This window comes from Dermacentor albipictus, unplaced genomic scaffold (assembly GCF_038994185.2).
Source record: "Dermacentor albipictus isolate Rhodes 1998 colony unplaced genomic scaffold, USDA_Dalb.pri_finalv2 scaffold_13, whole genome shotgun sequence".
NCBI lineage: Eukaryota > Metazoa > Arthropoda > Arachnida > Ixodida > Ixodidae > Dermacentor > Dermacentor albipictus.
In genome coordinates, this window is record NW_027225567.1 from 12,804,303 (window position 1) to 13,082,549 (window position 278,247).

General features: G+C 45.5%; 2 protein-coding genes and 1 long non-coding RNA gene across 8 annotated transcripts; 2 read left to right on the forward strand and 1 right to left on the reverse strand.

Annotated features, from left to right (window-relative positions):
- The first annotated feature begins 9,212 nt into the window (after positions 1-9,212).
- On the forward strand, positions 9,213-17,714 carry LOC139051663 (uncharacterized). Its single transcript, XR_011509492.1, has 3 exons — positions 9,213-9,487; positions 15,419-15,478; positions 17,507-17,714. It is a non-coding gene; the product is annotated as an uncharacterized lncRNA (long non-coding RNA).
- LOC139051639 (uncharacterized) lies at positions 10,527-14,868 on the reverse strand. Its single transcript, XM_070528584.1, has 4 exons — positions 14,598-14,868; positions 14,164-14,343; positions 13,647-13,842; positions 10,527-13,338 (listed from the first exon to the last, which is right to left on the reverse strand). Exons 1-4 carry the CDS (start codon positions 14,789-14,791, stop codon positions 12,277-12,279), a joined length of 1,632 nt encoding a protein of 543 aa, XP_070384685.1. The 5' UTR covers positions 14,792-14,868; the 3' UTR covers positions 10,527-12,276.
- Positions 17,715-22,042: 4,328 nt separating the features above from the next.
- LOC139051668 (FK506-binding protein 15-like) lies at positions 22,043-227,584 on the forward strand. Of its 6 annotated transcripts, none has more exons than XM_070528634.1 (29): positions 22,043-22,243; positions 22,384-22,487; positions 22,572-22,635; positions 32,495-32,564; positions 33,417-33,491; positions 41,305-41,403; positions 44,656-44,823; positions 56,916-56,981; positions 61,864-62,016; positions 70,666-70,766; positions 82,659-82,881; positions 88,551-88,740; positions 94,066-94,133; positions 126,540-126,746; positions 130,749-130,844; positions 135,926-136,020; positions 136,602-136,704; positions 137,504-137,633; positions 144,049-144,209; positions 146,379-146,450; positions 148,947-149,006; positions 168,546-168,647; positions 171,616-171,723; positions 187,662-187,851; positions 193,800-193,889; positions 204,222-204,503; positions 209,231-209,301; positions 218,012-218,151; positions 227,162-227,584. In XM_070528634.1, the coding sequence occupies exons 1-28, from the start codon at positions 22,191-22,193 to the stop codon at positions 218,144-218,146; spliced, it is 3,336 nt and encodes a 1,111-aa protein (XP_070384735.1). In that variant the 5' UTR covers positions 22,043-22,190; the 3' UTR covers positions 218,147-218,151; positions 227,162-227,584. The 6 variants fall into 6 exon arrangements, with proteins under 6 accessions (XP_070384735.1, XP_070384734.1, XP_070384736.1 ...); XM_070528633.1 differs by having other exon boundaries at positions 94,066-94,132; positions 126,536-126,746; XM_070528635.1 differs by having other exon boundaries at positions 94,066-94,132; positions 126,536-126,746; positions 168,549-168,647.
- Positions 227,585-278,247: the final 50,663 nt, after the last annotated feature.

Genomic DNA, 278,247 nt, shown 5'->3' on the forward strand with positions numbered 1-278,247 from the left:
GTTCAAACAGCCAGTGTTCGCGGTCGTCGAGTGAGACGTGTTCGTGTTTGCCTGTGCGCGCGTGACAACGGGCTTGAAAATTTAGTTAGTAAGCGAATGAGATTACGGAGCTGGCAAAACGAGTACCCTTACTTCGTATAGCTGTCTAATAATTTGCTATCTCTATCAATGTTTCGGTTGTCTGGCGAAACTGTGGATTTTTTCTCCGTCGTAGGAAATACGGTGACCATCATGATTGAGAATAATCCGGAGGTTCACGCCATACGGAGAGACCCGGCACAGAATTTACGGCCATTGTTCCTCAACACTAAAGCTAATGCAATCAAGTTCATAGTTAGTAATAAAACAAAATTACCGACGATTGCGATACTCCTTAATGCAAAATTTGAGCGTAGCACTTTGCGTGTTTTCATTTCTCGATGTATTGGCTGGTGCGAACAATCTGTGTTGTGCTGCACGTTGCAAATGGAGCAAAGTGTAGCGTGACTGCCTTCTAGAGATCGCGAGATCCAGCAGGTGGGTGACGCGTGGGCGCTATTCACAGCAGCCGCCATCGACAGAACTCCCAGAAGTTGGATGGATGGATCGATGGATGGATGTTATGAACGTCCCCTTTGGAACGGGGCGGTGGGTTGCGCCACCAATCTCTTGCTATTATGCTATTTAATGTACTACCGTATAAATAAGAAGAAAAAGAGAAAAGGAAAAAAAAACATGATCAATTCCCATAACCGAATTTTCTGACCCCTTATTGTGAACTTCGCTTTTGTACGTCTTCGTTTTTTGTCGTTTCCCTACTTTTCTTCCACCAATCTTCCAATCGCCTCTTACTAATCTCTATTGCGGACATGTTTACTTTCCCCTGCTCTCGCTGAGCCCAAGGGCTTCAAGGAGGCCAGTGGTGCCTAAATCGACCACTGGGTAGACGTCTTCACATTCTAATAAAACATGCTCCATCGCAGCCCTCTTCTGGCTGACCAACTCTGGGTTGTCCAGCAGGCCCACGATGCGGCCGAGAGGCTCAGCCTTCCTGTTCCCACGTGGGAGCGGCCCGCTTCGTGAAGACTCACGATCTGCAGGACTTCTTTAAAGTTTCACCGTACCATACCATACCATACCATCGTTTCCCTAGCTTTACCGCAGCATGCACATGCTTTTTCTTCCTTCTTATATTTCGCTTTATAGGTGCATGTTCTAAGGCATCCCGATCTCGCTTCGAAAAGTAATGAGCTTCCCTTTGAGTTATCATAAATTGTTAATTTCTTTCCTGATTTCGTTTTTTCCTCTTAAGTAATTACTCATGGCACGTTTCTTTTCCATTGCCGCCACCCATGAGATTATTTCAGCCTCTCTGACGTTCTTTGTTGCAGTGTTGCCCATACTACAGGCCGCATACTTGCTGGTGAGCTTCCTAGTTGTTTTCCTCCACTGTGAATCAATGTTTTTCTGGTACAAATAGCTCAACACTCTCCCAGACCATTTACTTTCTTCCATATTCCTCAATCATTCTTCATAATCAATCTCACTGTGAGCTTCCCTCACTTTAAAACTAGTCCAGCCCATATCCCCTTGCACAGCTTCATTTCTAGTCTTCCCGTGAGCGCCCAATGCGAGGCGACCCACTGACCTTTGGTTCCCATCGAGTCCTGATTGTACCCCTGATTTATAGCAAACAACCGCATTTCCAAAAGTAAGTCCAGGAACGATTACACCTTTCCACATACCCCGGAGCACCTCGTACCTATTATATCCACATACTGCTCTGTGCTTCATTATGGCTGCATTTCTCTTCCCCTTTATTGTTATTGTTTTTTTCCTGTGTTTTCATACATCTATTGCCTTCGTTTATTCATATACCAATGTATTGATATTCTCTTACCCGAGGTATTTCCTGGCCCTGCGTTACCACTGTCTGTTCACTGTTTTCATTGAATACCATAACACCTGATTTTCTAACACTACATTTCAAACCTAAATTCTTGCCTACCTGTCCACATGTATTAGCCAGACGTTGAAAATCGCTTTGCTTGTTAGCTAGCAACACAATGTCGTCCACCTAACATAAATCCGGAAGCTGTTGTTCTATTACTGTACCCGCCTGTCTTTATGAGAGATTAAACCCGATATTACTTCACTCGAGCGTCCTGTCCATCCTCACCATGTACATCACAAACAGCAATGGGGATAAAGGTCACCCCTGCCTCAGTCTCTTGCTGACATCGAATTTCTTCTTGCTCCTGATCCCTTTCCATTCAAAGAAAACGGTATTTTCTAGGTAAATCTCTCTCAAAAGCTGTAGACAATCGTCATCTAAGCCTTCCCCTTCCAGAATATCCCATAAAATGTTGCGATCTACGTTGTCATACGCTCCTGTAATGTCTGAAGTGCCACGCATAACAGTCTGCTTTCTACTCTTGATATTTCAATACACTGAGTAAGAACAACTAAGTTATCATCCAAACGCCTACCAGTTCTGAAGCCATCTGAAGTTCTCCCAAAACTGCCATTATCCTCAGCCCATGCTTGCAGCTTTAATTTCATTGCCTGCCTGGCTAGCCTGTATATTACCGACGTAATGGTCAACGGTCTATACGAGCGAATTCTATCTTTATCCACCTTACCTTCATAAATTCATTCTACTTTGTCGCCAACTGTCTGGTATTCTTCTATCTTTTAAAGTTTTTTCCACTGTTTTCACCAGAGCTTCCTTACTTTTTAGTCCTAGTTCATTAATCAGCCTAACGGGAACCTCGTCTAGCCCTATGGCTACGCGCATAGGAATTTTCTCTTCGGCTTTCTTTCAGTAGAAATTTGTCAGAACCAACTCCTTTTCCATATGGTTCTCTTTCATGCTCTTTTTTTCTTCAAGTACAACGTCGTCATTGCATTTGAAAGATTCGGCTGTTATTTTTCGGATGTAATTTAATGCCGCTTTCCCTTGCAGCGTGTTTCCATCTTCGTCTAGGTTATGTTGTTGAATTGTTAACTTCCTGCCTAATAATTTTATGTGGTTCCAAAATACCATAGGTGCGGCCTTCTTTTTCTCACGTATTTCTGACAACCAACGTTCACTTTCACCTTTTATCTTTGCTTGCACCAGTATTTGAACCATAGACTTTTTTCTCCCGGTACACTTCCCATTTATTGGCTACTTCGTTCTGCGGCAACTACGCCTCCTTTGCCTGCCTGTGCTCTCGGGATGCTTTATGTCGTTCCACCATCGCTTCTCGCATCTCCCTGCTCCACCAGCTTTTCCGTTTCTTTTTTTTTCCTTTCCAATGAACATGTTGTTTCTCCTTCCGTATTTCTGTCGTTATTTCACTTAGAAGCTCACTATATTCCAACTCTTTACTTGGCCATTTGCAAGGTTCTTCTTCGACTGTAGTGACTATACTTGTTATTTTTTCGGCGTTCAAATTTGGACTTGTCATTTTGCATTCCTTGCTCTCTTCCTCAACTACATATCCCATTTTCAAAATGATAGGTTTACGGTCACTCCCTATGCTGCTATACCCTTCCTTATCAATGACCATTTCTCTCAACATGGCTACCAGATGGCGCGCTACTCTGGCGTTATCTGGTAGCCATCGTCGCCGCACCGTGCTTTTCTCCTCTCCCTTTCGATATACCCTCCTCCGCTTTCCGCCTCGTGGGTTCCGCTGCACCCTCCTCGCGTCGTTCATACCCCGCTGCGCTCCTCGTTCGCTTTCGTCTTTCGCTGTGCTCGTTCGCTTCGTTACGCCGACGCTCACCGCAGCAACGGGCGACGCTCTAAAAAATGCAGACAGCTAGCTTAATGACTGATACTGGTACCGCACGGGGCATTTTTCATTGCGATCAATCACACTCCTCGTCAGATTAAACTGCGCGCACGCAGATACGCAAGCAGTGGTGCTCTTGCGCCCTTTTTGCGTACGCGACTTTCAGAAGGCCGAAGTGACCGCGCAGTGTCCCTAGCCAACGTTGTCCCTAGCCAGCCCAAGAGACTAAATAGAAAAAAAATTCTGGGGTTTTACGTGCCAAAACAACGACATGATTATGCCGCAGGATGTAGCGGGGAACTACTGATTAATTTTGACTACGTGAGGTTCTTTAACGTGCACTCAATGCGCTGCACGGCTTTCACCCAGGGATTTTTCTTAGCGCCCTTGAGTTCATCGTCTGGCTACTATGCTGCAGCGAGCAGTGTTAGGAATGGCCGTACGTGGTGACAACGTGCCAGCTATTTCAGCCCGCTGCACGTGTTCCAATCCAACCGGGACGGGGCGCACTTCAGAGAACTGCGGATAACCGGCAGCCACGTGGCGCGGGGTCAGCTCAGGGGAGTTCTCGAAGGGAGGTAATTGGCGGAACCTCCCCATGAGCTTTTCGAGACACCAGACAATGTGTTACCCGGCTGCGCCACCCGGGACGGAGCTGAGTTCTACGAAGCCCCTCTGACGTCGGCTCCGGACCTTTACACCAGTGTGTGTGTGCGGCACGTGTATATTAGCCCTTATCCTCCTCCAAGTCGACAGCCCTCATCCTCCTCCAAAAGGGCGGGTCATCTTCAATGACGTCGAACTGTGACGTCAAGCAGAGAGCTTATAAGCAGCGATTGTCGGCTGCTAGAGCGTGCTCGTTGTCGTGCTCGAGATGTACTAGTGAGATGAGTGCTCGTTGTCGTGCTAGAAATGTACTCGTGAGCTGTGTGCTCGTGAGCTGTTTGCTATATATGTTAGTCTTGCGGGCTCCATATGGGAGTCACGCTAGACTGTCGATGTATGTCTGGTCTAAGATGTAAATAATGTAAATAAGCCCTGTTCACCTAGTTACTCCCAAGTTCATCCCTAGCTACGACTGCCAAATCCGACAACTGAATAGCAGCGGTGAGATCGGCCTACAGCTCGTAGATCGTCCGACAACTGTAACAAATGGTGGCAGCGGCGAGATCATCCGACGACCCTAATATCTGGTTGACAGCGGTGGGATCGTCCGGCGACTCCTAATAGCAGCGGCGCATAGTCATGGCGGACGGACTAGTGACGGAGGCGGCACGGACGGATGCCGGCAGCTAAGTTCTGTTTTGATTTCTAATTGCAGCGGCGGGAAATCTGAATGGAGATAGGGCCGGCATAGAAACGTAGGTTGTAGACAATTGGAGCACTAGGAAGCCAGGCGAACACATAGTCAAAGTAGGGCGATAAAGTAGGTCGTGGCCAACATATAACAGTTAGGACTAAATGTTTAATAGTTAGGGCTAAAAGTGTGCTTTTTTTTCTTTTTTCCCTGGTTGGTTTGGTTATTTTGTTAGCTTTCTTTGTTCGTCTAGAGATTCCCAGTGGTCTTTATTATTATAGTTAATTTTTTTCCACGCTTTTACATTGTTAAATAACAGTAGGACAAGAGAATTCATGGGGCGGCCGGCTAGAAAAGCCAAGGAGGAAGGCGGGGACCTCGTCCAGTGTGAGAGGTGTGAACGATGGTGTTGTTTGGATGAAACGATATTCAAAACCATGGCGGAGGCGGAAGGGAACGGCTTTGTGTGCAGGCTGTGTAAAGTGATTGAGAATTTGGAGAAGCAGCTAAAGAGTGAAATGGAGAGGACAGAGGAGCTCGAGAAAGAAAAAACGGAACGCGCAGAATTTGAAGAAAGGGTCGAGAGGGAGTGGGCTTCAAGAATGGAAGCTGTAGAACGGAAATGGAGTGAGGAGCGAGAGAAAGGGCAGCAATTGGAAAAATAATTGAAAGAGATGATAGAGAGAGAAGCTGAGAGGGAGGCACAACAGGAATTGAAGGAAAAGGAAGCGGGAGGATCACCCAGTGGAGCAGAATGAGGGGCGGACACGTTAACATGGGGACCGCGGGAGACACAGGTACAGAGGGAGGAGACGACAGGAGGCAGAGAAGGCAGGGAGGACCCAGCGGACAGAGACAGGAGGGAGGCAAGAGTTCATTGCTTGAAGACAGAGCTGAAGTCAGAAAGGTCTGGGTCGTTGGAAGCTCCAACGTATCGCGAATGCAATCGGCACTCCTCAGAACAGTTCAGTACGACAGACCGGTGAAGGTCGAATGCATGCCGGGTGCACGATTCGAAGCTGTGGCGCAGAGAGCCAAAAACAAGCTGAAGGAAAATAGGGAGGGAAAAAAACTTAGTAATTTTGCAGGCTGGGGTGAATAACGTCCTGCAGAATAGGGGGCGAATGCTGGACAGACAGATTCAACAGGGAGGGGCGAAACTAAAGGCGACCTCTGAGGCGGTGCACATTGCCCTGTGTACTGTCCCAGAGGTCAGGGGACAGGGCCCTTTCATTGAACAACCGGTAGTGACGACCAAAGTAATGATTAGGGAGTTGGGGCAAGCCTCAGGTGTGATGCGGGGGATGTGAACATAATGATCGGGGGGAGAAACTTCCCCCCTTTCGGCCCAGATGGCATTCACTACACTACACCTGCGGGATGGCAGGTAGGAACGAGGGTGGGTCATAGGGCTCAGGCTTTTTTGCAGGCGCGCAGGGCAGCCCTGCATGCCAAAACATAAAAGATAAAGGATAGGGGAGGGGGGGGCAGGACAGGAGCACGGAGGAGGAAGAGGAAGAAGGCAGTAAATGTGGGGTTCATCAACATGCAGCGGGGAAGAAATCGCATTAAGTGGGACGAAACAGAAGAGCAATTACAAATGGAAAATTTGCAGGTTTATGGAGTCGCCGAAACCCATTTAAGAGATGAGGAAGAGCCACCATTCACTGCAGGATACACCTGGGTAGGGTGCAACAGAAAAAGGAGAGACCACAGAGGAGGAGGCCTTGGGGCGCTAGTGAAGGAACAGGACTGGGAAAGGGGAAAGGACTGCAGTGAGCACATATGTGGCTCAAGGGCACCGTAGGGAACGTAGAGACAATCCTGGGAGTTGTGTATCTGAAAACGGGGAATGAGTCGAAAGAGGAGAATGCAAAACATTTCAAATGTATGGCCAAGGACATCAGGGAGTTAGCTATGAAATGGGAGATAATCATCCTAGGGGACATGAATGCACATTCGGAATACTTTGACGGGGCGACAGATGCAACAGGGCAGATGTTAGTAGATTTTTGTGAGGCTCATGATTTTGTGATAGTTAATACTGAAATTAAATGCGACGGGAAGATAACATGGGAAAGAAATAACACCCACTCGACAATCGACTACTGCCTAATGTCCCACAAACTGTATGAACGGTTGGGAGGTACGGAAATTGATGAGGAAGGTACAAAAAGCCTGGGGAGTGATCACAAACGAATCAAAATCAGTTTTGGAAAGACAGTACCACTGATAGAAACTAAAGAAAGGAAAGGTATGAGCAAACTGAATGACAGGCAGCTACAAGAAGTGGCGAAAAACATTGAAAACATAGTATACAAGCAGCCGCAAAGGGCATGTACATACGACGAGTTAATAGGTATGTTTAAACGAGAGCTAGAGAAGGGACAGATTAGGAAACTCGGAAGTAAGCAGGGAAAACATAAACCGAAAAGCTGGTCGGACTGAGAAGTTAAGGAGGCCATAAAGCAACGCAAAGATGCGTGCAGAAAATACAGAGCAGCAAAGAAAAGGGGAGCCCCACCAGAAGAGGTGGAGACAAAATGGGAGGCTTACCTTGCAATGAAAAGAGGAGCATCGGCATTCATTCAAGCCAAGATAGCAAAAGTTGGGGTACAGTGGTTGTTAGAGATACGAAAGAAAGACAGAAATGCCTCTAAGAAGTTTTGGGAACACATAAGGCAACAGAGTAAGAAGACAGAGGTGGCTCAGCACTCACTGACCACACCAGAAGGAACAAAGGTAGAGGGAGAGGAAGCTCAGGAATATATTAGGTTAACAATAGAGGCAACATTTGCAGAGCCAGAGGGTAGCGAAATGGAGAACAATGACAACAGCAGGACAGAATTAAAGGATGAGAACAGAGTGATGACAAGTAAGGAATGGGACAGAAGTGAACATAAGGTCCCCGTGGGGAACAGCGACAGGACCTGATGACATACCTATGACACTGATACGCATATTAGGCCAGAAAAGTAAATTAAAATTACGACAACTTATTGAACAGATAGTTGTAGGGGGAGATGGTCACAGGACTGGAAATCAAGCAGAATGATATAAGTTTACAAAGGTAAGGGAAGCAAGGACAACATTAAATCCTACAGGCCATTCAATAACTGTCACATCAGTCATATACAGAGTAGTAGTGCAGATGGTGAAAATGAGATGGAGGAATGGGCAGAATGTGAAGGGATCTTGGGAGAGCTGCAGAATGGATTTCGAAGGAACAGAAGGCTACATGATAATTTATTTGTTATAACACAGCGCATAGAGATAGCGGCAGCCAGGCAGAAACTGCTACAGATAGCTTTTTTAGACATTAGCAGCCTATGGTAATGCAAACCGAGAAAAGTTATGGAGCCAGTTGAAGGAATATGGTCTAGATATAAAGTTGGTTGGATTCCTACAAGTTTATACAGCTAATGAGGTAGAGATAACATGAGAAGGGGAAGCTACAAAGCCAGCTGAAATAAGAAGTGGTCTCAGGCAGGGCTGTCCATTGTCACCCCTGCTTTTATGATTTACGTGAGCCAAGTGGAAAAGAGGCTAGAACAAAGCACAATACCCACGAAACACAAAACCTATTAAAAACTTCTTGAAATGGCTACAAACGGCTATAGACGTCTTGGTCTATGATAAGACTGAAAATAGAATTTCTTCTAAGCATAACCTCAGCACTTGGAATATGCTAGCATATATTCTATCTGCGGCAAAACCCACTGCGGGTGTCACTAGAGTCTGTTTTGGTAAACGCATTCAGAATGTCTAACTCAAGAACTTTTCTAGATCTTTTTGTCTAAAAGTGCATAAAATGCCAAACGACGTGTTAAATGTGCGGTTACCGTCGGCCGTCGACGTTAGCGAATACAAGACGCCTCAGACAAATCGAACTCGTTCGAAGCAACATAAGTTAATTGGCTTTAATATTAAATAATTGCACACCAGAACTTCAACAATCAAGGGCGTGTTATTGTTTTCTATACAGGGCGCGCACACGACGCCTGGAAACCATTCTATGCTCGCGCAGCAGCAGGAGCGAAATGCCGGTGTTGCACAGCGGTCACAGAGCCACCGCGCTGCGACCACTTCGGCGGCACAATCCAAATTTGTCGGACATCTCATTCTGTGCTGGAAACACTGGGAGGCAGGAAGTTTGAAAAAAAACGGCCATTCCTGCCCGCAATGTCTCGGTCGTGGGTTCGTTATGCCAGTTGTTCAAGCCGTTCTGTACATTTATACTGGATATTAACTGGAGTCATTTAGCTGTGCTGATGCTGTTTGCCGTGTGTTTTGCATCAGTGCTTCGTGACATCGGCTGTATTGCGTGTTTTCGCCGACGGCTTACTACCACAATGGCGGGATCTGCGTTCGCCGCCTTCGTGTCTCGGTGCGTCTTTGTACGTCGCACGTTCGGATAACACTTTTTCCGGTAAGTGAAATACATTGCGCTTCGTTTTTCGTCAACAATGTGAATATATTTAGGTGTTACCCGCGGCAATTCTTGATATATGGGCTCTTCTGCCTTGCGAGTTTTCGTCATTACTTTTATAGGCCTCGAGCTCTGGTCACGCGGCGCCACTGTACCGGTACATGCAGCGCCACATGCGGCCATCCTCGGAGATTTCAGGTTGGGGGCACTGCTGTTTACGGCCGCGCCGCGCACTGCGCTATGGGTGGAGATGGCGTTGACGAGTGATCGGCGTGTGTTGTTTTGCGGCTTTCTAAAGATAGAAAATATCGATGGCTACTTCAAGAAGAGCTGCTTACGCATGGGTGCGAGGTTGTACTATAGCAGGCACGTTTACGCAGTAAGAGAAGAATCGGTGAACGCAAGAGGCCCGTCGGACATCGTCGGCAAATATGTCGCCCAGATGAAAAGCGTGGACTACGATGTGCGTCTTGAGGTGAACCGATCCTTTCTTCAAAAAAATAAATAAATAAATAAGTGCCTCAATATCGCTAACCGCTTCATTTTTTTTCTTTTTTAGTTGTCAGAAAATTGCAGAAATATTTTGCACACAAGCTGTACATGCAAAGCTGGCTGTGGAGGCTGGTGCAAGCACGCCGCGGCCATGGCGATATTCGTAAATGAATACGAATATACATCGTGCACGGATGTTCCATGCGCATGGAAGAAACCATCATCGCGTCCCAACGTCGATGTCAAAAAATCAATCAAGGAAGTCTTTTCCCGTACGGGAAGTTCGTTTTTTTATTTTTTTTGTGTGTGTGATGCGACTTTGCCGCTGATTGACGCAATCAATTTTGCAAGTCGACCTTCGCGAAAACCAATTCTGCAGATGGTGAACCCTGCAGCTCTTTTCTCGCAGTTTGCAGGTGTAAACTGTGCCATTAAGGAGCTTGAGGAGCGCAGGGACATGATCCAGGTGCCGTCGACGGCACATCTAGCAGACGACAGCTTCGACCGAGAGTTGCTAAAAAAAAAACTGGATACGGAGGGCAGCATACACAGTGCGCTAAGGGTCACTTCGACCTCTCCTTTTATTCTGAAAAGTCAAAACATGGTCTCAAAGATGTCTATCCCTGGAAAAGATTTCTACAAACAATTCGTCAAAAAAACATTGATCAAATATTAGAGATTGCCGAAATCACCAAGGGCCAGGCTGCCGTAAGGAGGTTTGATTTTTTATTAACATACACTTCATTATTATTCTTTATTAAGATATCCAGCCACAGTGGTATCCAGCAGGTAATGCAGACAAAATGCAATCTACACCCCTGTTTCCGATCTGATGAGAAAACTGTGCCAAGCTATTTCAAATGTTTGACAACAGGGTAAAAAATGCAGCTGCAGTCATACAGAAGACCAAATATTCACAAAATGCAGAATAGGTGTTGTGTACCGGCTTCCGTTAACCTGTGGCAACGTGTACATAGGACAAACCGGTCAGTGCATAAACACCCGTCTAAAAGAACATGAGCATTCTCTCAGTAAAGAAAACTATTCGCACTTGTCAAACCACTGTAATCTATGTCATTATGATCTGGTATTTTTCGACACCGACATTTTGTTTTCGGATAAAAACAAACACATGAAAGAAGCATTTCATATCCAAATGTGTGCTGAAAAATGCGTAAGCCAAACATCAGTTGCAATCACTGACAAAGAATTTGCTTTTTTAAATACAGGTTGAACCTTTTTAATCTGTTTCTGTTTATACTGACGACTCTTGTTGCACATGCTCAGTGCTGACAGCTGGGGTATTTATGTTCTGTGTCTTTCCGAAAATAATACAGTTGTGAGTAAGCGCTCGTGGGTCCCCATTTCACTGTGCCCTTTCCAATTGTGCGCACTAAATATTTCACTAAGAAATATCTGTACGAGTTCCACACAAGGCCATCGGTAGTTTGCTAGTGATCTGCCTAGTGTTGCCTACAAGCCACAAACCTGTTGCTTATATAGTTGACTTTTTTTCAATTTCCATTACATATTCTTATGCTTTGTCTGCAAGCGTGAGTGCAAAGACAATAAATGTGAAACAAGCTTGGTGTTATTACAGCAGAGTGCAAATGATGCAGCTTGCATTCACTGAGTTCCACTTTAGCGAAATTATATCAAAAGGAACCTCATTAAAAGTACTGTACACAGCGCCATGTGCACTCTGTTAAGTCAAATTTTGTTATTTTACACACAACATAGATGAACATGTTGCAGCTGCTTTTTTTAACTTTTCAACTCTAAAGCATGGTTACTGAAGCTCTGTTTGAGCTATGAGACACCATGGTAGAGGGCTCTGCATTAATTTTCGCTGCCTGGGTCTTATAATGTGCATTAAATTCACATACAGAGGTCTTTTGCATTTCTGCCCAAGGCTACAGCTTGTTCCATTGTTAATACCAAGGTGAAAATCCTCAAACTCAACACAGTTCTTATAAAATCTGTACACAAGAAGAATGATGGGCCTAGCTCTCACAATTAGGTACTCCTTGCAATACACACCTGAGGTCACCTGCAATGGTTCCCTACATGATAAATGCTGGTAAAACGACTAATGCTGTCCTGAATTGCCTGCAAATGCATATAATACAACAGTGAAGGCGAACCTTTTCACGCCAGTTTCAATTTGAAGGAGTAAATCTTCGTGAAATTTCTTAATTTATTGTAGCATGTACATTAACATATAATATAGGCTGACAGGGTGAGAAGGTTCATTTCCTAATTCGGAATGAATAGCACCATGTTCTACGGCATTTGTCTTAAGATTGCTCAAGCTTTTGTGTGTTTATAATTGGCGGTTGCAGATTCACCAGGATGCAACACATTCGCATGATATCACTCATATAAGGAATGAGATCATTAGATACTCGAAAATTAAGAATATTAAACAATTTTATTCGCTGGATAGCTCTTTCAACATGGATGCGTACCTGAGCAATGTGGTAAGTTTGCTGGAGCTCATCATATGTAAATTGCATATTTCCTTTAGAGAAAGGGGGCAAGACAACAATGCCCTTGTTTCCTTCCGCTGGTGCTTTTATGCCTGGAAAACCTTTGTCGGCTAACACAACATCACCTGGCTCAATTCGATTGAGAAAGCCTGATTCTAGAGTTATGTGCGTGTCTGAAGCTCGACCTCCATAAGCCTTTGATACAAAGGTCACTGCACCATTGGGCAAGATTCCAATTAAAAACTTCAATGTGTAGCATCCCTTGTAGTGTGAAAAAAGAGCTCGACGCTGTTCTACAGTAGGTGGCTCTTCCGTTCTCACTTCAGTGCAGTCTATAATAAAACGACAGTTAGGGTAGTGTACCTTAAAGCATGCTGGCATAGTTGCCTTGACAGCAGCTTGCGGCGGTTCAGGAATGAAGTGTTGCATTGAGTAAAGAAGATTCCTCAAAACGAAAAAAAAGATGCGGCTAACAGTTGTACGATGCAGGCCAAAAAGTACAGCTATACTTGCAAATGAAATGCCAAGTTTCATCTTCATTAGGAAGATCACCATCTTTTGAGGGATAGGGACATCAACAGACCTCACGACTACAGATGAAAATAAAGACATTAGCATGGCAAACACATTTGCACTGACTCCACATAGTTCTGTGAATGCATCTTTCCTTTCGCAAAGAGAGCTGTATCCAAGGAAAACGCAGCTTCGCTCTTCTGGCCCAGTGGCGGTTGACCTCACTGCAGGTTCTGCTTGCACGCTGCTGTCTCTAGTTTCAATATGAGACACTTGTGTCGATGCATCACACTGTGACACCACAGAAAGAAACAAGCTACATGGCCCCTGGAATGAACTGTTCTCTGTCTGAGTCATCTGAAAAATTCAATATTAACATATATTATTGTCACACCTTATTGTTGTGTTGCCATGAAAATGATCAAACAGACCAAAATATAGGCATTGTATGTTGTCTGGAACAGTATACAAGTCATGGACAAAAATCTTTGAACCTATCTGTATAAGTATCAGCTAGTTAGGTACAGAAAAATATATTTTGTAGAACAGAAAATAGCAACAGAATGTAATCAGCACAACAGTTAATGTTAGCCCATAAGATTTCAAGATGCGCCTGCTTGGAACACAAACCGACTGTGTACTGTGTAAAAAAACGAGAGTCTTACCACGGACGCAAACTTGTTGCATTCTTCCGACGCGGATGTGCCCTGTGCCGAGTCAGGACTGAAGCAAACGGTGGCTTCCAAGTCTGACATTTCGTTGCGTTCTTCCAGTGCCGCTGTGTCGTCCTCTGAATTCAAGGAGACGGCAGTTTGACACGTTGGAGCAATGACTGGTCGCAGCGCGCTCCGTCGCTGAATCCTAGAAGAACGAGACAGAAAGCATGAGTGTTACTGCGTAAGAAGGTGCCCGAATGCACCATCGGGGCAAAACTATGAAGTTTCACTTTCAAGGTTCCACCAAGTGTTTCAAAACTTGTACTCAGAAGACTTCCCTTACGTAGTACTGCCCATGATTGGTCGTCGGCGCTGCGACTTCACCTTTATCATGCCGATTATTTTCACGTGTTGCGGGCGCCCGCGCGCCGGCCGAACGCTCACGTAGTTTTCCAAACAATGATTCCGAACTTCCGATAATCATGCTACACTAGTAAAAGTCGGCACGAAACTATTCTCTACTTACCTTTCAAATCTTCCCAGTTTTGTCTGGGGCAAGGCGGCATCACTCTTTTTGTAGCAAGGTGGAAATATTGTTGGAATGTACGCTGGGTGCTGAGCGATGTTGCTTCTCTCGTTTCCCACGAAGTGAGCACTGCATATTCGCGTTTCATTCCTTTTCGGTTGCCACAGCTCTCCCTCTGAGCTGTTAGAAAGCAAGAAGATAACGTGTCTGAATACATAAGGCGCACAGACTGGCATTATAAAGGCAAAAGGCGCAGCCCATCAGAAACAGGTCAAAAGAACACAGACGACACACACATTTGGCGCTTTGGTGTGTGTTGTCTGTGTTCTTTTGTTCTGTTTTTGATGCGCAACTACTTTGCCTCCATCATGATATGCCAAGAAGCCCAATGTGCAACATTAAACTGGCATTAATCGATAGTAAGACATGTTTACCTTGCTCGGCGGACAGCTGCGATCCACCTCTGTCTTCTTTCAGTCTCATACGATTTCCAAGGAAAACGGTAGAATTTGATCGGCGGCAATTTTCCAGCAGTGTTCCTGTAGCTGTTGTGACAGCCATAAACGCAGCAATACGGCGAATTGTCTTTCCTGGACCCGGTTTTCACAACCACGCGACGAGGCGCCATGCTCCCCTACGTTGTCAACGCGTCCACTTCGCATTCACCCCCAACCTATAATCGCCGTTACCCGCGACAGAGGGCGCTACGTGCGCGGCTTGAAGCTGCAGTGCACGAGGCCTATACGAGGGTTCTGCTTGTGTTCAGCCGTTCAGCACTACCGCGCTCCACGACTTCCGCAACAACAGTCAGAACTTTGCCCTGGTTGCTAGCCTGTGGTTAACGTAGCACGAGCCAACCGAAAGGAGTGCATTCGAAGATGACGCGCTGGCTGTAATGCTGAACCAGACTGAACTCGCCTTATTTTGTGTCCTTTTGTACTTACGTGTGCGCGCGTGTCAGTGACTATGCAGTTTGTAGCTATCCCACTTTATAGCAAAACAAAAAATATAACTGCAATGTTTACTTCATCTATACAATTCCAAATTAAATCGTCTGCTGATGTACAAATTTCACTTGTTTTGTTCTAAATAAGCAGCAAAACCTTTAACCTAGTAGGTGCTTCATCTGGGAGTGAAATCACGACAGCTTGGCATTTATTAATGAATGACTGTGATTGGGTCACCTTATGTGTAATTGCAAATCTGCCTTTCAACTGAATTGATGCTATCTTATTTTGTCCCTTTCACTCTATAGACGGCTGGACATCCTTGTACCTTGGCGCTAGCTGGATGACGGGACCTCATCATGATCAGTGTAAGCCAATGTACTGTACCCTCTCTGGTCCTCCCAGTGCTTTTTATGTGGGTTAAGGCCAGGGAGCGCTTCGTGGTAAAATAGCTAGTTGGTGTCTCACCAACGGCCATTTTTTAGCTCTGGTCCATTATAAGCTGCCACTATTATAACCAATTTCTCAGTGCCAGTGTACATACACAGTTCTACTAATAATTAGTTTCCCTAAGCCTTACAAAATTTACCTGTAGGTAGTCATTGCTATTTAAGAACTCACAAATTAACTCTGCTGTGTCATAGAAGTATTCCATACATGAGTATAAATTTTCTACAACAGTGTACATTACACCTTGCTTCCCTAATGCACAAATGTATTCAAGCCAGTATTTGATTAGTTTGGTATTCTAAATGTTTTCTGTGTGATTTAGTTTCTTTACAGGAACTTACTGTACAGCATCAGCAAGCAGTCTTATTTAAGATTTATGTGTGCTGTAAAAGGTGTGCTTTGCCGCTAGAATTGATAAAACATGGGCCAAGGCTTCTATACAAGGACAAACTTCAATTTCGTTCTACCACCATGAGCACTTGGCTGGTGCTTGCAAAATGAATCGCATCAAGTAGCTTGTGCCAGACTGTTTTTTAACCTTATTTTGAGGAGATCACAAAGTGATCTGTGGATGCGCCTGCGTCTGAGATATAGATTGCGCTGCAACATATGTGCGTGTAGAACAGGCATGATGCTGAGGGTTCCAGCAGTTTGCAGAGGTGCTTTTAAAATTTTGTCATGGCTGCAATTTTACCTGCGCTGTTTTTTATCACCTATTTCAATAATATCATTGGATGTGTTATCAGAATTTATCAATCTATTTGCCCTGGCCCATTAGCCTGCCGCATTTGCCTCTTCGCTAGGTGGGCAATTATTCTGCATGGACCATTACTTGAATACACCTTTTTGTGTGCAGTAGCTTCTCAGTTGCAAGTCAGCATAGATGCTCAGAATTACCTGAGAGTATAGATACACTGATAATTTGCCACCTATACGAATCACTTCGCACTTTCTCACGCAAACAGCATGTTAACACTTCCAAGTCAGCGGGCAATGTTATCGTTTGATCACATCATGAGATACTTTCAACTTTGTATGAAGCATCATCCAAGGTGTTGCATCATTTGTGTGAGGTATTGCCCGAAGCCAATTAGGGTCACTTGAAAATATATCAACAAAAGTGATTGATCCAGCTAGGAGTGTTACTTTGGAACACTACTTTATCACCAGTCCTCCTTTGCATGCTACCTGCTTACTCTGTACTGTGTCATGTTTAAGTTTGAAAGAAAGGCAACAGCTAGGCAGCGCAAAATGCCAAACTTGCTTTTAGTTCAACAATATAAGACGCTATTTAACTTAATTAAGTTAGTACATCATTTACCTGCAGAGTGAATTACTGTTTTAAACTGATTATATTTTGCAGGAAGCTTCTCAGACTTGTTTGACAGGTTGATAAGTGGCTTTTTAGCCACAAAACACCATACAATAATTTAAAGGCTGACTTTGACTCTGCTATGCAACTTAATGACTATATGCCAGGAACAAGGCCTCTGAGTTGGGGCGCTGGCTAACACTCCCAGTGTTCTACTAGGACACATAAATACCCAAGAAAGTGGATGGGGAAACGACGCCGCTGTAGCTCAATTGGTAGAGCATAGCACACGAAATGCGAAGGTTGTGGGTTCAGTTCCCACCTGCGGCAAAGTGTTTTTTCATCCACTTTAATTTCCTATAATTTATCGTTTATTTAATTTATTAAGCACAAGTAATTTCCCCTATGTTGTCCTTGGTGTCAGTGTTTGTTGGCTTCTCATGATAGGAAATATACTAGTCATTTTAAACATCATCGCATACATACCTTAAGATACCCGTAATTTAAGAGAAAGGAATGCTTAAATTTATTTTTAATGTGAGCCAAACTTCTTACATAGCACATATTGCTAATTGAAGTCCCAATTTCAACATTCCCATTTCCTCCCTTGCCCTTTTTTTCCTGTTCTGTGCAGGTATTGCTTTCCTATGTCCACAAGAACCGTCATGGGTGGCCTGTGACAGCAAGCTTTTGTGGGCAGCCAGTGCTCTCCTACGAAGGCTGGCCTACTCTGGCAGCGGCGGCAATCATCTTCAAGATTTATCGATGATCACCTTTGCTGCTATTTGTCACTCTTCTTAATTACACTTTCTGCATCTTTTCTAATCTATTAGGCAATAAAGTATGAGTATGTGACATGGTGTGAAGTTGATGCCTTGCTGCATTTTAGCTTGCAATCACCTTTTATGCATGAAAAGCTCATCATACAATGTATGGAAAAAAAAATAACAGCATATTATGATTTATCTTTCAGTATCTTGTAACATGCAACATACAAGAATTCACTAATGGATGGTATGCTGAAGAACTGGCCATTATTTCTGCGTGATGCTGTGCAAGCATTTGGCGTTACCTTACAAGAGGCACCCGGAAAGTAAGTTACAATTTACTTTTAAATGAAGCATGGACATCAGAAAAAATATATTTCTATTGCTAGTTAGAGTGGTTCGCAGAGTGTTTTTCCAGATGTGTACTATCCTTTATTTCTTAACTCATTGCAGCACAGTGTTCTGTTTCGTATACTGGTGTAAGGCTATTGTGCCCCCTGTAGCTGAAACCAGGATATAATTTTTGCCTGAACTGCAGCATCACTGACAAAATTTTTCTTTGCTAGAAACTATTTCAATTTGGTGGAGACCCAGCAGGGCGAAGTTTTGTCAATAATGGTGTGTTTCACGCAGAGATGTTCTTGTTTAGGTCAATGAGTGAACATTGGAAGTATATCAGCATACAATACAGATCTTGTTTGATTTGCAAAATAATTCTGACAGGTGGCATTCAATTGATTGGTCTAATTAAAAAGCACAAATTGACCAATGAGGCTGTACTGCACTATTCCCATGTTTCACATCTGGAAAAACTACCTCTGCATCACTCTATCCGACAATATAAACATTTTTTTTCTGATGTCCATGCCTCGTTTAAAATAAATTGTAACTGTGGGCAAACGTAGTGTTGCTGTAAGAGCTGCCGCAAAAATTTGAGGGAATGTCTAATAAAAGTCTTCAGTTGTTCTTGTCAAGCTGTCCATTAGCCAACTTTTAGCGTAACGTTAGCAGGGCTAACTGAAGTACTTCTAGACGTCCATGGCTACAAAATGTCTTGATCAAGACAGCTACTAGGCTTTTGAATTAGCCGTTGAAGACATCTTTTAGACATCAAATAGCTGCTTGCGTGTTTCGTGGGTAGGCACCGACATAAGCTATATACTGGAAGGGCAGAAGGTAGCTCAAGTACTAGCCGGACTGATGTATGCAGATGATATTGTACTGCTTGTTGACACCCGAGTAGGGCTACAGGAACTAATGAGCATATGTGGAGAGGAGGGAGAAAAAGTGGGACTGCAATTCAGTAGAGAGAAGTCTGGGATAATAGTATACAATGAAGAAAGGGGGACCATTGGAAATACAAGGCACTAAGATTGATCATGTTGAGAAATACAAGTGTTGGGCATATGCCTAAACGAGGGCAAAAAGTACTTGGAAGAACACGAAAAAATTATGATTGAAAAAGTGAAAAGGAACTCAGCTGTAATGAAACACAAGGCACAATGGAACTATAATAGGTACGAGGTGGTTAGAGGGGTATGGAAAGGGGTTATGGTACCTGGCCTCACATTCGGAAATTCAGTACTGTGCATGAAATCGGAAGTTCAGGCATGCATGGAAACAAGACAGAGAAGTGTAGGCAGGTTGGACTTAGGAGCGCACGGGAACACCCCTAATGAAGGAGTGCAGGGGGACATGGGATGGACGTCACTCGAAGGTAGAGAGGCAATAAGCAAGCTAAAATATGAACAGAGACTTGCAGCACTGGGGGAAGAAAGGTGGGCGATAAAAGTGTTCAAATATCTATACATGAAAAGTTTGAACACAAAGTGGACACTCAGAACTAGGAAGCTGAGAATAAATACCCACAGCCGAGGGAGGGGGTCCATCGTGGTTCTAGTATGGGAAAGGAGGTGAAGGAGACGGAAAGAAAAATGTGGGAAGAAAGAATGCTCGGAAAGCCAGCGCTAGCTATGTATAGAACACAAAAACAGGAGATAAAGAGAGAGCTCTTATTTTATAACTCGCGGGGCAACTCGCTATTGGCCTCGAGCTCCACCACTGGAAAAGCTGGCGCCACCGTCGGCGTGACGTGCTAGGAGGGATCACGTGGACATAGCGGCCGCGTCGGCTGCTTCGGGCGCGCCGAAGCGAGCTGAAAACGAGTTTAAATTCCCTCGTACGCTGCGGTCCTCATTTAGTGGCGAAATTTTCCCGCTTCGAGTGTCTCCTTTACAACGCTTGAAAGCACTACAATAGGTAGTCGCTGCCCTTGAAGGCGCGCAACATGGTAGGCTACTGCTCGGTGCCGCAGGGCCGGACGCACGTAACGGAGGCCGGTGTCAGCCTTATTCACACGTAGCCGCAGGACAAGAAACTGCGTGAAGCTTGGGTCGCGAAACATAATATCGGCAAATAGTCATCGGCTACAACTCGGGTATGCAGCAAGCACAGATGCGAGGGCGAGGAAAATTTCTGCTACGGCGCCCGGTCCTCGATGTTCTGAAAACGCGCACTGAGACGCTCGCCCGAGTCCGCTGCCCGACTAATGTCATGACGGTTTGGTCTATGAACTTGTCGATGCTATAGATACTGGCAAGTTCAGTGGAGTGGAAAGGCAGCGGTAAGAAGCACATTTAAAAAAAGCATGGCATATGGTCACGTTGGTGTTATGAATTAATGTACTGGATCACAAAAAAGGAGCACCGGGAAATTGCACGCTGACAACGCCGATAGACATACAGTGCGACGCAACTCGAGAAATAATATTGAAAGATCAAAGAATTTAGAAGAAAAAAAAAGATTGAATCGTCGCGACGGCACATCACAGTCTCCGCAGGCATCGAAGTCTCTACAATGAAATTATTTCTGAACAGCTCTGATAGCGCCCACGCAATAATGGTTGCTTGTATACTGTCAAATGCTCATATTCTGCGGCCTGAAGCTCATGGCACGGTGCAAAAACGCGCGCGCGGAGAAAGCGAAACTGCGCGGACAAGCATGCAGACGCGCAGTCGGTCGCTGCGAATCTGCGCGATCGCTGCATTGAGGCTTCGTTCTATTACACTCCATTTAGTTATACAGACACTATAAGAACATATTTCACATAGTTTGCTCTGAGCGTTTACCTGTACCTTTCACGCAAGAAGCCGGTTCGGGAGACTCCATCGCGGCGACCGGGCGCAGTGGCGTTCACTGTACGTATTCGGTAAAGAGATAGCGTCTGTAAACGATTGCGTGCTTTCAGTTTGCCCAAGATTATTATTTAGACAGTAAGAAACTTCTCTCGTTTCGAAATTACTTACAGAAATGTCCGGGAGAGCTCGCACGTGGTGTTTTCAGTGAGCGCTGACAGCAAAACCTATGAGGATCGCGCCACGTGATCCCTCATACTACGCCAGCGAGGCGCTTCCGATAGATGGCGACTCCGTAACTCCTCGCCGCCAATATTATTCGAAGCTAGGACGGGGGTTTTGAGGACGAAAACATACAGGGCTAAATTTGAAGACGTGAACCATTTATGCACAGCTTGCGGAGCCGAAATTGAGACCACAGAGCATATAGTGCTGAGATGCACTGACCTTCGTCCGACTCTGGCTGAGGGAACAGTGAGGGCATTAGGTTTTCCCGGGCACGGAGGAAGGAAACTAAGGAGAGGCCCTACCCCCTCCGCGCGCTAGGAGAAAAGTGTGGCGGAAATGACGTAGTAGGTCCTCATTTTTTGCTGCTTTTTTATCTTTTTTGCTGTATGGCCACGCCTTTTGGGCCACAATGGCGGCGTTGTTCTGATTTTGAGCGCTCACACGTGTTGCTCTCGTAGGTTTCGTGCCGTGGCAAAGGCGCTGTGTGGCCGGGTTTGCGTTAGTCACCGTGTCTTGTTGCGCTGTGTTACCTGCACCGTGCTCTGCCGCATGTTGCGGGAGCGCGAGTGCTCCGCGCGCGAAACCACGCGAAGCGCGGCGTGGTTTCGCGAAAGATGTAAACAAGAGAAGAGGGTGGCACAAAAGGCGGAGCATCACCATGAGCAACGCCAACTTCCGGCTTCACTTTTGCTTCACAAAGAGTGACGTCAGGGCCTCTCCTTAGTTTCTTTCCTCCGTGTTCCCGGGGAACGAGTGCCAATAGACGAGAAAAGAGTGGCAGTAACGAAGGGGAGGCTAGAGGATTGGTGGAGGAAATCAAGGGAGAGATAATACCATAAATCGGGGAGCTAATATTTTCTATACTATTTTAGATATTTATTTTGGTAGGAGGAGGGGAGTGAAAACTAGTTTAAGGAGAAGGGGATATAAAGGAAAAGAAATAGGAGAGGGAGCAAAAGGCTAGATGGCGCCAGCCGCCGCCCGATACAAAGGGTGTAGCCACCATCCATCCATCCACCCATCCATCCAGGCGGCGCCTGTCGACTGCTGATAACGGCTGACGAAAGCCTCTGCATTCTGCGTGCTCTGGGCTGGTGCGAGGGGTGGTTACTTTCGAGTAGCTTGACGTGCGTACCTCTGTCTGCTCGAAGTTCTTGTTCTCGAATTGAATGTGTCTTAAAGGATAGCTATGCACTTTGCAAATGACGACGATGATGTCGATTTCTCAGTGCAGCCTGGAAGGTATGTCGTTTCTCCAAACTAATCCGTTTTGTGATGAAGGTGCTCGTGTTTAAGTCATATAAATGACTTTGCGGCCGGAAAAGTGATATGAAAGTGACCCGTAAAGCTAAAAAGGCCTTTTTCTTTTCGTTTCCTTGCAGCTCGAAACTTGCAAACCTCTTTTCTGACAATGATGCTGCGAAATCCGGTAATAGTTCACTAACTTACACGCCTCCGAGGCAACCATCTGTTGGCAAAACTGCTGGTAAGCCGTATTTTCCCGTGTTTCGTTTAGTGTTCATCGCGCACCATATACCACGTCACTGTGCTGCTTCTGTTCGCCTTGCAGATAAACAGTCATCGTCTGGCACGTTATCGCTACTGCATGCTGCTGTTGTCCAGGCATTCAAGTAGTAAGTCGAATGCTCAACTCTCGTAGTCGTGTTGACTAACACCACTGTCAGCATTACATTGCTTCGTTTTTGTGCTCTTTATTGAACGTTAGTGTTGGAATGACGCCCACATTTATGTTTGCGTAACAATACGCGCCCTTAGCGAGCTAGTTGAAACTCGGTGTATTCGAAAATTGGATGGCGATAATTGGTATGTGAATGCCTGCCATATAATGGCACCGTCGTTTACCACCATAGCGAATCGATGCTCAACATGCCCATTTAACGCACGTTGAAACTTCAGATATTTTCTTCACTGGCTCATATAGCCTTGTTCGCTTGTGTTGCCTCCTGCGACGTTTAGAGTACATCTCGTGTTTTCCTCTTCACTAAAGGCATATACACACTAAAGGGAGTACGGGAGCTGCCTCCTTTATTTGCTTATTTGTTTTCATTGTAACTGCTTAATTTAGCTGATATTTAGGTATTACACATCTTTCACCAAGAATACAAGACATCAAATATTAGGAAGGGAAAGCTTGCACAATGGGACTTATTGGAATGAAGCCATTGTTGTGTACTGATGGTATTGTGATGAAATAGTCACACTTGCATAAGAACTCGCTGTAAACACTATTGTTACGTGCCCCACCCACTTGTAGTCATACTGACTACATTTGCTAGACGAGTTCTGTGGTATACTGAAGCAGGGTGCGAGATCGGGCTAGTTGGTATTCCATGCTGAAGGTACTAGTGAAAGAGTGGACACAGGGCACAAAAGAGCGACAAGGACAAGCTTCATCTTCCAATTGGTGTTTATTACAAAATTGTTATGAATATATACTCTTCTGCACTGATCGCAATCAGTTGTACACGTGCTAGATAACATGGTTATCACAAGCAGACAAGAGCGCACCGTGGCAGGGCAGGGCTTAAGGTGGTCTCCCACAGTCGCCAGAATTGAAAAATCTTTAGTGGTAAATGCTATGGATGGTTTGGCTATGAACGTGAGACTACAGGAGCACAATCAGAAAGTTCTAAAAGGGAGAGAAGGTTTCCTTTGATCCGTTGCTCCCAATGTAAATGCCAGCCACTCTTTGAAAAAATGGAAATAATAGCAAGGCACGGGCAGGAAAACACCAGACTCATCATTGAGACAGCGGCTATCACAGAAGGCAGCTGCATCAGCAAACCATCATAGCATTGACCGCTAAAGAATTTGCTTTCCTGGGAGACCGCATTCTGTGGGAGACCACCTTAAGCCCTGCCCCACCATGGTGTGCTCTTGTCTACTTGTGATAACCACGTTGTCTTGCACTTGTACAACTGATTGCGATCAGTGCGCACGAGTATATATCGTAACCTTTTTGTAATAAACACCATTTGGAAGTTGCACTTGTCCTTGTCGCCCTTTTGTGCCCCATGTCCACTCTTGCGCTGGTCACTTTGCTATGGCATACTTCAGTTTAGATGCTAGTACCTCCAAGAAATGGACATATGTAGTTTTTGTGGTATGCAAGGCCTGTTAGTGCACAATGAGTAGAGTGATATACAAGGACAATTATTAGCAAACAGACACAAGATATACTTAGCGAAATGTGAAATTCAATCAAATCTGCAGCTTTCATTGAGAACTGCTGTGGTTGCAACATGTTACACGGTACAGTCGTGGACAAATAGTGCAGGATCTGCGAGCACGTGCCAAACAGCATTCCTGCGCCCTTTAATGAAGCAAGCACCTTCTTTCGAGACATGACATTGTGCATGCACGCCCTTTCATGCTGGTGTGCCTGCCGCTAGGCCAATTTCTTGCCAGCGTGCTATTGGTATCGCGATGATTGCAGAATAATACAATACACTGGGAGGAGCAGTGTCGTTATTGGGTGTCTGGGCATGCAGTGCATTGTCACACGTCACAATTGGCCAAAACGCACACCGCTATCCTAACAAATCTTCTGCAATCATCGCAATTCCACTAGCAGGCTGGCAAGAAAGGGACATAGTGGCAGGCATGCTAGCATGAAAGGCCGCGCATGTGCAATCCCATGTCTCGAAAGAAGGTGCTTGCTTCGTTAAAAGGTGCTAGAATGCACTTTGGCATGTGCTCGCAGACCCCATAATACTTTGTCCGCAAATGTACTTCATTGTGTGCGCATCAACCCCTCACTACACTGGCCCTCTCCTTTCATTTTTAAGGTCACAGAGCAAAACTTCGCAAATGCGACATGGGCTGACTTGTAGTTCAGTACATTTTCCAACGTCTGTACATTTTTTCATACGATGTTCCTCCAACTCCAAACACAGCCATTCGCAAATGGCTAAATGTTAGGATTTTTTGTCATGAGTGGCATCTATGCACGTCTATCTTGGCTTGCAAATGTGTTTCATCTTAAAGTGGGCAGTTGTTGAGCTTTTAAAGGTTCTGAGAGCAAAGCAGAATGAAACTTACGTGCCATCCTCCTGCGGGTTTGTGCTCTTCCTGAGGTTTAGATAGCTTTACCATATAAACGACAAAAAGCCATCACTGCGTGTCTTGAAATTATTTCATTCCATTGTGCACACGTGGCCCGTGTTCTTGCTTATAAATGCGGCTTCTTTGTTCACGTTTTGCTCATGAAATACGAGGTAGAGAGATCTGAAAATAGTTGGTCAGCTTGTGAGCAAGTAAATGCACTGTGTAAATGTGAACATTATAATGAGTACACAGTAGGTTTACTCATATTTAAGTCGCAGCATAGTAAAGCAATGTGTGCATCTTGTGTTTACCATTGTTGTATTTCTTTAAAAAAAAATCCCCATAGCAATGCACATATGCTGCTGGGATTTTTTGGATTGTGCATTGTCATTGCTAGCTTCACATAAATTTGCTTCCAATTTTAGGCGTATTACTTTTTGTTCCAATCGTTTTACTGCACTATTTCGTTGAAACGCGCAGCCTTCGTTAGAGGTGCTGCATAGTGGTTTCTGGCAAAGTGACAGCATTTTTCGCTTGGGTAGAAAAATGGTGCAGCTACTGCGTTGGATGGTCGATAAATTTTTTTATTTGAATAATGATTGATTATGAATCATCTTGGTGTTTAATCGAAATTATTGCCGGGCACCTTTCAAAAGCTTGAAACACTTATCTACTTTTGTAGGACCCTATTTTAATGTTTGACAGGTGGGACCATGTTTGAAACACAAGTGTATAAATGTTTGATAAGGGATAATCTTTAACTTGGTAAAGGCTAAATGTAGTTGGCAGTAGTGGCTTTTGAAAAGATAAACAATATTGTTTAGAAGAGTTAACTGCTGGGCTAGTTGGTGATCTTGCACACTAAAAGATTTTGCGCCAGAACAACACACACAAGAAAGACGATGACACCACAGGTAGTGTCGTCGTGTAAAAGGTGGCCCGTGGTGTCGTCATCTTTCTTGTGTGTGTTGTTTTCGCGCAAAATCTTTTTAATAAACAATATATATTATAAAATGGCACTTAGTGCAGAATTAAATAAGATGCGTGGCGCTTGTGAATCCCTGTACATTACAGCAACAAGAAATATGAAAAATGGCAAAAGTGAAAGGTGAAGCCCAACTGAAATATGCAAGAAATTGCAATATGCACAGGGGAAAAGACAATTACTGGTGTAGTATTTTAAACAACATGCTTATCTACAGAGTGAAGGAATGTCAATTGGCTGGGGTGTTTAGGTGAAACAGACACCTTCCTTAAATGACCACACAACCAGCATGCAATAGGTGCTCGGATGCTGTAGATTTGCTGGAATTGACATGAACTCCATCGCTATGTCAAATACATGCTCCAAACTGGCGTGCACGTTTTGCTACACGTTCAGTGGATTGGGAGTCGCACGAGGATCAACAACTGGGTTGGTATAGTATCCCTTAAATTCCGAGGACATTTCAAGCCCCTGGGTTTGAGTGGTGTTTACGATGTGGGGGAAGAGAGGGATCAGAGGGCTCGGCATCACTCTGAAAAACAGTTGACATTCACCCTACCACAGCCTCACAGTCACTGCTTGTGCACTGCCATTCCAGTACGATATCAAAATTTTCATGCTACTCCTGTCACTCTCAAACGATTAATTGAACAGGCCTAATTAAGTCGAATAAATAAAAGGTGGACATCGATGAAGATTAATAATTTCACAGGATAAATTTAATCGATTAATTATTAATAGATATTACCAACCCTAGCAAGCTACTGCCTGCTGAGTGTTTTTGCCAGGTGCCAGCAGTTGATATTATGCGCTGGCACACCCCACAGGGCTACACCTGTCACCACGCTCTGCTTTGTCGGCAATTCTCAATTCATTGGCGTTGTGATATTTCACTATCTTATTAGACTAGTGGGACCTTTCCAACTTTCTCTTAGAGCACCAAATGCATTGATGTAGGCATTGGTGACACATGTAGGTATTGGAGACACAAACTCAGATTCTGATCAAGAACTCGGAAAGAGGCAAGGATACACATCATAGGGGCTGCATTTACGGCTGAACACAAATCAAATCTATCCTATGCATGCATGTTGGGCTCTCGAAGGGCTGCATTCTTTATCTTTTCTCTCCAGTTGTATCTAGGTACTGCATGCAACTTTTCCATGAGCACATAAGCATAAAGCATTGAAAAAAAGGCTGTGTCCTCCTCTTTTGTTATATTTGTTATATTTTGTTATATTTGTACTTCATACCAAGCAACATTTTTTGTCACTGCACTTAAACTTGTGCACTCCTTATGGTACCGTGAAAAACATAATTCACATATATGGTGACGTTATAACAAGGACTTTCTGTACCTGGTTTCCTGGTTAATTTTTTTTCTACCTGTCGCACTGCTGCGGTTGTTGCTTTGAGGTGTATTATTGTATTAAATGCAGCTTCTAACCTGCATGCAGAGAGCATCAAATGAAATCACCTTTGAACTTCAGCTGTCTAAGATTTCCTGAATATAGTGCAGGTGAAATATCTGAGGGGTTTGGTGAGCCGTATAAGCCAAAATTAATCCCATCAAAGGCAGTTAGTAGAATCACTACGTGGTGGAATTGACCTACAGTAGTCGAAGAAGCAATGTCGCTCAAGCCAACATTTACACTAGCAGACTTGTCTTTGTCCGGGCCCTAACTAAAACATGCCCCCTTGTCTGATGAAGACAAGTCTCCCTATCAAAATGTTGGCTCCAATGGCATTGCTTGTTTGACCACTGTTGGTGATTTGAATTCAAGTCTCCATGTTCCTGTGAACCTCTTATTTTTCAAAAAATGACATTGAGTGAACTTGGAAGTGGTAAAAGTTTTCCATTACCATTCAGCAGCTTAATTGCCCTGCAGAAATGCTAACTAGAGCATTTTTGGTTGTCTGGTTATGAATTTTGTTAATGTTTAATTGTCCAGGAAATGGCCAAAGGAATTGCTCAGATATCTTGCCTTCCCTATTTTTAGGCACTTCAGCTGAAACAGAGTAAATTGCCAGCAAATTAGTGCATTAAGTTAAGCAGTTCTCTTCTATATGAATGCCATGAGTGTACTAATCAGTTGACCTTCGGTGAAATCTGTCACAGTAACATGCAAATCATCATTATAGTGCGGCCTGTTCTTTTGCATGTGGAAGTCTTCTTTCTTTCTTTTTCTTTGTAGCACTGCACAGTATGACTTCTAGGTAATTTTGCCGTCATTAACTGTTGATACTACAATATTTGTTCTGCATTTTGATTCTGGCAGTCTTCTTGCACACAAGCACAGTCCTGGTAGGCTGGCATGTCGGTCGTGCAGTTAGTACATGTATAATGCAAGAACAGAGCCGTCATTGCATGGAAATAGTCTTAAAGAGGCCCTAAAACACTTCAACTAATCATAGAATGGCCTTGCTATAAATGGCCGCCTCATGAATCTCATAATGCAAAACTATACAGCGAAGCTATTAGCCTCTAGTTGGTCAAGATTTTTTGTGTCCGTCAAAAAAAAAAATTGAACAAAAGAAAATTGCATATCTCCTTTGGAATCAGGCATACAACACACAGCTCAGTATTCGTTTCAATAAAGAGAAGCACAAGATAAGCGTCAAAACCACATAAGGCGCCTGTGAACAGTGTGAGGCATGTTCCTTCTCCCCGTGCATGTTTCCCGGTAAAGATTACGGTTGCATAAGCTGCCCTGGTGGGAAAGGGTAAACAGCAGCATATGAATCAGTGAGTGACGTCACCAAACTTCATATGTAAGAGGGAGACCTGCCTAGCAACTCATTCAGTTCATTGCAAGACCGCTGTGGATAGGCCGCACAAAGTTAAGATTCCTGAAGAGCAGTGTGAATATGATGAGCATTGAAGAGTGCAAAATCGTAATGCTCAACAACAGTGCCATGCTACGACTAGGCAGAACAATACATTTAATATCCGCATCGATGACATTCGAGTTGTTTTCTAGCAGCTTCACTGGCCGTCGACTTTCACAGGGTCGGGATGGTGGGCCACTATTTTTTTTAATCCTTCAAGTATATGTGAAGTTATTGCACCGATACTGTCTTTTTGTTTATGCTAGTGTGCTGGATGCTACACAGGGGAGAAGCCAAAGGGGCAAAGCCCCACCCAAAAATTCAGTGCCTCAGCGACGAAAGGGCTCATTGTAGCCATGGTCGACTAGGCTAAGCAGCACTCCTTTTGTATCTCTGAGATCACGTGCAGCAGGCACAGCTACATGCAACTGTACTGCATAGACTGGCAGTGCAAAGATGAAATTTTTTTTTTTTTGCCTTTTTGAGATCGCAGACCTATACATTTAATTTAACTCACAATTAGCAATTATTTATTACTGAAAATGTTCCCATGATCACTAAGTTGGGCAGTAGCTGTTAGTAAGTTCAGCTGCTTGTGATGACGCTGCATGGCGGCCTTGTGGCAGTTAGAGAAAACTATTTACTGATGTTTTCAACACGAGATTTTAAATTCCCTGCTGCATGCAGCGCAGTAATACTTGGCTATGTTCACAGGAGCCTCTTGTACAGATCGGCACTGTTTTATTACTATGTTCAAAACATGTTTCAGGGTGCCTTTAAGTGGCAATTTAAGTGTTTGGACATAGCAAACAGAAAAGTGCAGTAAGTTCTTTGCTGACGATCATGTCTCCAAAGCATCATGCTCATATACACTGTGAAATGAGCTGAAAATATACCTCACAGCTGTTGCCTTAGTATCGCATGTGGTGCTTGCAGTGTACAAGTAGCCAACAGCAAAGCAAACTACTCGTGGATATGTGTGAAATGCAAGGCGCCCAGAATTTCCACAGACTATGTGCCATGCTCCAGGAAAAGAATGGACGGAGAGAAAAAATAGAGGCCAGGGTTGTGGCATAGGTGTTGTGCAAACCCTCGGCTCTGATATTGGAGTAGGCATGAGAGAAATGTCACTTGCAGGCACTTGTTGAGGCAATTGGAAGGGAGCCTCTTGCACTTTTTTCTCTTCTGTCTCCATTGTTGTCAAACCCTTTTTAAAAATTGCGTAGAATGTTCCTTGGATGAAATTTTACAATTTCTACTACATAACCTAAATTTCCAGCTGGACTTTGTGTGAAGCCTTTTAAATACAATTTTGTGCTGCAGCCATGAATTCAACAGTCTATTTTTATGTACACTGCAGGACAAAGGCCTCTTGCAGTGATCTCCGATTACCCCTGTCCTGCGGCAACTAATTACAACTTGTGTCTGTGAATTTCCTAATTTCATCGCCCCATCTTGTTTTCTCCCGTCCTCAACTACACTTCCTTTCTCTTGGCACCCATTCTGTAACTCTAATGGTCCACCGGTTATCCATCCTATGCATTACATGGCCTGCCCAGCTCCATTTCTTACTGCTTATGTCAATTATATCGCCTATCACTGTTTGCTCTGTGATCCTTACCGCTCTCTTCCTGTCCCTTAACATTAGGGCGAAAATTTTTTTTTCCATCGCTTTTTGTGCGGTCCTTATGTTGTTTTCGAGCACCTTTGTCAACCTCCAAGTTTCAGCCTGATATGATACCGGTAGAATGTAGTGATTGTATACCTTTCTTTTCAATGATAGGGGTAAGCTCCCAGTCAGGATCTGGCAATGTCTGCTGCACGTGCTCCAACCCATTTTTATTCTGCTAATTTCCTTCTCATAATCAGGGTTCCCTGTGAGTAACTGACCTAGGTAAACACACTCCTTCACAGACCCTAGAGGCTGACTGGCGATCCTGAACTCTTGCTCCTTTGCTCGGCTATTGGTCATTATCTTTGTCTTCTATATATTAATCTTCAACCCCACACTTACCCTCTCTGTTAAGGTCCTCAATCATTCGTTGTAACTCATCCCCACTGTTGCTGAACAGGATGATGTCATCTGCGAACCGAAAGTTGTTGAGATATTCGCCGTCGATCCTCACTCCTACGCCTTCCCAGTTTAATATCTTGAATACTTCTTCCAAGCACGCCGTGAATAGCATTGAAGAGTTTTTGTCTACTTGCCTGACCCCATTTCTTTATAGGTATCTTTCTACTTTTCTTATGGAAAACCAAGGTAGCTGTGCAATCTTTGTAGATATTTCCCAAGGTATTCACGTATGTCTTCTGCACTCCTCGATTATGGCATGCCTCTGTGACTGCTGGTATCTCTGCTGAATCAAATGCCTTTTCATAATCTATGAAAGCCATATAGAGAGGTTGATTGTACTCTGCAGATTTCTCAATTACCTGATTGATGACATGGATGGGATACATTTTAGAGTATTCCTTCTGGAAGCCAGCCTGTTATCTCGGTTGACTGAAGTATTGCCCGTATTCTATTGGAAATTATCTTAGTGAATATTTTATACAATACGGAAAGTAAGCTAATGGACAGATAATTTTTCAATTTAACGTCTCCATTTTTGTGGATTAGTATAATGTTGGTATTCTTCCAGTTCTCTGGAACACTTGAAGTCATGATACATTCTGTATAAAGGGCCGCAAGCTTTTTAAGCATGGTATCTCCTCCGTCTTCAATTAAATTGACTGTTATTTCATCTTCTCATGTTGCTTTTCCCCGTGTCAGGTCTTACAAGGCCCTTGTAGCTTCGTTAGTTATAGAAGGAGCCTCTATATTCTGTTCATTACTACTTTGAATGAAGGTAGCGTGGCTGCTCTGAGTACTGTAGAGGTCAGTGTACAACTCTTCTGCTGCTTTTACTACATCTTCTAAATTGCTGATATTACCCTGCTTATCTTTCAGTGCGTACATCTTGGCTTGTCCTCGCCAAGATTTCTTCTCACTGATTTCATGCTGCGTCCATTTGTTACTGCTTTCTCAGTCTTTCTCACGTTATGATTTTGTATATCCCTTACTTTTCCTTGTTCAGTTTCGACAGTTGTACGAATTCTATCTGATCTCTTGATTTGGACACTTTCATGCTTTGTCGTTTCTTTATTAGGTCCTTTGTTACTTGGGAGTGGCAAAAGAGAGATTAACCAAAGAAATATCAGTGGGTCCATGTCTTGTTTTCCAGTTATGCTATTGAATGGTACTTGTTATTTGTCTGTTTCGTGTGCTTCTCACTCTTTGAATAATGCCCCACATGCTGCATGTTTATGTGTACCCTTGACATCTTGAACCACGGACTAAACTAGCTGTTGGCATTTGCTCATCCAATATCTCCTCTTCTAGCACACCTTTATATTTCACAATTACTGTTATATTGTATAGTGTGACAGATATTGTCTCCCAACTTGTAGGAGGTAGTTCACTATTGTCTTGTCCAGAGTACCAAGCCTAGTCTGCTGTGCTCATTTTACTCAACAGTTGGCATGGAATACCTTCAGTGTACTGATGTACAAACTTAAAGTTTCACTTCATGTGGCCATATAATATATATATATTTTTTTTTCTTTTCCAGTGAAGGAAAACAGCCAACCAACCAGGGAAAGCTAGGCATTGCAGTGCTAGGAAACCATGATGCATCAAATGCAAGTCATACTAGTTCCAATATGCAGCACTCAATCGTGCAACAGTGGCATGGGTGTTTTCAGATAAAAGATGTCTGTTAGATTTTTTGTTATCTCCCCTTACCCTTTCCTCATATTGTTGCAACACTGTCACTGATATTCTCTACTGTTTCACTGCTTCTCCTGGCCTTTGCTGATTCAGTACAATTTGTACAATTTCCTGCTGCAAGTAAAACGTCAGCAGCACATAGATTGCACATTGCAAATGAGCAGAATTCATATAACTTTGCTGTGATCTTGACAGCTGTCAGTGTTGTGTTTTGGACTACATCAGGTAGTTATTTTTTATGGTTGAAGTCGTGACATATTCAATGTTTTGTAAGACATTTGCCACCTGGTACCCCATGGCCTTATGCTTTGCTTCAGCAATTTTTTTCCTAACTTTTTCAATGAGATTCGACATTTGAGTGGTGCATCAGTTTCAGATACATTGCAGTGATCTCCCTTGTATATTTTGCTGTCACTGCAGCATGACAGCTGCACTGCATGCTACGCACAATGAAACATACTTTTTAGCATGTTGGAACAGAGTAGTGAAAGAGCCAATGACAAGCACTGAAATTTATGCTTTGTACTTTCTTTCTTTTCTTGTAAGCATCGGCCAATGCTTATTATGTTTTAAACAAACTGTGCAGGGATGCATATTTTTGCCCCTAATTATGTGTAGGGGCACTGCCTCACTCTGTGAAAACTCCATTAAGATTTTCTTTTATACCCCATTTCACTGGCATCAGCATCTGTCATTGGTGTGGTAGACCACAAACACTCGATGCTTCAACAAATTATTGCTTGTCTGTTCCATTCTCATTTCAGTACAAGCTTATTTTATACAAAGAGAAGCAGCAACAATTGGCTGTTGCTGCAATTAATGCACAATTTGCAATCAGGGTGAGTTGTGCCTGCCTTGTGCCTTCTTTTTTTCTGCCTATTGCCTAGCTAATAACTTCACCTTCATAGAGTTGAGCAGAGCCCAGAGTACGCTGCTGTTTGGCACTAAGCCATGTTTGAAGTGTGAGGTTGTTAAACGTTCATGAGCACCCACAGTCTGGTTAGTCAACTTAGAGTGCATACTGTGTACGTGCTTGACTATGGTTGCTCCAGTTTTCCCTCCTGCAAATGTTTCTGCATAGTTGTTCTAGTGTTTGGCTTCGCCCTCCCTCTTTCAGCTTGACCATACATGATGTAAGTGTTGGTGTAAGTATTAATAAGCTCACCTTATTGTTTAAGCATGTACACTCACCATCATACTTGAGCTTGAACACACACGAAGTACCTTTTTGCTTCTTCTATGAAGAGTGCTGGGATATTGGGCTGGGGTGTTTTGAACAGGCTATCGTAATGTTTTCTTCCACTTGCTGCAGTAGCTTAGTGGCTAGAGCATTGTACTGCTGAGCTTGAGCTCACAGGTTTGAATAATCCTGGCCGCAGCAGCCATACTTTCATGGGGATGAAATGCAAAAACACTTGTGTACTTAGATTTACGTGCTCGTTAAAGACACTCATCTGGCCAAAATTAATGAGTCCCCCACTGCGGCAGGCCTCAAAATCAAATTGTGGCTTTGGCACCTAAAACCCCAGAATTTGTTTTTCTTCCAAAGCATTTTGTTTGCTGTTTGTTAATCTGACATAAATTTTTCTTTATTGTTTGAGTTAAGTGTGATGGCAGCTGTACATTTACAGAAATGTTCTAGCTGAAATGCAGAAGGAAGGAGATCAAAGGTTGGTTGTATTGTCATAATGTGTTGGTGTCTGGCACAGACACTGGCTTTAGTACTAATTCAATAAAACAAAAGGCAGATGTAAACGAGACGAAGACGAGTGCTGACTTCCAACTCTTTCTGCTGTTTGTGTTCTAGTTTACCTTTTGCACTGTTCAGCTTACCATCACTAATCACCAGCTATCCCAATCAGCCATCTGCTAACAAATTGTTACGGCTTAGGGTGGCGTTAGAGCAAGGATCCACCAAGCCCATTGACTGCTACATCAGGTTGTAGAAAATGAAGAAAAAAGGGTTTATTAGCTTAGTTACGCAGCTCCAGTTACGGAAGCCCACTCCATGCAGGAGCAAGTTAAACGTCGGAGTTCATATCAGGACCCTCTCTCCACTTCTCAAAAAGTCTCCGCATTTAATACCGTCGTCTTCCCTAGGAGAGTCGACTAGGGAATCTGAATACTGTCCACCAGCAAATCACAATCATAGACTTCATTGCGATACCAGGCCCATGCTCGCAACACTCTGCAATAACTCTGCCTCCAAAGCCCGATAGATTGGAATATGTGGTGTTGAGATGTAACAAACACCTCTGCTGCCAAGAGATTCGACCTGAGGGTGACAAGATCTCAGGTTGCTCGAAGCATCAATGTTTGGTGGTGGCCTCGGGGATCGTTCTAGTTGTGATGGCTGATGTCACACGGCAGCTTGAGGGCCCAGCCCTCGCTTTTTGTCCACCTCCCAGGGCATACACAGGTACACACATACAAACTCATCGGCGTGCCCGAGCGACGCCTACCGGACACTGATCCCTGTATCGCTTTACAAGGTTTTACCCCTCTCCCTGTCTTTCTCCTTTTTAGTCATGATCAGCTCTTGACAGGACAGAAATAGGTTGCCTAACTCAATAACATCACTAGTGATAAGTACAAAACATGTTCCTAAAAAAAAAATGGCTGTGGCTTAGCTAAGGTTAAGCCCAGGATGCGAAGCATACTAGCCTTTATTTTAACGCGACAGCGTTTAGGAGCTCGTGTCGCAGAAAAGTCGGTGTCGGCTCAGGCGTGCGGCGCTTGCTCAAGCGCACATTTCGTTGTCGCGCCGAACGCTGCGTTGCTCGACGCTCACCACGTCCGATGCGGGGCGCGTAGTCGCTGTGCTGTAGCAAAGCCACCTAGAAACAGTCTCTGTAGCACGCCGCAACCTTCGCTTCTCATTCCACTGAGCAGCTCTGTCTCCAGGAGGCATCTCACCTCGTGAGTGTCTAGCAGAGGCAAGCGCAGCTCCTTATATACCGCCGCGACGCCGCGAGCGACGGCGCGAGTTGGAGCCCCGTTTCTCCTCTGTCGTGACGTCACGGTGTCACGTGGTATTGAAGGCGACACCGCCGCGCCTGAGGAGCTGGGTTGAGCTCTAGTAATATGCTTCGCATAAAAAAAAAAACTGATCTCGTGTCGCCGGCCCAGCCCATCTGGATTCTTATTCCAGCCAAATGTGACCATCTCATCAGTCTCCCATTTCTTTGACATTTGCTTCAGCCATACAGGAGGCCCATGGTCGCTCTCGACCATGAATTTAGTGCCTTGAATATAGCATCCTGGCTTTTGAATTGCCCATTCCATGCAAAAACACTTTCTCCGAAATTCTAAACACCTCTTCTCACGGTGTCAGTTTTCGACTGAGGCACCGCATAGGATCTGCTTCACCATTTTCGTTAATCTGGGCAAGGATGCCACCCTGACCATGGTTGCTGGCCTCACACCAGGGAGTGCATTCTCTGCAGAAGTCTGGCAAGACAAGTACAGGCCGGGTAGACAAAGCTTCCTTCTAAAAAAAAAATCCACATGTTCAAAATAATTATGCAAAAAAGAGGTGAGGCGTGCAGACAGGACACAAGAGTAGAGAAGTGGACTACACGAATGCCATGTCCAGTCTGCACGCCTCACCTGTTTTTTGCATTATGAATCCTTGCCAACTAGCTCAGCTTTGCCTTTCTAAAGTTCAGAATAAGCTCGGCTAATCTTCAACTTTCGTGCGACTCGCGCACTAGCCTTTTCCTTCACTGGTCCACAAAGGACTTTCCCTGAGGAAAAACAAACAAACAAAAAATGTGCTGCATAAATTACGCCCTTCAACTACGCGAAGATTCGAGCTTATTTCTAACCCTTACCACGCACTCTAAGTGATTCTCAAACGCTGTCTTATGAACACCCGTGCGAGACACGCACTAACGCAGTGCTTCTCTGGGTCTGAGCGAGACACACCTTCAAGGGACATTTTCTAAATTGTGCGGTTAACAACGGCTCCTCTAAATCATCTTCAGCAGCAGCCTGGTTATGCCCACTGCATGACAAAGGCCTCCCATACTTCTCCAACTGCCCCGGTCATGTACTAATTGTTGCCATGTTGTCCCTGCAAACTTCTTAATCTCATCCGCCCACCTAACTTCCTGCCGTCCCCTGCTACGCTTCCAGACTTAAATCTAAACACACGTCTCTAAATACACGTTTAAAAAAAAAATTCTCGCGACCGCGTATGAAAACTGCTACCGAAGCGTGCCCTACAGGTTTCTAACAAGTACCCTAGACTTGGTGATGCAATCGTTTCTAATGAAAATGAAGCCTATATGCTTAAAAAAAACATCTCGAAAAACGAAATTTCCCAACTTTATGTACGCGAAAATAGTCTCCTTAAGCCGTACTCAATGTGAGCGCTGTCTGAAAGCTTCTGTCAGACTTGTCAATTGGGGAATACAAAAGTCGCGTATGTCATTCCCCTCACTGCAGACCCCTGATACCTTTCGTACTGTCCACTTGCATTTCTAGCATAGCCCTTGGAATGCAGTGCTTCGTATGACCACGTCGCGTCACCTGGTCGCCACATTCTCCTGTGTCATACAGGCTACACTTTGAGAACTAAACGAGGGGGAACATAATTGCCCCTTGGCTTTTGTCCTCCTCTGCGTCGAAGGTCGCTTTCCTTTCAACCTCGCCTGACAACTCAGACGCACTCCGACTCTAAACATTCCAACTGACAAAAGCGCCTTTCTAAATCTTTCTTTGAGCTCCCCACAGGATTTAGTGGCTTTATATTTTCTCGGCCGCATTGTCTTCTTTGCCGCAATTCTAAATTTGAGACGCCTCTTGGTACTGTTTTTGGTGTTCCGTTCTGAGTGCCTTTCTTTTCTTTCTGTTGGTGGCTCCTCAGTCCGACTAACTTCTTGAATTTCTGTTGGGAAATCGGAAAGGTTTCCTCCTCCAACTTAACTACGCCTCCTGAGCTAGCTGTTTCATCCTCTTTCTTTGCACTGAGTTCTTCATCATGATTCAGTGCCAGACTCTCTTCCTGAATTTCGGGAGGGAAAATTGAAAAGGTTTCCTCCTCCGGCTCAACTAAGTTTCCCGAGCTAGCTACTTCAACCTCCTTCTCTGCACTGTACACTGCGTTGCAAAACAGCGCCTGCTGCTCTTTCCGATTTTCTGTCAAGGAAATAAGAAGGATTTCCTCCCCTGGCTTAACTATGTCTCCCGAGCTAGCTACTCTATCCTCTTTCTTCACACTGTGTTTCACACCGTAACACAGTGCCAAACCTTCTTCCTGAATTTTGGTCGAGGAAATCGGGCCCTCCCGAAATTCTTCTGAGGAGAGCTTGTATTTAGCGAGCACTTGCCTTCACTAAACTGTACCTGCCTTCCTTGGATGCACTCAGTCTGACTTGCATGACTTGTTCTGGCATCAGCTCAAACAACCACTTTAGCCATGTGTCCTGGTGAAATGATCGCTTCTCACAAATTCGTTCAAAATTGATCAGGTAGAGACTGATGTCATCGGCTGTTTCGTACGGCTAAAGCAAACTCATTTCCACGCTTTGCGGTTGTGAAGGCGCCATATCGGCCCTGCGCATTAATCTCACTCGCTCTAGTCTTATCCGCGAGCTCAATTTCATGCTGCCTTCATCCCCTCTCACACTCACTTTCTGCCTTCTTTCATTTCTCTTTCTTCTCGTCCGCTCTTTCCTCTTGCACTCCATTATCTTACACTCTTTCTCTTCCGCTCTTTTTTCTTGCGTTCCTTCTCTTCCTTTTTGCGACATATCTTTTCCCAGGCATCTGTGAGCTCATCTTCACTGAAACCCACATCCTCAATCGCCTTACGAATTACGGGCTTCCTCAACCAAAGGTTAATCTCCATACCGAGCTCTGCTGCTAAGAGCAACAGCTCCTCTTTTTTTTTAACACTGTAATATCCATGCTTTTGGAGAGCTGACCACAACTTCCCCTGTATTGCCCGCACACCCGTTGGCGTTCAGTCACAGCTAACTGCCCGATAGAACCCTGTGCGGCTAAACGTAGTCGCTCAAGCACTCACCCAAACTTGATCTTGCGAAGGTCGTGTCTCCTGAAGCCACATTCCCAGGTCTGCCAATCCCAGATGGTGGAACTGCCTTCTGCTGCTCTTCCTTCCAGATTCCTCGAGTCGTCCAAGACTTCCCAGCACAAGCATCACTGTTACTGTGATGGTTGTGCCTCCCTGAGCCACGATGAGGTCTGCTGATCCTAGATCCGCAGAAGTCGCTCTTCCGTCCATTGTTTGTTTCCCTTAATCTTGTGAAGTTTGTGTTTCCCAGAGCCATGCACACAGGTCCGTCGATCTCAGATCGTGAGAACTGCCTTCTTAATCTCTTCCTTCCAGATTCTTCGAGTTGTTCAAGACTCCATGCCGTTACTGTGGCGGTTGTGCCTCCTTGAGACACGAAGAGTAGGTCTGCTGGTCTTGGATCTGCAGAAGTTGCCATTCCGTCCGTAGTTCCCCTTGATCTTGCAAAGTTCGTGCCTCCTGGAGCCATGTATACAGGTCCGCCGATCTCGGATTGTGAGGACTGCCTTCTTGATCTCGCAGCTGCCAACCAGTTTGTTGCGGCTAGGGTTGGCATTCAGGGCAAGGAATCCACCGAGCCCATCAACTGCTAAGTCAGGTTGTAGAAAATGAAGGAAAAAGGGTTTAGTAGCTTAATTATCCGGCTCTAGTTATGGAAGCCCATTCCATGCAGGAGTAAGTTAAACGTCCGAGTTCATATTGGGACTCCACTCCTCGAAAAGCCTCCACTTTAATACCATTGTCTTCCCTAGGTGAGTGGACTAGGGAATCTGAATACTATCCACCAGCAAATCAGTCGTCGACTCTGTTGTGATACCACGCCCATACTCGCAACACTCTGCAGTAACTCCGCCTCTGAAGCCCGATGGTTTGAAATATGTGGCAAGAAAGCAAGCTGCGACTCCCAGGTTGTCGTCGTTGTTTCCCCCCATTTTCATCCTTAGCTCAGGCTGCCAGGAAATGGTGGGGTGATGGCCTTTCTTGGGACCCGTCCAGAATCTATTTCCATGCTGCATTGACGTCTGGATAAGTGCTGATGGATAGGCGGGCGTTTGCCTTGCGGCAAACGTCCAGTTAACACTTTTGTAGTGTTGAGACGTAACAAAATTCTGGTGACTACAGACGAAAATGGGCTATGCAAAATTATCTGCTGTGTTCACGTAGTGTCGGTACACTTACAAGACGCAGTGTTTTGTATTTGTATATATTTATTACAACAAAGTGTATATGACTAGCTGATTTGTCTGTCCATCTGTCGGTCACCTGTATGCCGAAAACTCCTCCGGTGCAGCCCCATGCTCATGCGCAAAAAAAAATGTATAGAAAGAAAAAGGCGTGTGATTAGCCAACACCACCTAGATAGCACTAAGCCTGTTTACTCTGATCCATGATGTCACGCTATCTGGCCTGAAATTTCCATTGACAAGGCTGGTGTGACAAAAGGTGATGTCAAAATCACTGTTGCTTACTCTGGAGCATCCCCATTAGATTCTGCTGCAGTCGAGCCGGGTAACATGACGTCGTGCTTTGGAGTGAAAAGGCCTTGTGCTATCTAGGGGTTGTTGGATTAGCTGCACTGGTAGTGACGCTGTTGCTCTCTGCCGCAGCTGAGTACGCGCGCAGCAGTTCCTCTCTGGCTCCAAAATTGGTAGGCCACGCATCATACGTACTCCTGAGGAGCAGGCAGCTTTCGATCAGCAACGCCGTAAGCAGAACCGGGAACAAGCTCGTCAATGCCATGCTGATGCTGCAGCCTGGGCGCAAGAACAGGCTCGTGCAGCTGAGCACAAGCAGCAACTGCGTACCAAGGATTCGGCAGCCTGAACCATGGAGATTAACCCAGTGATAAACGCTGGGACCACAAGTTTCAGCTTCGCTGGTGAACCATCTGTACTGAGTGCTTGGGCAGTAATATATTAAAAATGAGTTATCTTGTTTTTAATGCCTCCCAAGTGCAACAGTTGCACTGAGGCATTTGCATTGCTGCATGGTATCATGAGGCATGAGTTCCGCTGGACCACTGCCAGAGTTCACAAAGAAAGGGGAAGGTGGGGACAGGTGCTTCTAGGTCAGTTTATAAAACAATAAGCTTCTTTTAATTTTAATTTTTTATGAAGGAGATTCGCATAGGAAATTTCTAGAAAAATAATCAATTGAGATAAGGGATTATGAGCATACAGGAAAATTTTGCTTAAAAAAAAAAACTTAAATATAAACAGTTTCGGTTCCTGTGTCTTCTCCTCGGCATCAGAAATGCACAAATACATCTGCTCTGAGGGGAAGCATCTCGCTATATTGTCTGATATAAATTCAGCATTTTTATATTTTATGGGGAGAACATTGGCCAACATGATATGTAATGGAGATATCTATTAATTGAAAATTAATCAGCATGCCTTCGCTCCAAATTTAAGCCTCTGCTAGTGCTTGGATGCTAATGAGTTTTTCCCCTTGAGTGAACAAGGCTGCATTTCATTTCATGCGGGCATGTAATTTCCACAAAGTGATAACTGGTTGGTTTATTGTTTGAGCAGCTTTTAATGATGCGCTTTCATGCATGTACTGTTTGTGTAACTTTTTGGTGTGCCAAGTTAACTTTTAATATTTTACAGGTACAGGGCAACAACTTTTTGAGCTTTGTTGATGAAAAGCGATTCAACTGGTCTGTGAAGTTTGACAGCGAAGCAGCACTCATCAATTTTGCAAAGCAGGTTGGTGACATAGTTTGCAAATACTGGAAGGGCTTTGGAACTGGAGGGTTTGAGAACATTTAAATGCAGATTGAAACGAGGAATTTCTTGCTGGCACGACATGTACCTTTCCTGATTACATTTGCCTGCGTCAGTCAGGTGTAAGTGTTGGTTATCGGTTAACATATTCTTAAAATTTACTCTTAGTTGAGTCATTTGGTTCTTGTATATTTTGTTTTGCTTTGAATGTGTTGTTTCCCGTTATAGCAATACCTCTCCCTCAAAAAAGAAATATGTGATGGGGAATGTTACTCTGCATAGCGACTTCAAGATGCTACTAGATCTGGTCATACGCTTATAGGTTTGAAGCTGGGACAATCCAATGGCCACAGTGTGCCAAAGAATTGCTGAGTAATATCTGTTGTCGGGCTAGTTGGTACATGGTTAGAAATGGTCCGCATCTTATATTGCGCCTAAAACCATTTCTAGCAAAGTATTACCCTGTGAGACATGTGCTTGATAATATTGAAGCTTTTGCAGGGCAGCAGAAACTAATGTTCAAAAGGGAAAAAACTTTTTTCAAGAAAGTCCACAAGAACATTAAAGGGATCCTGAACCACCCCTCGAATTAAAAAACAGTCTACTGATATCATGCGCTCCTGTGAACATCATAGCCAAATTTTGCAGTCTTGTGCTGCACGTGGAGCTTGCAAGCAGAGCATGAAGTCTTTTTGTCAAATGCTCTTTTGAATCGAAGCCTGCTCCTCATTCTTTTCCGGATGCTTTATTTCGTAATGTAGCAGATTCCCATACACGGGTGCTATTGGCCAATATCAGACATACAATGGTATGTCAATACCTGTTCCAAACAAGGGTGTTTGGATCAGTGTGCTTCTTCCTGCTGTTACTGTGTACTATATTTATTGATGCAGTTTAATAAACATGCTGAAGTAGGCAAAAATCTTGCTTTCAAATTTCACTAGTAATTAGTATGTACTTCCAGAAGAGGCAACCATAGTTTTATACGATAATTACTAGAGGGAACTTTGGCGCTACATAGTGTCTATGGGAGTTGTAATGGGAGCCCGTTCAGCCAGCATGGGAATTATGAGAAGTACCTGGATTTGCCTAAACTTCGACCTTCTGGCTTCAAACAGCTTCGTGACTTTGTAAACTCATTTTCACCAAAGTACTGCCTAATAAATAATTAAAGGAACAGTATTAAAATTTTCTGATGGCAGGATTCAAACGCAGGATATCTAGCACAGAAGCTCGATATTGTAAACATTATGCCACGGATGCATGCATCGACAAGTGACATAAAATGCACTTATGAATTGATCACGGGCAAGCCAGTGCCCTGAGATTCTTGGCGCATTTCGATTTGGCCACGTTGACAAGCGGAACTGTTGTAATTAGTAGCAATTGTGCATGCTCGGCAGCATCTTCTTCACTTCAAAAGGTATAGATTGCTCTGAAATTTACGACAATGAAGGCATATAAAGTGCAGTAAACAAAGCCACAAGAACGTCTGAATTCACAAGCACAAAAATCTGACAAGTTCATGTACTGCCCATCATTTCCATCGTTGCTGAATGATTGCAACACAGATTTCTCTCTAGTATTTATTGTAGGAAACTCTGTGAAGCCAACTATCATCTGCTTGCGCTTGGCTACAGCCACCCACATAAAGATGAAACCTTGGCCACCCTGCTTTTCGGTGTCGTAGGTGTCGGGTCTCGCTAATTTCGACTAGTTTTGAACACTCAACTAGCATCGAACACAAAACTTGGCCAGACCACACACATGCTTGCCATTGCATGCTCACTGCTGGCCTCTCCTGGTTAAATGCCTTGGCAGACTTTGCTTCATGTTGAGCTATTGATAGCGCTTCAAAATGTGCATGTTGGATGTGTCTACCATCCGTCGGTCATGCTGGTGCAGGACACAGCCAGACCGCACCACATAGCATGGCCGGACTGGAGCATATGAGCTTGAGCGCACACTCAAGCCCTGTCATGCACAAAGCAAACGCTGCACATGTGCACTACAGTCGCACGTAGTGTAAATACTACTGCCAGCACAGGGTCCTGCAACAAGTCTGACGAAGTGCGCTGCGGCTTGCTGAAGACAACCGTGTTCGCCACATCGTAGGTGCCAAAATCTGAAGTAGTGGCATCTATGCGAACATCCAAAATCACATTTTAACTGCACGCCACGTGACATTCAGTAGGAGTGTTGTGGTTATGCCCCATTCCACTATAGCCTTCACAGTGGAAGGTTTTGAAGGAGTGGAAGCACCATGAAAGTTTTTCACTGCAGAAAGCATGGGTGCAGTCCCATTTATAATCAGTGCACGGTGATAGGAAGAAGCCCAATGCAAACAAGACGCGAGATTATTGAAGCGGCGAAGATTGCTAGTTTAGGGAACGCTTGTGTTAGCGCGCCTTCAATCTATCTTTCAAAAAAGTAATTCAATTTTTTAAACGTGACACAGAGGGTGGCTTGATGGAGATAATATTCTTGCAGTTACAAAAATTTTTTTGGCTATGCATGGTGGCCTTTTTCATCTTCGATATCATCTTAACTTTCCATTACACATATCTCGTTGCTGTCTTATTTGATAAAAACCAGTACATATGCACATACATGTGCTGCTGTCTGTTCCCTATATATATGTGTACCGCTTCGTAGAATAAAAAACAATTGTTGGAAGTTAGCGCTGTGTCTGCGTCGCACTTCTGTCTCTCGTCCCTTTTCGTATGCTAAAAATGTAAAAGTTATGTCACTTGGTGCAAGACGCACCTATTCAAAATTTCACGAACTGTGTAGCCAGTTTGATATTGAAAGAGACATGTCTAATGAGATTGAGCATGTGTCCTAAACAGTGATGTACATTCTTGAATGTGTGTAAGCACTAGCGATTATTTTAGAATGTTTGGCGAGGCATGTATATGGATTTGACCCATGAGATCTGTTTCAATGACCGTGCTTGCTACCATCTTTGCGATTCAATTGTCGGTTGTCCTTCTTGACAAGCGTTTGCCCATTATAGAGTTAGATTCCTAACTTGTAGTTTCGACACTGTTTGGTTCCATGCCAGGAATACTTGACAATATCAGATAGCCTTCACACACCTTGCAGTTCATTTTGAGCAGGTTCGACTGAATGTGAAGGGCTAAAGGTTCTTCATGGTGTTTTCAGAAAGACTGTGCACTTAGGCTTCTTGCATTCCCTGCCTCCTGACACATTTGCTTTGTACCTCTTCTTCAGGTTGTCATAGCCAAGGCAGAAAGTCATGGGGCCGGCCTTGTCGACCTGGATCACATCATAAGCCAGGACCTAATCCTTGGTGAGGCTGATAGTGAGGCCCTCAAAATTGCCAGTACAGCAGTAATTAAATATACTGCTTGGGTGTTATCGGAGCACCGCCTCAAAAAGGTCAGTGCAGGGTTGCATTCTTTAGCAGATTAGACGTAACTCAAACCAACATCAGTGTTTTAGTACTGTAATTCCCAATGTATGTACTATGCCTATTTTGATTCCTCCAAATTCTGATTTAAGCATGGAAAACTTAAGAGGAAGCTTTAGCTTGGGAGCTTCAATCTAAACGCATGGGAATGAGGAAATAGTTTCTTTTTCTAAAACTGCACCAATTTTGATGAAGAATTTTGATAATTTATTTTTTCCTCTCAAATGCAACAAATTTCATTCAAATCGGTCCCGTGGTTGTCTCACAAAAGCATTTCTGTGTTTTACATGTATTGAACAGGGAAATTGGAGTTGGCCCCGAGCTAAGGCTTCCTCTTAATGCGTAGTTTATTGTAGCATTTTTTGTATATGGAAGTGGCTTTTCAGTTATGGATAGGTCAGCAAATCAATTACTGAATAATTGTTCTACTAATTGAGTTGTAACTGAAATAACATTTCATTGTTCTTTTGTATACAAGTGCACTCTCCATGGCCTGAAATAAAGGAGAACAAGTTGTTCTAATTTTCTTTGATTTGGAATGGCATTTGCGCATTACAGGGTTAATTTATTTATTCCAGTGTTTAACAAGTTGAAGTAATTTCTGGCATCGTGAGCCTAAGCAGTGACACAATTTCAGCTCTACCATCAGCATTAATTTAACTGCTGTGATTACCACCTGGAATTTATCAAATTGGTCCTGAAAGCAGTACAAAGCATTATTCGTATGTTAAACAAATTATGTAATAAGCTTTGCAGTTTGTGTGCATCTTGTTTACTTTTTCATAGATACCATGAAAAAAGAATTGGCTAACATGAACAGCTTAACTTGTGCACAGCTTTAGGTGCACGTTAAAGAACCCCAGGTGGTCGAAATTTCCGGAGTCCTCCACTACGGCGTGCCTCATAATCGGAAAGTAGTTTTGGCACGTAAAACCCCATAATTAAATTAACTTGTGCACGTGCATTAGTCAGTGAGCTCCTACAATGCCTTAACTGACCAGCATTCCATGATGTCTAGTGACAGATTGCTTTGGGTCCCTGCATTGCAGCTGCAAGCTCATGTTGCAGCTCAGCCTCCTCCTTATAGAATTTGTCGAGGGACCAAATACATCAGTAACTGCATTGCCATTACCAAAGATGCTGCAAACGAATTCTTGTACTCTAACACTGTGAAGACAAGTAAAACGCGCATTTTATCATGAAAGAATATACTCGTACGTCCCAAAAGTTGTGCAGGAAATAACTGATGTCAATGCTTCTGTTTTTTGTATATTTAATAAGTAAAGAGAATATCACACGAACTTTCAAACTATATCAGTTTGAAACCAGCAAAGCAGTGCATGCCACTGATATGAAAAAATGTAAAGGCCATGAAATAAACAAGTTGAAGACAAATATGTTAATGAAACTTTGTCAGTCGAGAACCTTGTTTACATTTTTGTACATATGCAACGGCCAGGGAAAAATCTCAATGACGCTGTCTTTGTTCCAATGTATTGGGCAGGAGCAGCTGTCATCAGTCGTATATTGTAATTGCACCCAAATTATAGTCTCAACAGAGAGCACATATAGAAAGCAGGAGTTCTGCAAAATATACGAGGGGCAAGTCAAACGAAAGTGAGCCAGTGCGAATATATGACAAGGGGTACTTTATTTAAGAGTAGTCTTCATGAGCATTTAGATATTTGTCCCACTGTCTAACGAGTCGCGTGATTCCCGTCTCGTAAAACTTCTTGGGTTGCTGCTTCAGAAAGTCTGACTCTTTCACGTCATCGTTCGATACGAATCGTGTTCTTTGAGCTGTTTCTTCAATTGTCCCAAAATGTGGAAGTCTCAAGGCGACAGGTCTGGGCTGTATGGTGGATGTTGCAGCGTTTTCAACTTGAACTTTGCCAGTTTTGTGTTAACCACATCAGCGACGTGGGGATGGGCATTGTCGTGGAGCAAAATGACCCCATTTATCAATTTTCCACGCCGTTTAATCTTTCTTACGACTTGCAGTCGATCCAGCGTTTCACAATATCGGAAACGATTGATCGTCTCACCAGGTCTAGCGAATTCTATCAGTAATGGCCCCTGACGATCGTAAAAATGTCAGTACCTTTTCAGCGGAAATGACTGCCTTTGCTTTCTTTGGGGAGTGGCAAATTCGAGCGTTTCCACTGTAAGCCTTGCCGTCGTGTTTCAGGTTCGTAGTAGTGGCACCATGATTTGTGCCCAATCGCACTTGCAGACAAGAAGTTGTCACCCTCATTGTAATACCGGATCAGATTAGTCAAGGCAGCGCCAAACCTCCCCATCTTCTGGCGGTGGTTCAAAATCTTGGGCATCCATTGCACATGCATGAGCCGATAACTAAGGTACCCATGAACTATCGTGTGAACTTAACCGTGACTGATGTTCACACGCTCTGCCAGTTCATGAATGCTTATCCTCTGTTCTTGTCTAATCAGCTCAACCTTCACAGTTGCGTTGGGGGTGACTGCACAGTGGCTTTGGCCTGGTCTTGGATTGCCTTTGCAAGTTTCACGTTCTTCTTTGAACCATTTCCTCCAATATTTCACAGTGGCCAATGAAATGCAATATTCAGTGTACATGGCAGCCACACGGCGACTAAGTTCTTTTTGGGAAACACCTTCAGCTGTCAGAAACTTCACGACACCACGCTGTTAAACTTTTGGAGTGTCCATTATGTCACGCAACCATGTTCAGCTAAGCATACGAAAAAATTAAAGAACATTTATTCTCACACCTGTGTGTCACTTTTGTAAATGAGAAATGCCTGTGTGCTACGCGCATGCCTTGCAGATAATGAACAGAACCATTACTGCACATGGTTGGTTGGCTCACTTTCATTTGACTCGCCCTCATACATTAGAAATGTGAAGATACAATGGAATACACAAATGCAAGGATACAACTTGATAAAGGGCAAAAGAGTGTCATTGGAAACAAAGTTCGCTGCACGTATACACAAAACCTCGCAATAAGATCTTTAAATCTACGTATCTAAGAAAAAGCCACTGTATATAATGCGTCAAACAAGGCAAATAAACATGTTACGCAACCATAGATTCAGAGAATCTGAAGGCCCCCCCCCAACGTATTGCTCACGAAGGAAAGGTGGCTCGCTTCCTCCCCGCTTTTCTCTTTTGGGCACACAAGACTGAACCACCATCGTCGGCTCAACCATGCCACCCCCCCCACCTACACTTTCATTTGCATATACAGCAGGCGGCACGCGGTCACAATGTTATCATCCTTGGACTTTATACGGAACATGACAGTGACGGCAAGAATGCGCCTGGATTAACCATATAATTGCTATCGCAATAATATAATAAGAGTATCCAGCAACTGAAGGCCCCATGGCCCATTACTTTCCGCAAAAGAAGTAACAAACTCGAATGTTCGTTGCACTGCAACGTCTTTTTTTTTTTGTGTGCGCGCGCGGCGGGGGCACCAAAATGAAAAAGTGCTAAGGAAAGCATGTTGGCCACAATTGAATGCCTACTTTGGGCACCTAATGTGCCTACCGAGGGAATATTGAAGAAAACGTGAGACGCTTGGTCCACAGAGAACCAATGCTTCGTATGCATACTGCTCGGTGTTCTACACCGGCAAGACGAGACATTCCCATGAGGTTGCGCTCAAGTGAACACATGGAAATCTGTCGACTCCCCAAAATGATGATAGCAAGCAACCATTGTTTCTTCTCATCTGCTAGCCAGAACGTTTCTAAAACTCTGCCAGGCAAAAATACACTTGGCCAGAGAAAAACGAATGTGCATCAAACGCGCCGCGTGGTGGTCAGGCCAACACGAGAAAAATGCATGCACTCTGGCTGGCTCTGGCAGCCCGCGGGTAGCGAGAACAAGAATATTGAAGAGGCTCAGTGTGTCCTCGTGAATAAAAGTCAAAGTAGAAAAAATAAGAATGTTATTACCTTTGCTGGCTTTAATCTCGACATGGATGCTTTGGCGGAGGTGAAAGAAATGTTGACATTCTTTTTTGTGACATGACAGCACAAACCACCACAATGCTTCCTCTATCGGACCTCGCTGCGTGCTTTGTCAACTTGTCTAATAGTGTGTTGATTTGGCTTGTCTCATTGTATGTGCCGATGTACAACTTTAGAAAAGTCAATGCACCTTTGGCGTCAAATGTTTGGCATTAAACACAAAAAATTTTAGAATTGAAAATCTAAAGCGCGACTTCGGAAATGTTAGTGCATCCTTCGCATCAAAAGTTTATAAGAGCTTTATACCCATGAAGTTTTGGAATTCAAATCTATGCGCTCCGTAGATTCCGAGGCCTCCGCGAGATGCTGCCACGAGCCCGCTCACCATCAAAATGCCCTTGAAACTTTGTGCTCGGATGAGGCTCCTTGCATTATTTGGCTCCTGGTGCATGGGTGTGGCCGCAAAATCCAGCCCGAGTTCGTAATGTGCGTACTGAAATGACTTTTCGAGCATTAAAGACATTCTAAACAAAATCCAGAATGATTTCCGGCGCCAGGGGTTGTTTGGTCGGCGGTGCATAGACAGCACTAATAAATTTTGCGGGGGAAGCCTCTCCCCCCTCCAGGCTACGCCCCTGCTAACTAGTAGTGCCTCTTTGTAACCAATGAAATCTTGGTAATTTTTGTTAAGGTTAACTTCTGGTAAGTGAATTCTCATGGCTGCATAGTTTGCCATAAATGCAAAAGATTAAAAATGGGGGTGTGCAAATATTCAAAAATTTGAAATATTATCAAATGTTATAGTATTTATAACATTCATATTCGATTTGAAGACTAGGTATTTCAAAATTTTACCATATTCAATTGGATAGGAATATTCAAAATAAATCGGATATAGTGCTCGTCATATGGGTGCCAACATGGTTCTTAGCATTTTATCTGTCTATCTAATCTAAGAAAGTGTGTCTGACTTATTGCTGAATTTTGCAGTAATTTCGTGCAGCTGGCAAGATATTACTTGTAAAACACGCTTAGCCACAGGACATCCAAGCCGTGCAGGAGAATCCGCCTCTCAGTAGCCAGGGGCACTGATGGGCGAATAGTGAGGGTGCACTCTTTTGCAGGTTCCACCCTCATTTTTGAGCTTATTACTTGATATTAAATGACATCTGATACAGGATCAAATGCCTCTGAGTTTATGGGCAATTGATGTGGTATAATAAGGCACAGGTTGACAAGAACAAACAACTAGCAAAAATTATTTAATTTTCCAGAGATGACATGAACCAAATACAATCTTTTAGTATAGTGACTTATTAGGGTAATTTTGTTTACCAGTGACATTGTAATTGCAATGTTCCAATATGTCAAAATAAACCAACTGACTAATAAATGCATGTGCAATTGTTATTCGATATTTGATTCAGTATTCGATGCTATGTATTCATATTTGATTCGTATTTGAAAATTTTGATATTTGCACACCCCTAATTAAAGGTGATAGCTGTTTGTCTGACATGAACTGACGTCTAGATGTATATCGAAAGTGGCCATTTGGTTTACTTGAGCTGTAAATGCTGCTATTTTGTTGTGAATGATCAGTGTAGTCAAATCTTAATTTAAAATTATGCTTTTGATCGAAAACTTCATAAAGTTAAGAGGTTGATGTTTAGCAGTGCAAATAATCTTATCTCTGAAAAGTCAGGTTAGCTCACATGTGGATGAGTGAGCATCCTTAAATGGGAGATTTTACTAGAAGTGCAGGCAAGACTAATCCAATTAAAATATTCCTGACTAAATACGTGTACCCACTTAGCTAAAGAGGCATAACCAAAGTGGCCCCTCTGTGATGAGAGAGCAGGGGCTTCGGTTTGGCACTTCTGATGCAAGCACCTTTAATCGTGAAGCATCACTTTAGAAAAAGCAACCCTTAACAATGCCACATTAAAATGATACACACATTGCTGTTTTCACATGAAAATATGCTTCACATTCCTGTTGCTACGTGTGCTGGCATGGCGCATTCCAATGAGCATGCAAACAGATCACTGACCCTGCGGCTATGGTGCCCATTACCACCTACCAACAACAGTAAGCGGTGATGCTATTATTGATGACTGCTGCTCAGGCACGTACCCAGGGGGGGGCCCGGGGGGGCCCGGGCCCCCCCCCCCCCCGAAATCAAGTGGCATTCCTCCCCCCCCCCTCCCCACCCACGCCACCACTCCTCACACATTCCTAAAGCGCCGCCAGATCAATGTTGAGACTTGGCAGCTGTTTATCGGTCAGTCTTATGCTGCCTTTTTCACTCCTTTTAGATGGCGGTAGTTATCGGCATCTCTTGTAATGTGAAGGACAGTTTTCTCATAGATTCCGCACCCGCACGATTAACTCAAGATGCGCTCAGTTGTCACCATCTATTCAACCGTCACGCGCATAGCTGTTGCTTTTGTTAGTTCAACCTTCTTTGTTTAGGCTGATCCTGGGACCAGGAGAGGGATGCGGCTGTTACTCAGCTGGTCTTTACTCTCATGGAACGAGTTGCGGCCGGAGAAAACACCAATTGCGTTTAACTTTTCCCTTTGCTTCATTATTTCCTTGAGTTACGGCTCACCGCGACGTTGGCAGATGCCCGGAACCTTATACACGTGATATGGCTTAGACAAGGCGGGAAATAAAATGTGAAAGATCGTCCATCATGAAACCCTGCAATAACCCTTAAACCCATAAGCAAGTTGACTGTTGCCCGTTACCTCGTCTGTTTTTTCTTAACTTCTAGCACGTTTCGTGCAAAATTGGAAACCGGAAACAAAAATCGCAAGGAGTTGAGAAATTAAGTGATCTACTATGGGAGAGAGCCAACGCAACAACCAAACTGCAAGCAAAAGCAAATAATAATAATGTTAACCGTTGTTTATGATAATATTTATGGATCAACATCTTTTTATTTAAAAAGGAAGTAGAGAAAACGCCGCCGGAAGTGGAGAATAATTACTTGCTTTGAATGACGATTCTACAGTTATCGGTCGAACCGCCTCACGTAGCCACTTCTCTGCTGTGCTTATGTGGGTGTTTTTCTAACCTTTCTCGGTGAGCGCAGTACGTCTAGAATCGCAGAGTCCTGCGCTCTACGCGGTTGTATGGGACTGGCGGCCGCACAGCGTTACGCTATTCGCGGAACTGTCAAAACTGATCCACAAGGCGAAAATAACTGATATTCGAAACTATAACATGTGAAAGACTGAAGAAGCCGTAAAAAAAATGAACGCAGTCTGAAATCAGTAAAAAAGAAACCTGGCATAGGACAAACCATGATGTATGCACTAAAAGATAAGAGGGATAATATCATAAACAATCTCGAAGATACAGTAAAAGCAGCGGAAGAATTCTAAGCTGACCTGTATACAGTACCCAGAGGAGTCACGATACCTCACTTAGAAACAGTAATGAACAGGATACAGAAACTCTCCTATAACTAGCGATGAGGTCAGAAGGGCGCTGCAAGACATGAAACGATGAAGAGCGGGAGGAGAAGGTGGAATAACAGTCCATTTAATCAAAGATGGAAGAGACATAATGCTTGGAAAACTGGCGGCTCTTTATACGAAATGTATATCGACTGCAAGGGTCCCAGAAAACTGGAAGAATGTAGACATTATACTAATCCACAAAAAAGGAGACGTTAAAGAATTGAAAAATTATAGGACCATTAGCTTGCTCCCAGTATTGTATAAGATATTTACCAAAATAATCTCCAATAGAATAAGGGCAACACTGGATTTTGTCAACCAAGGGAACAGGCTGGCTTCAGGAAGCGATACCTTACAATGGATCACATCCATGTCATCGATCAGGTTATCGCGAAATCTGGAGAGTACAATAAGCCTCTCTTTGTGGCTTATATAGATTACGAAAATGCATTTGGTTCAGTAGAGATACCAGCAGTCTAGAGGCACTACGTAATCAAGGACTACAGAACGCTTACGTAAAAAGCTTGAAAAATATTGCTACATGCGTGTGGTATTTGTTTGTTTGAAGAGGTGCGTGGGCGCCATCACTCCAGAAAAGAGGAGGAAGAACGAACTGGGCTCGCGCTGTGAATCTAACCGGTCAGTGCTGCAACCGTTGTTGTAAATATAATCTGTAAATAGTTTCTCGTCTTACTGGCTCGTCCTTCGCGTAAGAATATATATAGAGGTTATACAGCTACCTTAATTCTACACAAGAAAAGCAGGGAGATACCTATAGGGAAATGGGTCAGACAGGGAGACACAATTTCTCCAAAGCTATTCACTGCGTGCTTAGAAGAATTCAAGCTATTAAACTGGGAGGGCTTAGGAGTAAAGATCGACGGCAAATATATCAGCAACCTTCGGTTTGCCGATGACATTGTTCTATTCAACAACAACGCAGACGAGTTACAACAAATGATTGGAGACCTTAACAGAGAGAATGTAAGAGTGGGGTTGAATAAGAATATGCAGAAGGTGACGATAATGATAAATAGCCGGGCAAAGGAACAAGAGATCAGGATCGCCAGTCGGCCACTAGAGACTGTGAAGGAGTACGTTTACCTAGGTCAATTAATCACAGGGAACCCTGATCATGAGAAGGAAATTAAGAGAAGAATAAAAATAGGTTGGATCGCATACAGCAGACATTGCCAGCTCCTGACTGGAAGCTTACCATTATTATTTTGAAAAGTAAGGTGTGCAATCGGTGCATTTTGCCAGTGCTGACATATGGGGCAGAAACTTGAGAATGAGTTAAAGACCTCGCAAAGAGCGATCGAACGAAGATTGCTAGGCATAACGTTAACAAAGAGAAATAGAGCGGTTTGGATCAGAGAGCGAAGAGGTATAGACGATATTCTAATTGACATCAAGAGGACAAAATGTAGCTGGGCGGGTCATGTAATGCGCCGGTTAGATAACCGTTGGACAATTAGGGTTACAGAATGGGTACCAAGAGAAGGAAAACGCTATCGAGGACCACAGAACACTAAGTGGAGCGATGAAATGAGGAAAATCGCGATGATGATGGTGATGATGATGATGTTGATGGAGGTGGTGGGCCCCCCCCGAAAAAAAATCCTGGGTACGTGCCTGCTGCTGCTACAAATAGTTAGCAAGCAGCAGTCATCACAGCACATGTTGAACATTCTACTACCACAATCTTGCATTTGTGCAAGCATATACAGTAGAATCTTGTTGATACAATTCTGCATAATACGTTTTTCTGGATAATACATATTATTTTATTTTGCTCGCCACCGTCCCATCGGAACCATATATTTTCATATGCTTATTGCAATCACGTTTTCCCCTGAGATCGGATAATATGACAGCAGTAGTGGGCTTTTACTGGTATTTCTAAAGCTCGTAGCTTTATATTCCAATGTACTAGCTTAAATAACATTCCAGTGACCCACGAACAACGTGTTAAGCCCCAGCCACACTAAAGGAAAAATGCACGGGGTGCGCCACTGGCAGTAATGTGCTGCTTTAGCCGTACAGCCTAATCAATTGGCGGTGTGCCACTGATCAGTTCATTGAGGAAACGGAGGCTTCTCTTTGCGACTTCCAGAATAACTTTTGTACCAACATTTAAAAGAAGCAACTTCAGCACAAACTCTCTGACTATTTCAACATTGCTGAATAAATGTGCATTGGCTGCGGTTCGGGTTGCATCGAGTGACGCTGCTCCGCATAATGTGTTATGCGGGGCAATATCACTTCACACCACATGAACCGTTGCTGTTGAGTTTGTCACTGAGTATGCCTATTTTCATGCTTTTTGGAGCTTTATTTGGATAAGATTTTCGGATGATGCGTTCTATTTTACGGTTCCCGTGAAGATCGTATCAGCAAGATTCTATTGTCTGTAACTAGATTGGCAAATTTATAGCATTAATGCCCAAAAAGAATTATTGCAGCTGCTCAGTAATAATTTAAGCTGAAAAACTAGCCTATTCGTTCCCCCCCCCCCCCCCCCCCAAATCCTTATTTCCTTGGCTGTTTGAAGATTGCATTTAAGCTGCACTTTTTATCCTTTTCAAGTACTCTCATGAAAATAGCACCATAGAGTTGCATGCTTTTGCACTGGGAAATGACAACCCTTTGTTCTGTGTCTCCCTCTGTCGAAATAGGCAGAAACATTGATAAAGAAAATCACGTCTTTCTGGGCATACTTTGTGCTTGTCTATGCTTCCACCATGCATCTAGGGAGAGCTTTTGTTCAGCAGTAAACATGCGTCAACAATAATTATGAATAGCACTCGGAACTTCCAGGAGAATACTATACGCTCAAGACAAAATTGTTACACTACGCTTGCAGATATGCATATGAAGCATACATTTTAGTCATCATTCCACAGGATCTAAAATTGAGTTGCGTACAGATGCACACACAGTAAGCTACTGAAAGCTTCGCTAAACAGATTTGTCATTCTTGACTTGTCATGTGTCGTAAAATATTTCTGCAGTTAACTGCTTCATCAGCACACTAGATTTCTAGACATGATTCTCTTGGTGGTCTATATGTCAGTACTCTGCTACCAATGTCCTTTCCTTGGAAGATTGCCTGTGGCTTTACAAGCCATTTTCATGGTGATTTACTTAAACAAATGTTTTCACCTGTTTGAATCAGGTAAGCTTAAAGGACTGACGTGTGTTTTCAGAGTTGCACATACTTTGCCACATGTTTTTCACACATAAAAGGATGACATTTAGCAAGTATTAAGGTTGGGAAACACTTGTAAGATACTTTAATTTGATACTAAAATTTGTTTTAATATGCCAGACCTAGCGTCAACACTATTTTGACTTCGTGACACAAAGCAGAATTTGCTGACGCTGTGTAGATATTGGGCTAGAGAGAGAGAATAAACTGTGTTAGAAGTTGGTCTGTGTGATCAGCTCAGTCATGACTTGCACATAGTCGGTGGAGGAGCCTGCCAGCCACTCCTCAAGTGTCGCAGGCCTTGGGGTGGGTGTGAGTTTGCAAGGCTTACCTGGATAGTGATACAGCTCCCTGTACAGCCTCACAGAATATTAGCACTGTCCTGGAAGCTGCCAGATGCCATACAAGCAGGTTTGCTGGGCTAGGTATGATAATGTTGCTCATTAAAAAAAAAAATTTAAAAAAATAGGAGTGCTGTGCAAGCTTCTTGCTGCACAAGAACGGAACAAGCCAGGTTTTCATGATGTCAATAACACATCCATGTTGTGGGCACAGATACTCGATTCTCAAGCATTGATTCTCTATGCAGCAAAAATAGAAATGTTGCCACCTTGATGTAGGGCTGTAGCATACCGTTGTATCTCTTTTGAAGTTTGAAGAGGCCCTACACACATTAGTTAAAATGAACTTGCCCTGGGTTACTTGCAGTTCTAGTTTATTCAAACAAATCCCAAGTTATTTTTAATAGCTTATGAAAGGGAGGGTGTATTTAAAAGCAGCGTGGGCGGGTGCATGTAGGAGCCTAGAGGATCACATCATTCCTACAAACTCTTCTTTATGAAGACACTTGCCTTTCCATTGTACATGAACCAAGCCTGCTTTTAGAGCCATGGACAACATGATATTCTGCTTTATTCGAACAAATCACAGGTTTATGTTACCACAAGTTGACTGCATTCTGTGTTTGCACAAGTTTGACCTGGCCTAGAGCCTTTTTTATTTGTGCATGCATGCAGGGCCACACTTGGGAATTATTTTCTGGACGGGTTTTGTGTGGACAATTGTGTCCATTTATGAAACTGTCTATTCTCATTCTCATGTGTGAATCAGGCACACTGCTGGCATATGGTGGTATAAACATATAGTACATATATTGACATGTAGCAGAATTTGTAGTTGTGCTGAGAAGTATATCACCGTAGCAATAATTTCAGGGGAGTCTCGGGACCACTTTATCCTCCCTCTTGTTACATGCCTGCATGCATCTGTGTGTGTGTGTGTGGGGGGGGGGGAGTTGGATGTGATGTGTTTCATCACTGAGTTATCAGACACCTTTGTCTCTTTGTTCAAGTGCCTTTCATTGGGGTGCATTGTGAAACTGACCACCATAACTTATCAGTGACTTGCCTTTGTTTCCAGGTCTTTGACACTACTGACATTGATGAGCCACAGAAGCTCAAGCTTGGCAGAGGAAAACAAGTGAAGGTGGGATTGGTTCCCTGTCTTTTCCTTTTTTTCTGGCATGTTTTTTTATTATTTAAACTTTTATCAACTGAGCACTATGACAAGCCTGGGTAACAAGAAAATAAAAAAAGAAATAAAACATTGGAATGTATTTGAATAAGCATACTGACTGTGGAAAGGAGAATCTTAAGTTTCACTACTATAGTTTTCTATTCATTATTTGTTCTTAGTAACTGGCATTATCGATGTCTAAGCTGTTAATGATGCAAGGGCTGCTTGTCTAAGTAGCAGCTCTTAAAGGGACACTAAATAGAAGGGATAAGGGATTTAAGGGATAAGAAAAGAGCAGATTGGGTGAGGGAACAAACGCGAGTTAATGACATCTTAGTTGAAATCAAGAAGAAATGGGCATGGGCAGGACATGTAATGAGGAGGGAAGATAACCGATGGTCATTAAGGGTTACGGACTGGATACCAAGGGAAGGGAAGCGCAGCAGGGGGCGGCAGAAAGTTAGGTGGGCGGATGAGATTAAGAAGTTTGCAGAGACGGCATGGCCACAATTAGTACATGACCGGGGTTGTTGAACTATGGGAGAGGCCTTTGTCCTGCAGTGGGCGTAACCAGGCTGATGATGATGATGATGATGAAATAGAAACACAAAAATGAGTTGTCTGATGAATTATGCTTTTGATGCTCTATTCTTATTAATTTCACTGTAATAGGTTGATTATCAGAAAAGAAAATGAAGACCAAAATTACATTCTTCAAAATTTGTTGACAAAACCCCCGACCAGAGAGCACTGGTATGACAGTGTGATGTCACCCATTCTAAAGTATAATCTTGCATTTGGGCCGTTGTGCCTCAGTAAATGTTTCATAAATACGCTAAGTTCGGTATTTAGCTCACAATACAAGATAGTCCTTTACTTGACCGGCAACAAATTGACTAGGCCCGAGTAGACACCGTCAAAATCCATGACGTCACAGCAAGCTGTGCCTGGAACTTCAAGGTGGTGTCACCACCCATACTTTGTTTTTGTCTTTTCTGGCTTTGAAGCCTCCTCTCATGGTAACAGTGACTGTTTTGGTATTGTAAAAGAGTTATTTACTAACACAGCTTCAACGTGTTTTGTGCTTAGTGTCCCCCTAAATGGAGCCACACTTATCTAAGCTTCCACAATGAACATTGGGGACTGGGGAGCAGCTGGCTGATGTGAAAACGATGCATCAACAAGCAAGGCAGAGTGTGTACAATGTAGAACATCAAATGATCAGTGGGAAAACGTCAGCGGGCAAAATGTTATATTTACTTCATTATATGCAATAATTTGTTATATCGTTAAAACATGACATATTATGTGGCGCAGTTCGTGAACTGTTGTACGACCTAAATCAATTCCACATTTATTCAGATCATTAAGAAGTTTAGGCAAAATATACGATAGTGTACCCATAGAATAGTTAGCACGGGGAGTGACCACCTTCCAGTATTCAGACTGACGTATAGTATAGGATGTAGGCTTTATTTCTAGCTTGGCTAGGTTGCGAAAAAAATTTCGATTTTCTTTTAATTCGCACTTAAAGGCAACAATTCGTCTATAACTAAACAATTTCCAGACAGGCATTATATCTGCTTTAACGAACAGAGTATGTGTATGAGAATTGTAGGGGACATCAAAAAGAAGCCTCATTATCTCTTTTTGAAGGATGTACACCTTTGTTAAGTTAGTTACTGTGGTAGATCCTCATACTAAAAAGCAGTAAGAGAGGCGAGAGTAAAGAGAATTATATATCAGCTTTTTTGCGCTGAAAGGTAATATCAACCTACATCTGGTTGAAATACCAACGACACTTGACAGTTTAGTGCAAACAGAATCTACATGAATATCCCATAGCATATTTTGCGAAAACGTGACCCCAAGAATTTTAATACTACTTACTATTTCTATTTTTCTGGTGCCGTAAATAAGATCTACGTTCCTATTTACCTGCTTTGATTTCGGTCTAAATAGCACAGCCTTAGTTTTGTTGGTGTTAACCTCTGATTTGCTACAGACCATTCCAGAAGTTTTACAAGGGCCGAGTTTGCTATACAGCTGATTTGCTCACAGTCTGTAGCGGAAAAAAAATATGCCGGCATCGTCGGCGTAGAATATATAATTGGCTTCAGTGCATGTATTTACCAGATTATTTATATACAGTCAAACCCACTTATAACAATGCCGCTTTTAACAAAATATCGCATATAGCAATGGACAGCCGCGGCACCGTCACCTTTGCAGTGTGTTCTATGGTAAAATAAACCGCTTATAACAATGCTATCATACTAGATTGTTGGTTATAACAATTAAATGTAGTCATTTGGAGCCAACCCTCACAGAAAAAAAAAAACGCGCAAACGCAGCGACCACGCCGGCCAAACTACTCCGCCAAAAGCGCGCGCGTGTATGCGGAGCCGCTCGCACAGGGGCGGCGAAAAGCTCACGTGACGACGCATGCGAGGAGAATGGGGTGAGCAGGAGAAAAGACGGACGCTTTCCTCTGGGCAGAGTAGGAGAGGGAAGGAAGGCATTTCTTTTGTTGCTTTTGTATCGGCGCGCGAGGAGCAGTCCATTATTGACTTTGCTGGGGATATCAGTGATGCGGAGTATCGCGAAGCTACTGCCAATGGAGCCATTACAGAACTTTGGTCTACGGTGCGTGGTGATGACAGCGACGCGGAGGGGCTTCAAGAATTCTTGCATGCTGACGATGCAGTCGCGACAAACGAAAAATTGACTGATGAGGCGATCGTTGCAGCAGTCACCGGTGCGGAAGACGATGACAGCAGCGACGACGAAGATGAACCGGAACCTGTACAAGTTGTGTCTCAACAGGAGGCCTCAAGAATGATCGATTCCCTGCGGGACTTCATTTTTGCAAAAAACCTTTCGCTCAGACATGTTCAACATTTGGATGCCCTCCAGAAAGACATCGGCAAGATGGCCGCGAAGCAGTCGAAACTTGCTGATTACGGGTTTGTTTCAGCAAAGAAGTGAGAAGTGCAAGCTATTTTGCCCTCATTAAATGCTCTTAGGTATTCATGTTTTCTTAGTTTTTGGGGGAGGCGCTAAGAGATTTTCAAGCTGAGAGGCAGCCGCGGTAACCTTCTTGTATTTTTTACAAGGCTCCTTTCGGGACCACCAAAACGGTGCCTCGGCGGAGCTGGCATGTCACTTGCCGTCTGTGAACCCTCTTTGCAGTTGTTATGCTTTTTTTCGTGCAAACCGTTTATAACAATTATCGGTTATAACAATGAAATTTTCATGGCACTTGAACATTGTTATAAGTGGACGCGACTGTAGATATTAAAAAAGAAAAAGTCCAAGAATGCTGCCTTGAGGCACTCCTCTTGCAATTGGTTTTTGGTCTGAACAGTGCTCACCTATTTGAACATACTGCCGCCGATAGCCAAGGTAAGATCTTATAAGATTCCAGCAATGGCCACGCACTCCATACAATTCAAGTTTTTTGAGTAAAATGGAATGAACAATGCAGTCAAATGCTTTTGTGAAGTCAATGTACAGGCCCAGTACAACCATCTTACATGAAAACGGTGATAAAATAAACTCTTTTTGTTCTATCAAGGCTAGTTCCGTAGACCTATGCTTTCTAAATCCAAATTGAGCTGGGGTTAAAAGTTCATATTTCGGAAAAAAAATTGAAAGGCGCTCATAATCTTTTCTAAACCCTTTGAAAATATTGGCAACACTGAGATAGGGCGATAATTCTTGATGTCATTTCGATCACCTTTCTTGAACAATACCGTAACCTTAGCCACCTGCATTCTTTGTGGGAAAATGGCACTTGAAAAACAAAGGTTAAATATATGGGAAAGAATCGGTGCAATAAAATCCATAATATGTTTATGAGGTCGAATTTGCATACCTTCGTCACAACTAGAGCTGTTTTGAAGAGACATAAAAACAGACCGAACTTGTTCTTCGCTAACGGCCTCAAGAAAGAAAGTAGATTGGTTACTAGGGGGCATGAATCTTGAAAATTCAGACACTGGAAAGTAATCACCACACTGCACAAAATAGTTATTAAATAAATTTGCCAGGGCACGACCGGATATCTCGACTTCACCGATTTTAAGTTTATCTGTTTTTGGGGACGAGTTACTGCGATTTAAAACAGTGTTCAACTTTTTCCACAAAAGATCAGGCTTACGAGAGCAGGCGTCAAGTTCCGCATAAAAATAGTTTTGTCTGCTTAGCTTTATTTCTTTATTTAGCTGATTTCGGTACATCTTAAACTGCTTGAGTTTTGGGGGGTTTTTAGTTTTTATAAACTGATGATAGATAGTATTCTTCTCATCGATCTTTTTAATGAGCTCTGGCGTGATCCAAGGCTTGCGTATTTTCCTACCAAGTTTCAGTTGCTTAAGCGGAAAGTGCCGTTTATATATTTCAGCGATGTGATCAACGAACATGTTATATACGCCTTGTCAGCGCAATTAATCGCAAGAAGATATTCGAAATCAGAATTTAGCACGTCATTTCTGAAGGCATCTAGGCGAGTAGGATTTATTATTTGAACATTTATAAATTGTTTTTTACTATGATGATTGTGTCTATCTAATATGAAGGTAGGAAGGTGGTCACTCAAGTCGCAGGTCATCACACCCGCAATGTCATTTTCACTGACTGAGTTAGTAATAATTAGGTCTAACAAAGTTTCGCTATGTTCTGTGATCCTAGTAGGCAAACTGATTTGGTTTGAGCACCCGTTTGAAGTAATGAGCATATTCATAGTGGTTTTGGCTGCTGACCTACAAACCTGCTGCTGACCTTTTCTGGCAAACCTACATTTGCCAGAAAAGTTGTGTTATTTTTATTTTCTCTTTTTTTACCACTGTAGGGCTTGGAGGAGGGCCTTGTCGGATGCAGGAAGAACTCTCGCCGGTTTCTTGTGCTGCCTCCGTCACATGGTTATGGCTCCAAAGGCTTGGGGACCACTGTACCACCAAACGCTGTTCTGGTGTTTGATGTCTCTGTTGGCTCCATTAGCAAGGTTTGTTTGCCATTTTGCTTTGGTCGACAGTGCATGGAGAATGTTGCATTACTTTACATTGGAAAGACTTACGAGGCCACTGGCAATTTAATGAAACGTCGCTCAAGTACAGGTGGTGGGGGCAGTAGTACCTGTTCCCTCCATTTGGCTAACCTGCTTTGTTGCATTGTTAACATATTTCACTGCACCATGCCAACAGCCCGTTATCAGCAGCACTAAGTAAATTAGGTGCAAATGATCCATTTCAAATTGGCAGCTTCACTTTCTTTAGTAAATAGGATAAGTAAATACGGTACATATCCTTATAACATGCCCACACTTTGAAACATAGAGGCGGAAGCTTTTACACAACCTATATAATTTACATATGCAGTGAAACTGTTAAACCGTAGTTGACTGGAGCTCGAAAAAAGTATCTACTAAATGGTAGTACTGCTTAACCGAAATACCATGAGGTCCCCCACATACCTGTCAGAAACGGAACTCACAGAGTGTGCGATGGAAGGGGGAAAAAACATGCAGTATTCATTCACTTCACGCCACAAAAGTGTTATTTTCGTTTGATGCTGCGGCGGCCTAGCCACGCGACGTCAGCGGCCTCAAACTTACTGAAGCTGCAAGCCAGCTTTTCAGCCAGCCCCCTCTTCTTGGCAAACACTCGCATGGCAGATTCCTCGGCGTTACGTATTCTCCGTGCACGCGCGTGGTAGCACTACAGAAGTAGCAGGGTGCCTTTTTCATTGTGGGGTGCAGTTCTTGTCGCGACGACTGCATTCATGAGGCAGACGTAACGCGCAGCTTCTGCCACTGTCGGGCCTGAATTGCCTGTGCTGTCACTTTCCGTGTCGTCCTCATCACTGTCGCTAGTCAGCACTTCGGCAACAACAGAGACAACGATGGCAAAAAGTCGAACCTCCTAGCCAACATCTCTTCGCGATCGCAGCAGCACTGCCGAGCAACTTCTTCGCATTCCAAACAGCAGATCCCTGTCGCATGCCAGCGCCGTCTTCTTCGTGTCACGTTCGATAGCATGAACTATGTCTAATTTTTCTTCTATGCTCAGCACCCGGCGCCTTTTTTATCCGAGCTTCAGCATGACACGAGTTCTTGATTGCACGGTGCCACGCTTTCTGGCATGGCGCCGAAATGACGATGTGGCTTCACGCGCAAACGCACAGGGTGCTTGTAGGCCGTTGTTCCGATCTCTGAGGCTTGTTGTTCTGCCAGGCTGCCCGATGATGACCATAGTTTCTCACTACAACATGTGAGAAACTCTATGGAGACGACACCGCCGTGTTTGCGCGACGAAAAGGGGAAACACTACGTGTTAACCTATACGTATGCAGTAAGCTGGTGCAGTTTATGCGGATATAAAACACATTATGTTCAATGGCCGCTGAATCGGGGATTTGACTTTGGTAGTGACTACAGTGACGGGGCCCGGCACTTTAAGATCTGTACTACAGTGACGGGGCCCGGTACTTTAACATAATCGTGCACTACAGTGACGGGGCCCGGCACTTTAACATCTGTACTACAGTGACGGGGCCCGGCACTTTAACATACACACTGCAGTGACGGGGCCCGTCTCCTTAACCACAGACGGGACCGGCACTTTACGTCGACACTGTAGCGACGTCAATGGCCGCACTTCTTTCAAACATTCTATGCAAACAACTTCGAGCACTTCACGGCAGGCAGTGAACTTTATTAAGGTCCTGAGGAGCGACTCCGAAACCCCCTTATGAGGGAGGGGGCCGCCGCGAGCCGTTCCGACGTTGGGACGGGCAGGCCGTGCCTGACCGCCTCCTCCCACTCTTCATCCGTGGTGAGATGACCGTGGTCCCGTAACGAGGGACACCGCCAGAGCATGTGTTCTAAAGTGCAGAATGGATCTCCGCAATCCGGACACCTGCCCCGCACGGACGCGGCATTAGGTTGCCCCTGTGATCCACCACGGCCGCCGCGAACCGGTCGGACGAACCGTATTGGGCGACGTCGACGAACGCGACCGATCGTGGTTCGTCGGCGACGGATCCGAGAAGTGCGGCCCGGGCCCGGCGTGTGCCTACATTGCGTTGCGGGTGCACGTTGCGCGGGAACGGCGAGACCGTGACGGCCTCCCGCGACCACGCGTCGAGCACGCACTGCCTTTCCCTGACGGGTTAAAGTCCAGCGGACTAACTAACTAACTAACTAACTAACTAACTAACTAACTAACTAACTAACTAACCCAACCTCATCGAAAGTGTTGTGGACCCCCAGCTGCATGAGCTTCTCGGTGCTGGCGCCTATGGGGATGCCAAGCACTTTACGGACCGCGGTATTTTATTCCAGTACTGTCCACAACACCACGTGAATTTCACGATGTCAGCAACTTCCGTGCAGTAATCGAATACATGATTGCACACATACGGATCGAACGACCGCAATGGGTACTTGTCCACGAATGTACAATCTTTTGCGTATGCACTGTAACACGTATGATGATTATAATAAAGAAAGTTCACTCTAATGGAAGGGGAACGGTAAAAACACATTTAAAAAGTCACGGCCCATGTTCCTGCTTGTGAGCACCTGACAATCAATATATTCTACTGAATTAAGAAAAAGAAGCAGCGGGTAATTGCTCGCTTAGAAGACCGATAAACATGCAGTTCGATGAAATTTGAGAAATAATGATATTGAAGCTTCCAAGACTTTAGAAGAAAAGAAAAAGAAAATTAAGACTGAATCATCGCGACGGAACATCACAAGTCGCTGTAGGCGTCGAAGACCCCTGGCTATAACGAAATTATTTTTGAACAGCTCCGATAGTGTCCATGCAACAATGGTAGCTTGCGTACTGTCAAATGCTCATATGCTGCGGCATAAAGCTCACGGCACGGTGCGAAAACGTGCTCGGAGCGAAAGCGAAACATTGCGCGAGGACATGCATGCAGACGCGAAGTCTGTCACCGCGAACCCGTGCGATCGCTGCATTGCAGCTTCATTCTGTTATGCTACATTTATTTACACAGACAGCCATCCCACTATAAGAACATATTTCACATAGTTTTCTCAGCAATTGCTTACGTTTCACGCAAACCGGTTCGGTGGAATCGATTGCGGCGACCGCTCGCAGTCCCAGCTTACTGTACGTAGTAGGCAAAGAGATAGCGTTTGTAAACCATTATGTGCTTTCTGTTTGTCCAACATGATTATTTTAAAGGTAAAATACTGCCATTTCGAGAGTACTTGCAAAATTGTTCAGGAGGGCTGCCGCGTAGTATGTTTATTTAACGCCGACGCATATGAGGCGCTTCCGACAGATGGCGACTCCGTAAGTCGACCTCGCCCCCAATACCGACATAGTGACGGCCCCGTCGGTGTAGTGTTGTTGTTAAAGCGACGGGCCCCGTCACCGTAGTGAGGATGTTAAAGTACCGGGCCCCGTCACTGTAGTGCAGATGTTAAAGTGACGGGCCCCGTCACTGTAGTCACTGCCTTTGACTTTACTACTTTTAAAACGAAACTACTGTTTAAGCGGGTACGGTTTAACGTCGTTTTAGTGTACCTTTACACCCTGTCTTATTCCTGGCACATGACCCACTAGTGCCACATGCTAACTTGTTTGACTTTTCAGAGGCTACTGGTTATTGATGTATTATGCAAAGCAGGTTTACCTATTTTAACATTGTGCTGCGTTGCAGACTTGTGACTAGCACAGCATGGTCCAAGTAGCCTTTGCACCATTAAACCCCAACTAACCAACCAATCAATATTAAAGTACGCATGCACAAGCAGCTAACTGCAAAACGTAGCACCTCGCGACATCAACATCAAGCAAGGAATGTAAACAACCGAGACAACGCTACGTCACGAGTTTATGCTGCCATTGGGGCGGGCCCTGTGAGCAAGTTCATCACTGCTCCGATAGCCCCCTATTTTTTGTGTCGCTGATGGCAGTACAAAAAGTCAGCTAAAACTTGTTTCCGACATGAAATAACTCAGAGAAAAGCGACCTCAAAAATGTGCATGTCATAAAACGTTACACAACATAAAATCATTGTTGTGATTTTGACTTGCAAGCGGTCAGCACAGCCGCCGCTGCAATCGTCTCTGTGAAGCAGCTCGCCTGGCTTAACATGTTTTCTCATCGCTACCAATGGCTTTGGGAAAACAAATTGTATTGTCACTTATGAGCAACATAAAGTGCAGACGTTGATTGCGTTGATGAATATAGATGCTTTATTACGAGCTGTAGATGGATTGCAAGGGCAATCGGCCTCGGATCCGACGGCCATCGAGCTTGGCCTATGCCGTTTCCCAGTGATCGCCAGCTTGCCTGGCTTGCTCGTTCGCTACCGTCGGCGTTGATGAGCGGCAGAAGTGGTACGAGTTCGTGCGCACTGCTAGACGCTTAGAATGAAGCCCGCTGAAGAGTAGGCAGATTTGCTCGTTTCATTTCAAGCGTGCCTGGTACAAACTAACCCACCGAGCTTAGGGCAGTCCGATGACCTTCCACCAAGACTACGTACTCCCAAGCCTGATGCTGTGCCGACTTTTACCCCACCTTGTGTCCTGCTCTGTAATATGCTTCATTCCAAAAGCGCCCTCGATGAATGGTTCGTACTATTTGTAGCAGTGCGTACGCATATTGATAGCTGATGCTGGCCGCACTTTTTGAGTCGCTGCTTTGTAGGGGATCCAATAAAAGGTGGTTAACCACGTCTAATATGGCGGCGACTCCCGCCTGCAGGAAATAGTCGCCGCTGGAGGACGAAAATGAGGACAATGATGATGGCGAGGACACCGCAAAGCACGTGCAGGCATAGCAAATGAACTGGCAACACAAATTCCCTGCCGGCGAGCACACTGGCATGCGTACGTCAGTTTTGTGCGATCAGGTGCCCAGCTGTTCCTTCTTTCTTCTTTCCATCTTCTTCTTCCTTCTTCTTTCCTTCTTTCATTCCTTCTTTGGCCATCTAGTTGCTCTCTGAAACAGAAACTTGGACTGGTTGCTACAAACAAGACTCCAAATAGTTACATATTGAAGGGGAAGTGCAATATCACGAAGACAGAAGGCAGGAACACACAGGACATCATATTGCACTGCCCCTTCAAGATGTTCAAGTACCAGCTCACCCAAATGTTGATCCTTCTCCAAATAATTACCTGTTGTGCTCTGAAGCAAATGATGTTTCCTGCCATGATTACTGGGTCATTAGCTACTTATGGCAGTGGAAAAAGCGAGATAGAGAATTTGTGTCAGTACTCCTTTAAGGAACCGTTGTGCAGGTCGTTTCATAGAGGCAGCATATGTAATCTGTGAAAATTACATGTATAATAGTTCTGTATGCTTACCCTGCTTTTTCGAAGATGATAGGAAGCATGATTACTGTAATTCATTGACTGCCATAATGAACTTCCATGGTCCCATGTGTTGGGACCGTGAGTACTGCTACCATGCTAGCAATTTCTAATGTAGCATCCATGTGTCTATTAGGTGGAAACGCCCTCATGTTGAAGGTAGCCTCGTTCCAAAGTTGAGCTCCAGCAATGTCCAAGCACCTGGCCTGAAGCGTGCTTGTACCTGTTTTTACCAGTATGTTTCCATTGGCAGCTCTAGTGTGCCTCTTACGGTTATGGTGTATGCTTGCTATAAAGGTGTTTTGGGATTGCAAAAGGGGTGCATAGACCAATGCTGGAGATTCTCTATAGTGCTTCTTTTCAAGATGTGGACCCTCAGAAGAAGCCATATACCAGGTTGTGGGACAACTCTACCCATTAGAAAAACTAGTTAATTTCTGAACATGTTAAAACTCAAATTTTTTCTCTTTTTTTGTATTGATCAATGTGACTATCTGTGAAGTGCTTGTTAAATTTTTGTGAACACTGGAAGACAGCACCAAACCGAGAACCTGAAAAATTCAGGAAGAAAAAGAAAAAGCCTGCAAAAAGGAAAGAGCAGGAACTAAGACATGCACTACACTTGCATCTGTTTGTTCAGAATCAAAGCTTGCTACTTATATACTCCACAAGGACGCAATAACAAGGGGCAATGAAGAGCAAGCATAAGAGTCATCAATGACAACAACTTTACAATCTCATTTTTACATTGTATAAGGAAACTCAGGGATGCGATCAGAGATGGTTGTTCGGCGCGTTCGTTCGGTTACCGGCGCACGCGATTGGCTTACTCCACGCCAACGTCGCCAGCCGTGGTGCGCGGCCACGTTTTTGGTGACGTCAAAATGACGACACGCTCCTGTCAATCATCTTCCCACCGAGCATTTCGTCTTCTAGGCGCCGAACCCGACGGGAGCTGGGAAGTTTGGAGCGATCATACGGCTTCGCATGGCGCGTCTGGTGGATTGGATTGGATCCAACCGGTGGCTGCGGCATGGCACGTTTGGATCCAATCCATAGTTTAATTCGAGAAAATGGCGCTTCCGTTGGGAACATAGGTTGTTGCGCTGGTGTTTCTAGAGGAAGGAGGAGAGCGGGTGGTGATGCGAAACGCGTTTGAAGAAATGGCAGAAAGTGAATTCCAGTGTTGTTTTTGTTTCTCGAAACAAATTCGTTGGTTGTACAACGAAATCGACCCCATCATCGGTGCCAGCTAGCCACTGGAATGTTGTCATTGCCTCTTGAAAAGTGCGGCACTCTTCCGTCGTTTCTTTTCATTTTTTCTTCTCGCTGTGCGCGATACCACCTAGGGACGACGCAAAGAAACTAAGTTATGAATTGCAGTAGTCACATGTACTACTATTTGAAAATGTGTTTGGGCTTGAGAAGAAAAAATATTCTTTTAGATAAAGATTTCATTCATTTGGAAGACGAGAAACATTTCGTTTTGTACTATACTGTCTTCAAGCAGACGACAAATGACGGAAGTAAACTTCCGTGGAGGTCACCACTTCCTGATTGGCTGCTCTCTCCGCCCCATTGTCACAAATTTTGCATACTGCCACTTAGTGACGTTGCAGCAACCGAACAGAATGCGCGTCGAACAAAATATCTCCGATCGCGCCCCAGGTTTGACTAATACAGGTTTGACCGTTGATTTAAATTTGATATGCTTCTACTAGTTCCCACGCAGTTTCATCTTTACTGCTCCCCATGATTCTCGCATCAGAACAATGGGGTTCATGGGGGCAAGATCTGTAATGCTCAAAAAGATATGCACCCAAATATTTCTTTAAACTGTTCGTGCGTTCCCTCATTCAGTAATTCACGCAGTAGCCAGTTTTCCCGACGCAAGTTCTTCTGCAGATTAACAGAATGTGATGTACCGCTCCTGTACAACACTGCATGTAGTGCTTGATGTGCTTCACTTTGCACCTTAGCACAGTGCAACTTGTCATTCGGGGGCAAACACAGGCTGTTTCTTCCCTTTTTTTTTTTTTGGTGCAGAAAAAATACCTGTTCACTAATTTCCTAAGGTTGTGGCTTACCTTGTGGAGGTACAGCACCACGACCACCAGAAATCTTGTTGTATAGCTAACACCAACTCACCCAAGAAGTTATCTCCAGTATCACATGCATGCAAATGCTCTGCCACTAAGCCATTGCTTCCCTGGTGTTGATCTTCCTTCATTTAAATTGTACAGTAATGAAGTACATTTTGTAGTCCCCAGGGCAGTGGCACTCTGCCATAGTAAGCCTTTTGTATAAGCATTTGCATTCTCAGCTGTCCTTTAATGCTCTTGCAAAAGTTCTAACAACTGCCTTGTCAGGGACCCGCCGTGGTGGCATAGTGGCTTTGTTGTTGCGGCTGCGACGGCCGCATTTCGACGGGGGTGAAATGCAAAAACGCCTGTGCACTATGAATTGGGTGCACATTATAGAACCCCAAGTGGTCAGAATTATTCTGGAGTCCCCCCTACAACGTGCCTCATAATCATGTCTTGGTTTTGGCACGTAAAACCCCAGAATTTTTGCCTTGTCAGAGGGACAATAGAAATTGAGTGTTGAACCGGGGGGTTAGAACACCAAAGGCGTAAAAGTGCTTGGCAGTTGAAACGGGAGGGGACTGTGGGGGTGGTGGGGTTAACCCCTTGCTTCCCAACCACTGCATTGTCTGACCGAAATCTTTGGAGTAATAACTGCATAGTTGGGAGAATTGCCACCCTCTTCACCCCCGCCCCTCTTCCGATGCTTTTCACGACTGCTATTAGGATGATCTGAAATTTGTTCTGTTTGGACCATTTTGGCATAGGAAATGCCAGAGCATGCTTGGTTGAGGTTCTGGTTCCGTTAGGATGCAAGGTGCTTCATTTTTTTTTTATCGAAAACATTTACCCAAGTTGTAGAAGTTGTCAAAGTCCCTGCGATCACAGCAAGCTGGTTTGAGAATTTGAAGACAGCATCACCATAACTATTTCATTCTCTTTTCTGGCTGCTTGCCAAGCCTACTGTAACCTTAAGAGTGGTAGTGTAGCTATTATTGCAGCATAGCTTACTGCTACAGCTTGATATTCCTCTGTTGTGACTCTTTAACTAGGGCTAAATGCAGACACTTCCACTCACAAAACCACTTGCCTTAACTGAAGTTGAATGCTCTCATTTCTCCAACTTGTACGGTCTGCTGCGAGAAATACTTTCATTTTTTGAAAAATGCCGTTTGCTTATTCTGCTTTCCACATTATTTTTCTTCAAATGTAGTCCAAGTCTACCACAAAGGACAGCACGCCACGATCATCCACCCCAGTTTCTCTTGCAGCTGAGGACGCTGAGAGAAAAGAATCTAGGAGTCATTCGCACGGGTTTGTTGTGCTGTTTCTCTTTGTGCAATTGTTTTTCAGTTAAAAATTTTATTAAACTGAGAATTTGGCTTGAATTAAGTTTCTTTGCAATGGCCACTAAAGAAAAAAAGCCTATAAGCATCCTGAGCATTTGTGGTAGTTAAAGCATTGTTAGTAAGCATCTGTGCACAAAATACCATGAAGGCTTTATGTTACAATTTCACACTGTCATATTGTGTGCTATGAGACTCATGCGCAATAGCACAGAGGCATGTGCAGGAAGAACCAAACCTGCGGTTCAGGCCGCACCCTGTGCTCAGTGTGCCATTGAATTAAACCCTGCTAACTCTACTCATCATAATCAGCAGCAGCCAATGTTGGGCTTCCAAGTGCTTTCTTTTTACACTGATGTAGCAGCACCTACTGGCAGTGCAGTCGGGGACAAGTAAAAAATGCAGATGCTCCTCCCTCAGAATCTTTGCACCTGAAAAAAAAAAAAGAAACCTTCGCAGATTTGTTAATCCTAGCAACTCGTACATCATGGACAGCAATGCTGCACAAGGCAGTTCTCGCATCCTTCAAATGTAGAACAGATTTCGTTGGGGGCCATTGGGGGTAAAAGTTTCAATGCCATCCTTGCAGGTCCCCTGAGAGGGCCAGCGATGATGGGCTGAGGCCCCCTAGATTAACAGCAAGCAGGATCCCTGTGTAATGTTCTGCCCAGATAGCACACACACGAGGCTCTGTCTGAATGCTGACTGGCCTACCCGGCTGGCAGCACGTTTATTTCGATGGTTGTAAAAGCACCACCTCTTGGCGCTACAGCAGATTGCACAGGCCGACGGCAACAACATAACATTCCTTCCTCCTCTAACAAACGAAGAAAACTAAAAAAACGCACGCACTCGCACGCACGCTCACACGCGCACACACACACACACACACAAGAAACTGAAAAGGCACCATGATGCGCATGCACAGAATTCAGCTTGATTACTGGGGCACATATCGCATAACTGGTTTCCGCACGCTTGAGCTGTGGTGAAGGGGAGTCTGAGGAGGAACCACTGGCTTCGGGGCGTCAGTGGACACCCCTGACGTAACTACCCAGATCACTGGAGACGTGCCCTTCAATTCACTAAACGAAACGCCTGTAGTTACAGTGGTACTGGTGGCCCCTGCTGGGCAGTCTACTCCGGCAGCACCTGCAGTATCCAAAGGCACTGCTGGCTCTGCGCTTGGAACATCCGGACGGTTTACCTGGAGGCCCCCAGAATATTCTGACAGCTCAGACTGCCGCAGTATCGCCTGCACGTGATCGTGGTGCCTGGTCTACTGGCAGCCATCTGGTAGTCTTAGCACCGCTGCAAAACCTTCGTCCACTTCCACCGTTGCCGACACCCAGGCAAGACCTGAATGAAAACTGTGAGCAAAAGCAGTGGCTCCTGGTGGAGTGGCTACGGCTCCTGCTAAACCTCTCTTGGCACATCACTGTGGTCCGTAAATCAGGCTGTAGTAAATTTAACGCCATTTTCAATTTCTGGCTCATGAGAAGCTCAGCGGGGCTGCAACTGGTTACTTCATGCAGTGTTGTCCGGTATGGAAGCAAAATTCTGGCTATCTGCACGTTCAATCTATCCCTTGATTCCATTTCCTTTAGCTTTTGCTTAATGGTCTGTACCACACATACCACTGCTCCATTAGAGGCTGGGTGGTACGGTGGTACAAGAATTTGTCGGATGCTATTTCTACGCAAGATCTTGTATTCTTCACTTGCGAATGCTGGGCCATTGTCAGATACGACCACATCAAGGAGTCCATGTGCAGCGAACTTTTTTCGCAGGCATCCAATGGTGGCTGCAGCCGACGGGTTGGATACAGAGAACATTTCTATCCACTTTGAGTGTGCGTCAACTGCTATGAATGAGTGAGCATTCCTCAGTGGTCCGGCATATTCTACATGAATTCGGGACCATGGCTTCTCCAGGAGCGGCCGTGACTTGATCGGCGCCCGTCTTGGTGATCGCTGATCTTCTTCGCAGGTGCGGCACGCTCGTACAGCTGCCGTGACGTCATCTTCCTTGGCTGGCCACCAGACATGGCTACGGGCCACTGCCTTCATTTTCACAATTCTTGGCTGCCCTCCATATAGCAGTCGTAGGACGTCGGCCCGCAAGGATGCAGGCACAGCCACCCTTCTTCCCAGCAGAATGCATCCGCTCTGAACACTCATTTCATGAAGGCGAGTGGCATATTCTTTCCACTGTGCTTCCCGGGGAATTCCCCTACCAGTCCATAGTGCTTCGCGAAGATGACAGCCATGAGTCTTTGCTCATGGCGGCTGCAATAGCTTGAACTGACAACACCCTGGGGTAACACTCTTAGAGCATAAAGATCTCTGGTGGGTTCTCTATGTGCAACTCGGCTGTTTGAAGCAGAAGCCAGCTCAATGCATCGGCATGGGGAATGTGGCCACCAGCTCTATACTTCAACACGCAATCATAGCCCGACAGGAAGAGTGCCCAGTGAAGTAGTTGAGGCGAGCAAGACTTTAGCATCGTCTTACTTGAAGCGAGAAGCCCCAAAAGTGACTTGTGATCGGTTGCAATTTCGAATGGCTGCCCCAAAAGTACTGTTTGAAACGTGTTACTCCCAATACAACTGCCAAGGCTTCCTTATCAAGCTGATTGTAGTTTTGCTCAGCTGTGGCCAGACTTCTGGATGCGAAGGCAATAGGCCGCTCTTCTAACGCTTCCCGTTGGGCTAGAACCGCGCCGAGCCTGTATGGCGACGCATCTGACTAGCACTGTACTTTTCTTGGGGTCGAAGTGTGCCAATGACTCCGCAGATACTAAGAGCTTCTTACTTTGGCCGAAGGGCTCCTCTTGAAGTGACATCCAAATCCACCGTGTCCCTGGTACCAAGAGACCATTCAAAGGATTAAGCACCACCGACAAGCAAGAAATTAATTTCCGGTAAAAGTTGATCAGCCCCATGTAGCTCCGTAAAGTTTTCACTTCCTGTGGCTTTAATGCTGATAGGATGGCTTCAACGTTCCTGGGGCTGGGATGCAGACCTTCGGCGGAAAGGATGTGACCCAAGTACTCGACGCGGCCTTTCATGAATTCGCACTTGGCTAGCTTCAGGCGCAAGCCGGCATCTTGTAGGCGCTTGAGCACTTGGCTCACGTTTCCCCAGTGGTCCTCGTCGTTGTCACCAGGATATTGTCAAAGTAGGCAGCATTGTGTGGGAGGTTGCCCAGCAAGTTGTCTATTTCCCGCTAAAACAAAGCGGGTGCCGAAACGACACCGAACGGAAGCCTTGTGAATTGAAACGATCCTTTCACAGTGCTGATGGTAACCAGCTCCTGAGACTGGGCATCCAGCCTTATCTGCTGGTAGGCGTCCTTTAAGTCAAGTTTTGTAAACTTCCTTTCGCCACACAGTTTGGTGAACAGCTCTTCAATTCTGGGAATGGGGTAACTTTCAGTGACTGTCACTGGGTTGATAGTGACCTTAAAATCACCACACATGCGCAGTCTACCATCTTTCTTTACCACTGGAACCACTGGCGTGGCCCACTTCGACGTCTTTACCGGGTGTATGTCTTCGCGCTGCAATCGCTGCAACTCTTTGACATACCTGTCACCAAGTGCAAACAGCACTGGTCGCACCTTGTAGAATTTTGGCCTTGCTCCCTCTTGCAGCATAATCCTGGTCAGCACCCCCTTCTCATATCATGCCAAGGCTGTCTGAAAGAATGTAGCTGAATTGTTCGACCAAGCCAGCAACAGTGCTGATTTTTTTCACCTCTAACGGCTTTGAGATAGTAATACCGAACGCTTCCATCCATTCCCTTCCAAAAAGTGTCGGGCACGTTCCGCTCACAACTAACAATGGCGAAATTGCCTCCTGCATGCCCACCTTCACTGTTCCAGTCGGCTTTCCCAACATGGCCGACAGCTCCCCGGAATAGCTTTTGAGCCGCACATCAGTATGTTCCAACGCCTCCCCTGGAAAAAGAATGTTAAATTTCGCTTCGCTCATTATCGAAATACTGGCCCCAGTGTCCAATACCATCGCTAGCGGCATGCTATTGACAAGTGCTTCGATTTTCATTGGTTCCAGTCTGGCAGGACAAAGAGACCACAAGGTGTATTCCTCACCTTGTCTAGGCTCTGTTTCGGGAAGGTTATTGATGTTGTGCACAGAGCGGGAGCCTGTCCCATTCCTTCTATTAGTTGCAGGTGCCTTGCATACCCTTGCGAGGTAGCCCTGCTGATGACACTTGAAGCAGGTGGTGTTTCGGTGCCTACAGCGCAGTGTCTGGTGCTTCCCTTCTGCACCGGGCGTACCTTAGTTCAGTCGCCTCCCTTGGCCATTCCACGAAGTTTGCCGACTGTACCGAATCTGTAGAAATGGATGAGGCGCATAACGTATGCGAGTCTTTTCTTGCGACTTCTATCGCCATCGCAAGTTTTTTCAGTTTCCAGGTCCAATTCTTTGCTTTCCAAAAGGCAGATCTGCATTCTGGAGTCATTAATTCCACAGACAATCTGATAGTGCATCATCCACTCACGCACTGCGCCAAAGTTGCAATCATCTACTAGCTTGTTAAGTACAGCTGCGTAGTTACTGACAACCTCGCCTTCCTGCCTTTCCCTCGAAAAAAACTAAAGCTTGCGACTAGAAACTTTGGGCTTGAAGTGTGCGCCGAGGGCCACACAGAGATGGCAACAACAAAACACCCTGGCATACCCGTGGACACTGAAGCTGACACTGATGAGATGCAGACAGGATGCTGACCGTGCGAGAACACGAATGCTGAGGTGCTTGGTATTGCCACCCAAACTAAAATTAGTCTTAACCAAAAGGTCCACACACAATACCCATTAATTGTTTGTCAGATTGGGGGCCTCCTATCTGATTTCCAAGGTGGAGCCAGTTAAATGGGACATGAGAAACAAATTATAAATTATTGGCTAAGATAAATGTACAAAGAAGTTCTTGTGTATTCAAGTGATGTTTATACAAGGCAACGTTTAACAATGTTTCAAAGGTAATTTGGGGCTCTGATGCAGGCTGCACTGCTGTCTATTCTTTGATTGACACATTGATACTGAACGTGCCACCACACGCCGCAACACAAAAATGATCAGTCTCCTTAGTAGCTTCGCTGTTCAAACAAAAAAGGAAGGATAAGACATAGTTTCATACAATAATTACTCGAGGGAACTCTGGCGCTAGTGTCTACGGGAGCTGCAATTGGGGCAGTTCAGCCAACATGAGAATAGATTTGCCTAAACTTAGTCCTTCTGGCTTCAAACGGCTTTGTGACTTTGTAAACTCCTCATTTTGAATAAATACTGCTTAATAAATCATTCAAGGAACATTATTAAAATTGCCTGACGGCAGGATTCAAACACAGGACCTGTAGCACAGAGGCCTGATATTGAAACCATAATGCATGCATCGACAAGCGATGTAAAACACCCTTTTGAATTTATCCCAAGCAAGGCAGTGCCTTGAGACGCTTGGCGTGTTTGGATTTGGCCACTTCGACAAGCTCAACCGTTGCAATTAGTAGCAATTGTGCGTGTTTGCAGCGTCTTCTGCACTTCGAAACTTGCAGGGCGTCTACCAACCGGGAAAACCGGGAATTCTCAAGGATTTTGAATAGTGTGGAAATACTCGGGGAAAATTCAGGGAATTTGTGCTGCTATCAGGGAAAATGATCCAATTTTATTGAAAGGGAACGAAAGTCGCGGTAATGGAGGCTCGAGTAACAGAAGAATCATAACGAATCGCTTTGACGCCGTGTCGTCGGCTGGAGTTGTCAGTGTGCAGTCAACGAACGACTTTCCGTACCCGATAATTCGGACTACTTCGCGGCACCACCACGTACCCCATGGGCACGTTGCAAGTGCTAGGCGGCGCCCTGTCTTTCCGACCCATAGCGCCATCTGACGAATAGTTGCGCGAGTGTGGTAGGATTGCTCACGGCGTCAGCAGCCCGCGCTGCGTGTTTGGTGTCCTGTCAAACGGTAGCAAGGGGCCAGTGGGGGGGTGTCATATACGTCTGGAGACACACGGAAATTGTTGATATCCTCGCCTTCCTCCAATAAACCCGAGGGAGGGGGGGGGGAGGGACAGAAGACCTATGGGCCCCAGGTGCCAGACGACCTATAGCTACGCCACTGACTGTAGGTGTCCCGTTGCTGCCATCATAGCTGTAAAAGCTAATCATTCAGCATTATAACGCACTTGGCATAACGCCGGAACATAAAACAGCTTATGCCGTCGGACGAGCGCTATCCAGTGTTGACGCCGTTCTGCTTCATACGGTCGGCTTGGAAACCTGTAAAACGTTGTTCCTCGTGAGTTGTATGTGCTGTTGCAGCCCATTACTCAACAGCTCGGGTTGCACTTCGGCATTGCTCAGAAAAGGCAACAGCTACGCGCGAAACAGTGCACATACAGGCTTTCCGAACGCAAGCGGGCCGGTCGTATCCTGCCGGTTCCGCGCTCGCCGCCGCGAGGGGCGCCCTAGTAGGCGTGGGGACTACGTTCGCAACCTGCCTATACACCAGAACACCGCAAATTCAATGCGCGCCGCCATATTGATGAGCGCCGGTCGCGCCATCTATCCCAAGCGCCGCGAAGTAGCAGGCCTGGGCTGCCACGCCGGGAGATGCGACCCGGCGCAAAAGCGAAACTTGCGCTGTTTAGCTGGGCGGAAGGCGTGTTTCGCGTTTTTTCCAACCTGTCATTTTCGCTGTCTCGATTCAATCAAACTTCAAGACCTCATGCAAGTCCGCAATGGCCACACTGAGTGATGTGCAGACTGCAGAAGCGAATACATTGGGTAACCACGTAACCTGTGAAGGATTTTACAGCACTGTGTTGGTGCCACATATTATTAAAGCACGCAGAACATTGTCCTCTGTACTTTCAGTTTGGTCTTGTTTGTCATGGTCACTACTGGGTTGGCCGCGTTTGGCAACCAACTGGCGAGGTCGTTTGACTGCCTGATTAGCAGACGCCTGCCCTTCACCACCTGCACATTGAAAACAAAAGTTATAGTAAGAAGGGCTGTAGTTCTTTTCCATGCCATCACTGGTGCGAAGATATAAAGTCCTCTCAAAATGAAATAGAAAATGCACCAGGTCAATTGTATCGTGCAACCACTTAAGAGTACAACATTCAGAACACAAGCCTACAGCACTCGAACAAGCAGCTTATGATGCTAAACCTGCACTCATTGGAAGATGAGGAACTACAGTAGTTATAATGTTCAACTACATGTGCAGTCAAAGCCCGTATAATAGGGCGAGCATGACGGATGCAAGTGTTGTACAGTTGCACAAACCATGACAGGGCACATAAAATTATCATCCCTACTTAAAGCTGCATCATCAGGGAAGCCTTTGGTACAAGACAACAACCGCACCTGCATTCCAAAAAATTAGCCCCACCAACTGCAGCTACCTGGTATCAGACCTGTTTCGCTTGTGCGAGGCCATATCGGATTGTTAGCGCTCCCTTGAAAAAGAAAACAGTAAAAAAAAACTGGTGAGAACGAGCTAAATTTTGTTACAAAATACAACAATAATTAAGCACCTTATTTCCCTCGCCTTATGAACGGAAAAATTTTGCGCTTTGCCCCGCATAACAGCTCGCACGCAGTTTAGAGCTCAGGAGGCTCAAATGAATTCGTTACGAATGACACCTGCAACACCAGCTCGTAAAGACAGGTGCGCTGCAAGAACGCCTTCGGCAACGAGCAGTCGTCGTTTACGTTTTTGTGGACGCATGCTACGTGATGAGCAAACTTCGATTTACTTTCATTAGCAATAACGCTCACCAGCAGGGCAACATACTATCGCCTCATGCCGTGCACCAGCTGCAAGTATCACTAACCGCAAACTCAACTGTTCCGCTTAACCGTCGGGAGCTCTGCCTGAATGAAAACACGAAAAGGCTTGCCTTCTTGTTATAGCCAAGGCGAAGCACCGGTGCGGGTTTCTGCTCTGTGGGGTTGTCCAGAAAGTGCTCAGAGCAAACCTGCGTGTTACACATATAACGTTCGTAGGGCGCAAAGTTGAACGTGGCACCAAAATATACACAGATCGAATACTCACTCGTGCATTTTCACTGGGTTGGAAGTTCTTCCTATTCACTGCAGCTATCCACCGGTGGCGCAGCTTGTCATTCTTCGTTGCGGATGGAAATCGGTGCAGGCTGAAAACACCGCACCGGTACGATTCCCTACCTGTATTGTGCTGTTCGCAAACAGCGCTAAGCAACCTGTTCCTTTTCCGCTGGTTATTTTGGCATCCAAACACGATGCAACGATGCCCAGATTACTTCTTGTACTTTGGATCCGCGTGAACGGGCACATTTCCGCACTTTAGGGTGCGCTAGCCATATCTGCTGGTCGCCGGAGAACACACTTTGGCAGCCCAGAACAAAACGGCGCTGGTCGACCGGGCAATCCGGGTGCGAGAGTATGCGAAGACGGCTCTGTGGATATCTACAGTGAGACGTGTAAACTCGGACTGCTCATTGTGGTAGCCAACAGAGCATGCTCAAATCTGCGGCGTGCACTTCATCACCGGCAAGCTTTCTTTAAAAAAAAAATCTAGTCACCATCGTGTCGTAACCGCCCTCAGTCAAACATAGGCCGGCCGTTGAAGCTGATAAATCATCCGGAGTATATATGTGCCGGCATGTTCATGTACAGCAAGACTCCAGGCGAGGCTGCTGTACGGCAGCCCATCTGCTGTGTGAAAAGGCAAATTTAGGGCCTGCAAACATAAGTAGACAAACGCACTATGAAGAAAATTTGTATTGCTGCCCTGTGGGTCACAACGTTACGTTGCCATGAATAGGGACTAGGAAAGGAGTGTAGTATCCTCAGAGTAGTTATTTGAGTTCTCTCAGCTCCGCACCCTTCTGGGGCCGTCTCTAGTTTGGTTGCCTTGTTACTGTATGCGCTTCCATAAGGCCTACAACTCGTAGTCGTGCCGATGTGAATGTGGTTCGTTGTCACGTTAGCTAGCTTGTTATCCGCCGCTCATATTCTGCGAATTTTAATATATGTGCCATCGCTGGCCGTGTTTCGTAAACCTTGGTATGCACACTAACAGGACAGCGTGAGCAGAACCGCCCCCCCCCCCTTCCTTTTCCCCTCTTCTTCTCCTACCCCCCCTTTTTTTTGTGCACGCGATTTTGCACTGTGCGCTGCTTTTAGTTGCGCGTAGCCACATTGCTATTGTTTTTTAATGTAATTAAATGCAGCGCACGAGTTATTTTGTGAAGCCGATGCGCTAAATCGTGTGGTCAACTGCATTTGTTTGTGACACAAGCGTGTCATTACATTGCTGTGCAACAATGTGGTCCACTAGCATTTGCGCCTATTGAAAAGCTAACATGACCTCAAACTTAAAACAGCAAAAATGTGTTATCATAAGAAAGTACTTAATGACCTGAATATAAAGAAATTTTTGACATTATTTTAACAACTTAAGTATCTAAACATTGTTGCTTGGCTGTCTATATAACACATCGTGTTATTTATATACTGTACAGGAGCTGCCAACACACCACGCACACGCTGTCAGTCTCAAGGACAGCTTGCACGTCGCCTGTACCAGTCAGTCCACCTTCTGAACCAGCTGTGGGGAAGCTTATAATTTGGTTTGCATGTAGCCTTCATGTAGCGCCCAGCCTCGATGCGCTTGATGAACGGTCGAAGTGTTCGAGGACAGATACCACCAAACGCCGTCATTCATTTTGGAGCACTTCGAGAAGTCACGTGTGCCCAAACGGGAGGGGTATATATTGTCTTCTTCAATCATTACTCATGCACTGATTGAGACCAATTCAGTAGAGCACTGAAACAATGCACAAAGCGGGTCGTATCGATACGCGGAGCACAGACTGCGCACTAGCATCGACCTTATTTTCCAACCAAATGGCATGGCGCGAGGTTCTTCGTTTTCACTGCAGGTTGTGCTCACAATTTTGGAATCGGTCAATTGGTCTGTGGGACAAACGCGCGGTGGAAGGACGACGACAACAGAAAGGACCTACGCATTAAGAATTACATGAAAGAACGCGTGTCGCCGTTTCTTTGAAGGAGCTTGAGCTCAAAAAACAAAGTGTTCGCTGACGTCGAGATGCAGCGGTCCCTCATCCAAACCAAAATACTCTCTAAAGCAGTCAAACGCAACACTTAGCTGTTGTGCGGGGGCTGAGAGTAGTCAGGACAGTTGAGGATGAAAATTACCAGCTGTTGAGAGAATCTCACTTGTGACAAAGTTCGGGCCTCATACCTGTGAGCTTGCTATCAGTTGATAGAAATTGCTTGTATTCTAAAAGATTTGCTTCTGTATGCATCTACTTTTTATTCGTATTTGAGAATGTACAACTTGATCTGCAATGGGTTTTACCATTTTTTTTTTTCGAAGATACCTTATTTGCTGTGCATTTTACTGACCCCTCGCTTCTTTTTTCATTATAAATAAAACGCTACTCCTTACTATTTAAACTGGATTAAGTCTCTATTCGAACATGAGTAAGTTTTTTTTTTATTTTTTAACATGCTTACCATAGGGAATGACGGCATTTGGCGACATGGTGTCACCCGTCTTGACGTAAAACAAAGTTCTGTGTTACTCAGGAAATTTTGCAGAGGCACTCAGGGAAAAGCTGGAAAACTCGGGGAATTTGGAAGCATCAACTTGGTAGACACCCTGGAAATTTATAGATTGCTTTGAAATTAAGGACAATGAAGGCATATAAAGTGTAATAACATTGCCACAAGAACGTCTGCATCGACAAGTGCGAAGATCAGACAAATCTGTGCACTTCCCATATTCCCATGGTGGCAAAAAATTGCAGCCCCAGAGTTCCCTCTAGTAATTATTGTTGGGAACTCTATGGTATGAGAAGTTCTATCATCTCTTGCATGGACACCAACAGAAGGTGCCTCCATTCCTTGGATGCTGTGGTCAAATGTGTGCAGCAAGGAAGGGCATACATGGGAATCTCGGATGTTAAAAAAGCTTTGCAAAATGTGCATGTACTGGGATTCTTCTGCAGTTAGTTGAGCCAGTGAAGTGATGTCTGCAAGGACATGCCACTAAGATGGCACGAGGGCTCAGCACTGAGCAACCTACAGTTATGCAGACTTCAGTGACAGGTGCACAGTCTTTGACAAGCTGCATGCTACAAAAGCGCATATGTAAGCCAGTGCAGCAATGCATCACAAGGCAACACAAATGCAGACATACACACTTGCAGACTACAAGGGGACGAATGAGTGGCAGTTCTTGGCTGGGCACATGTATAGACAGTTTGAGGAGCATTTGCTGCTGCATTCTTTACCTGTCATGGTCTTTGTCTGGTAGCAATAGATGAGACTGGTGATGTATGCCACAGTAACTGCCAGCACGAGCAGTGCATAGACAAGATTCCTCTTTTTTCTTTTTTTACAATGCCGGGAGGTATGAAAAGCAAGGGCTCCATCACTACACTGTCTGTAGTGAAAGTTGAAGAAAAGTGTTCTTGCTGCTTGTTATGTGCCGAGAATTTTTGCCATCAGCTCCTGTTCACATTTTATGACTATTTGGCATAACAAGGTTAACATATAATGTAACGCTTCTCCCTGTTTTCATGCTATGGCTTTGCTGTTCTGCCGCTGTTCTTAGCAGAACTTGTAACATATTGAGGGGGGCGAAATTCGAAAGTGCTCGTGTACTTAGATTTAGGTGCACACTAAAGAGCCCCAGGTAGCCAAAATTGATTCACTTTCCCACTGTAGCGTGCCTTATAATCGGATCGTGGTTTGGGCACAAAACCCAACAGTTTTATTTAAATAATAATTTTTTCCTTGTTTTCTTGGAAGCAGCAGTGTGGATGAACCAGCCCGTTCGCGAGCACCTTGTGTTCCCCCAGACTTGCCGCCGCAGCAGCTAGCCACCAATCCAGCCGTGGCTCCAGCAACAGCAGTAATCAGTGGTGGCGAGAGTGACAAGGCACGGCTCCTTTCACGCATAGCCAGGATGGGGGCCCAAATGCTACCTATGCCTGGAGCAGTCCCGGCTCAGCCCAGCAGTGACTCTGAAGTAGAGGTGACCAACATAGTCTTTATATAGCAGGCCAGTGCGCCAACTTCCAAAGTTAAAAACACACTAAAGAAGAATAGTATCAAGTTAAACACTATATTCCTCTTTACTAACACTCAACATTCAGACCAGAATGTCAAGAGTGCAGAAGCAATGAGAATGAAACTTTGTAAATGGCAAACAAGGTACACAATGCAGTTGCACTCTGGTCACATGTTCAACGTGTAAACAGAAGGTGCTTCAGTGCATTTACCTCTGTGCTTAGGCACAGGCTACATTAAAGTAAAGAAACTGGCAGGACTTTAGTTTGCAAAGCTGAACAAGTTCGGCTATTCGCTTAACTCACCCAATACCAGTGATGATGCGTTGTGCTGCACCACTCCTAGTTGCTTCGAGAGACAAGCTCCTTTCTACCTTTATCTATCCAGCACTCGTGAGCCAGTGCTACTCCTTATTGCCCTCTATGTTCTCAGCGCATGAAAGCTTCGACAACAGAAGTGCCACCACACAACCTGCCACCTGCTTTACATGCGAGCACGGTAGTGTGCATTTTTTTTACAATAGCTGTATGCTAAGCGTGTGATACGCTTAGTTTCTTGATTGCTGTAGTGGATGTTGACCGTCAGCCATGCTTTGCACTTGTAAACACATACAATTACTGCCTAATATTTTTCTCATGTTATTAAGCCATTATGTAAGACTCGGGGAACAGGGCATTGATCTTAGCAATTTTTTTGTGACATCGGTTCCAAGCAGGTCAGAATAAACAACTTCAGTGAACCTCTACTTTGAGAGTACATATTCTATTTCAGATGCAGAGGAGTGCTTGTGCCAAGGATGCCTGTTCTAAAGGGGTCCTAAAGCATATTTTACCGTATTTACTAATGATCGCACCCTTGAATTTTGTTGTCAAAATTCAATTTTTCTTCTTTCCCGTGTAATGATCGCACACTGAACATGACTTTGATGCAGTGATATGACGTGTGCCAAATCTAGCTAATGATGATCGCACTTGCCATCTGTCAAATGCCGTGTGAATGAATCTTGAAGCCATACCAAGCGGTCTGCAGAAACCCAACATTCTTAAGCAGGTGCCTCATTTCATTCCTGTCATCATTTTCCGCACTTCCATGAAAAAAAAAAAAGCTACAACCTAACTTGCCTTGGCTTTATTATTTGTAGGCTTCATAATGGTTTTGGTCAACAACATAAAGGGCGCCTTTCGATTCTTCTCGTGTGCACTCGTGGGCATGCAACAAATTGCGTGCGGCAACGTTAGTGGCCACATTTACACCGGTATGTTAGAAGTGTGCCCTATTCGTACGCCAATGCCTGTAACGCACCTAAGATATTCCCCCACCCTTAGCGGAAACATGCCATATTAGGATAGCAGTTTCTGCAGTTTCCGCAGCGAAGACAAATGCTGCAATTTCCACAGCATGCCCGCCATGTGTTTCTATGTCACTGGCAGCTAAGCGCGCCCATCTCCGTTTCTGTCACCTCAAAGTAGACATGGCTACGTTATTGTCGCAAACTCACCGATATTGACCATATTATTCCTCACTGATACAGAAGAAACTGTTTCAACGCGTGTAATGTACTCACAAGAAGAAAAATAATTGCATTCGGCTTGCTCCACCAGCTGCCATTCTTGTTTTGGTGTCCCGCACTATAGTGCCTAGAATGTGCTGGCTAGTGTGCTGTCCGCGGCCTCCTGGGCGGCACCGGATGCAATGAATGCCGGCAGCTGCGGCTAGAAGCACTGCAGTACTGGTGGGTGCCTCAGCACCATGCGGTCTTCCTAGCCCGCCGTGTTTCCACAGCAACGGCAAGCTGGCTGCTGTGCTTTTTGTTTTTGTTAAGCCGTAGCAGCAGCACAGTTCAAATGGGGGCAGCTGTTTACTGATTAGAGTTCGTTTTGATTACAGCAGGCTTCTCTAGCGCTTGTCGCTTGCGTGAAAAGCTTGTGCTAGCTCAGCTCGGCTTTGAGCATGGAACCTCATGTGTTTCTATGCTGGTGAAGAGAAAACACAATTTTTAAGGCAAATGCCTTAGATGTCCTTGTTTCAAGGTCATGTTGTGAGGTAGAGAGCATAGCACACGATTCAAGGAAGGCCAGAAGCGAACCAAAGCATGTCCAGCCGTGTATAAGAGATGATTAATGATTAGCAAATTTAATTATTGATTAGTGATTTGATTAAGGTGTATTAGGAGGATTAAGGTGGATTAGGGTGGATTAAAGTGAAATACAGTAGGCTTTAGAAGGTGTTTGCATTCGTGTCTCTTAAGCGATAGCAAAGGACACTTGTCTTTTTTTTTTATTATTGTAGCGATGATGGCAGCATAACTTTTTAAGGGTAAGTTTTAGGATACATTTTTATTCTAATAAAGTAACATAATTCTAAGGTTACATTACTGTTCTGTTAATGTTATATTAATGCATAACCATTCATGACCGCTGTAACTGATCATCTTTTGAAATGACTTGAATTTCGCTGTTCATTCTTTTTATTTTATTTGCTGCTGTTTCTGCCTGTTTATCTTATTGTTGTCCTCATAGGTTTGAATGTTTTTGATTGTTTGTAAACCATGTACCCATCTCATAATGCCCATTGGGCCCCGAGGGTATGATAATAAGTAAAAAAAATTAGCCTGTGAAAGGAACTGTGGTGTTCTGTGTACTATACATATTTTATACCTGGTAAACACGTGCAGATTTCTTATGTCTGATATGCGTGAACAAAAGCAGGAAACAAATCTTTCATTTAAGCTTAAAGATTTTATTCAAGCATAACAATAGTCTAACGCAGGCACAAGGCAGCACTAGAGGAAGTAATTCACACTTATAGAAGATAGATCTAGTGGCAGTGATGCAGTTTAAGGAGCTTCTGCCATTGCCTTTGCACATCCCTCTCTTTGTTTATGCTTCTACAAAAAAACCGAAACCTCAAGAAAACATGGAACTTTACAACTGCTCTCGAAGCTGGTTTTTCATGCTCTGGACACCCTAGTTGTGGAAAGGCCAGTTTCTGCATCTGACCTGAAAAATCAGCTAGACTCGCTACATGTAACTTGTTTTTGCTAAAGAACACAGTAAAAGCACCTTCCATGGCCTTCACAGTGGTTGACAAGGTGTAAGATAGACAAGGCCTCCATTGTTAAAATGGGTAGTAAAATATGAAACAGCATCGGCACTAGCTTCAGCTTAACTTACGCAAAGGAAGCCTGCACACTGTGGTCAAGAATTTTTGGCAATGATTTTTTGTGCTATATACCCTGCAGTATAGTAGTTCAAAGCACTACTGCTCATTTTTTCCTGTTTTTCTTTTTCCTTGCACTCACGAGGTGCATGCTTAGGATATTCAGGAAATATTGTGGATATGGTGTAGGGTTTCAGGCGTGGTTTATAGCGGTGAATCTTGTGGACAACACACACCCTTTACGATGTTAGAGAACGCGCGCTCGACTAAACTGTTTTTGAAATGTTTTTCACAAACCACAGCAGTTGGTGCCAGCCTTCTGTCCTTTCTTCTGATCGTTCTTTCCCATTCTGCTACCACTTCGTATCAGATGGTGGAGTGAACAAGGATACATGCCCTTTGTTCGAGTGGTAACCGCTTTTACACAACGGCACAAAGCAGGTTCTCTCTTTGCACTGTCTGTATAGCTTCGGCATTTTTTTCACCGCCGCCGCACAGTTCTCGTAATGACAGGCACACGAACACAGCAGCGACGCACTCACTCTTTGACAACACCAAGAACAAACACGCACCGCTGTAATATCACTGAAAACGCAAACATAGAAACCGACGCAACCGTTGCGAAACTGATATGCGAAGCAGATGACGTGAGCAGTCTGCACCCACCCGTATGGCAGTGACCGTCTACTCTGCCATCGTGGACATTCATTGCAGGCGGCGCCACGCTCATTCATTGAAAAGAGCAGGTGCATGGCACACTAGCCAGTATATTCTAGACACTATACCCGCACTAACAGCGGCAGCCGCCTGCTTGTCTTCCCGCAGCAAATGCAGGATGAAAAAAGAATGTTTTGTTTCTTTTTGTGGGAAATTTAACCTGCGTAATGATTGCATCCCTGAATTTGCGTCAATCTTTTTGACAAAAAAGTGCGATTAATATGCGAGTAAATACGGTAAGTCTGAGACCTGAGAAATTCCTTTGATTTGAGTGCACTGTCCTTCAAGGAATGTAATCCCAAAGAAATATTAAAAAAAAAAAACTATTGTGAAGGAGAAATTAAGAGCACAGTATTTACAATCTCCATTCCTCTTTGACTCAAGTTCTCCTTAGCCAGTATGTGGTGCTGATCATAGTTTCATACAATAATTACTAGAGGGAACTCTGGCTCTAGTGTCTACGGGAGCTGCAGTGAGAGCGGTTGTACCAGCATGGGAATTATGGGAAGTACATGGATTTGCCTAAACTCAGTCCTTTTGGCTTCAAACGGCTTTGTGACTTTGTAAACTCGCCATTTTCAACAATGTACTGTGTAATAATTAAACATCATTAAAATTGTCCGACGGGAGGATTCGAACACAGGAACACTAGCACAGAAGCCTGATATTGAAACCATTAAGCCACGGACACGTGTATCGACAAGCGAATGAAACGCCCTTGTGAATTTATCGTGGGCATGCCAGTGCCTTGAGACGCTTGACGCATTTCGATTAGGCCACCTGGACAAGCTCAGTAGTTGTAATTAATAGCAATTGTGCATGTTTGCAGCATCTTCTGCACTTCGAAGAGTATAGATTGCACTGAAATTTACGACAATAATATTTATATAGCATAATATACAAAGCCACAAGAACGTCTGAATCCACAAGCACGAAGATCAGGCAAATTCATGTACTTCCCATCATTCCTATGGTGGTACAACTGCAGTGCCAGAATTCCCTCTAGTAATTATTGTATGAAACTTTATGGTGCTGATAAGTGTTCGACTTGTTACGTCTCGCCTTTCCTTTTTTTTGTGGCATACTTATGATAACTTTTCAAAATGGACATATGACAGAACTCCCCAAAAGTGACAAGGAAGCGGTGATAGAATGGAGCCATGCTAACAAATGTCACTTCCTCCTTTACTAAATATCTTTTAGAGATCTAGCTGGGTGTGCTCATGTATAGGCTTGTGAATGTAAGTAATTTGTGCTCAAAAACTATCACCCAGTGGTAGCTGTATGGGCTGCTGCTAGCTGACGTTGGCTGGCAGCTTGAAGAATGACGAGGAGGAGCGGCCCTCATGGGCTGTTTGTTAGCTCCACACACCACAAATAACAGATAGCTTCAAAACTTGGATGAAATATTTGCAGCTGCATCTCCTGCACGTGAAATATATTTGTTTGTCAAGCTTAGTAGAATTGGAATCTATTTATTCAACATTGACATCAGGGTGATGGTTGGGGAATCAGCTAAAAGCCTGGGGTAAGGCTTGACAAATGTCGGTGGCCCCTGCAAGAGGCATGCTCTTCGTAATCACTCAGATGTGTAGACAGTATTGTGACAAGAGCAGGGACAACAACAAATAAGAATCAATGACAACACAATAGAAGTATTAAATAAAGAAGCTGGCATAAGTCAACCTAATTGGGGTGATTCAGGGCCTCCTTTAAGCTGTCACTGAAGTGGCTTTCACCATGACCTGTAACTTTCAGGATGATCGTTCACAAGTGGCTCACCAGGTTCCAGCAGCGGTGCCTTTGCCACAACCCACTGCTAGAGAAGGCTCCCCCAAGCCAGTGGTGAAGCCACGCACCTTCTCGCAGCACTCCTTGGGAGATGCACTTTCACATCCAACTACAGTTTCACCTACACTCCAGCCCATGGTCAACCCCTATGCCCCAGGTCAGTACATTTATCTGTCTTTGTATTCTTCCATTTCAAGAGAGCTAAATTTTGTGCTCTCTTGCTGTTCCTCACATGCCACTGTTGTGACAAAGCTGAGGAAATTGGGGAGAACTGGGCTTATGCGAATATCCGATATATTTTATTACAGTCAAACCTGGTTATATCGAACTCACTAAAAAACGCCTATCACTTCGATAGAGGGCATAATTCGATATAAGCCTGCTAAAGAAATGGGCTCCATAAATGTACGTACCATTTATAAAAGCACTTTAATATTTATGAATGAAACTAGCTTAGTTTCGCATGAAATACCGTATTTACTCGCATAATGGTTGCACTCGCGTAATCATCGCACCCGTGAATTTTGTCGTCAAAATTCGTTTTTCTTTCCTGTGTAATGATTGCACCCTAAACTTGTCGCAGCAATATGTTGTGTTCCAAGTCTAGCTAATGATGATCGCACTTACCATCTGTCGAATGCTATGCAAACGACTCTTGAAGGCATACCAAGCGGTTTGCATGCACCCAACATTCTTAAGCAGATGCCCCATTTATTCCTTTCATCACTTTCTGCACTTCCATAAAAAGAAAAGCTACAATCAAACTTGCCTTGGCTTTATTATTTGTAGACGTTGTAATGGTTTTGGTCAACAACAACATAAAGGGCACCTTTCGATTCTTGTGTGCAGTCGTGGGCACGCAACAAATCGCGTGCGGCAACGTTAGTGGCCACGTTTACATCGATACGTTAGAAGTGTACCCTATTCGTACACCGACGCTTGTAACGCACCTAAGATATTCCCCCACCCTTAGCGGAAACGTGCCATATTAGGATAGCAGTTTCTGCAGTTTCCGCAGCGAAGACAAATGCCGCAGCTTGTGCAGCATGCCCACCATGTTTCTATGTCACTTACAGCTAAGCGCACCCATCTCTGTTTCTGTCCCCTCCAAGTGGACATGGCTATGTTATTGTCGCAAACTTGCCGATATTAACAATATTATTCATTGCTGATACGGAAGAAACTGTTTCAATGCGCGTAATGTACTCATGAGAAGAAAAATAATCACATTCAGCGCGTTTGGCTTGCTCTGCCGGCTGTCATTTTTGTTTTGGTGTCCCGCACTGACAGCGGCAGCCACCTGTTTGTTGACCCGTTGTCATCCTGCAGCAAATGCAGGATTAAAAATGTTTCTTTTTGTGGGAAATTAACCTGTGTAATGATCGCACCCCTGAATTTGTGTCAATTTTTTTTTACAAAAAAGTGCGACCATTATGCGAGTAAATACGGTACTAGTCCTGTACATTATTCCGCTTTGGCAATTTCGCTGCCTGCGACGCTCGCACTTCTCCACATTGTCTAAAGAGTCAGAGCAGCTGAGGCCGCAACCTTCCACATTCGCGCAAGAGTGCCGGACCGTGAGTGCACCAACCACCTCGGATGATCTCAGCAAAGGATCGTTGTTGCTTTCCTCATTGTGCCCACTATCACTTGTGCTTGGTACGATGTAAGCAATGTAGTCTTCGTTTTCGGGCTCTCCCGTGGTCGCGACACCATCATCCGTACTCCAAAACTTGTCAATCGTTGATCCCTCAACGGCTTCCGGAAATTGACAGCTCGCTCCAAACTTCGGCGACATCAGCAACGGCTTCGTCGCATGCATCAAAATTATCAGTCACCTCCGGGCACGTGGAAGCCGGCATGTCTGAAGCAATTTCAGATGACCCACTTGCACACGGCCACCTCGACGTCGTAGTGTGTACATGTTGGGTGCCACCTGCACGGGGTTGCGAGTTTGTCCGCTTTAGCCCTAATCTTGCTCATATTCTTCCTTCAAGATCGTGCTCCGCGGAATCTTGCACGCTGCGGGGACATCCAACTTCTCATTGCGTTTGACTTGATTTACGATTTCAAGCTTCATGGCAAAAGGCAAATTTTGTTGCTTCGCGCGCTGTTGTAAGATGGGAAGAAGACTTGGCACCCGGAGGTGCTGTGTTGCTTCGCGCTAGCCATCACGGTGGCACTGCGGGAGAAGGCCCACAAGGCGCAAATACAATTAACTTTCTTAGAAAAGCAGCAAGATCACTCGCACTTTCACTGCTTCCACCATCATATTACATATATATTACTCTATGTCCACCATCTTACAAGATGAGGGCACAAGAGCCTCTGATTGGCCGTCTGAGCAAGCGCTGCAGGGGGGCTAGAATCATTTCTTGCAGGGGGGTGACGACGACATGCATGACGCGGTGCCATATAGGTGTTCTGTAGCCACGCTGCTGCGTTTTCTTGCCGCCGCAAGGGAAAGCCAACCTCTGAGGGTACTTCTGCACCGCTTGGTGTTCGCTATATCAGGAGTCGCTGATATTTTTGTTCGATGTAAGCGTAAATTTTGCTATATATACTCATTGCAACTATACCATGTTCAGAAATTGTTCGATATAAAGGATAATTCGTGTAAACGGCTTTGACTGTATTTTATTAAATATGTTATTTGATACTCACTTCAGCACGAATTTTAGCATTCGAGTTTTTCAAAGTGTTGGACACAAAGAAATAAACATTTTGCCTGTATATGCCACGTCCCCAATTGCAACACCTTGGAAAGAAAAAAAATTCATGCTTATAACCTGGGAAAATAACTGCTTTTAATGCCTGAATCTTTGTAGAAACAGTTTGCATTCGTGGAAGCACGAATCGTCCGTGTCATATTCAGCCAGCTGCCCAGTTTCCCACCTCTTCGGCAATGCTGATGGCGGAGAACTTTGCCCTGAAAACAGTACACCTCGGAGCAAAATTCATGCTGCCGTGAAGCTAAACCTGAAGTCAAAATTCGCATGTAACCTGCTCCCAAATTTTACTGCTAAATTTTTAAAGTTAATCTGTGCGCTTGCTTGCAGAATGAAATAATTTAAGTTCGTGTCCAGACAGAAAGCAGCAAGCTAAATTTGCGCAAAACAGCATATAAACTTGCAACATTGCACAGTCAAGGTGACGCTTCACAGCATCGTGACGATGCATGGACAGGCAAACTCGAAATGCTCCCATGGCCTCTCAACCACCACAAAATATTAAAGTGGCTCTGAAACACTTTTTTAACATAGTATGAAAATGTTGCCAATCTGTACGAGAGTCTTATGTGAACATGTGAGCCAAATGTTATTGCACTGCATGCAGCAGGGAGGTAATAATTGTGTGTTGAAAACAGCAAAAAATCACCTGCTCTCGCTTACACAATGTCATGCAGTGTCATTGGAAGCAACCAATAACTATGAGCTGATTTTGTTATCACAAAACCATTCTCAGTAATACATAATTGATAATTTTGACTTAATGAAACATATATATGTCTGCAGTCTCAAAAAGACAGAAAAATCATTTACTCTTTGCACTGTCAGTCTATGCAAGACAGTTGTGCATAGCTGCATCTGCTGCGTGGGGCCTCAGAGATAGCAGCAGCATGCTGCATATTATTATTATTTGTTTTGAACACATATACACATATACACACGTATTAGGAAAGGGAAAGCGAGGGGCAGGCTGGCAACTGCCACCGGAAGGGGCACAACGCCTGCCTACTCTTCTGAAGGGAGGTGACAGCAACACAGAAATAGAGGATAGGAAGGAGGGGAGGAAAACGGAAAGAGGAAAGGAGAGCAACAGGACACTGCAACAGGACAAATCTAAAGACTAAAGTAGAACTCAGCATCCGGAATTAAAGTGACGCTGCGTCGAACAGCCTCCACAATTATCAACCACATCCATGGCTAGTTCGCTATGCGGCTAAATTGTGTTCTCCACGATGAGACGCCAAGTAAAGCTGCACGTAATCACCATTTCACCGTTAGTCGGTTCACAAGCTGCATAGCATAGTGTACTGCAGCCACCACGAGGTGCTGCGATGAACCCTTTCACCACCAAGACAGTCACCTTTTGGGCTGGGCTTTGGCCCCTTGTAGTCTCCCCTTTGTTGCATCCAGCACACTAGTGGAGACGAAAAGAAGCAAAAATCCGCATGTCTGTGTGATAATGCCACTTAAGCTTCTCGGATTCAGAAAATGTTTGCATTGCGAGATTCATGAGATGACGTCCTTTAATAGTGAGGCCATTCTGTTAGAAAAGTGTTTCAGGGCCTCTCTTAAAGTAGACTAAAGCACAGCAGTGAACAAGAGCCTGTAAGCAAATTATCTCTGCAGCTGGAGTCCTAAGAAATGTAGAACTTGCATTTTTGTATGAACATATAATAGTGGTACTTCAAAGGTTAACCGAGTCCTGAGATGAAGCTGTTCCTTTTTTAGCAAGAACCAACTTTTTTAGATTTGTTAATCTGGCTTTTAAGGCGTTATGCAAATCTCACAACTACTTGAACTATTTGCTTGAAAATTAGTCTACACTACACCAAAAAAAATATATTCACAAAAGCCTACGGAGAACTCTGCTTGATCTTATGTGAGTAGATGTAACTAGAAGCAGTATGTATAATTGATGGGGTTCTCACCCTTGTCAGGTATGCATACATTTTTCGAACCTAGCTGTTAAATATGGTACATGCCTCAGACAGGTTATTATTTTTTTTTAAATAATAGCTCATAGTGAGAAAAGATCAAACATTCAAATGATGGCATGCTACTTGACTCATTTTGCTAATTTATCTCACAGTGCCTACATTATAAGTATGCAGGAGTACTAATTGTAAATGCTCTGCCACTTTTGTGCGGACTTTTCAAAGCAGTCTGTGTTACTGCGCCCAGCCGCACGGTGACAATTTCAAATCTTCATGTTCGGTGTTCTGGAGCTATAGATTCCCTAGCTTACTGGTGTGTCTGTAGGTAGATGTGGTCTCGCTAGCTAGCAGCACAGTGTTCTCAATATAATCTGCTGTGATAACCCACTGGCTATGGCTGCTGAGCTCGAGGTCGTAGGTTCGATCCCGGCCGCGGCGGCTACATTTCGATTGGCGCCAAATGCAAAAGCACCCATTTATTTTAAAAAATGTGCATGTCAAAGAACTCCAAAGGGTTGAAATTAATATGGAGTCCCCGCTATGGCGTGCCTCATAATCATATCGTTGTTTTGGCATGTAAAACTCCAAAATGTAATTTTGTTCTGAAAATAACCTTGCAAGTGCTAGTTGATGTACATAACACTGCAGGCTAGCTGTGGCTGACTTCATCCTTACGAGCAGTGTGGGAGTTTCATACTATACTTATTTTCTGCATACATGGATAAGCTGTCGTTATCAGCGTTCGTTATTGTCTATATAGTACTGGCCTTTTGTGCACCTAATAAGGAGCATTCTTGTTGCATGCGGACCTGCTTTCAGGGCCAGCAGCACCCACCATGCCTGCAACCCCACACATGGCCCTGTACCAAGCGCAGAGCCAGCTTGCAGTGAGTTGAGAGTGTTGGGCAAATTTGTCTAGTGCTGCAGTACAGCAGAATGGCACGAATTTGAGCTTTAAGATTTATAATGTTTGTTAATTCAAATAAATAGTAAAATGTTTGGTTGTCCTGCAGGATTTTGGTGCAATTTAAAACTGCCTAATTCAAGTAGTGAGCAACACGAGAACAAGGTGATAGCAGGAGCCAATGTTTCTACAAGTGGACTCGTCTTTTTCAAGGCCTTAATTAAAAAAGACAAGTCCACTTGTTCAAATGATAGCTCCTGCTCTCTCGTTGTTCTCGTGTTGCTCATCGTCTTGAATTTCCATCTCCTGCATTCCCTGTGTTTCCCCTAATTCAAGCAAGTAATTCAAATTATTAATGATTTCTGGAAGTTGGCTACTCTGCAAAGCTTTTTTAGACCAAAACCCCTCAGACAGATCTGCATCTCCATAATTAAAAAAAGGGGGGTGGGGGATTGCCACCGGGCTTCCATGCGAGGAGTTTGCATCCTACTGGTTTGAGTGCTGAATGGTCAGTGCCCATTTCAAAGGGCCGTTCAGAGACATTGTCTTGGTAGAACAGATTGGGCATGCCATTCTTTCAAACAAGTGTGGCAGAATTATGACTGTGACAAAATCCAGTTTCCGTAACAGTTTAGGAAAAAGGAATTCCCCTGATCTGTGCAAAAATTTCTCAGTCACACTTCAAGTGCAGCAGAGACACATAGGCAGTGGAGGAGCAAGAGTGCGTGTTATTCTTAATTAAAGCATAGTCTTGTCACACGCATTGTGCACACAACCATGTTGAGCTGAAAGAATCTACAGAAACATTCACTGATGCCCATTGACCAGCATCCTAAATTGGCCTGCCTACACTAGCCACGGTCATTGCCTTGAGTCTCCATTCTTCTCTCTCACATGTAGTTCCCGCATACCACTGCCCCACTGCTTCTAAAGGAGACATACTTGCGTCCACTTGTTCATGTACCCACCTTTTCCGTCCAGCATTCACATAACCGTGTCCTGCTACTTCATTTGGAGCCATAGTTGCTATGGCGAGTCAGTTTTTTTTTTTCATATTCACTTCTTTCTCATTTTTTTAGTTTTCGGTTTCCGGCATTAGTACTTGTCATGGCTGGTGCACTTTAATTCAATCTCCTGCTTGACAGATTTGCCATGCCTGTATCATGGCTGTCTGCTGCACTTGGCTTTCCTTTGGACTAACTTTCTTGGTAGTGCCATTCTAGAAACTATGCAAATGCCTACTGTGCAGTTGTACGGTTGTCCTGTACATTACATCACACCTCTCCTCTTCACGCACCTCATGCTGCTCAAGCTTGAGCTGCAACGAAATCTCTCTGTGGTAACTCAACACTGCTCATTGCAGCCAAGGCACACTGACTGACAAACAGAAACAAGCTCAAAACTACCCTGTACACAGCTCCGCTTTAAATTGTAGAAAGTGTGCGTCCCACTGCGTGATGTTAACCAGCACCTTTGCATACTCGGGGTTTCCATATGATCCCTGAAAACTCCACACTTGTGATAGACATCTGTCGATGGCAGTTTTTGGTTTTCACAAAGCCTTGCAGGGGTGGGCCAGCCAACTCACAGGATTTTTTGCATGTTGCTTATTCAAGCGTATTGCTTTTCCTACCAAAAGCAGTAACAAAGTAACACTACTCGCTGAATGGACAGTAGCCATAACTAGGTGCACATACAAAATTGCCTGTTGTACATTTAGCACCGTCTCACCAACCAGGCTGGCAAGTAACTTCTAACACTGCTTGTATGGTAATAAATTGCGGAAAAAGTACGTTTGTAGAGAATTGTGAATTTAATTCAAATGTGGCCTGTATGGAAAGCTATTTTATAAATCTTTTGTACTAAAAGCTTTTAACTGATATGCAAAACATTTCAAATGTGACTGCTGAATGATAAAGCTTTGACAAAATTTTTACTGGCTTTGTTTGTATGCACCTAACTTTATTTGGAGTTATTTTTAGAAAGCAGCATAAAAGTATATTTTTTTATTGGAACATATTAGTTTTTTGTTTGCCTTGGATCATACCTAGTTTATTCAATTTCACACACTTGAAGCAGTAATATGTGGTCCGAAGGAGTTTGTAATATTGCAGCTTAAATGTAAATGTTTGGCCAATTGGTAGACTATAAATATGTAGACCCTTTTCACAGTGATCCTGTGGGTGCTACTATGTTTGTTCATGTGGGGACCCATTCATTGCTTGCCTCAGCCGTCTCCATTGCTTCAATGTTTACAATGGATGTATGTTACGCTCTGGTGCGGCTCAGCAAACCTCTGTTCTTGCAGATACATAGATGGTGACTGAGTGAGTGACATAAAGCTTTGGTCACAGCTTCAGAGGACATGTAAGCGCTTTCGGAGCTCATGACTCCGTGTCCAAATGGCGTGAGCAGCATACACAGTGCTTGTACTAAAAGCATGGCTAAAGATGCATTCCAAGCTGTCCAAACTTTCCACTTATGAATTAAATAAGGATAATAGTGTTCTGCTATTCGTCCTTTCTTTGGCAAACACATTGAAGCAGCTGCTTGTCCTGTTTGACTTGCTGTAGTTCCTTGGTGCGGTCATGTTTATTTTCTGCTGAATCACTCGTGGGTGTGCTCAGTTGCGATAGATTTGTTCTTCCTGCCCATAAGGTTTGGAATGTATACATTCTGTACTTTGTAATAGCTTGTAGCAAAGACTTATTATTGCTGGTCACTTGCTTACTCTGTAAACCGTCACGAAAGGTTCAGCTTAAACATTTATTTATTTTATTTATTTACAATACTGCCAGTCTCTACTGAGAGCATAGCAGGAGAGCACTATATATATATATGTACATAAACAAAGAACACTGATAATGTTAAGTATCAATACATGTATAACGTCAGTTTTGCACCTTAAAACATAAACAATTTACACTACAAAATGTATACACCAAACACAAGTACATGCGAACTTTCAAAAAAATAAGAAATGGCAATTGAGGTATTCTACGCTGCATACCCGATTACATACTCAGGGCACAAGTACATGGTGGTTTGCACGATCAATAATAGCACTAGCAATTTTAACCTGCTAAACAATTTTTTCAATTTTTAATTCAAACTGAGACAGTGACTCTGCGTTAGTGGTGAGAGGTGATAACATATTCCATTCACGGATGGCAACCGGAAAAAAGGAATATTTAAACACATTATTATTACATTTATATTCTACTAAGGTGTTTGTGTTTGTGCCTGGTACGTCGTGTTTGTGAATAAGAAATGTAATTTGAAATGTCAATTTTGAAATAGTTATGCAGAAGTTGATAAAGAAATTTCAAACGTGCCTGTTTTGCTCGTGTTTCGAGTGTAAGGAGCCCAGAAATCGTAGAAGGTTAGAGGGAGAGTCTTCACGTCTAAATTTGTTATGGATAAATCGAATGGCCTTCCTTTGTATTGTTTCTATTTTCTTTATGTTAGTTTGGGTATGAGGAAACCATACAGTGTTTCCGTATTCGAGGATCGGCCTAACGAATTTTTTGTATGCTAGGAGTTTTGTTGACAAGGGTGCGAGTTGAAGTGATCTGCGAAGGAAAAATAACTTTTGCATAGCAGATGAGGTAATGTGGTGAATATGCTCGTCCCACCTTAGGTCTGACGTTATTGTTAGGCCTAGATATTTATATTTTTGTACTTTAGTGAAAACTGTACCACTTATGGTGTAGCAAAAGTCTCAAGATTCTTTTTTCCTCGTTATAGTCATACATGCTGATTTTTTTACATTGATTATCATCTGCCAGTCTGAGCACCATTCTGTAATACTACTAAGTGATTTGTTAAGGGAGTAGTGATCTTGATCATTTTTAATTTCTCTATAAATGATACAGTCATCCGCGAATAACTTTATTTTACAGTCTATGTTAGTGGTTATATCATAAATATACACGAGAAATAACAAGGGCCCAAGCACGGAGCCCTGGGGTACTCCTGACGTAACTGATACTATATCTGATGTTGTATGTTCGAGAATAACAAACTGACACCTATTAAACAAAAACCCACGAACCCAAGCAACAACTTCTGTGTCTCCGATAACGCTTTTTAGTTTATTTATTAGTTTGGTGTGACAAACACAATCAAACGCTTTAGAAAAATCAAGTAGGATTAGGTCCATTTGGCCGTGATTGTCAATACCCAGCGCGAGATCGTGTATGACTTCTGTTAATTGAGTTATGGTCGATGAACCCCTGTGAAAACCATGCTGGTTAGGGGACAGGATGCCTTCGTTTTCAAAAAAAATAGTTAAAGGTTTTAGAATTATATGTTCGAGTAGTTTGCATGCCGTGCTCGTTAACGATATTGGTCTGAAATTTGATTCAACGGATTTATCTCCCGACTTGTAGATCGGAGTAATTTTAGCTATTTTCCAATCTTTGGGTAGTTTTGATGTCGATAGGGATTTACGGAAAATAAGGCCCAGGTATCTGCTGCACCACTGTGCGTACCTTTTAAGAAATTGGTTGGGTATATTGTCCGGACCGCATGCTTTTTTAGTGTCTAGGGCAAGAAGGTTAAGAACACCAGCGTCTGTGATAACGAGTGGGTCGATAGTGGAAACAGTCCGTGGGACTAAGCCGGCAAGACGCCGTTATTGTTTGTGAAGACCGAACAAAAGAATTGGTTATATCTGTTGGCTTTATCTGCTTTTTCACTTGACGAGAGCTGAGTTATGAGTGTTTTTTTTTGGCGAAAGTGGTTCCAGAATCTATGTGGATTGTTCTTTATTGTCTGTAGTGTTGTCAGCGTAGTCGCCATCACCCATGCTTCAGCGCATTGATTCAAGTGGTGCCATTCACTTGTTGATATGTTGGCGATAAAGTGAGTGCAAGTTTGCATATGAAGTTGGGGTGAATATGTCTAGACAACATGCGAGAAACTTACTATGCCAGGATGCGGCACTACAGTGCAGTCCACTTATAACAATATCGAGAAAGACGAAAAATATGATCGTTATAACCGATGATCGCTATATCTGGATGCAGCTATTAAAAAAAATGAAAAAAAATTAAAAGTGCGGAACATACCTTTGCAGCTCCGAACTCGAATTCGCTAGTTGCTCTAAAGACTAAAAAATAGATGATGTAGAAAGTAGGCTGTGAAAAAGAAACTTTATTTCTAGCGCCAATGACCGTGTCAAGGGTTAGGCGTGCCGAAATAATCAGAAATCTGCATTTGCTTTTGCGGCAGCTTCAGCTTCACAAACGCGGTGCGCATGGATTCTAGCTGCTGCGCGAACACTGGCGGCAATCCTTTAGCATGCATAAAATCAATTAAGGAGTCAATCGATGACAGTGCACTTTGTGTGGACATTGTGGTCGGGGTCAAGGAGCCACTGTCAATCTCATTGTCACTGTCGCTGCTGCCGTCGCCACCGTCGCACAACTGTGCCGTCTGTTGAGACAGCACATCTTCGGCGATCACCTCGTCGGTGACCTCGTCGCAGAACGAGGCAGCACTGTCTGCAGTCAAAAACTCCATCGACGCACCACCTGTGTCACCAGTAGGAACGAGCTCCCAAAGCTCGGTTATGTCAGCGGCGTCCACCGTGTTAGTCTCAGTGGGTTGGGGAAGTTCATCCTGACGCACAAGCCCGCCTTTTTGAAGCAGTTGTATATGGCTGACTGCTTTGCTTCATACCGTGCACCATAAACGAAGCGCACGGGTTTCAAAAGGCTGATCTTCAGGTCAGGGGGCCGTCTGCATGATCTGACGTGCCAGGAGCTGCACGATCAATGACTAAAATTAGCCACTTCAGCATGCACCGCTGATACAGGACTTTAAAGTTGGCGATCACGCCAGCGTCCAGTGGCTGCAGGCCTGCCGTAGTATTCGGAGGTACAAACATCAATTTGACAGATGTTAGCTTCGGGTTAACACTGTGTGCACTACAGTTGTCAAGTAGCAACACTACTTTTCTTCCTTGGCCTTCAATTATACTGTCGAACTAGAGCAGCCATTCTTCGAACAGGTCACGGGTCATCCATGCCTTCTTATTGCTGCGATAGCGGACTGGGATGTGCTGATTCTTAAAGTACGTTGTCTTCTTTATCGCCTGATCATGAAAGGCTTTAAACAATGGCTCCCGTCCATGCTGACGCACAGCAACATAGTCACCCTAACCTGCCAAGGCATCGACCTCCTTTAAGAGCGTGTCTTCGACGGCAACATTTGAAAAAACAGAGCAGTTTTGTCGCACTTATATATGTCCTTCTCCGCGTAGCGCTCCAGCACGCCAGGCAGCTTTGTCTGCAGCTGCTGCTGCTTTGCCTGTGTGTCCAAAGACGCCGCTTCCCCTACCACGTTTTTGTAAACGATTCCGTGCCGCCCTTTAAAGCGCTGAATCCAGCCTCCCCCAGGCTCAAAATTTGGTCGTCCTAGAAGAAAAGCGAAGTTTTTCGCTTTGGTGGCAAGTATTGGCCCACTAACATGCACATTATGCGCACGGGTTGTGATGAACCACTGGTAAAGTGCCTCTTCAACATCGGCATACAAAGGGTCTCTAACCCTTTTCTGCTGATCGGCATGGCCACCGATAGCTCCTGCCTTCACAATTGCGGTGCTCCCGGATTTCAAGATGGTTGATATCGTCGACTGGGCGAGCTCATACTTTTTCACAAGGGCACTCGCCATGAAGCCGCATCGAGAGTCCTGCAAAATATTCATCTTCATGTCAAGCGACACAGCTTTGCACTTTGTCGGTGCCATCTTCGAACTGGGTCACTGGGTTGTACCGTTGGTTGCACGCTGCTTCGGTGGCATCAGCCTGCTATCGCGAGAGAGAGAGAGACTAAAAGCACATTCACACCGAAAGCGGAGTGTCTAAGCGGACAAGCGGATTTTCAAAGCGGCGAGGCGGCGGGGCATCTCGCAATATCTTTAGCAATTTCAGGGACGTGCCGCCATCTCGTGGCACTCTGGGTTTGTACGCGCACTTTCAATGTTTTGTTTTCGTCGTTGGTTGGCGTGCTCCCGTCCGCTATGTACTTCTGCAAAATTATGAGCTCAGATGAAGATGAGATCGTTGGCATTTTACTCGCCACTTGTAGAGTCGCTTTTCAAGATTTGTTACAGCGCAACACAAAACAAGGACAAAAGAAAGTATAAAGCGATGACACGGCGCTGTGTCATCGTTTTATACCTTCTTTTGTCCTTGTCTTGCGTTGCACTGTAACAAACCTTACTATAAATCCCAACCAACTGGCCCAACTTGCCGTTTTGACGCTTTTCAAGAACAGAAGCGAAAAGCCCAGATAAAGACATTCGTTTACATTCGTTCACCAGCACTTCCGCCGTGTCAGGTTCTGTTTGGCTGCGGCCAAAACGGCCAACTTGTCCGCGTGGAAAAAATCGGTCCGTGCGCAAACCGGCCAAGCGGCCGCGTATTTTCCGCAAAGCGGAAAATCCGTGGCCGCTTGGCTGGATCTGCTTGTTCGCTCTGCCTTCGGTGTGAACGTGCCTTGAGTGCGGGGCGGGGGCGCCACCGTGCTGCTTTGCTTGTCGCTTTTTTTTTTTTCTCTCTCTTACAGAGCGACTGTGGCCAACGCGCACAAAGCAGCTAGCGCCATCTTGTGGAGCGCTGCGCCTACTCTGGTAGTCTCCGGTGCGCGGGCGGGGCGGGATGCGCTGCGCGGTAATGGCGGCAGATACGAATTTACAGCGGTAAACATCGCCTCGTCTCGACATCATTCGTTTCAGGAAACTAAGCAATGCAAATCTTACGATTATTTGGCACAGAAAACGCTGTCCAGACTGCAAAATTTTGATCATTACATTCGATATGCGGTGAATAACCTATCGTTATAAATGGTTTTTTTCCCCATAGTCCTAATGCATAAAATGACACTCTCATGTCAACCCATCATTATAACCGATATATCATTATAAGTGGACTGCACTGTACTACCTTTGTCACTGTGTGAAAAGTGGTCCTTACTGTTGGTGACATTCTGAGGTTGAAGTCCTTTCTTACGAGGTTAGAAGGATGTTCTGGCGGGCTAGTTGGTTCATATTGTTACAGGGATGCTGGGAGTATAGAAAGACTGTATTTATGATATATATACAATATGAGTCACAGTAGCCAAGATGGCTGACCACCACCAATAACACGCAGCAGCCAGCATCTCGCGATCTTCCTCTCTCTTCTTTCATCCTTCCATAACAGGACCCCCGGGTGGTGAAGTCCCCTCTCGGCACATGGTAGGCGAAGAATTGTGAACGTAATAGTTCTGCGGAAACCCGCAAGGTGGAGAGAGGTAATGAATAAAGGGAAAATGAGACATCCACCCGTTCGTAGCGTTCGTAAACTCTTGCCTTTGCTTCGTGTTGTCGACAAATTCGACTTCGCCCTGCCATCTGCTAGCCGCCTGGTTAGCTCAGATGGTATAGAGCGGCTGCCCCGGAAACCAGTGGTCCCGGGTTCGAGTCCCGGACCAGGATGAATTTTTCTTCAACTACGTATGTGGTTTTTCTTTCGAGGAACCCGTATGGGTTTCCTTTGTAGCAACTGCTACGAACGGGTGGATGTCTCATTTTCCCTTTATTCAAGAATTGTGAAGTATGGCTTCAGCCGTGAAGCATATTGGCTGGTCATCCGCAATTCTCCACTCAGTCGGGTTGCGGTAACGCAGAGAGAAGCGTCGGGGTGGAGCGAAAATTGTAAGAGGACGTTCCTTAGCTCTGGGATTGGCGACAGCAGACAGAATGTAAATCAATGTTTTGAAGGTCCTGGTGAACGATGGCTTGTATGAGAGGAACAGAAAAAGTGGTAGCATCAGGGCTACGCGAACAGAAAGCTGCAGGCGCCATCGCATCCAGTTCACGTCGAACGATTCGCACCACCTCCTCTGATGGCTATGCATGCTCTTGTGCGGGTTGATCTTCACATGTCGACATTGCGGCCGTATTGGGAAGTCTGGCGAACGGGTGCAAGACGCTTCGGCTTTCGACCTGCTCGAATTATTGGCACTCTTTAATGATAGCATCAGCTATAGAGCAGCTTTTGCACATGAGCAGATTAGAGGCATTGTCGGCAATGCCCTTAAGCACGTGCCCGACCTTCTTGGCTTCTGTCATGTCGATAAGCTTTACGTCAAAGTGCCCGCACGTCCTGGATGTACGAGACATAGGACTCCGTGGGGGATTGGGCACGGGAGGCCAGTTCCTGCTTTGCGGCAATTTTACGGCCGGCTGGTTTGCCAAAACTCTGCCAACTTCTCTTTGCATTGGTCCCAGCTGGTTAACTCCTCTTTGTGTTTTTCATACCACACCTTTGCCATGTCTCTTAGGTAGAACAACAGGTTAGCTAGCAACATCCCCGTAACTCCCAACATCCCCGTAGCAATATCTTTAGACGTTTCTTTTAACTGCGCGAAAAAAAAAAAAAGAGGGCACACTAAAGAAACACTCGCCACACTATGAGCGAAGAGTGCCAACTGTTTATTTTTGGTAAGCAAGCAACTTGCATATATTTCATTCAGGAATCTGTACACATGTTCACATTGTCACTCTCACATGTGCCGATAAAAATAAAGAAAAAAATTGTCTGCTGGGTAACTATGTAGACCAAGATTGCATCAAGCAATCACCAAAATATCACACGAATCAAATATATGTATGTTTGCTTACCTAAAAAACAGTTCGCAGTCTGCGCTCTTGGTGTGGTGAGTGTTTCTTTCGTGTGTGGTCGTTTTTTCACGCAGTTAAAAGGAACGTCTAAAAAATAATTTCGAGGTTAGCAAGACAACGCTGGCAGATGATCAAAATTCTTTATCCTCTCAAATCCTGGCATTCCAGAAGGCCCGCGAGAGAGGGCCATCAGGTTTGACCTGATGTTCCCCGAGTGGGCCTAGCCAGGTGACATTGAGTTTACTTTGTCTATTGTGGACCGAATAAAGTTGTTTCACTCACTCACTCACTCACTCACTCACTCTCTCTCTCTCTCTCTCTCTCTCTCTCTCCTCGAGGAAAGTGATGCATATCAGGGCCCACAACACAGGCAGTCCTTACCCAACGTTACTAGACTAGCTTCAGTTGTAAAACTCCCCGCCCGCGCGCTTACAGCCGCTGTCGCCACTTCTGTGTCAGCCGCCAGAGGGCAACGCTGTTCCATCGGGCTCCACTGCAGACGCCTCGTCACAGCCTTGAGCTCGTGCGGACGGGCCGCCGTTGGAACGTGTTTCACGCTCGCTGGCGTTCCCCTTCTCCGAATTAGTGAGACCACGAGAAAGCGATATCCACCTGCAGCAATAAGATTTATCGCAGCAGTTCGTTAATACTGAAAGGGTAAACTGCACGAAAGGAAGAAACGCATACAGCGAAGCGCAGAAGCTGCGTCTCTAAATGTCGTGTGTTTCTTCCTGTCGTCCTAACGTTTCGCGCAGAGTTTAGGCTCAGGAGCCTGAATATCTGGCCAAAGTGCGTGATTTTAGGGTGATCTTCATCCCCACCGAAGCTTGTCACCACGCCAAAGAAGCGCTACAAAAAGAAAGATGAGGTCGGTCTTTGTACACACAAGCCACACACACACAAAAAAAAGAAGCCGGATTTTTCATTCCGTCAAGATGCTTAATGAGCGAAGCTGAAACGTGCGGCCCCTGTGTTTAGCACTGGGTTAATCCCGAGGGTTCATTAAAGTATTTCTCAGTTATGAGGTTACACAGACAATCGGCTGCGAGAGAGAACGACGTCGCTGATGGTATGTCCGCAGTTGTCGCTTGCGTTCGATGTCTCGAGTTTGCTCGGAGGCGTGGTTAGCAGCCATCGCCTGCGATTTGCCGCTTGTGATTCTTTGAAATTAAATTTCTTCAAAATATCAATCTTTCCGTTACGTAAGACCATGAGTGGCTCATACTCCCTTAAGCGATGGCTCATACCCCCGTAAACGCGGCCTCCCCATTACGACGACAGAAGTGAAGCGAAATTCTAAGCTGGAAAGATGAACGGCCATGCAGCCAGCTGTGGAAGACGACGACGAACGCGGGAGCAGTGGCACGAGCGCGTGCCGTTGATTTCGCAGTGTTCCCGGTCTTCCTCCCAGCCTGCATCTGAGGCGGCGGCACTCGCCCCCTGACCTGCGTGTCGGGGGGTGGGTAGATCATCTTTTCCGTTGGACATTAAAGTTTATTCTATCTATCTATCCCGGTCTTCTTTCGTTCGGAGCGTCCACTTTGGGATTCAGCCGCAGGGATGCATGCTTCGCTGTCGGAACATTCCTTACGGAATCTAAACGAATGCCCTGCTAAATTCCTTTCTTTTTGTTTTTACCATTAAATTAATTATTACTCATTCAATATGACCTTCCTGATTTTATTTAACAGATAATTCTGCGCTATTCAATGCTATTTTAATTGCTATTAGGAAATTTCTGCTCCATGATAATTTCGAATAATCCACCCATTTCTTGGCCAATGCCCCATCGTGGGTAGGAGCCACACGCATCACAGGCTACAACAACAACAACTGTTCCCGGTCGGCACGAGGAATCTCTTTTTCACGCCGACCGAAGCATCGCGCATTGCTGGGAGCACAGAAAAAGTGGTGTGCCAAACTGTTGACATCGTTCCGATAGCGGCCTATGCAGCCAGGTACGCAGCATGTCGGCATCGTCAGCTGATATTCTTAAGAAACTCGGCGAAGGCTACAGTTTCAAGGATGACATGCTTGCTGAAATTCGCCGTCAACAACGAACCACAGACTACACCAACGCTCCACCGCGTGCTTAGTCCGGCCCGCCCGCGTAGCCGGCCAGTGAGGAAGTGAAGCCGAGCGCGACTGCAGCGCCACGAAGGCGCGGGCAGGTGGCGGTTCCGCGCAACGGCGCCGAGTTTTAAAACTGAAGCTAGTCTAGTAACGTTGGTCCTTACCTATGTAGCAGCAGCCCGTGAACTTGGTCACACGGATTCGTTCCATTCCTTAATACACCAGTCACTATTTCAGCGGCCAGCTACTTCACACGTCTTCCCTTTGCCATTCCACATCTTGCAGCAGGAATTTAGCACAGTGTGTGAGCGATCACCGAGTTACATTTCTGACAGCTGATCACCCACTAGCAGGGTAGAAGCAGTAAGTGCTTTTTTGCTAAAGTAACATGCACCGCATCACTCATTCCAGTAGAGCAAACTGTTCTACAAAAATGGTCTTGAAAGGGACACTAAGGGGAAATACTAAGTTAACCTGGACTGTTTAAGTACCATTCCAAAACCCTCGCAATGCTTGTTTCGTGCCAAGAAAATACTTACTTTGCAAGAAAATTGCATCTGAAGAGTCCAAGTACTTTCGAAATTCAAATCTCCCGCCACCCAACCGGGGGAGTGGTGATGTTGCATACGCCATCACCACCCTTTGCTGCCATTGGCGAGTAAAATGGCGCCTGACAGACGGCGGTACCGAGCCAAGAAAGAGCGGTGGATTCGCCACGGCAGCTGCTTTTTGGTTAAGTGGCATAGACCGTTCGGGCCATGACCTACTGTAAAGGGGCGACCTGCGCGTGCGGCGTTGCACCAGCGCCGCTCATTTGCTTTTGCTTGTGTGGCTTTTTTAGTTTTCCAAACCGCCGCCTCGAATAGTGGCGCTAGTGCTCACCCCCACCTACCCCAACCCCGTGGCCGGCCGCACGCACGGGCAGCAAGCCAGTGATGCCACGGCTGCTGATTTATCAGTAGGTCTACTGATTTTTAACATTTTCTGCTGATTCAGTGATAAAGCGCTTGAATCTGCTGATTTTCTTGCTTTTCTACTGAAACGAAAGCGGAATCTGAAACTTTTTCAGTACGCAGGATGGGTGGGTGGGTGGGTGGGTGGGTGGGTGGATGGATGGATGGATGGGTTACAGAGGTTATATTAATGTGATGCCACCTAGCGAGAGAAAAAAAACGTGGTTGGCTCTGAGGTTAACATACATTCTTGCGTGAGGCGGTGAATTTGTGAAAGTGGGTGCATACCATACCCCACAACTATGAAACCACCATTATCATCATCATCATCATGACCAACCTATTTTTATGTGCACTGCAGCACGGAGGCCTCTATGGAGGCCTCTCCCAGCGATCTCCAATTACCCCTGTCTGAAAGATACTATACTCTAAAGCTTTCAGGTACTAACTACCATCTGACGCCTTTGAATAGGCCATCGGAGGGCTTCACTGTCTTTAAATTCGTGCTTGACAATAACTCTCTGGATCCCCGGGTTTTTCAAGAGCATCGCTAAGAATCTTGGGGTCAATTTTTGTACTATTTCCTGGAAGCTACAATACTTCAACAGAGTACTAATATAAGCGCTGAATTCGTTGGCTCATAAACTGAGTGCAAAAATTGAAATTGAAATAAAAAATCTACTGATTTCTACTGATTTTTTGCGAAAAAATCTACTACTATTGTTTAATGTGTCGTGGCAACACTGCAGCAAGCATTTTCAGCGAGAACACAGAAGGACGCAAACGCACGCGCGCGGAACAATCGATTCGCTGAGCGCTTGGTGATCTGTTGGTGTTGCTAGATCTTGATTACCAGATTCTATTTCAGTGACACTGATTCTCAGCCCCGTGGGCGCCGGCTTTCACGTTTGGGGCTTCTTCATGCACGATGGTTTACTTCTGCATACCGTTGTGAAAGTCAAGCGGCCGAGCATCAGGAGGAATTTCATTTCATGAGTTCCCTGTGTCTGATATTAGAAACCAATGGTTGAAACCTGAACAAAAAAAATTAGCTGGGGCTTAGCTAAGGTTAAGCCTGGATATCTCGAAGCGAAAAGGTTCGGTGATGCTTAAGGTTTAGCTTATGGTTATGCTTTACGATTTAGTCTACAGTTATATATGCTTACAGTTTCACTTATGGATATGCTTTGGTAAGCTTATGGTTATGCTATACGTGTGCCTTGTGTAGTGATGCAAATTGCTTTTGAATGATGTATACCATAAGTTATGCAGGATTATTAATCTTCTTTAATCATCGTTGTTGGGCACATCGTCTTGCGATTTCTGTACAGCCATAAACACAGCTCACTCATAAACACAGAGTATCCAGTGGCGTAGCAACAGGGGGGGCCGGGGGGCCCCGGGTGCAAGGGGCCAATGGGGGCGGGGGGGGGCGGTCATATACGTCTGCAGATGCCCCTCTTTCCGCCGGCTTGACTGGGCGCAAATGGCAAAGAATGCTCCGTTATCCAGTAGCCCGAGCTCATGTACCCGATGCGTTGCGCCGCAGAATTGTCGGCTGCAGCTCTATCAACACCCCACGAAATAATTGCACAAATGTGCGGGTTAAAAAAAAATTACTTCGCAAAATGGTCGCTGAACTACTCGCCTTAGCGGAACGCTTCATGTCGGGGGGCGCTCGTGCCGTGCGTTCATGCTGGGAGCAGGCGTCGCTAAACATACAGTCGGGCGTTATAAGGTGTTGAGGCTCCTGGATCCCTCTTCCGTTCCGAACGCGCAGCAAAGACGAACAAACACAGCAGCGAGAGGGCGTTCAATGAGCGAGCGCGCCCGGCTCTCGCGTTTACGGCGAAGCGTTCGTTGAGGGCGACATTGCATAAGTGCGGCCGTGAAAAGTTGCGAATGGGATTCACAGGATCGTCTTCAGACTCGGTGCCTGGAGTTCCTGGAATTTATCACCCAATGGAACTTCTTACTTACTTACTGTTACCTTTCGCTTGTTCCTCACGATCTGCGTGTCAGTTGCATCATGCGAAAGGAACTTTTCTCAAGTTAAAGCTGATAAAGACGTCTCTGCGCTCCACCATGAGTGATGAAATGCTGTCAAACTTGGCGATACTGATCATAGAAAAAGAACACGTAAAAAATATAGGAACTTTACAACTGTAATTAATGAGTTTGCAGAAGCGAAGTGTCGGAAAAAGAACTTCTGAAGGAAATGTGTCCTTACTGGTCATTACTTTAGTGCAAAAAGCTCAATGTCCCACCATGGTTTGTGCATCAGCAATATGTATACAATGGTCTATTTATCCATTCTGAATCGTTGTATTCGTTCTTTGTCAGTTTCACGGTGTTCAATAAAAGATATTTCTCCTAGTCCTAGCTAACCGTTTCTTTATCATTTTGTTGCTGTGTGACTTCATGTCACAAGTACAGTGTTTGTGTCAGCTACACGGAATTTTATTAAAAAAAGGTTAATTTTGTAATATTTCCCGATATTCTATGACGTTATGTCTCTTTGTGATTACTAGGAACTCGGTAGCGGGAAAAATATGACATAAGTTATAACCATATACTGAATAATCCTTTAATTAGTACTTATAGAGGAAGCACTTTAATTCGAGAATCGAGGACTCAAACTCATATTATTGACTCAAGAAAAACTTCATAAACAAAATCGTTTTGGGTGCTACAGCCTACAGTACTTTGTCACTGCGGGCGGCGCCCAGTATGGCAGCAGCGACAGAAATATTAAATAGTGGACCAGTGACGTTGATCCCTCAATCACCTCCATTGCGAGTGCAGACCAACAGTAGTGCAAGCTTTCGCTGGCGCGGGCTACATCACTGCCTCACTGCCCTTTTTTTTTTTTTTTTAGTGGTGACGCCAAGAATCGACGCGAAGCATGCTCTATTCTGTGCCAATCTTGGGGTGGTACCGCAGCTCGGATAATCAATAAAAACAAGGCTTTCTTGATCAGAATGAAGAGATCTCGCAATTGTCATAGCATTGGCGCCCACGCCGCAGGGAGGCAGGTGGCATTTTCTAATAGGGTGGGGAGATCAGCGTCACTGACACACAATTTAATTTTCGTTTTCGTTCAGGGCCGCCCACAGACAAAATACTGCGTGCCATAGTACCTACGACGATTTTTGGGAAGTTGTTGTTGGCCAAGATATGAATGTCGGGCTTCAATTTTGCAAAAGCAATATTGCCGCTAAAATTGGTAATTAAAACTTTATTATAAAGATAATTTTTGTTATTTGTGACGTGAGTGATATTTTCCACGATGCCGCATTTGTATTGGCTGCCAAGCCTTACAGACTGACAGAAGATATGCACATGCGCTTAACACAAGTTATCAGTGCAGCACCCTGTGTTGTTTGGTGCAGAAAAGAACGGCGTGTATACCTCTGCATCCGCGATCTCTGGGAAAGACAGCGAAGGAGAATGAGACCCGAGGGACGTGCGCGGTATCCAAGGTGGCTGTAGGGGTGCTGAAACCCGGAAATTGTCGACATCCTCGCCTTCCTCGACTACACCCCGGGGGGGGGGGGGGGGGGGGACAGAAGACCTATAGGCCCCGGGTGCAAGACCACCTAGCTACGCCACTGGTACTGAGCCCTGGCTGAGGAGAAACACGTTTCTAGCACGAGCTTTGCGTCGATGCGCGCTTTTTACTGCCCTGTTGCGAGTGCGAAAAGGCTCGTAGATTCTCACTGACCACGCTGATCACGCTGCGCGCTCGCCGCAGCCTATACTTTAACGAAAACGGACTCTTCGTGTGCCGTGGGACGTATGTAATGCTCGAAGCAGAAAGAATCGGCGACCTAGCTCAGCCTCGAAAAAGCGTCACCGTCGTTACTTCTGCATCGTGCGCTGCCATGAACAAGGCCTATCTGAATCGCAACATCAGATTCTACCGCGCTCCTTCAAGGCCTCGCGAAGCGGGGCATTGGGCGCGCTGGATAGCTGCAGTTCGTCGCGTTGGGTAAGCGAAACTTCGCGCCATCCTGACTGTTTCACCTGTGTTGAAGCTTGCTTGATTATCTGCGTTCTAAAATTCGGTCTTTTGCACCTACAGCCCCGACAGCAGACCGACATAGCAGCAGGCATGCCTGGTGATTCACGATTCGAGACCTGGTCACAGCGACTATTAACAATTCGATCGGTACGAAGTGGTGAAGTGACCAGGTGTGTGCAAATGAGCACAAATGGTCGGGATGATTTTGGTGACAATTCACTGCCCCACTACGAGCAGCACAGGTTAGAGAGTTAAATGTGCTCATCCTTGACCTCAAGCCAGCACGCTGAGGCAGCGCAGCAAGGTAGTATAGATTGCAGCGCATCGATGTCCGAGCGCTGTCATTAAAAGCTACATCAAGCGAGCAGCGCGACAGCTCGCGCTGCAGCGCGATTCGCATGTACGTTACTTCGAGTTCATATATGCATTTCTTCAGTTATCAGTTGCTAAAGGGACATAAGAGCGCTACTACAGTGCAGGCATAACTACTTGTCTAGCGGCATGTAGTCAACAAAGATTGCAGGAAGCCCGCCGTTTCGCGGCATGTCGAAAGACCGCTGCCGTCTCGGCGCATAGGATCGTGCGCTCGAGCAATTCGTACATCGCGGCGTGCTGAAAGACTGCTGACATCGCGGCGCGTACCGTCGTGCGCTCGAGCAGTTCCGTACACATGATGTCTGCTAATCGCTGCTGTGAATTCATTTATAGCAGGCACTTCCTCGCGTTTGTGCGCCTGAATCTAGCAGCGTGCAAACCTTACCTTACCTCCTGTGTCAAGGCTTCAGCGACTCCGTTCGTAGCTAAGTACTCTTTTTTTCTTTTTATTAGCTGATGTTTTTGAAGTATTTTCTTTTGCATGGAGCAGGAGCGCAAATTTTGAATTCGTGGTAAGCGTGGTAAACGTACCGGCTTTGTCTTGGTCTGGCGCTTTCCCTCGTTAGGCCTAGGTGCTAGGCCAGACCTATTTGATAGGCTTATTTAGCTATCTCAGCTAGCTCTTCGAAGTGATTTGGCGGACTTGCTCATTGAGCATAAGGACGTAGGCCTAGCGATGAAACCAAAGGAAGGAAAGGCCGCGGGGGATGCGGAGCAAGTGCCGTGCGACAAGTGCCTGCGCTCAATGGCGTAGCAACAGGGGGGGGGGGGGGTGCCGTGGGCCCCGGGTGCAAGGGGCCAGCGGGGGGGTGTCATATACGCTTGAGGACAGCCCTCTTTCCGCCGGCTTGACTGCGCGCAAATGGCAAAGAATGCTCCGGCATCCAGTAGCCCGAGCTCATGCACCCGATGCGTTGCGCCGCAGAATTGTCGGCTGCAGCTCTCCCACGAAATAATTGCACAAATGTGCAGGTTAAAAAAATTTAATTCGCGAAATGGTCGCTAAACTACTCGCCTTAGCGGAACGTACGTTTCATGTGGGGTGCGCTCGCGCTGTGCCTTCATGCTGGGAGCAGGAGTCGCTAAACATACAGTGAGGCGTTGTAAGGTGTTGGGGCTCTTGGGTCGCTCTTCCGTTCAGAACGCGCAGCGAAGACGAACAAAGACAGCAGCAAGAGGGCGTTCAACCAGCGCGCCCGGCGCTCGCGTTTACGGCGAAGCGTTCGCGTTTACGGCGAAGCGTTCGTTGAGAGCGACGTTGCATAAGTGGGGCTGTCAAAAGTCGCGAATGGGATTCTCTGGATCGTCTACGGTCTCAGTACGGCCGAAGAGTTTGGCAGCGTATGACTCGACAGGCTGTAGTCGCGGGCCCGCCGCGATGTCCGGCTCGCTTTTACTTCCCCTCCCGCTCGCTCCGAGAAGCCGCTGCGAAACCTGCCGTCATGTTTTACGCTTTCCTTTTTACCCTCGAAAGTTTCAGAAAACTGTTGTTGTTGTGTGACTTCATCTCACAAGTACAGTGTCTGTATCAGCTGCACAGAATTTTATAAATAAAGGTGAATTTTGTAAGGATATTTCCCGATTGAGATTCTATGAAGTTGTCTTTTTGTGATTACTAGGAACTCGGTAGCGCGAAAAATATGGCAGATAAGTAATAACCATATCCTTAATAATCCCGTAATTAGTACTTATAGAGGAAGCACTTCAATTCGAGAATTGAGGACTCAAAGTCATATTATTAACTCAACAAAAGCGTCTTAAACAAAATCGTTTTGGGTGCTACAACCTACAGTACTTCGGCACTGCGGGCGGCGCCCAGTATATGGCAGCAGCGAAAGAAATATGAACTAGTGGACCAGTGACGTTGATCCCTTAATCCTCTCCATTGTGAGTGCAGACCAACAGTAGTGCAAGCTTTCGCTGGCACGGGCTTCACCGCGGCCTTTTCTTTCTTTTTTTATGGTGACGCCAAGAATCGACGCGAAGCGTGTTCTATTCTGTTCCCAATCTTGCGGTGGTACCGCAGCTCGGATAATCACGTTTGTCCGTACAGCAGCAAATGAAAACAAGGCTTTACTGATCAGAATGAAGAGAACTCGTAATTGTCATAGCATTGGCGCCCGCGCTGTGGCGAGGCAGGTAGCGTTTTCTAATAGGGTGGGGAAATCAGCATCACTGACAAACAATTTGATTTTCGTTTTTGTTCAGGGCCGCCCACAGACAAAATACTGCGTGCCATAGTACCTACGACGATTTTTGGGAAGTTGTTGTTGGCCAAGATATGAATGTTGGGCTTCAATTTTGCAAAAGCAATATTGCCGCTAAAATTGGTAATTAAAACTTTATTATAAAGATAATTTTTGTTACTTGTGACGTGAGTGATATTTTCCACGATGCCGCATTTGTATTGGCTGCCAAGCCTTACAGTCTGACAGAAGATGTGCACATGGGCTTATCACACGTTATCAGTGCAGCACCCTGTGTTATTTGGCGCAGGAAAAACAGCGTGTATATTTGCTGCATTTGCGATCTCTGGGAAAGAAAGCGAAGGAGAGGGGGACCCGGGGAACGTGCGCGGTATCCAAGGTGGTTGTACTGGACCTGAAACCCAGAAATTGTCGATAACCTCGCCTTCCTTGATTACATCGGGGGGGATGACAGAAGACTTATGGGCCCCGGGTGCCAGACAACCTAGCTACGCCACTGAGAGTATCACTCTCTTCTCCTTCCATGTTGAATGCGCGCGCCTGTTCTCTGGCAAGCGGTTATATAGTTGGCCTCCCCGATAAACACGACGTGCTTGCGGCGAACGTCAAACGACTACGCATAGCGCGCGGCAGTGGCCACCTGCGCCGACTCCGAACACGCTTACGGAGCCAATTCAGACATACGCCGGCTCGCGCGAAGCGCGGTGTTAACTAGCATAGTGAAGCTTTTCGTTTCAAAAGCCCAACATGGGAAAAGTGCTTAAAGTGTAGTGACTATCTGTGTGATGGCACAATAAAGCGCCCTTGGAATTTTTCAAGCTAGACTCGTTATCATTTGGTAAAGCGGTGTAAATAAATATGTCCATAACAGCACATTTTTACGATTGTGGCATGCACCGCAATTAAAACTACTCACGTTCTGCCGCGCTCTCAACGGCACGTCACTTCAGTGAACATGCCGAATAAAAGGAACGCGTGGGCCCTGCAAAGCGTTACGTAGTGCGTTCATTGCGTCCGGCTCGGGACTAGCGAAACCTACGGGAGAATGAAGTGCGGGCGCGCTCAGGCCTCTTCTATCGCGGAAAGTGCACACCAGACCATATTGGCACCACAGCACTAACCAACATTTTAGCAGACTATGCGAAAAAAAAAAAACCTCTAAGGGATTACACTATTTCAATCCTAGCAGCCGTACGGCCGCGCCTTCAAAGTAGTTTAAAATTTCATTGCACTGCACAGCGAAGATACCAAATATCTAGGGCATGTATATCGACGCGCATTTTTCTAGCCGCACCCTGTCAATAATGTGAAATGCCGAGTTTACTGCAGCTCCTCTGCGAATTTTTACCGTCATCGCCGTACTCCTGAAGGCAAGGCCGGAGCGTTTCGGGCGTTGCTGTGGGGGTGAGCACTGGCGGCCTCTACCGGCACGCTTGGTCCCTACTCAATGATCACGTGTTATTTCTTCGTCCGCGCGCTGCCATAGGCGACCACGGGATGCGCAGCTCGCCCTTTATACAGTAGGTCATGGTTCAGGCATCTCGCAACATCCCATGGAAGTTGAATTCTCTGCTATTTGCAGTTTGTGCAAGTTTCGCGAGCCAGCAAAATCAGCGCAGCACTAAGTGATAATGAAACTAGTGAAACGCGAAAGTGTGGGTGGTGCAGAGTCGAGCGAAAATAAAACCTTTCGACCACCCGCGTCATCGTCAAGGGTAATTTCAATTAGTCTTTTTTTTTTTCTAAAAAAACTGATATAGAACTGGACACATAGCATTTTATTTCGTCTTATAATACAATACATGGATGTTTTTTTGCAACGTATGATTGAGTACTAGAGATAGAATTTAACTGCGGAGTACTTTTGTCATCGGGCAAGTACTTGAATGTCCCGGGGGAATCTCTGTCTTGCATTTACCTCAATTTCTTGAATATTAAGGCTCTGCTCGCGGTAGTATTGACGCCTTAGAGATTCTCGAACACTGATCTAAAACTTTAGCTTGACTTAATGTTTGCCTTTATTGTCGCTTTAAGAATATGTGGTCGAACATTATTATAGCAGAATTCGTATCGCACACGAGAATACCTTCGTTATATTTAATTTGGTTATAAACATATACGGTCGAACACACTTATAATGATACTGGTTTTAACAATATATCGGTTATAACAATGAGAAGCTACTGCGCCGTCAACTTTTGTATCTTTTCCATGGTGAAATGACCCGCTTAGTACAATGCCCCGATGTTGCATTATCGATTATAACGATGCACTCTGGCTGCTGGGTGTCCGTGTCGAAAGGCAGTGAAATGCTAAATCCTTGAAAAAAAAAAATGCAGTGAAATGCTAAGTCCTTGAAAAGAAAAAAAAAAGCGCGAAATTCGAGCCGCTGCATAATGGCCCTCTGCCCCAACAGCATTGCGCTCATTTTCTAGCCTTCTCCATGCTCCTCTCCCCCGTCAGCCTTCCACCCCTCCAAACACGAATGGACTGCACCCATAGCTCTGTGCCGTGCCACCCTCCGAAACATGAATGGACCGCGCCAACTGCACTGCTCCCAGCTATGCTCCCAGATTGCTCGCTGGCTCCTCATTCAGCACAGTTCTGCAAACAGCTTAATCACTCGCATTCATCTTTATTCGTAGCGTCGAAATTGTTGCTGGCCATGTGGTTTCTCCTATATGAACAACCTCCTATATGAACAACACAATCAAACCCCGGCCCTCAGTCCCCAGCAGCTGTGAAGCAACTGACCACGGCGGCGGTCAGACCTGCCACGCAGCAGAGGGTGCTAAGAATCACTGGCTCCGGACAGGCCGCCATTGGAATATGAACCTGGCAACGTTTAACGCTAGAATGTTATCTAGTGAGGCAAGTCTAGCAGTGCTATTGGAGGAATTAGAGGGCAGTAAATGGGATATCATAGGGCTCAGTGAAGTTCGGAGGCCAAAAGAAGCATATACAGTGCTAAAAAGCGGGCACGTCCTCTGCTACCGGGGCTTAGCGGAGAGAAGAGAACTAGGAGTCGGATTCCTGATTAATAAGAATATAGCTGGTAACATACAGGAATTCTATAGCATTAACGAGAGGGTGGCAGGTCTTGTTGTGAAACTTAAGAGGTAAGAGGTACAAAATGAAGATTGTACAGGCCTACGCCCCTACATCCAGTCATGATGACCAGGAAGTCGAAAGCTTCTATGAAGACGTGGAATCGGCGATGGGTAGAGTGAAAACTAAATACACTATACTAATGGGCGACTTTAATGCCAAGGTAGGCAAGAAGCAGGCTGCAGACAAGGCCGTGGGGGAATGTGGCATAGGCACTAGGAATATCAGGGGAGAGTTATTAGTAGAGTTTGCGGAACAGAATAATATGAGGATAATGAATACCTTCTTCCGCAAGCGGGATAGCCGAAAGTGGACGTGGAGGAGCCCGAACGGCGAGACTAGAAATGAAATAGACTTCATACTCTGCGCTAACCCTGGCATCATACAAGATGTGGACGTGCTCGGCAAGGTGCGCTGCAGTGACCACAGGATGGTAAGAACTCGAATTAGCCTAGACCTGAGAAGGGAACGGAAGAAACTGGTACATAAGAAGCCGATCAATGAGTTAGCAGTAAGAGGGAAAATAGAGGAATTCCAGATCAAGCTACAGAACAGGTATTCGGCTTTAACCCAAGAAGAGGACCGTAGTGTTGAAGCAATGAACGACAATCTTGTGGGCATCATTAAGGAGTGTGCAATGGAAGTCGGTAGTAACTCCGTTAGGCAGGATACCAGTAAACTATCGCAGGAGACGAAAGATCTGATCAAGAAACGCCAATGTATGAAAGCCTCTAACCCTACAGCTAGAATAGAACTGGCAGAACTTTCGAAGTAAATCAACAAGCGTAAGACAGCTGACATAAGGAAGTATAATATGGATAGAATTGAACATGCTCTCAGGAACGGCAGAAGCCTAAAAACAGTGAAGAAGAAACTGGGAATTGGCAAGAATCAGATGTATGCGTTAAGAGACAAAGCCGGCAATATCATTACTAATATGGATGAGATAGTTCAAGTGGCTGAGGAGTTCTATAGAGATTTATACAGTACCAGTGGCACCCACGACGATAATGGAAGAGAAAATAGTCTAGACGAATACGAAATACCACAGGTAATGCCGGAAGAAGTAAAGAAAGCTTTGGGAGATATGCAAAGGGGGAAGGCAGCTGGGGAGGATCAGGTAACAGCAGATTTGTTGAAAGATGGTGGGCAGATTGTTCTACAGAAACTGGCCACCCTGTATACGCAATGCCTCATAACGTCGAGCGTACCGGAATCTTGGAAAAACGCTAACATAATCCTAATCCATAAGAAAGGGGACGCCAAAGACTTGAAAAATTATAGACCGATAAGCTTGCTGTCTGTTACCTACAAAGTATTTACTAAGGTAATCGCAAATAGAATCAGGAACACCTTAGACTTCTGTCAACCAAAGGACCAGGCAGGATTCCGTAAAGGCTACTCAACAATAGACCATATTCACACTACCAATCAGGTTATAGAGAAATGTGCGGAATATAACCAACCCTTATATATAGCATTCATTGATTACGAGAAAGCATTTGATTCTGTCGAAACCTCAGCAGTCATGCAGGCATTACGGAATCAGGGTGTAGACGAGCCGTATGTAAAAATACTGAAAGATATCTATAGCGGCTCCACAGCCACCGTAGTCCTCCATAAAGAAAGCAACAAAATCCCAATAAAGAAAGGCGTCAGGCAGGGAGATACGATCTCTCCAATGCTATTCACAGCGTGTTTACAGGAGGTATTCAGAGACCTGGATTGGGAAGAAATGGGGATAAAAGTTAATGGAGAATACCTTAGTAACTTGCGATTCGCTGATGATATTGCCTTGCTTAGTAACTCAGGGGACCAACTGCAATGCATGCTCACTGACTTCGAGAGGCAAAGCAAAAGAGTGGGTCTAAAAATTAATCTGCAGAAAACTAAAGTAATGTTTAACAGTCTCGGAAGAGAACAGCAATTTACAATAGGCAACGAGGCACTGGAAGTCGTAAGGGAATACATCTACTGAGGGCAGGTAGTGACTGCGGATCCGGATCATGAGACGGAAATAATCAGAATAAGAATGGGCTGGGGTGCGTTTGGCAGGCATTCTCAGATCATGAACAGCAGGTTGCCTTTATCCCTCAAGAGAAAAGTGTATAATAGCTGTGTCTTACCAGTACTCACCTATGGGGCAGAAACCTGAAGGCTTACGAAAAGGGTTCTACTCAAATTGAGGACGACGCAACGAGCTATGGAAAGAAGAATGATAGGTGTAACGTTAAGGGATAAGGAAAGAGCAGATTGGGTGAGGGAACAAACGCGAGTTAATGACATCTTAGTTGAAATCAAGAAAAAGAAATGGGCATGGGCAGGACATGTAATGAGGAGGGAAGATAACCGATGGTCATTAAGGGTTACGGACTGGATTCCAAGGGAAGGGAAGCGTAGCAGGGGGCGGCAGAAATTTAGGTGGGCGGATGAGATTAAGAAGTTTGCAGGGACGGCAGGGCCACAATTAGTACATGACCGGGGTTGTTGGAGAAATATGGGAGAGGCCTTTGCCCTGCAGTGGGCGTGACCAGGCTGATGATGATGATGATGATGTGGTTTCTCAGCCTTTTTTGACTCGCTGCCAAAATGGAAGATGGCTGATCTGCCTGCCGATTATCGGGAATGCACGATGTTGCCAGTGAAAAGAAAGCGCACGGCTATAGATTTGGAAACTAAGTGCTTTTAACCGATGAGGCGATTGTCGCGAACGTGCTTGCATCGGCTAGCCACTTCAACGACGGCAACAATGACGCGGTAGGGCAAGCTGCCTCAACGTTGTCCTCACAGGAGGCACGGCAGATGGTTCAGTCCCTCCAGTGCTTCGTTTTCGTGAGAAACCTTCCGCCGCACTATGTGGAGCATCTGCATGCCTGGAAGAAGGATGTCGGCAAGCTTCGCGTAAAGTATGCCAGGCTGACAGACATAGGGTTTTCTTATGCAAGCCAGTGAGAAGTACCCAGCTAGGTGCTTGCGGTGATCTCGCCTCAGCGTTTCTTCTAGATTTCTCAAGCTGACAGGCTGCCATGGCAACCTTCTTGCATTTTTTAAAAGGCCCCTTTTGGGGCAACCAAAGCAATGCCTCGATGGAGCTCGCATATCGCTTGCCACGCATGACCCCCCATTACAATTGTTATAGCACTGCCATTCTTTAACGTTGACTGTCGCAGCTTGTTACACACGATTGGAGCACATAGGAAGCAGTTGAACGAGTGAACACAATTAGCGGCCGGATGGAGGAAGGTAGTGGGTAGGGGCTCTGGCCTCCCCGTCGTTAGTTTTTTCACATCAGCTCTGCCATTTCCCTATATTGATTTTTTCATGCAACCCAGTTGTAACAGTTATTGGTTATAACAAGGGAATTTTCGTGGCACTTGAATATTTTTATAAGTGAGCTCGACTGTATATGTACACACTGATATCAGTAAGAAACAATTTAAATGTAGTACTTAATTAGAGAGTTTTAGTTTAGGGGGTGCAAGCGGCTTGCGTATGCGAGAACTAGGGGCGACGGTACTGTGCATGCGCAGACCGCTACGTCTACTCGCGTCTTTGGGTTGTTGGGGCGGCCAAAAACATTGCTGCCCCTAAGAGGTCAGGTTACCCACGAGACTCTCGCGGTGTACGAGAACTTCCGAAAAGTGAGACCAGCCGAGATAAGCCGCCCATCGCGCCACACAGACGGAGAACATGGCTGTGCCGGCGAGGACGTGTGCATGTGTGCATTTCACAGCTGACATGGTAAAGACGCTGGTCGCAGAGCACACCGTCACGCTGTTGCCACAAAGGCGGCATGTCAAAATTTGCAGGAGGCTCTAAATAAACAAAACACAGACCACAATGGATTATGCTGCATGAGACGCCTAACTACAGTTTACCAAACATGTTACCAAACATATATTTGGATTCCTGCAGCTCGGCCTGAGTCATAACGTAGGCGTGTAGATAATCTTATAAATCTTTTGCCAAGCGTTGAGAGACGTCGTTTTATATATAATAATTGCTTTTACTAAAATAGTTTAATGTACTTGAGTTCATAAGCTTGATTTCATATTTTAAAAAAATAACGCAGCAACAATCAGACGTTGATGGCCCTGTGAGCGCATGCGACCTCAGTGCGTCTTGCATTTGGGGCCGCTAACATATAACGTGTTTCTGCTTGCATACCCAAATGCAAATGCACCTAAACGCTAGACACCCCAATGCCTTGCGTCCCCTAAACTAAAGCTCTCTATTATGTCCGTGTTCGTTATATCATGGTTCGACTGTATACAGTAAACCCTCGTTAACATGAACTTGCATATCTCGAAATATCGGTTAATTCAAAAGTTTTCCACGCCGCGCCTTCCCCACCCATAGGTGTTATGTATTCGCACCTGTTTATCTCGAAGCATTTTTTGGGCGTAATACGGATATCTCGAAATTTTGACCGGGACGGCTGAAGGCAAAGGCCATTACCAAAAGGTGATACAGGCTCCGAGCGAGCGCTTGGTTCCTACTAAAGTGCCGAACGCGGTCACGATCTAAGGGCAAATACAAAATTCCTGCGGATGCAGCCGTTTTCCGTCAACCACGTCAAGTAACCTTGGAAGCAGTCACGTGGTGTGCGCCGCTTGCGCACGGGGGCTCATGGGTTTTATCGGGTAGTCGCGCCGCCGCATTTTGCACGTGCGAACGTTATTGTGCGTCTGCGATTCTGTTATTCTTTGTTTCGTCGCGCTGTGCGCACGACGCGTTGACTGCGACTTTTTTTTGTGTGTGTGTGGTCAACGGACGACGACGATGTTCCGCCCCAAGCAGTGTAAGGGCTCATTCACACCGGTGACTTGAGGAGGTCGCGCGACCATTTGCGACTCGCAGTAAAAAAGCGACAGAAGGCGACTGATGTTCACACCGGCGGCGAGCCCGGCTGAACGCGACCCGCAAGTCGCAATCCTGGAGATTATCGTTCTCGGCGAGAACTCTTGGAATCTACGCGGAATTTGAATGTGACGCCGGAGGAGGCCGGATGTAGACGCACGAAAGATCACTTCCGGTGCGCCGCTGATTGGTTTATCAGTTTTGCGACCACGTTCGCGCGACTGAAAAATTGCGCAGAGCGACTGGCCCAAAATGGTCGCTTTTCAAGAAAAACGACCGTTTGCGACCATTTGCGAATGGTCGCTTTGCGACCAACTTGGTCGCGCGACCACTGTCAGTTGCCGGTGTGAATGAGCCCTAAGCCTCTGACGCTGGAGAAAAAAGTCGCGTTAATGAAGGAAGTGGAGAAAGCGGGAAGATCCAAAATGAGCATCTCCAAAGAATTCGGCATCCCCTTGTCGACGCTATCGACAGTTTTAAAAAATCGGCAGAAGGTCTTCGATGGCTTCAAGCAAAGTTTTTCCAGCGAGCGGAAGCAGATTCGGGCCTCGAAATTCCCGGACGTCGAAGCAGCACTCATGCTGTGGCTCCGGAATGTCAGGGCAGCCAACCTTCCTGTGACAACCCAAATGATGATGGAGAAGGCAGGCGTTCTGGCATTGCAGATGGGCCACAGACTTCAATTGCAGCAATGGCTGGTTTGAAGGATTTAAAGAAAGAAATAACGTAGCCTCGAAGCCTATCCATGGCGAAAGCGGCACTGTTGATGAAGGGGCTGCAGACACCTGGCGCAACCACAGTCTCGCTGAGCTGCAAAAGGCTTACGCGGACAAGGACATTTTCAACCTCGATGAAGCAGCACTGTTCTATAAGATGCTGCCTAGCCACACATACACGCTGAAGGGAGAAGCGTGCTCAGGCGCTATGCAGCGCAAAGACCGAGTGACGATACTTTTCGGAGCCAACTCCACCGGCGATGAAAAACTGCCGCTGCTTGTTATCGGTAAGTCTCTCAATCCAAGGTGCTTCCGAAATGCACGGCTCCTGAGAGATGCGACTTACCGCGCCAATAAAACGGACTGGATGACTGCAGCGCTCTTTGAAGAGTATGTCCTACGTGCTCTTGACCACAAAATGGCAAGGGACGGCCGGAAAGTGTTGTTCGTTGTGGACAACTGCCCCGGCCACGGAAAAAACAACTTGGAGGCGGTCACGCTGGAGTTCCTGCCTGCTAATATGACGTCCGTGCTCCAGCCGACGGACCAAAAAGTCATTGAGGTTGCTTGCAAGTTTTACAGGAAAAGTCTCCTGCGCCGCATTTTGTGCTCTTACGACAGTGGTAAGAAGTACGAAATCGATTTGCTGGGTGCAGTCCACCTGATGGCGAAGCCTGGCGACAAGTACGTCCATTGACAATTGCCAATTGTTTCACGCACCGAGAAATCGCTCGAGCCAGACACTGACGAGTTCAGTGATTGCAATGAACTTTGCGACGAAGTCCGCAAAGCTGCCGGCTGCGCCAGCGATGCCGAAGACGGCGAAATCACTTTTGAAGAGTACGCGCTCTACGAGTCGGACGTGCCCGTTACCGGAATGTTGTCCGACGCCGACATTGTTGAAATGGCAGTGAATGACGGTGATCACGCTGACGAAGAACCACCTAGAGAAGTGCCGACAACTGCAGAAACAAGGAACTTGCTACGTTTGCTCCGCAACAAAGTTAAATGCAGCGGCGGCGAACAACGGCTCATGCAGTGCGTTCAGCAGCTCGAGAACGCTTTTGTCGCGCCGAATGCCAACGCCAAGCAGGCAAGCATCACGCAGTTCTTTCCAAAACAATAAAATTCAGTTTTTCCTGGGAATTCTGCGTTTATTGCAAAAGCTCCCCTCATGCTGTGGAGCGTTTGTTAGCAGTGCTGGTTGTCACTGGCTCTTTCAGTGACTCGGTCACTGAAATTTTCGGCATTTTGCTTAACTCGAAACTCTGCTTATCTCAAAATTTTTCCCGGATTTTACAACTTCGAGTTAACGAGGGTTTACTGAATATGGGTGCTTTCATTTTACTGCGGTGATTTTAGGGTCAAGCTTGCTCGAACGAAGGCATAGTAGTATTAAGTTTATACTAACTGACATGGCAGCGTGAATGTTTGGGCAGGTTAGTATGACATTGTTCAAGCAATGCAGCCTGGATAAAACAGATATGAGAAGAGGGGGATGCACACAGCGGGCTGTCTCCTCATGACATGTTGGCATGGCATTGTCTCAACAATGTTACCACAACGCTACCACTTTTCATATATTTTGTTGTTTTAACCTATACTTACTCAGTGAGTATTGCAGTAGGGGGGTAATTGAATGGTTATACAGAGAAATACCGTATATACTTGCACAATGATTGCACTCGCGTAATGATTGCACCCCTGAATTTTGTTGTCAAAATTTGATTTTTATTTCTTTTTCGTGTAATGATCGCACCCTGAACTTTTTGTAGCAGTATGACGTGTGCCAAATCTAGCTAATGAGGATCGCATTTACCATCTGTCAAATGCTACGTGAACGACTCTTGAAGACATACCAAGTGGTCTGCACACACCCGACATTCTTTAGCAGATGCCCCGTTTATTCCTTTCATCACTTTCTACACTTCATGCCATGAAAAGAACAGCTACAACCAAACCTGCCTCAGCTTTATTATTTGTAGGCTTCATAATAGTCTTGGTCAACAACACCATAACAGGCACCTTTCGATTCTTATCGTCTGCACTCGTGAGCATGCAACAAATCGCGAGCGGCAACGATAGTGGGCACGTTTACACTGACACGTTAGAAGTGTACCCTGTTCATATGCTGACGCTTGTAACGCAGCCAAGATATTCGTCCGCTCTTAGCGGAAACCTGCCGTATTAGAATAGCAGTGAAGACAAATGCCGCAGTTTCAGAAGCATGCCCGCCATGTGTTTCTATGTCGCTGGCAGCTAAGCGCGGCCATCTGTTTCTGTCCCCTTAAAGTGGACATGGCTACGTTATTGTCGCAAACCTGCCGATATTGGTGATATTATTCATTACTGATACGGAAGAAACTGTTTCAATGCGCATAATGTACTTGCGAGAAAAAAAATAATTGCGTTCAGCGCGTTCGGCTTGCTCCGCCGGCCGCCATTTTTGTTTTGGTGTCCCGCACTGACAGCGGCAGCGACCTGCTTGTTGACCCGTTGTCATCCCGCAGCAAATGCGGGATGAAAAAATTACCGACGATTACGTTACTTCCTAATGCGAAATTTGAGCGCAGCAAATAAGCTGTTTCACCTTTTCGATAGATTGAGGCAAAGAAATCGAGCAAAACATGTATGCGCTATCACAGAATTTTTTTTTTATTTTTCACACGTATTCCTTTAACAAAGACTCCACTAACAGTTCTTGACAGTCATGAAGGAAGCTTTGTGGTCGGAGAAATAGGCTGATATATGTTCGACTTGGTACACCAATGCTTGACTCTCAAAGACGAGATCTATACAAGTGCCTCGCGAGGTTGTCACAGCCGTGGGACGCGTTACGAGCGAGAGGAACGGGATGTTCTCAAGCATAAGTGTTAGGAAATTGCTGTTTGTCTTTATGTCAACATTAAAGTCCCCCACTACTAACATCGGTGTGGATCGATGGACGGTTAATGCGAGTTGCAGGAAGTGCACGACGTCTTTCGTGAGTGCGGTAGCGGACTCACGAAAGCGGTATCAGTCGGTCGCTGCTAGCGCTGGGGGGATGAAAGGGGGGCGGAGCTGGTTACGAGGCCGACGACAACGCCGACGACGACGCGAAACCCAGGAACGGACGCCAAAGAGCCATTTGTGTAGCCAGCCCTCCTCCACAGTCTCTCCTCCTCCCTTCCATCATCCTCCCTCGCCCGGAGAGCCGACAGCGCGCATGCGCGGCGGCGGAGCAGATTCGTCGGCGAGCTGGTTACGAGGCCGACGACAACGCCGACGACGACGCGAAACCCAGGAACGGACGCCAAAGAGCTGCGCTCTAAAAAGAAAACGTTTCTGTTTGCGGGAAATTTAACCCGCGTAATGATTGCACCCCTGAATTTGCGTCAATTTTTTTCACAAAAAAGTGCGATTATGTGAGTAAATACAGTATGTGCATGTGGTAAAGTGTCATGACAAAAAGTACAATACATCAGTAAAGTTATACAAAAAACCTTATAACACAGATGCTAATGCAAAATTGCATTTAGTGCTTAATGTGTCTCCTCGTCTCAGCTCATTGTCTTCCTTTGTCTGCATTACTTGCAACAGCAGTCTTGATAAAGAAAGAGGTTTCACAAAAGCAAAGGTAATGTAAATAGGTGTTACATCAACCAACCAGTATTCAGCATGTTGCTTGGCTCATGGTGACACTCTCTCACAAATATGCTGGACTAGCTTGTGTGCGAAAATACAAGTCTCATGCTTAGCAAAAGCATCACAATTCTGCTTAGTTAAAATATCTTTGAAGAAACCATTTAGTAGTATACAGTAAAACATTAATTTAAGAGTTGACGGGACTCTAGAGTCACTTCATTAATTGAAGTCCCCAATGCAAGTGCCACCCCTGCTGTCTTTTCATCGCAACTGCAACACTGCTAAGAATGTTAACTTTATTGTTTTGATTTTCCGTGTAATAGGCATTGTTTTTAGCCAGTCGAGTGGTTACACAAATATTGATTGAGCAGCCATTTCACCTCTGTTTTTGCTTTGTGTATCTTAGAGGGAAGAATATAGTGGGCACCTTGGCATGACCTGATGGAGGCTACATTCTCCTGGGGCCAGTAGAATTGGAAATTCTTACTATTGCAAATGATCTTAATGCAAATAAATTTCTTCAAAATCAAATAAGTGCTTTGAACTGAAATTCAAAATGTACACCTAAAGCAGTACCAGGCTAACCTTGCAACTCTCAGTGCTTGAAAAGTAACAATACGGGTCTCACTGCAGTCTTGATGTAGCTGCAGCTCTTATTGGGCCTTGGTGTTCCCTTACCTTGTCTCATCGCATGCAGTGCACAGCCTTGCATTCTGAAGGTGAGGTGTGTGTTTACTCCCCCACCCTTCTCTTCTTGCTTCGACATCCTACCAACAGAGTGCACTGGCTGCCTACCCATACCAGCAGCAAGGCCTCCTGCTGCCACCAGGAGCACACTCCTACTCTGCTGCCGTGCCAGCAGCCACGAGTGTAGCAGCTGACATGCAGCTGCCCTTGCTGCTGTCGGAGACGCGCTCGCAGAATACAGAAGTCCGACTGAACATTTCCAAGCTAGCCGACAAGGTGGATGAAATCCTCAGAAAGGTGACTACAAGGGCACATTTTCTGTCATAGCTGGAAAAAAAAAGCATCATATACTACTTGAAATTATGCATTTTACCTCTATTGAAGAGCAAATTTAACTTGTTTAGTCATTCCACCTATCGAGCAATTGGATCAACCCAGCACATAAATTAATTGGCAAAAAAAGAAATCTTAAAAATAACATACTATGCTGGCCCACAACCAAATGTGCTGTTTCACACTGCTTTCTTTGTATTCAAATATAATATGTGGAAATTCCTGTGGCACTTGGAAAACCCGTGAATGGAAGAGTGAACACAATTAGTTTCAGCAAACAAGTAGGGACTGCTTTTTTTAAGTGGGATCGGCGTCATCCTTTTTTGAATCCAGCATCATACATACAAGCATGGGGCGTAGACCATACACTGACAAATGTGCCTGCAAGGTGACCATTGTGCAGTGCAAAAATTGCAGAATATTCAAGTGACAAGCCATGTGTTCCTGCTTTTGAGAGCCCCATTTCCCTACAGAGAGTCATATACCGAAGGCACATCCACGTGACACTGAATGCATCTGACATTGTCGATCATGACTTCAGTAAATCATTCAGTGTTGCAGTAATTCACTCGGTGATATACCACGGTAGCAAAAAATTATATTGATCCCAGGCACTGTGGGAATCGATGTAAGTGAAGCTTTCTGTGCTGGATACTTTGATTGACGGTAATTAGCAGTGATGTTAACGGCTAACGCTTAATTTCTTCAATGTTCAGGCTAACACGAGAGTTGTCAGTTGATGTTAAACGTTACCTTGCGTGCACCACTGCTGTTTGTCTGCGTAGTACACAGAACACACAGGGAGAGGTATTTGGTTGAGGTGTTGTTGTGCGCCATATTTTATAACCTTTGAAAGGGTTGAGCCTTGACATTTCCTCACATGGCACATCGCATTGTGCAGGAGTATTAAACTGGAATTGGATTATGGGGCTGTACGTGCCAAAACCACACTCAGATTATGAGGCAAGCCGTAGTGGCGGATTCAAAATTAATTTTGACACCATGATGTTCTTTAACGTGCCTCAAAATCTAAGTGCACGTGCGTTTTCTATTTCGCCCCCATCGAAAAGCGGCTGCCGCGATTGGGATCAAATCCACGACCTCTAGGAGGAGGAGGAGGAGGAGGAGAAACATTTATTAAAAAGAAAGGACAAGCAGGTGTTCTTCTGCTTGTGCGGGAGGCGCCCTTAGTCCAGGGCTCCTGCGGCTCTTGCTGTCTCCCGGGCCCGCCGCACCAGTTGCTGCTGGTTACGAGGGTCCGAACTAGTCAGCACGGCCTCCCACTGCTCGGGTGTGGGGTTGGGTATTAGCGGGGCCGCCTTCACGTTGGGGCACGCCCATGTGGTGTGATATAGGGAGGCGTATTCATTACAAAGGGGACATTTGTATGAATATAGTGTAGGGTGTATTGCATGTAGTCTGCTTAAATGGGGGTATGTGTTGGTTTGTAGTTGTCGCCATGTTACGGCATCTTCACGTGAGAGGGTCTTGTGTGGAGGCGGGTATTGTCGTCTGTTCAATCTGTGGTGTTGTAGTATGGCGTTGTATTGTAAAGGTACGGGCTCCGTGGATGCGGCCGTATCTCTCTCTTGTGGTGCCCGGGAGGCATGAGCTCGGGCTACAGCGTGCGCACGCTGATTTCCACGGAGGGACTCGTGTCCTGGAGTCCACACTATTTCAACGTCTGGAAATTGGGAGGCTTGTTTGAGGAGTCGGTGGGCGATTGAAGATATTCTGCCTCTCGCGTAGCTACGGCAAGCCGCCTGGGAGTCAGTAATAATTGTGACGTACTCGTTGGTTGGGCTAGAGGTGATGGCCAAGGCGATGGCTGTCTCCTCCGCTACGAGGGCGCTGGCAGTGCGGACCGTCATCGAGACCACCTCTTGTAGGTTATAGTCGACAACGCTGGCCGTCATGGCTGCTTTTTGGGGGTACTGCGCGGCATCTGTGTATAATGTAGTGGGGAGACTGCCATACTTTGTCTGTAGAGTTTTTGCGCAAGCTTGGCGACGATCGGCATGATGTTCCGGGTGCATGCTTCTGGGGATAGGGGCTACCTTGATGTGTTCCCGGAAGTTGGGGGCCAGATGAATTGCTTGTTCGTGGCCTTTGCCGTGTGTGGGCTAGCCTAGGCGCGCTAGGACTGCTCTTCCTGTTGGTGTAAGGGCTAGTCGTTCTCGTTGGCTTGTGAGGTGGGCGTCTATAATTTCTCTTATATTATTATGGACTCCTAGGGCTTCAAGCTTGAGTGTCGCTGTTCCCGGTGGAAGGCCGAGCGCTTGCTTGTAGGCTTTCCGAAGAAGTACGTCTAATTGATCTAGTTCCTTGGGAGTGAGGGGCAGCGTAGGCAATGCGGCTGATTATCAGGGCCTGGACGAGCTGTATAATGTCGTCTTCTTTCAGTCCGTATTGTTTGGTTGTGATACGGCTGACCATTCGCATGATTTGGAAGGTGGTCTGCTTGAGACGTTGGATGGTGTATGTGCCTCCGCCGTCCTGTTGTATGTGGAGTCCGAGAATGCGGACGCGGTTTACTGTGGGTATTTCTTTGTCGTCGAGGGTGAGTGTGATGTGGGGTAGTTCATTGAGTTTTCTTCGTGATTTCTGTCGAACGACTAATAGTTCTGACTTCTCGGGGGAGCACCGGAGACCACTTGTTTTTGCATATTGCTGGACGACGTCGGTCGCTTGTTGAAGGCCGTCTTGTTTCTCTCCTTCGGAACCAGTGGTGGTCCAGATAGTGATGTCATCGGCATATATTGCATGCCTGATTCCTGGTATTGCATTGAGTTTGTCAGGTAATTTCATCATAGCAATATTGAAAAGGGTGGGTGATAGAACAGCACCTTGTGGGGTTCCTTTGTTGCGAGTAGGTAACGTCGGGGTTCTGAGTGAGCAATACCATAGTCGTAAAGCTAATGCGGCGGGCACAGAAGTGTTGGTTTGATGGTCGACTGCTTCCGTAGTGTCTCCTAGACCCTGCGGTGCACTTTAATTAATGCAGCTCTGCTTCTGAAATGCCCTGTGTAAGTTGCCTGCTTGACGTATTTGCATGGCACTTATTTTTCAGAAATAACAGGAACACACGGTGCCGTACCTTGAACTTAAGCTTAACCTGTTTCCCTGCAACCGCTGTCCTATAGTAGTGGGGTTTCCTTGCCTTCTCACATCACCTCCCCTCTCTCTTATATGGGAACTGCCTCTTCTCCTCCCTCTCCTTCTCATTTCTCCTCTCTACAGTTCTATCTGCGTCCCCTCTGGGCACCTTAGTACAAAGGGAAGCGCTGCGGTTTCTGCAGTGCTTCTGAGGGGAGTTGCGGATAATTACAGCTGTCAAGCGGCTAATGTGGCGACAGCCAGGGAGCTCTAGAGACCATTGTGAACATTCGATGCAGTTGGGTGAAAACGAGTATCTCTTGTCACCTTTCCTCCTCTCTTACGCTTGTCATCTATATACACATTCTGAACCACCCCCGAGGCAGTGTGCACGACAGCGGCCCACAGCAGCAGCAGCAGCAGTGGGAAAGTCGAAGGAAGAGGCAAAGAAAGCTTCACTTTAAAAAAGAAGAGCTAAAGGGGTGGCTCATGTCCTAAACATGCCATTCCTTGACTCTGGTATGGGAGAATGCAGAAAAGGGACGTTACTTGCAGACGCTAGGCCAGGCAACGAGAACAATTAACTTCTATGTTGGCAGTGAAGCTTCCTTCTCGGCAGCATTTTCGGTAGAGCGTAGGGAGGGGCCCTTTAAAATGTTCATAAGGTTCTTCAGACATCCATTGCTCATTTGTAATTACGTACTACAGTATTTGTGGTCAAGGTCACTTAGGGCTTTAATGAACTAACCAAATTGCCCTTTCAACTTTTCTGTTAGAAAGACTAACTTTATAATTTTCTTGGCAAGCATTCTCAACTTGTCCTGCTGTAATTGGGTCTTTCTTTTCTTTCAACGAAATCACGCTGTGCAGCTGGATGCGGCGAAGTCCCAGCTGCCTTCAGCTCCACCACTGGGCTCCTGCATGGACAGTGATGTACTGCTTTACAACATCCAGAGGATGGTCCAGGCAAGGCTTGCACTCATGCTTTCAGTGTACCCACTAAAGACGGTCTCGCACTTTAACCTCTTTCCGTGCCTTGGACAAGTTCGCTTCGTCAACACTTTTCTGGTAAAAGTAGTTAAGGACGAGCTCAGCTCGTCACCAGCACTTTGCATTTTCTAGCAATGCCATGGGCAAGCCTAGTTTTGTCTTAGTACTTAGTCATGCTTTTGGTAAATGGCAGCATACAACGCATGGGACAGCACAATCATGAGCAAATTTATTCTTTCTGAGTAGGTGAAACATGTTGACATCTGGGGTCTTTCAAAATAGTGCAGCCATTTTTGGTCAGAATTCAGGATAGTAACATGGAATGGAAAGGGTTAATTTGCTTCCGAAAATTTTAATCCAGAGCTCCTGCATCATATATTGTGCTTTATGCTCACTTAAGAGGTGACCTGGGCCTCGAGCAAAATTTTTGTTGCTATTGCTGCAAGAGGAATGAAATTATCAGATAAGTAATTTAATGCGCTAGTTGCAAATATGCAGCTAGTTTTTCTCTACATAACAAAGAAAATATTTTCTGCAATTTTTCCGGTTCCAAATTTTTGGGATTACTGAAAAAAAAATGTTTTACAGTAAGCTTAAAGATACTGTATGTAAATACAGTTAAACCCACTTATAACGCTATTCAAGTGTCACGAAAATTCCATTGTTATAATTGTTATAACTGAGTTGCATGAAAACATCAAAATAGGGGGATGGCAAAGCTGATGTGCGAAAACTATTATGGTGGGGAGGCCAGTTCCCCTCTCCACCACATTCCTCCATCCGGCCGCTGATTGTGTTTATTCGTATAACTACTTCCTGGGCGCTCCGATCACGTGTAACAAGCCACGGCTGTCGGCGTTAAAAAATGGCACTGCTATAACAATTGCAAAGAGGGGTCGCACGTGGCAAACGATATGCGAGCACTGCCGAGGCATCGCTTTGGTGGCCCCAAAAGGGGCCTTTTAAATAATGCAAGAAGGTTGCCGCAGCAGCCTGTCAGCTTGAGAAATTCAGAAGAAACGCTGAGACAAGATTGCCACAAGCATCTAGCCAGGTACTTCTCACTGGCTTGCATAAGAAAACCCTGTCTGTCAGCCTTGCATGCTTTACGCGAAGCTTGCTGACATCCTTCTGCAAGGCATCCAGGTGTTCCACGTAGGGCAGTGCAAGGTTCCTCGTGAAAACAAAGCCCCGGAGGGTTGTCCTGTGAGGACAACCTTGAGGCAGCCTTCCCTACCGCACCATCGCTGCCTTCATCACCATCGCTATCCGATGCAAGCACGTTTGCAACAATCGCCTCATTGGTTAGAAGCACTTAGTTTCCAAATCTATAACCATGTGCTTTCTTTTCACCGGCAACATCGTGGATTGCCGATGATCAGCGGGCAGATCAGCCATCTTCCGTTTTGGTGGCGAGTCAAACGAGCCTGCGAAACCACGTGGTCAGGAATGATTTCAACACAACCAACAAGGTCGAACGTGAGCGATTAGGCTGTTTGCAGAAATGCACAGAATCAGGAGCCAGCAGTAGAATGAAGAACCAACTTTATGCAACATGCAACAATCAACATGCAAACAAACTGGTAGCAGTACAGTTCACGCAGTCCATTCGTGTTTCGGAGGGGTGGAAGGGCAACGGGAGAGAGGCATGTGGAGAAGGCTGGAAAATGAGCTCGTGGCTGCTGTTGAAGCAGCGGGCCATCATGCAGCGGCTCGAATGTCTCGTTTAACTTTTTTTCTTTTCAAGGATATCGAATTTCACTACCTTTCGGCTCGGACACCTGGCAGCCAGACTTCATCGTTATAACCGATAATGTGGCACCGGGCCTTGAGTAAGCGGGTTATTTCACCATGGAAAAGATACAAAAGTTGACGGTGCAGTAGTTTCTCATTGTTATAACCGATATATTGTTAAAACCGGTGTCATTATAAGTGTGTTCGACTGTATATTCTTGAATACTTGAGGAGTGAAATAAGCATTGTTTCATGTTTTTACCTCCATTCTATCCAAAGTTAGGAAAGTTTGAAGTTCTTACTTCGTTTTTTTATTTACTCAAGATTTCAAAATGTTTCAGGGTGCAGTAACATGGCATTATATTGAGACGTGCTGCACTCCTTGGAAGCCTAGCTATCTTATAAAGATATCATGTATATCAAAGGTAATAAAGATGAATATCAGTTTTAAAAAGTACGTGAAAACTCTACTTCTATTAGTATGGTAAGAACTTGATTACGTAGAAAAAAAATTAAGGCAAAACTTCCACTTTTTCCTCAATTTCACACTGAAATCTTAGTGCTGGCACATCAGTGTGGGATCACAGATTTCATGATGTTTTCTCATACATAGGCCACTGTGGCACAGGAGGAATTCTTGGAACTTGCCGAGTTAAGTCATTCGCTCCTTTAAAATATGATACAGTCTCTCATAGTTGAAGAAATAGGCCCGAACGAACGTCATCAAAATCTATATCATAGTGAGCTGATGCAGGCATCACTACCACTGTTTCATTTTTCGTTTTGGCCTTGCCAAATATGCTCTCGAAGCAAATGTAGCTTTTTTTGGCATTGCGTAAGGGTAATTTTACCAACACAGTTCAAATTATTTTTTCTTTAGTGTCCCTTTATATGCAAGTTTCTTAAGAAAACATGGGTTGAATAATGGCCTATTTTAATTCACATGCTGCCAATGACTCATCATCGTCATCATCAGCCTGGCTATGCCCACTGCAGGGCAAAGGAATCTCCCATACTTCTCCAACTACCCTGGTCACATGCTGATTGTGGCCATGTTACCCCTGCAAACTTCTTAACTTATCCGCCACCCGCCGTGGTTGCTCAGTGGCTATGGTGTTGGGCTGCTGAGCACGAGGTCGCGGGATCGAATCCCGGCCACGGCGGCCGCATTTCGATGGGGGCGAAATGCGGAAACACCCGTGTGCTTAGATTTAGGCGCACGTTAAAGAACCCCAGGTGGTCAAAATTTCCGGAGTCCTCCACTACGGCGTGCCTCATAATCAGAAAGTGGTTTTGGCACGTAAAACCCCAAATATTATTAACTTATCCGCCCACCTAACTTTCTGCCACCCCCTGCTACGCTTCCCTTCTCTTGGAATGCAGTCTGTAACCCTTAATGACCACTGGTTATCTTCCCTCATTACATGCCCTGCCTATGCCCCATTGCTTTTTCCTGATTTCAACTAAGATGTCATTAACTCGCATTTGTTCCCTTACCCAATCTGCTCTTTTCTTATCCCTTAACGTTACACCCATCATTTTTCTTTCCTTCGCTCGCTGTGTCATCCTCAATTTAAGTAGAACCCATTTCGTAAGCCTCCAGGTTTCTGCCAACGACTCGCTACCATGCAACTCGAAGCATTTGGCATGACTCGGCGTCATTACATTGGCTTGGGTAGCTAGTGTTGCCCAAAGTGGAGGCTAACAATGAGACACTTGTGTACAAAGCACTTGGCACAAGACTCGTTCCTTGATCGGAGCCTTTCCCAAATAAACACTGTATAGGCTGTCATCAAAAAGTGTCATTTCCGGATGCAAAGGCACATTCTAACTCTCAAATAACTATTTTATTTTAGTGTTTACAAAAGCAGGCTCCCATGAGCATCTCGTGTGGCTTGTCACATGGTTTCAAGTTCACTTCCTAGAGAGCAGAATTGTGGTGTCATCAAATGTTCATATCGAGCAAAACAGGAAGTTTTGCTGAAAATGAGCCCAGGCTGCATTTCACATGAAGTCGTTAAGCAGCGTTCTGTTCAAGAATTCTCGTTGCATTTTGTAGTACATGCATCTACCAGGTAGTTTTTATATAGAACACTTTTTTCTAAAAGAAACTGTTATGACTCGGCCCCTGTTGTTATTGCAGGTAGGCCACGTGGCTAGGTAGACATTAGCAGCAAGCAAAAGTTCTATGAGAATTTCACTAATTCCCTAAAATGTGCCAGATAACCTTTTGATTTTTTTTCTGTATCACATGTTGTAATTGTGAACTTGAAGCCAATGAGTAGTGAAGTTATGTCTGCTTAGCAGAAATCTTAAGACTAGTGCCACTATCGTGATATGTTGCACTAACATGTGCTACCAAATACATAGGTGTTCCAGTTCCCAAATGTGCACCTCTAACAGTTCGGGACAATCTTAACCGAAAAGCTGAGGCATTTTTTTAGCAGATTTCGGGGATGAATATCTCGAGAGTGGCACTAATCTTACGATTTCTGCTAAGCAGATGGGACTTCACTACTCCTCTGCTTCAATTTTGCAAGTGTGAAATGTGACATAAAGTAAGCAAATAACTAAAAAGTTAAATATAGCACATTTCTAGTAATTGATAAAATTGTCCAAATTTCTCTTGTTGTTAATGTCTGCCTAGCCATGTGGCCTATAATAAAGAATGACAGGGGCCTAGATATGATAGTTCTTTCTGAATGTGTTCTGGATGAAAAGAATCCCCTGGGACATTGCTAATGTACTCTTAGCCACGTAGCCTATCTTCGAAAACAGGGGCCTAACTATGGCAGTTTCTTTTAAAAGAAAATGTTCCACATAAAAGGAGACACCTTTTATATCCTAAACGCATTATGCCTATAAGTGGCATTTGGTGAAGGCTAGAATAGTATCCGCCTCAGCACATGCTGCCCACCATAGTGTGACAAACCACTAGCAGTCTATGGTTTCATAAGGATGCCTTTTCTAAAGCAAAGAAAAAGTGAATACTTGCCAGCATACTCTTTGCTAATATAATTACAAGCAATGTAACAGACTTGTTGATAGTGCTGCTTAGGTATATGAGGGTGAATTTGATTTTTAATATTTTTTTTTACTGCAACATCAGTTCGAGACACTAAAGAGAAGCACCAGATCAGTGTAGACTGTTAAGATAATATTAAAAAGCTCTATTTATGCCAATGTCATGGTAAGAAGTTGATTTACGAGAAGTGGAAATAAAGTCGAGACCTCTCTCTCTCTTTGTGCTGAAACCTCAGTACTGCTATGTCAGTGTGACGACAAGGATCTGCATTCTTTTTTGTTTTTCTTTGACTGTGCAGGACAATGAGAAGCTGAAAAGTGATAACTGCGAGAAAGATCAAAAGATCCAAGGACTTACCGAGAAGATTTGTGAGCTGCTACAGAAAAACCAGAGGTACTCAGTAAAGACCACACATTTCTTAGCGAGCAGCACATTGTACAGCTGTAGTTGGCACCAAAATATTGCTTTTTGTCTGTGGCAGTACTCGCTACAAATTTAGATTAGTGTAATGCCACATACATTAACCCCATAACTGCCATACCAGAGCTCGAAAAAATTTTAAAGAGAACAAATTTTGTTACACCTGCATATTTTGTGGCAATTTTAAAGATTTATTTATTTACTATAACACCAGGAATGCCTATTGCACTTTATACTGGCCTTGTCGAAAAAAAAATATAGCGTGATGTGCAGTTTTACTGGCTACTGTTACAGTATGTTTGGAAATTAAATGTTTTGCGAGATCCTGTGGTCCGTAAAATTTTGTGGTTGACTCTACATATTGCGTACTTGCTTATCTGTTTTCCTCCACCCGTCATTTATTTTTGCCTTCTTTTTCTAAATGAAGGCATTTATTGATATTGGTGCCCATGTGTGTCCACTCTGTCTGTCTACGCCTTTTATGTTCTTGAATGTTCAACCATATCTTGCCACAAGAAAGGCCAAACCTCAGAATTTTCACATTGTTGTTTCAGGCTCATGGAGGAGAGTAACAGCATGTTTGAGCAGAGGAGTGATGCTATGCACAGTTCTGCAGCCCATTCCCAGACACGCCTCTTGGCTTTAGAAACTGAAAAGGTAATCTTGTATGGTCGTTTCGTCGCTGCACATTGAGAAGGATTAGTGCTTAAGGTGTGTTGTCCTAAGTTTAACTTCACAGAATCGGTGAAATAATTAGAACGTCCTTGAGATTTGATTTTCATCATGTCCACTTGCAATATTTCGCACATCCTGCCTGCTTTTTCAAGACCTATGCCAGAAGTTAAGCTTCCAGCTTTGTTCAGTGAATAATTTGAACTACTTGCTTCTAGAACATTTCTGAAGTTGTGACACATTCCAACACAACATATGGCATTGTGAAATGATATTCTAGTCTTAAGTGTTGTTTAAGGTTACCTAAAAGCTACTAGAGTACCTTTCTGATTTTGGCTGGCTACATTGAGGCTGACTTGCGAGATGACTTCGCGCTGCTTTCCAGTCACACTTGAGCAGTCAGTCAAGAACTTTATTGAAGTCCTGAGGAGTTTCAATCCATTGGAGATCCCACGCGGGGAACTCCTCCGGCAGAAACAGTAGGCGACACTGAAGTCGGGACGGGAACGTGGTGACGCTCCGCCAGTTCTTGGGCCTTCTGGACGGCCTTGAGTTGGAGTTTGAGGTCCGGGCTTTTGAGGGCTTCTTCCCATTCGGGCTCACTGGAGAGAGGGCCCTTTGGTAACGCGGTATATTGCCATAGCATGTGCGAGAGTGAGCAATAAAGTTCTGGGCAGTCTGGGCAATTTGCCGGGATTTCTACACTTGAGCAAAAAACGTTTTTTTTTATAAGGTTTCAGCTGTTCAGTGGCAGTTCACGTTGCCCTGACCCCACTTTGCACAGATGGAGGTGACCGAGCGCTTGACCCAGGCACTCTCTGAGCTGTCTTCGCTAAGAGCTGAGCTGAGCGAAAGGCAGCAAAAGGAGTCCCAGGCACTCAAGGAAGTTGAAGGGCTCTGTAGTTCATCTGAAGGTGAGCTACAGTTATGTTTTGTGTAGACTACAGCTTCTGAAACTGGGTTACTGTGAATTATACAAAGGCTCACATCAGCTGCCATTGCCATGAGTGGTACTGGCTAACAATGTCAAAACTACATCTATTATTCATTCATCAATTCCTAGAAAAGTGTGTGGGATGACAGCCACAGCAATAGCTCAGCAGTGGAGCATCACGCCAGCGCTTAAGATTTGGGTTCTGCTCCTATGTATGGCATGACCTTCTTTCTTTTCTTTAAGTCCGCTTTCAATGCCCTTTTAATTATTATATTCTACATTTCAATTAATAAAGAACAGTTAACTTCCCATATGCTTCCCCTGGCTTCATTATCTGTTGGCTTCATGTGGCTTTAACTAAAAAGTATAGCTCCTCAGTTAACCCTAATTTTGTCGCTCGAGTTCACAGGAACAATTAAGGGTTTGGCAAACAGCAAAATCGGGGCACCTACGCCCTCTTACAGGCTCGGTATCTCTCTAAAATTTTGTAGCTTGGTGAATATGCCACTTGCCCTCATCATTGCACTGCATGCCTGTGAGCGTGCATTGTCAGCCCTGAGCTGCCCAAATATTAACTGTCCAAATTTTTTTTTTTCTGGGAATAGTCCCTTTTAAAGTTAAATTCGTTTTTATTCGTGGTTCAGACCATACAAAGTGGGTTATTTCAATAAACAAGCAATTAAGTTCAGAATTTCAGACTTGGCAATATTCCGGTTCTAAGACGTTGGAACTGCTTCATATTCCGAACTTGAAGTGTTTATTAGCAAGCAGTCTTTTATCCAGTGACTAACTGCCATTCGGTGAATACTTATGGCATACTCGAAGTTGGAAGAATTATTGCTGTAATCTCCACAATACTACCCGCCGTGGTTGCTCAGTGGCTATGGTGTTGGGCTGCTGAGCACGAGGTCGCGGGATCGAATCCCGGCCACGGCGGCCGCATTTCGATGGGGGCGAAATGCGAAAACACCCGTGTACTTAGATTTAGGTGCACGTTAAAGAACCCCAGGTGGTCAAAATTTCCGGAGTCCTCCACTACGGCGTGCCTCATAATCAGAAAGTGGTTTTGGCACGTAAAACCCCAAATATTATTATTATTATTAATCTCCACAATAGTAAACAGCATGCTCTGAATTCAAAACTGTAGTGTGCACTCCACGCGCAACCTGGGGATCATCTTCGCAGGTGAGCACAGGGTGGGAAATGGCATCCAGCACTAATTAAGAGGTAATGGTGTGCAATTCAAGATCAAATAAGTTGCTTCCAATCTCTAGAAACACATGTGGCCATTGTTGCGTGTGCCGACGTATGCATGGCTAGCAGGAGGTCTGGACCCCACTTCACGCTGTCGGAGACAGGGAGAGCTTTCTCGGCGAAGAATTCTTTATACAACAATGTTTACATATTGTCATGGTTATCAGGAGAGACCAACAGAGCAGCTGCAAGCTGCTTAAATAACACCACTCAGTCCCCAGATTCCCCAGACAGTTTCCAAGGATGAAACAAGGTCGAGAGAGAGAGGGTCCGAGCAGCCTCCATGATCCTGACGCCACCCTCGGTGGTCGATGCTTCCTGGAACCATGCTGCGGCGTCAGGCCGATCTGGCGGTTGGTCAGAGTGGTGCGCTGTGCAAGTTTTATGGCCCAGCATAGGCCAAAGGGAACCAACTGCAAGGCATGGGGTCGAAACACAGCACTCCTTTGGAAACCATCCCAAACACAGTGGGAGTCGTCCGTGGTGCGGGCGCCGCCATACGTAGAGGGGGGGGGGGGGTGCATTGCTGCTGGTACGGGGAGGGCCCAAATAGCAGCCTGTTAGCCGGCAGCTGCTTCCGTCGTGGACGCCGCGTGGCCGCGAGAAAACATGAGTTGTGCATGCAGTCGTCATGTGCCCAAAGCAGGCACCATGCGGGCATGAATGCAGCCTCCGTGGTCGCCACAGCATAGCTCTGGCTTCCCGTCTAGGAAATCCCAGGGCACAAACATAACACCGTATTGAAACAGCAGCACCATGCGCATGCAATGCTTGCAAAAGTAAACACTGCAGAAATTGAAATGAAATCAAACTTGTTAACTAAGCTAACTTTTCTATGCAAATGAGGGGGGGAAGTACCTTTAACAGTACAAACATTGTGAATAATACCCACTATTCGCCATAAAGACTTGTAAACCTGCAAAAGAGAACTTAATTAAGGTGTATCTCACAGGTACACCTGTAAGATACACCTCTCTTTTACTTGGCAAACAAGAAACTGCACCAAATGGACTCACGCACGAAAGAAGCACAGGAAGAACACCGCCCAGAACAAGTAAACAAGCGAAAGTGTAAAATAAAGATTTCTAGTAACATTTCTTGAACTAGCTCTGAAAGAATTAGAGAAATATATATATATATATATATATATATATATATATATATATATATATATATATTTCCGGAACAATCGCAGTTCTTTTGGATCATTCGTTTGCTGCTTTACCAATTTAAGTGCCAAAACTGATTGTTGTTATATTTAAGAAGTTGCGTAACGATGCATGGTCACCAGTCCCGTACAACCGCATAGCGCGCAGGACACTGCGGTTCTAGGGGTACTGCACCCACTGTGGAAGGTGAGATAAACACCCACATTAGCACAGCAGACAAGTGGCTACGTCAGGCAGCTTGACTGATAGCTGTAGTAGTGTCATTCAAAACGCACGGAATTGTTCTCCACTTCCGGCAGCATTTTCTCTACTTCCTTCTTAAATAAAAAGATATTGATCCATAAATATTTGCACAGACAACTGTTAAATTGGTTAATTTTCACTTTTCCTACCTGTTTGGCTGTTGCCTTGGCTCTCTCCCTTAGTAGATCGCTTAATTTCACAACTCCTTGCGACTCTTGTTTCCACTTGCCAATTTTTCACGACAAGTGCTGTACATTTAGGGAAGAGCCAGATGAGGCAACGGGTGACATATTGCTTATGGGTTTAATCGTTAATGCAGGGTGTGATGATGGACGCACTTTTGCATTATTTTATTTTCCACCTTATCTAACCCATATCGCGAGTATATGGTTCCTGGGATCTGCCAGCATTGTGGTGAGCCGTCACTTGAGGAAATAATGAAGCAAAAAGAAAAGTTAAACGCAACTGGCATTTTCTCTGGCCGCAACTCGTTCCATGAGCATACAGACCAGCTGACTAAGAACCGAATCGCTTTCTTGGTCCCTGGATCAGTCTTAACAAAGAAGGTTGAACTAAGGAAGCAATAGCGATGCGCGGGATCGTTGAATAGATGGTAACAGCTGAACTCGTCTCGAGTTAATCATGTAGGTACCGAATTGAGGAGAAAAGTGGCCTTCACAACCCAGGAGATGCCGATAACTACCGCCTTCCAAAAGGAGTGAAAAAATTGACAACCATTCTACTCTGTGAAAATGGAATGGCAGCAAAAGCTGACGACAGGCACAGCTCTCAGCCGAAAAGCAAAGTACCTCACCTGCGCTGCAGGTCGGCCCGACGGTAGTGCAATGCCGGGCCGAGCTGCGGCGGAGGTGATGCAGGCGTTAAGCACTCCCCGTGCGTGGGCGGATCCCGGAGATGGTGCAGTATCGGGCCCACCCACGTCAGACGTGAAGCAGGCATTGAGCGCTCCACATACGTCGTTGCATCCCAATAATCCCGAAGGGTGCGTTACAGGTTCCCAAGCCCACAGGGGTATGTTCCACTGAGCTTGGACCCTTTTTACACTATCACCAGGATCGGCCCACATGATGATTTTATAGCGCAGCTCTTTGGCGCCCGCTTCTGCATTTCGCGCGCCATCGTCCCTAGCTGTAACGCGCGCTGCTCCAGCTCAGTGCGCTCCTGGTGCCATCTCTCATGCACGGCGTGAGCCTTGCTCTCTTTGCTCCTCATCCAATGCCACCCTCCTGTGCGGCGGCAAACAGAACACCGGCTCGGTGGTGTCTGATCTCGATGATGTGCTGCTGTTCAAGCCGAAACGTATAGCCTCCGCCATTTGCCACAGCCTGTACACCCCCCCATTGTGTGGTGGCGACTGGCGTGGTGTTCTCTGGTTGCCAAAGCGCTGCTGGCTCGGTATCAGTAGATCATGGTGTGCGCTTCCCAAGCCCAAACGCAGAGCCACCTTCAGCTGACTTGCTATTAGCGTCAGCGGTGTCAGTCAGTCACTGCCATCTCTTTGCCACGTAACGTTCCTATGCACCTACGCTGCCTCCCGCGACCTCCCGATAAGCGAGGCAGTCATGCCAAGCTACGCTCCGTTTGCGGTGGCTGGTGCAAAATGTGCCGCACGAGACAAATTGTCTGAGGCTCACAGACAGTTTATATTATAATATAAATTAATTCGTCTGCCTATACAAATAGTTTATTCTCTGCCAGTTCTTTCTGAGCCATGAGCGAGGCAACCAGTGGAAGTCCGTCTGCTGCTGCTGCTAGCGAGCTGCCTGAGCAGAGGCTCAGCGCCGTCACTGCCCGATCCAGAGGTGTGCTACGCCGAACCAGGCATTGGTGCAGCAAGTCGAGCAGACATACATCTATTTCTCCGACCGCAAAACTTCCTTCATGACAATCAAGAACATGGAGTGGAGTGTTTCTTGAAGAAAGAATGTGTGAAGAATAAAAAGTTGTCTGTAACTGTACATACATGTCTTGCTTGAATTCTTTGCTTCAATATATTGAAAAGCTGAAACAGCTGAAGAGCTGCACTCAAATTTCACTTTAGGAAGTAACATAATCGTCTGCATTTTTTTTTTTTTTCTGTTGAAGGACGCTGAAAAAACTACGGAAGGTTAGTCGTATACAGCTTTCGCTGTAAAATGCAGCAAAATGCTGACGGCCGAATAGATTGATTTGTTGGCGGTTTAGGAATGTGTGTGAGGCGTGGGGCGGGAGGGGAAACGGCCAATTATGAATGCTCGGTTCATCCAATGTAGAGCTGACTGAATGACCGTTTAAGGGAACATGCGTAAAAACTAAATAGAGGATAAGGGTGCACATATGGTATCTCATGTTACCGCGTGTAGGTGGGATGCTCAATTTTCTGAGACTACTATTGTGGGCAGGAGCGGCAACGCCTCTTCTAGGCTTGCACTTGGTCTTCTTTATCAAGAAGAATAGAGGTAGGTGTATAAGTGAGCCTTCTGTTTCATTACTAGATGCAGAATTTGACTTCTTTTGCCAAGGGCCTTTGATGCGCATGTGCCTGTTCTCTTTTGGTTGGTATGCGCATGTGTGACAAGAGGATATGTAAGATTCTATCCTTCCATTAAACGGTTGTGAGTAGCGCTCGTCTTTGTCCACCTTTCTTGTCTCTGTGGTTTTTATCGGGCTAAGTTACTACTTCAGTGAAGGCACACTAGTAATTTGGTATTCTCTTTCATGAGAGTAGACCACACTATACATCTCGTTTCCTGAGTACCTAAGTTACTCGTAGCCAGAAACATTCTTGTTATGCAATGTTGGTAGACTCCTGAGCATGTGCAACACAGCGTGTCTGTTTTTTCACAAAATTTGAAAGCATAAATCTTTTTACTAAATTTTGAGATATTCAACTTTTTTTCATGATTTGATTCGTAATCTACTATTTGGTATTCACACACCCCTACTCTATATTCATAGATTTTGTAGTTGAGTTTGAAGTTGAGTATTTGAAGATAAAATGGTTAAAATTCCATTTCTCTAATTTGGCGCCAAAACTTCAGCGTCGGTACGTCACTGTGATGTCATAGATTTCAAAGTATTTTCTCAGACTCTGGCTATTGTGACTCTGTAAAAGTTCTTCAAACTTGCAATGTTGAGTATTTGGCTCCTTTGAAATACAATGTAGTCTATCTTTACTGATTAAAAAGAAATAAGGCCCAAACAGATACTGTTGAAATATGTGATGTCATGGCGAGCTGGTGCGAGAACTTCACAGTAGCATCACCACCCATATTTCGTTTTTTCATCTTTTCTGGCTTACGAAACCTCCTCTCATGGTAGGAGTAAATTTCTTGGTATTGTATAAGAGTAATTCATTATAACTGTTCAACTTTTCTCTCCTCCCCCCCCCCCCCCCCATTATTGTCCTTTTAAGGAAGCCCAGATAGTGAAAATAATTTGAAGACCCCCACTATAGCGCTCTTTACAGCTCTAGTGGTGGCAGGGGTATGGTGCATCTCAGCACTGACATGGCATTTCACAGATTCAATTTTGTTCAAGTGTAGATGTACCAGCCAGCTAATATTAGCCGCTGCTAAACACTGCTGTGACTTGTACACCTCATGTAGTTGGCAGCTTGCATGCAGGCTCTGAGCGAGTGCTTGTTTAGGTATTTTTAAGCGTTCTGCATACCTTGTCATTTTTCACTGCACCAAAGTCAAATTGTTGTTTCAACTTTCCTGACTGCAGGTAAAGAAGGCACTTCGAAATCATTGGAGGACAGACTGATGAAGGAAGCGGAGCAACAGAGAAAACAGTTTGAGCAAGCAATAGAAACATATGAGAAGAAGTTGGCAGCTTGCAATGAAATGCATGTCGCAAAGGATTCTGTGGCCGCGAATCTTGCGCAGGTTCGTTTGAGGGAGGTGCAAACGTCTGCACCACCACCTCGTTAAAACCTTTGCAGTCATGCACGTTTGCCTACTTTGCAGTCATTTTGGTCAGGAACTACCTTGCACATTTGAAACCTCAGAAATAAATGTCTCTCTGATGCAAACCATTTGTGAATAGCTTACTTTTACAATCCTCCTACATTTTAGTATTTGTTAGCCATACTTTGCTAGAGTGTGGTATCCTAGGAAACATTCACCAAGTTGGAGGCAGAATTTTTACTGCAGTACTCATTGTAGAAGACTGTTCTTCCTGGCACTTTTTGAAGTACAGCCACTTCAAGCTGCGCTTCCTGTGCTGTTTGTTACTCATGGGATTTGTTTTTCAAATGTGGTTTGCCATAAAACCTTATTTGCACTCAGTTTGTGGATCGATGGAATACCTTTATTATTGGTTTTGCCGGTAGGCCACTAACAAGCCACTCAACATACCTCTGACGTTACTGGCAATATTTTTGTCCTCTCACCTCTTCAGCTTTTTGAGGGTCGAATTTTTTCATCAGTTTTTTTTTGTTGCAGCTTCCAGTAGTAGGAAATGATTGAAAAGTCATGAATACAGCAAAAATTAATGCTAGCCATGTTTTGTGTCAAAATTCTTTGCTTGCACAGTGTACACACATATAGCTCTGCAGTAAGAGATAGAGAAACATGTCTAGCAAAATTTATAGCTATCAATTTGTTGTCCCAAAACCATATTCCACCTCTAGGAGAAATGAGTCGAAGAGACACTTCACCATACGAGCAAGCGCTTGAAGGTAAACAAGTCCACTTGTGCATGCTGTTAAGCAGAAGAGCAATTTCAAATTACTTTGGCTGACTCCATAGAGGTGGCAACGCCTCTAAACAACCAATCGTGGCAATTACTTGCAAAATTTTAAACATGAGGTTGGCGCAGTACATGTATGGCAAAAACCTTTCAAGGGTTAAACAGTCCGCTGAACTTTCATCACCAGTTTGTATGTCAATTGATATCTTGGAGTGAGCCTGACTGTAGCAAGGTGTGTCCATCAAACTTGATTCGTTCCTCTTGTAATTTACACACTGAGAATGGGTGATAGTTCACGCTGCCTCATTTTTGTTTATCAGTGCAAGAATGCTTACCCACCCCCCACCCCCTCGGAAAAAAATTCATGTACACCTAGGTGACTAACCACAGTTGAAAGGACTGTCAGAGGGTTGGCTCAGTAAATTCCAGACCAAAAAATTTACTGAGTCTTCTTGTGAATGGCAACTAAGAAAATGAATTTAAGATGACATTAAGTTGATCAACTAAAAATTATCGGAGAACAGCCTCAAATTAAACTGAGCTCTTTAACAACAACATAAAGATTTTGGAAACAAGACTCTCTCCAATCTTTGCTGTATACTTGCGGTCAACATTCTGTGTCAGTGAAGGGAAAGCTACATGTGTTACAGTGCCAAGTGTACCGGAAGTGTTTGACAGGGCTTATGGTTTCTTGGGACAGATACTGAATTCAGTGTAGCTTCCATGTGCAACAGTTTTGCATTTTCCCCAATGCTGAAGCTAAAATCTGAAAAATAAGCCAAACATAACCCTTGCTGGTGTATTTTGTCTTATTTTGCTGTTGTAGGTAATGTGTTTGTACTCTCTTCCCCAGCTTAAACTAATGAGGATGAGAACATGAGATTTCTTTCAAGAGTGCGCTTGCTTGCTTTGCTTCCATAGCTTTCCCTTGATGCATTCTAAACTTCTGAATTTGCTGTGTGTAAGTGATTAAGTTTTTGTGTGTGTGTGCGTGTGTGTAATTATTTTTTTGGTAGCTAGGATTCGTAGCGAGCCAAGCACTTTGATATAGGAATGCTAGACTAAGTTTAGTGTATTTTTCAAGTATGTGTTTGTTACATGAACAGTCTGCAAACAGGGGCTGAAGCCTTAGTGGCTGTGTGGTGGATAGTCTAAGTCAATTTGCATGAATCATAGGTTGGTGGTAAAATAAAAACATTGCATTGTGTGCATTTGTTCGTCAGAACAGTGAGTGCCAAATAAATTGTAAAATTTTGAATGCCTGACTTATACAGAGCATGGACTTGCATCATGATGAGCATAATTTGAAATATCTTTGCAGTTTGTTCTAACAGGTGTGCTTGTCTCCTTGTTTCTCACGGCAGAGCCTTGCTTCATGTAACAAAGAGTGCAGCGAACTTCAGGCACAAATTCATCAGCTTAAAAGCAAACACAAGGTTCGTCCCCATTTTTCTCTTTTTTTTTTCTATGCTGGTGTGCCATTGTTCATGTTGATGGTTTTTTAAGGTGGTGTGAAATTCTAAATCTCAAGTATGACTTGAAAGTTTGAATATAAGGGATAATACTTATTAGTCTCATAAGAGAAATATTGATATCCAAATCATTCTGCTGCAAGAGAGCCGCATTTAGTGTGCTGAGGCACAAGTTCCTGAGTGAACAAAGGAGCGTATGACAAGTTTTGTTTTCGGCTTCTAGTTTTCCAAAATTTGGTGTACTTTTTCCAAGTTTTTATTTCTACCCAGAGATTTCGTTTGTGTGCATATGTGCGTGCATATTGTCGAATGAATATCTGGTTCACATCAAGCTAACCGTTTTTCTATATATGCCTGGTTCGCTAACTTCTTTTGATGTTGACTCATGCTGTATCACTACTGTTCCTTCACCTCAATACCGTGTATTGAAACGGCTAAAAAGTTTTCGAGAAGCAGTCATTAGCAAAAGCACAACACCATGTGGCTATGTGACAATGCAGTGAGTGCATTTGGTATTCAAACCTAAGCAGAGTTTGGCTTTATTTGTAACCTTGTATGGGTACAGAGCTCCAACAAATGCTGCAGAAAAAATTGCCTAAGTAGATAAACCTCCGTGTTAGATGATCAGTCAACTTGCCCAGTTCATCTACCATGGTAGCCACAGCATGAGGGCTGCAAGACCAGGGTACAGTGAACTAGAATACTCTAAGAGTCCACCTAGTCGACTGTCTATTTCAGCTGCCACTGATTGGCTGGAGCTGTATGAGCAAAGAGGAGACAGGCTGGGGGTGCTTTTATCATTTCTGTGCTGCTTATACCCCTGTCACACAGACAAGCCTAACCATGGTTAAGCAGAATGTGGTTATCGGTAACCATGGTTGTTGCTAGATACATGGCTGACATAAGGCTGACGTAACCGCAGTCAGTCCTCTAACCACGACCATGAACTGTCTGTGGCAATCTGTTTGCCCTTGCAAAGTGACATTTAAGCAAAATGGCAGACCCCATGGCTGCAGACTTGGGCAGTGCAGCAGCATCATAAGAAAGAAAAAGCCACTTAACCACAAGAAAAAGAAACATGCCTAAGTGACAATTGTGAGTACCCTGAAGCACAGGAAACTCTGCAATTTGACTGTTAACATGCAGAACCAACGCATACTGCAGTGGAGCAGCACAGAGTACGATGGAATAATGGATTGTTTTGGCACTTCTGCTTGCTTTGGCGACTATGTTGATGACTGCAGTCAAATTGGTTATTTTAATTTGAATTTCACTAAGTCGTAAAATATTACTCAACAGATTGGAGTATTAGAACAGTGAATAGTATATATATTTTACCACTGCCCACATGTGCACGCAGGTAATTGTATTATTATTATTATTATTATTATTATTATTATTATTATTATTATTATTATTATTATTATTATTATTATTATTATAGGCTGCAATCTTTGCACAAGAAATTTCACTCTTGCAATGACCACATGGTCACGCTGGTTCCTTTGACTGAGCTCATGTAACAGAAAACTGCATTCACATTAACAGAATCTTGTCTTGAGCTGGTTGGTCGTTCATGTCTAAGGAGAACAAGCAACTCAAAACTACGAGGACAGGAACGCAGTGTAGGACGTACGTTGACCTGCACTTCCTGTCACTCTGTGTTCCTGTCTTTGTCGTTTCGCACCGCTTGTTCCCCTTTAACATAACCACAGTTCACCATGTCAGCAGTGGTTAAGCATAATCGTGGTTATACCTGCCCATGTGGCGGGCGCATTAGACATTCCATCTGTCTTCTGTTCACATTAACTGGAATGTATGGAGTGTCACTGTGTAACCTATGTACATTTTTCCATCCAAATTCTTGCTCTTTATGTTCTAATTGGACGCCAGGCTTTCTTATATATATATAAGATCTCGAATCTGGCAACATTGATGCCTTCAGGTAGCACGTGTGGGTTTATTGACCAGTTGCCTTCACCCAGAAAGATCATGTACTCGTAACGCCTGCGGCAGAAAGGATGTTCCACATCCGCCGCCAAGGTTTGTGAGTTGCGGTGCTGGCTAACACTCCCAAAGTTACTTCTAGTAGTAACACACAAATACTGAAGAAAGTGGATGGAGAAACCGCACCAGGCAGCGGTAGCTCAATTGGTTAGAGCATCACATGCGTGGGAGCGGCCCGCAGCGCGCTGAGTCGCGTACCTCAGGACCTTATTAAAGTTTCGCATCCATCCATCCATCACACGCGTAATGCGAATGCGTGGGATCGTTCCCCACTTCGGGCAAGTTGTTTTTTCGTCCACTTTCGCTGCCATTAATTTATCGTTTCTTTAATTCAGTTAGTAAGTACAAGTAATTTGCCTTATTTTTTCCTTGGTGTCTTTGTTTGTTGGCTTCTCATGATATGATATATATATATATATGTACTCTGTTTCACTTTGTTTCTGCATACTGCAGGAAGAAATTGATTCACTTGAATCGAGGATTTCCCAGCTAATTGGCGAAGTAGAATCAAAGGCAAGTATTCCTAGAATTTCATTATCATCCTTTAAAAGATGCAACAGTGAGTAAATTTGTGTCTAGGAGAACAGAGAAGTTGGGAAGTCTTTTACGTTCAGTGACTGCAGGAACCAAGTCTGGTCCTATTATACTGCTCCAGTCAGGAGTGCACATTTGTGCATTGATATAGCTGGCACACAGAGACAAGAAAACAGGCACAAATGCCACAATGGGCTTTGCCGGTGTCTGCTTTTATTTGGTTGTGTACCATGGCATCTAAGTACCAACTCACCCAACAAGCTTTGCTAGCCTGGCGTTAACAGTGCAAAATGTAGACGGGACATGAGACGAGAAGATGACACCACTAGCGCTGACTTTCAACAAAGAACGTGTCTCGTGTCCCTTCTACGTTTTGCGCTTCTACGTTTTACACCAGGATGGAAAACCAACAAGCCCAAGCTGCTATTCTAAGCTTTGCTAGGCATCTGTGCGTACATGCACTTTTGAGTGAGCACTTTTAAGGAAAATTCTTGTGTTGTCAATTCTGTCATGCACGTACGAACAGATTAATGGGATCGAGCAACCACAAGCTTTCTTTTAGAGGGTCTTCCTTAACTCATTCATAGTCCACCTTATTCACTTGGATTGGTAATTTACTGGTTGTAAAACACTTAACAGACTCTAGTCATCTGTATTATGGCACACATCGAGCGCAGTCTGTTCACGACACAACTTCTGCGTGCTCATTAAACATCAATGCGTACTGTGGTGACGTGAAGCACCAAATAATAAGACAAGACTATACGTTCACGGGGAACCATGGAACACCCTTTATTCTGATGCCAATCGCTTATATAAAGATGATATAATTGACAGCACCCCTATGCACAACACATTCCCCCCTCATAACAAAAAAAGAAATCAATCCACTTTCGCGCACTCTCTTCACAGCACATGATGTGAACAATGTTCCCACAGTCAGGCAAGCTCGTAGTTTTGATGTCGCGCTGGCATTCTTCTTGTTCATTCTGGCCTGGTGCGTGGTGGTGCTTTGGTTGTGGCCAACTGCGACCGAGAGATGTCCTGTTGATTGGGTACCTCTAGTATAGACTCTGTTACTGTGGGCTGTGCTCAGTCAGAATGGGTGGCACTTCCCTGGATGTCTTCTGATGGCACCATTTCAGATTCATTCACGATGGTAGTACGAGTTTTTTTTGCTCCGCCATCTTCCTTATGTGAAGATCCAGATCACAGGAAAACCCTGAGGCTGCACTGCGTCGCGCTGTAACCACGTCGGCTAGGACTTGTGCCTGTCCTGTCCCTACTTTACCAATTACTGTTAATTTTGATGCGTTCCATTTCGTACCGGTTGCCAGCAAAAACGAATTCGTGCCCACTCGTCTCTCCACTTGGATTGGCAAAGAAAACTTGTGTTTCGTCTTTGGTCCACCTTGCTTTACTTTTACGAAATCTCCTGGCTCAATGGTAGACGCTCTGGCGCCTCGTTTTTCATCGGTGTACTTTTTTGTTCATTGTTGCTGCTCCTTAACGCGCTGTTTCAATTTTTCCATGGCGACATGCGGCTCATTGAAAAATTCCCTTTCTGGAAGGCCGACAACATCCAATCTTGTTCTGGGTCTTCTTCCATGCAGCAGGTAAGCCAGTGACGCTCCTGTAGTTGCATGTGGGGTGGCCCTGTAAACACCCAGGTAGTCCCAGATTGCCTCCTTCAGTGGTCTTCGTTCCAATGCCGCAGCCTGAATGTATTCCTTGAGAACTCGGTCGAGCCACTCAATCTGACCATTGCATTGCGGGTAGTACAATGTTGTAATGCAGTGCTGGATTCCCCAATCTTGTAAGAACTGCGCAAAACATGTCAACATAAATTGACGTCCATTGTCAGTCACAATGCTTTTCGGGTGCCCTTCTCTCGCAAAAAGTTTCAAAAGCACTTTCACTACAGCCTGTGCAGTGATTGTGGACACAAATGCCATCTCCGGCCACTTGCTGTGGTCAAACATGCACTCCGGAGGGACTCGCCCCATCGGCCCAACGATGTCAATTCCAAGCTTTTGCCATGGCTTCTCGGGCCACATTACTGGCTCCAATGGGCCATTATGGTTTTTGCAGATTTATCTGATGCTTTGCAGACAGCACAATTCCTAACCAGAGATTCAACATCACTGTCCATTCCGGGCCACCAGTACTGTTCCCTCAACCGTTGTTTTGTCCTTACAATGCCTGGATGTGATTCATGTGCCATCATGACCAGCCTGGAAGTGAGTGTCGCTGGGGGAACGAGCCGTTCAGCGCGAAACAGTAGCCCGTCTATAACCGACAGTTCTTGTATACGAAAAAACAACCTTAGTTTTCCTGCTAAACGGCCCTTATCCGGTCATCTGGACATAACATGCTGCGCCACCTCATTTAGCAATGAATCCTCAGCTGTTGCTGCTTGCAACTCACTCTTGGTGATCATGCTGGAAACCACAGCAACTACTTCCTCCACAGGTTCGTCCTCTGCAGAGGTCAAAGGTAACCTATAAATCGCATCCACAACGACATTGGTGTTCCCCTTTGTGTACTGCACAGTGAAGTTGTATCTCAACAGTCTAGCACACCAGCGTTCAATACGCAGTGGGCATCTTCCAACCCCATTTGTGGACAACAGTGTCACCAAGGCCTGATGATCAGTTCGGAAGACAAACTTGCGGCCCCACAGATAAACGTGGCAATGTTCGCACACCCATAAACATGCCAGCGCCTCTCGTTCCCCGGTAGAGTACTTGCGTTCTGTTGGAGTAGTGTCCTCGAAGCCAATGCCACTGTACATACTTCTCCGTCGACTACCTGCTGTAGCACAGCTCCCAGTCCATATGCCGAGGCGTCAGTGGTCACTAGTACAGGCAAAGACTCGTTGAACATAGCCACCACCCCGCATGACGACAGCATCTCCTTGATCCTGCAAAAACTCTCCTCAGTTCTCTGGTCCCACACGAACTTCTGCCCTTTACGAAGAAGCCGTCGCAGTGGCTCCACCACCTCTGCATAATTGGGAAGAAAATTGGAGTAATAGCCTAGGAGCCCAAGGAAAGACCGCAGTGAGACTACATCAGCAGGCGTTTGTGCTCTAATCACAGCATCCACCTTTGACTTGAGTGTGGCAAGACCACTTGTACTCACATGGTGACTCAAGAAGGAGAGTTCTTTGACAGCTAACAAGCATTTTTGATTTAGGGTGCGCATAGGAAGGATGCTGCCGTGCATGCGTTCCTGTTGCTCTTTTTTTGGGGGGGGACACTCACATAAACTAACTGCCTCTGGTTGGCGATAAAATGAAGATTAGCAGAAGTTTGTCACATGTTTTCCCTTTTTGACGAGCACACAACTACACAGTTTTCTTGAGTGCGCACACCTACGCAGCTCGATTACACTATGGACAAAAATATTAGTGCAAGAGCAGGAACAGGTGAGAGTTGGGAAATATTCTCGTGTGTGCATTTTCAAAACCTTGAACTATGTGTATAACAGTGCATCAAATTTTTCGTTCTTACAAGTTTATTTCCTTTTTTATTGTTGTTATTCATGAATGAAGAGTACATATATGCCAACGCAGAATATTTTTTTCTCACTTTGCGGTCACCCCTAGAAAAATTACGGTAAATTTTTTTGGATATAAGTCCCTAAGAAGAATTGAGATCTGCAATAAGAAAAATCGACTCTGAAAGGGTTAATAATGACAAGAAAACATTGCCGATGCTTCGTCCTCAATCCGAGACTAGGCGGATGTTATTTGGTCATTTATTTCTTGCTGTCACGGTGGAGAGTAGTAGCAAGAGCAAATTGAGATTGAAGCGGGTGGCCTAGGTGGTGCCACCTTGTTATGCAACTGTGGTAACTAGTGGAAGCCGCCATGCGGACATTCGGGCAACAAGCCGCTACGAACAACAGGCCGGCCATTCGTTGCAAGGATTCACTTTATTACTGTACTCCATTACTTTTCCCCCACGCTCCTAGTGCTGTCCATCCGCACACACCACACACACACACCATGCCGCCCACATTTTCCTTGACCTCTCGCTGCTGCACTTGCACCACCTAGTGCTCCCTCTGGCAACTACAGTCAACTGTGTGTGCCGCCTCCTATAACCACTCCTTGCCTTGCCTAACTCGGAACTCTCAGTCCACTTATGCTGCCACTCTCCTCACAACTCTCCCCCCTCAAAACATGAAGTAGTACTGGAAAAGAGAAGCTGTAGTTCATAGTAGAGCACCTGCTGGTCTGCATGTGTGATAGTTAGACGCTGTCCCATAGTAAGGTAACTCGAAACAGTGATTGTCACCTAACCACTTGACCACGAGATAAGAGCATACGAGTGTTGGCCCCTCCCGCGTGTAGCCATGCTTGGCTTAGCCGTGTCTGGGGGGAAAGGGGATCCTGGGGGTTGAGCCGATGCTAGGTGTTCGGACCTTTAATGCCCCCTGGAGGAGGCAACACACCTTTTTGTCCTCTGCTTCACATAAACAGCATCCCAGACTGACCCACCCGGGGGACATCAGTAGTTGCCTTTTCCTGTCCTCGCCCCGCAGGGGAGTCGGCGTGAGCAGGTGTTTGGTGTGTTGTGACACCACGTACCCGAGCACACAAGGGTTTGCACCAAATTTTTGCAAAATGCAGTGCCCACGAGTGCTCTGCTGAATCTTGTGAAAACTCTCTCCACTGTGTGAACTGTGACGGGGAGCATGCCGCGTACTCACGGTCGTGCCCATCATGGAAAAAAGAAAAAGAAATTGTAGCAATAAAAGTAAAAGAAAACATCTCATCCAAGGAAGCACGCAGGTGGGTGTCCTACCGTCCTAAAGTCAGCTTTGCCGAAGTGGCACATCAGGGGGCAGCACCACAATGACCCCCAGCGCCTGTCCGGCTCACACCGAGTGAGTCGGCAGTGATGCCATCTGTCCCCTTAGCGGCTGCAGCCAGAGCTGCTCTGCCGTCCCAGAAGGGGCCATCGACCTCCGGGCTGGTGGCCTCAAGGGTATCATCCATTGAGACGAAGCCCTCTCGTGAAACACAGCGCACGAAAGAGCGCATGTCCAGCCCCTCGCAGGAAGTGATGGACGTAACACCAATCGTGACGGCGCATTCAGGGCCTAAGGAGCGGCGTGATTCTATCGACCGCTCCAGAAAAGACAAACTTAGTGTCATGGCGCCTGTAAAAGGCCCCGTGACCTAAATCTTGTTTCTACACACGCGGCAATACAGTAAAAGCTTGTTAATTCGAATTTCATGGGGACATTTAACGAGTTCGAATTAACCGAAATTCGAACTAACGAAAGTGATTAAGAAAAGGCCACATCTGATAACAGAAAAAAAGTAGAGCAACTCTGGGTACTTTTATTTGCAAAAAAAATCCGTAACGGTTTTTTGCTTTTTTCCTCTAAAAACGATTGCTGCCGCTTTATCTTCCAGAGCTCGAATGAGCCGAAAAGCATCGTCTTCGCCTTCGTCGAAACTGAAGAAAAGCCGGGCGTGATTCAGTCCGGCCATCGCCTGTGCCAACGAAGGTCGTACCAGTGTTTCAACAATATCATCTTCATCTTCATCATTCGGGTCATCGTCCACGGCTGGTTCTTCGTCTTTGTCGATGACTTGGGCGATGATTTCATCATCGGTCACAGCACCGCAGACTGCGACGCAGCTGTCGACATTCACATAGTCGCTGAACTCCGTATCACGGAGCACCTCCCGTACATGAACCGGAGCGCGGACGTCCTCTTCAACTTCATTAGCGTCTGCGTTAAGGGCTCCGAAACCACAGTGCCGGAAACAATTTGCAATTGTTTCTGTGGTTATCTGATTCCAGGTACGCACAAGCATGTGCAAGGCTGTGAGCAGAGTCACGGTATAGCTTTTCTCATCAAACACAGGAGCAACTTCTCGAGAATGTGATGTCTATAAAAACTTTTCAAATTTTGGATAACGCCCTGATCCATAGGCTGAAGAGCCGCAGTGGTGTTAGCCGGAAGAAGAACCAGCTCAATGGCTCTCAATTCGATTTCCACCTTGTGTGCTGAGCAGTATTCGATAGGGAGGAGAATCTGCCTCTTGCCTAGCTCAAATTTTCGGTCGAGTTTCCTCAGCCACAGCTTGAAAAGCTCGCCCATCATCCAGGCCTTCTTATTTGCTGCATAGTCGGCCGGCAGCATGCGGATGTTCTTAAAGCATCGAGGTTTCTGCGACTTCCCTATTACAAACAGGGAGAGCTTCTCTGTTCCAGTCATGTTCGCCCAGGCAACACCGTCACGCGCTCTTTGCTGCGCTTGCCGCCTGTGCACACGTCCCCCTTGTACGTGATCGTTTTGTCCAGTAAGAGTTTAAAAAACAAGGCGGTCTCATCGGCATTGAAAATATCGGATGGTCTGTACCTGTTGAGGTGGTCTAGTAGCGCATCATTCTGCCACATGGTGCAGGTTTCTGTGTCTACGTTTTTGGCTTTGCCGCACTCACTGTGGAAAACGAGGTCGTGTCTGTCCCTGAAGCGGTGAAACCATCCGTCCGAAGTGGCGAAGTCGGAGAATTTCAGACGTTTCGCGAAATCAGCCGCCTTCGCTACGATGATGGGGCCACACAATGGGATATCCTGGCTCCGTTTTTCCTTGATCCATGTGTGCTACGCGGCCTCCAGGTCCAGGTGCTTAGCTGTCCAAAGCCTTTTCTGATCCTTGCCGAAAGTTTTAACCTCATAGGAGACCTCAATCGTCTTCATATTCCGGATGTATGTCAACAGCATGCTTCTTGGTACATTGTGCTTCTTTGCAATTTCGTTCTTGCTCTGTTTCCCTGCATCCACTTCCCGCAGAATTTCTAATTTCTCCTTCAACGTTTTAGCACGGTACTTTCCACGTGACGACATCGCGGCACGCGAGCAGTGTCAGTCTGTGATGGACGCGTACAGAAAAGAGATGATGATAGTGTACGTCGCGCCATCTGTCGCTTAACAGCAGAGACTGCGAGCTGGCTATGGCAGCGCGCAGTTCGAATTATCCGTGGCGGACCGGATTAGCATTTGAATTAACGAGCTTTTCAATACATGGGGCTCTATGGAGCATGGCTGGACTGTGCCAATTAGTTTGAATTCGAAAATTCTAATTAACGAGGTGCAAATTAACAAGCTTTTACTGTAACACTTTTCTCATAATACAAACACAGATACTACAATGGAACGTTAGAGGACTTCTCCATAACCTTGACGATATCAGAGAACTCCTCCATAGCTACAATCCGAAAGTGTTGTGTGTTCAAGAGACGCACTTGAAGCCCACACAAACTTTCTCCAACAATACGCTATTTTTCTGAAAGAATGGGACGATGCTAATGCTTCATCCGGTGGTGTAGCCATCGTAGTTAAGAGTGTAGCATGTCGCTTATTTGAACTTCGGACGCACCTTGAGGCAGTCGCCGCACAAGCAATCATTTTTAACAAGTTAGTTGCAATCTGCTCGTTGTACATTCCACCTAATCAACAGCTCAAAAAAACGAATTTCAATTGCCCAATGGATCAGCTTCCTGAACCCTACATGATCGTAGGTGATTTGAATGCCCAAAACACTTTCTGGGGAGACACCCGGTGCGACACTCGAGGGCGACTCATTGAAAATTTTCTTGTAAGCTCTGGTGCATGCCTCTTTAATGAGAGAGAACCTACTCATCTATTGATCTGGCTATTGACCCCGCTTCATTAATTCTTTACCTGAAATGGGAGGTAATCAAAAATCCACTAGGGAGTGACCATTTTCCTATATTACTCAAGCTAGCAGAGCAATATGACCGTTCACCGCACATGCCTCAATGGAAACTAGAAATGGCTGATTGGAAGCAGTTTAATGAATCAACTTATTTAAACAAGATTTTATCAATGATCTTACTGTAGATGACGCAGTACAGCATTTTACAGCTTTTATTATTGGCGCAGCTGAAAAATGCATCCCTCAAACAAATGGTCGTTCATGTAAACGATGCGTTCCATGGTGGAATGACGATTGCAGACAGGCATGGAAGAAGCAAAACAAGGCATGGAATACACTGCGTCGAACACCAGCTGCAGAAAATCTCGTGGAATTTAAGCACAGCAAATCGCAGGGAAGGCGGACAAGGCAACAGGCAAGGAGAACGAGCTGGTAGAAATTTATTTCAAGCATAAACTCCTACACACAAGAGACAAAAGTTTGGAATGCACTTAGGAGGTTTAACGGACAGCGGACCCAGCCATTACCCTTGGTCGATGATCAAGGGAATACCTTGGAGGAGCAAGCAGATGCACTTGGGGAGCACTTCGAGGGTGTCTCTAGCTCAATTATTCTAGGCAGTTCCTTAGATATGAAGAAATATTGGAACGTAAGACATTAGATCGGAAATGCAGACCGAATGAAGCCTATAACCATCTTTTCAGCGTTGCTGAGCTGAAATATTCTCTAAACGCATGTCAGAGCTCAGCACCCGTAGCTGACAGGATTGTATATGACATGATCAAAAACTTTCACAAAGATACACAAATAACACTTCTCGCACTTCTTAACACCATTTGTGCTTCTCGATACCTGCCTTCCACATGGAGAGAAGCTATTGTAATTCCGATATTAAAACAAGGTAAAGATCCATCCTCTGTAAATAGTTATCATCCGATAGCGCTTACAAGTTGTCTTTGCAAGTTATTTGAGAAAATGATAAATCGCCGTTTGTTACATTTTCTCGAATATAACAAAATGCTTGACCCTTACCAGTGTGGCTTCAGGGAAGGTTGCTCTACAACCAACCATCTAGTATGCATAGAGTCACACATCCGTGATGCCTTTATACACAAACAGTACTTCTTGTCCATATTTCTCGATATGAAAAAGGCGTACGACACGACGTGGCGCTATGGGATATTGCGAAATTTGTCGGAGGTGGGCATTCGCGGAAACATGCCTAATGCTGTAACAAACTATTTGTCAAAGCGCGTATTCCGTGTTAGAGTTGGAAGTGCTCTTTCTAGGCAGTTTCTGCAAGAAATGGGGGTGCCACAGGGTGGTGTAGTAAGCTGCACTCTTTTTGTCGTAAAAATGAATTCTTTACAGTCATCAATTCCTTGTACTATGTTCTACTCAGTATACATTGAGGTTTTAAATCGTGCAATCTCGCAATTTGTGAGCGACAAGCTCAGCTTGGCCTGAACAGTGTCGAAATGGGCAAGTGAAAATGGGTTCAAGTTAAATCCGCAAGAAAGCTCCTGCATCCTTTTACAAAGGAGAGGCCTAGTCCCAGATGTTGATATTGAACTGGATGGACAACGCATCCCTGTGCACACAGAGCACAAATTTTTGGGTGTCATACATGATTCAAAATTATCCTTCGTATTTCATTTCACTTTATTTCATTTCATTTTATTACCTTAAGGACCCCTTGATAGGGGTATTACATAAGGGGTGGGAATACATTAGTACATAATTTGCATAATACGTAACTGAACACGCAAACAACAAAAAACTACATGAGCTAAAGTGTTATATAAGTCTGTTAACACACGTCATTTTCATTGTGAAAAGTGCGCTGCGACATTCTCCATGAATGTACAAGGGCAAATGATGGCGGCGATTTGGTGGGGCAGTTTGTTGCAATCTGTAGCAACATGGCAAAAGAATGAGGCGGAAAAGGTAACAGTGCGCTTACGAGGGCGGCCCACTTGACAAGTGTGACATGTACGATGAGATGTTCGGGCTGCGGGGAGGATATAGGGTGGTTGATTAAACGAGCTGTGATAAAACTTATGGAAAAGTGAAAGGGTTCCAGTGTGCCGGCACATACAAAGGGGAAGTAAATTCAATTCTTTCTTTAAGTAAGATATGCTCACATCATATGAATAATTAGAATGGATGACCCTTGTGACGCGGTTTTGAATGGCTTCGAGTGCGTTGATGATATATGTTTGGTGTGGATTCCATATGGTAGGCACATATTCCAGTTTCGGTCGGACTATTGACTGGTAGGCCAGTAGTCTAACAGGTTTGGGGGCACGTTTTAGATTACGGTTGAGAAAACCCAGCGATTTGTTAGCAGATGAAATGATGTTACTGACGTGTGTTCGCCACGATAAGTCGTTATATATAGTGACACCTAGGTACTTGTAAGACTGCGCAGCACACACGGGCATGTTATTGTGTATTGGTAAGGAAATGGGTTGCGCCGACGAGAAAATACCATCGAGTTGCATTTCTTAGAATTAAGTTCCATTAACCACCAGTCGCACCATTGCTGTAAACAGTTAATGTCCTCCCGAAGTAAGTCTTGATTAGATGTGCTAGTAATTGTTCGATAAATGACACAGTCGTCTGCGAACAAACGAACGTTGCAAGACACGTGCAGGGGTAGGTCATTTATGCATACTAGGAAGAGTAGGGGTCCAAGAACGGATCCTTGCAGTACACCGGAAGTCACTGGTAGGTGGTTAGATGCGCGGTTGTTAATTGTAATGAACTGATATCAGTTTGTCAAGAACGCTTTAATCCATTGCAAAATGTCGGGGTGGAAGTTCGCAAGAGAAAGTTTTAGTAGTAGACATTGGTGTGGTACCTTGTCAAACGCTTTTGCAAAATCTAGAAATATTGCGTCTGTTTGGAGGTTAGAATCTAAATTGGTGTGAATATCATGCAGGAAAATGGCCAGTTGTGTTTTGCGGGAAAATCCTTTGTGGAACCCATGCTGTGAAGAATGAAAGTATTTGTTCGAGGAGGAGGAAAGAATTTTATTGTGTGCCCTGCGAGTTGGTGGGGAGGGTCAAAGGCCCCGCCTAGGTGGCAGCCAGGAGTTCATGGGTCCTGGTGGCATCCTCGGCCCGCTGGACCGCCCATAGTTGATCCTCGAGGGCGGGGCTGAGCAGTGCAGCTTCCCAGCGCGTGCGAGGAGGAGGAGGAGGAGAAACTTTATTATTGCAGAAACCGTTGCGCGGTTTATTCCTGGGTGGTTCCCTCTGACAGGGCTCCACTGGCGATCGCGGCTCGCCGGGCCTGGTCGAGGGTCGCCAGTTGGCTTCCCAGGTCCAGTTCGGAGAGTCTCGCCTCCCAAGACCACGTAGTGAGTGTGTGTGTTGTGACTCGTGGCGAAGGCTGCTGCTAGAGGCTGCGTTTTCTTTATTGTTATTTATCCCTCAGCATTCCCATAATATATGCTCCAGAGTGGCTCTGGATTCACATGTTTTGCATTTGTCCGTAGGATATACATCCGGGTATATGATGTGCGAGAGTGCAGGATTCGGATATGTCCTAGTTTGCAACTTCCGCCATGCGACAGACTGCTTTTTGTCAAGTTTGCGTGAGGTCGTGGGAATATGCGCCTCTGTAACCTATGTTTTGGAATGTCATTATATGTTGTCATTCTGTCCTCCCACTCCCACTCATTTACCGCACAGTCACGTCCGGGGGGTGTCGGGGCGTCACTTGCGACTGCGGCTCGGCCCGTAAGCCCTCAAGTTGCATCATGTACCGCCACGTTGTTGCCGTCCTCCGCGAGGGTGTGAGCGGGTGTCCAGGTGATGTATATCTTTCTTTTGTAATTTTGGCCTCCTGCAAGAAGAATGCGTAGTGCCTCTGGGGAGATTCGGCCGTTGGCAAAGTTTCTTATTGCCGTCTGAGAGTCGCTGACTATCATGGTTGCGTTAGTCTGAGCTACTGCGAGCGCTATGGCTACTTCTTCCACTATCTCGTTACTTGTGGTGCGTATCGTCGTGCACATCTTGCACCGTTTCTCCCTATCGATTACGGCTGCCGTAAACCCCCGTCTGCGACTGTATCGAGCCGCATCTATCAACACTGCGTCCTTATCGCTGCCGAATTTCTTCTGTATTTGCTTCACTCTGTTCTCTCTTCTGTCCTTATTGTTTTCTGGGTGCATGTTCTTTGGTATGGGAGGTATTACCATTCTTTCCTTCGTCTCTCTTGGGATGTCCACCTTGACCCTGTGCTGTGTGTGGTAACCTATGTCTAATCTCTCTAGGATGTGTCTGCCTGCTCTAGTCTTAAAGAGGCGTTCATATTGTGCCGTACATTGCGCTTCAATGAGCTCATCTATCGTGTTGTATAGGCCTAATTGCAGCAACTTGTGCGTGCTGGTTCTGATCAGTAGTCCTATGGCTAGTTTGTATATTTTCCGAATGAGGCATTCTAGTTTGATCTTTTCCGCGACCTGCCATTTTAAGTACGGCGCTACATATACTATTCTACTTATTACGAAGGCCTGTATTAACCTGATCGTATTTTCCTCTTTCATCCTGCTATGTTTATTTGTTATCCTTCTGATTAGCCTCATGATTTGCGCGACAGTTACCTCCAGTCTTCTGAGGGTTTCTCCGTTGTTGCCCTTGGCTTCAATGAGGAGCCCCAATACCCTGATCCTATCGACCTTGGGTATGGGTTTCCCATAGGCCGTCCTTAACTGTATTTCCTCTCTATGGGTGAGATCTTCCCTGTAGTTGACTGGTTTGCGACCTCTGCGAGTCGGTCTGTACAGCAACAGCTCCGATTTCTCTGCCGAGCATGTTAACCCTGTCCCCTCTAGATATTTTTCTATTGTTTTAACCGCTGTTTGAAGCGTTTGTTCTATCTGCCCGTCACTTCCGTTTCTCACCCATAGGGTGATATCGTCAGCGTATAAGGTATGATTTAGACCCTCGATTTCTTGTAGCTTGGCTGGCAGCCCGATTAGCGCCAGATTGAATAGCATCGGTGATAAGACCGAGCCCTGTGGCGTACCTGTGCTGCCTATCTCGATCTCCTCCGAAACTAGGTCCGCTATCGTGATCTTTGCCTTTCTGCCCGTTAGAAAATTGCGTACATAATCATACGTGCATTTTCCCAGTCCTAGTTCGCTTACTCTATCTAGTATTGTTGCATGTGTTACGTTATCGAAGGCCTTTTTTAGGTCCAACCCGAGAATTGCCTTTGTCGATCTGCCCGAATTGTCTATGGTCTGATGTTTTAGTTGTAACAGAGCGTCCTGCGCTGAGAGGTTTCTCCTGAATCCTATCGTCGTGGGCGGGAGTGCGTCGCAGTCTTCGAGGTAAGTGGTTATCCTCACTAGGACCATGTGCTCTATGAGTTTCCCCACGCAAGAAGTAAGAGATATGGGTCTCAAGTTCTCAATTTGCAGTCGCTTGCCCGGTTTAGGTATTAACACGATTTGTGCCGTCTTCCATTGCTGCGGAATCTGCCCTGCCTCCCAGCATTCGTTAATATATTCGGTTAACTTAGCTATAGACTCATCGTCCAAGTTCCTTAACGTTTTATTCGTTACACCATCTAGTCTGGGTGCCGACTTGGTATTGAGTTTCTGTCTGACTCTGACTCGCCGATTTTGCTGTCTAATTCGTCATTTACCTGCCCTTTGTAGTTGGGGTGTATGACGGGCAGCGCTTGCGAGATGTATCTTTTCTCGATTTCCTTGAGGAAGTCTTGCTCTGTCCCTCAGTACATTTGTATTAGCCGATTTATATTTTGCCTATGTGCCGACTTTGTCCCGTCCGGGTCTAACAAATATAGAAGGATGTTCCACGTTCTTGCCATTCCTATCTGACTGTCCATGTTGTTGCATTTCTCCTCCCACTGTTGTTTGCATAGCTGCTTGGCGTACTGTTCTATGTCCCTGTTCAAGTTGGCTATCTTTCTACGAAGCGTCCGGTTGTGTTTTTGTTTTTTCCATCTCCGTTGCAACCCTGCCTTAGCTTCCCACATGTGTAGAAGCTTACTGTCTACATTCTCTAAATGCGCCTCCGGCGGGACCGTTTTCGTAGCTGCCGCCACATCTCCCTTTAGTTTTTCGGTCCATTCCTCAATACCTTGTGTCATGTCGTCGGCCTCCTCCCTTATTTTCCTGAATTTGTCCCAGTCGACAATCTTAAGTGGTTTACCCTTTGTCTTGCGCGGGCGGTCCTGCCCTTACCGTTATTTCTAGTATATTGTGATCGCTCTCAAAGTCGTGTTGCGTATTTGTCCACTGCGTGTCCCGTATGTTCTTGGTGAATGTTAAATCTGGCGTAGTATCCGCGCAAACGCTGGTACCTATTCTCGTGGGAACCGATGGGTTGGTCACGAGGGTCAGGCCTTCCTGTTGCGTGTCTAGCCATAGGTTCCTGCCTTTTTGAGTTTCGATATTGTAACCCCATGACGCGTGTTGGGCGTTAAAATCGCCTCCGATTACTACCGCTCGGTTGTCCGCTATGGCTAGGGTGTTTTTAAAGAGCGATCGAAATTTATGGTGTCTGCTATAAATATTTAATACAAAGAGACTGTCCTTCGTTTTCCGCATGGGTATGAGTTCTAAAAGAATGTGATCGATTGACTTAACTTCCGTGTCATGTTGAACGACCGAGTGATTTCGCTTTACCAACATCGTTAGCGCCTTCATCTCCCCTTCGGCAGTACCAAAGGACTTGTAACCCGACAATTTTGCCAGCCCATTTGTTTGCTGCATCATTATAATATCCGGGTTTTCTTTGTCTTTAAGGTGTTGTTGCAAAATGTATCGTTTTCGATCGTATCCTCTACAATTCCATTGCCAAATCGTGTATCTAATTCGTCTGTCCATGGCGGCGTTACAGGTTCTCCAATCCCTCAGCGGGTACCAGGGGCCTAGTGTACGGCCGTCTTAACCGGTCCCCCCATACTTGTTTGCGGTCCCCATATTGCTAGTTTCGCTTCGAAGTCAACCATCATTTATAGCACTTGCTGTAGTATCACCTTTCCTAGCACCTCTATCTTTGCCTCAAGCCTCACTTCCAGTTGTTCTAGTTTAGTTTCAAATTTTGTTTCGTTCTGTTTGATGCTGGTTTCGATTTTCTGTTCAAATTCCTCCCGTCTTCCTTGGAGCGTCGTGGCTGGCTTGGGTTTCTTTACTCCGGTTTCAATCGGAGCGTTCTCGGTTTTATGTTTAATGGTGGTGAGGGCTACGTCTTCTTCCATTGCTGTGTCTTTTTGCTCCCTTATAACTCGCGAGGTTTCCTCGTTGCGTGGCACTTTCCCGCTTCTTGAACGGTCGTTTTCTTCCCTGAGGTTTTTATTTTAATTTCATCCATAAACGCAACATTGCTCTGCCTGATCTGCGCCAATTCTTTCTGTAGCGTCTTAACTCTATATTGAAAAGCAGCCTCTGCCTCCACACGCGCCTCGAAAGCCGCCTCCGCCCAGCTCACCTGTAAGGGTCCCGCGGCGCCGTTGACGTTGCTCTTTCCTTTTGGGCCCTGGGATCTTCCTCCCCCCTGTGCTCTGGGAGATTCGGTATTATTGTTCTTGGGTCTGGATCTCGATCTGGACCGCGACCTTGATCTGCTTCTGTTGACGTCGAGCGGCCCCATTCCCTTGCCTGGAGCTTGGGGAAATCTTCTAGTTCAGATCCGTCCCTTGTCTGATGTTCCGACCGCTGTCTCCAGTCTTCCCGTCCTGGCCTGTACAGTCTTTCAGCTTCCCTTTCGTGGTACATCGCTTCTTCCTCTCGTCTGACTCGCTCCCAGCGGCGCCTCTTTACCAAGTATGGTAACTTGTATCTGGCATTACATCGGCGTAGGGTGGTCTTTGCCGCAGAGCTGGCATTTTGCTTCGCACTCGTGGTCCTGTGGCGGGTTCTCCATCCCGCAGCCTCTGCATATCCTGCTGTTCGGGTTCGGGCAGACATCGGCTCTCTGTCCGAGGCGTCCGCACTGGTAGCATATGTCTATTTGCTTACGGTATAGTGAGCACTTGACCAGTGCCCTTCCGTATCTCGCGTAGTTTGGGACGTGATGCCCGTCGAAAAGGATGATGACGTTCGGGGTGTTTCCCATCCTTTTGGCCATCAGGACCGTCGGATTCCTTGGTGTTACAAGCATCTCCACTATTTCTCTAGGAGACACCTCGTGCGTTACTCCTCTTATCACTCCCTTAGATGTATCCTCCGGAGCCGACTCGTATGCGTTGGCTTCGAACTCCTTGTCTCCCATCTTCAGTTGAGTGATAGTCCTGTATTTTTCGGCACGCTCCTCCGATGGCGTGCTGATCGCTAGAATGCTCTGTTTGTAGTTGGCACACACCATGTCATCTTCAGATTCTTTCCTGGAGATTCCCGCGGCGTTGGCGACGCAGCATTCTAGGCGATTGATCCCATAGACGGTGACCTTGGAGCTGTCATGTGGGCACACTACTATCTTGTACACTGCCTTCAGCAAACTGGGCATCCTGCTTGCTGCCATGATTTGTCTTGCTTTTTGTCCCTTGTTCCACCTGTGACGACGAAGATCGGCAGTCTAAAAAGCCCCGTTGCCATCGCGTGGCTCATACCCAGTTCGTTCACTGGCTGCGCCCTAGCTGCTGCTACCGCGTTGGTCGCTGCTTCTCTAGGACCTGAATAAACCCCCTTTACAATTGGTGGAGCTGCTGGGTACAACAGGAATTCTGGAACTTCGCAACCGGACCCTGCAGCCTGTCTTCATTATGCCGGAAGAAGGGCCACCGCAAGCACAACCTGCTGCCCCGGTGACTACCGTGGTCTGCCCCGGCCTGTTGCATCAACGCAACCCACCCATCTTCAGCGGTACCGAAGACCATGACGTAGAAGACTGGCTCGCTGACTACGATCGGTTGAGCATCTGCAGCCACTGGGACGACACCAAAAAACTGAATTACATGTCGTTTTATTTGAGCGGTGTCGCTCAAATAAGGCGTGGTGCGTACAGTATTGGTCACGTTCTCTGAGCGGCCATGATACGGACAAAATTTCGCGCTGTGCCCATCATAATTGCACTTCGTGCAGTGAAGTGGGCGCCGTGGCTCAGAACACTGACGCGACAGGTGGCCCGTTTTTTGCAGTTGTAACAACGTACTCCATCCGCATGTCGCACTCCTTCTCGCACAGTACTGCTGCGTACAGTATCGTCTACTTCTGTTGACGAAAGAAATGGCTGGTGGCCACTGCTCGGTCGGCTTCGGCTGCCGAATCTTTGTGCCGATGGGAATTGCTTTTCGCGGCTTTCTGTAAAATTTTCATACGCTTTGATAGCTTGAAGCAACTCGTCCACACTACTGTAGCTTCTGTCCCGCAGCGCGAAACTCATTTCAGTCGACCAGAGGCATCTTACAATCTCGGTAATTGTGTCCGGCAGACTTAGCTTGACCCTGGTGCACATTCGTTCCTTTTCTCTGACGTACTTCGTCACCTCCTCGTCATGACTCTGAACTCGTTCGGCCATTCTCCTCCATAAGTCCGGCAAGCTTTCTTCAGTCACGAAGGCTGATTTAAATGCAGTTTCGAACTCTTGCCATGACTGATGCCTTGTTGCTGACGAGATTAGCCAATCCCTAGCGGGGCCCTGCAGCTTGAGGTGAATTGTATTTGGGCGTTGTTGTTCAGACCAGTTGGCTAAGTCCACAACACGCAAAAATGTTTCCAGCCAATCTTCAGCACTGATTTGGGCGCTGTCCCCATTAAAGCTTGGGATTGCGGTAGAGGGGTCTGGACTCACATGAACAGTTGTCGCTGTCGAGGGCGCATTCATCCTCTCCATCATGCGGGCCATTGCAGTGAAGGCCTCGGTGAGCTGTCCCAAGATGGCGTTGCTCGAGCCTGAATCCGGCTAGAACGACGGCGTTGAGGAAAAAAAGGAGTAGAGCTGCCGAGCTCCCGAATCTCCTCCTGCAGTCGCGAAAGCTGGGCGACTTTTTCTTGGAGCTGGTCTGGTGCACCGCGATCATTGCGTTGCCTGCTGTCTCGTTTGAGCTCGGTGGCGCTTGTCACCTCCTCAGCAGCGCGCGACTGGGCAGCAAGACGAGTGTTGTACGGATGTTCGCCTCCCTGGCTCATCTTGAGAGGCTTGTTGGGATTATCCCACTTCTGAGTGTAAACAAAAAGGGGTTCTCTACCGCGAACTCGGCTAGCTAACTGCGCACTTGGTTACAAAATTAGCTCTGGCCGAGAGCGGCCCGCGAATGTGCCACTGTGGACCAGAAAATGCGACGCAAAGTAAGGCTCACGCGTACACTCGCCCCAAGCGGCTCCCACGCAACAAGGGCGCCTCGCGAACTTGGGGGAGCAAGCAGACACACAACCTTTCTCTTTGAAATGCAACTTTACTCTCCCTACAACCCAGGCTACTGTACACCGCCAGGGTCGTAAAACGCGGGACTCGAGGCGGAGGGAGATGCCTGCGGTCAGCGAAGGGGGGTCGAACCAGGGGTGGCGGCGAGGCTGCAGGCATGCAGCCCGCCGCTTGTGGGACTGTCTCCTCAATGTCTTCTAGGCACCTCGATTTCTTAGAAAAACAGGGTCTTGTAGTGAAGGCGCAGTGTTCGTTGCTTACATATATATATATAATATTACGAGCATCAGTTTCTGCTGCTCCTTCTAGTATCTCTTTCACAGACAGGATAGCCCATGACCACCAGTGAAACAGATAATAGAGGGGTGCTGTGCACACTATTGACACCCCAACTGAAACACGGCCATTGACATGCGAGTGACAGATGGCCGTGTCGCCGGCCTTCTGCACGGCACTCCTTTATTCTCAATTCTACACCCTCGCCGTTAACACATCTTCGCTCGTTGCCATACCTACCTGCCTTACCCCCTCTCCCCTTTAGAAGAACCCTACCTATACATACTGTGCCGAGCAACGCATATGTCACCTTGAAAAAGACAAGTCCACTTGTCGAAACGTTGACTCCCGCTTTCACGTTGGTCTTGTTTTGCTCATCGTCTTGAATTTCCAACACCGCCTAGGTAGCACAAGGCCTTTTCACTCCGATCCATGATGTCATGTTACCTGGCCTGACTGCCATAGAATCTAATGAGAATGCTCCCAAGCAGGCAACAGTCACTGTGACGTCACCGCTTTCATCACGCCAGCCTTGTCAATGGATATTTCGGGCCAGGTAGCGTGATGTCATGTATAGAAGTAAACAGGCAGTGTTGGCTAGTTGCGCGCCTCTTTCTCTTTTATGATTTTTTTCATTGCGCATGCGTGTGGGGCTGTGCCAGGGGAGTTTTCAGTGTACAGGCAATCGACAGACAGACGGATGGATGAATGGACAGACGGACGGACGGACAGATCGGCTAGCCATATACAGCTTCGCTGTAGAAGCTGTTATGTTCTGCCACAGCTAATTTTGCATGGAGCACATTGGAAGTTGTAAACTGCGCGATTGTGTTAAAAGTTCTACAACTCCTGTCCTGGGGGTGTTAGGATAGCACTCAAACAGGAGGAGGTGGGAGGTTCATGGAGCTGAAATTTGCACTGTTCCAAATGTTATATTGTGAGAAAACTATGAAGGCTTTCCCGTGGGGGATGTTGTGAATGTTTCACCATATATATATATATAGTTTAAACAATGTTTACTCAAGTGTTAGTTCTCTAGACATATATGCCAACATTGCTGGGGTGTGCAGAGCCTAGTGAAGTGAAATCTGTGTGGCCTATTTTTGCCTGTGCTCCTGCCAATTGTAGATATGTTTTCTGCACGAAATACGTATGCTATAATAAGATTTGTGTTTTGTTTTGTTTTTTTCAGTGCCAAGAGTTAGAAAAGCAGAAGCAGCTGCAGCAAGAAAATCAAGCTTCTGGTGCTGCTAGCACATCTGCCACAGCTTCCTATAATTTTGAAGCTGAGGTAGAGTAGCCCTTTTTTCTTTGATTTTAAAAAGTGAATCTACAATGTCATTTTAACTTACCACAACTACAACTAAGTGTAGAAATGGAGCAGTTGTATTTATTGCCAATAGTGTTGTCATCAATGTGGGGATTGTTATGTCTCAACACCACCAAGGGTGTTAATTGGATGTTTGCCACGGGTCAAACCACCGCACGTAACCAGACGTCTGCACAGCGTGGACAAAGACTAAAAGCGCTCACCCCATCATTACCTGGAAACCAGAGAAAAAGATGAACGGGAGGGAACCACGACAACGAAATGGATAAGCGCAGTTAATGGCTGCAACTGCAATCCCGTTAAGTCTAGCACTCAATGCTCCTCCTCCGAGCTTTGAGTTTCAATTTTTCCACTCTTTGCATTGTGTAGACAATGCTTCTCACATACCCTCATTCCCATAAGGCAGAGAAGAGAGCCCAAAAGGGAGCATACTACTTCTTTACAAAACTTAATGATTAGCATTCTCATTTAATCAAGCACTAACAGGTGATCCTGTTGCGGTTAGGGTGGCGTTCGGGGCATGGAATATCCCAAGCCCATCGACTACGACGTCAGGTTGTAGAAAATGAAGGAAAAGGGGTTTATTAGCTTAGTTATATGGCTCCAGTGCGAAGCCCACTCCATGCAAAAGCACATTGAACGTCTCGGTTCACATCAGGACCCTCTGTGCTCATTCTCGACAAGTATCTGCTTTTAATCCCGTTGTCTTCCCTAGGCAAGGTGATTAGGGAATCTGAAGAATGTCCAGCAGCAAAGCATTATTGTCAATTCCGTTGCAATACCACGCCCATGCTATCCATAACCCACAGTATTTCCACCTCAAGAAGCTGATTTGAGATTTCTGGAAGAAATAATCCAGCGACACCTGGTTCATCATTGGTGGGCAATGATGAACAATCATTGCCCACCACGTACTTCGCTCAGTCTGGTGGGTCACGCACGGGCTGAGGTCCTTTCATGGAATCCTTCAACAGCCGGTTTACATACTCTCTTGAGGGCTGGATTACCTGGACACCCATCATTACCTGGAAACCAGAGAAAAGTATGAACGGGAGGGAACTACGACAACGGAATGGATAAGCCCAAGCCCATCATAGTGAAAGGGCTTGGGGGATTTCATGCCCCAAACTCCACCCTAGCCGCAACAGGATCACCTGTTATTGCTTGATTAAGTGAGAATGCTAATCATTAAGTTTTGTGAAGAAGTAGCATGCTCCCTTTTGGGCTCTTCTCTGCCCTATGGAAACGAGGGTATGGGAGAAGCATTGTCTGCACAATGGAAAGAGAGTGGAAAAATTGGAACACAAAGCTCAGAGGAGGAGCACTGAGTGCTAGACTTAACGGGATCGCAGTTGCAGCCATGGAGTTTCAGCCATGGGAGCCAAGGTTTTTATAGCGGTCCTGAAACCCTTTTTATTGAAGTGGAGAAAAGCATTTGAAGTGAAAATAGGCTATTTCAGAAATACTTTGCCGCAAAAAGTACTTCAGTGCGTGCAGAAGAAGCGGCGTTATTAGCAGTCTGAGTCTGAGTCTGAACGGTGACCGCTGCACTCCCGTATCTTCTCCAATGCCTTGCAGTGCGAAGGCTATGGCAGAGTGGGGTATGCTCACAACGCTCCGCCTTTAAATGTCACCATGGCACGCAGTTCAAATTTCATTTTGTATGTTAATGTAGACTCCGCAACCTATGTTCTTGGTGCCTACGATGTGCTAAATGCAAGCCAAATGCGGTTGTCCTCGGTGAGACGCAGCCTTGTGGCGGCACTCCGCTGTGGCCGCGGTATCTACTCTGCTTAGCCGATCGTAGCTACCAGAAGCAGCCACATGTGGGAATCCGCTTTATTAAGAAATAAGCGTCGGGTAGAGAGTGAGGAGCAGGCTTCTGTTTGAAAAGAGAGCGTTTGAGAGAAAAGTCACTTCGTGCTCTGCTTGCGAGCTTAACGCACCGCATACAACAGCAAAACTTGGCTGAAATGTTCACAGCAGCGTATGCAACCTGCAGACTGTTATTTCACCAAGCCCAAAGGGTCGTTCAGGGGCCCCTTTAAAGAAAGAAAAGAAAGTGGGCCCATTGTTTTACTACAATTGTCTAGGAAAGTGATACTGTTTTCGACCATGTTCTATCACCTTGTTAAAGTGAAAGCTATTGGATAATGTGAACTGCTATAGCGCAAAGCAAACATGGCATAAAACTGAAACTAGAAAATATATTGGTAGAGAAATCAGAGAGACAGATAGGATATCTCGGTGTTTGAATAATGATGCCCAGAAAGTTAACCGCTGCTTGGTTCGCCCGTATCTCATCGTTTCAGTATTATGTGGCATTCCTAATGGAAATGTATGTGATGCTTCCAGGTGTCAGGTTTTGAGGCGTTGATCTCGGCCTCATTTTTTATTTTCATTCAGTAAGTGCTTGAAAAGCTGTGTGAAAGTGTAAGTCTGCCACTATCATAATTTGTAATTTCCTGGTGCCATACGGCTTCACCAAAGAATCGCACAGTAAGGGCCTGGTGTATAGCTCGCTGCGTTTCAGATGCACCAACCAAATGCTGGCTCTGTACCCAAGCAGAAGCATAGGTACGTCACTCACTGGCAATTCATGAGTGCTGCCACAGAAATTTGCTATAGATTGAAAGATTACCATTTGTAACAAATGATTGTGAACAAGTACAGCAGCCAACTTGACACAGGTTCTGAATGCCATACGACACTCCAACACACCAATATGCGTGCCATTGTTAATTTCATTTCTGTGTAACAAGCCTTGCATAACCGATTGATTGGTCGAGCTTTATTGTGGTGCCATGCAGTGGGCGTAACGAGGCTGATGATGATGATGCAAGAGTAGGCATGAGTTTGGTGGTTTTGGTTGAAGTTCAGGAGCTCCTGCCCATTTAGCATTACAGAGATGATTCTCATTCCTTTTCAGTTGAAAAAAATTATGAACATGCTATTTAAGCTGCTTCAGCGAGAGTTCAGCAGTCAAGAAACCTACTCAAGGAAGGAGGCCATGCAAATCATTCTTGCTACTATCAGGGTAAGCTTGCAGTTTGATAATTGAAATTGCTTCTGATGTCATGAAAAAATAAATGTGACGGCGTGCCCGTGTGAATTGGCCAGTATGATTTTAACGTATTTGTAGTAACAATACCCGGCAAGTCTTGGCCATGTTGTCAAACTTCTGATAAGAATGCTGTCTTTCTATACATTACGTGGCATGAGTGAACCTGTTCTAGATCAGTTTTGTGTGTTTAAGGAGGTATGGTGGGGTAAATGGTACATGTCACTTTTAATGTAATATTTTAGAAACAGCTGCTAATATCCACATCAAATTTCACGCGCTTACAAAAGATGCTCTTGGGTACAATACGAGACACTTTGTTTGTGTCGAGATGGTTTGATTTTCTGGTGGCCCACTACCGAAATTTCTGGTGTTTAATGTTTTTATGTACATTTTCTCTGCAACCACACAGAGTAATGTGATGACATTACGCAGTGTTATTCTAAATATCCATAGGCTATGTCTGAACTAAAGAAATATATCCACATTTAAGTTCACACCTAAAAAAAAAATCTCTGCTAGCAGACTCGCGACGTGAAAGCCTGATTGCCGCCACTTCTTCGTGACTCTATCTCAGTCGCTCCAATACCTCGCAACATGCATGCAACATACCACAAAGACAGAAGACAAGCAAAGTCAGAGCGCTGAACAAGAAATACTCAAAGGACCCCAACACGAGATTTACAGATGCGGCAAAATACCCAGGTAGAAGAGCATATGCAATTACCGTGACCAGCAACCAAGGGAAGGAGCTAATCGCTGCCACCATACCGGCCAGAAGTCCAGAAACGGCGGAGGAAGTGGCCATCGTCCTCGGCATCGTCACATGCAAAGACACAGCAATCATCTTGAGCGACTCGCACACGGCATGTAGAAACCTACGAAAAGGCCGAATTTCTGCCGCAGCAGTGAAGATTCTGAAAGAAATAAGACGCCAAGAACTACCTGAAACCTACGTCGCATGGACCCCAGGCCACGAACACCTGGCAGGAAATGAAGCAGCACATGCTGTCGCCCAAGAGCATACCAGCCGGCATTTCCTGCCGCATGGTCTCCGGAAAGCGACCAGGGTGGAGGACTTTCCCATCAATTACGCCCTAATATTGCAACATTACCGACTGGAAAGAAGACGGTATCCTTTACCACATCCAAAATTAAGCAAGGAAGAAGCCACTGCCCTCCGCAGACTACAAACGAATACTTATGTCCATGGAATTATCATGCACCGAATGCACCCCACCGAATTCTCATACCTAGGCCGATATTGTGATGTACCGGACACCCTCCAACACATGGTGTTGGTGTGCCCACACCGTGAGAACAGTCAAGATGATGCCCCAGAACCGCTACAAGTGATCGAAGAAATGTGGGAGGCAATGTTAAAGACAGAGCCTGGAAGATCAGCGAAGTCTGGTGGACCGGGACTGGGCTGCGGCATTAGCCAACGGCTTTCTGGACTAAGAGAGCCACCCACCTAGGGCGAAGAAAGAACACTTTCTCGCTGTTTCACACAATAAACGTTCATTCCTCCTCCTCCTCCTCTGCTTGCACAAAGCCACAAGGGGGGTTTCTTGCAATGTAAATTTTCCCAGTGTTATCATTCATATCGGATATTTTTTTTAGTTCAGAATATTTATTACTGGTTGTAGTACATGTGTACAAAGTTTCACTGGAATGGGATGAATACTTTCTGAAAAAAGGCACATTGAATTTGAAAAATTAATAAAAAATGCAATTTGAGAAAAATGAAGTTTTGTGTTCGAATACTGCTTGTGGATGCTCAAAGTACCCCAGAAGAATACATTTCCCTGCTGACTTTCTTCCAGGTGTCTCCAAAACCCTTCTTAGTGTTACTTTTTGTCCCTTGTCCTTTCCTGCTCTCGGCAATTGTGCCCTGTCAAGAGGCACATCCATCCTATCGTCCATCCTATCGAGGGCAATATTGCAAAACAGACCTGGAACAATTCCAAGGGCCTCCAGAACAGCTTTTTGTGCTGAATTACCGTCATTCCAGTAGGCTACAGCATTGTTAGTTGCTGTCTTCAATGCGTAACCACTGACAGTTTTCTTAGGGCAGTGGCACCAGATGGGTTGGTTGAGCGACTCATTGGTGTTCTGTGTTCGTTCATGAATACATTTGCTCAGAAGACCAGTTACCTTTAAAGTTCGCTTTCTGCTCCATTCGCTGGACGATCGTGCCATCTTCTGGGCAAGTAATACGCTTGAAATTCGAAACAGAGGCGACCATGACCACGTAAGTAAAAGCAAGAGCCTGACGTAATAGTTCTTTTCTACAAAGGACTATTACGTCAAACTCTTGCTTCGAGTTCACAAATTCGACATCGCCCTGCCATCTGCTAGCCGCCTGGTTAGCTCAGATGGTAGAGGGGCTGCCCCAGAAAGGCGGTGGTCCCGGGTTCAAGCCCCGGATCAGGACGAATTTTTCATCAACTGCGATTTTTTTTCTTTCGAGGAAACCGTATGGGATTCCTTTGTGGCAATTGCTACGATTGAGTGGATCTCTCATTTTCTTTTAATTAATATATTTTTAGTACAAATAATTTACTTACCACACACACACACAAGCAAACAAAAAACCACGCCATAACGAAGAAAATCACGAACGCAATGATAAACAAACCCGCCTCCGCCCGCCATTTTTAAACGGCAGGGCGCGCGGCACACCTCGGCGCAACATTTGAACCGCTTTGAGCGGGCGCTCGAGGTCGCGCTTCCGCAGGTTTGTTAATAGTGCAGTCGATTTTTCTGTGCCAAAATTGCAAATTCGATTTTTTTGAGGGTTTCCCCTACCGTACCCCCTTAAGAATGGACAACGGTCTGGTAACATTCCTGCAACATTTTTATCTGGCCTCTTTGTCTTTGGTTTCGCTGAGTGCTATGTACTAGAATCTTCAACAATTTCTTTGTTTTAGTTTGCTAAAAAGCACAGTCTTTATGGGGAAATTAGCAGTTAGATGTTTGCCTGGGTTTCTGTGTTCTTAATTGTTAGCTTATTTGGGTTGGCTGAGCATGCATCACAACTGCGGTTCGTGACTTTCGTTGTGCTTAAAGGGCCCCTCACCGCGTCTGGCTATTTTGAGCTGACAAGCGCAGAGCATACAATGCGGGCAAACGATCGTGTTTGCAAAGAACTACATCGCTACGCGGCGCGGAAAGGTCAGAAATTTTAATTCGAACGCCGTTGTCCCTTACTCTCGCGGCGACCGCGCTCCAAGCCGGACGGTGACGTAGTCGCGTCCCTACGCCTATGTAGTCGGGTCTGCAGTGTGGCTTCGCTCATGGTGACACGTGACTTTGATAATTATTCAAGACATCTGTTATCTGTGCTGTCTGTTGCTTGAATTGACGAATTGAAGTTTAGAGAAATACTAAAACACACAAGCGGAATGTCTGCGTGTTCTCTTTTTTTTTTTTTTACTTCGCACCGAAGCAAGAGATGTACTTCCGCTTCGTCTGCTTGTTCCCTTGGTCGTGCAGTCACGTGTGCAGGTGCCGAAACTATGCCATTTTCTACCGTGTTCCAGCGCGTGGTCTTGCTCTGCGATCTGCTTGTTCTGCCTCAGTATTCGTGTAGCACTGAATTATACCGCTAGTCATGTGTCCTTGTGCACTGCGCGAAACGAGACATCACATCAGATCGCGCGCAACGCCGTAAGCAGAAGTGCGCAGTGCCGCAAAAAAAAAAATGCGAGGAGAAAGAAAAATGATGGCGGGGCCCGTGACGTAGGCGTCATGCGATCCTCGAGGTCCGGTATGGGAGAACGCAGGGAAGGAATTTCGCTTGCGGAGGCTAGACAGGGCGAATGGAGAGAGTGTCTCGCTATGCAGTGGAGCTCTTATTGTGAAATCATGGGTTCGCGGCACTGAAATATTTATATCTCGGCTATTAATGAGCCGATGTGAAAAATATTTTGCGGCAGAATACTCCCTAGAGGACACTAACAACTTACAGCGTGTAACCAAAATTTGCTATCGGGCCTGGTGAGGTGCTCTTTAATGGTGGAAGAATTCTTTTTTTTTCTCTCTCTTTTGAACCTGTGTTTCTAAAACTATGGGTTAAATGCCTGCTGTAGGGAAGGCCATTTGAATGTTGCTGCTGATTTAGCAGTGATATTAAAATATTCCCAAGCTGGGACCTGTTAACAGCAAAGACTGGTCAAGGATTTGGAACGTGAAACACCTGAATGTGTACGACTTCTGCAGTATGAAACGAAAGCTGTGTTTGAACTTTGTCCTTGCATAGAGAAACTAGGATCTAGTGAACAAAAGGGCATTATTATTAGAGCCATCCCTGAAAGCACACCTTTTTTTCTTCCATATGTTTTCCAGTTTATTTTGCTTAGCTGCACGATAAACTGTGTAGTAAAGCTGAGCATAAATTCTCTGTGGTGCTTGTGTGAGAGCTTCTTATGAAAAACCAGGGGAATGCTTGAGTTCCGACATTTCGTGTTTCTGATGGATTGCAACAAAGCATATTTTGGGGAGCACTGCGATATTAGCAGTTGTCATCATCAACTTGCCCAGCATTATCGAAGTTTATGTGAGAGGTGGTCATCTTTCACTATTTACTTTCTTTCTTAAACTAAAGAGAATTATTTCAGTTGTGTTAGTAAATTATGCTTCTACAATACCAAAAGAAAGCCACTCTTGCCATGTGAAGAGAATGGTACGCCAGAAAAGACGCAAAAAATAGACGGGTGTCAATGCTACCTTGAAGTACGTTTCTGCATTAGCTTGCAGTGATGTCATGGATTTTAACGGTATCTGCTCAGGCCTAGTTAATTTTTTATCGGTAGAGATGGACTACATTGCATTCTTAAAGAGCCAAAGACTGAACTTAGTAAGTTTCAAGGGCCTTTACTAAGCCACAACATCCTAAATACGAAAAAAAAATACTTTGCAATTAGGGACGTCACACTGACGTACTCGCGCATGTGTTTCAGCGAAAAACTTAAGAAATAACTTTGACCTTCGTTTTTTCTTGCAATAATCAACCTATTATTGTGATAGTTCTAGCAGGTATATATGCAAGCGCATAGAAAAACGAAACGCACAGGACAGCACTGGACTTACAACTGAAGTTGATTGTGGAGAAATTGTGTAGATTGCCGCCGTGCATCCGTAACGTTCACAGATAATTGTGCACCCAACTTTCCGATGTAGAAAGCTTCGCATAGCTCCTTCCAGTCTACTGCGCTCTCTCCCACTAGTCTACGCTCGTTACAACGGACCCGCGTACAACACACTTTCGGATATAACGGACTGTATTTCAGCCTTAGTTTGTTCTGCCTATTTTATTAATGCAACGAACTTCGCTTTTAACGGACCGCGCTACTACGGACTATCGGCTACAGCGGACGAATTTAGTGGCATCTTTTATCCAAATCGGGCGTAGAAAACGAACTTTTGCCGTATCGACACGGGTTGGCAGCTGGCTTGCGAGGGTAAGCCGACGCGCGAGGGAGAGAGGTGAGCGCGGCGGAAGCGCCGCGTCTATCGCCCGCGAGATACAGGAGGGAGGCGGGGGAAAGAGAGGGGGGGTGTTCTACTCGGGTGGCTGCTGGCGCGGCCGTGCGTGCGCCGTATCTTGAAAGCGATCTGCGATGTCGACGAAGTGCGCGCCCCCGCGGGCGCCGTACATCTTAAGAGGAAGCTTTAGCTCGGGCCTAATTCCGACGCGGCCTATTCAAATACATGTAAAACGCAAAAACGTTTTAAGATATAACCCCAGAACTGATTTTAATGAAATTTGTTCGATTTGAAAGAGAAAGCTAAATTCTAGTGACTGTTGGAAGCGAAATTTCGATTTAGGGTTTAAATTTTCTTAAAACGATTTTCAAATATCTGACCAGTTGGAAAAAATAGAAGCACGAAGTTCACAAATTCATAGCTCTGCATCAAGAACTGATATCGTGGTTCTGTAAACGCCATCCATTAGATCATTCAAAGCAGACAAATTTGATATGTCATTTTACATCTTACGTGAATTTGTTACATTGGTTATAAGGGTTCTGCAAAAGTTCTATTTCCCCATTAATACATTTTTTTATCTTCAAGTGTAACATACCAATTTTGTCCGCTTTAGATGTATTATTAGATGCAATTCACAGAATTGTATTATCATTTTTGTTGAGTTAAAAAGTTGCAAACTTGATATTTTCGTTTTTCGAAAATTTTCTATTTTTGCCAATCTTTAATAAAATATTGACGACCTAACTCATAAATTTAAAACCAACAGTCACTAGATTTTAAGTTTTTCTTATAAATGCTATAAACCTCGTAAAATTTGGTGCAGTGGTTGCCGAGAAAAACGAATTCTGCTTTTAGATGTATTTAGATAGGAGCACCCGAGCTAAAGCTTCCTCTTAAGCCCACACCACACGTGCACTTGCGGACGCGCGCCCACACATGCGCAGACGGTGAGGCTTGGCTCGTACGCGTCAAAATGCGGCGTGATCTCGCGGAACAGCTCCTACGAGACGTTCATTGAGGGAACGCCAGTCGTTGGTGCGCAGGCGCGAGAGAAAATCAGGGGGGCTTTTGCTGCTTGAATATATGACTCTGTCTAGGCACTATGGAGGAGGTTTCTTAGCGCGTAACGTATGCGTTTGCCCCCCCTTTCCCCCCCCGACATGACGGCATTGTGGAGTGTGGTCGAGCTTACGCCCGCGCGGTGAGGCAGTGGGCACGGACGCCCCATTAGGTGACCACTGTGTTTTAAGGGGCAAGGTTCTGACTGGTGCTGTATAAGTCGTGGGTCGCGACAATAGATTGGATTTTTTTACAAGCATTGCTCCAACAGGGCACATGTAACCGGCAAACAGAGGCCTCAGGAGAGCACGTGAGGTTATAATAAAGCAGGTGGCGCAGGATCTCAAAGGCACCCAAGAGGTAGCGGGGGCATCAAAGCTGGAAGCAGGGTGGCCCGTAGGTTGGGGCCGCGGAGGCCGAAGCATGCCAGGGGGTGTTCGCACAAAAAAATGGCTGTCTGCGAGAGCAGACAGCCAATCTTAACACCCCTGGCACGCGCAGGCTTCGACGAGCGCCAACCCACAGACCAATTCGTGTTCTAGCTTTGATGTCCTCGTTGTCGCTTTGGTGTCCTGGAGGTGCCACCAATAATGCGAAGTAATGACATGTTGTTACCATTAGTAAAAAAACGCGATTGAATAAATATAAGTGCGTCCAGCCACCAACTTGTGACACTAAGTTCAGCAGTACCGCGCCCAGCGACTTCTGTAACACCAGTCAGAACTTTGCCTCTCAAGATACGTCGGACAGACTTCCTCACGCCTGCGGTGCCGGTGCTGAGTCAGTCATCGTCAACGCCGGCCTATCAGCCACTTGCGTTAAACCACGATTGCTAAAGCCTGTTTCACATGCAAGCAACTGAGTGAATGGAGCGAACAGCAGCACGGCGCTGCGAAGCTTTTCGCGAGGTTTCGTTTCGCATGCATTGCCGCCACACGTTTTCCGCCACTGCGAATATCAATGTTGCTGGCAAAAAACGCGGGACTTTCAGCCAGTTTTGGTAGCTTGCGACTACCAACATCAGCATTGTTTTGTCCCTGCTTCTCAAATATTTATTTTATAGCTACATCTCCTGCGTTCTAAGTATCTAAATCATGCATTCTTTATATATTGGTGTTTTTGTAAAATAATGCGCATGTGAGGCGCGCAAACTCACAAACGGCTCGGTACCATAGATACAGTTATGGTGGCTCCAGTACTAGAATAGGGGCAGTGTATTCCGAAAGCGGTCGCCACTGAGGTGCTTCATGTAGATAGCACGAGATGGCGCTGTAGGAACATGGGCTACTGAGGAATATGGAAGAAAGTAAATGGGCTGGGAGAGTGTTCAGGTATCTGTACTGAAAAAACATTGATTCACAGTGGAGGAAAAGAACTAGGAAGCTTACCAGCTAATATGCGGCCTGTAGGGTGGGCAACACAGCAACAAAGAAGGTCAAGCGGAAAGTCGGAGGCTGAAATAATCTCATGGGTGGCGGCAATGGAAAAGAAACCTGCCATGAGTAACTACTTAAGAGGAAAAAACGAAATCAGGAAAGAAAACATTTATGATAACTCAAAGGGAAGCTCATTACTTTTCGAAGCGAGATCGGGATGCCTTATAACATGCAGCATATAAGAAGGAAGAAGAAGCATGTACTTGCTGCGGTAAAGCTAGGGAAACGACGGAGCATGTTTTATTAGAATGTGAAGACGTCTACCCACCGGTCGATTTAGGCACCGCTGGCCTCCTTGAAGCCCTTGGGTTCAGCGGGAGCAGTGGTAAAGCAAACATGTCCGCAATAGGCATTAGTAAGAGGCGATTGGAGGATTGGTGGAAGAAAAGTAGGGAAACGACAAAAGACTGAGACCTACAAAAGCACAGTTCGCAATAGGGGATCAGAAAATTTGGGCGTGGTAGTTAATAGTGGTTTTTTTTTTTTTCATTGTTTAACCTAGGTAGGACATTAGGCAGTATAATAGCAAAAGCTTGGTGGCGCAACCCACCGCCCCGTTCCAGAGGGGACGCTCATAACATCCATCCATCCATCCTACCCAGAGGTCGATTTAGACATCACTGGCCTCCTTGAAGCCTTTGGTTTAAACAAGAGCAGTGGAAAAGTAAACATGTCCGCAATAGGCATTAGTAAGAGGCACCCGCCGTGGTTGCTCAGTGGCTATGGTGTTGGGCTGCTGAGCACGAGGTCACTGGTTCGAATCCTGGCTGCGGCGGCCGCATTTCGATGGGGGTGAAATGCGAAAACACCCATGTGCTTTGATTTGGGTGCACGTTAAAGAACCCCAGGTGGTCGAAATTTCCGGAGTCCTTTACTACGGCATGCCTCATAATCAAAGTGGTTTTGGCACGTTAAACCCCATAATTTATTTCTTTTTTTATTTAATAGAGGCGATTGGAGGAATGGTGGAAGAAAAGCAGGGAAACAACAAAAAACAGAGACGTACAAAAGCACAGTTCGCAATAGGGGATCAGAAAATTGTCTTGGGAGTTCATAGTGTTTTTTTTTTATTTATTTAACCTAGGTAGGACATTAGGCAGTATAATAGCAAGAGCTTGGTGGCGCAACCCACCGCCCGTTCCAGAGTGGACGCTCATAACATCCATCCACCCATCCTGTATGGAACGGACGGCGCAGCACCAGCGCTGCATGTTGATATTTTGATAATCATTAGAGAGATTTAGTTTAGGGGACGCAAGCGGCTTGCGCACGCAAGAACTAGGGGCGACGGTACTGCGCATGCGCAGACCGCTATGTCTACTTGCGTCCTTGGGTTGTTTGGCCGGCCGAAAACATCGCTTTCCCTAAGTGGTCACGTTACCTAGCGCGCGACTCTCGCGGTGTCGGAGAACTTACGAGTAGCTAGCGGGTAGATAATCTAATAAATCTTTCGGCAAGTGTCGACAAACGTCGTTTTTATATATATTAGAGAGGTTTAGTGTGTCTGGTATTCGGATAAACGCAGTTGGGGCGTTGGGCCGGAGCCATAAACGGGAGCGGCCTGCATTGTGCATCCACCTGGCAGCGCAAAGCTCAAACGGACAAAAGCAGCTAATATTGCTGTAACCAAGTCTTTTCTACTTCGCTGCTGGTGTAAATTTTCGGCACTGGCATAATTGTGTTGCTGCCAGAAATTGATACCCGCAGCAAAGTAAAATACACTTGGTTACTGCAATGTTAGCTGTTTTTGTCTGTTTGAGCTTTGTGCCACCAGGTGGCTGCACCATGTAGGCCGCTCCCGTTCATGGCTCCGCCCCAACGCCCCTGCCTGCTTTTACCCCACTACCGGACACTCTAAACCTCTCTATTAACTGCTTTTAATAAGAATAGTTTTTTGTGCTTTACTTCATATGCTTGATTTCATGTTTTAAAAAATGATAACGCAGCAAAGATCAGACGTTGATGGCGCTGCGAGTGCATGCGACCTCACTGCGGCTTTCATTTGGGGCCGCTAACCTATAACGTGTTTCTGCTTGCGTACGCAAACGCACCCAAGCGCTAGGGGCCCCAACGCCTTGCGTCCCTTAAACTAAAACTCTCTATTTTCTGTCGCAGTCAAATAGACGCGCAAATGCTCGGCGGATGTTAAGATGCATGTCCGAAACTCACTTTATATAAGAGATGAATTATATGTTCACTCCTAGCGCATGTCAACGCCCATTAGACGGATTTGTTAACCTGAAGCAAAGTTTTTGCAGACACCGAAGTAGTGGCGTGAAACCGTTATACTTGTTTTGAGCCACGCTGCCACGTAACCACAAATTATTCGGATGGAAAACTCGGTTGGAAATAACACCGTCATAAAGAACATCGAATTGATTTAAACCAACTCGGATTCCAGGTGCACGCATTTTCATTTGCGGTTCACATTCATGAAAAAGCGGCCGTGGCATCCGCGACCCAACGTCAAGTGCTTAGTTCCTCAGTTGCTGTTGTATAAGGGAAGGCAAAACAATATGTACGTACATAGCCCATAGCCAAAGAGCTTCCCTGCTTGGCATTTGCCTTCTTTCGTGATAAACATTTCTCAGGATGCACATGCGCGCGTTCGCAAGCATACATGTGGTCCGTACCTTAAAAGCGATGTGTGATGTGAACGAGGATGTGCGCGTCCGCTCAGGCCTCTTCTTCAAAGTGATCTGTGCTGTGCTTTCTATGTTTAGTTCGCATTGAAGCGAGAGAGCCCGAAGGTCAATTCGCTCATTGCTGCTGCCGCGCTTATCTTTCTTAATTTGCTATTGCAATCGATGTTTTGCCTTTCAGGCAAACCTGCGTCTTTTTGTTTTTTACTTTAGATGTTTGTTACTCACTCTTTGCAATAAAGTTAGACATCGCGATGAAAGTTTCGGAAGTGAGGCGTTTCGGCTATTACAGTTCGGATGAAATGGACGTTCTTTGTTGGATTATCAGGGTCCGTTGTAACGAGTCAACCGTATTGAAACACTCGCAAAGTCTGGGCTGCAGCCACACAGCTTGCAATGTGAGGACAAGTTCCTTCCTGTACGAGCTGGGAGCTCACACATGCGCTCATTGATGCACCGGCCAGTCTGGCCAATGTAGGACCAACCGCAAGAGAGGCATCTGTTAAAAGACAGAAGCACATTTTGTGGAAACGGTGGTGTGCTTTTTTCCATAGCCACTGCTCGCCTCTTTATTCTCTGCTGCGATACTTTTGCATAACCTTGCCAGTTTGCTGAATGCAAGATACACCAGTGTAATGCCATTCCTTGTGGCCACGCACTTTTTCTTTTTTTTTTTTTTTTTGAAGCGAGAGAGCATGAAGGTCAATTCGTGCGTTGCTGCTGCAGTGCTTATCTTTCTTAATTTGCTATTGCAATCGATGCTTTGCCTTTCGGGCGAACCTGCGACTTTTTCTTTTTTTTCCTTGCTGTGGATGTTCCTCACTCACTCTTTGTAATAAAGTTAGCCATCGGGACGAAAATTTCAGAATTGAGGCGTTTCGGTTATTACGGTCTCTGGATAAAACTGACGTTTTTTGTTGGATTATGAGGGTCCATTGTAACACGAGTCAACTGTATTGAAACACTCGCAAAGTCTCAGCTACAGCCACACTTCTTGCAATGCAAGGGCAAGTTCCTTCCTGTACCAGCTGGGAGCTCACACATGCACTCATTGATGCACCGGCCAGTCTGGCCAACGTAGGACCAACCGCAAGAGAGAGGCATCTGATTAATGACACCACATTTCGTGAAAACGGTGGTGTGGTTTTTTCCATAGCCACTGTTCGCCTCTTTCTTATCTGCTGCGATACTTTTGTATAACCTCGCGAGTTTGCTGAATACAAGAAACACCAGCATAATGCCATTCCTTGTGGCCACACACATTAGTTTGTGAAAAAACCTATACAAATATGGCATTACTTCGACTTTTTTTCTTTTCGAGGATTTGGTGTCTTCCGCAGCCTTCACAGGTTTCTTTTTTGTCATCTTTCTGAGCAAGGTTTCAGCAGCAGCCGTCAGTAATGAGGCCAGGTACCCTGTGCACGTTAACCTGGCTTCATGCATAAAAACTTTCCTGCATAGAGTGGGTGCAGCTTTTGCTTAGAGCATTCGTGAAGCACAAAGAAGCTGTACCTTTCTTAATCAATTTGGAGTGGAATGGCTTGTATGGGAGGAGTGCCTTTTTTTTTAATCTAGGGCAGTAACACCAACATAAATGACTCTCACTTCGAAAGTTACTAAGCAAATCCAGAAATCTAATCTAGTTATCTTTGCAAAATTCATATGTCAACCTGAGGCCCCGGGATGACTCATGAAAACAAGTTAAAATCCTTCTTGCATTTGATTCTAGGCTGTTGTTGGGGTTCAGCCTTAAAAGCGCTAAAAAAATTGGCGACATATAAAAAAATTCTCAGTTCTTTTGTCCAGCAGCCTATCATTGCATTACTACCAAACTTGTATGAAAAATTGACACAGAACAGGAGCAACCTTAGATCTGGTGCAGATGTCCTTTGAATGAAGACATTGTTATAGAGCACTACAGTACTTGACAAGTAAAACGTGATAAGTTACCAGGGTGTCTACCAACCGGGAAAACCGGGAAAACAGGGAATTCTCAGGGATTTTGAGTAGTCTGGAAAAACTCAGGGAAAACTCAGGGAATTTGTGCTTCTATCAGGGAAAATTAGCTGTAATTTTTTTAGAGGGTCAAAAGTCGCGGTAATGCTGGCTCGAGAAACACACAGGACTCGTAACGAATCGTCGTCGGCTGGAGGAGTTGCCAGTGTACAGTCAACGACCGACTTTCCGGATTCCCGATAACTCGGACGGCTTCGCGGCACCACCACGTACCCCAAAGAGTCAATGTATCATAACGTCTGAAAATTTAGACGCAAGAACTCTTCGCCGTCCGATTTTCTAAACGTTTTGCGTGATCGCAGGTCCGAGACGGCATTAATGAAAACCACCACCGCTGCTATTTTGATTACCTCGCCGCCTTGAACCAGTGCTCTCGCACGCAGATCCGCTGGCAGCCGTAGCCACCACTGCGGCAACGCTAGGCCTAGCTGCTTCGACGTTCGCTGTTTAGCTTCTTGTCGTTCGGTGCCGTGTTTCTTCATTTCTCCGCTGACAGCAATAATTTTGTCTTCGAAGCTTGGAAAGCACGGCGCATTGCATAATGCTCTTTCCCGAAAGTCTGCTTCGCCTCATTACAGTCGTGTAACGCGGTGAAGCGTAGGAAGGGGCAATTGTCGCGGGACACTGTATGTATTCCTTAATTTTACACGTGTGCACCTGCCCTCACCTGTCACAGTAGGAGCACCGATATGCCTTGCACTGACAGGCATTCAGAGCTTTTGCAGACGTACATGTGTCGAGTTTAGCCCTTAAGGGCAGTAAAAGACATGAATTTATTTTTTCGGACTGCCTGATTTTTCGGAAGCTTTCGCGGCCCCTAGGGGGTCTGAAAAATTGGACGTTGACTGTAAATTGACCAAGAGTATTCTTCAAATGGTCCGTGGGGCGAACGCGCGGCGAAAGGAGGACGAGAACAGAAAGGATCGACGCACTAAGGAATGAACGGGAAATTAAGTATGCGACCACTTCTTTGAAGGAGCCTGCGCTCAAAAAACAAATTGTTGGCTGATGCTGAGATGCAGGTGTCCCTCATCCAAACCAATATAAACTCTTTAAAGCAGTGAAACACAACACTGAGGCGTCTTGCGCGAGCTGAGAGTATGTCAGGACAGTTCCATGACACTGAGCATGCTATCAGTTCATAGAAATAGCTCATATTCGAAAATATTTGCTTCTGTATGCATCTCCTTTTTATTTGTACTAGAGAATGTCTAACTCGATTTGAAAATTTTTTCGAAGACATTTTATTTGCTGTGCATTTTAATAACCCCTCCCTTATATTTTTTTTGAATAACATAAACACTACTCCTTAGTATTCAAATTGGATTCAAGTTGGTTTTCTTTAAAATGTTTTTCATATTCTTACTAGAGAGTGACAGCATGGGGCGATATGGTTTCAGCGCGTCTTGACATAAAACATAGTTCTGCATCACTCAGGGAATTTTGCAAAAGCACTCAGGGAAAACCTGGAAAACTCAGGGAATTTGGAAATGTCAACTTGGTAGACACCCTGTAAGTTCCATAAAATAAATCGACTGACAGAGCGCATGAATTCGTAAATGCCACTTACTTCCCCTACTTCTCCAATGAGTTTGCATATGGCTGCAAACAGGTCCTTGTGAGAGATAGAATAAAACAAACCCTCATTATCTACAGGCATTGCAGCGTTTGCACATATTTCACTGGACTTTAGCGAGTCCACAACTTCCAAGGAGCTCTGGACGCCAAACAGGTCTTAGGTATCCAGAGCTTGCAGCGTACTCTACGGAGACCCACTAAACACTAACGGCCAGGAGCTTCTTTCTGTGATGATAGCCCGAAACAGGACCTCTGGCTTTTGAGTCAGCTGTGAAGAACACTCATAGAACATCTTCAACAGAATTTGTCTGCACTAGTTCCTTCAGTTCCAAGTCCAGCGTTGTCCTGTGCAGTTCTTCTTTCTATATGCTCCCATCTGTACCTGCTGGAATCGTCACCCTATCATCATACACCAACTGGCCCAAAAAACCATCCTGTTCAATTATTATTGTGAAACTAATGAAAATTGAGTTTTGAAAGAATGCCTTATCCGTCTAAACTGATTTAGTGCTTGTATTTTGTGTCCCTTTAATATCAGTGCTGCAGCATGCCTGAATTTTTTAGGTAATGACTGCTATATTTTTGCGTGTGTGTGACTGAAGGTTGTCAAATTTAAGGTGAGTGCTTTAACTGCCACTTTTGGTGTGCACTACATATTGACTTCATCTGAGGATTTGCAATTTCTAGTGATGTTTTTTTTTCATATTTATGAAGAAAGAAAGCATTCCCAATTTAAGGCTGAAAGGCGAACTGATTGGTTGACCGAGTAATACACCTTATTTCCAGCTGTAAAGAAACTTTGGGGAAGAAAGCAAACAAAGAATGCTGTGCATGTCTTTCTTGTCTTATTTTTTGCCAAAAAGACTTTTTTGCCACTAGAAATTTTGGTGCACATATTACCAAGCTTATCCCCCCCCCCCCTTCTCACTTGTCAGGACTACACAACAAACACACACACATGCACATACAGGGTGTTCTACATAACTTTAGCCAAACTTTAAAAATATGTAAATGCCATGTAGCTGGACACAACCAAGGTAATGTCGTTTGCCGTTGCTTAGAGATACTCAGATTAATTTTTGCATTTTGCCTCATTGTATAATTAACCTTAATCAGCTAATCAACTTCTGATATATAATTAAATTTAAAATGTCAATGAGCCAATTGTAGAGCAACATGACAAATTTCCGATACAGCCTTTTGCTGCTCAATATGTGCTACATAAAAACGCATGTATTCACGAGCTTCTTTTACGCTTGGAAAAACAAAGTGCCTTGAGCGGCAAGTCGTGCGGCAATTCTGCGTGTATTTGCGGGGGACACATCTCATTTTTACTAGCTCGCACAGAAACTGTGTGGGTTGCTTTGCTACTTTCTTTCATCCCACGGCACTATACTCGATGCCAAGCCCCAGTACAAGTGGTGGTAATTACATTTTTGAAAATTCAAATTGAGTGGTTGCACAGAAAGTGTTCATGCATTCCCAATTTAAGGCTGAAAGGCGAACTAATTCGTTGAGCGAATAATACACCTGATTTCCAGCTGTAAAAAAAGTTTGGGGAACAAAGCAAACAAAGGTTGCTGCACGTGTCTTTCCTGTCTTATTTCTTGCCAAAAAGACTGTTCTACCACTAGAAATTATGGTGCACATATTACGAAGCTTATTTCTTTTCCCCCTTCTCACTTGTCAGGACTACACAACAGAAGTCCTGCAGAGGAGACAAGCACCTTCTACCAGTAACAATGGAACTAGCAGGAGTTCCCCTGCATCCACCACCAGTAGCAGCACTGGCAGCCCATCAGTCAGTGACACCACAAGTGCCACTACTAGTGCTCTCACTAGTGAGGCTGCTGCGCCACAGCTTTCAAAAAACCTTGATGGTAAGCAATAATCCCCAATGATTGGCTCTTGACAGAACTCTGTTCAAGCTCACACTTCATTTATGCATGTAAGCAACTGGCCGAAAACATGTGCAGACTGTAGGCACCAGAAGTTTGCAATGGGACAGGTGACATACAAGCACTGAGCAATATCTGGAGCTTTAAGAAAGAGCGAGCAATCACGTAAATGTTTGGAATATCGAGGTCTAGTAGGAACGAAACGCAAAAATGCCCATGTGCTTGGACTGCGGTGCAAGTTAACGGTCAAGTGCAGTGAAATGTAGGGCCACTTGAAAAGCCTAGTTTCAGATAGTGTATGTGTAAAGCAGCCTCCAGGCAAAATGTTGTGTTCAAATTAAGGATGAATGCACAATGAAAGGCTTGCAAAATTGTAAACTTTTGATACTGAAGCTGTAAAAAAAAAAACCATTACCTCTCTCCTTAAAGGGACCCTGAAACGATTTTGACGATCTTGTACAAACGTACAGAGTCGTTAGAGTAGGACATTCTGATCACTAATTGACGCATCCAAGTGTTCCGTGTAAAGATTGTAATTTATTATAAGGTTTCAAAAAGGTACATCGCTGCTGATCGCAGCACACTGCTTGGCGGAATTTTCAGCCGCCCCTACCCAAATGACATAAATCACCCAATTGACTTCATAGGTTGGGCTATCCAATTGGCTGCCCAGGGCGCGTCATCAATAATTTTTCCACCTTTATGGTGAACAAATGATGTTCGTAATAGTTGGAATGTTAGTTCATTTATTTTTATAAAAAGAAAGTAACAGAAAGAATGCACAAGAACAATTTCCCACTACACTTGAGCACTTCCAGCACACAGCAAGCGTCGTCTGCTTGGGTTACAATGTGCTCCATTTTGACGAGAGCTCCACGGTCAGAGTCGGTCTGTCTTTTCGCGAGCACTATGATTCGACTTTGCTGCGTAGTGGACTGCAAACGTAGCGACTGGCAATGTGTCAAGCTGCGATATCGTGTCCCTCTGCAAGGCAGCAGACGAGCGGACTGGCTGCAGCGCATCGGAGTGCCGCTAACCGATCGTCGCACAGGATTTGCGCGTTTGCGGCCATCACTTTACTACACCGGAAGATTACTAACGCAGTGGCATTTCATGAGCCCGGTTTAGGGTAAACGCAAGGGGACAGGGCCTGGCCATTTGACCGTGTCATTTAGCGGGTTGAGCAGAAGCGCAAATGTGAATGGTCTGCACGGTGCTGCCACCTGGTGTCACAGAGCTCAACCACACACAAGAGCAGTAACGAAATGTATTTTTGCTGCTGGTGTAAATTGTTCGCAGGAGTGTCATCGTTAACATGTCGTTTTTGTTCATGTTTAAAATGTTTTACATTTGGTTAGAGCAATGTTAGCTCTTTGTTTGGCTGGTTAAGCTCTGCGCCAATGGGTGGCTGGACCGCGGAGACTGATCAGGCAGCTCACGTACGTGTACGCAAAAGTTACTTCGTCAGCTTGAGTTTATGCCTCCACCGTTCCGTCGAAACGCCCAGCTCGCCTGTGGTTGCCGGAATACCAGACACATTCGGCACTGGGACAAAATGCTCGCAACGCACGCTGCTTTGATAGCTCTCGCTTGGGGTTGACTGCCAAGCAGCTGGCGGAAAGTTTGGAAAGGCTTCACGTGCGCGCGCTCCTAGGGAACAGGAAGCTAACGACACGACGTGCCATCATGACTTAGAGGCAGTGAAGGTGGAGCTTAGCCCCGATCACGCGGCGAACGAGTTGAAGAGAAAATGCATGACTATGGAGGAGGGTAACTTGTAATCGTCCGTAGCTCTCTTAATATGAGACATTTCACACAAATTTTGGTGCGAATGATTTACTTTAGCTGTACCCTACGCGTCTACAAAATTTGTCCGAACAGTTTCAGGAGCCCTTTAAGGGACATTAGACTCGGAATGCACAGTTTCTGCACTGGACTTCTGAGGTTGGGCAGCGGCAAGCTAGAAAATCTGAGGTGATGCGCTGTGATTTGTCATATGCGATAAACACAAAGTGCATGCGACGTCTCCTCGGGTGCTATTTAGAATCGGCTAATAAGCAAATTAGACAATTACTAGCTCTACAGCTTTGCCAAGATTGCTTCAGTAATATGTACCATATTTACTAAAGTCTAACGCGCACTTTTTTTCGATAAAACGGGTCCAAAAATTGCGTGCCCGTTAGAATCGAGTACGACCTTAAATCTGTGTTACCATATCGCCATCGGCATTTCAAAATGGCCGCCTCGTATGCGCTTCAAGCCTAGCTGCCGTAACTTTCTCTATGTGTTGCAGTACAGGTGCTTAGGCAGTGCTTCCTTTGGCTTAGGTTAGTGCATAGAGTTTCTCACTACATTACCTAGAGGGAAATCTGGCGCTGCTGCGCTGTGGTATGCACGGGAATGCCGGTATATTGTGACTTCGGATTGGCATCGTTCTCGTAGAGACAGGACACCTTGAAGACGCGCTTGGCAAGTACCGTTCTGCTGTCACAATGATTCATTTTCTACTAAAACAGCACGTCAAAAGCTGTTATAGCTTTATTATTACGCGAAAACACGTTTTGTTTAACTATGAGAACTTGTTATTGTGTGTACGACTACATGTTACGTAAAAAGTATCAGCGGGCTGCTAAAGTTGGAGGACAGACGACAAGGTTCGCGCTCGCTTTGAAACAATTGGTCGTCTGTTCTTGCTTTTTTCGCTTGGTCATGCATTGTTGGTGAGTAAAGATGTAATATGCGTGAATGGAAACATTTTATGAAGATTCTCCTTTGAGAACGCGTTATTTGTGTAGCCATATCCACGTTTTAGACGAAGCCTCTTACAACACCAGCCAACACGAGCCTCGCAGACACATATACCGTCATTCCCATGACGGCACGGTGCCCCCTTAAGAAACTCGCATAGGCGGTGGCGCCAGATTACCCTCTAGGTGTTATAGTGAGAAACTCTATGGGTTAGTGCACCGTCCGTTTTCCTGTTTTCTGCGTTTGCTCTGTCACCATGAAAGTGCCAACTGCAATTACATTCCGAGTTCATCACGATGCCGCAATCAAAAGGAAAGCGATCACGTGTGCGGAGACAAACAGAAATAGGGGCACATCACAGGCGTTCGGAGTTCCCGAAACTTGTGTGTGGGACTGAACAGGAGAGGCGTTCTACACCGGCGGCTGCTACGTATGGCGCGGCCACGCGGCCCCTATCTTCAAAGCGATCTGCGATGGAGACAAGAGTCTACGCATCTACGCGCACCGCGCTGTGTTCTCGTTGGTTAGTTCACGTTGAAGCGAGAGGCCGTGCACAAATCAATTCCCTCGCTCCTGCTACCGCACTTCCTCGCTCCAGCATTTTGATAGTTTCTGCGGTCATTGAGTGAGACGTGTTCATGGTTGCTTGTGCGCATGTGACACCATGCTTGTTAATTTAGCTAGTAAGCGAATGTTTAAAAGTCTATATGGCCGATAAAACTACTGTCCTTACTTTTCGTATAGCTGTCTACTAATTTGCTATCGTAATCGATGCTTCGCTTCTCAGGCGAAACTGCGAATTTTTTTATTTACTGCAACTTTAGCGCATTGGGAGTAAATCTTTGTTTTTTCCAAATGAGATAAAGTTGTATATCTGTATGAAAGAATGAGGTGCGCGGTACTGTAAAGGGCTTTTCTTTTTTTAGGTCACGGCAGACGGGTGTGCATTACAATCGAGAGCTTTTCTTTTTCTTTTTGGTCGCAAAAAACGGTTGCGTGTTACAATCGAGGGCGCGTTAGTATCGAGTAAATATTGTACTACTCATTTAATAGCAGTTCAACCAAAGTGAAATTTCATGGCAGTTAGCCTTTAGATAACCATAGGTAGTCACAATTAATCTGGGGCCTCCAGCTTAAGTGTCTCTCATAGACAAGCTGTTTGGGACGTTAAGCATCTTTGCTCGATCAGCAGGCATTACTCCCATGATTTTACATAGTGTTTATTTTCATATTGTTCAATCGAGTCTATTGACACATGTAATTCTCCTGTTTGTTTTGCTCTTATGGCTGCCTGTGCCACTGATGAACCTCTTTTACAGTGAAGCTGTTAGTCACTAGTTGGTTGATAATTTTCGTGGCATGCTCACCCGAAAAACAGCAGCTGAAAAAGGGGTTTGTGTTTGAGTTATTGCATAACATAATTATGTTTTCTCCTATATTATAATTACAGTCCGATGCTATCATGTCTGCAGGTTGTGTGCAAGTCATACTTGACGAATTTTCTAGCGAATTTTGTATTGAGAAATTTAATCAGTTCAATAATACACTTGCGCTAGATGGAGAGCCTACAAGAATGAGGATCTATGCTGTGCTAATTGTACCGCCTCCTAGCGGCCGCGGCCACTCGGACAAACCTCAAACGCGTAACAAATCTGTTTTCTCGTATATTTGAATAACAATCTGAACCTATCATGTCTGCAGCTTGTGTGTAAGTCCTGCATTACGCATTTTCTGACAAAATTTACTTTTAAACAATAGTTTAGTTCAGTAAGGCACTTGCACTTGGCGGACGCCCAAGAAGAATAAGGATGTGTGCTGCACTTCCACACACATGTGTGTGGTGGTACCTGTCCAACGTCTGCCGTCTTCGTTGTATGTTCACTTTCACAGGGTGGAACGGAGGCAAATTTTTTTTTTCTCCCTTTTGCACTTACCGTATTTACTCGATTGTAATGCGCCCTCGATTGTAATACGCACCCGTTTTCCAGGACCATAAAAAAAAGAAAAACGCTCTTGATTGTAACATGCACCCGTTTGCCGTGACCTAAAAAAAAGAAAGTCCTTTACAGTACCGTGCATCACTTTCTTTCATACAGAAATACCACTTTCTCTAATTGAGAAAAAACGAGGATTTAATCCCAATGCACTAAAGTTGCGATAAATAAAAAAAGTCGCAGTTCCGCATTTCGATTACGATAGCAAATTAGTAGACGGCTGTACGAAAAATAAGGATAGTAGTTTTATCGGCCATATAGACTTTTAAACATTTGCTTACTGGATAAATTAACAAGCATGGTGTCACGCGCACATAAGCAAATATGAACACATCTCACTCAATGACCACAGAAACTCTTTATCAAAACGCTGGAGCAAGGAAGTGCGGTAGCAGGAGCGAGGGAATTGATTTGTGTGTGGCCTCTCTCTTCAACGCGAAGTAACCGACGAAAACACAGCGCAGTGTGCGTAGACTCTTGTCTCCGTCGCAGGTCGCTTTCAAGATACAGGCCGTGCGGCTGTGCCGTATGTAGCAGCCACCGGTGTAGGACGCCTCTCCTGTCCAGTCCCACACGCAAGTTTCGGGAACTCCGAACGCCCGTGATGCGGCCCGATTTCTGTCCATCTCCACACACGTGAGTGCTTTCCTTTTAATTGTGGCATCGTCTAAACTCGGCATGTCTTATGCTGATAGAGCAAACACAGAAAACGAGAAGACAGACTATGCACTGACCTACCGTAAAAACCCGCATATAATACGAGGTTTTTATCCTATTATTAGTGTCCCAAATTTTTGCCTTGTACTACGTGCGGATCCGAACGAAATTTTCAGTAGGAAATTTGAGCTAGAAGTTTTGGTTTCGTTATTTCTGCGTGGCTACGGCTTGGTTTCGTTACTGCTGCGTGACTACAGTATGGTGTATGGAATGGGGCAGTGTGTCGTCTGTACGGAAAAACAATGGGAGAAGTGGGGACGCTTTTGCGATGACGCCACCAGTAAGGCGTTACAATCGACTGTCGTTCCTAGCGCACAAAATTTGAACATGTTGTGGAAAACTTTCTCCATTTAGAAACTAAAAAGCTCTCAAAAAACAACTAAAATTCTTATAATTTGCAAAAATATACATAATACAAACTGTTCAGATACATCAATAACGCCGTCTATGCTTGCGCGTTTCCGACCACAGATCGTGCAATGTTCCTGATCGTCTGCTCAGCCAATGGCTCAGCGTTTCGGTTAAAGAAGGCATACAAACACTCGTCTGCCCGTTCCGTTGGTAAGCACGCATATGTTTTTAGTATTTCGAAAGACACGAGGATGAAACGCCTGGAAAGAGCACCTGCGCAGTGCCTGGTCGGTTGCACGGAATTCCTTTCATTTTGTATCAGCCAGAAAAGCGGTCACCAGGTTTCACTGAAGAAAAAAAAAATACTGCTCTGTGACGAATGCAGCCCCTAACGTTTAGATATTTCGCTCCATAAAAGGACGCCGAAGGTCAAGAATACAGCCAATGCTCTCAATGTGCCCGATCTGAAGCAGCCCGGAGTTGTGATCATTATGCAGGAACCTCAATGCACACGCGCGCGCATGCACATGCATGCACACGCACACACACACACAGTACATTTGCAAACCCAGCGCTTGCCGTGCACATAAAGGATGTGCGAACGCGGCAGGAAAAGCCACAGCAAGCAATCGGCGAGCTCCAAACGTACATGCATGACCTCCGCGACAACCATAACTACCACTCCCGGATGCCCTATGTTGCACCATTATTTTTCCCACGACCTACTGTATAAGGTGATTTTCCTCTTGCCAGCAATGACTCCAGGCTGCAGCGACAGATGGCGCTAGAGTAGACTGGCACGCTCCAGCACTCCCAACCGTCATCGCAAAAAGAGACACGTTTTCGCCGCCGGACGACACACTACGATGTTCCAGTACACCATAAATAGAGCATCGCACCTTGGTAGTACATGTGCAAGCCATGCTTTGTGAAGTGCTTTTTTGTTCCGCATTGGAGGACCAAGATGTCCGGACCACGAAAACAGTACTCGGCTGCTTTCAAGAGAAAGGTTATTTTAGCGGCACAGGACATCGGCAGCAGTACGGCTGGGAGGCAGTTTGGCGTCAACGAGGGAAGCATTCGCGGGTGGTGTCAACAGAAGAAGCCCTTTTCGTGTGCAGCGCAACGCGAAGAAGCTTTCGCGGCCCGAAGGCTATGTTCACACTTGGTCTTGGAGCAGGTGGAAACGGAAAAAAATTAACAAAATCTGCCCACCTAGGCGGAAAAACGGGCGGAAAACCAGGTGGTGAAAAAAATCTGTCTCTGACCGATTTTTTCGCCTCAGTGAAGCGGAAAACCGTTCCGCTTCACCAGAAGCTGCACTAGCATGTAAACATCTGGTTGTAAAATTTAACATTTTCCGTTGTTCATTATCTACTTTTAGGAAAAGCAACTAGCTAAAACTATCGAAACTGTCTTGTTTTTCTTCCATGGTAGGCGAAAGTTAAAAGCGACACACGCAGTTGCGCGAAATGATATCTTTTAGCAATTGATGGGTCAGCGAAGGAACGTATGTCTTGAAATAGTGTGATAAACAGCGCCACCATGCAAACAAACGTACGCAAACTAGATAGATGTGGGCGAAAGCGACAGTGGTTTCCGCTGCAGTCATGCTGCAGTGACGAAACAAATGTGGACATCTTGTGCATGCGTGGAAAATATTTTCCAGCCGCTTTGGCTTTTCTGCCCACTTGCCATTTCTCAAGTGTGAACGTAGCCGAAGAGTGGCACGTTCCTGGAAATCTAACTCACACTGACGGAGTTCGTACGCCAACAGCGATCTGCGCATCTAGCTATGAGCATAGAGCTTATGGAAGCGAAAGCTAAGGAGCTTGCAAGAGAAAAAGTGCTACCGAGCTCCACCTTCAAAGCGAGCAAGCACTGGATTTATCGCTACATGTGCCGTGCTGGGTTTTCCTTACGCCACCAAACTTCGATTTCTCAAAAGCTGCCCGAATCGTTCAAAGAGCTGCTTGTGGCTTTTCAGCTAGAGCAAACCGGCAATGCTGACCAAACGCCGGTTTATCTGGACATGCCATTGCCCCTCACCGTGCACAAAAAGGGCTCTAAACAAGAGTTTGTCTGGTCCACAAGCAACGAGAAAACGCGAGTTACCGTCATGTTTCTGTGCATGGCAGACGAATGCAAGCTTCCGCCCTATGTCGTCTTCAAGTGCAAGACAGTGCCTAAAGGTGAAGAGCTGCCGAAAAATGTGGTCATGAGATGCAATAAGAAAGGCTGGATGAACGAGAATCTTGTGCTTGACTGCATAAAGTCCGTCTGGTATAGGCGGCCTGGTGCACTGTTGTCGTTCCCATCCATCCTCGTGCTAGACGCATTTCGTTGCCATTTGGCCGACTCAGTAAAGAGGCTGTTGTGCGAATCCGGCACTGAACTCGTCGTTATCCCAGGTGTGATGACGTCTCGGCTGAAGCCTTTCGATGTTTGAGTGAACAAGCCGTTCAAGGACGCGGTCAAGCAGTGTTATGCAGATTGGATGCGCTCGGGTGAGCCTGCAGTGACGCCAAGCAGGCTGCTGAAGCTGGCTTCGCCAGCCACACTATGCAAGTGGATTGTGGACGCATGGGCCAGCATACCAGAGGACCGCGTGCGTCGTGCATTCAAGAAGTGCGGCATCTCGAACGCGCTCTATGGCACAGAGGATGAGTACCTATGGGAAGATATGTCCGACAAAGAACTATCCGAAGAGAGCGCAGCTGAGGCAGACAGCGATTGAGGTGCAGAGTGCACTTTAAATAAATGTTTTCCTCGAGTTTTCCTAACTCGTATTATACGCAGATAAAACTTCTTTTTCTTTTCATTTCGCGTCCCAAAAATTTTACCTTGTACTATATGCGGGTTCGTATTATATGCGGGTTTTTACGGTAAGCCAAAGGAAGCATTGCCGCTTCTATAAATACTATGCCTGATACATGAGTTGCAAATGCGCTGCCCTTCCCTCGCCTGTACTCTCCCCTTGGATGGATGGATGTTGTGAGCATCCCCTTTGGAACGGGGCGGTGGGTTGCACCACCAAGCTCTTGCTATGATACTGCCTAATATCCTATGAACTCCCATAACCAAATTTTCTTATCCCCTTTTGCGAACTTTGCTTTTGTACGTCTGTTTTTTGTCGTTTCCCTACTTTTCTTCCACCAAGCTTCCAATCGTCTCTTACTGATCTCTATTGCGGATGTGTTTACCTTTCCCCTGCTCTCACTGAACCCAAGGGCTTCAAGAAGGCCAGTGGTGCCTAAATCGACTGCTGGGCAGACGTCTTCACATTCTAATAAAACATGTTCCATTGTTTCCCTAGCATTACAGCAGCAAGCACATGCTTATTATTCCTTCTTATATCTCGATTTATAGGTGTGTGTTCTAAGGCATCCCAATGTCCCTTTGAGTTATCATAAATTGTTTTTTTCCTGATTTCGTTTTTTTCCTCTTAAGTAGTTACTCATGGCAGGTTTCTTTTCCATTGCCGCCACCCATGAGATTATTTCAGCCTCTCTGACTTTCCGCTGGACGTTCTTTGTTGCTATGTTGCCCACCCTAAAAGCTGCATACTTGCTGGTACGCTTCCTAGTTCTTTTCCTCCACTGTGAATCAATGTTTTTCCTGTACAGGAACCTCAACACTCTCCCAGCCCATTTACTTTCTTCCACTTTCCTCAGTCATTCTTCATAATCAATTTTACTGTGAGCTTCCCTCACTTCAAAACTAGTCCAGCCCATATCACCCTGCACAGCTTCATTTGGAGTCTTCCCGTGAGTGCCCAATGCGAGGCGTCCCACTGACCTTTGGTTCCCATCGAGTCCTCATTGTACCCCCTGATTTAAAGCAAACAACCGCATTTGCAAAAGTAAGTCCTGGAACCATTGCACCTTTCCACATACCCTCGGAGCACCTCATACCCATTGTATCCCCATAGCGCTCTGTGCTTCATTATGGCTGCATTTCTCTTCCCCTTCACGGTTATTGTTTCCTGTGTTTGCACATATCTATTGCTTTCGTTTATGCATATACCAAGGTATTGATATTCAGTTACCTGAGGTATCTCTTGGTCCTCTATCTCCACTGTCTGTTCACTGTTTTCATTTAGTACCATAACACCTGATTTTCTAACACTAAATTTCAGACCTAAATTGTTGCCTTCCTGTCCACAGATATTAGCCAGATGTTGCAACTCACTTTCCCTGTTAGCTAGCAACATAGTGTCATCTGCATAAAATAAACCTGGGAGTTGCTGCTCTACTACTGCACCCGCCTGTTGTATGAGAGATCAAACCCGATATTACTTCCTTCTAGCGCCCTCTCCATCCTCACCATGTACATCATAAAGAGCAGCAGGGATAAAGGGCACCCCTGCCTCATTCCCTTGTTGATGTCAGCTTTCTCCTCGTTCCTCATCCCTTCCCTTTAAGCGCAAACGGTATTTTCTAGGTAAATCTTTCTCAAAAGCTGTAGACAATTGTCACCTAAGCCTTCCCGTTCCAGAATATCCCACAAAATGTTGCGATCTACATTGTCATAGGCTCCTGTAACGTCTAAAACAACCACATATAACGGTCTTTCTACTTTTGGTACGGTGGCAAGCACCTCTCGCAGCCAGTCCTTGTAAACATGCCGGTGGCGCGGCTACCGGGAGCGACGCCGGCAGCCATGCAGCTGGCGCGTCTCGAGCTGACATCGCACGTCACCGTTGCTGTATGCTGTCCGCATTGTCCCGGACAATCACAAGATAAATGCCACAGCCATGCAAATATTTTCTGATGGAGTCCTGCGTATGCGCGTTCCGCACGCTGCAGATCTCACTTAGCATATCTTTTTGGCTTTTGATCAGAGCCGTATAATTAAAAATGTGAGATCACAGTTTCTGGCAAAAGACATCGGCGGAGCAAAAGAGATAAAAATGTAGCTAAAGATGGTTCACGAAATGCAGAACTTATCAGTAAAGCCAATCAGGTTCCTCACGCGAACGCATCTCTACCCGTCCGATATTGAAAAGATGAGTGGGAAACTAGCCGTGCACTTGCTGTCGGCCGCAGTAATTGGAGCCCTCAAATATTTGAAAGACCAATCGGGGCACACTGCGGACATTGAGTTTGCATCGGCAGGGCCTACAATCCACTTTCTGGAAACGATGCAGAAATGGTTTACTGTAATGGACATAAGCAATTGCCAGCAGTGCATTCATTGTAACAGCGATGATTGCCGTCCGTTCAGTGATATGGATGATCCAAGGCTCGACTGGCTGGAACACGCTTTCGTGGCGTACATCGCAGATCTGAACGATGCCAGCAAGACTGAAAACTTCTTCATCAAAGAAACGTGTCATGCTCTGATATTCACAACACAATCAAATATTGCTTGCACCCACCATCTGCTGACTGAGAAGCAATTTAGCTTTCTTTTTACCCTCAAGATGTCGAGTGATCCTATCGAGGCAATGTTTGAATTCTTGCGGCGTAGTGCTGGGTGTGACGATGCCCTAGAGGTCAGAAGCACAATATGCGGTCTCGAAAAGATGTTGAAAACAGGCATCATAGCCGGCTCCAGTGGCAGCAATGTGAAGAGTTCGGCAAGTTTCACATCAAAGCAGCTTCTTCCAATTCAGCATGAGTGCCATACGACCGCAGGCACCGCCGAGTGCATTTTTAACATAGCAGCAATGAGTCGGAGTACTGTTTGTCAGACAGACCACTTGTCTCGAACCGCGACATTGCCAGCTTGGCCATGATGGGGGGTTTCATTGTTCGAGCTGTAAGAGAGTACATTTCCTGTGCTGACTGCTTCGCAAATGCTACAAGCACCAAAGAGCAGTGCTCCCTCTCATGGCCTCATCACTCACCAGGATCACGGCGGCCTTTTCTACCCGACGCAGGAGCTTGTCAAAGTTCTTATAGGTCTTCGCAGGTTTGCGGACTGCATATTCTCTCAGCGACGGTCAGTCGAGAAGCCTCTCGAAGTACGCGTGCAGAGGACAGTGTAAGGGGAGCTCATGAGTCTGCCCGTCTTGACCTGCGGCAACACCGATTCAGACCACCGCAAGGGCCTGTTGCAACTCATCGGAAGAAAGCTCATTAAGCCACTTTTTGCAAACTATGCGCAAGCAAAAACTGACACAAACACTGTCAAGTTTCTTGAAAGAAAGCCCCTGTCGAGAAAACTATTAAAATTGTAGTACATTTGTTGTGTGACAGTACATGAGGCGCCGTGCCACACTGTAATCACCAACCACTTTCTGTATCAAAGTGCATGGAATCATCATGTGCTTGTGGTGAACCAGAAAAGAATGTCCCACATGAGCTATATTAATGTGTGCTTTTTATGACGAGCAGATGTGAGTAATGTGGTCGAGTTTGGAACATTGCTGAGCTAGTGCTGCGCTCTCCTTAGGAATGATTTTTGGGTCGTGCATTAAATTCTTGTGACATCACAACTGGGGGATTATGTGCACTTAGTGTTATTTTCTTCGTTTTGTGTTTCGTCCAACCTACCCCAAATCAATGTATACAGGCGCTGTGTATATGTTCTTCACCACGGGCTTAAACGCGCTATTCGAGTGAATATAATTCCTGGCGCCTCAGGAAACGGAACAGCGTGAAGCGCATGCTCCAAGCTCTTAACTATTTAAATCACTTTATCCAGAAGCCTCCTACATAACGCTGATATCCCTCTCCATGCCATTAGTATTGTCAATAGAGGCACGGTGACCTATCTTTCCTGTAATAAGGCAGCCAATCCCGTGTTTACCGATCTAGATAAAGTGCTCATGAAAAAGCACAGCATCAGAATTTGTTAATGACTATTTTTTTTATGGCCGCTCTTAAACAGGAAGCCACACATAAAAAAAAAGGGAGGAAAAAAGGAAAATGGGTGAACGAAATCCGCTTAAAAAAGCATGAAGCACTAAGCATTGTTTACATCCCTCAATAACTGCATCGTGTGAGTAACATTAACGTGCATTTTTGACGCCCGTTAGTTTGTCTTCGCACAAAATTTCGCCGTAGAGCAGTCGGGTTTCAGCGCGCCACTCGCCCGACCGCCGGCCTGAAAGTGCGGAATCAGCAGCGTGAAGCCGCGATGCTCTCGGCGGCGGCAGCTGTGCCAGAACCAGCCGGGTACTCGGGCTTGAAATGCTGTTCACATACCTGCGAAACAACCAGCGCTGTCATATCCTGAACACACCTTGACGCCTGCAAAACTATGACATACGCTTACAAATCTAAGCGCGAGATCTATGAAAAACGCTATTTGCTGACCCATGAGCCATTCAACGAATGAATATACACACACCATCGCAAATGCACGCGAGTCCACGTGGTTTACACGTGTAAATATATGGTAACTTGAAAACGTCTTTATATAACAATGAAATATCATAGTTTGCACTAATACACTTTCATTGTACATTGTTTATATACTTGAAAACATCGTTATATAACAATGGAATATCATAGTTTGCATTAATACACTTTCATTGTATATTGTTTATATAAATCATCACTGCACTAATTGAAAGCGAGACAACACTTACCAGCGGATCTTTGTTTTCCAACGTCGACATCGTCCCGTCACATTGCCCGCTGCCATTTTTTCCTTCGTTCGGGATCACTTGGGAACCCAAACAGCCCGACCTTTGGCCTGTTGTCGTAGTTCCCCCTACAGTTTGGCACACAACATCGGCCCATGACATCGAACAGACCGCATGTGTACACAGAGGAAGAAATGCAAAAAAGTGAACCACCTGCAGCGACGTTCTCATGCGGTGTCTCGATGGCGCAGAATATGCGCGTCATGTGCGTTGCGTAGCACCTAGCGCCATCTGGTGCTCAAGTGCGACACCACGCGCAGTGGAATGGCTAGGGCAGAGTGGGGTGACATCAGAGGATAGGTGCGGGCGAGTGCGGAGGCCTTCTCCTAATCTAGATGGTTCTGGCTGTGCACCGGTGGTTGTCACGTGACCGGTACGGCGGCGCGCGCCGTCCCGCGGCACATGGTCGCAACACTCGGCAGAGAGCTCCCTATGGAAAAGAGAGCGACGTTCCAGGCATATAATTAAAGGAGGTGTTGCCTAAGCAATCCTTACATGTAGCTTTTATTGATTACAAGAAAGCGTTTGATTCAGTAGAAACCTCGGCAGTCATGAAAGCATTACGGAATCAGGGTGTAGACGAGCCATATGTAAAAATACTGAAAGATATCTATAGCAGCCCCACAGCCACCGTAGTCCTCCATAAAAAAAGCAACAAAAACCCAATAAAGAAAAGCACCAGGCAGGAAGATACGATCTCTCCAATGCTATTCACAGCTTGTTTACAGGAGGTATTCAGAGACCTGGATTCGGAAGAATTGAGGATAAGAGTTAATGGAGAATACCTTAGTAACTTGAGATTCGCTGATGATATTGCCTTGCTTGGTAACTCAGGGGACAAACTGCAATGTATGTTCACTGACCTGGAGAGGCAAAGCAGGAGGGTGGGTCTAAAAATTAATCTGCAGAAAACTAAAGTAATGCTTAACAGTCTCGGAAGAGAACAGCAGTTTACAATAGGTAGCGAGGCACTGCGAGTGGTAAGGGAATACATCTACTTAGGACAGGTAGTGACGGCGGATCCGGATCATGAGATGGAAATAATCGGAAGAATAAGAATGGGCAAGGGTGCATTTGGCAGGCACTCTCAGGTCATGAACAGCAGGTTGCCATTATTCCTCAAGAGGAAAGTGTATAACAGCTGTGTGTTACCAGTACTCACATATGGGGCAGAAACCTGGAGGCTTACGAAAAGGGTTCTGCTGAAATTGAGGACGACGCAACGAGCTATGGAAAGAAGAATGATAGGTGTAACGTTAAGGGATAAGAAAAGAGCAGATTGGGTGAGGGAACAAACGCGAGTTAATGACATCTTAGTGGAAATCAAGAAAAAGAAATGGGCATGGGCAGGACATGTAATGAGGAGGGAAGATAACCGATGGTCATTAAGGGTTACGTACTGGATTCCAAGGGAAGGGAAGGGAACAGGGGACGGCAGGAAGTTAGGTGTGCGGAGGAGATGAAATTTGCAGGGACTACATGGCCACAATTAGTACACGACCGGGGTAGTTGGAGAAGTATGAGAGAGGCCTTTGCCCTGCAGTGTGGGCGCAACCAGGCTGATGATGATGATGATGATGATGATGATGATGATGATGATGCCTAAGCACACATACTGCAGCACATGGAGGAAGCTACGGCAGCTACGCTCGAAGTGCGTACGAGGTGGCCATTTTGAGGTGCCGATGGCGATATGGTAGCGCAGATTCAGGGTCTTACTCGATTCTAATGCGCACACAATTTTTGGGCCCTCCTTATCAGAAAAAAAGTGTTAGATTCGAGTAAATACGGTATACTTTATCTTCCTCAGCCTGCCTTGATGATGCCGTTACAACACTTAGATCACTTGGCAAACTTAGCAAAGATGCAGGGCTGATAATTGTCTAATTTTCCTAATAACAGCCAGACAATGCAGGCACCGAGTGATTAGCAAACGTGACGCGAATACCCTAACAATGGCTCGAAGGTTTTCAGTGCACCACTAGTGCTGCCAGATCTCGAAGGTCGCGCCCATGTGCTGGACTGTTTTTCATTGCTTCTAGTTCTGAGTGATTTCTGACAAACAGTAAAGGCAGCGCTATAGTCCAAGTTTTGGCATCAGGAATGTCTAATTTTGGTAGGCTTTCATGATGCGAGTTTTTGCGACTCATATTTCAAGTGTAAAACTTTGCAGGAAGGCTGTTATATATCTACAGTACTTGAAGCTAGGCATTTTATGTGGTTCGATTCTTTTTTTTTTTTTAACTATTGGCAGCCTGTGAACAGCAGTGTTTATTTTTAAGCACTCTTTACTGAAAATTACTTCTTTATTGATGCTTACTGTTACACCTGAGTGCACCTCATGTTTAGCCCTGTGTATAGCGTGCCTATTGTGGTAATGGAAGTAAACATTTTTATTCCAATCAACACTTTATACAGTGACGATCATTTTTAGAAGTAAGATGGACAGCTGGGATAGCAAGACTCTCATCCTTGTTCTGTTGTTGCAATGCATTTTCAAGCGTGAATTATTTTTGGGAGGGCTTTAATTAAATTGACTGGGTTGGGATCGGGCACAGCAGCACTGTCTCACTGAGTGTGATGGCTGCTCCCACATTTGTTATATTCTGCTGGTAGATAAAATGTTTTTTGAAAGTTCATTTCTGGGGTTTTACGTGCCACACATTGATCTCATTATGAGGCATGGTATAGTGGGGGACTCCCGATTTATTTTGACCAACTGGGGTTCTTTAATGTGCACCCAATGCATGGCACAGGGGCATTTTTGCATTCTGCCCCCATCGAAATGCAGCCGCCGCCGCGGGTATTTGATCCCGCACCATTGTGATTAGCATTGTAACACCAAAGCCACTAAGCAACCACGGTGGGTCTAAAAATTTTTCGTTGCTGATGACTTCAGTAATTAATAATGGCTGTGTTCCACCTGTAATTCCTACAAAATGCAGAAACTGGAAAACAAGAAGGCAAGAACAATGGAAGCCTTGACACTCCAGCTGCAACAGAAGAGCCTTTGTCAGAGGCACCCATGGGGCTGGCTGGTGATGTTGTGTCTGGTCATCACATCAAGCACCCTGAGCATGCACCTGAAGATTCTCATTCGAAAGTGTCTGTTGACAAGATAGCAGCTGAAGAACCTGGGCAGCATAAAGTGCCCGTCACACGAGCTGGTGAAGAGAGAGAGACAGGAGACAGTACCAAAGAAGGGGCATCAGGCGATGCAAGATTATGTAAGCTCTGTTGTTGACTTTCCTTTGCACAATCTTTGAATGATACAGCATTTCTAATATCTGTATATGTATTGACTGTAGGTTATGATAATTAAAACCAAGAATTATGGCATGAGGGCAGATCTAATACAAATGTTGCTTAGGACCTTTGTTCAGCACAAGGCTGGACTGTTTAGTTTCAAATAAGGCCATGTGAATGAACTAAATTTTGAATATGAAGCCTTTGTTATTTGACTTGCATTCAATTCACGAAGTTGTTGAACATTACTTTCTGTTAAAATATACAGGATAAACGCTTGATTTCTCAAGGGAGAGAAATCGATAGAATGGAGGACTATTCTGAATGATTCTGCTGCAAGAGTGTGTCAGTTGTACAAAGACGCCAGTTGCTGAGCACTAGCATGGAGTAACTAACTTTTGCTCATTCATTTTCAGTCATTCAGTATGGTTGCAATGGTGTGTACCCTTCGCTTCATTGTTGTTGCAGCCATATGCACTCCACATCTATGGAGAGCCTAGGACTCTCTGCGTGCAAGAGTCTTTCATGAGCCATCAGTCCACTATGGGTGCACTTATGAATTTGCTTTCTCAATTTAGGCAAAGGAGCGATTCAGGCAATCTCAGCATGTTTGCATCCTTTTAACGAACATGGCACTCTGCATGTATTTTTTGACATGTTGTTCTTGAGTTCCTTTACCGTCATTGTAGTGGCACACTTCATACAATAAGTGTGTGGTGACCTTTCAGTTAAACATTTAAGTTGTTTCTCACATACAAGTTCCTCATAGAACAGATGTCCAATTCTGAATGGCATTGCATTTATCACATTGTTTAGAAATGAGAAAATATTCAGAATTTGATTTTCAGAGTTTTTCTCAAACATTTGTAGTTTCTTCAATTCGAAATTTTCACTATTCGAACACCTGTAGTTTTATGTCAACATCCTGAAACAGTACAGACAGCAGAACAAATGCAGAGAATGGAGGCAGCACATGCACTGACAATCATTAAGCAGTTTATTCAAAGCTAGTGGAAAATCTGTTGCAAACAAAAATATTAATGCACTTTATAACACAAAGGATAGAATGCCAAGCACTTCTTGCCATGATTAACAGTTAAGAGCAGCTTTGCCAGGCTGGATGGTAAAGATAAATTGCAAGACAAATGGGCCAACAAGGTTCAAGAAATGCACGAATAAATTTACAAACAACAAAAGGTAACAACAAAAGTTATGCAGATCCCACACATTGTGGGAATCGAGGGTATGTGAAGCATTATGCAGGTAATTAGCTGTCTAGCATTATTTGGGGTTCTGCAAAGCATTACCAGGTATACCAATGAGTTTGTGTAAAGCAAGCAGTTGTTTTTGTGAGACAAGTGTACGAATGCAGACTATGGCAACAGCATGATTTCTACTCCGGCCAGTTGACACGAGTTTACCACATGCTGATTGTTGGGTTCTGTATAGGTGCTGGAGTAGGGTAGCCAACCAGATGCATTTCTGGTTAACATCCCTGCCTTCTCTCTTCATTGCCTCCTCATCCTCCTATGTAGGTGCTGCATGCGGGAGGTCGTCTGTGACTTTCATATTCTAAAACGTTTCTCCACTGAGCCCTCCACCTCAACTAAAGAAAGTAGATGGTAGCGCCATCCCTCGACAGAAATAGTCTTTGCATTTCGTTGACACTCCATGGCAATTCTTGAGAAGTGTAGTATCATCTTCTTCAGTTAAGGGGCTGAGCTGAGCTCAACTCAGTAGAGTGGAGGAAGAGCTTCAAGTCGAGGATCATTTGAGAATACATGGGGGCAAATGCTATGGAACTGTATGTGCCTATATCATGTGGTCTGTGTTAAAGCAATTATGGCATATGTACTCCGGCGAAAAAACGTTAAAACCTGTTCGACCTAGGCCAATCATGAAAGTGGTATAGTACTACGTTGCACAGCTTCTACTATGTAGTGTTAACTGCTACAAGGAAAGGACTGCTTATCTTTAAGACAGGAGTGCAGTCTAACACAAGCTCTCAAAGCACTAGTTGTTGCAAGGGAAAAATGAGATGCTGGCATGTGAGACACTGGGATGTGAGACACTGGGATGTGAGACACTGGCACTTGGCACACATGCACACACCAAGTATCTCCAACAGATAGTTGGCTTTGGCACAGAAGTATGCATAGGATTGTCGCCTAATGGTTAAAGCATCGAACTACTGTGCTCGAAGCCAGATGTTCATCCCCATTTTTTTAGGCTTCTAGCGCAGCTCAGAACGAGCAAAAAAGGAAGGTGGTAGAGGTAATGAATAGGAACGGAGAACAGCGTGAGCGCTCCGTTCCTATTCATTACCCCTTCCACCTTCCTTTTTTGCTCGTTCTGAGCTGCGCTACAAGCCTAAAGTCATGACATGCCAACTCGCCCAAACTGCCACGCTTTTGTTCAATCCCATTGTTGGCCAGGCATTTCTTTTTATCATAGAAGTCCAAAACGAGGCGAGACAGGAACCTACCTACTAACCTACCACAAAGGGCCTTGAGTGAGGCAAAGAATGCTTCACATTAAAAGGTTTGTGTAACAACAAAAAATAAAGCACCATTTGATTCTCGGCAGCTGTATCACCTCCCATCTTTCTCTTGTTGTGGTGGGGGCACTGTTTCAGAAAGTCTACTTGCTGAGCCAGGCTTGTTTGCTTTCAGGGTTGGGTCACCTTGTCTTCTAGTTTATTGACAGCACCTTGCCAAGAGTACACAGCTGCAAACAGTGTTTGACTGTTACCTTGGTTGACTGTTAGTTTAACTATTGGAATTTTATTTGGTGCATGGTATAAGCATTGATATGTGCAACCTAGCATGCTGATACAGCACTGGGTCATTCTGAAGCAAGGTCATAACAGCATATGTGCACATTAATTTCCAAACGGTCTTTTAGGTTTTAATGGCCTGTGACTAGTAGACCACTTCACTACACAGTTTTGGCATTGCATTGGCAGCACACATCAAACTGTCTGAAAATTGTCTCAGTTTGAAAGCTGTGGTTATCCGCAGCAGTTGCTTCATGGCTATAGTGTTGGGCTGCCAAGCACAAGGTCGTGGGATCGAATCCTGGCCACGGCGGCCGCATTTTGATGGGGGTGTAATGCAAGAACACCCGTGTACTTAGATTTAGGTGCATGTTAAAGAATCCCATGTGGTCGAAATTTCCGGAGTCCCCCACTACAGCGTACTGTGGTTTTGGCACGTAAAACTCCATAATTTAAAGCTCTGGTTAAGATGAAATGAAAGCTAAGCTGAGTGCATTGTGTGCAGACACTGGCTGCAGGCTTATCAAATGTAATTTCAAGTAAGCATAGCCTTTGGTGTGCATTATTCATAGCTTGAAACAAATTAACAGCTTATTTATGCGGGCACACTAACCTCATGCTTTAGTTATAGCCTCTTTAAGTATACCCACCACTGTGGCGTGACTGGCATTCAGTTGCTGAACACAAGGTCACGGATTTGATTTCCGGCCACCCTGGCTGCATTCTGATGGAGGCAGAATGGAAAACACTCATGTACCATGCTTATGGGTGCACATTAAAGAACCACAGCTGTTCAAAATTGGGATCCCTCCACTATGGCATCCCTCATAGCCAAGTGGGCAGCTTCAATGCATTAAACATAATCATACTCAAACCATAATCTCGCTGCGTGAGTAGCTGTAAAGAGAGCCTAACTCTACCTATATTTGAGGTTGCCATGTGGTCATGGAAGTAAATGTAGTTACATTTTATTTCGATACAAAACGAAGTCACGGTCAAAGCGCGTGAATGCTCCTTGAGCATCCTATATGAATGCTTAAGGTGCATTCACGCTGTTGGCACCGCTGCCATCATTGTCCTCCTGACCGCCCACGCGTGACTCACACACAGAAGGTTAGAGGGTCTCCATAGATGTGGAGTGCATCTGGCTGCAACAACAGTGAAGCGAAGTGGACACACTGTCAATGCTGTGTTCAAGTGCCTCTGTGGCAGAGCAATGGCAGCATCCTGCCTTCAACTGCTGACATGAGTATTGTGCACACTCACACTGTAAGCACGCCAGTGTTCCTGCTTACCTGCTATCTGTATGCTCTGGTCTGAGCAGTAAATATCAAGCTAACAATATCTAAGATTTCATCGGCCATTAACTAACGTCAATGTTTTCCCACCGGTCTCATCTCGTGCACCGGCAAAGTGTGATGTCTCCAGTGCCACTGGCGGTACTTTTCATCACGTCAGCATTAAGAGAGACCTGGTAGCTGCCAGGGCGTTGTTCCTTCTGTCCAGCAGGAGTTGCCTTGCGTGCGTCGCCGTGCCAGCATGTCGCACCCACTTATATTCAGAACACCATCCTTGCTATTGCTGTCAGCGTGTTGTCCCTTGGGCAGAACTGAAAATTTTTTTTTCATGTGACTGAGCATAACTGTGGTTAGCCCTAACTGCAGTTTAGCAAGCCCTAAATATCGGGTTATAAGTATTGACATGCAATAAGTTGTTGCGTCACCCAACTGACCACATGCCTGCCTGAGACAGGAATCCTAGTTATAGTCTGTCATATTTCATTGCACTCATAATTCTTATTCACTTGCCATTTTCAAGATGTTTTGAAGAAAAAATCTTGTGCTGCTCTCTTTCCTTTTTAAATCATTTGGCAAATTTGCTGCCAACTGTTGGGTGTCTGAATATTTTTTTTATTTATCTTTCTCCATGCAGCTAGTTCAGCTGAAAATAAGACTGGACCAGAACCTCCAGCTCGGAGCGAGAGTGTTCAGCCACAAGACTGGGTAACAAGACGTTTTTACATTTTGGTGTGCTTGTCTGGAATTCTTGCATGAGCCTGAGTACTAGCTACACAAACTGGAATGTCCACTTAGGCCTAAGCTTTTAACACCCTTCATTTCCAGCATATAAGTTGCATGTTGTGTATAAGTGACCCTTCCCCCTGTGAACAGGTTCTTGCATGAGTAAAGAAATAATAACAGAAAAAATTGCACCTTTGTGCGAGATGCACTTATGTTTACTTGATCAGTGTGGTAGAAAATGAGTATGCAGGCTTGTATGCTCTGCAGAATGCTGCAATAGTGGTGTTCTAGCACAACACCATCTGCGACCCAAAGCCCTGAGTAGTTAAGTGCACGTATGCCGACAGGATGGCACGTGCACTGGTAAGCCATATGCCAGCACGTCAGGCTATTATAAAACACTTTTCCATTTTGGTACTCTCGGTTTCTCTTAAGAAAAAGAAAAAAAAAATTAATTTTCGCTTGCTGTTGTTAGTAGATAGAAACTCCAGTTCACACTCCACGCAAGCCCAGGGCATTATGTAAATATTAATAGGGATGTGTGAATACCCTAAGGTAGATATTGAATCAGTTGTCGAATCAAATCAATAAAAAAAGGCCAATATTGAATGAAAGATAGAATAACAGGAATTGTTTCACAAAATTCTGGGCAAGAAAGTACGGTACTACACAAGCTCGTGAGTCCCCTAGCATTGCATAACAAGAATGTAGCAAGCTATCAGTACATATATAGAAATCAAGATATACAGTACAGTCTACTCTTATTAAAGGGAATGCCAAAATTAGTAGGCTAGCACTGATTACAGGTCAGTTCTAGTGTATCAAGGTCTGTAAAATATTTTTTTTTATCAGTGCAATTTCTGTTGAACAGAATCACTTGCTATTTATCCTCCGAAACTAATGAATTAGTGACATTCTGTTATGTTGAATACCAATGAGGTATTGAGTTTAATAGGGGAGACGTGTGTTGTCAAGTCAATTTTTCGTTTATTGCGTGGAAGGTTTTGTTTTCCAATTTTTCTCGAAAATACAGCAGAGCTATCCCAACTTTGCGGCAGCTGGGTAATCTTAGGCCAATCTGTGTAACAGACAAAAGGAACGCGCACCACATGACTCAGTCACAGCATCACGCGTAGCTGGCAATGACAGTAAAGAGCAAGTGCCGTCTGTGCAGTTTCATTGTCTGGTTCAGCGTGATTGGCCACCTATCAAAGATTCTGAAAGCTGGAGTGTCACTGCTAATTTGCACACTGCACCCCCCCCCCTCGCCTCCATCTGCCGTCCACACACTAGTCATATGACACTTTCAGGCTCGCCGTTTAGACCATTTAGAGCCAAAACCAGTCATGTGATGGGTTGCACGTAGACGGAGCTACAAAAAGAGACATGTGCCTACGAACTGTGTTGAGAACGAGAGGCCACCGTACAATGTGTTGTAAAGATGGCGGCCGGGAACAACTTCGTTGCCATCCCATGCACTCACTTTGGTTTGTTGAGTTTCCAAGTGTCGCGCGGCTGTTACAAATAGATCTGCGTCGATTCACCACTATTCCATAACATCAGTCGCCAATGCCCGAGAAAACAGTGCTGTTAGGCCCGATGGCCTAGGCAGTGTAGTCGAGCCAAAAATTCGCTGCCAGCTGATGTGGTAATGGGCTGCAAGCTATCGCGGAATGCTTGACATAAATGTTTGTACAAGCAGCTCGTCAGTGATCGGTCCCAAGATCATACATGCCGGTTGGATTGACAGCTGCGTGCCTATCGGCGGCCAATCGGTCCGATCATCGTTCATGATTTCGCACTTCACAGAATACGCACTGCTATGCTGCTATTCTTGCCGTTCTCTCTGTCTGCATCGCGTTATCATTTCGATCAGTCCTGTTGACACGAACGAACCTTGTACCAAGAGAGGCGGCACACGACGCTGTTCTGTGTGTATGTTCCCTGCATCGGGCCGACGTCAGGGAGCGCCTGTAGTAAGTCTGCTACCGCTTGCTGCCGGGCCAGCTGAAGCTGCCTGTCCGCGGCACCCTCCTCACCCCTTAATTATGCGCTGAGAACGAAGTGAAATGCTCACTTGGGCAGCATCGAGCACAAAGGGCCCCGTAGTGCACCGCTCAAATCTCTACATCGAATATATCGAATATTTGAATTTTTTTTTTATATATATAGGATAGTAGATGTTCGATTCGCAAATCGAATTATTCTAATGTGCACTATTTGATTAGGTGAAAATCAAGTATTTGCTCACCCCTAAATATCAGTCAAACTGTTGAAGACCATTCTTTAATGCACTGTCAAAAACTTCAACCCTCCAGCCACTTAGACAGCAGCATCACGAACATCTTTTGTTGAGGTCAAGGGAAACTGAGGAGCCCAGCAGTAAAAAGTATGTGCACATCCACTGCCATGGTCATGAGTCACACAATATCACTATCAGGGTCTGACCTTGTATACACATACCTAAATACTCAATAATGTAGGTGTGGAAATAGTCACCGCAGTAGCTCATTCGATGGAGCACTGCATGTGTAATGCATAGGTGTGGGTTCGGCTCCCATCAGCGGCAAGTTGTTTTTTTCATCCATTTTTATTTCCATTGACCATATCCATTGCCATACCCGTTAACCTTATCATTTCTAGAATTCTGTGAACAGAAAATCATTTCCCGTATGCTTTCCTTGGCTTCATATATTTTTTAAAGGGCCCCTCAGCAGGCCCCACAGCAAATTTTGGTTATATGCTGAAAGTTGTTACGTGTCCTCTAGGGAGCGTTCTGCCGCAAAAATTTTTCAAATCAGCTCATTAATAGTCGAGACAGAAATATTTCAGTGCCACAAACCCATAATTTCAGCAAGTGGGCTCCACTGCCAAGCAAGACGCTCTCTCTACTTGCCCCATCTAGCCTCCACAAGCAAAATTCCTTCCCTGCATTCTCCTGTATCGGACCTCGAGGATTGCATGGCGCATACATCACAGGCCCTGCCTTCACTTTTTTTTCTCCTCGCCTTTCTTTTTTAGCGCTACGCACTTCCACTGATGGCATCGCACGTGAGCTGTTGTCTCATTCACGTAGTGCACGATTTTGCACGCTGTGCACAAGGAAACATATCTAGTGGTATAATTCAGTGTTACACAAATACTGAGGCAGAACAAGCAGATCGCAGAGCGTGATCACGTGCTGGGACACGGTTGAAAATGGCATAGTTTCGGTACCTGCGTACGTGACTGTGCGACCGTGGGAACAAGCACACGAAGCAGAAGTACATCTCCTTGCTTTGGTGTGAAGTAAAACAAAAAATGCATAGACGTTCCGTTTGTGTGCTTTATTATTTCTCCAAACTTTAATTTGTCGATTAAAGCAACAGACCGCACAGATAACAGATGTTGTCTTGAATAATTCTCGAAGTCGCGTGTTATCATGAGTGACGGCACACTGCGGACATCAGTACATAGGCACAGGCACACGAGTACATCATCCTCCAGCTTGGAGCCTGGCAGCCGCGAGGAGAAGGAAAAATGGCGTTCGGTTTGAAATTTCAGATCTTTCCGCGGCGCGTAGCGATGTAATACTTTGCAGACACAATCTTTTCACGCAATGTATGCTCTGCACTTGTCAGCTCAAAATAGCCAGACCCTTTAAGGTCACACCCTGCCACCAAGTTTCCATATTTGACAATATACTACAGCATGTATGTATGTATAGGTACTAAAGGCGCAGCATTGGGGGCTTCACATTCCATCTGTCTTCAGAGTTGTTGCTCTGATGAATACAAGTCCCCTAGTCAACTCATTGGGTCCAAACTGAGGCTTCCCTTGTTCAGCCACTATTGATCACTTAAAGTCTCCATCTTTATATGAATTCTTAGTCTTATTAGACTCGCTGTTCTGTTAGGATCACTAACAAGAAGTTTGGAAAAATAACTACAGCTTATACGCTGGAAAATGCAGTACTCTAGGTTCAGCGCAAGGAAGACGAGATGGGCAGAAGTGAATGCACACACTGCTACTGCTACCTGTCTTGTCTTCCTCGTGCCTTACCTAATGTCACAAACCACCAACAAGCCCACCTTTCCACCCTTTCGAAAATGCAATAGTATTTTCCATGGAGAATACAAATTACCAGTGCTGGCTTGAAAACGTAAGGTGCACCAAATTTTTGGGCTATCTTTTTGTCTGGAGCGTGTATATAGTTGGCACAAGTGTGGCTACCCCACTGAGTATGTCAAAATGTTTTTCTGCATGGCTAGCTGTGTTGCAAGTAGCATAGATGTGTAGTGTGCAGCATCACAGGAGTACTGACACATTTTAGAAGTTGTAGAAACTACCACATTTTTCGCACATAATAGGATCACACTTGGCAACTATGAAGGTTAGGAAGCACTTGTAAGAGATATTAATTTGGCACCGAAGTTCATGTTGATATGCCGGACCTGGTGTCGACATTATCATGACATCATAACACAGAGCAAAATTTGCTGATATTGTGTTGCAGTAAGGCTAGCTATTGTGATGATATTCATAAATAAACGAGCGTGCTCGCCTGTGGCAAATGCAGGCACAAAGTGAGCAAGCATGTCATGATGCATCAACCTGCTCGACACTGGAAGCAAAACCGGTTTGTATAAACAAGTATTATAGCAAATTGCTTAGGGTGCTCTTACACTTGCCTGTATTTCCTCTAGAATTTAGAGTGGGTGTACCTTCAGCTAACGTATAAAAAGAGAGAGAAAAAAATGTCATGTCAGCACTCTTTTAAGACCTTTAGCCATTGTCTTCTGTTTCATTGGCAGTTTATTTCAGCCATTCCGTTGCATGTTTACTTTAATCTTCCTTAAGTGCCAGAATAAATTTAGACGATTGGTTTTCCACAGGAATAGCCACTTCAGACATAACTAGCCTTCCACATACACCGACATAATTTCTTCAGTTTGGTTCATTTGTTGCAGCACTCATGTCTATACAGTCAAATTCGCAACAGCTTGGTCTCCTATCACAATTGCTGTTTGAAGTATTGTGCAAGCTTAAAGGGGCACTAAAGTGCAACACTTAAATCAATTTGGACTGATGGACTATTCTTTCACAACTCCGTGTTCATTGATATGAAGGGAAATGGTTGATTATTACTAGAAAAAAATGGACAGACTTCTCTCTTTAATTTCGCATCTGTAAGTCAGTTTAACATTGCTGATTTGAAAGCATCTTCATGTATTAGGCCATTCTGGTGCAGGAAAAGTTTTTTAAATGTGCTAGCTTGAGTCTATAGTTTCTTTAGAAAGCAATGTTGTCCTCATTAACCGGTAAACAAGTAACTAGACCTAAGTAGATGCTCTCAAAGCGCATGACACCACAGCGAGCTGGTGCGTGAATTTTAGGGTGGTGTCGTCACCCATTTTTCATTTTTATGCTTCTCGCATGGTAAGAATCGCTATTTTGCTATTGAAAAACTTTAATTTACTGATAGAGCTTGACTTAATATAGCTATTTAGTGTCTCTAACTTAAACATCAGTGCAGAAACAGCAACCTGTCTTGTTTTCACACAGTGGCATGCAGACATTTACAATATTGGCAGTGGTTTTGTTCCCGGCTTGTATTGCAAGGGTCTCTTACAAGGTTCTATGTAGTAATTCGTCTAAGAAAATAAAGAAAATCTGTTAATTGTCATTACTGTTCATCAGCAGCATTTGAACAAACTTTTTTTTCCCCCGTTTGTGTTTAGTTTTCTTTTGTAAATTAGGGTTGTGCTAGTTTTTTCGGGTCAATCAAGCATCCCAGTACATCGGCTCGTATATTGATTTGGTGTTTATAATAATCATTATGGAAAGGGAGCAATTAGCAGTATTCAGTTATTCTCACAAGAGCACTTTTTACCTGTTTATGGTGTACTTTACAATGGTTTTCTTTTTTTCTCTCCTTTCTTTTCTTTTTTGTTGGCATATGTTCACAAGAATGCAGTGCTGTTACCCGCCGTGGTTGCTCAGTGGCTATGGTGTTGGGCTGCTGAGCATGAGGTCGCGGGATCGAATCCCGGCCACGGCGGCCGCATTTCGATGGGGGCGAAATGCGAAAACACCCGTGTACTTATATTTAGGTGCACGTTAAAGAACCCCAGGTGGTCCAAATTTCCAGAGTCCTCCACTACGACGTGCCTCATAATCAGAAAGTGGTTTTGGCACGTTAAACCCCATAATTTAATTTTAATGCAGTGCTGTTTCTTAATGCTGTGTCAGAATGAGCAGATGTTCTGCCACAAACATAGTCAGCTGCACTACTGCAGATACTTACTGACAGTGCTTACTTTGTATCCAGCGATTGAGCTTTAAGTTAACTGCTTACAGTTGGTATGCTGAATTTGAGGGGCATTGTATTGCATTCTTGTTTCAGGACTGCAGTCAAACCTGGTTATAATGAACACAGATATCGCAATAAATGTCATATATTGAGGAAAAAAAATTTATGAAAATACATACAAAATATATTTGTTGTAACAATCTGCACATCTTATATATCAAACTCTGCACACTTACGAGTACTGCTTAAATGTGCCTGCGGCTGTCTGCCTTGCAAGGCACATTGAGGGTAGAGGCAGCACAAACAAAAATGTAAGCCAGCACATAATAAAAAAAAGCAGTTTTATTGAGTAACATTGACTGCCATTGTACAGGACGGATGACACTTGCTTGCAATTGAGCGGCGATTTTCAGTCAGCTTGCCAAGGCAGCATTGGTGGGCCTGCACTGTGACCACTGTGCTCTGTGCTTGCTGCTCGTCCCATGCACAGAGCCCATTTGGACTCGCAAAGGTGCACTGTGCCCAAGTTGTGCCTCAACCAAAGGCATTGCCACACATGATTGCATGGCAACCACTGCACATGGAATGGCGACAAAGCAACACTGAGCTTTGTTACTTGCCGAGACGTTGAAACTCATTTGCTGTGTGGAGAGCAGGCAAAAGAAATGGAAGGTGGCCATCACAGTCTGTATTTCCAGAGAACACTCAATATTGACAAAAAAATATCCCATCATGGACAAGGCCTGTGAGAGACCAAACTCTTACAGCAAATACGTCCGGAAGCGAGCCTAACCCAAGTGCAGAAACCTTTATACCAGTGGTTTCTTAACATTTGCCCATGCAACCTCCCAGTCTCCATCCCTATGATACAGCAAAAGGGGAAGGACTTTGCATTCATACGTAGCATTGATGGCTTCATGGCAGGGACGGGTTGGCTGCAAAAGTTCAAAGACCACTGTGCGATTGTTGGAAAGGCGTGGCAGGTCAAGGCACTGCCGTTGACATGGAAAGCTTGAGCAAATGTATTTCAGACAGTGGTCAGAGGTCATTGCTAGGCACAAGCCAAGCAGCATCTACAACAGACAAGAGCACCTTGTTTTGGCAGATGTTGCCAAGCAGGACTCTTGCACATCTGAATGAGAAGTACCATGGCAAAAAACTCGACAAGGGGCACATCATGATTCAGTTAACGAATGTTTGCAGCCGTTGCAAACTGAACGCCCTTGTGATTGAAAAATAAATTCAAACCTCATTTCATCTGACACAAACATACCTTTGTTATGATTGATATATCTGTGTTCGGTATGTCGAACTTCAACTGCACAAGTCAGCTCTGTACCTGCGAGGGCCAGCATATCTGCTTGTCATCTCCACATTTAGCAGGAAGGCATGGATGATATGGGCATCGTTTGAGAATTATGGCATGAGTGGGACCAGAAACTTGTCAAGACTCGACAGTCTGCTTGCTGCCCTACAGTGGTTCTGCATACTGCTGTGGAGCTTTGCTGAGGCATATTGAGGTACGCTTTCTACAACCCAATGCAAGTTCAGTGGGTCAACCCTTCGACCAGGGCACCAATCACGTGTCGTCCTAGTCATCCTGGAAAGTATCTATCTAGGCACTTAAAAAATATTCATGACATAAAACAATGTGAAAAACAATTGAAAAACGGGAGTCCCCTACATGATAACATACTGACATGGAGATCAAACACCTAGCCCTCTACCTTCAGACTCAGTTTACTAAAATCTTCTACACGTTATTCATGCTTGCTGCATTAGTCAAATAAGAAGCATTTCAAAATGTAGGCGACAGATCTTGAATATCATTATCTTTTATCAGTGATTTTGCTTTTTATGTATTACCTTTGCAAGCACAATGGTGTACACAGTGCCTGAAGTGATTGATGATGCACTTTAGGCAGTAAACGAGCTGCACCGATATTACTTTGACATTGACTGCAATGGACTACTGCTACTACTATTGCAATCCTTATCTTATATTGAGAACGCTGTGCTCGTTGATGCAGTAAAGTCTGTCTATAGGGCAAGCAAATGTCACCGCTTTTTATGCAAAGTAGCAAAATGTCTTGCTACAAATTAATATTTTTTCGTGCATATCAAGTGTCTGAAATAAATAAGAGTTTTATTCCACATACAATATTATCCCACATACAGTAAGCATGTATCCAAAATGTGTTGATATCTTGGATATATGGAACTGGTCGTGGCACATATTGCTATTCGTTATAACCGGGTTTCACTGTACTAAGTCACCCTTACGAGTAAATTTCTCTAATGAATGTGTAGATCTTCCCTGGCAGTGTTCAGCTTTCTTAGTTTTCTTGTAACTTTTGGAAAGGAAGAGTTCAAATTGAGTTGCAATGTTTTCATGTGTAGGAGTCCTTTCTCGCATCGCTGCAGCAGGCTAGTCGTGTGTATGGACAAAACATTCCTCCCGTGTGGATGACCTTGCTTAGTTTGGCTGGCCTCATAGTAAGCCTGCTAGCTGTGAGGTATGGCTTACACTACTAAGCAAGGTAAGGAAACTTAGCTTTTGAAATTATAATTAGAGCAGCCTTTGCTCCTCACCCTTCCCCTGTCCAGCACAGTGGGCCTCATATGTTGCTTCAGTTTTTTTATCTTATGATAGCGTTAAAAAAAATTGTGACCCAAGGTGCCAGGTGGGGTATTTGTCAATTCAGTTAGGACTGAACGTGTACAAAAACAGTGCATAGAACAATTTGAAGTCATTGCACAACAGAGCCTTAGCTGTCATATTGAAGTGAAATACATGGCTAACACCAGTAGATTTTTTGTTAATTAGCCTTACAATATTATTTCGATGTCTGGTCTCCACGACAGATATACGAGCGCAAATCAGAAAGTCTTTGCCCCTCAATATCAGTCAAGTCAAAATAAGGTACATACAGGTAATTGCAAATATACATACTATTCTACGTACCTTATACTATTTTTCCACATAGTCTCCGCACTGGTTCAGACATTTGTCTCATTGCAGCACTAAACTTGAGATGCCCCTGTCTTCAGTCAGCGATGCATATGGCATCCCTGAATGCTCATTGTCATGCAAGTCTTCACTGCTTTTTGCGAACTCGCAACACCACCACCTCACACTTCTCAAAGCAAGACCCCTTTTCCCATACGCGGGCTGCATTTCCTTGTTAATTTCGGTGGACGTTCATCCTTTGCTCTGTAGAAAGCGAATCACATTTCATTGCTCGTATTCTGTGGACTTGTGAAGCATAACCTCCATCTTCAGCAACTGACAGCAGTGCCGTGCCGCAGAGCTACTGGCAGATAAGGCCTCGCTGGTCCAAGAAAGGTCTGCTGCTGGCAATATATATGTTGACTTCGCTAAAGGTTAAAAAAGAAGGGGGCAAAGACTTTCTGATTCGCCCTCCTACATATGTCGCAGTGTGTTTGTCGCATGTGAGCCTCATCGACAGCATTTCCCAAGATTTGCTGTTGTTTTCGCTTCTTGTTTTCTATTTTCCTCTTCGACAAAGGCCAAAACATTCAGCCGCTGATGTGATGTTGCATGTTCGGCTTGAGTCACATCAGTATTTCTCAAGGCAGTACTCGAGAAGTGCACTGCAAGGGTTGCCACATTTGTCAAGAACTGGCAGATGGAGTATTGGAGCAGCTATTTGTCGTCAGTGTATCAGTGTACAGTTAAACCTCAATCTAAAGAGCTTAAATATAACGAAATGCTCAGTGTGATGAATCATTTTACTATTTACAATGATGTCCATAGAACACTATATATATTTAGCTTCAGTATGTAGCTTCAAGCGTATTTGTCTATGGCTTGGTGTACTGAAATTTCCTCTTTGCTGTAAAGGAAGACCGATACATTAAATGGAAACTGTACTGTGGGCACCACTGGTCAAATGGTTTATGTGCAGCTCTTTGCACCACACTAGGCAGCCTAAACGAAAATGATGCCGGAATGACAAAAGCTTACTGTGCAAATATCTACAGTATGTACGAAGTGAGAGGTCTGTCCACTGCGTTGTCTGTCCCCTTTCCTTTAGCTTCAATAACAGTGGCAGCGCCTTTCCACGGTGCTTTTCTTTTCTTTCTTTAGTATTTTTGCACAACTTAGTGTCGGCTATGCACCACCTAGGCCCTCGGCAAGTCTTTCTTTAAAAATTCAGTGCATCGGTGCCATCTCGACTGTAAACTGGCAGCCATAACATATGCAGAAATGTGGCTGTGTCATTAAACAACCGACCATTCAGCAACTGTATGGCTACTGTACTACAATTGCTGCTACAGTTAAGCCTCGCTAGAATGAACACAGATACAACAAATTATTGGACATAACGAAGTTAATATGAAATTTGGTTGGTTGAGCTTTATTTCAATAGATTGTTCTATTATAGTGAAACTGAAAATGCGGCATCCGATACAGTATCAGTTATAGCAAAGGAAATTTTTTTAGCACGTGCCTCAAAATACATATTCTAGTAGTGAAAAAGTCAAATACAGTCGCCGACTGTTTTTTCAGATGCCCAATTTTTGAGACCTGTACAATTTTTTGGACTAACCTCGGGTCACCGCTATCTCTAGAACAGAGATAAAATGATTCCTCCAGCACCTTAAAGGCGCCCTGAAACACTTTTCTAACTAATAATAGAATGGCCTCAATAATAAAGGACGTGGTCTCACGAGTATCATGCTGCAAAAATATTTTGTGTCCTTCAGCTATAAGTGGAATTATCACAACAATACCTGGCTTTCTCTCCATTTTTGTCTGTCTGCACTAGTGCGCTGGAAACTATACAGCAAAGAAGCCAAGAGGGCGAAGCCATGGCCGAAAGTTGTGTTGCGGCGGCGAAACAGCTTGTTGCAGCACCGCGTGGCGGCCGCAATAAACTACACTGCGCAGTGCAAAGATGAAATTATTTTTCGGTCTTTTTGGTGTTGCAGACATATATATTTTAGTTTAACTAAAAGCTAGCAATTATGTATTACTGAGAATGCTCTTGTGATCATGAAATCGGCGAATAGCATTGGTGGGTCCAGCAGCGTTTAATGATGCTGCATGACGGCATTGTGGATGTGAAAGCAAGCGAGTTTTCGGTCGTTTTGACATGAGATTGTAATTTCCCTGCTGCATGCAGTGCGTTAATATTTGGCTCACATGTTCACAGCAGCCTCTACGACAGATTGGCAACATTTTTCTTACAATATAAAAAAAAAAGTGTTTCAAGGCCCCTTTAAGAAACCAAGTCAGAGACGCTTAATATTGTAACTTCGAGGGATGGCATTGAACTATCTGTATGCATAATTTGTCATTGATATAGTATTCTGCTAAAATATTTTCATCACAGCTGCACTGCATAGGCCTTTCATTAAAAATTTGCCGGCTGACAAGGGTCACAGGAAGCTCGCCATCAATATGTTCGCATCCGTAGACCTTATCGGCAGTTGAGTGTGAGATCACATACACTAGCTAGACTGGTGGCCATGTTAATGGAGAATCTTGATGTGGGCGAGTTGGTTTTGCATACTTGAAGAAAAGAGCGCTACGAAGACGCAAACTAAAAGAGGGACATGTTTGACGGACAGCGCCTGTTCGTCGTACATGTTCCTCTTTTAGTCCACGTCTTCATAGCGCTCTTGAAGTATGTTAGTGGAGTTCGGATCAACATGCTGTCCACCCTTTGTCCGAAAGATTTATAGGCAAATGTACTCAGCAACAATAACTTAAAATGGCTCATATGAAACATATGATGCAGAAGAACTTGTGACTGGGCTAGTTGGTGTGGATGCTTGTGTTAGAGTGGGGGGGCAACCTTTCTTGGGGTGTTTGTGTGTGTTAGTGCATACGTGTTATGCGAGGGTTCTCTCTTGCACTCCAAAGAAAGTTAACGATACATATAATGCACTTGCACATTTCGACCAGCAGCTTGGCTTGGTTGGGCCGCAGTCAGCACACCAATGTGCAGATCCTGTGCGAGAACACCGATCACATAGCTTGGGTGTTTGCGGTGGTATAGAGTGTATGTATACGTCCAGTCGATTCACTTCCACTTTCTGAACATGTTCATAAGGTGCTGCACCTCTGTATTCATTTCCCCAGTGCCATCTGCATGTTGCCATTCATTTCACATAGTGCAGGGCATGTTCACAGTATTCCCAGCACTAGTGGGAGATGTAGTCCACAGCTTGTGCAGTAGGTGCCGGTCTGGTTCTGCACACACACACGCAACAAGCATTGAATTGTAATGAACTAGTTCATGAAGTGTAGGGCAAGTCAAATAGACCTTACGTAATCTATTCTTCCCGTGCCACGTATCGGCGCAGCAAGCTGCCAATGGGCCGTCAAAATCTGTAGGATACCCTTCACTGGCCCATCATAGTAAGCATATTTGCATTTCACATAAACCTGGTTGAGATTTTTCAAGCGAAGCTTGTATTGCCTCAGTTGTGTCAGCATCGGTATTGCCGTATGAAAAAACTCGAGCCGCGCAAACATAAAAATTCGGGTTGCAAGACCACCACGCTAACCGATTCAGCCACTGTCAGTTCATCACACGCGCCCCTTGAAGTGGTGTTTTAATATGCATGAAGAAGGAAATGCAGCGCAAAGCGCGAGCCAATCGCAGGTGTCCCCCTCCCTCTGGGAGAGGAAAAGGGCGTGATCGCGTGTCTGCTCGCCTAGGGCGCCCGCCGTTTCCCACCAGTTCAGGCCGGGCAGTCATATGGGGAGGCCGTGTTTTGTTCGTTCTGCCGAAAAGGAAGCTGCGTTGAAGGAACAACAGCGGGAGCGGGCCGTGCATCGTGCGTTCGGCCAAAGAACAGGCGGCGTTTGATGAATGTCGTCATTGTCATAATGCCTTGTGCTGAGGCATTATGACAATGAAGAACCGCGTATCCCGAGCTTTGCTTGCATCCTTCTTCGCAGTAGAAGGGCGGTAATTTTTTTGTTCTTCTGATGTCTGAGTATATGCCTATAACGAATATCGGATATAACAATATTTTTTTTGTTGGATGCAGCTTTATAACAAGCTTCGACTGTATCAGATCACTGCATAAAATTGGCAGCTGAATTTCATGTGAACATGGAGGCTTAAAACGTATAGAGCTGTAAATTATGTGAAATGGAAAAGTTTGCTGTAAGCTTTTGCCGTGGCCTCAGGTGATTGCTCTGTCAGCTTAGAACAAGCTTGAATTTTTTTCGCTACTTGGCTGGCAAAATACGTGGGAGGATGAATGTTCAAAGCAAGGGCATTATGTTACAGAAAGGATTCATGCTCGTAGCATAATGACATTTTATTCGGCAGATACAATCAAGTGTACAATCAATCAGATACAATCAACCAAGATAAACTTGTAGTTCCAGTGCCTTGAGCAACCAAGCCAAAGAGATGCTTGATACAGTAACTTAGAGGGATGGCATTGCATCATCTGTACACACTGTTTGTCATTGATATGGTATTTTGTTGTAACATTTCATGGGTGTTTTTATTTTGTCACCTGTTACCGTGAGCTTAAATTACTACCAGAGAGCTCAGTATGGCTGTATAGTGTGAACAGCCATAGATGTGGCTAGAGGTTATGTCAGTATTAATGGTTTCGAGTTATTTGGCTTCCTACTGCTTCAAGTTCCTTCCAAAGAGCATGTTGGGTGCACAGTTTAACGTCTAAACCAGGATTCTTTGTTTTGAATGTAGTTGCCCAGTCAGTTGTTGAGCTTGAAGGGCTATGCTCTAATATAAAAATAAAACGGACCAGTAATCCCAAACGTCAGGATCACTGCTGTTGATATGTGCACTTTTTGTGTTCTAGCGGGGCTTTGTTTTGAACAGCAATCTCTGGTTGGATTATGTCACTTATGAATATAGTTCCTGAATTACTTCCATCACCAGTATCATAGTGGACCTTGGAAGTCTGTACATCTCGCAGTATAATCCATTTTAAGCATATCAGGCAGCAGTTGAAAGGCTATAAGGGCATGCCTACTTGTAGGCAGTACACATGCCGTTCAACGATTTGGTTCTTAATGGTGTTTTTTGACATGGTATAAAGCTGGTTGTTCCTTCAATAAAATATTCAGTCAACAGTTCAGCGCTCATTGTGTTGTGTTTGTGTTCGATTCCTGTCCTCGCCTTCTTTGCGCTGCTTCAAGTTATACTATAAGGAGACTTCTCTTGGTCACATTCAGGACCAAAATATAACGGGTCTCATGTGAAAGAAAGATATAGGTATTCGTCATGTAATTCAAAATATATCATTTAGGCCTCATACTTTTATGTTGCACAATATGACATAATTAATACATGGAAGGCATTGTAGATATTAACCTATTTGCCACCAAACAAAGGGAGTGGATCGCAGTGCGCTGCTTGCGCTCGCGACCGAAACCTAGTGTGTCGCATACTGGAAGCAACAAGCAATACAGGATTTGACGTAGCCTTATGTGACCAAGTTGTAGTTGTAATATATGAAGTAGTTATTCTGTATAAGGTGTCTCAGGTAAAAAACAACAGCACTAGGAATTGTGTGAAGTTTCTATGACCGCACTACTTGTGTAGCTTCTGCTAAGTTGCCTGCTATGTATGAAGTGGAGAATAAAAGTTGAGTTTAACAGAGGTGTGCTAGGGAATCCACAGGAAATTGAGTAGAGGTCCCTGAACTGTTCATCTTAGTAGACAATTCACTTTAAGGGGAGATGCTCCTCGAAACGTATTTTATTATTTGTACTAATTGTTTGAAAGTACTGCTATTCATAGAGCTCTTCCTGCAAATTTCAAATGTCATTATTTTTTCTGTAGTTGCTATATTAGCGATATTTAGTGATGTAGTTGCAAAATATAGCGATCATTGCAGGCACTTTCTTGTGTAGGAAATTTTTCCAAAATGCCTCGTGCTGTAGCTTATTTGTGCTGATATTTATGATGACAAAGTGCTGATATTTATCCAAACAGCATGTACAATTACTGGAACCATGCAAAAAAAAAAACTTGGGACACCAGAACAAAATGTTTTTTCAGTCACATGAAATATAACCGTGTACTTTCCCAACTAGTGCTGAGAGATATTGAAATTTCAAGTAGATATCAGCATTCTACATATCTTTAAGAGTATGTATGCCGAATTTCGTTAGTATAGGTCGATTATAAGTGGACAAGGTTATTCTCATGAGATTTTGAAAAAAATTGGTTGAAGTGTTCTAATCTTTTTTTCTTTGCATAGTTCCCCTAATTGTATGCGCTGTTCAGATAGATATCGGCACCTTGCAGTCTACAAAGAGCTAAATAAACAACCAAATACTTTAAGTTGAAATTTGATACAGAAGACTGTGCCTGCAAAGATTGCTATAACGCAACTGAATATAGCATCTAGACAAACTAATGGAATTTTTGAAATTTGCTGAATTTTTAAACCACTACTACAAATAAAAATATGTTTAGAGGAGCATCTCCCCTTAATTAGCAGGTTTATAGACAGTGTACTTACTCATGGGGTGTTGCTACAGGCAATCAAGCTTGATATCACTTATGCTATCCATGGAATATTGTTACATGGGGCATAGTATGCAGTGTTCGCTATTGTAATATAACAGTGCACTGCTCTCGCACTGCTTTTGCTAAAGCTTTATATGGCTTTCAGAGTTGCAAGAAGCATAGGGACGGTTCTGTATGGTTTTCTTCATTTCTGCTGCACTGTCCTACAAAGCGATCTGCTTCGTTATGTGAGCAATATCTTTGTAGGCGTATTAGTGTACACACATGTGATTTATGGGCACAGTTATTTTGTCTTTTATGTTGGTGTTTGTTCAAATGCTGCTGCTGTTTGTTTGTCATGCCCAAATTTCTTTGTGGACAGAAATGCCCAAACACTATGCCAGCACTGTGAATTTTCACCTGCATGTCATTTATCTTGTGTTAACGCTGCTGCTAGTGCTAACATTGGTATAGCACTGTTTGTGCGTGGCACTAACACTGCACTTGTTGCTAAAAGTTTGAGTTGTAAGATTTACACAAAGAGAGTGCACACTTTTTTATAGAAGTTCTTGTCCATCAGGCCCGGTTTGTAATGTTCGTTTCTTCTTTTTCCTCTTTACTTTTTGAGAGCAGCTGCTTTAAGTAACATTGTAAAAGTGTACCGTTCCTTTCATTACCCAAGATGACCAACCTAGGCAGACACACCTTTCAAAGAAAGCCATGATGACTGATATTTACGTCATTTTCTCATACTTAGTGAAAGCAGTATGCAGCGAGCAAAGCATTCAAGCTTTCAGCTGAACAGCTATTCTGCATTAGACATTCTAGATTAAAATTTCTTTAGCACCTGCTTTTACTGCTATTTATGAGTACTTTATTCCACAATGATTGCCAGTGCCTGTGGTAACCTTGTGCGAGGGCCTTTATTTTTCCCCTCCAGTAGAACTTGGTTCTCACTACTTTTTTCCTTTTTCTTTTGTTGACTTCCTGTTGACTACACGATAGAATAATAAAACTGACTAGCAATGTATGTTTTTATCTGCTCTGCTTATTTTCGGCTGGTAAGAAAATGGTGCAAGCATTTCGCAGAATAGTTGATATGCAAAAGCTCAGCATGTGCTGATGAATGCTGCGCAAACACCAGCCCTCAAAAGTACCATCACATCCATGCCATGATCTTGGCAATCAATTGCGAGACACAAACCGAATGTGGAAAATGTTTCGTATCTAAAATTTTTGAAAAAAAAAAAAACAGGATGCATAAGGTTTATAGCAAATAGACATCCAATTGAATATTGGTGAAATGGGATGTGGTAGACAAGTGAAATCTTATTTTCCAGGAATATTGAGCAAATGGTTTGTAACTCTCTGCAGCAGCTTATCACTGTCGGTAAGAGAGGGTTATCTCACTATGATGAGGAAAGCAAACAGCAGTCTCTGTTACTTCTACAGCACGACTTTCTGCAACCGAATTAATGCCACATCTCGTACTTAATATATTTTCATACATCTCATATTTTTAATACAAAATGATTCCAGTGGTTATCAGTCTTGATAACTGTAATATATAGTGAGCACTGATGATCATGGCATCTTGCTGTTATTTATAGGCAGTAAAAGAAAGGTTAATGCAAGGGAAGCACTGACAAGGTGGTTTTGCTTTGGAGGGCCATGTTTGATCATCCCCCTTACCACCAGATTTTTTCCAGTGTATTAGCAGGTGTCTGATAAGCAAATGAATTCCGGAAATTGATCTTCAATATAGCTACGAAAATGTTTCTACACCACAGCAGTGTCTTACTGATCCGTGTCCTCTTTTTTTTTTTTTTTCACGTGGCCTAAAGTCTTTTTGCTAACAGTGTAATAAGTCTGATAAACTAATTGATAGTACGCTAAATCTGAAAGTGTAATGGCTCTACATGATGTTCTTCTTGGGTGCTCTGAAAACATTTTTTAGCACCCTTGTACTTATTCACCAACACAGCCGTGAAAGCAGCACCGTAAAAAAAAAAAACAGCATGGTAGGATTTTGTGTGGTTTAACATGCCATTTCATTTTACTTGCTTTTCAGTCCTGGAAGCCACAACCACCACCACCCCCGCTCTTCGATGAATATGAAGATGATGATTGGTTGAACTGACTTGCCATAGCCATTGGTAACAACTTGCGTTCTCAGACTGTACTGCTCCTGGACAGTTATGGTTGGAACACTTCCATGACTTTCTTTTCTATTTGGGCAGTTATTGCAAAGCCTGTGTTGCACTGTTAGATGGGACACAAGTCAGTGCAAGCTGTAGCACAGAGGCCTTGGCAAGTCTGATAGGGTGTGACACTTAGCCTTTGTTTGAACTGAAGTCTTGTGACATTTTATGCTAAGATATATATTATATATACATGGAATGCACACTTTGCCAAGGTGTGTACGTATTAGCTTATGTGTCAGTCAGTATATTTAATGTACATACACATTTTGGATAAACACTTTTCTAGACAAGCTTGCTGTGGTGTTCTTCTTTAAATAAAAGGTGGGACAGGGACATCTCACAGGAGTGTGCCACTGTTGTGACATTTTTAAACGAAATATACATGTTGTTGCTGTTCAGGCAGCTCGAGATTTGCCACCATGATGGCCACTTTTGTAATGCACATACCGTATTGTAATACATGAAAACCTTCCTATAGCAAATAACAGAGCTGTTCACGCATGTTTAAAGGACCCCAGGTGGTCAAAATTAATCCAGAGTCACTCCACTATAGTGTCTCATAATCGAATCATAGTTTTGGCGCGTAAAAAAACAAAACATGATCATTAACCAGCACATACCATATTTACACGATTGTAAGTCGAGCTATTTTTTAAAATTTTTAAATCTGAAGTGGGGGGGTCGACTTGCAATCGTAACCAAAATATCATCATCATAATCATCAGCCTGGCTACGCCCACTGCAGGGCAAAGGCCTCTCCCATACTTCTCCAACTACCCCGGTCATGTGCTAATTGTGGCCATGTTGTACCTGCAAACTTCTTAATTTCATCGGTTCACCTAACTTTCTGCCGCCCCCTGCTACGCTTCTATTCTTGGAAGCCAGTCCGTAACCCTTAATGACCATCGGTTATCTTCCCTCCTCATTACATGTCCGGCCCATGCCCATTTCTTTTTCTTGATGAGATGTCATTAACTCGCTTTTGTTCCCTCGCCCAATCTGCCCTCTTCTTATCCCTTAACATTACACCCATCATTCTTTCCATAGCTCGTTGCATTGTCCTCAACTTAAGTAGAACCCTTTTCGTAAGCCTCCAGGTTTCTGCCCCGTAGGTGAGTACTGGTAAAACACACATGTTATACAATTTTCTCTTGAGGGATAATGGCAACCTGCTGGTCGTGATCTGAGAATGCTTGCCAAACACACCCCAGCCCATCCTTATTCTTCTGATTATTTCAGTCTCATGATCCGGATCCGCCGTCACTACCTGTCCTAAGTAGATGTATTCCCTTACCACTTCCAGTGCCTCGCTACTTATTGTAAACTGCTGTTCTCTTCCGAGACTGTTAAACATTACTTTAGTTTTCTGCAGATTAATTTTTAGACCCACCCTTCTGCTTTGTCTCTCCAGATCAGTGAGCATGCATTGCAATTGGTCCCCCGAGTTCCTAAGCAAGGCAATATCATCAGTGAATCGCAAGTTACTAAGGTATTCTACATTAACTCTTATCCCCAATTCTTCCCAATTCAGGTCTCTGAATACCTCCTGTAAACACGCTGTGAATAGCATTGGAGAGATTGTATCTCCCTGCCCAACGCCTTTCTTTATTGGGATTTTGTTGCTTTCTTTATGGAGCATTCAGTGGCTGTGGAGCCGCTATAGATATCTTTCAGTATTTTTACGTACGGCTCGTCTACACCCCGATTCCGTAATGCCGGCATGACAGCTGAGGTTTCGACTGCATCAAAGGCTTTCTCGTAATCAATGAAAGCTATATATAAGGGTTGGTTAAATCTCGCACATTTCTCTATCACCTGATTGATAGTGTGAATATGGTCTATTGTTGAGTAGCCTTTACGGAATACTGCCTGGTCCTTTGCTTGACAGAAGTCTAAGGTGTTCCTGATTCTATTTGCGATTACCTTAGTGAATACTTTGTAGACATCGTACAGTAACAGTAACGGACGGTTTATAACTTTTCAAGTCTTTGACATCCCCTTTCTTATGGATTAAGATTATGTTGGCGTTCTTCCAAGATTCCGGTATGCTCGAGGTCATGAGGTATTTCATATACGGGTGGCCAGTTTTCTAGAACAGTCTGCCCACCATCCTTCAACAAATCTGCTGTTACCTGATCCTCCCCAGCTGCCTTCCCCCTTTGCATAGGTCCCAAGGCTTTCTTTACTTCTTCCGGCATTACTTGTGGGATGTCACATTCCTCTAGACTTTTCCCTCTTCCATTATCGTTATGGGTGCCACTGGTACTGTATAAATCTCTATAGAACTCCTCAGCCACTTGAACTATCTCATCCATATTAGTAATGATATTGCCAGCTTTGTCTCTTAACGCATACATCTGATTCTTGCCTATTCCTAGTTTCTTCTTCACTGCTTTTAGGCTTCTTCTGTTCCTGAGAGCATGTTCAATTCTATCCATGTTATACTTCCTTATGTCAGCTATATTACGTTTGTTGATTAACTTGGAAAGTTCTGCCAGTTATATTCTAGCTGTAGGGTTAGAGGCTTTCATACGTTGGTGTTTCTTAATCAAATCTTTCATCTCCTGTGATAGCTTACCGGTACCCTGTCTAACGAAGCTACTACAGACTTCTATTGCACACTCCTTAATGATGCCTATAAGATTGTTGTTCATTGCTTCAGCACTAGGGTCTTCTTCCTGAGTGCGGCCCAAAAAACGGCGATTTTGCCGAATACCTGTTCTGTAGCTTGATCCGGAATTCCTCTGTTTTCCCTCTTACCGCTTACTCATTGATCGGCTTCTTATGTACCAGTTTCTTCTGTTCCCTCCTCAAGTCTAGGCTAATTCGAGATCTTGCCATCCTATGGTCACTGCAGCGCACCTTGCCGAGCACGTCCACATCTTGTATGATGCCAGGGTTAGCGCAGAGCATGAAGTCTATTTCATATCTATTTTCGCCATTCGGGCTCCTCCACGTCTAGTTTTGGTTATCCTGCTTGCGGAAGAAGGTATTCATTATCTGGAAATTATTCCATTGTGCAAACTTTACTATTAACTCTTCCCTGCTATTCCTATAACCTACCATATTCCCCCACTGACTTGTCTCCAACCAAAACATGGCACCGAATAAAAAGCGAAACCAACAGGATATCAGGGGAGCTACAACTAACGTTTTTAAATTAGGTCAGTTGGGTAAGCTGCATGGTTGCCTTGGCGACAGAGCGGGCCCCTCCCATCTTCAGTGCAGAGGCGGCGCTGCGGTCATATTAGGATTAGCTACAAGGGGCGGTCTGCTACTTCTCCATGTTGACCAACGGAAGCAAGCCATATCGCATCAATGAAATTCCGCTAATGCTTCTAGAGGTCTGATTGAATACCACTTACTCGTAAACAAAAGCTGCGACAGTCCCTACGCAATATTGAATGACTTGTGTTGTTGCATTCAAGAGGGCTCATCTGTGCCCGTCTCTTGGGTCAATTCCAAGGCATGACTGCGCTATTCTAGCATGTGAGCCGATAGTAATCATATATGCTTGTTTAAATTATCGTATAAATTAAGCTTGAAAATATATTTACAAACCATCCTACCACTTGAGCATTACAACGAGAATACAAAGGCCGCATTGCTAGTCTTGTACGACTGAGTGCCACGATGGTGCGGTGCTTCACGTCGGTAAGCACACCTCACTGCTGAGATACCCAACATTAACGGCACATTTTATCTGAAGATGCCTCATGTGCGCACTGCTCTTGGCTTTTCATTAAAATTTTCCCACCAGCTACAAAAGAGGTATGTAGAGTGAAGGAGGAAGTAATAAAAAAATAGAACACATTCCAAATACACGACATACCGGCAGTATTATACACATCTAATAAGCTCTATTTAAAAAAGCTTCAAGTGCCAATGATGCGTTTATTCACCAATGGAGTCAATTCACACTTCACATCATCATTTTCTTTCTAACAGAAGCAATAGCTCCACATGCAGTCAGCTGTTTGCATGCATCCTTTGCAGCGAAATGAATTCGCAACACAATATATAGGACTGCAACAGTTCTGCAGTCAGAGTGTTCTTGGGAGTACTGCATCCAACTCCTTGTATACTGTAGCTTTGTAGTGAATCCAGGATATTCCAGAAGGTGTGCACGCAGAGGCTGTTTTCTTGCACTAGATCGGAGATTTTAGTTTCGACGTTCCTAAATATGTTAGCTTCTGGGCACTCTGTGCCTTACGACTGAGTTTTGCTAATGCATGCAGTGCACTTTTAATGTTTTGAAAAAGTGTGTACGAGATAGCCACACAAATGGCACACAACACAATCTTGTGCAGCTAGCATGCTGTATCCATGATCTGGTGCAGCGTTTCCCTTTGCTGGATCACTCTTTGGAGAAGTGCATGCACAGCTTCGACAGTTTTAACTTGACCACAGCTTGGAGCTGTTCATGTGTTGCCAACTGTTCTTTCTTTCCTGCCTTCATGGTTTCTTGAAGAGCAGCGAGCACGAAAGTTGGCTGTGCCCCAACATTGCTATTGATGCAAGTCTTTATAGATGTGTAGGTTTCTGTATATGTGTGAGAAGCTCATGATAGTCGGGTGGTCTTCATCCCCTGCAAAGCATTTAGTGCCCTTGAAAAATCTCTTAAAGAAAGAAAAGTAGAATGACGTCTATTTCCCTGAAACATTTCAAAACACTTGCATCCCTGTACCAACAGATATGCAGCATACGTAACATTTCAAATAGTTTCCTCCTTTCCTTCCTCCAAGGGATGCTGGTTGAGTTTTCCTGTCAGGACATACATAGTGTGCTCCTTTAGAATGAAGGTCTCTGGTCAGATCAAAGACAGACACGAGGGACCCCATGGTCACTTGTGAGGCAAACATGACGGTTCCTTCTCTGATGTGGTTCTGCTCGGTCACATCTACAAGTCGAAGGAATTCTTGGACCAATTTAAAGTAAGCCAGTATGTAACATTCATTAGTAGTGTGCAAGAAAGTAAAAGATCAAGTTGCACACTTGCAATTGTGAAGAAAGCAGCAACATCACCAACATGAATGCGCTCGCCGAAAGCTGGTGGCTCGATCCCAAGACGATGCAAGCGCCAGCTCTCTGAAAGGATACAAGTTGGAGCCACCTCCGAAGCAGACTTTCCCAACTGACCTAATCTAAAAACGTTGGCTACAATGTAGTTACAATTTTATGTTTGCTCTATGGGCCCCCGTAGCTTTCCACTATCCCGCACATTTGTTTGTTTTTCGGAATTGTTCTTCACATGGAGGTTTGTGAGTTTTGGGAGGTTTGTAAGTTTTTAGATTGGGTTAGTTGGAAAAGTCCACTTCGGAGGCGGCTCCAACTCGTATCCTTTCAGAGAGGTGGTGCTTGCGTTGCATTGGGATCGATCCGCCGGCTTTCGGCGGGCGCGGCCAGTGCTTTTCTTGGTGTTTGCGCTGTCTGTCGCCGGCGTGCGCTCAGAAAAGTTCGTTTGCTGTTATCATGTACAGAAGACATGCATATACAGAAGACTTCAACATCCCGGCCACGAAAACTGTGATGGAACAGCGCAGTTCACATTATTGGTGAACAATCTTTTTGATGCCCTAAACGCGAAGCTGCCATGTTTTGGGATACGAAGCTCATCAAAAGAAATGGAGGTATGCAAAAACAAGCCAGTTTCACCAGAAACGCTAAGCAATGAATGTGATAGCAACATGCTTTTTACCGGATATAATGCTTGTTTGTACAATAAATTCTAGTAAACACTAGCTAAGTAAACACGCTGGGTGTAAACACAGGGAGAACTCGGTGCCCGCAGTAAGCCTCGGTTAGAACAGTATCGTGATGATCCAAGCATGAAACTTGCTTGTTCAAACACATGTGCTGTTCATGTTGCTGCTTTCTCCTATATTGCAAATGTGCAATAATGTAGAAAGTAGCGCACCCGCCGTGGTTGCTCAGTGGCTATGGTGTTGGGCTGCTGAGCACGAGGTCGCGGGATCGAATCCCGGCCATGGCGGCCGCATCTCGATGGAGGCGAAATGCGAAAACACCCGTGTACTTAGATTTAGGTGCACGTTAAAGATCCCCAGGTGGTCCAAATTTCCGGAGCCCTCCACGGCTGTGTGGGGTTGGGTGCTTTCGGCGTGGACTTGTGTATGTATGCAAATGCGGAATTTCGCTGGGCGACGACGTACCGTGGAACCGTAGCAGCAATGACGATGGCAGCAGTATTGTAGACGAGTAGTCCAGTGACCATGCCAGCTACTAATAAATTTTCGTTATGGAATGTGCCCGCGGGTGTGCTTTTTTTTTTCCTGTCACACGCGGTATGGGGGGTGTCGACTTCATCATCATCATCAGCCTAGTTACGCCCACTGCAGGGCAAAGGCCTCTCCCATACTTCTCCAACTACCCCGGTCATGTACTAGTTGTGGCCAAGATAAATATACCTGGTAGCGAAGCTTCCATAGGAGCCCATACGTTCAAAACATGGCGGTCCATCGCCGGTTCATGAGGCTTAGCGCCATCTGTATGTGGTGGGAACACTTCCGGCGTAAAAAAAAAATAACGTGACGCCGTGTCCGTTAAAAGCAGAAGTGACGTCATTTTGTTTTCGAAGGCGCGAAATTTGTTTTGTTGTTCTTCCTTTGGAGCTATATATTCAAATGCCCCGCCATTCGACTTGATGGGCGTTTCGAGCTTTCAGCGTGTAAAGCGATGCAGGAAAAGGCCAGCCGTACGGTTGTCGAAATCGCATCCCTGCACAGAACATACTTTCTTTGGAGGCCGACGAAAGCTTTAGGTGTAGAGTGCTGATCCTATTGTCGGATGCCAAGCCCGTCGGCCAGCGCAGTCGCACGAAAACAACTACACAATTATCTGGCGGTCGTAACTCACTACTTTTGACTGAACAGATTAAGAAACAATGAAGTTACCCGCGTCACCAATTTCAGACAAACTTCGACAAGCAAGAAAGCACAAATTGTGTGCGGGGCGTATTTCAACAGGTGATACGAGTGCGCCTTTCTGCCCATTTCAAGACTTGCATTGCACTGCGAGTGATAGTGGCGTCAACGCCCCCTGTAGCGATGGGCGCTGAAAAGAAATGCATTTATTAATAATAATAAAATAAACGTATTTTCTTCACTCATCACGAATATATAAAATTGACTAGGAATCTTATTTTCGTTGAATGAATCTAACTGTGTCTCGTTTGAATTAAAAAACGCGTTTTTCTTTCCCAATGTTTGTTCCCTCCGAACGTAGTCGCGCTTCAATCACTGCTCCCAAAACCCCCCATGCTGATGTCGGTGACAATCTATACTGAACCGTTTTTCGCCCGAAGCTTCGCGACCTATTTGAATCGACCTTGTTGTGGCCATGTTGTCCCTGCAAACGTCTTAATGTCATCCGCCCACCTAACTTTCTGCCGCCCCCTGCTACGCTTCCCTTCCCTTGGAATCCAGTCCATAACCCTTAATGACCATCGGTTATCTTCCCTCCTCATTACATGTCCGGCCCATGCCCATTTCTTTTTCTTGATTTCAACTAAGATGTCATTTACCCGCGTTTGTTCCCTCACCCAATCTGCTCTTTTCTTATCCCTTAACGTTACACCCATCATTCTTCTTTCCATAGCTCATTGCGTCGTCCTCAATTTCAGCAGAACCCTTTTCGTAAGCCTCCAGGTTTCTGCCCCATATGTGAGTACTGGTAACACACAGCTGTTATACACTTTCCTCTTGAGGGATAGTGGCAACCTGCTGTTCATGATTTGAGAATGCCTGCCAAACGCACCCCAGCCCATTCTTATTCTTCTGGTTATTTCAGTTTCATGATCCGGATCCGTGGTCACTACCTGCTCCAAGTAGATGTATTCCCTTACCACTTCCAGTGCCTCGCTACCTATCGTAAACTGCTGTTCTCTTCCGAGACTGTTAAACATTACTTTAGTTTTCTGCAGATCAATTTTCAGACCCACCCTTCTGCTTTGCCTCTCCAGGTCAGTGAGCATGCATTGCAATTGGTCTCCTGAGTTACTAAGCAAGGCAATATCATCAGCGAATCGCAAGTTGCTAAGGTATTCTCCATCAACTTTTATCCCCAATTCTTCCCACTCCAGGTCTCTGAATACCTCCTGTAAACATGCTGTGAATAGCATTGGAGAGATCGTATCTCCCTGTCTGACGCCTTTCTTTATTGGGATTTTGTTGCTTTCTTTGTGGAGGACTACGGTGGCTGTGGAGCCGCTATAGATATCTTCCAGTATTTTTACATATGGCTCATCTACACCCTGATTCCGTAATGCCTCCATGACTGCTGAGGTTTCGACTGAATCAAACGCTTTCTCGTAATCAATGAAAGCTATATATAAGGGTTGGTTATATATTCTGCACATTTCTCTATCACTTGATTGATAGTGTGAATATGGTCTATTGTTGAGTAGCATTTACGGAATCCTGCGTGGTCCTTTGTTTGACAGAAGTCTAAGGTGTTCCTGATTCTATTTGCGATTACCTTAGTAAATACTTTGTAGGCAACGGACAGTAGGCTGATCGGTCTATAATTTTTCAAGTCTTTGGCGTCCCCTTTCTTATGGATTAGGATTATGTTAGCGTTCTTCCAAGATTCCGGTACGTTCGAGGTCATGATCATTGTGTATATAGGGCGGCGAATCTTTCTAGGACAGTGTTCCCACCACCCTTCAACAAATCTGCTGTTACCTGATCCTCCCCAGCTGCCTTCCCCCTTTGCATAGCTCCTAAGGCTTTCTTTACTTCTTCCGGCATTACTTGTGGGATTTCACATTCCTCTAGGCTATTCTCTCTTCCACTATCGTCGTGGGATAAATCTCTCTAGAACTCCTCAGCCACTTGAACTATCTCATCCATATTGCCGGCTTTGTCTCTTAACGCATACATCTGATTCTTGCCTATTCCTAGTTTCTTCTTCACTGCTTTTAGGCTTCCTCCGTTCCTGAGAGCCTGTTCAATTCTATCCATATTATAGTTCCTTATGTCCGCTATCTTACGCTTGTTGATTAACTTAGAAAGTTCTGCCAGTTCTATTCTAGCTGTAGGGTTAGAGGCTTTCATACATTGGCGTTTCTTGATCAGATCTTTCGTCTCCTGCGATAGCTTACTGGTTTCCTGTCTAACGGCGTTACCACCGACTTCTATTGCGCACTCCTTAATGATGCCCGTAAGATTGTCGTTTATTGCTTCAACACTAAGGTCTTCTTCCTGAGTTAAAGCCGAATACCTGTTCTGTAGCTTGATCTGGAATTCCTCTAGTTTCCTTCTTACCGCTAGCTCATTGATTGGCTTCTTATGTACCAGTTTCTTCCGTTCCCTCCTCATGTCAAGGCTAATTCGAGTTCTTACTATCCTATGGTCACTGCAGCGCACCTTGCCGAGCACGTCTACATCTTGTATGATGCCAGGGTTAGCGCAGAGTATGAAGTCGATTTCATTTCTAGTCTCGCCATTCGGGCTCCTCCACGTCCACTTTCGGCTAACCCGCTTGCGGAAAAAGGTATGCATTATCCGCATGTTATGCTGTTCTGCAAACTCCACTAATAACTCTCCTCTGCTATTCCTAGAGCCTATGTAATATTCCCCCACTGACTTGTCTCCAGCCTGCTTCTTGCCTACCCTGGCATTGAAGTCGCCCATCAGTATAGTGTATTTTGTTTTGACTTTACCCATCGCCGATTCCACGTCTTCGTAAAAGCTTTCGACTTCCTGGTCATCATGACTGGATGTAGGGGCGTAGACTTGTACTACCTTCAATTTCTACCTCTTATTAAGTTTCACAACAAGACCTGCCACCCTCTCGTTATTGCTATAGAATTCCTGTATGTTACCAGCTATTTCCTTATTAATCAGGAATCCGACTCCTAGTTCTCGTCTCTCCGCTAAGCCCCGGTAGCACAATACGTGCCCGCTTTTTAGCACTGTATATACTTCTTTTGTCCTCCTAACCTCACTGAGCCCTATTATATCCCATTTAATATACCCTCTAATTCCTCCAATAACACTGCTAGACTCGCCTCACTAGATAACGTTCTAACGTTAAACGTTGCCAGGTTCAGATTCCTATGGCGGCCTGTCCGGAGCCAGGTATTTATAGCACCCTCTGCTGCGTCACAGATCTGACCGCCGCCATGGTCAGTTGCTTCGCGGCTGCTGGAGACTGAGGGCCGGGGTTTGATTGTATAGGAGGTTGTGGCCGTACTGCACCAGGGTGGCCAATACTGCTCTGGTGATAGAGTGCGTTACCGGTTCTCGTCACCGGGATCAGGCCGCACTCCAGGCCTGTTTCTGCAATTTTCTCAACACACGGTTTTTTTTTTTTCCGGTGGAGAATTGCGCGGCACCGGGATTCGAACCACGGTCCTCTTGCACGGGAGGCGGATACTCTACCGTCCCCGCAGGAGTTAAATTAAAGAATTAAATTATGGGGTTTTACGTGACAAAACCACTTTCTGATTATGAGGCACGCCGTAGTGGAGGACTCCGGAAATTTCGACCACCTGGGGTTCTTTAACGTGCACCTAAATCTAAGTACACGGGTGTTTTCGCATTTCGCCCCCATCGAAATGCGGCCGCCGCGGCCGGGATTCGATCCTGCGACCTCGTGCTCAGCAGTCTAACACCATAGCCACTGAGCAACCACGGCGGGTCCCGCAGGAGTTGTACGCCTCATTTAACCTACAGTGGTGCCTTATTTGATCAGTTAAGGTGGACCAATCTGAGCTCGGTTATACCGCACGGATGGCACTCGGCTAGAGAACCTGGTATTTATGACCTGCACATGTGTGGCCATACATAATTGGGGATATATATATATATTTTTTCTTTTTTTAGGAGCGTTCCCGTACAGTGATAAAATAAAAGAAATTACATTAAAAAAAGAAAAGAAAGGGAAAAAAAGGAAGAGAACAGGTGAGTTGAACTCGTGACCTTTGGATGTTGCCCGGAAAGATAGCTCAGTCGGTTGGCTCGTCAGGCCCCACGTTACTTTGAAGCGCCATAGCTCCCGCATACTTTCTTGGAAAAATGGCCGCCCGAGTAGAAGAGCGAACTCGAGCGGCTTTAGGGACTAGGAAAAGCTTGATCACGTGCTCGGCGAGCGCGTGATCGAATGCGCGCGCTGTTGCTTTGTCTCTGCGTGTAGTAGTTAAGAGAGCCCGTTTAAAGGGAAGCTGAAGAGTGTCGAATTCAATAAGACGCTCATATACGGATGCGGGAACATTATAAACCATGTAGGTAAAATTTGGAGGTTTTTTTTCAATTGGGAGCGACGTAATCGTCGGTTAAAATTGCGCTGTAGCTCAGCTCCCCGTCGAATGCCGCGCGCTGCTGCTGACGCTGACGATGCGAGCGGAGACCGGAAACCGCGGTGTTGTGACGTCAACACTAGTGTTCCGTTCCTTCGCAGCCTCCGCGTCCGTGCCTGACCGGGCTTGTCTCTGCGTGCGTACCATCCTAATCTGCTTCGATCGACCCTGCATTCCTTTGTTGGTGCGTTTGCGTGTATGTAGAGTGGTAGTCAACGTGCGCAGCATCAAATGAAGTGGTGGGCCGATCATGCCGGCTTTCTGTGCAGCCTACGGTTGCACGAACACCAGCGGCCGCGACAATGTTCTCTTCCATTACTTCCCACAAGACAAGAAGCTTTTAACGAAGTGGGAGGCTGCTGTGAAGCGAAAGAATTTCAAGCCCTCAAGAACAACAGTGCTGTGCTCCAACCACTTCCGCGACGACGATTATCACCAGAATTTATCATTAGTACGTGCGTTGGGTTTGCCAGTCAAGTCGGCTCGTCTAAGGCGCGGCGCAGTGCCGTCAGTGTTCGCGTACACAAGGAGCTCGTCACCGCTGTTATAAAGCACGCAGCACGTATATGGCCACAGAATGAGAGAGGACTACTTGCCGCTAGCAGGCTTTCTAAACGCAGCGCGAAAAGATCGGAGCAACGAAAACAAAGACGGCACGAGTGCGGACTGACTGATGATAACTGGTGTTGGAAGGCCTTATGAATACACGAACTCGCCCAAACCTGGATTTTGATTTACTGCGACTCCTCCGTGTTAGCACGCTGAACGGAAGGTGCATGTTTATCTCCCGCCCTTGACGCAGGTTTCGTCGCAAAGCGCCGCGAATTTTCTTTTTGCACGTGTGTTGCAAAACAGCCTGCATGCAGCTACCATAACGCAGTGCAAATGTAGAGTTTGCATGTACTGGAAAGCCTGCGCACGCCAGGACGCTACGCTCCCCCCTTCTCTCGCGCACAGCAAGAAACCGACCGTCTCACGTAGCCGACGGAATTCGCCGCCTTTACGACTTCGGTTACGAGTAGTGTGCGGATGGCGCACAGATGAAGGTCACTACACGTACTGCATGAACCGGGAAGCTTTTCACGCGTTTAAACCGTTTCTGTAGATCGCCGACAGCTTTGGACAGCGCACAAATGCCGACGATCGCATCCCCGCTTACGTTCCACGAGGAGGCATGCAGGAACACAACACTACAGTTGTTTGACCGGAAACGAGCTCACTAGATCGGCGAAAGATCGGCGAGATCACTAGATCACTTTGCAAAAAACATACTCACCAAAGAGCATTTCCAACACGAGGAGATCCCAAGACTTGGCTGCTTCGTTTTAGCCATACGGCCTATGGCACGACGCAGTATCGTTTCGCTTAACGCCCGTGGTATGAAAAAGGCCATTAGCGCGTGCTATCGCACAAGAAGTTGGCTCAGAATCAACTGCTACGGTTCAACTGCGCATCGAACACTCTCACAGTGCAAACGTGCGACGAAATACAAGCATCAAATTTACTAAAGTGGAACACCCAGGAAATTCCGTCGGCGCCACCTCTTTCAGTGTCGTGCGCACCAGGTCCCGAGCGAGGGCATCCCAGGTAGCACAAAAGAGATACGTAACGTTTTCGTAGCGTTTATCCAAGACGACAAAAACGGGTTGAAGAAGACACGAATGAGAGAACTTCGGCGGGAAAACGTCGTATATCTCTGCTAATGTCCGGCTTAATTACTTTCTTGAGACGATCTAGAACAGGTCTGCAAGACGTATTCGAAAAGCTGGTCTAGAAATAGGATTGGGAAAGACACAAGTAATCCCTTTGCCAAAACTATTCGTAACCAATTTCTAAACGTTTTTAGGACGTTATCAAAAAGCTGGTCTAGAAGCGGTCTTGAAAGGTTTACGATCTCTGAAGCTAATTTTCGCGGGTGACGGGCGCGATCAGACATCGTTGTTCAAAACACGCGTTTAGTTTCGCCTCACGCGACTGGCCTATGCCGCGCAGACGTCGTCAGCCGCACCCGTTGGCACGGCCTAAGCCAATCGCGTGAGGCGAAACTGATCGGGCGTTTCGACCAACGATCTCCAATCGCGCCCCCAGATGAGTAGAAGCGTCGGTGTTGACTGTAAGAGCCACGGCGCAGTGCCAAGCACTGTTCCCCGCATGGCCGGCGCATCCTCCACCAAGTCGCACGAAAATGAGCCTGTTAGGAATAATAAATCCTTAATACCGCCTTTAGTAAGCTACGATGCTTACAACCAAAATGGGAATGACATCCTGCAAAGAACAAATGGCCACGTCTTGGCAGGTGGCCAGACCAAGCCCTTCATGCCAAGAGTGCATGAAATGAGAACATTGTGACAAAGAAAAACACTTTATTAAAATGTAATGCTTATGCAAGGTTCGAACAAACTGTGTGAGAAATGCAAATAGAAGTAAAAGTACATCAACAATGACAAAAGTCGCAGAAAGAATTCGTAATGAACTCGAAAGTGAACATTCACTAGCACATAAACAGAATTCCAAGTACACATGCAAAAATGAACAGAAAACCTGGAGTGTACTAAAGTGTCTAATTTATCATAGTAAAGTGCACGTGCTATTAAATGGACCAGAGTTATGCAGAAATGACATCTGAGCGAATGGAAGAAGTAGACTGAAAAATTCAAGAGTATGAATCGGATGGTAACTGCCTCCAAGCAATGTTACGAATCAGCTAGAAGCTTGGAAAGAGCACAAAAAGAAATACCACCGCATACCATCATAAAACAATCCTGTGACAGAAATAAAAAAAAAATGGGAACAATGCAAAATTGGAAATTTTGCCTTTAGGATATATCAAGGAAGGTAATGGCGAGAAAAAATAACCATACAACAAAAAAGCAATAAAGTGAAATTAGTACAGCATACTTAAACAGGGGATTCAGTGTAACAAGTGAACACTACTGTAGTACAGCGAACGATGAGACAGTAATGCTGCATCTTGCCACTCCAGAACGTAAGAAATGAATATGCAAGCCTCATATTAGAAACTTACATAAACATGAAAATAAACTGGAATGCACTGGAAGCTGCATTTGTGTAACAAAGGAAGCAATGGTCATAATGAATAGTAAGTGTTTTATCTAAAAAGCCCTTTACAAGAGGCAAAGTTCTACCTCTCTGGCAAAAACAAAGTTGCAACGAATAATTTGCAAACCAGCAAATACATTAATTAGCACACTGACATGTCACACTTTGCGCACATCTCCAGCCTCCTAAAGTAAAAAAAAGCACTCTGAATGAGAAAAACGTTTAACACATGTAGCCCAGAGCAAATTCTTTGCCAGTTCACTCACATTTCCACATGCAAAAACATTTGCCACAAAGTCCAGGCACAGTTCCACTGATGTTTACCAATTCACCCCCACTTTCACGTCCAAAAATATTTGGCACACAGTCCAGGCAGAGCTTCATAGATAAACAGCTTGAGAGCACCCTACTGATTATTGTGCAGTCCCGCTGCTGGAAATAGAACTGCCGCACATGCTGGTAGTGGTTTCAATGTAGACACACTTGCTGCCCTGGACAGGTATGCTCAGATATCTGCACTGGTGCTCCATTTTGTCGAAGTAGACACATTGATGCAGTACGCTGGTAATTGAAACGTTTCGAATGCACAAGTATTGGCTTCACCAGAAAGACTTGCCCACATACCACCACTGGCATATATATGCACTTGCTCTTCACTCAGTAGCATTGAACTTAAAGTGTTCCCTATATGGGAGCCATGTGTAAAACCAGTGTCACACGACCATTCTCGATCGCGATCAAGCCCGATCCGGATCGAAATTATCGATGCGACTGACTCACTCTCGTAACTTGCGCAAAGGAGCCAATCACGACCGAGAAATTCGATTTGTAACGGACTGGATAGCGGCTAAAAGAGCCCCGTGTGAAACCGGTATCAAATAAAGCACAGGCGTACGCTAGGAAAACGTGTTGCACAAGGACAAAGAACTGCGACATGCCCTGTTGTGCAAAGCGCGCGAACAGAACACATGTATATATTAAAGAAAAAACTGCGAGAGCGCTTCGCGAACTCCATGCGCACACATGGCACCCGCACGAACTCGGCAGGCCGCCGACTAAGTAAAGCGCGAAGGACGCACAGCGTACATTCCGACACATGTCCCAAACTGCAAACAATCGTACTACCTAAAGCATACAAGTTATTTTATACCAAGGGCATACTCGACTCAGGTATGCAGTATCCACAAGCGAGTTATGCAGCGTACATGCTGTATCCATTCGCCAAATAGTAAGATTGATAACAAGCACAAAGCTACAAGGGACTCAATACATTACTACCATTTGAGGCGTCAAATAAAATCGAATTTGGCCGTTTCATATATTGGACACAATATATGAACACATGTGGTACCCGGTAATACCACGAAATACCCATCACGTGGGTAAAGGGGGCGAAAACACAATCGAGAACCTGAAGCGCAAACGATAAAAGCACGGTATAGTGCACTGTAGCGCGAGGGAAGAAAATAGGGCGAGCACTTGACCTCACCTTTTGGGATACCGCACTAGTACTGAATCATTAAAAAATAAAAGCGTGTTTGAACCAGTTTCCTTGTCTGCAACACTCTTGCTAAACGGGAGACTAAAATACCACGATGACGGCTCTATTGCGGAGATCGGCAAGGTGCGCGCAGACAGAAATTTTGCTGCCTTTCTTCGCATTCTGCAAAATGCTTTCTTGTTAGGATCACGCATAGCGGCCGATCCCGACGCTAGGGACACACAGGCACGATTTCGTCCCTCTAACTTTCGTCCTTATACTGCCCTTAACGCCTTAATTACAGCGTCAGTGAAAAGGCGCCTCACATAACATGACAATGAACTTGAAGAGCTGATCAGTGCCCTCCACTCCGCGCCCCCCAATTGAAAACACTACTGATTTCCAAATTAAGCTACACAAACAGATCGCACAACCCAAACTAATCACAGGACGTCGTTTTCTTGACGGCAAAACCTTGCAACACTTACATGACAAAGGGCAGCGGCAGCACATTCAGAACAGCCGCTATCATACCACAGCGCAATGCAAGTGCGATAACGCTATTATGCCCGGCTCAAACAGATCGCACAACCCAAACTAATCCAGGGTGTCTACCAACCGGGAAAACCGGGAATTCTCAGGGATTTCGCGTAGTCTGGAAAAAGTCAGGGAAAACTCAGGGAATTTGGGCCTCTATCAGGGAAAATTAGCGGCAATTTTATTGAAAGGGTCGAAAGTCGCGGTCATGCTGGCTCGAGTAGCAGACAGGAATCGTAATGAATCGTCTTTGACGCCCTGTCGTTGGCAGGAGGAGTTGCCAGTGTACAGTCAACGAGCGACTTTCCGGATTTCCAATAATTTGGACGGCTTCGCGGCGCCACCTCGTACCCCATAGTGTCAACGTATCAGAACGTGTGAAATTTCCGACGCAAGAACTCTTTGCCGTCCGATTTTCCGGACGTTTTGCCGCGACCGCAGGTCCGAAACGGCATTAATCAAAGGCACCACCGCTGCCGTCTTGATTACTTCGCCGCCTCGAACCGGCACTCTCGCACGCAGATCCGCTGGCACCCGTTGCCACCACTGCGGCAACGCTAGGCCTAGCTGCTTCGACGTTCGCTATGAAGCTTCTTGCCAGTGGGTGCCGAACTTTTTATTGAAAGAATTCGCTGCTGTCAGCAATGGCACGGACTCCACCTTTGTGGTCCTCGCGATTGGCTTAGAAACCTGGAAAACACGGTGCGTTGCATAATGCCGGTTCGTGAAAGTCAGCTTCGCCTCTGTACAGAAATGTTACTCGGTAAAGCTTACGGAAAAGTATTGCAGTGAAGCATAACAAGCGTGGGAAGGGGCTATTGCCACGGAATACAGTATGTATATCTTAATTATGCACGCAGGCACCCGGCATTTCCTGTCACAGTACGAGCACAGGTATGCCTAATACGTGTACCGAAAGGCCTTCAGAGCGTTTTCGAACGTGCCTGTGGCGGTTTGAGCCCCTAAGGGCAGTAAATGACACGCATTTATTTTTTTCCAACTGGCCGATTTTTCGGACGTTTTTGCGGCCCCTAGGGAGCTCGAAACATCGGTCGTGGACTGTGCAACTGATCAAGATGCTTCAAACGGTCCTTGGGGCGAACGAGTGGCGGAAGGCGGACAAGAACAGAAGTGACCTACGCATTGAGGAATAAACGAGAAAGGAAGCTTGTTGCCGCCGTTTTGAAAGAGCTTGAGCTCAAAAAATAAAGTTTTGGCTGATGCCGAGATGCAGGTGTCCCTCATCCAAACCAAAATACACTCTTTGAAGCAGTGCAACACAACACTCGGGCGTCGTGCGCGGGCTGAGAGTATGTCAGGACTGTTGAGGTTGACTTACGAGCTGTTGAGAGAGAATCTCAATTGTGACAGAGTTCAGGCCTCATTCCACTGAGGTTGCTATCAGTTGATAGAAATAGCTCATAGTAGAAAATATTTGCCTTTGTATGCATCTCCTTTTTATTCGTATTTGATAATGTCCGACCCTATTTGCAATTGTTTTCGATGACACTTCATTTGCTGTGCATTTTACTAACCCCTGCCTTCTATTCTCTTTTTGAATAACATCAACACTGCTCCTTAGTATTCAAATTGGATTAAGTTGCTTTTTTTGCATGTGCTTACTAGAGAGTGACAGCATCAGGTGATATGGTTTCAGCCCGTGTTGATATAAAACATAGTTCTGCATCACTCAGGGAAATTTGCAATGGCGCTCAGGGAAAACCTGGAAAACTCAGGGAATTTGGAAATGTCAACTTGGTAGACACCCTGAATCACAGAATGTCGTTTTCTTGACAGCAAAGCACTGCAACACTTACATGACAAAGGGCAGCGGCAGCACATTCACAACAGTCGCAAACAGACCATAGTGCCATGCGAGTGCGATAACGCAACTATGCCCGGCTTCACGAATAACGTGGCCGCCTTGGTCACATAACAATTGAAAACACTACTGATTTCCAAATTAAAACCACACAAACATATCGCACAACCCAAACTTATCACAGAATATCGTTTTCTTGACAGCAAAACACTGTAACACTTACATAGCAAAGGGCAGCGGCAGCACATTCAGAACAGCCGCAAACACACCACAGCGCAATGCGAGTGCGGTGACGCGACGACGCCATGACGACGCGACTATGCCCGGCTGCCGGCATCACGAATCACGTGGCCACCTTGGTCACATGATTTGACGACGGTATCGCCACCTTGCGCAAGGTTGGATCGCGTTGATGGGTTGTTGAAGATTGTAGAAGCCGCTAAAGAGGCTGACGCGCCGTGGCGTGGCGGTGGCGCCTTGAGTCGTTTTCAAAACGTATTCACTCCTCGTTTTTAAGCTGCCTGGCTTCCAACGTTATCAAAACGCATTCACCCCTCGTTTTTAAGCTATCTTGTTTGGAACGTCTTTGATGCGTCGATTTTGGTCAAAAATCCGTTTCAGACGTTGAATCCCTTAATACGACGTTTTCAAGACTTTGTGTGCTACATGTTACGTGGTGTTAGATACAGTTGCACACCTGATGAGACATTGGAGGCGCTGGCTGAAGCACTTGACAGTGAGAATGTGCAGGTACTTCTGAACCGCCCTATGGGAAAGACCGGGTCGGTGTTGATTACGTTCGCGTCATCCCGCCCCCCTCGATGCGTGAAATACTGGGATTTTCTCAAGAATGTTATCCCCTACGAGCCGCGATCCGTGGCGTGTTTCCGATGCCACGGGTTGGGCCATAAGCAAGATGTATGCCCTGAGGAGAATGCAGTGGGCCCTCGATGTGGTTCTCAGTTGTTAACATGACAGCCTTCTGCGGTGTCCTACGCTTCGGTAACCTCTGGTGTTCAGAAGTCTTCGCAGAAAACGTCTCGGTTCAGTCCGAATTACGGAGAAAACATCCAGGGTGTCTACCAACCAGGAAAACCGGCAATTCTCGGGGATTTTGAATAGCCTGGAAATCCTCCGGGAAAACTGAGGGAGTTTGTGCTTCTGTCTGGAAAATTGAGCAGTAATTTTGCTGAAAAGTAACGTAACAACAGAGAGGAATCGTAACGAATCCTCATTGACGCCGTGTCGTCCGCTGGAGGAGTTGCCAGTGTAGAGTCAATGACCGACTTTCCGGACGACCACGTACCACATAGAGTCAATGTATAACCACGTATAACCACGTGGCACCACCACGTACCCCATAGAGTCATTGTATAAAAACGTCTGAAATTTCGGACGCGAGAACCCTTCGCCGTCCGATTTTCCGGACCTATTGCCGTTGCCGCAGGTTCGAAACGGCATTAATCAAAGCCACTACCAACGCCGCCATTTTGGTTACCTTGCCGCCTCGAACCGGCGCTCTCGCATGCAGATCCGCTGGCAGCCGTAGCCACCACCACGGCAACACTAGGCCTACCTGCTTCAACGTTCGCTATTAAGCTCCCTGCTGTTCTGTGCCCTGTTTTTAATTGAACGAATTCGCCGCTGTCAGCAATGGCCCCGACTCCACCTTTGTGGCCCTCGCGATTGGCTTCGAAGCTCGGAAAGCACAGCGCGTTGGATAATGCCGGTTCCTAAAGGTCAGCTTCGGCTCAGTACATCGATGTTACGTGGTGAAGCATACGTCTAACGCGGTGAAGTATAACAAGTTTGGGAGGGGGCAATTGTCACGGGACACAGTATGTATTCTTTAATTATACGCGCGTGCACCCGCCATCTCCTGTCACAGTACGAGCATTGATATGCCTAATAAGCGTACTGGCAGGCCTTCAGAGCTTTTTCGGATGTGCCTGTGGCGATTTCAGCCCTTAGGAGCAGTTAAAGACATTGCATACTTAAAAGGAAGATGTCCGGAGACGACCTGGTCCGGACGGATGCAATGGATGCAATGGTAGGGTCCATACCATTGCATCATCCCGACCAGACGGGCTTTCGTCATGCTATCGACTTCATCTAAAAGACACTGCATTTATTTTTGCCAACTGGCCGATTTTTCGGACGTTTTCGCCAGAGGCGTCAGGCAGGGAGATACTGTTGTTCCATTGAAACTGTCCCGAAACGAAAAAGACAATTCGCCGCTAAGCGGACTCTAACATCACGCCCAGTTTCACCTACTCCTCTTAATGACGTAGTTCACTGTGAAGTTGTAAATATTGTAGGATTCCCGTCTTCTTAATGACATAGTTCACAGTGAAGCTGTAAATATTGTAGGATTCCCGTCTGCTAAGTGGCGGTACTTGCACAGGTCACTACTTCATAAAAGAATAAGAATAAATCACTCCACAGTCAAGATATGTATTCGTAGTCTGTGTGGTTCAATAATAATAATGATAATAATAACATACATAGATGCGTCGACTGAGGTAAAATGCACCACTGCTTCGCTGCTCGTCCTTCACAGAGTGGAAGGGCTGATGAATTTTTTATTCACCTTCACGTGCATTTATTTATAATTTATTTAATTCAATTAAGAACAAGTAATTTCCCTTATGCTGTTCTTGGTGTCTTTGTAGACTTCTTATGACATTATTAATGAACATCGGGCCCCTCGCGGTTTCCACGGCTGTTGGATAAAAAGAAGTGCGGCCTGCCTGCTGCGTTCATCGAAAACGCTGTCATCTGCCGCGACCCCACCAGACCGGGACTGTTGTCCGGGATCGGCACAGAAAATCCGTCTGGAACGCGCTTGGAACGCCGTCGCCCGTGGAAGCCGACGCGTCCCCTCCCCGCAGCTAGGCCCAGGCAAGTGGCCCAGAATGCAACTACGGCTGTCGCGGGCTCCCATTGCAGCCTGCCTGGCGCGGCCGGCCGCACCTTTTTTAGTGGCACGAGCATCGAACGACACTCTTGTTTGTTGCGCTGCCTTTCCGCTTCACCTCCAGAGACGACCGGGGACCAAATTCAAAATATATCGGAAAACAATAGAAGAATAGTACAGTACACAATTCGTGGGTTTCGTTATAGATATGCTATCAGAGCATCAGTTTAGTTAGATGTTGAGTTACTGAAGTGTTTGGAATAATTAGAATTAATTAGAAATCACTGATTACCGTACATAAAAGCACAGAATCGTAGACTTTAGAGATCCGCCACGTGAGCACGACTTCGGTGAAATTCCTGGAAACCCGGACGTTGAATGCGAAAGTAATCTGCTCTCTTCTTATCCCTTAACGTTACACCTATCATTCTTCTTTCCATAGCTCGTTGCGTCGTCCTCAATTTGAGTAGAACCCTTTTCGTAAGCCTCCAGGTTTCTGCCCCGTACGTGAGTACTGGTAAGACACAGCTATTATATACTTTTCTCTTGAGGGATAATGGCAACCTGCTGTTCATGATCTGAGAATGCCTGCCAAATGCACCCCAACCCACTCTTATTCTTCTGATTATTTCAGTTTCATGATCCGGATCCGTGGTCACTACCTGCCCTAAGTGGATGTATTCCCTTACGACTTCCAGCGCCTCGCTGCCTATTGTAAATTGCTGTCTAACTGAAGACCGTCCAACTGGCCGAAATCGCCGCTAGGGTCCAAGGACTCCTGGCCGTCGTCTAGGTGGGAAGACTTAAAGCCTTCCCTACATCTGTTGGACAAATAAAGTTTTACAATCCAATCCAATCTCTTCCGAGACTGTTAAGCATTACTTTAGTTTTCTGCAGATTAATTTTTAGACCCACTCTTCTGCTTTGCCTCTCCAGGTCAGTGAGCATGCATTGCAATTGGTCCCCTGAGTTACTAAGCAAGGCAATATCATCAGCGAATCGCAAGTTACTAAGGTATTCTCCATTAACTTTTATCCCCAATTCTTCCCAATCCAGGTCTCTGAATACCTCCTGTAAACACGCTGTGAATAGCATTGGAGATATCGTATCTTCCTGCCTGACGCCTTTCTTTATTGGGATTTTGTTGCTTGCTTTATGGAGACAACCATCAGACAGCCTAATGTCGTAGATGACATTAGGACATGTGTGCCGTAGTGAAAGGAAGATGATCTGGTAAAAGTATAGTAAAAGTATTCACGAGTAAGCTTCCTCCGCCCGATATGTGCAATAGGTTGATCAATTCTGTTTCAAGGAAAGGTACGTGAGCATATCTTGTTTTTAATGTCGTTGGATGTCTAGCTCAGTAGAAAGCTTGCAAAAATGATCCCAGTGCTTCAAAGCGTGCTGCACTGCAGGTCTTAAATCGTGTCACGGAACTCTTTTCAAACTGTAAAGCTAGGTTTCCTGGGTGGTAAGGCGGCAGCATAACGGTGGTGCTTCAGATACGTACGCAGTGAAGCTGTGTGCGTAATTCACTTTTTGAACTCGCGACGCATTCATGGAATGAGTGGTAATCGTTCTGTCGTCGAACATTACGGTGGCTTCAAGTTTCTAAAGAGCGCAGAAACGAATTTTACAACGTATACAATGAAACTGTTGTGTACTTTACGAACTCTATAAGCAATGTGATTTATAATAATATGCTTGAAAAGGGCAATAGGAGCGGCTATTTAACGCTATTTTAGAGAGCAGCGGACTACACGCTCCGACATTTTGTAGGTTCGGGCAGTCAACTTTTGAAGCCAAGTGACCGATCAAAGCCTTGTGACATCACTGTCACTGTGTTAGCAAAAATCCTCAACTAGACAAGCAGTTCGTCACAACACAACAGCTGCCGTACTAATTACAACGCCGCACAGCCGCCCACCGCGTAGCAGACGAACAGGTTATAAAAGCGCCACCTACGGCCGTCGGTTGAACGAAAGTGGGCGCAAGCTGCTCCCATAGAAGCCGGATATCTGTGCAGGTCTGGAGTTCCAGTAGGTCGTGCTTAAGTGTACTGAAAAATTGTTCTTGTGTATTCTCTTTATGTTACTTTATTTTCATAAAAACAAATTAACTAACGTTCCAACTATTGTGAAGATCATTAATTTGTTTACCATAAAGTTGGAAAAATTATCGATCACGCGCCCTGGTCAGCCAATCGGATAGCTCGCCCCACTGACGTCATATGGGTGATTTCGGTCATATGGGTAGGGGTAGCTCAAAATTCCGCCGAGCAGTGTGCTGCGATCGGCAGCGATGTGGATTTTTAAAACCTTATAATAAATTACACGCTTTACGCGGAGCACTTAGATGTGTCAATTAATGATCAGAAGAACCTACTCTAACGACTCATGCAGTACGTTTGTAGAAAATCGTCAAAAGCGTTTCAGGGTCCCTTTAACCTGTAAATAATGGAAAACAGTTGCCTGGCATACACTGACTGACTGAATAAACTTTATTGAAACCAGCAAGAGATGGTGGCTGGGCCTAGGCCTCCCACGTGGGGACGTCGAGGTGTTGTCTCTTCGCCGCCTCGCAGGCCTGCTGGGTCGCCCAGAGTTGGTCGTCAAGGTTGGGGCTACGCAGGGCAGCGTGCCATCTCGACGAGAGGGTCGTGTGGTTAGTGTCGGGGTATTGGTGTGTACAGTCCCAAAGCATGTGTGGAAGTGTGGCTGGCTGTGTCTTGCAGATATGGCACGTGGGATTGGGGTAAATGTCTGGGTAGATCTTGTTGTAAAGTTGTAACGAGGGGTAAGTATTGGTTTGTAGCAGGCGGAAAGTTGTAGCCTGCGCTCGGGATAGTTTGTTGTGTGGGCCGGGGAAGGTTCTACGCTCTAAGTAGAAGGACTTCACAAGATCATTGTAGCGTGTCAGGCGATCCCTACCGGTGGGGGCAGCCTCCCCTTCTCCCGCGCGGTTAACTAGGCCTCGCGCTAGGGAGTGGGTAACCTCGTTGAGGTTGGGGAGGTGCGGGTGGACGGTGCCTACATGAGCCGGGAACCAGACGAGTGTAACCTGATGGTCGGTTGAGCGGGGCGCTTGTTGCAAGATGCGCAAGGCTTGGTGTGAAATACGGCCGTTGATATAGTTGATTAACGGCAGAGCAGGAGTCAGAGACGATGGTATGGCATGTTGGGTCTAGTGTGGCTAGCGCGATGGCCACTTCTTCAGCTTCCTCAGCGTGTGGGGTTACTAGGCTGATAGCATGGTGGAGAGAGCCTTCACGCATTGTGACGGCTGCAAAGCGGGTACCGTGGGGATACTCGGCGGCGTCGACGAAACTCACACCGTCGTGGCGAGTAAGGGATTTGGTGAGAGCCGTGGCACGTGCTGTGCGTTCGTAATTTGCCACATCACCTACGTTGCTGCGTATCTAAACTGGTACAAGGCTGAACACACCAAGATCAACATACTTATACGCGGTGTCTATAAACAAGCCCTCGGCCTCCCCGGTTGCACCAGCACTGACCTCCTCCTTCAACTAGGCGTCCACAACACACTGGACGAGCTCATCGAGGCCCAACGTCGCTCTCAGCTGGGGAGACTCACTCTCGCAGTGACGGGTCGCCATATCCTCACCTCGCACGGTATCACCTACCACCATCAACACGGCCATAAGCACCAGATCCCCTCCACAATACGAGCTTGGATTCACGCCGATCCTATCCCCAGAAATATGCATACACTAGAGTGTACTAGAATGGGGGAGTGGGTCCAACGCAGGCCCCGGCAAGCGGCGAGAGTGAAGCAAGAAACGTTGAAATTTGCGGCGGCACTGCAGTCGCCTTCTTCTTAAAACTCCTGCTTTTCGCGACGTTCCGGCCGATCCGGTTCCTCGGCGACCCGCCGGAACCACGCCTACCGACGATGGTTACGGCGGCGCCGAGCTGTCGTCTGCTCGAAACACCGTCGTGCTTGTGTTTGTTTCGTTAATTTTTGTTGCTAGTATGTGCGGAGAAAAAAAGAATACAATAAAATCACTGCTTTGTCATGAATTGAGATTCCTCGCTTCCGTCAAACGATGTCGCCTGCACGATGTTTACGCGCGCAGACGGCCTTCGCATATGTCTATAGTTTGTCTCGTAACTCCGCGACTTGGCAGAGTGTTCGAAGAATGAGAGGATGAGCACACCTCGGCGAAAGAACAACTGTTGTATAGTGGGTTGCAAAACCGTATACAGTAGATTGAAAGGTCAGGCCAAGCTCTCGCTCTTCCGAGTCTCTAAAGATGAAGAAAGACGACGCATGCGGTAGCCCCACAGTGGGTGTGCGCCATCGCATAAGGAATACCATACCATACCTCAATCTTCACCGCACCGATCGGCCCTTTGGAAGTCACAGACTCCATTTGTGAGCTGCACTTTGATGCAAAGTACATACTGAGGCATTACGTGCATATCATCGAAGGCCAGGAAGTATCTACACGGTTTGGAAAACCTGCGCTTCGGTCGGATGCGGTACCCACAATAGTTTGGCGTATTTTCCGGAGTATCTGTACAAGCAGCGTACACCCGATCAGCCCACGCGAAAGAAAACGGCCTCATATGGAAGAGATGAAGGCCGGTCCTCAAAGAGAACACTCCCGCTGTCAGTTGAACCGTGATTCAGATATGAAGCATGTGACAATGGAAACCTAAGCGAGCTCAAAGACAGACAAGCGATAACATGCTTCCTAATCCAAGCAAATATAAACAATGTGTTTTGCTTTATTCACCCAGGGGATCTGGAAAACCAACTACATCTCAGGCGTATGACGCATAAAAATAGGGTAGAAAACGGCAATTCCGTAAGTATTTTCAAAACAAACAATTAACCTACAAAAAATGTGCTGCACGTAACGGATAATGTGTCCCACATTCTCCCTAAATGTCAAATTGCTGCCGTTATTAGGGCATCGAGGAAATATATTTAGCATTCAATATATGGCCTTGAGAAAAGAAGAAAACAATTGTCTACCATTTTTTATTGAACCCCTAATTACGCCACACAGTTCATTTATTCCTGTACCTCATCCCTTTACTGCACATGATCTCCACTTCTTCGGAATATGAGCTCTTGATTTCGTTATCTCTTGACACAGTGAAACACGCACATACGGTTTAAAAAGGAGAGCAAACTGCAAACGCGATCCATATGACTCCGTGGCTCCAGCTAATCCAGGCACGGTCATCCTCGAACGCTACCGCAACGCTGCGCTCAACCGCGGCCGTGCTTCTGTTCGGCACACTCTAACGCTTGCGACCGGTGCCTCCGCGTTTGGAAGAGTACAGGGCCGATTTACACGGCCGTACAGGGATTGGGTGAGCAGATTGGGTGAGGAAACAAACGCGAGTTAATGACATCTTAGTTGAAATCAAGAAAAAGAAATGGGCATGGGCAGGACATGTAATAAGGAGGGAAGATAACCGATGGTCATTAAGGGTTACGGACTGGATCCCAAGGGAAGGGAAGCATAGCAGGGGGCGACAGAGAGTTAGGCGGGCGGATGAGATTAAGAAGTTTGCAGGCACGGCATGGCCACAATTAGTACGTGACCAGGGTTGTTGGAGAAGTATGGGAGAGGCCTTTGGCCTGCAGTAGGCGTAACCAGGCTGATGATGATGACAGGGATGTACCCCCTCAATTTTTCAAAAGTAGCGCCATTCTTAGATCTTTCCGCCACCCCGCTCGTGTCTCACCCTGGCGCTTCCTCCTCCACGCCTCCTTTCTCCCCAGCCTCCTCCGCTCCAGCATTGGCCAATCCGTGTCACGTGGAAGCGGGCGCCGCGCTTTTGTATATTTTTTTCTTTCCAGAGCGGAGCAGGCGCCGCGCTTTTGTATATTTTTTTTTCCAGCGCGCTCCGACCTCCATTGTTGAGCCTGCGCGACGAAAGTACGGCAGGCAGACTCACGGAGTGCGTTAGCGTAAAAGAATGTGTTAGGGCCGAGAACTTAATTGCGATGCCGTGCAACTGCGCCTTCGGTTGCCGCAACAGACACAGCGAGGGTAAAAAGCTTTTTGCTTTGCCATCCCGCGGGCGCTACGCAAAAAAAGTGTGAATTCACAGGATTGGGCGGGTTGACTTCTAGGAAGTGGCAAAGAACGCATGGCTTCGTGAAGTAAGTGCCACGGCTTCTCACAACCTCTTCTTTTGAGCCTAGTTGACACCTTCCGCTTCGAAAAAGTGTATGTGTTCATGCTCTGCGTGGTTTTTAGCGCGTTGAAGTTTACTTTTTTTACGAATGTGCTCTCTTTGTTTCATGTAGTTTCGCCTTGCGGTGAAAGTGCACGCATCTGCAGCTGGCCTGTGACATAGAAGCGACTTTATACTGGGTGTGTTTTGAGCTCCACCAGAACTTAGCACATTCTCGATGCTTTTGCAAGGCTCACTATGACTTATGGATGCAGTCTTTTAGCTTCGAATGTACGCCCGCATGTAGGGATTGGGTTTGTGGCGATTAACGTTTTTAACGTCCCGAAGCTACTAAAGCTCTGATGGAGGTCGTAGTGCATGGCTCCGGATAACTTTATCTAGGTGGCCAGGGGATGTTTAACGTGCACTTTGACCGTGGAGTCGTACGTGGGCCGGTAAATTCCTTGTTGGCGTTTCATAATTCTCGCGCGGGCGCGCCAGTGCTGCTTTAGAAGTTGGCGCCTCAGCGCGATTGTATTTCTTCAATATATTTTATTTACTAGTTGTAACAACGTGTCATTATTTCGTACTATTGACGGCGCCTCCAGGGCACCAAAGCTACAACGGGGCACCAAAGCTAGAACCATGGCTGGATGGGGCTCGCCGAAGCCTGTGCATGCCAAGGGAGTATAAGACAGGCTGACCGCTATAGCGGACAGCCAATTTTGTATAGCGAACACTTCCTGTGCCGCCTGATTCATTGTAATGTCACGTGCTCTTCAGAGGCCCCCGTTAGCCGTTACATGTGCCCTTCTGGAGCAGTACTTCTAAAAAAAAACTATCTATCGTCACAATTACCAAAGCACACACCCCGCAATGAAAAAAGCGGCCCTGTTGCCAGGCATTGCTGTCCGCAGGCAGTAGGAATCTCTCACGCGCCGGCCGAACAAGAGTATGCTGCAGGTACGTAAATCAACCTACGAAACCACGTACACATACTTTCACGCTGTCGAAACCTGAAACTTTGGTGTAATTACGCGCGTGTTTGAGCACACCGCGTGCTTGCGCCGTGTTTCAGCAACACGAACTCTCAATGTGCGCGCACTTTACGCCTTAAATACGCCTTGAATAATAGTCCTTTTCTCTATTTCTTCCACAATTCCAACACGACATGTTTAAGGCCAGTTACCGACTGACGAAGCAACGTCTGTATTGAAAAAACTGCTCCGCAGTACTCGAACAAGCTTTTCCGCGGATTTCTTCCCGTAGCGTGTTAGCCGTCGTCTGCTACGGCAGGCCCACCACTGGCGGCACCACCATCGAGACCGCGCCGAGCGGAGGAGGAGGGAAGTGAATGGCACGGCCGGTCTCGAAGGAAAGCGCGCGCTACCCTGGAGACCGGCCGTGGATTAAGGGGTTTTACCTCCGCGGCCTCCGCCGCTCGCAGGAGCGTGGCGTCCAAAATAAGGCGATGGTGGTGCCATCTGGATTTTTACTCGACAGCGTTAAGGAGCTCGTGTCGCAGAAAAGCCGGTGTCGTCGGTGTCGGCGTCCGCGGCGTTGGTCGTGAGCGATAAATCACGGCAGGCACTTCACAAATAAAAAGCAACTTCCAAGATGGGCTGGGTGGGAATCAAACCAGGGTCTCCGGAGTGTGAGACGGAGACGCTACCACTCAGCCACGAGTTCGATGCTTCCAAGCGGTACAAACGCGCCTCTAGTGAATGCGCTGTTGCCTTCGAAACGAGCCGTGGAAAGTTATACTGCGGTGTATATCGGTAATTATGAACATGTAGCTTACAGAAGTCGCAATTACACGAGTAGCGAAGTGCGTTTCCGCTGCATTTCTTCTGCGCTTTCCGCACACGCAGAGCCATCTTGCGGCAAACACAGAAGACCCCCTCCTCTCCATGTACGGCGCTGCCCCGACAGATGGCGCGCCACGCGCGCATTGGAGCTGTTCGAGGACCGGTGCGAGGCAAGTCGCGGCCCGGACTCTCTCTCCTCTAACAACGCTTCGCCTTGCTCCCTCTGCAGAGTCAAGCGTCCTTCCTTTCTTTAGATCACTATCTGTCTATCTCTCTGCCCGTGCCGATCACGACGTTTGGCTGGCGTGCATCATTTCCCCCTCCGCATAGAGTTTCATATTAGTATACCTAGAGGCAAATCTGGCGCTGCGATCGTTCAACCATCATGGGAATGATGGGAAGTACAGGCTTCGGATTGGCATTCTGTTGACTGGCGAACTAGTGCACAAGTATTTTTTTAAAAGTTTCGGTTTCGCTCCAAGTGCAATTGCTATAACCTGCAGTTCGACAGTGCAACGCAAAGCTCTCTGCGTTTGTTATGTTGCTCGGAGTGGCGATAGCGCGCTGGGTCAGCGACTGGGACGATGTTTGGGTCGCGGTGTGGCGTCGAAGCCGTGACGAGAAAGCGGCGGCATCGTAAACGTTGAAAGAACATGTTTTGAGCGTTTAGACCTTTGTTTGTTAAGTGTGTTAGGTTGGCACTGTAGCGTTACGTGCTTTATGAAACTTCAGAATAGAACAAAGAAGGCACTACTGATACAAGACATATACAATTGTACTTCTAGTGGCTTGACAATCAAATTTTATTGAGGGCTTCATTATGTGCTCATTGAAATGCGTGTTTTAGGACTTTGAGAACACAAACTTACTTGTGGTAGGAAAGATAGCTGCTTCCTAGCTGTAGTCTAGTGTCGCACAATGGGTACCCGCAAAGCCACGCTGTAACGCTTCGGAAGCGGTACGCCAATATAAAATATGATGGAGCATACTCGTAGGAGGCCACTAGCGTCCTAGCTAGCACTGCAGCAGATGTGCTTTAAAGTACTTGAAGACGTTCAGCAATTGTGACAGCTGACGCAACCTTTCGAAAGAGCGAGAGAGTTCGCAAGTGCCTGTCGTCTGCGAGAAAAGTCTCGCGTTTGCAGCGAGCAGGCGTCGTAGCAGACGACACTTGTAGCATTCCCGACCTTGGCATTCCTCTCAAGGGCGCAACGCTTTGTCACAATACAACATTTTTATTTCCAGAACTACTTGATGAGTATTTTTATATAAGTACATGCACGGTTGTTTTGCTGTTGCAAAAGTGAATAAATAATTATTCTTTGGCGTTAAATTGGGAACAGAATCGCACAAGTATGCATACCCTGGTGTGTCCTGCTAACAAGCCATAGTAAACCATGCTTCCATCTCAAAGTCATGCAAAGTTTATGTAGCGTGTTGTGCATTATATAACATACTGCAGAAATAGAATTAGATTTTACGCGATAATATTTGAGTATAGCGCTGTTTACTGCGCCAAAAGCAAACGCCACTAGTCTAAAGACCGAAGTCAATCCGAAGCCTGTACTTCCCATCATTCCCATGTAGGTTGAGGCGACGCTCATGATAACCCCCGTAGACACTAGCGCCACATTTCCCTCTAGGGTATTTTTAGAAACTCTATGCCCCTCCGAGATACCGAGTTCTTTGGTTCGTTCCGCTTGCTCAGGCGCACGTTTCGTCGCTGCGCCGAACGCTGCGTTGCTCGACCATATGGCTCGACGCTCACCGCGTCCGATGCGGGGCGCCTCGTAAGTGATGGCTGCCCTGTAGCCCATTGTCTTACACCCCTTGGCGGGTCGACGGGAACGCTGTCGCGTTCCACTCTTGAAGGCGAAGCTTAAAGGGAAGCTGAAACACTTTTCGAAAAAAATGAGTTCTCTGCGGCATTCTACAGTTTTGAGTCCCCTGAACACGAATATCTCGTTCAAAAAGGGCGGAAACAAGCGCAAGCGGCTGTTTTTTCATGAAAACGCGCACCAGCGCCTCAGGGTATCGCGCGAACGCCGCTGTTGCCCGTGATTGGTCGGAGCCGCTGTGACGTCAGTGGCGGCAGTCGCCAGTCGGCGCCGCCGTTTGAGAGCGTAGCATCATAGCACGCTGTTCTTTCTGGCTGCATAGCTGAGTTGTAAGCATTATGGAACGTTCTCGCTGTCTCGGACAGCTTGTATTTTCGCCGTACATGTTCGAACCGACAGCCGATACGGAAAACGATGGCGGCAACGGCGGCAACGACGATGTTGAGTGTGCCAAAAGCGAGAGCGATGTGTACACCTTCTCGCGCGCTGGAAATCTTAGCTGTTACGTATGCTTTTTTTTTTTCATGTAGCTGCACGTTCCAATGACGGGAGAAAAAATGCGCTAAAGTGTCACTGGGAACTTGCTGCTGGAAGAATGCGGAAGCACTAACTTCTCATTAGATTGTAAACACGGGTACAATTCCGCGATGTCAAGCACCTTGTCGCTGCTTGTCTGAAGTCCCGTGGTTTTCTGAGCGTTGATACACGATCGCGAACATAAGTGCCGCGTTTCAAAGCGCGCACATGCAGTGCTGCGAGGTACAGTCATGGAAGTTGCTTATCATACACATCCAGATCGAGATGGTCAGGGGGATTATATGTGCACTATTCAGAATATGGTTCGACGACTTTGCAATTGTGGCTCGATCAAGAATCGGTATGCGCGCTCCATGCTAGTGTTGACATAAAGATATTAGGCAGTTTTAGCACCGCCGTGTGGTAAACATGATAACTGCAACCGTACGTCGAATGTCACTAGGCAAGCCTATACTCAAATTTATACCTCAGGTGCAACGCTGTGGAAGCTACGCACGAAGTCCGGTTACCAAAATTTATTACTGCGCGCGTTTCCGTCTATGGTTCGCAGCGTGTCAGCGGCATTTGCTCGCGCGAGCATGCACGTGAAGCTGCCGCGACGGGCTGCAATTAAAGAATGCCGAAAAGAAAATTGATTTAAAAGAACGTGTTAGCAGCCGTATAAGTACACGGATTGTTTCTATGGGTGAATTCTTTTTTTTTTTCATTCAGAACTGAGCTTATATATGAAACGTTTTCTCAAAAATCGGGTCAAGAAACACCGAACTTTTTCTGAGTGCGAACGCAGCCACTGCAAGAAGTATCTCAAGCCTCCACAGCGTTGCACCTGATGTATGAAACGGAGTATAGCAACGCTAGCAACAACGCGTTTCCGCATTTGTCGTAAGGCTATCCGGCTATCGCGGAAATGGCCCGAGCACAGCACAGTTGATTTCGTCGGCACGAACTTATCTCTCCTCACCGCACTGCGCTACAAGCTTCTTGTGCTTCGGGAACCTGTGAAACACCACATCGTCTCGCCCGCGTGTGTTCGCGCAGCCGATTGCTGCACAGAACGAGGGCATGTTGGGCGCCCTTGGCTGTAGGCACTCACGCAGCACAGAAGGAAAGAACAGTCTACGAAAATCGCAAAACAAACGTGAGCGGCGGCGGTGGCAAATCTCTCGTAGCGTCGTTCAGTAAGGCGCAGGACGGAAGGAGCACATGCCAGCGCATGCCTGCGCGCCGGTCCGGCAGCTCGGTCCCCGCCAGTGACGTCACTCTCGCCGGTTCTCTCCTCTGGTAACCTCCTCACCCGGCGCTCCGGGAAGCGATGGGGGCGTGTCCGCGGGGGTGATTTAGAAAGCGATTTCCGCCCCTTATATTACCAAAACGAAGAAAAAAATTTCGGAACCGTAAATTATTAGGTCTGTTCTTCCCAATCCCAGCAATTCATGGAAATTGAAAACCGCTTCAGCTTTTTCAATAAAAAATGCCTCAGCGCAAAGCCCTCGTTGGATCCACTCTACATAGACTGAACATCCGCCTAGCAGAGTAGATGTGACATCACTCCCTCCTCTCTCGCTTCTCCTCTCCCGGCGCGGACCTACTCGCTTGCTCGCAACAGCTGCACGCGTGCGCGTTACATGCTCTGACGTCACCGCTGAAGAGGGCGCGTAAGGTGCGCTTCGTACACCACTCACTAGGAGTCTACGCCGCGCCAAGGGGCGTGCGATGCACTTCTTCCTCGCCCTTTATCACTCCTCGTCCGCATATTGTGCCAGGGGAAAAACGTTCACTCGCTTAACCTAATGAACACCAACATCGAGGTGCGAGTGCCACTAAGAAACGCCAAAGTCCGATTAGAGTCGCCTACCATTTTTTTTACTCAGGGGCTGTGGTTCCACATCTGCTTCCAAGGCTTGTGAGTGCTGGTGCTGGCTAACAGTCCCAGGGTTATAGTTATAGTAGATAAACATAAGTACCCTAGAACATAAGGTGTTCCTGATTCTATTTGCGATTTACTAAGGTAATCGCAAATAGAATCAGGAACACCTTAGACTTCTGTCAAGCAAAGGACCAGGCAGGATTCCGTAAAGGCTACTCAACAATAGATCATATTCACACTATCAATCAGGTGATAGAGAAATGTGCGGAATATAACCAACCCTTATATATAGCTTTCATTGATTACGAGAAAGCGTTTGATTCTGTCGAAACCTCAGCAGTCATAGAGGCATTACGGAATCAGGGTGTAGACGAGCCGTATGTAAAAATACTGAAAGATATCTATAGCGGCTCCACAGCCACCGTAGTCCTCCATAAAGCAAGCAACAAAATCCCAATAAAGAAAGGCGTCAAGCAGGGAGATACGATCTCTCCAATGCTATTCACAGCATGTTTACAGGAGGTATTCAGAGACCTGGATTGGGAAGAATTGGGGATAAAAGTTAATGGAGAGTACCTTAGTAACTTGCGATTCGCTGATGATAATGCCTTTAGTAACTCAGGGGACCAATTGCAATGCATGCTCACTGACCTGGAGAGGAAAAGCAGAAGAGTGGGTCTGAAAATTAATCTGGAGAAAACTAAAGTAATGTTTAACAGTCTCGGAAGAGAACAGCAATTTACAATAGGCAGCGAGGCACTGGAAGTGGTAAGGGAATACACCTACTTGGGGCAGGTAGTGACGGCGGATCCGGATCATGAGACGGAAATAATTAGGAGAATAAGAATGGGCTGGGGTGCGTTTGGCAGGCATTCTCAGATCATGAACAGCAGGTTGCCATTATCCCTCAAGAGAAAAGTATATAATAGCTAGCTGTGTCTTACCAGTACTCACCTACGGGTCAGAAAGCTGGAGGCTTACGAAAAGAGTTCTACTCAAATTGAAGACGACGCAACGAGCTATGGAAAGAAGAATGATAGGTGTAACATTAAGGGATAAGAAAAGAGCAGATTGGGTGAGGGAACAAACGCGAGTTACTGACATCTTAGTTGAAATCAAGAAAAAGAAATGGGCATGGGCAGGACATTTAATGAGGAGGGAAGATAACCGATGGTCATTAAGGGTTACGGACTGGATCCCAAGGGAAGGGAAGCGTAGCAGGGGGCGGCAGAAAGTTAGGTGGGCGGATGAGATTAGGAAGTTTGCAGGGACGGCGTGGCCACAATTAGTACATGACCGGGGTTGTTGGAGAAATATGGGAGAGGCCTTTGCCCTGCAGTGGGCGTAACCAGGCTGATGATGATGATGATGACCCTAGAAAGTGGATGGAAAACCGCGCCGCGGTAGCTCAAATGGTAAGAGCACAGCACGCGTAATGCGAAGACGTGGGTTTCGCACTCACCATGCGGCAAGTTGCTTTTTATCCGCTTTCATTGCCATTTATCATTCCTGTAATTCAACTAAGAAGTACAAGTAATTTCCCCTACGGTATATATATATATATATATATATATATATATATATATATATATATATATATATATATATATATATATATATATATATATATGATGTAGGCACATTGAAAGTACTTCATCGTTCTCGTTTGTGTATAGCCATGATCATCCTTGTTTCTTTCCTTCGTGCTCTAGTCTGGGCAGTGCCTTCAGAATACTCGGTTCTTCTAGCACTGCCTGTCCTGGTCGTCTTCCATCTTTTAAAGTAGTGGAGGTTTGAGGCAGCGATAGTGTCAGCGGACGACGTTTCCGTAGCTGTAAGGGTGGCCGGGTGCAGGCGACGACCGGAACGTAGCTCCAGGCAGGAACGCAGGAGGACGTCGGGATCTTCACGCTCTTCTTACAACCGAGGTCCGTCTATAAGTTCGTCCACTTTCACGCAGCGTCGATCTCCATCTCCTCCAGCGTCTCCACATCTACCTCAGTGCTCCCGTTCGGCCCGACGTCGTTCTCCTTCGCCCTACCGCCACTATGCATCACTGCTTCGCCCCATCTCCCGCCTTGCTGACCAACACTCGGAAAACTAAGGATTGCAGCTTTTGGAGGTAAAACTGCTTCCTGTCGAACATCGGAAATACCGCCTTGTCGCACGGCCAATAGACTGTCTGAAACTCGCGAAGGTGTTCATTAATTGTGAATACGTTTGGATTGAACTTAAAACTTACTTCCTCAATATAGACAACAAAGACCTAATAATTGGTTGCATATATCGTTCATCCATCAGCAATAGATTTCTGCGCTTCTCTCCATAACGCCATGTGGGTGCTAGCAGATGAAAACAAAAATGTAATAGTTATAGGCGATATCAACATTAACTTCGCTGATAGTTCGTCTACTAATGCTTTACATTAGTCTGATTGTTTTAACAACTTTGGTTATGAATGCTTAATTAAGATACCGACACGATGTGCTAACCACCCCATAGGTACATTAATTGACCAGGCATTATCAAATTTGGCATATACACCAGACGCAGGTGTTATAATGACAGACATAACTGATCACTGTCCTATATATTTAAACTTTCACCATACTCATGGCTCCGAAAGAATAACGTACACGAAGTTTATACTAGACGAACAATCATTCCTTGAAGCCATGTCGAACCTTAACTGATCCCCCATCTTTTCTACAAATGATCCACAATAGCATTTGCACTGTTTATCTCTATGCTTAAGTCATGTTTGGATCGTCATTCCGTTGAAGTTAAATGCAAAAAGAAGTTCGCGTCGCCTCAAAATCCATGAATAACAGATATCCTCTTATCTTTAATACGCAAGAAGGATAATCTTTATAAGAAAACCAAACGACAACCATTTAATAAGAATTTACCTATTCGGTACAAGAAGTTTTGTAACCAGCTTTCTGCCACATTGAAAAAAGATAAAAAGAACATGGTACGAAAGAATAATTTTGGAATGCGGTAAAAACCTAAAAAAGATATGGGAAATTCTTAAGCCCTTCTTAAACAGGGCAAATAATCGCGAAGCTATAACAGAAATTGCCTATCAGGATAAGGTATACAAGACCGCCAAAGAAATAGCTGATGTGTTTGCTGATTTCTTCTTTAGCAGCGAGCTACAGTCACCTGCGCATGACAATCCCGTGCCCCAGCGCCTGCCACATTCTTTCTTTTATGCGAAGCATATTACTAGAGCTCAACCCAGCTCCTCAGGCGCGGCGGTGTCGTCTTCAATACCACGTGACACCGAGACGTCACGACAGAGGAGAAACGGGGCTCCAACTCGCGCCGTCGCTCGCGGCGCCGCCTTCAAGGCTGACCACGTGACACCGTGACGTCACGACAGAGGAGAAACGGGGCTCCAACTCGCGCCGTCGCTCGCGGCGTCGCGGCGGTATATAAGCAGCTGCGCTTGCCTCTGCTAGACGCTCACGAGGTGAGATGCCTCCTGGAGACAGAGCTGCTCGTTGGAATGAGAAGCGAAGGTTGCGGCGTGCTACAGAGACTGTTTCTAGGTGGTTTTGCTACGGCGCAGCGACTACGCGCCCCGCATCGGACGCGGTGAGCGTCGAGCAACGCAGCGTTCGGCGCGACAACGAAATGTGCGCCTTGTTAGATATGAAGCTGTTTCCTGCGATTACTTCGAGTTCCCCAAACCACTTCGAGTCGCAGCACAGCTAATTGAGGAATGCCGAAGCAGGAAAGCACATTCCAGAGGAGCGGCCGAGCAAACAAGTTTAAGGCAACAAGTTCATGTGCCAACAAGTTCGTGCGCCGCCGGGATTAGCAGGTGGGCCTCGGACAATGGAGCATGAGCAGCCCTCCCCTTCTCCTCGTTAGAAGTGCATTGCCAGTCTGCGAGGCAAGACCGCAGAGAGCCGCCAGGTGTGACACCGCGACACGGGCGCCTACCATTGGCTGAAAGTGGCGTCATCGGAGCGGACTCTCCCATTGGTCAAACATGACGTGACTTACAGTGCTCGAAGGGTTTATAAGAAGCCTTCCAGAGAGACCTGAGCATTCTGGGACATGCCCTTATTCCCTGATTCACCTCTCTCGAACTTCTTGCCGCGGGCCGCAGCGTCCGAGTTGCTGCCGGCCCGTAATGACTGTACGTATGGTACTTGACGTCTCACCTCCCTGTACATAATGTAGAACAAACCCTCCCAAGTTGGGGTTTTCATCCCGAAGCCCGTCCTCCAACCCCTACATCTGGTTGGCAGCGGTAGGATCGCCTCCGAATGCATCAGCTGGTGGCAGCGCTACGGATCAACCTTCGTCGAGAGAGATTCTAAGGAACCGGGAAGAGCGAAGAAGAGAGAGCCTTCGTCGAAAGAGGTCCGAAGAAACTGGGAGTAGCGAAGAAGGAGCGAGCCTTCGACCCAGGGAGTCCGGAGGAACCGGGAGCAGCGGACGAATGAACCGGATGGCAGGGTGCTGCAACCGTAAGTGAGCGCGTGGTTTTTTTCCTTATGATTCGCCAGACTCAAAGGTTGTGTGTTCAATTTTGATAGTTCTGGGAATCGGGAGTTTGTTGCATTGTGTGTTTGCACAAATTAATAGGGAAAACAGTTTTAACCACCTGTCGGGGCAGCTGCCATGGATCTTAGAAGGTTGACGAGGTTAGACTTGTTATTGGTGTGCGACGATTTGGGAGTTGAGGCGGACGAACGGATGAAAACGCCAGCTATCATAAAGGCGATTAACGATAGTGGCAATGATCATAAAAGCATTGAGCTTGCTTGGGAAGTGATACAGGAGCCACGGGAGCGTGTGCGTCGTGTACGTTTGCGGGAGCGTCGTGAACTTAAGAGTGAGAGTAAGCGTGAACAACGCGAGAAGGAACGGAAGCATGAGCTTCAAGAATTTACTCTTAGCTGTCACCGTCACGAACGTGAGAATGAACGCAAACGTGAGTATCAGGGACGTAAGCTTGAGCGTGAGCAAAAGTATGAGAGAGAGAAGACAGCACTGATCAAAGAGATACAGCATTGTGATCAGTTATTGGCACAGAGACAACGGCTGTCTGAGAATTCTGTAGGAAGTACAGAGCGAAAGAATGAGGAAGTGTCTAGCGGACTTTCGCCAAAAGCCGACGAAAAGAGTAGTGCCTGTGAGATTGGCTGCCGATTCATAAGTAAAGGGAAAAGGCTAGCTGCTAACGATGCCTTAGTGGCAACAGAGGCCGTTAAAGGCCGCAAGGAGAGCGACGAGGTGCTGTGCCAACAGATGACTGTAGAGACAGCTAGGCCAGCTGCGAACAAATTGGCACAGTTACCGCGTGTGTGCGTCGCTGGTAATGTTAGCGAGGTTGCTAGCGAAGAAAAGGGTACTTCTGACCCGACAGAAGCGAGCACCCATGTAGAGCCAGATGTGCGTGCAGAAGTGAAGTGCGAGCTGAGCGATGCATTTGAGGGTAATTCTCAGGGTTTCGAGCTGTGTAGCTCAAGAGAATACAACTGCATTGTTCAGGGATCGGTGCGGCTCTCCGCCAGTCTAGATAGCCTAGATAGGGATGATTCAGTTGTTAATCATTCGGACTGTGCGCGTGAGACAGCGATCGATACCGACGGGCTGTGTGCCGATGCACAGCATGAGCTGGGCAATGTAGTAGAGGGCAGTTCGCAAGAGTGCGAGTTGTCTAACTCGAGTAAAGCCTGCTGCATTGTTCCAGAGTCGGTTGAGCTGTCCGCCAGTCGAGGCAGAGAGAATGTTGATTTAAATGAAAATCAATTAGACTGTGCGGGAAAGAGACCGATCCGGGCCGACGAAATATGTACCGGCCAGCACGAGGCACGAGAAGGCGACATAAAAGTGAGTGCGAAGAGAAAGCGCCGTAAAAAGAAGCGCGGTAAAAACCGAAAGACGGTAATTAATGTAGCGCCGCCAAAAATGGCGAGAAACCCAAAAGGGCAGGGCGCGAGGAAAAAGGTGCGGTCGTCTAGGACGATGTTGACGCATCCAAAACGTTCGAGCCACAGGTCAAAGGGGGACCGCGAAGAATGTTCTGCACGGACGCGGACAAAGGGCACGAGGCAGTTAAGCTCCTCGTCGTTCCGTAGTCCTTTTCACAGCTCAGCGTGCAGTTCGAAGAAACGCAAGGTGGCAGGACGAGACCAGGTGGGGAGTAGCGACGCGGTCAGTCGAGGTCCTGTTGAAAGCGGGGCGGGAGGACGCAAATTGGCAGGAGACCGTAACGTCTTGGGGGAGCTGATAGTGAATCAGCCCTTTTATTGTCTCTCGGCAGCCAGAGTAGCTTTCAGACCACGCCCACCCCGGGCTCGACTCAAAGTATGAGTCAGTCAAAAACGTTTGAAACGGGAGGCCAAGAGCCCTTCCGTAGAAATGAAATGTCTTGTTTTTATTTTTGAGCATTGGAAAGTTTTCGCGAATTGAGACTGGGATTTCTTTCAATGTGTAAGGTTTGAGCTTTGTTTATGTTTTCGTTTGAGAAGCTCGAGATTTGAAAGATGCGTTTTAAGTAAACATGTAGTCTCGCGAGATGCTCATTAATAAGTAGATAGGTTTTTTTTTTGTGTGTGTGTGAGTAACCTGAGGGTCAAGGTTATTGTTGAGAGGCCTGTCGTAACGCGCGTGTGTGTTATTTAACCTTCTTTCTTTTTAAGTGTTGAATTTTCTAAGGTTAAGCGCGTAGGTTTTCAGTGAGTGCATGATTTGCGCTGAGAAGCCTTCTTAGTTCCATTAGCGCGTGTCCTGTGTGGACGGAAGGAAGCGGACTTTATGACTGGGTTGCTAGTGTGTGTGGAAGGCAGCCGTATTCTGACTTCTTTAGTGAGCGTGCGTGGAAAGAGTTAGTAGAAGACGTATCATTTTAAGAGTTCTGCGGAGTGTATAAGTCCCGCAAGTTTAATTGTTCGTTTATGTCACGTGTCCTGTAGGACTTTCAGGGAAGAAACGTGAGTAAGCGTGAATGAAAAGTTTGCCTACAACGCAAGTACGCGTTTTGTTTAGTGACCACAAGGCTAGTGCGCTTGTGATTACGTGCTTGTGAGGTTGACCAGATTGTTCAGTGGCACCAATACGTGCAATAAGTACGCCACTGCGATAGATTGGAAACATGCTGTTCGTGTAGTTAGGCCACTTAAGTTATGTTCGGCTGTTTTCATTTGTTGTTTGCATCGTCAACGACCCTTTTGTTTTGCAACAACAATAGTACTCTGGTCTTGTCGGCAATCGAGGAGAAATGGATAGCTGTTTGGAAGGGTGGTTGGAACTGCTTTGTCAAAATTGGGGAACTAAAAGATCAGGGTTGATTTTGACTCAGTAATAGCCTGGCGAGTCAGGGGTGAAGAGCCTGCGCTTACGCGTGGTGCAGCGCTGTGTTGTTTGGTTTGTTTGACGTATGTTCTCCAGGGCCCAGGATCCCGAGGGTTGTCAAACGAGGCTCGACCCCAGTACCCTGCAGCTTCTTTCAGCGTTCCTCATGGCCAGCGAATTGAGTTCACCGGCCATTCAGAACAACCGGGGCGAGGACGAGCTGTTAGATATGAAGCTGTTTCCTGCGATTACTTCGAGTTCCCCAAACCACTTCGAGTCGCAGCACAGCTAATTGAGGAATGCCGAAGCAGGAAAGCACATTCCAGAGGAGCGGCCGAGCAAACAAGTTTAAGGCAACAAGTTCATGTGCCAACAAGTTCGTGCGCCGCCGGGATTAGCAGGTGGGCCTCGGACAATGGAGCATGAGCAGCCCTCCCCTTCTCCTCGTTAGAAGTGCATTGCCAGTCTGCGAGGCAAGACCGCAGAGAGCCGCCAGGTGTGACACCGCGACACGGGCGCCTACCATTGGCTGAAAGTGGCGTCATCGGAGCGGACTCTCCCATTGGTCAAACATGACGTGACTTACAGTCCTCGAAGGGTTTATAAGAAGCCTTCCAGAGAGACCTGAGCATTCTGGGACATGCCCTTATTCCCTGATTCACCTCTCTCGAACTTCTTGCCGCGGGCCGCAGCGTCCGAGTTGCTGCCGGCCCGTAATGACTGTACGTCTGGTACTTGACGCTGACCTCCCTGTATATAATGTAGAATAAATACTCCCAAGTTTTGGGTTTTCATCCCGAAGCCCGTCCCTCAACCCCTACAGCCTGAGCAAGCGCCGCACGCCTGAGCCGACGCCGACGACACCGGCTTTTCTGCCACACGAGCTCCTTAACGCTGTCGCGTTAAAATAAAGGCTAGTATGCTTCGCATCCTGGGCTTAACCTTAGCTAAGCCACAGCCAGTTTTTTATTTCCAACTACCTCCCCCCTCCCCCCCCATCCCAGGAAGTTCTAAACATTACAAACAACATGAAAATAACCGGCGCCGGCATCGATAAATTACACCCTTCCCATATAAAATTAATCGCACCCTTAATAAGTGATGTCCTTGCAGATATAATAAACTTCATGTTTAAATCAGGCAGTTTCCTACAGGAACTAAAACAAGGCAAGATCACCCCAATTTTTAACAAAGGTAGCCGCTCTTTAATTTCCAATTATCGCCCCATCTGTGTATTACCTTTCCTTAGCAAGGTAATTGAAAATAGAAAAACGTTTAACTAATTACCTTACAAAATTTAACATTCTCTCACCACTCCAATACGGCTTTCGCTCGGATTACTCGACCGAACTGGCTCTCGTTGCTCTAACCGATCAACTAAAACTCGCTATCGATGAAGGGAATTATGCAGCTTCAGTATTTGTAGATTTAAGCAGAGCAGAGCAGAGTGGCACCGCTGAGTCTTGCTGCCTCGCAGGTGTGCTGTACAATTGCCCGTTGGGCTGCGAGCTCGCTGCTGGTGAGCAGGCCCTCCCATTGTTCCGCACTTGGGTTATTTACTTTATTGAATGCGAAATTACGCTTGCATTCCCACGTGATGTGGTATAACGTGGGGATTGCCCCGCACCTCGGACATGTATCCCTGTACTGAGTAGGGAACATTTTGTGTCGGGTGTGCAGGTTGAAAAACGTACCTGCTTGCAGTCTTCGTCAGCTGACTGCCTCGTGTTGTGTGAGCGATGTGTGGGTGGGGGGTATTTAAGTCTCCTTCCTCTGTAGTGGTTAAGTATTTCTGCATACGTCGGCTCCACCGTTAAGTGGGCCTCTAGGGTTTCCGACTGCCCTGCTCGGTGCGTGAGTTCGCGAACTAGGCTGTCCACCCTTGAGTTGCCCTCTATCCCGGTGTCTGCCGGTATCCAGAAGATCCTATGTTTAATGTTTTTGTTCGGATGCCCTGTTTCGAGGAGGATTCTCAGTGCTTCCTTACTAACCCTGCCTTGTATGTAGTTCCTGCATGTTGCTTTGGAGTCTGTTAGAATTATCAGACATTTGTTCCTGCGGAAACCTTCAGCCGCCGCTAGAGCTACGGCGACTTCTTCCCCCTCCGTTACCGTGCAGTTTCTCAGCGTCGCGCAGCTAATTGGTTCTCCCGTGTGGTCTACCACTGCTGCCGCGACTGTGCTTTCTTCGCTCGCGCCGTTGGTGCTCAAGGATGTCTCGTGGTAAGAAGGGGTATTCGTCAGAGTGGTTGGCCGCTCAGTTGACAAAAGCACGAGCTGCGCCGTCTGCTCTCTCATTGCCCTCGAGTCCTGCGTGACCCGGGCACCAGATGATCATGTGTTTCTGCGTTAGGTTGGATCCTGGTAGGTGAGTGGTGCTGTTTGGTAGCCTCCCGGTGAGGAAGAGTCTGCATGCGACTTGGGAATCTGTAAGAGTTATCGACGATTGTCCCAGAGCGTCCTTAGTTTTAATAGCTAGCGCGATGGCTGAAGCTTCTGCGGTATTCGCAGATCCAACTCTAGCCGTGGCGCAAGTCACAAGCCCTTGATCTGCGGCCGCTCCTACCACTGCGAGGGCGTATACTTGTAAGCACCACATCGAGCGACATCTGTGTATACTGCATCCGGGTTTCCACCGAATTGCTGCATTAACTTTCGCGCTCGAGCACTTCTACGACCCCGGTGGTATTTTGGACTCCTGTTCTTGGGGATTGGGGCTAGTACGATCCTTTCACGAAGGACTTTGGGCAGAGATTCCAGTTCTTCTCCCGCATACTGTGGACGAGTAGGGTAACCTACGCGGCAAAGTAATTTTCTGCCAGAGGAGGTTAAGCTAAGCCTTTCCCGTTGAGATATGAGCGTCGCTGCCCGTAGCTCCTCGTAGTTATTGTGAATACCGAGGGCCAGCAGGCGTTCAGTAGAGGTTCCCTGTGGTGGGCCGAGAGCCACTTTGTACGATGTTCTGATCAACGCATCGAGGGCCTTTAGTTCTGTTTTCGTGGGTCCTGGAAAGGGAGGCTATATGCGAGACGACGTAGCGCAAAAGCCTGAACGAGCCGGATCGTCTCTGTTTCCTTGAAACCTTTTCGGTGATAAGTTGCTCTACGAATCACACGGGAGATCTGTTTCACTGTAGTCCTAAGGGTTTTAATGGTGTGGTCTACTCGTTTGTTGCTTTGCAGCTACAGTCCGAGGACTCGCATTTTCTGGACCTCACTTATCTGGCTGTCCCCTAGAAAGAGGTTGACCGGCTCGTGAATTTGACGGCCTCGACCTCGGATCTTGATAAATTCTGCTTTATCGGGAGCGCAGCTCATTCCGCTGCTGGGAGCGAAGGTTTCAACAACGGTCGCTGCTTCTTGCAGGATTTGTTCTTTTTGTCCTAACGAGCCGCTGGTTGCTCATAGGGTAATATCGTCTGCATATAACGCGTACCCCAGCCCGGGTATGTCGTCGACTGTTTTGGCTAAGCGTCTCACGCCGATATTGAAAAGAAGAGGGGAGAGTATCACCCCTTGCGGTGTACCTCTATTGGGCATGGGAAAATGGTCTGAGCGCGTAGTGTCGATGCCTGTTGTCGCGATGCGAGAGGTCAGGAAAGAGCGGGCGTAGTCATAGATTCTTTGTCCACAACCGATTTCATTTAGGTCAGATAAGATAAGTTCATGTGAAATAGTGTCGAATTCGCTTTTCAAATCAAGAGCTCGGACGAGATGTTCTGCTCCAACCGTGGTGTTGCAAAGAACTTCTTCGCGAAGTAGCAGGAAAACATCTTGTGTCGACAAATGTTGGCGAAAGCCTAATATGTTTGTGGGGAATCGGTTGCGGTCTTCAATGTAAGACGTTAGACGTGTGTGAATCACTTTCTCAAATAATTTGCCGCGGCAGGAGGTTAATGATATCGGTCTGAGATTTTGTAGATCGTGAGGTTTTCCTGCTTTCGGAATAAGCACGATTTTGGCCTCCTTCCACTGTTGTGGAACTACGCCCCTCTCCCATATCTGTTCATTAAAATCCCGAGTAAGCTGTTCTAGGTGCTTGTCGCTCAAGTTCCGGATCATAGCATTTGTGAGGTGATCTGGTCCTGGAGCAGTATTTTTCTTCGCAGCTTGCGCTGCCACGGAGAGTTCGGCCTTAGTTATCGGGGCGTCTAGCACCGCGTTTTCTTGCCCTTGGTATGGCAAGGTGCATGGGGGAGTGATTACTCCTCCTACGTACTTCTCTTTAAGCTTAATGAGGGGGGCCTGCTCTGTTTCTTAATATTCTCCGGCAAGTTTTTGAAAGGTACAGTTATTGGCCGTTTTGGTTTTTCCTGGTTCCATTATGCTGCGAAGTATCACCCATGTCTTGGAGGGGTGTAATGTTTCGCGAAGTGAGTGGCAAAAACTCGCTGCCTCTAACTGCTGTGCGTAAGCGTTTGTCCGCTCGGATATTTCAGCAATTCTGTGGCGCAGTTTGCGATTAAGCCGCTGTTTTTTTCATCGTTTAGTCAGCCCCCTTCTGCCTTCCCAGTTATGTAGCAGATGGTTGTCAACTACCGGCGTTTCCGCTGTGAGCGCTAGCCGCTTGAATGTTGCTTTATGAGCGTCTCGTATGCGTGTTGCCCACTCTTCAGCGTTCTCAGATGATATCTCCGGCATGGGGATTTTGCGATAATTTACCCAGTTCGTGATTACCACCTGGCTACAGTGTCGCCGAATTTTCGGGGAGCCTACCGACACGCTGATGATGAAATGGTCACTGCCTAGATTCTCTCCTAGATTGGTCCAGAATACCTCGTCTACATTATTGGTGAATGTGAGATCTGGAAAGGTGTCTGCACTGACGCTGTTACCTAATCTCGTCGGGATTTGAGGGAGAATGATGAGTTGGAGATCATATGCTTCGGCCGCTCGCTTGAGCTCCCGGCCTTTGGGGGTGGCTGTTCGGTAACCCCAGCTGGTGTGAGGGGCATTGAAGTCTACAAGAAGCAGTAATCCTGGGTGCCGGAGTGACACATGACGTACCGAATGAGGGCCTCCAAATCGGCCCTCCTTTCTTTAGGTGGGCTATACACGTTCGTGATTATGGTTTTTGCCTTGCTACGCTTCTGCGGTAGTATTGTTATGATTTGGTGGTTGATGCTGCTAGTCGCCAGATAATCTATACTGGTTGCTATGTCTTTGAGCACCATCGTCGCGACCTTAGGGTAGTCTCGGTGGTATATCGTGTAGTAGCCAGTCAATCTGACCGGCTTGTTACCGATCTCTTGCAAACAAATAACATCAGGTTTGACTGGCACCGTGTTAGGTATTGCTGTGGAGCTGCCGCCCGTTTGTGGAGATGCGGTAGTTGCATTGCCAAATTTCGAGACGTTCGTGATTTGCTCGCGTTCTACTCTTCATGAATAGTGCTTTCGCTGTCCGAGGTCGCCATGGGTCGCGGACGGCGGTTATATTGAGCACTGCGGGGCTAATGCTGGCTCGCTTACGAACCGCACTCTTTACAATGGCCACGGATTCATCGACGTAAGTTTTTAGGCTTTGAAATTCTGCGTACATCTGCTGATGAAAATTTTGCATAATTTGTAATTGATGTACAACTTGTTGGAGTGTGACCTCCATGGTTCGGCGTCATTATAACCTCGAGAGGCGTGCCTGCTGCTTTAGTTTGCGCTGTTTTGTTCGGTTCGGTACAGCGACTAGCTTTGAGGGAGGCCAACTCTCGCGGAGAAGCTTGTTTTCCCTAATGATCTTGTGATATTCGGGATTTTCTGTTACAGGAGCCGTAGGAGAAACGACTCGTGCCCAACTTACCGTGTTATCTTGTGGCGCTTGCCTGGGCACACTGCCGAGATCCCCCGATTTAGGCGACTTTGGTGATTGGGAATGAGGTAGGTTTTTTGCATTGGAGTTCTTTCGGGTCCGCGATCTTGACCTGGATCGACGGCGAGTCCCTGATACCTCCGGCGAAGGGTCCGATGTGGATTCTCCATCATCGGAACTGAACCAACGTAGGCGTTGAGGTGGCTTCGTTGAGCTGTCCTTCCGGGTAGTCCGTTGAACATCAGTCCTCGGTGTTTTTTTTGCTTTGGGGTTTGAGAGGTTTCTTGTAGCTTCTGTCTCCTGTCATGTGACCCTCCCCACGGGCTGCACACTACAGGGTCCCGTTGTCCACATGTACGACATACTGGAGTGTCCGGCTGGGGACAGACGTCCGATCGGTTTCCCATTTGGTGACACACTTTGCACACCTGCGTGGTAACCTTGTAGGGATAGCAAGCAAGTTCTCCGCCGTTGTAGTAGACGTACCGCGGCGTAATACCTTCAAAAAATGTGATAACGGCCGTTTTAGTGTTATGGAACATGGGCGCTTGGAGAATTTCAACCCTTTGCGTGCGTATGCGTAGATTCACTTTTAGTGCTTCAGGCGTCGTGTGCGGGTCCAAGCCGTGAATGACACCCTTGGTTGACCCGTCACTTATCGCTACGTAGGCGTTGACCGAGTGAGGCCGGCCGTTGATGTTGAGCATTGTAATACGTCTAACGCAGTCCGCCACTGTCTGGTGCGGCGTGGACACGATAAAGATGTTGGAGCCCGGCTTGATTCTGAGCAGAAATTGCTCACCTGATATTTGCCCGTTGCATGCAGCAATCACGGCATCCGCCAGTAGTGGACTAGTGAGGTTCTTAATCGGTAGTCCTTGATGCGGTCGCACCATTATCTTGAAATCGTTCTTCGGCAAGGGGGTTAACCGCCTGTATGCTGGTTTGTGTTTAGATTTTCCGGTTGCTTGACCAGCGGAAACTTGTTGATTCTTCAAGGTCCCCGAATATTCCGGTGCTCTGGTCTTCTTCTCTTTCGCATTGTTTTTTTCTGTGCCGTAGTGTGAGGACCGTCTGCCAATCCCCATCTGTTTCACTTTGGCTCTCTGTCCCGGCGTTCTGGTCGCTGGGTCCTTTTGGTGTCGTGAGGTTGTGAGCAGCGGAGTCTTGAAAATCCATGTTGACAAGGTCCTGGCGGGGCGTGTCCGTCATCCGCGAGGGTCCGGGACGCGCAGTTGCGTCGGGGGATGATTTGCAAGAGCCATCCAGCAAGAGCCATCTAGCCATCTAGCCATCGAGCGCTCTAGCTCGCCGTTTCCATCTAATGGAAAGGGCGAGAAAGCCGCCTCCCATACGACTCCCGGCGAAAGCGACCCGGGCAAGGGCGGTCGGTGAAGGTCGCGTCGTCTCGGTGGTTGCGGAGCGCGCCAACGACACGTCCGTTCACTTCCAAGGCGAAGCAAAGAGTCCCTGCCGCGCGCTAGATTGAGCCGCGATCATCAGAAATTCGCAGTAGCGGCTGGTAAAGTCCCTTGATAATTTTAAAGTACCGCCACTCTTTGAACTCTGCCGCCGCCGCGCGACCTCCTCGCCTCCTCCTCGCCCCTTGCGTGTTCCCCCCCGCGGTAACCAGTTTTGCCCCCGTTTTTCTGCACGACGATTGGTCTCCCTGCCGTTGCCCTTGGAAACGCGCGGATCTTGAGCTTTGCTTGTGTTTTTCTTTTTCGTTCGCGCCATTTTCCTCCTGAGCACGGCTGGCTCGGTGCTTTAGCTCGGCGTAGCGAACGTTGTGCGCAGTGTTTCTGGTCTATGTGCTAGCGCTATGCCGGGCTGTTGCGCATATAACTGCAGCAAGAAGCCTGAAGATGGTTATGCCGTTTTTATGATACCACAACGAAAGCGTAACGGCTTGCGTAGGAAGCAGTGGCTGCATGACATTGGCCGAAGCAACTTTGTTCTGACAAAGAACAGCGTTGTTTGCGAGCTGAGGAGTCTTTCTTATAGCTCGTAGCAAAGCATCCCGTAATGCTGCATTTTTTTATCATTCTTCCGGCCTGCTCACCAGCGTTTTTGTTGCGGTTGTCCTCAGTATGCTTAATATTATGGGGTGGCTCCATCACTTCGCACGTCGCTAACTGTTGTTATTCAGTCGGAAGCGCATTATTATTGATTATGCTTTGAGCCCTGAAAAAGTTAGTGGCAAGTATCCCCGTAGTATTGTAGGTGATGAGCGTTCACTAGTCAAAATTGAGCTTTGCCTTTAGATCTTTATGTTTCAAGGTCGCGTTCTAAACTGGAAGTATCACGTGACCCAAGAAAGGCCAGAGGGGACCCAAAGCATGTCCACCCCTGTATGAGAGAATGATTACCCAAGTTAATTAATGAATCATTAGTGGTTGACATAAGGTGGATTAGGGAGGATTAAGGTTGATTAGAGTGTATTAAAGAATATTAAGGTGGATTAGAGTGCATTACGAAGGATTAAGATGCATGAATAAAGATTTAGGTGCGTGGAGGAGAATTGAGGCGGATTATGGTGGATTAAGGTGAAGTGTTGATGAAAGGGTATTAAGACCGATTGGGGTGGATTAGGGTGCATGAACAACAATCCAATCACTAATCAATCATTACTTTGGTAATCATTAATCATATCTTATACGCGGCTGCACATGCTTTGGTTCGCTTCCCGCCTTCCTTCGGTCACGTGATATTTTCTGTAGCTCACAACGGGACCTTGAAACAGAGGTCTAAGGCTTTCGCTTAATAAGCCACACACAAAGGGATGTGTCACAAGCAATACTAGACCAGACGCACGAAGTAAAGCATCTGATCATGTGGCAGAAAAATTGTCTAGAGTATAGAACTCGCCTCAAAGCTCCCTTTAAATCAGTATACCCCGTTCATACGGCTTTAAGAAAAAACCAACCTCCTCATAAACGTTCCCTCCAGCATTATCGATGCTGTTATTAGCATTTCTCAAAATTTTCAACCCCACTGGGGCGCGCAACTGGCCCAAGATAACACACCTCCATAGAATCCTGCGGCCCGTCCGCGGGAGCCCAGGAGGAATAGCGTGCCGTGCGCAGCCGGCAGGCGAGGAGAATCGAGGAGGAAAGCGCCGTGAGGAGGAGAGTGTCGCTACTATCACTCCCCATCCTCCCACGGCCTTTCGCGAGACGGAAGGCAGCACGTTTGCTCTCCGCTTTCCTCCGCGTTCGCTAGATTGAGCCGCGATCGTCGGCTCCCCTCGCGTGCTTTCCCTCGCAGATACAGGATATACGGCGCACGGCGACGGTGTTATCGCCATTGGACTTTATCGCCCTTCGACTGTTATCGGCCTTGGACTTGTTATCGCCCTTGGACGGTGACGACAACGGCGGAAATGCGCCTTGAGTGTCCATATAATTGCTATCTTAATAAAATCGCCGCCATTACCGCTTGCCAGGAGCGGCGCGTGACCGGGAAGACGCAGCTCCCTGGCATAATAGTCGAGAAAAGACGGCGTCAGCGACCAACTAAAGGTCGCAGAAAAATGTTGGAGGCTACATACGAGAACCTACATAATATCCGCTAACCACCAGGGGCGCGCTGCGTCAGCTTGCCTTCTGTTTAAAGGCTGCTAATGAATTACATATATTTTATATAGATATAGATTATATTTTCTATAGTATAAACTAATAAGTTATAACCAATTTGGCGAAAGTGAAATTTTTTTACAGTTGGCCTTTGAGGGAGTTAGCCGTTCGCAACATATAAGCTGGAAGCTACTCTGAGTGTGAAAATTCTAGTTCCTTTAGTTCAACAGTTTTGTTTTGTGCGCACGAGATGGCATCCGTGGCGGCACAACATCGTTGACCCGCAGAGTTCCCTTGTGAAATTCTATGCCTTGACTTGGGCCATTGCTTGCCTTTTCTTGCTTTTCATTTCGTTAAGAGAACTATTTTAGCAGTTATGGCCATTATGGAAATTTATTTTACGCTATGCCCTTTCTAATTTTTTTAGTGATTTTACTTGAGGATTGCGCTGACGTCGTTTGTGCTCTTTTACCACACTTGTGTCTATGAGCACTACCCAATTATCACACTATGCCCTATCCGGCTTTCAACGAATTTAAGCTTCCCACACTTGCATATCGTCCTCTTACCATTGTTTGGGGCTCTTTGGTCATACCTCGCCCTTGCGGCATTAAACTCTACTCATCATCAACTATTCGCCCTCGAAGTCTGTTTTGCACCCGACTAGCCACGAGCCCCTTAGCTCGCAGTTATGTAAAAGGCAACGCTTCACTGAGTAAGCTCCAATAACCTTTTTATTGCTGTATAGCTAAGTTGTCGTCTCTTTACGCCGACGCAATAGAAGGAGGTTATGGATAGTTTTTTCCTTATTAAAAAAAAAGAGAGTAGATTGAAGAGGGCACCGAATATGACCTGTCTATGCAAGGGTTCAGGGAGAGAACGCAGCAACGTAATTTCGTGTGGGAGACCTCAAGCAT

Bases quoted from the DNA above. Each gene is read 5' to 3' on its own strand.
- LOC139051639 (XM_070528584.1), bottom strand. From the start codon at position 14,791: ATGGCGCCTCGTCGCGTGGTTGTGAAAACCGGGTCCAGGAAAGACAAT. The intron at 13,843-14,163 runs GTAAGTAGAGAA...TCGTTCTTCTAG, and splicing joins AAACTGGGAAGATTTGAAAG to GATTCAGCGACGGAGCGCGC. The intron at 13,339-13,646 runs GTAAGACTCTCG...TGAATTTTTCAG, and splicing joins GCAACAAGTTTGCGTCCGTG to ATGACTCAGACAGAGAACAG.
- LOC139051668 (XM_070528633.1), top strand. From the start codon at position 22,191: ATGCACTTTGCAAATGACGACGATGATGTCGATTTCTCAGTGCAGCCT. The intron at 146,451-148,946 runs GTTCGTCCCCAT...TGCATACTGCAG, and splicing joins AGCTTAAAAGCAAACACAAG to GAAGAAATTGATTCACTTGA. The intron at 209,302-218,011 runs GTAACAAGACGT...TTTCATGTGTAG, and splicing joins GTGTTCAGCCACAAGACTGG to GAGTCCTTTCTCGCATCGCT.